This window comes from Notechis scutatus, chromosome 5, assembly GCF_049901735.1.
Source record: "Notechis scutatus isolate UNSWTSFEM ecotype Mainland chromosome 5, rNotScu1.2, whole genome shotgun sequence".
NCBI lineage: Eukaryota > Metazoa > Chordata > Lepidosauria > Squamata > Elapidae > Notechis > Notechis scutatus.
The window spans coordinates 38,762,470-39,012,523 of record NC_142013.1 but is presented as its reverse complement, the minus strand read 5'-3'; the positions used below and the strand labels follow the sequence as shown (position 1 = coordinate 39,012,523).

Genomic DNA, 250,054 nt, shown 5'->3' with positions numbered 1-250,054 from the left:
TCACCTTGTACAAGGTCCACTAAACCTTAGGCCTATATTGCCAGGGCTGAAAAGATCATACCTTGAGAAAGGAAGGAAGAATATTCTGGATGCTCTAAGATCCTCCTTTTGTCCTCATTCTTTAATTGGAAGACATAGCCTTAAAATGAAATATTGTTCAACTTTTTGAGTACATACATACTATTTTTTTTACTAGCTTTCACTGTGATGTAACACAGTGAAATCCTTAATAGGTGCTACTGCAAATTATCAAGCTCCACACTGTAATTTTTATTTGCTGATTAGTACCTTCCAGGCTTCATCGACTGCTGCTTTAAATTGACAAGTCCTTAATCAATTACAAACTAGCTCTACTCTAGCACATTCCTGGGATTGATAAACCAATCCATCCCATAATGAAAAAAAAATGCTTTCACATATATACAGGCCTAAGTTTGTTTGTTTGTTTGATTTGATTTATTTATTTGCAATTTTTCACTGTAATTTTTGTCACAGATACAAAGGAAGCTAACAGTGTGGCCTCTTTCCCCCCCTACCTGCCCTCATTTCCAATTCTCCATGTTCTTCTTTTCAGATATCTGGTAACCCTATGCCTGGTACATGTTAGGTCAATATTCAGTTCTCACAAATTATTCCATCTCAGATTAATGATCTAAGTCTATGCATATTATATTCATTCAGATAAGACAAGCGTCAATTGCTTCACATCTCATGAGTTTGTAGGAGGAAGTGAAGAACACAGGGTGACAATTAGTGTGAGTTCTTTTATACCCATCCCACTCAGTAGTAGCTCCATCTAGGTGACACCTAAAAGACATAAGCTCCTAGACAATATGGCCTCCAGCATTAAAAAGATTACACCACAACTAAATAGATAATGAGTTAGATGGACTTGTGTTCTGCTTGATTATAAAGCAGCTTTATGTGTATATTAATATATCGTTTTACCCAAAACACACTTTTGGATCTTTTTTAACAATAAGGAACACATTTTCTCAGAAAAAGCAATATAGTAGTAGCTATATTGGCCATGAAAGGAAAGAAAACAAAACAAAATTCCACAGAGGCAATATTATGATTAGGAGTATGTATTTTCTACTACTGAGGCCTCACATACTGGTTAGGGTAACCAAGCTACAATGAAGAGTGGTTTTAAAATAATGATTTTTCTAATTTCAGAGTTGCCTCTAAATCCCTCTTATAGTATAGAAAAATAGCAGTCGATGCCTATTTAATAAAGCATTTCAAATTATCCTTTTCCCTAATATCAGTACTGAAAAACAAATTGGGAAAATTAAACCTTTGACAAGGCAATATGCTAGAGTAATCTTACTAGTTTTTGTTTCCATTTTAATTAGTTCTATATAAACAGTTATTGTTTCACATTATAGCAACTATAATACAGAGAATATCTCTGAAAACAAAAACTTAACCTCCAGGAAGAGCAACAGCCAGAAGGAGATTTATATCGCTTGTTCCTAAAAATATTTCCCGGAAATTTGTAACACTAGATACCCATAAAGCCATATTCCATACCATATTTGAAAAAAAACAAGGTGAGGGTAGAAAAATAACAAATTTGCCTCAACTATATAACAGTAATACAGACTTCTGTATCAGGCTTTTAGTGTATGCTGTCCTTTTTCATTCACATTAGAATTTCCCATTTGTAACCTTCCTATTTTTAGCCCATTACTTCTAATGATATGTTGCTTCTTCACAGAGAGACATTCATCTGGAAGCACAACAAACCAGTAACAATCGGACATTTATCATACTGTAAACTTCAGATATTTACTATAGAAAATGCATGAGTATTTACTGACAAAGTAATCCTTCTGCCTGTCCCGGTCCTACAAGTGTACTAAACGGTAGCAAAGTAGCATGACTCACTCACCTGCACTGATCATAAGGAGGGGACCCCCGCTGTTTGCTTTCATAGTGGCTTCTCCGCTTTCTCTAGTCTTTTCTTCAAATTGTCAAGAATGCAGGTGTTAATGAAAGGGCTATCCAATGCTGAAAGTAAGAAAGTAAGAAAAAAGTAATTGCCTCCTAGTTGTAGTTTGTACTGTGTCTCAATTTCCGCCCTAGATTTTTTCCACTCCCTCTTCCTTATATCCTTTCACTCTTTGTAACAAGAATTGCAGGTTGTGTCACAGTAGATTTGTTTTCATATCTTCCATTCTCTTGCTGAATGGCCAAGGAAACAATGCCTTTCTAAGTTGCTCTGCCTTCCCCCAGTTAAACAAGCCACTCTTACAAATTTCTTTTGGTAAACAAAAGAACATGCAGAAAAGAACCAGTGATATTTAGGGCAGGGTTTTACTAAGTGTGAAGTGTATTTTTCTTGTGGACGTGCAGAGTCCAGAAAGGTGTGAAGAAAATTTCAGGTGTCCATTGTTATAATAAATCCATATTTTTCAACATTTCATTGTATTGTTTTCATTGTTCACTTGTGTTTTGATTTTTGGATTTTTTGATCATACATTAAGATACACTTAAGGGAGGTGTGAGGCAAAAAGTTTAGGAAACCCTGGTTTAGTGGTTAACATGTTGGACAAGGATTGTGGAAACTCAGGATTACATCCACAAAAAGTCACAGGATATTGTCTTATATCAGCCCAACCTACCTTATAGGATTGTTGTTATAGGAAAAAATGAAGACAGATCTCTGTTTAGGATGTCTTGAATTTTTAGGATATATCAGAAGCAGGATAATATTGAACAAATGAATAAATAAAATAGCAATATGCCAGATTTTTCAAGCAGCCAAGTAAATGTGCTAGTACAGATACCACAAAAGGAATAATTACAGTAAGGCAACACTCTGGGTTATGGCATGTTTCTGGAGATTCTCATCCATCCAGTCATGGATGTCCCAAAAGTACTTTTCCAAAAGGCAACTGGATTTTCTTTTCTTTTTTTTTCCTTGAAAATGTTTCATTTGTCATCCAGGAAGCTTCTTCTCTTCTCAGAATTGAAGAAGTGTCTTTGATAAAAAGTCTAGTTGCCTTTTGGAAAAGCACCTTTGGGACTCTGGTACTGCATATTTATGTTTTACTTGTATTGATTCAAAGGTAGCCGTTACGTCATTAAAGAAATAAAAACACTTCATACTAGGCATTATCTGTAGAATTGGTATCTAATTTATTTCTTCCTCTGGTGAAATGCTACAATATTCCATTTATTCAATAATGTTGCTACATTCCATGTTGTTAAAACTTCCAACTTTCTCCACCCATTATGCTGGAATTTGTTGTGTATCCAGAAAAAAAATTTATGCACTATACAATCTATATTGTCTGCATGTTTTTTTGAAATTTATAAAATTCCATTTGCCATTTTATACATTTGTAACAAGCACAGAATACGAATGTGTAAGGATCTATTCAAATTTAATGGATATTTTGTTTTAACCAACCTCTTTTCTTTCCTATTAATCTCTGAAACTGTGGGTCTAGTATTCTGTATTCCTCACTGCTTTGGGGATATTATTATAATATCAGATCTGCATTCTTTATGTTATGTTATGTAAAGATTAACCAACCAATCTACTGTAGACCAGGGTTTCATTTCACACTTTAGTGCAAAGATCGTCACTGCTTTGTAGTAACTAAAAATACTTATGTCTCTCACCTCTCTTTTCAGCATTTCTCTCTTCCTCTTTTCCTTCCCCCAGCCTCAAAAATAGCTGTGTGTACATGTAACACTCCTCCTTGCTTCGGGTAATACTTCATGTATCTCATTATGTGGGTGCAGTTCAGGAACAAACTGCAATAATCAATCGTTAATTTTTAAAGTGTCATAAGATTTTTGCTTATTTTCCCCAATTCACCTACTCGTTTCCTTTTGAGGCTTGCCTTTCCTGTAATAGCCCATTAAAAATAAGAGGAATGAGCAGATGGGAATGGAGATATTTAAACAGAGAATAATTTTAGTTCCTGATCCTCAAAGGGACACATGTAAACAAACATAAGAATATAAAAATAATAAAATTATTGTGTTGGCCATCAAACTTTGGAACTGTTTTGCAGATTTTTGTTCCTTGATTTGAAAGGATAGAGTTAAAAGCCCAGGCACGGCATTTATCCTGCTTATTACCCAACAGCCAGCCAGTGCCTAGAGATGTTATATTTAGAAGGCTGATAAAGTTTGAAGCTGACAGTTGTCCTGTCTCTTTGCAAAAAAAGTCACCGAGAAGGAAAGAAGGCAACTGCCTGGATCCTACCTTTTTTATTAGTTTCCTATTTTTTTTTTAAGTTTGTGCTCTCAACAAAGATAATTTTATCACCAAGGGATACACATGTTCACAGCATAAACGGTAAGATGTTTTGAGCTTGTCATAATTCCTCAGGTCAGACTTGCTAGATCACAGCAAAGTAGCAATAACAACCCACCCTTACTTGTGGCGGCCTGACTGCATTCCTGACATTTCAGAAAAGCTGCAAGGGGTGAAAATGAGAACTTCAGAAGAAGGAAATAAGGATCATAACTTCGGGGATTAGAGTGGGAAAGCTAATTCTATAAGGGCTACAGAATCCAGAGTAAGGGACCTGTTGAAATAACACTGGCTTCATAATGTTCCTTTAAAGTCAGAACATGATCCGGGACATCCATTTCAGCCTGGGAAAGTGGCAGAGAATTCAAAATGGAAATATTAAAAAAAAAATTAAATGCTCTCTTTTAGGTGACAGTCTTAACTGGAAATAGATTCCATTAAACTCAGTAGAATGTATTTCTGAGAAGACACGCAGAAATTTCCAAAGCATGTTTGTATTTTAATAGTGTTGGAGAAAAATCTATAAAGAGAGAATTACTAGTCTTAAATGTTTTCTTTTGCTTCTCAAGAAATTTGTTTTGCCTCCTTAAGCAATATTTCACAGTACTTCAGTCTCCAAACACTTGATCTTGGGTTTGCAAAACCAGGCCAAGCATATTTGGAAGGTTCAGTAACATTCCATGGGCAAATCCCCAATCTATAGAAAACAGTGTTAATAATTAAACAATAAGATACAAGATTATAAATGTTTATAATATACATATGTTCATAATTTATAAATATGTTTAATTTGTGAAATATTATAAATTACTAATTTACAAATTAATTATAAAAAGACAAAATTTTGAACTAGACTCAACTTGCCATGTTGAGTGTGCTAAATGAACCTGCTAAATGTGAAACTACAACTATAGCTAGCTGTAGCTACTTTAACTAACTTCCTCTTGAAGCCAAATGCAACATATAAACTATTAAAATGTACCTATGTGTTTTTAATGCTTGCTTCTATTTGCTTGAAACATGACTTAATATTCAAATAGTTTCCATTCTCCCACAAAAGGTTTCAAATATTATTTTTTTAAAGAAAGGGTTTGGGTTTTGAAAATCTATTTATTATAACACCATATTTTTCTATTTATATGAATACCTAATAGCATGCACCCAATCATTTGGTAAGAAATGAATAGACTTTTGCATTGGATAAGGTGATCATGAAGAATCTCATTTCCTTGCATAGTTACAAAAAATTCCTCTGACTGAATTCCATGGTTTAATTCTTCAGAATTTAGAGTTTGATCTTTATTTATTTTTATTTTATTTATTTTTGTCAATTGCTTACAAGATAATAGGTATAAGTAAAATCATAGTTATGAATACATGGATACATATAAGAAAAATAAAAAAAATAAAGAAACAATAGGACAGGGACGGTAGACATGTTGGTGCACTTATGCACGCCCTCTACAGACCTTTTAGGAAAGGGGTGAGGTCAATAGTAGACAGTCTAAGGTTAAAGTTTTTGGGGTTTGGGGAAGAAACCACAGAGTCAGGTAGAGTATTCCAGACATTGACCACTCTGTTGCTGAAGTCGTATTTCCTGCAATCAAGTTTGGTGCGGTTTACCTTGAGTTTGTATCTATTGTGTGCTCTTGTATTGTTATGGTTGAAGCTGAAGTATTCATTGACAGGTAGGACATTGCAATGTATGATTTTATATACTATACTTAGATTGGACCGAAGGCGGCGTAGTTCTAGGTTTTCTAGGTCTAGAATTTCAAGTCTGGTGGCATAAGGTATTCTGCAACAAGTGGAGGAGTGGAGAACTCTTCTTGCGAAATATTTCTGAACTTTCTCAACTGTGTTAATATCAGATACGTAATGTGGGTTCCAGACTGATGAGCTGTATTCGAGTATTGGTCTAGCAAATGTTTTGTATGCTCTAGTTAGTAGTGTAATATTACCAGAGAAAAAGGTCCGAAAAAGCTAAGATTAAGTTAACAACTCTTAACGCCTTTTTGGCTATGTAGTTATAGTGGGCTCTAGTACTTAGGTCATTAGAGATGAGTACTCCAAGATCCTTGACAGAGTTTGGATCATCAGCAAGGTCTTGACTATTCAGCCTGTATTTTATTTTCTGATTATTATTTTTTGCCAATATGTAGGACAGAGCATTGATTTGTTGAGATTTGAAGTTGCCATTTGTTTGACCATTCTGATACATAGTCAAGGCCTTTTTGAAGAGTAGCACTATTGTCTGTGGTGTTGAATAGCTTTACATCTTGGTTGTTCGAAATGCTTTATTACAGAAAGTAGTGTGTGTGTGTGTGTGTGTGTGTGTGTGTGTGTGTATCCCCTCTTTCTAAAATATATAGTGCACTTTGTATGACTCAGCCGATGAAATTCCTTATCGAGTTCTATGATTTAGCTGATTTTGATCCGCCAATCCTTTTCTTCCCAATTTCAGCTGGTTTCTACGACAGTGATGGCAAGCAGTATGGATCCAGACAGGGACCAGGCAGTACCTGATGGAGAAGAACCTGATGTGAAGGCGGTGCAAGCTCACTATCTTCGAAGCCCTTCGCCTAGCCGGTGAGTGTTTCACAAAATAAGTCTCAATATACCTCCTATTGTGTAGAACAAATTGCAAACTTTTTCTTTTCTCTCTCTCTTTTTACATTCACCCAGCACATTATCAAAATCCTTACCAAGAACAAGGCCTAGAGAGTTCTTTCTTCTTTCAGAATCCACGATTGAGAGCACAAGCATTATTTTGCTAATTTAATTGTTTCAACAGAGGTTTTGTACAGACACTGAGGATTCTTTGGAAAAGCGCTGCTGACATCCATGAGGCAGGAGCAGAAGCCCACCCAAGCTGCTGTTTTTGCATCTATCTTTCTATAGTACTGATCGGTTTGGATGCTACTGTTCAATTCTACTTTTGGCGCAGACTTGGAATTTGAGGGTAGTGAGTGAAATGGAAGGAGGTCTAGTTAAAAAGGGTGATATATTTACAATTGGTTTGTTTTAGCCTGCAGCATAACCTTTTTCATCACCAATCTGCCTATCCTTCCCATTTAAAAAAAATAAACTTGGTGAAGATTCAGCTGAGAGTGGGAACAGCCAGTGCTGCGGTTGGATGGCGTTGGAGATCAAAGCTCTAAGCGGAATACAGCTTGCATGAAGGGGCTGTTTCTACAATCCTCTCCCTCGCTCTGTGTTGCAAAACTGGAGTAAAACAGGAAGTAATTTCCAGTCCTGAGAGCACACTAAACAAGAGATCCACTGGAGGCTATCAGAAAGGAAATAAAGTAATTACAGTAGTACTGAAAAACAGAAATAGACCAGCAACATCCAGAATTTCAAAAATGCAATTTGAAATTTCCTTCTTGGACTTTTAGATAAAAAGGAACCTAATATGAAAATCTGAGATGGAGCAAGCTTCCAACTGTCTAACAAAGGAAACTAAAGGACAAATATTTGTAAATTCTCTTTTCTTGCTTTTTCAATGGCCAATCCCTGCATGCTGCAGCCCTCTAATATTTTGTACATTTCAACTCAAGTCCATATGGACTTCCCCCTTGTCCTAGCCATCTTAGCTGCTATTAGCTTGAAAACTGGTGTATATAAACTGCTTCATGACCAGTTGCCATAAAAACCCTTTTTGATTAATGCAGCTATGTTTGCAAGATTCAGAAACTTAGAGACCCTCTAGTGGATAGAAAAGAAATGCATTTTTCTACTAAAAAGGGGACTGTGGCAAACACTCGATGGATTCTTGTGGACCCACATTGTTTTCCATTAGAAAGGCATTCTGGGCAATAATTCTGCAATCAAATGGAGACAGCAAGGCATAATTTCACCTTACCTGCCCCTGGCTTCTTTTCAAAGAATTTAGGTGGCCAATTCCATCTCCTACAAGTTTTTAAAACATATTCTTCACATAATACCTATAATATCACAGTACCTGTTCCTCAGATGTCTGGGCATAAAGTTAGACTTGTCCTGTTATTGATGTGGTTTTTTTTATTAGACGGTCTCATTTATTGAGTGCCACAGGTTATTGCTTTAATCTTTGAATTTTAATTACTGTACACTGCCCTGAGCCACTATTATGACATGGGCAGCCAAATAAATTACTTGAGTGAATAAATTATAGTTTTGACTGTCTACAGTCTATTACTGCTCCCATCTTATAAAGGGGAAAACCAAAATGAAGACTGACGTTGTGAAGTGGGGGTTTTTTTTCGTTAATGAATATGTGGTTACAAATATGTTTCCACACTGCAAAGTCAATACACAGTAGGAAGCAATATCACCTCTTTTTTGTAAAAATAATTTTATGTTGCGGTTGCTCATATTAGCATATTTGAGGAGAAGGAAACATAGATTAGAATGAAATCTTTACAGAGAAATGTCAGCTATCTGTAAGATATTACTCATCATGAAGCAACTCTGCAAACAGAGACCCTCAGGAAACATCTTGTATAATTTATTGTATAATTTATCTCTTCTAAGTTGCTTTGTTTTCAAAAAGTAGACAAAAGCTATAATAGTATAGAAGTTGCCAATGCTGGCTTTTATGGCATTTTCATTACCTGACAGGTTTTCAGTGCTATCAGATGCAGAGACTGAGAGCATCTTCATGGAACCCATCCATCTATCATCTGCTGTGGCTGCTAAACAGATCATCAAGGAAGGTATGATCTGAAGAGAAGGTTAATCAAATTATAGGAGTATGAAGAAATTGGTAGGTTCATAAATCGGCTGGCACCAGGAAGGAGAAAAGGACTGAAAATTGTGCTACTCTTCAGTTCAATTCAGGAATTCTGGAATATCCATAGGACCTTCATAAAACATATTTCTAATATATTACAATGCTTCTATTCTAAAGCCAAGTCAGGAATTCCCATCCTTTTTAAATATGCTTTCTATTCAGATTCCAGATCATACCAACCCTGATTTTTTTTAAATTTTTTAAATTTTTATGTCTTTATTTTCCATCTTATTTGAGATTAGCATTTTGGTGGTTTAAAGAAAGTCAAAATGAATTGCACCATCATATGTTTGCTGCAGATGACAAAAAATATTGTTTGGAAAGCTACTTCATCTTTAATTCAAATTTATTTTGTCTGTGCTTTCTCATCTGCAGAATTATAGATTCATTGTTTCTTAATTATTCAATTATTTTTTTCCAAGGGAAGATTAATTACTATTTTTTTTCTCATTTTTTATCAAAAATTATGTTGTTTGTAACTTTTTAAAAGAAAAGAAAAAGAACAAGGATTAATAACTTTCCAGGGGTTAGTACAGAAGCCTACCCTACATGGACCCCAAGAAATACCAAGCTTGCCTTTTGGTCATACACCCACATTTATAAGTTTTCAAAAATATGATTGTGTTGATGTCCAGGGGGATGGGGAGGTGGAGGTTAATTCCATAGGTGCAAAATGTAGTTCTAACACATATACTTTGTACTTTCAATTCACCTACCTGAAATTTACTTCTCTGAAGCCCTGAGAATCCAAAGCAAATTGTTACAATAAACTGTAAATAGCAATGAGCTAGTAATTAAGAAGCAACAACTAGTTACAGAGAAATGTGATTAAACAAGACACAATTTTGAGTTAATCCATATAGAAAATTATTTGCCTTGGGTACAGGTATTGCATGACTCTATAATTATGTGCCATGTCAATTTCCCATTTTAATTCTGACTTCTTGGAAGCAGAGCAATTGTTCCCTTTTATAATGGAAAGACATTACTTTCTATTTTGAATAGGGTACTTTCCCTACAAGCTAGTGTGTATGTGTGTGTGTGCGTGTATTTTCAATCCTTTTAATACTGGAATGAGACTCCATAGTGAAATATTATGATAAAATAGCTTGCTAGTTCTTTTGTCCATCAACACTGTGATTATAATTCAGGGCAAGTGAGTAGATAGCTAATAGTCATGTCAATTTTTATAGTCAGTGGTAAACAATTTTTTTTGTAGTTTTGAAAATGAAAATCTGGGTTCATTGCAGAGCTGAAGACAAAGGAAGTAAAAGTAGACGCTGTATGTCCAGGGATGCTGGAATCTGCAGAGCAGTTGCTAATGGAAGATCTCTATAACCGAGTTAAGGAAAAGATAGATGATACTAGCCTGTTCAACACACCATGTGTTATGGACATACAGAGAGCACTTATGAAAGACTATCTGGAATCACCAAGGGAAGCCATTGATGAGGTCTGGCCAAATATCTTCTTAGCAGAAAAGTGAGTACAAAGATGTTTTTGTCTGAATAAGATTCTCAGAGGATGGCTTCCTCGGTCTGTGTTATAGAAAATGACCAGTATTGTTAGATTAGTAATTAAACACATTAAATTGCAATCTGTCCATCTCAAGAAAAACCTAGAGAAATTACACAATAGAAATTAAAAGTTACATTCAAAAGGTACACATGTCAAGTTCCTTTCAAAAACACAGTACATAAATGGGGATTCCTGGTGTAATTACATTCCTTTCCCATAATAGTGAGGACAGTAAAAATAACTCATGAGACCAATACAAAAGGCTACAGCCTTCTGAATATACTGTTTTTTCCTAATATATATGAGGCTGACTGCTCTTCAGGTTCTGCAGGAAGGCTCTTTTCATAGCTTGATGTCAGTAATAAGCCTGGTCTGTAGGAAAGGGCCTTTTCTGCACTACCTGAGTAGTGGAAATCTCTGCCTCAAGAGATCCACCCAGTCTCATGAATTTGTGCTGCCTCAAAACAACATTTTGGGGTTGTTGTTTTTACCCATTTTACCCTAAAAACTTTAGGCCTCCCCATTAAATGAACTCTCAGTACATTCACCTCTTGTTTTTTTTAACAACATGTTTTTTTTTTACAGACCATTCAAAGTTACAATGGCACTGAAAAAAGTGACTTATGACCATGTTTCAGATGGTCACTGACACCCCTTGTAGCATCCCCATGGTCATATTATCAAACTTCAGATGCTTGGCAACTGATTCATATTTATGATGGTTGCAGGGGCTCAGGGTCATGTGATCACTTTTTTGCAATCTTTTGACCAAGCAAAGTCACTTAACAACCATGTTACTATAACAACTAGCAGTGATTCACTTAACAACTGTGGCAAGAAAAGTCATAAAATGGGCAACAGTCACTTAACTGCCTTCTAAGCAACAGAAATGTTGGCCCAATTGTGGTTGTAAGTTGAGGAATATCTGTATTTCTTTCTCTATTCTGTTCCTTTTTTATGTAAATGGATGTTTTAATAACCATGAGTGTTATATCAACAATAAAAGGCAGAACGCAAGGAAACAAATAAGCTAAAACATGTCATTAAAATGGCATAAAATGCAATCTAAGATGATTCCCACAGTCCTATATTTGTTATAAATGATTTCTTTGTGAACTTTGTGAAACTATGGCAAAAAATTATGACTGACATAAACTTACTATATCGATTCATCATCAGATGCTAACAGACTCAACCAATTTTCTCTTGGATACTGTTTGGTACAGATTCATTTTCAGTTGGAATCTGGAATCTAATGTCTTTTCTCTTTGCATTGAAGGAGTGCTGCAGTAAATAAAGGACGGCTAAAGAGGCTAGGAATTACTCACATCCTGAATGCTGCTCATGGCACTGGTGTATATACAGGACCAGATTTTTATAATGGAATGAATATTCAGTACTTGGGCATTGAGGTGGATGATTTCCCAGATGAGGAGATCGCGAAACATTTCCGTCCTGCAGCAGAGTTTCTTGATGAAGCATTATTAACCTGCAGAGGTAAATAAGGCATACAATATTAGTTTACATGGCCAGGGCCTTTCTCCATTGCTGAATTGAAGGGATTCATCCGTTGACCCAACAGAAAATTATACCAGTGTGAGTGTCTGTCTCTGTTACCTAAGCCACTGCAGTCTTCTGATTCTTCTCTGAGGTAATTGATCACAAAGCTTAGCGGTTTTTATATGCCATATATGACCTTGAACAGCATCAAAAAAATAGGAAAAATACTTCCATCATAGGTAAGGACAATTCAAACCTGTTTGATTCATGGGCTGAAGATGGAAAATCAGAGATATATATAGCAAAAAAGTGATGCTGCCAGGACATCCTTATGCTGTTTTGAGCTAGAAATGGAGGCAGACCCATCATGCATGGATTCATTATGACTTCAGAAATGACTTTTATGAACTTCGATAGTTACAATGCAACTTCTTTTTTTAAAAAAAAATTATACGTGTTTTTTTAAAAAAATAATTACTATGTGGTTACAAGCAGATCTAAAACTAGTACATTTTTCATTCAACTTTGTCAATGATTGGGCCACTTGTGAGTATTCATAATATTTAGAGCTTGACTTTCATTTCCTTTTATTGCTGGCTTATAAATTGTGAAGTTATATTGATTCCTTAATGCTATTGTATTTATTTATTTTTAGTTTAGCAAAATAATATATAAAATAAAAGCATTGTGGTAGGGAGAATGCATTATCTTTTTAGCTTATTTTATCAAATTCCTAGCTTTAGATATTTGTATCATGATGCCTAGCACTGGCAGATTATTTTTTATTAGCTCAAAATATACTAAACATGCAGCAATACTGTAATATGGTTCTGAAATTATTATTCATATAATTTTACTTCTAGGGAAAGTTCTGGTGAGCAGTGAAATGGGAATCAGTCGCTCAGCGGTGCTAGTATCTGCGTATCTAATGATCTTCCATCACATGACAATACTTGAAGCTTTACTGACTATCCGTAAGAAGAGAGCTATTTATCCTAATGATGGCTTTCTGAAACAGCTCCGAGAACTCAATGAAAAGCTACTGGCGGAACGGGAAGAGGAAGAAGATTCTGAAGATACAACAGATGGCCAAAGTTCTGTTATACGAGCTGGAAGTTGTTCCTTACTATCTGAGACAGAAGATTCTAAGAGTATTGTGGGAGCCAAAGTCCACTCTATCATGGTAGAGGAAGAAGACACAACAAGTCTCCTGGGAAGTGCAATGACTGCCTCTTCTGTGGGAAAGTTGAGCCAGTTTTCCAAGGAGCCTACTCTTATCAGTGAAGAGGAAGAGGAAGAACTCTATGAAGAATGGAGAAGAAAACAAGGCTTGCCTGCCAAGGAAATTTTAAAGAAAAATGCAGAAAGTAAGCCCTCAGACGTATCATTTCAAGGACAAGTAGAATCTGAGGAAAATGTAGATCAAATGATTCAAGCATGGCAATGCCAAAATGAGAAGTACCAAATGGAAAGCTACATGTTTTCCAAGGAAGGGGAGTCTAACATGGGACAAAAATCATGCCTCGTAAATGATACAAGTGACACTGAAAGTGTGAGTAGCCAAGAAATCAGGATCTTGAAACAAGAGCTGGAAGCAAGTAGCATCAACAGAATGAGAAGAGGGCGTACAGATTCGATGTCAACAGAAAGTAGCTGGGATATGTGGAATGAGAGGATGATGGAGATAGAAAAAGAAGCCTCTAAGAAATATTGCTCAAGAGCTAGATATAGTGATGAGAATCTAAGATCTGAAAATGGAACAGGGGAAAGGGATATAGATACAGAAAGTGTACTAACTGATACTAGTTCATTTTATAATTTCTGCCAAAAAAACAAAGACAAGTTGACAGCCTTAGAAAGATGGAAGATTAAAAGAATCCAGTTTGGTTTTCATAAAAAAGATTCAGAAGTTGAGCAATCCAAGGCTGAAGACAGTAGCCAACAAAATAAAGAATCTACGGAAGAAGAGAAGAGCTTGTCAGATATCAATATGACTGCCTACCAAGCCTGGAAAACTAAGCACCAGAAGAAAGTTGGTAGTGAAAATAAGGATGATATTGTAGAGCTTACCAAAGGTGAGAACTCCACTTGTGCCAGGAGAAAACAGAGACGAATGGAGTTACTTGAACACTCAAAGAAGGTTTTGGAGGAAAGCCAGTCTCTCTGTAGCTGGGAGGCAGAAACTTCCATGAGTGGAAGCATCCCTTTGTCAGCTTTTTGGCCATCAACAGCTTCTGTAAATGGGATAGAGGATTCAGCTTCAGCAATTAGCATGCAGACCAATCGCTCATCTTTTTCTCAGGCTAAAAGCAGTCATGGGGGTAAGTCAGCAAGTGTGCCTGGCCCATCCATTGGCCCAGATGAAACAATATCAATAGCCAGCATTCAAAATTGGATTGCCAATGTTGTTAATGAAACTATCGCTCAGAAACAAAATGAAATCCTTATGTTGTCTCGTTCACCATCTGTATTGTCTTCCAGTGTTAAGTCAGGTGATCCAAATAGACATGCAGAAAATGACAGGTCACCTCTGCTTAAAGCACAAACTGGCTTACCTCTATCTGGTTCTACTTCACTGCTTAATCAAAACCCTCAGTATGCTGACACTCAATCTATCCTATCTTGTAACACTTCAGTCAGTATGGAAGACTCTGTCTCAACTAGAAAAGTAACTCAGACAAGCAAACCTCTTTTCAGCCTTTTTGCTGATGAGGTAGATCTGAAGAAACTTAGCAGAAAGGAAAGGGAGATGCAAACAGAAATGAGAGAGAAGATTTCAGATTACCAAACTGAGAAACTTATCAATGACAATAAACGTAGCACATTATTTAAGAAGAAAAAGATCAAAGGAAATGATGAAGATGAAAAAAGAGAAAATCTATATGACAGAAGTATAGAAAATGTACATGGTGGCCCTAGGCATCCATCAACAGAGGATAATAATTCCAGTGACACAGTTTCTGCTCTCTCAGGCCAATTTGCTAATGTTGGGGGTGTTATAAAGTCAGAAGTAGAAAGCAATGTAAACAAGTGGCTCAGAGGTTTGAAAGCAGAAGAAAAGTCCTCTTATAAGGACTTCATTGAGACCAGTAGTGAGAAATATAAGAACTCAACCACTTTCAGAAAGGTGGACACTGAAGCTTCTAGTTATAGAAGTTCCAGATCTCAGAGAGAAGAAATGAATAGTTCTGCAACCCATCAGTATCAGAACAAACTGCAAAGAACCTCTTCCCAATTTTCCTCTGCCTCTGCTCAAGAATCAGAATCAAAAATGAGTGAGATAAATTCTACAGAAGGAAGTCCAGAGCCATGTTTTTCTAGAACTCCAAAATCCCCCTATACCTCAGAATTCTCCAAACCTTTGACCAGATTGTATCACTTGGAAGAACAAGAAGAGGAGTCCAGATTAGACATGACTGAATCTGGAGCAAAGAGAAAATTCACCCAGAGTTTTGCAAAGTCTGAAGATGGTACAGAAAAAGAAGAAAATATGGAAGAAAGCAAAACATTTTTAAGAAACAGACAAAGCACTCATAAGAAGGAAGAAGAAATGGATGATGATGCCATCATTGCTGCCTGGAGAAGTCGACAAGCAGAAACTAAAGCAAAGCTTCAGCGAAAGAAAGGAGTAATGAAGAGTTAAGTCATGCCAGTCCATTTCTACCTTATTTTTGGAGGAAACCTTCTAAGTATTTGTAAGCAACCAAGGTTTAAATAGCATACTTTAATCACTTTATTTATATTTGTTATTCACCTTTCCACTAAATAGTAGATCAAGCACTATTTAGGCCTGGATTTTCATTCAGTTCGATCATTGTGGGAATAATCTGTAATCTCAACTTCTAATATTCTTTTCTTTCTAATTACAAAACTACATAGCTATTGCTTGTCTCTTGTGTGTATCTATATAGAAAATACTAAGGGTGTAAATATAATGTTTGTTTCCATGACAATTTGGAACAAAATATCACTTTTCAGCCACATGGGAAGACCTGGTCTAAAGATTTTAATTTTGTTTTCAAAGACAATTTCAGAAATAAAATTTACCTTTCAAACCAAACAGAAAAATCAACTTATAAAATGCATGCAATAGCAGCATATCCTTTTTAAGCGTCAATGCATCCAATCTATGTTTTGGATTGGGCACAATGCCTAGAGTTGAGTTCCTATGCTTAAGTATTTTAATAAAAGATGTCTCAAGACATCTGTTTGCATATTATGATAAGTTCCAGGAGAGTTTCCCTACAGATTCTTGTCCAGGACAGACCTAATGACAACAGCAAATTTTTATAAAAGCTCCTTTGTTCTGGCCATCAGAGGGACCCAGGTTACTTATATTTCTTACCAAAATTTCATTTGACCCAGACAATTGGTAGTTTGGAGTGTGTATGTGGGGGAGGGGGATTTCCAGTCTTTGTCTGTGCTTCATCTAATTTTTCACATAAATATCTATCCCCACTAAATTGGGGTTGTCAGGTATCCAGCTAAAAGAAGAAATTTCCTCTTTTTTTACCTCATGCCCTCTGTCTGGCAGGCATAGTCTTAAAATCAGATAGTGTCCAATTTTTTGAATATCTCTTCCTGAGCAGCTTTTCTCTAATAAGTGATAAGCATGAGTTAAGCTCTGCTCCGTGACCTTTATTAGTTGATTACACTCTCTGGCTTTACTCTGCTGCCTAAAATGCTGCCTGAAATCGAAAATAGTTTAATTTGTTACACATTGCCTTCTAAGTGCTCTACCACTGTCAGCCTTGTGAATAAAAATAAGCTGGAGCTGCCATACTTAAAAACGATGTAGGCACATAGGCATGGTGGCTATCAGGAATCTTGCCTAAAAGATCTCTTCAGGAAATAGATAAGAAGGAACTAAGTCATTAAGGAAACAAAGGAAACATGTCCCCTAAACCAGACAAAAGAAGTTAGGCCAGAGCACATTGGGAACCCCTCCCCAAATCCCATCAAGAACTACCAGACATGTAAATCAACAAGGCTAGAATAGCTTGTGAATCAACAAAGCAAGGACTTTGGGGGATAAAAGGAGTCACACACACACACACACACACACTGCAACTAGTAAAATTTTGCTGTTATTTCAAATTCACTGGGTGTCATGTATTCTAAAGAACTGTTTGTGCTTCAGTATTTGGTTGAAAGTTATTTGAGTGTGGCTATTTTCAGGACTATGAGTGTGTGGATGAATAATCAAATGCCGAACCTGGAAGCACACATATAACAAAGGCCAGATAGGATGCACTCCCAGAGGAACTAATTCTATTGTAAGATTGTAATGTATCCTATGTAAGGTACATTAATAGAATTTTCAAGTCTGAAAGTACACTTCTCTCCTGCTGCCTTTACAGCCCAAGAAACTAGGGAGGGTCCCTTCTGAGATGTTTGCTATCTCCACATTCTTTCTGTAAACTAAGCTGTCTCTTGCCCAACGGTTCCCTTGGCTATGGCTCTTCCCCCTGTCTCCAAAGATCATTCCCACATACTATTGCAAGCACATTCCTGTGAATGAAAAAGATAATCTTTATGATGCTGAAGAAAATAATTATCAAATAATCCAGTCAAGAAGCCCAACAATGAATAGCAATATTAGCTTTTTGTGAATGATGGCAAATATGTATGTCCCAGGATAATATTGCAGGATCCAGTCTGAGTCAGTAGCAGTGGTAAAATTCAATTTTTTTTTACTACCAGTTATGTGGGCGTGGCTTGGTGGGCGTGGCAGGGGAAGGATACTATAAAATCTCCAGTCAGAAGTGGTATTTGCCGGTTCTCTGAATTACTCAAAATTTCTGCTACCGACTCTCCAGAACTGGCCAGAACCTGCTGAATACCACCTCTGGTCAGTAGCCAGACTTGTGCTGAAGCCCATCCACAGGGAACATCCTGGAGGTTGAGAAGTTCCCTGAAGATGGGCTCCAGCACAAACCTGAAAGCTTGGAAGAACCTTTGGTCTCGATGACTGATTCAGATTGGATCCTGCAGTATTATCTTTATTATAAAGTTAAATTAACAGATTCTTGCAAAATTGAAAGTATTGCTCCCCTTCTTTCTTCTCTGGAAAACTAGGGATGGTCCCTTCTGAAATGTTTCCCATACCATTTCCCCCTTTTGTGGGTTGAAACATCTTTTACATGATAGTTGCCCAGTCTGCATCTTTTTCTCTGTCTCCAAAGGTCATTCCCACATACCATCACAGTTCAAGAAAGCAGCAAGAGGTTACAATATAGTAAGAAAAGAGGTTCCTTCCAGGGGTGGGGTTCAATTTTTTTAACAACCGGTTCTGTGGGCATGGCTTAGTTGGTGGGTGTGGCTTTGTGATCATGTGACTGGGTGGATGTGGCTTGGTGGTCATGTTATTGGCTGGGCATGGCCAACTCAATATCATCGAGGCATGCATCTCCTCGCCTGGCCTCTCATGACTGTGGGGATGCTGCAACAGTCATAAGTGCGAAAAATGGTCATAAGTCACTTTTTTCAGTGCCATTGTAACTTTGAATGGCCACTCCACACAAGCAAAGTACCAGCAAAGGAGGGAAAAATAACTCCAGAGACATTCCTGAGACAGGAAGTCTAGTCCTGCCAAGAATGTAATAAGGGTTAACGGAGAGGCAGTTTCTGTAAGGAACACCAGAATGTTTCCTTCCTGCCTTCCTTACAGGATTAGGCCAGTAATTTCTTCTAAAACCTGGTTCTCTGAACTGCTTAGAATGTTAACAACCAGTTCTAGCAAATAGGTGCAAACTGGTAGAATCCCACCCCTGGTTCCTTCCTGTTTTATTGAGAACTCTCCTGTGGTGGAATGTAGTCCAGAATCCTTGTCCAGGCCAAATTCTAACCCTCCACATATCTGTCTAAAATCACCTCTTTTCTCCTAGCCGACATTAAAGGAAGTGACTGGCAGAGATTTTTCCCACATTAAAGAAAGTGACTGGCAGAAACTATATCCTTTCTCCTAGCCTACATTAAAGAAAGTGACTGACAGACATTTGGTAGAAATCCACTGAACACCATTAAACAACTTGCCTCCCAGTCTGGCATTGCCTACCAGCCTTGCTAATGAACTGGGCTTGCTACACGGATCAAATTTAAACTGATACACTTTGTATTGCCTCAAAGATGGAAGGAGACGACACATTAAACTGATCAGGAAGCAAATTAGATTCTAGAAAGAGCGCAGAGAAAAGCAACAAAGATGAGGGGACTGGATGCTAAAACATAAAAAGAACGGTTGCTGGAATGAGTTATGTCTAGTTTAATGAAAAGAAGGACTAGTGGTGACATGATAGCAGTGTTCCAATTATCTCATGGCTTGCCACAAAGAAGACGGAGTCAAGCTATTCTCCAAAGCATCTGAAGGCAGGACAAGAAGTAATGGATGGAAACTAATCAAGGAGCGAAGCAACCTAGAACAAAGGAGAAATTTCCTGATAGTTAGAACAATCAATCAGTGGAACAACTTTTCTCCAGAAGTTGTAAATGCTTCAACACTGGAAGTTTTAAAGAAGAGATTGGACAACCATTTGTCTAAAATAGTATAGGGTTTCCTGCCTGAGCAGGGATTGAACTAGAAGATCTCCAAGGTCCCGTCCAACTCTGCTATTCTATTCTATTCTATTCTATTCTATTCTATTCTATTCTATTCTATTCTATTCTATTCCATTCCATTCCATTCCATTCCATTCCATTCCATTCCATTCCATTCTTATGGTACAATTATTTTGTGGACATGCTAAAATCTTTTTGGTTTCTCATTTGCAGAAATACTGATATACTGAGCAATGGTTAAATAAGACCTCTGACAGCAATAACTACATGTGGTGAAATATGGAACTTCCATATTGTAGGGAACTTGAAATGTCACATGGCATTCAACCAAACTATCTGGCACAGGTGTCAAGGGGAGAATGTGATGACAGCTGAATCAGTACAGGAATTGATCAACTTGTTTTACTGAAGGCCTAAGATACAGCCGAGTCTCAAATCACCTTCACAGTTCCCAAGCGATGTTCTCAGTTTTTGCCCCCTCCATTCAGTTTAACTGAGGAGTATATCAAATTGCCAATTGCTTTAGAATGAAATGGATATTTAGCTATAGTTATAATTGTGGCAGTCCATCATATTTAATATGAGAATCTTGTTTAAGACAAATGGCCATTTGATTGTTTTAAAAACAGGCAAAGATGATTCAGCCTCATGTGCCCTTCACACGCCAATACTATCCTGTAATCTCTTTGGACTCAAGTCAAAGTCCTTCTACTTTCTTGTGTTCAAAGAAAATTCATGATGAGATGGGGCCATAAATACCATGACTAGTTAAAAGGGAAGCTGTTTTCTCTCCCATCTCATAAGACTGCTTCTTGCAAGATAGGCCGAAGGAGGGAGGGTAAACTCTTTGAAGGATTCTTCTTCTTCTGTTCATGTAAATGCATGTGAAAGATATCTTCTGACTTTCGCTTCTAACGTCATCTGAATCAGGCTATGCTGTGACAGCTTCCTCTACGGGTTCTGTAAACACAAAGGAGGAGGATTAGCAGGTTCATTTTCTCATTCTTAGAAAGCAATTCTGGATTGAGGTTTTGAATACTGTCTATGAAATGCTGCAAGTAGCTTCCGTGACACAGAAAACTGGGAAATGCACTCATGGCTCAATCTGATGCAAGATTAGCAATCTCAGATGCAAATTACATTTCTTTTTATCTATGGCAAAGGCTGTGAAGACCTGCCCTATCCCATGGATTTGCCCCAGGCAGGTCCAGAAACAATCAGGTTTCAGAGTTCTTACTATTTGTATTAATGAGGACTTCAAGCTAAATCAACTAAACCCTGAAGGTAAGAAGGTAAGAACAGAAAACAAGCAAACAAAAAGTTTTATCACATCTGTATCCTTATAAAAATATTTTCCAAAAAGTGGGACATTAAAATAAGTTTCTTGGTATATTACAAACCAAAACATCAACAAGAGTAGTTTCATTCATATTAATATAGCAGAATTATAGAAAAATTCTTTATACTAAAAAGATGTATAAAGTCTGATATATTTTCTCTGGCTATTATGTTTGTTTCTAAGAAATTAACTTGTAAGATCAATCTTCCTTTCCCATTCCACCCCAAAATGCATACATCTAGAACCCTTGAGTTTTTTTAAATTTATGATTTGTTAAAAACTCTATTGAAGAGTTTTCATTCTTGGGAAAATGTAACCCTAGTTTTCATTGAGGAAGTATTAAAATCCATAACCTTAAATGGCAGCATGGATTCATTTGAAAAGGTATTTCTGCAAGAAGATGGAACATAAGTATGTCAGAAAGACATTTGTGCTTTTCTTATGTGATATCTGCTTCTTTGTCATGAAATTACTAGTATAGAAAATGTTCAGACTTGTAATCTCAGTGATATTTCCCAAGATATTTACCAGTATATGTATGAAATGGACCTTAGTTGGATATTTTTAGGAATATAAGACACCTAACAGATATTTGGGTTGGAAATATATAAACCAGTATAGACATTTTAATATCTTTAAGAGAGTCCTGGAAGTGTAATTGGGTGTGGTTTCTCAAACAGCCATAAGATGGAGCCAGAAACCTGGGTTGTCTTAGTCTTAGTCTCAGAAGTCTCAGTGAGTCTCTGTTTTCCTTCTGTTGGAGAGTATTGCCATTCCTAATAATTGACTGCTATTCCTGGATTTGATGTAAGTCTGATACTGAACTGTTTTTGACACTGGAATTTGTTAATGGATTATCCCTGGACTGTACACTTACCTGTGAATGACTTTGGACTGCCTATTTTTGAACTTTGCCTATTTTTGAACTTTATGGGAAGTAAAACCTACATTTATTGTACAGTGTATCTGTGTGCTGTGTGTGTATTATTTAAACACTTCTCTCAAATACGTATCCCTGTATGCGCTCATTCTCCTAACGGGGAATTACCTCAACAGATATTGTCACACTTGTATCAGTGGTGGTATTCAGCCAGTTCTCACTGGTTCAGGCAAACCGATAGCGACAATTTGGCCTGGGTAGCTGAACTGGTAGCAACTTCTGGCTGGTCAGGCCCCCCCTGCCTGGTTGCTCGGTCGCCACTCGCTCACCCCACCTGCCCGTTCAATGCTTCCTTGCTTGATGCTTGCTCGCCCACTTGACTCTTGACGCTTACCCCACCCAGCCCAGCCCTATATATTTGCCTTCACTTTGTGAAATTGCTGTTAGATTGGCGTCCTCACTTTCACTTTTCTTCAGTTTTACTTGAGCATTGGCTGTTTATTTACCCTTACCCATTTTTTGACTGCAGGGATAGGATCTCATTCCTTAACAGGTAAGCCAATTAGACTAGTAGTCATTATGTTTGTTATATTGGAAACAGTTAAGTGACTTTTCTTCTCTGAACATATGAGGTTCATCTTTGAAAAACTCCTTTCTGCTTCTGTTGAACTTACAGCAATTGTTTTGACAATATTTTTAGCTTTTTGAATACTGTCAGGAATTGCATATGTCTGGGAATTTTTAAGAACATTTTCTATAAAATCTTAATAATTGTTAATATCAATTTGGTAATTTAAAATGTCACTAAATGCAAGCAAAACGTAATTCACCGAACCAGTAGTTACTCCGGTCGGATCCCACCCCTGCCAAGGACCCTTCAGAACATGGTCTGTGATTGCTTGGATCCACCATATGCTGATACATTATAGCATCCTAGGTTCTTAGGAAGAAGCCAATGAAGGCCAACACCAGCTAAAGAACTGGCAACTGAGACTTCAGATTATTGTGACGACAATAATAATTATAACAAATACCACATAAACCCCAGACTTAACAACTGTCAACAAGAAAGACAAGTCTGAAGAGTTAACACTGCAGTACCTAGAGACAGCAAAATAAAAAAGAACTGGAGAAAAATCACAAAGAACTGCAAGTAGCATGACTGTGGCAAAAAGAAAGCAAAGGCAATACTAATATGGTAGTAAGAGGTGCTTTGGCTGTAATCCCAAAACATCTAGAGTATATCTGAACACCATCAGCAATGACAAAATCACTATCAGTCAATTGCACAGGTCAGTTTTTCTTGGAAGAGCTTATATCCTGTGACAATATCTTTAACACCATCAAACAACTTTGGTCTGCATTACTATTACTATTAACCTTCTCATCACTCCTTATCAACCATCCTCTCCCACTTGTAATTGTATGACTGTAACTTTGTCACTTGTATCCTTATGATTTATATTCACTGTTTCCTAGTATGATTTGATTGCTTATTGTACCTATGACTATTATTAAGTGTTGTATTTTATGATTCTTGACTCTTGACGAATATATTTTTTCTTTTATGTATACTGAGAACATTTGCACCAAGACAAATTCCTTGTGCGTCCAATCACACTTGGCCAATAAAGAATTCTATTCTATTCTATTCTATTCTATTCTATTCTATTCTATTCTATTCTATTCTATTCTATTCTATTCTATTCTATTCTATTCCATTCCATTCCATTCTATTCTATTCTATTCTGCCTATCCCAAGTCCTTAATTTAATCCACCAACTCAATTGGTGAATTAAAATGCACACTTGTCTGGGTCACTAATTTCAGTTCATTCATAAATAAGTTAAAAATCATTTATTTCTATTTAGATTCTGAGTGAACTCCATTTTTACCTTACAGCCAGCTTCTGACGAGCAAAATCAATGGGGAGTCCAGCAGGGAAAATCACAAGTCATGGTCACATGACATCTCGCTTAACAACCACAGAGAGCCACTTAACAACTGCAGTAAAATAGGTCATAAAATTGGGTGCGGTCATGTGTAGCCTCACATGTTGGCTACACTGCTGAAATATGAGTTTTGCAGACCCTACTGTGGTCATAGGGTGAGGATTACCTGTACTTATATTTGTCTTGTGTTCTTTAAGCTATTATCACTCCTTAACAGTTTTTCCTCTTATTATGCTGTTATGTTGATACTCAGAAGCTTTGGGAGAGCTGCTTTGAAAATTTGAGGACATTTATTAATGTAGGTTTATTGCTACTGCCTTGTTCCCAGGGCTAATATTAGCTCAGCTTCCTGAAGGCATCCCATGGAATTTTAAGAATTAGTGTTTCTTGCAGGAAGTATTGAAATTCCAAGATTATTTTTACTGATTAGTGATTCCTACACGCTATAATCCTGTTATAACCTGTCTCACTAAGACACGTTACTCTTTTCCCTCAGGGAAATATTGAATAGAGCAAAACTGCATTTTGTCTAAAGGATTTCTTCATAGCTTCCTACTACAGTTGCACAGAAGAGCAGCATATAGAAGCATATACTGTTAGACAACAGTATGTTGTTTGGAATTTGCATAATCTCACTGCAAATGTTATGTTATGCTGTCAAACACATGTAAACACACACACCTGTGACATTTTGTGGCTTGATATCCACATAGATATCACAATGGGAGAAATCTTTAGCTAGTGGTTGAGGAATATTTTGTCTTTCTTTTTTTCCATGAGGGAACAGAAAGGGGGATAAAACTTTTAATAATAGAACTTCATGAATGCATTAAAAATGTGTATCACTTTCCCTGCTGTTATTTATTAACATGATGAGTCAAGCTGTACTTCATGTCCATATTTCTATTCCTGAACATATTAAGTAATGTAGATGAAGAAAAAAATGTATAGCACCCAAAGTAAATAAAAAACTGATGAAGTCTTCACGGAGGTAGAAAAATGTAATTTGGTTTTTCCTATAAGACATATTTGGACTAGTAGCTCTGTGTCATGTATTTTATTTGGTTAGTGGGTTTTTTTAAAATTTTGTTTGGTTTTCTATTACCACGCATATAATGTTATTTTTAATGATCCTAGAAGGACCACATAAGGCATCAGTAGAACAAATGCTAAAATCTACAGTAATAAGGAAATTCATAATTACCAAACATAATTTGGACAATGGTTTCTCATGTTATTCTCCAATTCCCAGTAGTACAGTGGATTCTGAGACTTAGACATTGCAAATACAGCGGTGATCAGAAAATTAAGATAGCTATAGCTAGGCTGGAAAAAAATATATGTATGGGTGCTAAATAACAACAACAACAAAACAGAAAACTAATTTATTTTCTGCAATTTCTGCACTGTCATCCAGACTTTTACAGGCCTGATCTGGTAGCCATAGAATTAATAAGAAGCAAAGAAAATTAATAGACAATCTTGCTTTGCCAGCTTGGAATATATCCTTCAATGCAAGCAAATGTTATAGCATTCTGTTTCCAGTGATAATAAACAATATGTCCATTTTCTACAAACAGCTTCTGGAACTCAGTAGGAAACTCCATTGAGAAACAGGGAGATTAAAACCAACGAGGTATAAAGGTGATAGAAACTAACATACCGTATTTGCCGGCGTATAAGACGACTTTTTTGCCCTGAAAAACATGCCAGCCTTCTCCAGCTCCCAAGGAAACGAGGCTCGCACCGCCCGAGCTCCGCTGAGGTATCCGGCTGGGGCTGTCAGGAGTTGTTACCGCTGGCGCGTGCTCGCGCGGCTCCAGTCCTGCGTTGCCTCGGGAAGGGAAAGGCAAAACCAGGAGCCGCTGCTGCCATTGCAAAGCGCCGCCGCTGCTCTTCCTTTTTGCCTTTCCCTTCCCGAGGCAACGCTGGACTGGAGCCGCGCGAGCCGCGCCAGCGGTAACAACTCCTGACAGCCCCAGCTGGATACCTCAGCGAGCCCGGGCGGTGCGAGCCTGCTTTCCTGGGAGCTGGGAGAAGGCTGGCTGCTTTCGGCTTCACGGGATTCGCTTTCACGAGTGCAAAAGTGCCTCAAAAAAAAAAAAAAAAGTGGAAGGCGTGCGGAAGAGGGGGCGAGTATATAACAAACTATATTTTGAGTGGAAATGTTGGCGGGTCGTCTTATACGCCGGGTCGCCTTATACGCCGGCATATACGGTATTTATTCCATCAAATTCTGCTATACAGTTAACAGAGCAGTCTATTCATAGGGATGATTTTGTAGCTATATTTCCTTTTTCTGGAAGACTATATTCATCTAGCTGTTTTACAGAAATTGACAATATGAGGGGAAGGATTAAAACTTTTTGAAATTTTCAATGCAAATAGAACAATCTAGGTTGAAATATATTGATGGACATAGTTTGTAGCCTAGAGAAGAGCCATGTTATCTCGTTAACACTGCTGATAATTTAGAACCTGAGTTCCCACCAAATGTGTTGAACGTAGTTACCTCTTCTTTCCATAAGCATTAAAGGCTATGCTGTCTGGAGATTCTAGGAGTATGACTCCTCTGTTTGTAAGATCCTAGGTTGGAGAAGTCTCCTCTAAATTAACATATCAGTTGGCAAAATGCATCCGGATAAAATTATTATTCAAAACAGCCTTACAAAATATCTTTGCTCATATTGTGACACAAATAATACATCCATTTGGAGGTTATTTTGAAATTTGCATAATAATTAAATCATAATCCATATATTCAGAATTAGAACATTAAATCAATGAGAAATCAAGTTTCATTTATTTTTGATAGTTTTATTTAAAGTATAAAAATCCTAATGGGATTTGGCCCTTTGTCAATAAACTTAACAGTAAATGTAGCATCACCATGCACTTTTCTCCATTGGGCATGGTATTAAATGCAGTACAAAAAGTTTTCTAAAAAGTGTTTTTGCTGAACTGTAATGCTGGACTAAAAAATACCTTGTGGGATCTCAAACTCTCCTCCTGCAAAAAAAATATATGTTTTTGGTGGCTTTCTTTGCTTTTACCACATTTTCAGAATGTTTAAAAGTTTCTTTCAAATTTATGTATTAGTTTTTTGTTTTGTTTTCTATATTATTGGGTATGGCAGAATCTCCTACTATTCTCTATTACACATATTATACAACTAAAACCTCTCTGACTCCCCATTCTGAAAAAGAGCTCTGAGAGAATCCTGTTTTTAATTTATTTTTATTTTATTTCATAATATTAATATGCTGTCCTAGTTATAGACGTTCTTATGATTCATTCTCTCTGGATTTAACTAATGTGTAAAAAAAACTCTGGGAGTTTTTCAGGCAGCTGGAGAGATTATTATACAATGAAAATAGGACATTTTCACAGATCCCTTGACACCACACTCTGCCCAAAATATTCATATGGCTGCTGAGGAGGGGTTTCGCTATAGGCATGTAATGCTGGAAACAAATGTGTCTGCTTTCATGAACCACTAACAGGTGTTGTGTTTGCACGAAAGAAACTTTCGTGCTCTAAAGAAATTTCAAAATAGAATCTGAAGCAGAGCATAGCCTGGCTAACATGAAATCAGACATAGAGATGGCATTATGATACTACTACTGTAGCTATTAGTGGCCACATTAGATAATATTTAAGTTGAGATAATAATGAATGTGTGATCACATCCAGCAACCTGGAAAAGCTTTTAAATGAAATTATAGTTTAAATATCTTAGAACATATAGGAAACATTGCTGGGAAAAATGAAAACAATATTCTTCTCTTTTTCTCTCTATTCCTGTCATAGCTGAAAATGTGCTTAAAAATCTTCTTTTGTAAGTTGGATGTCATTAAATTCATATTATGCTGCGAAAACTAAAACTGCATGAATATCTATCTATCTATCTATCTATCTATCTTATTAAATTAGCAGTTTTAGACTGTCTATATAGTAATTTTATACCACAGCAATTACTGTGTTGAACTGAATTAAGTATCATGAGCTGTTTTGTACTTTGTTATGGATAGTTGTGTCAAGAGAAAAGATAGATGTCAGAACATTTCATCACATTTCACTTTAAAATACATGCAAATGGGTTAAACCTACTTACATGTAAAATGTTAAAAATGAACAGATTTGAAAAGGTATTTGACCGATCTGACAGTGCTTATGTGTTCCTTTCCAACTGTACTTATTCTTATGTATAATGTGGCCTATAAAAGACCATTCTTCTTTCTAGCCTTTTTGTCAAATAAATCACTTCTGCATATTAATACAATCATACCATCAATTCTGTCTGAAAAGAAAAAGAAAAATAGAATGGCACATATGGAAGAATGCAATCTGTTCAACAAATAGCCAAGTACCTTAGATTTCAGAAGGACCAAAATTCTGATTTGGCAAATGTTGATATTTACTACAGCATTTTTATGAATCAGTTTTGTTGTATTATTGCGGGTTACAATAAAATGTATGTCTATAATTTAAGAATCATTATCCTACTTTTTCCCCTGAGTTGCTTCATCTGAGTTGGCCCCAAGGTTATTAAAAACCCAGATCCAGGCAATGGGGAAATGAGCATGCAACTGGGTGAAAAGAAAACTGAAGGGAATAAAAGAAGCAAAGCTAGTAAATTGCTCTAGATAAAATCCTGTAACTAAGAGGATTAGCTGAATGTTGTACATGGTATCAATCAAACAATAAACAAGAATGATTTTTGATCCAAATGGTATTTTTACACTCTTAGAAGCTGTATTTTCTTAGCAATACTATTCGTTAACTTGGGAATAAAAATGATTTTGAATTTATGAGGGAAATCTAAAAAACTATAAAACAAACTTTAAAAGTTGTATTTTAGAGTAGGCAGTATTGTAAGAAATAGTAAATCAGGCAGTCTTCAATTTTCTGCATTATTCTCGTCTTCTCTCTATTGGATAATATTTCCTTTCCTTTCTGGATCAACTTCTGCTTTATGTCTCCAGTCTCCATGTTCTGCTTTCCTTGCTTATCACTGCTATTTCTATTCATTGCACACGCAAAAAACAAATACATACAATTATATCTACTGAAAATTAGCACCTGCAAAACACAATAAACTGCCTGACTACTTCAATAAATCTCATGGAATTCAAGCTCACTTGTATCTGGAGGATTACAGTTAATTTATGATATAGAAGAGATTCTCAAAGTTAGTGATACTCTGACTCCATAAGTAATAAATGTCTTTGTGTGGTCACATTGTCCAGAATGAAACTAATAATTTCACTGAAATGAGGATTAGAGAAGAAATAAATATATCACTTAATAATTTATATGTTAAGCTATACTGTATATCCAAAAACAATGATAAAACTTTACAACTGGATAAATTAGAAGATGTAAAAATAATGAACTTTATTAATATATACACTAATGCAAACACTATGAAGTCTACAAATATATTACTACATGCTACGTTGGAAAAGATGCCACATGCAGTTTTCTCCAACTACTGGTGGCCGGAGTAAAAAAAGTTAATTTCAGATTGTTCTCTCCAAAAATAGTCTTCCAGATGATCAGTAGGCCATTTGCTATATTTGGTAGAACTGAGAATTTCATCCAATTCAATTGCATTAAAAACCACAATCCATGAAATATCAACATTATTTATTTCTTTATTAATTCATCCATCATATTTCCACAAAATCCATCTCACCTAAGTGATACTGAGAGGTTTATAATAAAAATATATAATATAAAAGTATAAATAAGAACAACATAGAAAACAAAATTTAAAAGATCAGGATTAAAATATTAAAAGTTAAAGAGTTGAAAAGTTGAAAAAGGTAGAAATAACATCCTTACAATTTTAAGCAATAATAGACTTAATAAATTAGAACATTTTGTAAAATAAACGGATCTACGAATATTAAAGTTAATTTTTAAACAACATTCTGTAAGATCAATAATTAAAAAATATATACATGTATCAATTTATATTGCCAGATTTGCTGTTTTTAATTAGTACAGAACATATGTGCCTTCAAGAATTGCCTTTCATAGTGTAATCTTTAAAATGCTTACCAAAAATAAATCCACTCTGTTCAAGGGTACTTATTTTTTAATAAGTATATTGGAGATTGCAACTGCAGTTACAATCTGGTTGTCCTTGATACAACAAAATTTAAAGTATTTAATAAAAAAGAAGAAAAATATCTATTGTAGTAAGAGTGCCCTTTCAAAGATCTGTAGTAGAAACAGTACAGCAAAGGAAGTGTTTTGAGACAAAAGAGTACATTGGTCCTTTTAATACAAAAGCAATCCATGTCTGTCTTTGGGGCAAGCAACGGCATGAAAATGGGACTGGATGGAACATGGCAGACTTTGAACAATACCTAGTGCCACTCTGGGAATTCAGAATAAAGAATGAAGGATACCGTATCCAATTGAAATTACAGAAGAATCTGAAATAGGAAGAATGTAATTATCCATTTGGAATCTAAACTGTGACATTAAAAAGAAATGCTCAAGGTTGAAGAGGCAAAGAAAATCTTTGTCAAGCTAGACTGTGTACCACAGAAGCAAAGGATATGAACTGGAATAAAAATAGAAAGAAAACATAAAAGAAATCTTCAAAGCCACTTAAAATTCAACTGCACATTTGTTTCACAATCCACTCCTATTTTAAGGAAGTAATTTTGGGACTCTTTGTCACTTCTAAAATAGAGTTTACAAATATAAATAAGATTTGCATTTCCAAACATTAGATTATTTTTCAAGAAAAACTAGAGATCAATATAACTATTATTATCTGGTAAGTCCCAGCCTTTTCTTCTGCTTAATTCTGGATGTCTAAGATCAAACAAGTGATCTTGTTTGGATTGACTGCTATTGTTTCAGAAAACCAAACAGAATGTGTTCACTTTATATTTACTTCCCTTTTATCTGATCAGGTAGTTGTACTGTTATATGAAAGAAAATACCTGATTGTATAGAAGGAGCAATATTCTGAAATAAATAACAATTCCGTACAATCTTTTTATAAGTAACGGCCAGATGATATATTCAGGAAATAAATGAGTAATAAATGGGAAAAGTGATGCTGAAGAAAATAAATCAATCATTCTGGGGAATTTAAAGTAATAGAATGAAGTATTTAAATACATGCATCTTATCTTCTGTTGTTGCAGTTATAGTTCTTTAGAATGACAAGAATAGAATATCAGAGATATAAGATTCCATGGCAATGGGAAGCCTGCCAAGTTGGAGACCAAATGTGAAGACTGTAAAAAAAATGGCACTATACATGAGAAGTAATGTTGGTAGAAAAGGAAGAAATTTGTTATTAATGTGAAACGGAGCTACAGTAGAGAATCCAGGGTGATATCCCCTCCAAAAGGTCAATAAATTGCCAATATTGCTTAGCCTTCCTAAATAATATTTGATTTAATTTCTGTCTCCTGTATTTTTCAAACTGGGCAACTTACCGATATTTCAACTTCAAGTCCCAGAATTCCCCAGCCAGCATGTTAAAATGGACTTAATGGCTGCCTCTTATAAGAATAATCAAATAATGCTGCAAAAGCTAAATGTTAGCAGTATTTTGGAATATCCACCCCTTTCTGCACCAGTTGTTTTCAACCGGTTACTAAGATGCACTTTGTATTATGTTATATGGCTTCCACAAGTTCGCTGGCACCTATAAGTATTACTTCAGAGCAGAAAGTGTTGGCTATGAATCGTATGTCATAAGAGATCAACCAGAGGAGCCTCAGTGTAAACTTAGATTAATTGAAGTAACATAAACAGTGCACAAACATTGTGTTAATAAATAGACTAACCCATGGTTAAGTAAACAATGGCTTATTGAATTAGCTGTGGCCTGCTTCACCCAAAACACACAGTGAACCAGCCACAACAGTGGGTCTGCATGGCATATAGAGTCACTAATTGCAACCATATTTTAATTAGCATATTAGCCACAATGTTCACATGCTTTTGTTCAACATTACAGCATACAATTAAAGCAAGCTACAATCTTGGAGAAACCATTGTGAGCAATGTTACGCTAGATTGCCTTAATTCAAGGACACAATTAATTTCATTAGGCTGTAACAATATTTCATACTAAACTACTTAGCAATCGTGGGACTGGAACAAATTTATAGAAGAGTTCAGTAGCCTAGTGCCCTTCTGATATGTTGGATCATGACTTCCAAAATACATAGCCATTGGCCACAAGAGTTGTTTACAACTTCTGGAGAACACTAATAGTTTACTGTAGGGCTGTCAAACTCATAGCCCGTGGGCAGGATGCGTCATGTACTGGCCATGCCCCTGCCTGGTTTAGTGAAGCGGGGGGAAATCCTGATACGTCGTGTGACGCCACTGTGATGCCACAAGTTTGACACCTCTGGTTACTGTGTTTTGTCCCTTTTCTCTTACTCTAGAGAGGGGAAATGGTGCAAGCTTATATTATATGTAGAGAGCAGAAGGACAAGGGACCAAATGAGACATCTGTTGACAAGGTAGGACTAGTTGGTGGGCACTGGGGCTGGGTAACCCCTCCTCTTCCCCAAGGGCCTCTCGAGACATGCTGTAATGAGGACTGGGGTGCAGTTTTCCTCCTGAACCACTGCTCCCTTTTTCCCCTCCCCCTAGCAAAGTGTCAGAAAGTTCCACGGGGTGTGGGGGAGGAGAAGGAGAAAGAGGAGGAGGAGAAGGAAAAGGAGGACTGGTAGCTTTCTCAGAGCTGTCCTGAAGGTTGTGATGCAAGCGTATGTTATATGTGGAAATAAGAATGAACCAATGGGAAATGGTATGTATTGTATTGTCTTTCTTGTCAGATAATGATAGTGCCAATTGTGCCACTAGTGATTCAAGCATCTTCTTAACATGGCCCAACCATCAGTGAAATGAAGTGAAGTGTAGTGATGGTACAGGTAAGTCCTCATGTTATAATAGTAATTTGGACTGGAATTTCTGTCCTAAACAATGTGGGTGTAAAGTGTATAATCACATGACCACATTGCTTTAGTGACAGCAATCCTGGTAATTCTTATTTCTGTTGTCTAGTGCAAATTGCAGGTTGTTAAGCAAGGACAACCTTGATAATTTCCTGCTGGTTTTCAACAAGCAAAGTCAGTGTGGAAGCAGGCAGGAAGTTGTAAGTAGTCCTGGGATAAGGTAGCTGCTTTTGGGGTTGGAAAGCCATGCAAGTGGCTGCTGCAGCCTAGTATCCAGAATACTAGGCTGCCACAGTTATCCACCCCAGCAGATCACAGCCCGCCCACCCCCAAGCCCAGCAAAGTCTCATGTCTCCAGTCAGCTTCAGCCATCCTCACAATCCTGTACTCCAATACTCTTGTTGTGCAGCACTCCACCACTCCAGCAGAACTTTGCCATCTTCTTGGTCCCTCTGTGATGAAGCACAAATTCAGGTGAACTACCTAGTGCTTGAATTTGACCTTGAATTGAATTGAATCTTGTGACCACAGGTGCTGCAACGGCCATAGCTTTAGGGATTGGGCCTAACTACCATTTAATCAGCACCACCACAACTTACAACTGGCTGAATGAATAGTTGTTAAATGAGCACTAACTATATAGGATTGCTGAAGTAATCTTATTACTATTACTTTGGGCAATGATTGCTGGATTACTTTCAAAAATGCTGTAAGTTTTTATGAGGATTCTTTGGGGATATATGGTATAATGAGGATACAGAAGCATATTTTCTTTAGCATAAATATAGTGTTAGACAACTCAGTTAATTTATAAATATTGAGTTTCCAGTGATAAGCAGTATTATCTGAAATGTTCCAAATATATATTCTGATGGAAGTTTTAAACCACAAAAACCCAATAAAACCATCTATTATCTCTCTCTGCTGTTCAATATATAAATACCTGATGATGATTTCCATTGTTTCATAGAAAATGTACCATAATTTCTTTATAATAGAGATATGAGTCCTTCTTAGTTAATATAGCTAATAGTTGTTTTATTTGCAATGATTTATTAATCAGAGTGGCCACCTAAGTTCTTGCTTTTTATTTTATAATCATTGTGTTTAAGTTACATACTAGAATATATGTTTGATACAAACCTCTCTACAGTCCTGGAATATATATATGCACTATAGTGGTGGGATTCAAATTTTTTTACTACCAGTTCTGTGGGCGTGGCTTGGTGGGCGTGGCAGGGGAAGGATACTGTAAAATCTCCACAGGTGGTATTTTCCAGTTCTCCAAACTACTCAAAATTTCTGCTACCAGTTCTCCAGAACTGGTCAGAACCTGCTGAATACCACCTCTGATGCACTATGATAAAAATGTCCAGAGAACAGACAACTTTTGTCCAGCAACAGTTTTTCGTTAATGGTATAAAAGGCCATCATTCACTCTATCATCTTGGTATCATGCTGAATATTCCATTACTTCACTTTTTTATGCCTTTATATTTTAAGAGATTAATTATATATTATTCTAGGAATCACTTGTCTTCAACATATTGCTATACTTGTACAAGTCAGCTTTATCAGGTGCTGCCTTTTAAAGAGGAATTCCTACTTGCCTAACATGTTTTTTAAGCTTTATCTAAGGATGTTTTCACATATTTACAATTAATGTAGACCAGATGCTACCATTTTAGGTTTGAATATTGGATGCACAAGATCCAACCCTTTCTATGGATTCAGCCTTCTCAATATTCTTGGGCAATTCACAATCAACCTAAATGACCTCACCAAGTTGCTGTGAGGCTACAATGTGGTTTTGATCTCCAGAGGAAGGATATGATATGAAATATTAATAAGATGTGGAACTGTACTATTGCTCCTACTTAGAGTTCAAGTCAGAGATCATATCATTTTATTTGGATATTTTAGTATTCCTTGATGTTTTACCTGTGTTTTATTATGTTGATACTTAGTTCTTCTTGGGTACCATGGGGAATACAAAACAAACAAATGGCATAGGGGCAATAAAGGCAGTTAATATAGAAAAATATCCAAATTAAATGTGCAATTAAAGATACAGAAATTGATTAAATCAGCTCACATGCAAATTACTGCTGAAATATGTGGAACAATTGTTAGCTTAGTTCAGTTCTTTAATTCAAAAACACGTTTTAGATCACAGAAAATAATTTTCAATGAGTAGGTGTGTATAATTTGAAAGTGTAGTTTGTTTGCTTTATAACATCCCTGTATTATTGTTCATTATTACAATTATGCCTGTACAATTACGCCTGCAACATGATCCCTCCAGGCATATCTGACTAATTCCCACATTTCCTTGTCAGCATTTCTTTGGGGCATGTTGGCAATGGATTCTAGACGTTACACTGCATGACAGCTGGAAGACACCGGCTTGAGATTGCTGCCCTATATTCTATTATTCTATCATAGATTACATTTTGGTAATAATGTAATCAAATTGTACTGTTATACTGCAAATGGTTTGTTTTTTTATAGTGTTTGTACAAATATCTCTATGTGATAAAAAGAATATGGTATTGAAAATGGCTTAAAGCAATTTTTTATTAAATTAATTAAATTATTTAAATTTGATTCAAAAATTATTTTTATTGGAAAACAAATTTCATTTTTGAATGGATTTGAGGCAAGTTGTGCCATAAGCAGATTCTTTTTTAAAAAAGTGGCTGGAGCATAGTGACCAGAGAACAAAATTGTCTTCTGGTACAGGACCAGGAGTAGAAAAAATAATGTATGAATACCTGGATAACCTACCAAGCATGCAATAGTGCAAACTTTTTAAAGTTCCATATTATCAACCGTCCATATTCCACACCAAGTTGAAACTACAGTTCAACATTTTGCTAAATTTCCTAAAATAACTAATTTCAATATAACTTAGATGAACCCTCATTTAACCTCATTTAACACCATCTAACCTTAGAAATGTGGAAGGCCTTAAACATCCAGAGTAAATAATATACAAATACTTTCTCCAAAATATCAGGTTAACAGACAAAGGGAAAGATATGGAGGAATGAATTTATTATTATACATGCATCTGTCTTAACAGAAGGTCAAAATCCTTGGTAAGTTACAGACAGAGAAAAAGGCAAACAATTTGTACAATAATTTTAACCCATGCTGTGCTATGTCTTCACTCTGCTGCCATCATTTGTATAAATTCTTCATAGTTTACTTAATCATCGCCATCAAGCATAAAATGCTTCTTTAAGCATTTTATTAACTTCATCTATTAACTTCTCTCCAAGATATGTCAGTACATGGTGAAGTTCCACAGCACTAATATAACCTTGTCCTTATCAAAAACACAGAATGCTTTTCTAATTTCTTCCTGGCTGTCTTTATCCTTCATTTTTCTTGCCATCATTGTCAAATTCACTTATGGGAAGTGAATTCTCCTATTACTATCAGCATTTACTTCATTGAGCATGTCCTGTAATTCTGCTTCTGTTAGATACTACCAAGTGACCTCATCATTGTCCTCAATTCTTGTTCTTATTGTGCCACCACCAAAAATGAATAGACTTACTTGAATTCTGCAATCTACTTTTTTGTTGATCTAGTTTTTTAAAAAAAAATTATCAACCATTTTGGCTTAAGTGGTTAGTGGTTACTGCAGTTGAATCAAGACTGGTGCCTCTTTGTTCAGCACAGGGGCAAGACTGGCACATCGTCTACCTCTTCTATTCCTAAAACTGGACTGCTAATTCAATTCAGTTCACATTGAATGAAGTTGTAAAACTTTATTTTTATTTAATTTATTTTTATATTTGAATTGAGATAAAGCCTTACAATGATGTTTTAGCTTACTTTGGCTGATCTCTCAAAAGTGCTCAAAAGAGTTGGACATGATTAGGATGTTGGATGGAAGATTGCAGGGCTATAGGCAACATTGTGAAATGGGGGAAGGGTGGGGGAATGCCAGGAAAAGGAAAAGGCAAACTCCTTCTGTATAACTACCAAAAATTCCCTGAAAAGTTCCATGGAACCACCTGAACTGAACTGAAGCAAGTCTGTCACTTTTCTCATATATTATTGTTCATAAAAACTCACATGTCTATTTTTGTAAATTTAAATAATAATGGTTTTGTTAAAAAACCCAGTTGATGCTTATTTATATAATTTTACATAATCATTGAAATCACATTCTCATCACTTGAGTTGTGGGCAATGGAACTTTTGTAAAAGTGATTTTATAAGAATTGCATTCTGTTTCTAGTTTTGCCATTGTTGCTTGCTCCTTAGATGATAAACATAACAATGAGTTGTCAAAGGACACTTCCAGGTTGTTTGCTCATCTCTTTATCTGTGTGCACAAAGATACTGCAATAAGATCTTATGACACTGCCTTTGTCTCATCTACAGCCCAAGTTGAAGACAGTTCACTTTCATCTTTAGAGATTCCAGTCTAAATGTAATATTTTCCTCCTTCGCTTGACCCAAGGCAAAACATAGATTATAATTTACCATATCATCAATTATGCAGGTAATAATATATTCATAGTCTGGGATCTACCCAGCTCCTATTGGCCACTGTTGGCTGCTGTAGCATGTCTTCTGCCCTTTGATCGCTACCTTCAGTGGCATTTCAGGTTGGACTGCTGGAGAGACTGAACACCTGGCTTATATGCAATGATTGGTGTTTTCTAAGTGTTTGTTGGATATTACACATATTTCACATAACCTGGGAATACCACACTTTGAGGGGTGGTGGTCCCTTGGATGTGTGTGTGTGTGCACATTAGCAAAGTGGAATTTGACTTTGAGGTGCAGTGTCAACAAATAATTCTCTTCCCAGTCACCCTCACTCCCTCAATTGCTTATCTGGGTATACTAGGCAAGAAAATAGCTAAACTCTCTAAAGTTATTTGTCTCCACATTAAAATCCATTAATGAAGTCCTTCACCCTCCAATACTTTAAACTCCAGAGGATTAGCAAAGAGTAAATATATACCACTCGACTCTTCACTCACACTTCATGTACTGTTCATATGATTTGTCAATATCTCAGTGGGGTTTTTTCCTTCAAAAGAGACTGCAACTTTTTGACGTTTAAATTTGCCAGGTAACCTTTTCTCACAACATCCAATGTTCTTCTCAGTTCCTTCTCAGACTACTCATAATGTTCTGGGATAGATGGCCTATCTTTAAACACATGAAAACGTGCCCAAATTAAAGCATGGTTTGACAGATAGCTAAAGCCAGCCACTACGCTAACCAATTGTCAAAATCTGCCTCCCCCTCCAGCCCTTCCCCCATTAAAGGTAATGCTTTTCCCACTGGTAGGTGGAAGGGAGAAATGAAGTAAAGGGATCATGGCCGAAACTTTCCCCAGCCATTTCTTTACCTTCAGACTATCCTAGCCTCCTGAGGAAGAGCAGGATCAGCAGTTGTTGCACAATGTTTTTTGGTTATGGACATTTTGTAACTTTTTATGCTGTTTATTCTTATGATAAGAGTTTAGTGATAAAACTTCGGCTTGGTATTTATTTTGCATTCAACTTGTAAAGAATCCGGAAAACTAAAATATAATAGAAATATATAACTGAAATTTCTGCATCCTAAAATGAAAGTGGTGACAATGAATTTCCAAATAATGTACAGGGATTACATCTGAATAAAATATGGAAAGGATTGGAATGCTTAAGATTCAAACGCCGAAAGGAAGAAGTATACACGAAATAACGTTCACCCAGCGGTAGCATAAGGCACGTGGGAAGAAAATTGCAATAACTAAGAATTCCCTACAGCTGGGGGCTCTGTTCCCAGGCAATGTGGGAGCTATCAGGTGAGGTAAGAGTTCAATACAAAACTAAAGCTGGTGCAGACTAACAAGTGAGCATCCCTCCGCGATTCAACAAGGGCAGAGCGTATTTGTAATTTGAATAAACTGTTCATGGAGTTCGTCTCTTGCGGCTTTAGAGTAGAGTCGCAAAAAAAAAAAGTCCATTCCATTCCATGGATTTACTTCGGTCCCCGGGGCCATCCCATATTCCGCCCACTCGCCCTCACGCGTATAGCGGACGTCTCGATTTCGTCCAGCAAACGGAGCCGGGAAGCGCGGGGGTGACTGAGTAGTGGGGGGAGAGAGCGGTGATGCGCACCGGCCGCGTCAGGCAAAAAGGGAGAGGGAGAGAGGCATCCAGTCGGCGCCTGCGCAAAAAGGAATGCGAGCAGGGAGGGGGCAGCCAAGGAGCAAACAAGCAAGGGAGGGTTTATCGGGCGGCCGATTTTGATTAAAATATTCAAAATGGCGGACGGAGGAGCAGCGAGTCAAGATGAGAGTTCGGCGGCGGCGGTGGCGGCAGGTAATCATTACTGCATTTTACATATTCATATTCATACTCGTACACGCGCCCCCCCGCCGCCCGCCTTCCTCGCTTAGCATAATTTATTAGTACTCAGAATTATTATAATTAACGGCACAGGAGGGAGCCGGGGGGTAGCCGCCGTGCAGACACAAGAGACACAAGGCACGGATAGGCATACACATACGCGCGGGCACGGGGGGCAACGGACAGGATCCCCCACCCTCTCTCCTGGACACCAACTCTGAGAGCTAGGCCGACCGCTGTCGCCGCTACCCAAACCTGCTTTGCATATTCATCTACTGTATAATAGTAGGCTCAGACAAGGGGGGCGGCGCAGCAACGGCCGGAGGAGGGGAACGTGTAGGGAGCCAACAGGAGGGCGCTCAACGTTGCCGCAAACAGTCTTTTGGGGGGCCCCGTGGATCTGAGTTCGCGTCCCCTCAGAGGTCGCGCTGGCTTGGGGAAAGGCAGGGAAAAGTGCATTTTTAAAAAAAAAGGGTTTCTGCGTCTCCCCTGCAGCCGCCTGCCCTTCTCTCGCAGGCAGCCTAATTTCCCCAGAGGCCGAGGCCTACGCACCGAAGGGAGTTTGGGGTTGTCCTCCGGGTGGGCATCTTTGGCCAAAGACAAACCTCGAAGGCGCGCGCGGGCTGCTCGTGCGGATTTGCTCTCCATCAGTAAAGTGTATATATGGGGGTGCGTATAGCCTCCTTTCTGGGAAGGAAGTAGGGCTCCGTTTAGGAAATGCACTAGGTCGGTTTTGTCCGCTTGCCCGACAGGACTTGGAGTGGCCTGCCAAATCTTCCCTCTGAGAGATGGAGGGAGAGCGTGGGGAGCGGGGGGGTGTTTCTCTCCATGGTTTGTGGGCAGCGGGGCAGGGGAGAATAGAGAGGGAGCGGTCAACAATGCTTCCCCACTTCCCATGTGTTATTTGGCAAGGTCAGGGTTCTGGGTGACAGGTTGAATGCGCCTCTTTTTTAAATTCTTTCCTCTTCACACACTCACACATCCCTCCGTCTTTCGTTCTCATTTGAATAATGTCTAATTCGGGGAGGTTTATATTATTGAAATGGCTGCCCGACTTTCCCCGCCTCTCATGTTTAGTAATTCAGGCCTTTAATAACAGCCACTCAGAGCCCAATGCCGTGTTTATATTTTACATTCACCCCATGTGCTTTTGTGGTTCAATATGATTCTTCTCTCTCGCTCTCTTGCCTTTTTACGTTTTCTTGGCAAACGAATAGGGCCCTGAGATCAATCCCAGGCTGTGTTGGAAGGGAGGGAAGAAAGCTAGGCCCGGACTCCTTTGGCAGGCGTTTAGGCCTTGCTTTCTGCTGCTTGATTTATTTACTAATAACTAAAATGTCCCCCTCCCGGCCTGGATAGTGAAAATAAAATCCTCCTGGGGCATGGGCAACATCAGATCTGCTCTCAGCTTTGCTTCTTTCTCTTTTATCTGTCTCAAGTAAGGGGCTTGTTTTTAATTTACTGACTACAACTGGAGTTTCTAAAGCTGCTCCTTCCAATTCAGTATGTGTGAGGTCTTTCTTTGTCCTTATTAGCCATGTTTTTAAATGGTGAAAAGAACAGTTTGTCATTCAAATTTTTGGAATGTGAAATATGCCGTAAGCTTAAAAACTCAACAGATTAAATACAAAATTATTGAAGGAACAGATAGAATTGGTAATACTTTTAATCCGCATTACAAATAATGTTCAATAGTTAAGGTAATGTAAATCAGAATATTTATCTTGAAAAAGGTGATTGGTACTGTCATATGTAATTGGTAATGTTGTCTTTTTTTGAAACTTTTAGATAACAAGTAAAAAACAGTATCGAGAAATGGGCAGTAAATGCAAGGAAAGGAATCTTAAGTTTGTTATGGTTTGATATAGGTAAATTTGGAAACATTGTTATTTTTAGAACAAATACTAACAATATATTTTGTAAAACACAATACCCATTAAAACAGAGTTCTAATTATTAAGATAGCTTTATAAATGTAATATTACTACACTTGATTGATTGATTGATATAGTGAGTATTTTCTTCAATCTTTGCAGAAAAATATCTGACAGCAGGATGGTTTACATTGTGTTTGATTCTTATTAAATAATCATTGAGGAATTATGCTAAATTGTATATATACTGTATAAAGGAAATTTGTTTTGTAAATTTTCTTTAAAATATCAGTTCAGTTTAATTGACCTTATGTCCGCTCTTGGTATTAGAAATACTAAGCAGAAGTATCGTGAGGGGGTTGTATAAGTTGTAATCAAAATTCAGTTACCCCTATTTATAGCAGCAATGTGCAGCTGATTGGGCACAAATAAATATGATTGCATTACAACTATTGTAAGTTTAAAGCATATGCTCCACCACTTTTTTTAATGTTATCAAGTTGGTATCAATGACTAGAAGAGGAGGTGCAGTTGGTTTGATTTATTATTCTATATAAGCAGGTATAATTGAAAAACCTTCCTAAATGAAAATGATTTATCTGAGAATAATTTCTTTTATAGATTCAGTTTTATCACTGTTGTGATTGTAAATATATTAGGTCTTAGAGATAAAAATAGTATCTCATATTTTGAAAACAAAATATTGTAATTGATAGTTATTTTAAACCATAGATTGTTAGATGCTTATTTGAATTTATTAAGAAAGAAATGGTTTATTTTAGTTTTGCCTTTGTCAGAATAAATTGGATCTCAATTATAACATTGCAATGTACCTATAGTCACGTGGTTGCCATTGCAATCTTCTGTGCCAGCTTCAGACAGACAAAATCAGCGGGGAAGCTGGTTCCGATCCCAATTGCCATGGTTAATGGAAGACAAGCAAAAAGTGGTTATGTCAAAATTAAGTAGAATTATGTCATCATAGAAACGCCTTTCTAAAATACTTGTATTCTTGTATTTAATGTAAATATATAAGGGAGTGATATTTGTCATGCATGTTTTGTTGTGATCCTCAGCTATTCCAGGGCTAAGCATACTAATTACGATCAATTTTATTTTTCTGTTAGAAAAGTCATTAGAAATGTGTGTTCTGAATACTGTCTAGTATTTATTAGATATCTCTGTCACTATTTTTGGAATCTGAAGGATAGGGGAATTACCATACAACTGCACATTATCAGGAAGAATGGACTCTGTTTAGATCTCTTGGGGGAGATCATCAGGGACCACTGAAGTGGGCTTTCTCAATTGCTGTCCCCTTTAGACTGCATTTTCCCCAAGACCTGTATGGATCTACCTGTATTGGAACTTATGAAAATATAAAAAAGTGATTATTTCAATAAGACATAGAGTGGATATGTTAGACTACAATATTTTCTTTTGTAGTAACTTTGTTTAATGGAGATCTTATCTGTTGATGTGTCAACAGATGTATGATTTTATTGTTTCTTGTGATGTTAATCTTACTTATAGATGCTATTTATATAGACTCAGGTGGTTCTCAATTTATGGCATTTATTCAGCAGCTGTTTGACATTAAAACAGCACTGAATGAAAGACTTAAAACACGTGCCCAAAGTTACAACGGTTACAGTGTTTCTGCAATCACATGATCAAAATTCAGGTGCTTAGAAGCCTGCTAACACTTATGAGCATCGGTATGCTGAAACTCCCTCCACTCACCTATCTTTTCTCATCTATTGCCTTTTGGTGCCCTGTTCCCAGCTCACCTTCACTTCTAACATTTTGCTTCTGCTGCTGAGGAGACTGCTTTAATGGAATGCATAAATGATCTTGAGAAAGGGGGAAAGAGATTTTCCCTAGGAAGCCTCTCTTCTCCACTGTTCTTAAGGTCATTCAGACATTCCATTACTGCAGGCTCAGCCTACCTGATGGTTCTCATGGGGATGGTGGGGGGAAGGCACAAAGTAGCTTAAAGGGTCCATAGTGCACCAGTCCCCCTTTGTGCTGTGTCCCTGGCCCATGTGAGGCTAGTTTCACATGGCAAAAAAGGGAAAATCCCTTTAAGCTGCTTTGGGGGTTTCCCCCCCTTTTCACGGTGCATAGCCAGTCCCAAACATTCCAGGAGCATAGTGCATTCACAGTTTTTTTCCATGTGAAGCCAGGCCTAAGTGTCCAAGTAGCCATGCTGGGCATATCTCACGGGCAGCAGGAGTAATAAGACAGAAAAGGTAAGCTGGGGCAACAGGCCGACAACGGTCCTGGATGGGGAAGGTGACGAACTGGATTCAGTTTTCCAAGTTCTGCACAGTTCTGAAACTGCTTGCCACTCTGTAAAGTAACATGCAGGGCAGCCAAAGCCAACAATACGGAAGAGGTAGGCAAATGTGGAGAGTTGGTGGCAGTCCCTTAACTTACGAATGCTCAGGGCTCAGAGGAATCAAGCCCAGAATGGCTTGGATTGTGGTGGATACTTAACAACGTGTAATTCTCGGTTAAATGGTAACCCAGTCCCAATTGTGGTCGTAGCATGGTTCTACATCGAAAATGTTCTTCTGCATTTTGTATCACATCATAAACTATGATAAGTTTATGTCATAAAATGTTTTATAAAATTTGCCAAAATCAATTCCACAGGAATCAGGGGTCCCAGATTTTGGACATATTCTGTAAGTTAACTCATTTGAGGTTCAAAAATTGTTGCCCTATGATGCATTGTTTCACCAGTTAAACATTGCAGGAATGAGAGTTTTAGTAGTTTATAGATGTAATAAGGAACTTTATATATGCCAAACTAGCATTTACCATTTTTCAAGAGGATAGACTTGTCTCAAGTAAAGAGGCAAATCTCACAATCTAGAACAGGGGTCCCCAACCACCGGTCCGCGGACGGTACCGGTCCGTGGAACAACAAGTCCTACCGGGCCGCTGGCTTGCTGGCGCCGCCATCTTGTTTTGATGAAAAAGTGCTTCCGGTGAGCTTTTCCAGGTAGAAAGCTCCCGGAAGCACTTTTTCATCAAAACAAGATGGCGGCGCCCAGCTGATGTCGGTACCGGGCCGCGCCATAACAAAGGTTGGGGATACCGGGCCGCGGCGTAAAAAAGGTTGGGGATCACTGATCTAGAAAACTTGATGACTCCAACTTTTATCAGTGCAAATTTGCCTTTTTGGATCTTAATCATTTTCAAGAGAGCTAAAAATTAATACTTGTGATTTTGTGATTACAAAATTAAAACAATTCTCACTATATTGGCAACCAATTCGCGCTATATGCACATAGTAAGTCCCAGTGGGTTGGCTAATGAAAGAAAAGTAAGTCCAGCACCTTAACCACTAACCGTACTAGTTTAGTATATTATCTATTAAAAATCAAGCAATTCTGATGTTCTACCGTGTTTCTCCAACAATACGGCCTCCACCAATAGGAAGGCCCAGCATGATTTCTAGGCATGAGGTGAAATTAAGCCCTGCCCCCAAAATTTAGGCCTATTTAAACCAAGCGTTTCCCCGCCATTTCTCACATCGTTCGTTAGAACTACACGAGGTGAAGAGAAATGGGGGGGAAGGGGAGGGAGAAAACTTGCCTTTAGGAGTGTCCTGCAGGTAGCCTAGGCTAGAATACCCCAATCTACTGATAGAACATCAGCCGATAGAAGCTCCCCGAAGGCAGAATCCCCAGCCGCTTCAGGGAGTGGCGTGGCTACCCATGTCCACTTGCCTTTAGGCAGTCTCTTTCGGGCGATGGAAGCTCCCCAAGTGCAGTCACCAGCCACTTCGATCGGCTGGTAAAAGCAGCCTCGGGGCGAGCTCACGCACACACTCCCCTCGCTGCAAGCCGTTTCTATCGGCCGAAGAAAGCTCCCCAAAGGCAGGGTCCCCAGCTGATTCGGGGTGAGGCATGGCTGCCTATGTCCCCTCACCTTTAGGCAGTCTCTTTTGGGCGATGGAAGCTCCTCAAGTGCAGTCACCAGCCACTTTGATCAACCGGTAGAAGCGGCCTTGCGGCGAGGGCGAGTGTGTGTGTGCGCTCGCCCCGAGGCCGTTTCTACCAGCCGATCGAAGTGGCTGGTGACTGCACTTGGGGAGCTTCCATCGCCCGAAAGAGACTGCCTAATGGTGAGGGGACACGGGCAGCCACGCCTCGCCCCGAAGCGGCTGGGGACTCTGCCTTCAGGGAGCTTTCGTTGGCCAATAGAAGCGGCCTCACAGTGAGGGGAGTGCATATGGGCCGCTCTAGGTGGGAGAGGAAATTAAGTCACCCCCGAAAAGATGGCCTAGCTGTTTGTTCGGGGGTCAAAAAAAATAATAATAAGGCCCGGCCTTATTTTGTGAGAAACACGGTAGTTGCCAGCATCTTCCTGAAATAGTTCACAGTGCTACATAAAGTAATTCAGTGCACAAAGTAATATCTAATTCAGTGCACAAAGAAGGAAAAAAAATCTGTGATATTCATTGATTTAAATTCATACAGGTAGTCCTCGGCTTATAACAGTTCATTTAGTGATCATTCAAAGTTACAATGGCACTGAAAAAAGTAAGTTATGACTTTCACAATAATGATCTTTGCATCATCCTGTCATGGCCCTGTCGGAGTCTGGGTCCAAGGAGGAGATAGAGCCGGGGCCGACAGAGGGGGAGGATGCAGTCCCTATGAAGAACAACCTGAGGAACAACCTGAGGATGAGGACAAGACAGTCCTGGTCCCTCGGGCTTTGAAAGAGTGGGCAGGGAGGAAGAGAGGACGCAGGCTGACTGAGGAAGGGGAGAAGTCATGGAAAGGGCAGGCAGCGGAAGAGAGGAGGCAAGCAAATGCCACCTCCACCCAATCCCCAAGTGCGGAGAATGGAAAGACAGAGTTAGTGCAAGGTGACCTGAGTGCTTAGGGGGAGGGAGTCCCACCCCTCCTCCTGAGGATCAGCTGGAGAGTAGCATTTAAGGAGATGCCATGGGGAGGGGGTTTTGTTGGAAACAAGTGTATTTTGCAGCAACATAATCCACGGCTCTGAGAAGAACTTTGTTTAAGAATTCTTGCTGGTGTGGATTGATGTTTGATCCTTTGCTTTGAACTTTGCCAAGTTTGAGAGACTGACTTCTTCCCGGAGCGGTGCTGCTCCTGTGGACTTTCACTGCTGGGAAGATGCACAAAGCATGGGTGGGTGGGTGGGCGTGTTCAAATCTTGCTTTTGGACTGTAAGGGTAGCCTGGAGGAAGAGATTTTGGAGAATGGACCGGAGATTGTGGGAATGGTGGTTGAATAAAAGTTGTCAAGCTTCCGCCGAGCACATGTTGCTTATATACCAACTCTGGGTCATAACACATCCCCAAGATCATGTGATCAAAATTCAGATGCTTGGCAACTGGTTCATACTTATGACTGTTGCTGTGTACCAAGGTCATGTGATCATCTTTTGTGATATGAGAAGCAAAGTCTATGGGGAAACGAGATTCATTTAACAACTGGGTTACTAACTTCTCAGTTGCAGTAATTCACTTAACAACTGTGGCAAGGAAGATCGTAAAATGGGGCAAAACTCACTTAACAAATGTCTCACTTAATAAATTTTGGGTTGAATTGTGGTTGTGAGACAAAGACTACCTGTATTTCACTTTTACTGCTAACATTTGTTAATTATGTTATGCTGATTTCCTCTCAGTTTTCAGAAGACGGTGTTCAGTGAGTTAATGGATGAATGAAGTAATCTAAAAAAAGTGGACGGGCAACTTGACTAGAAATCAAATATATGGTTAAGCTTGGAATGGAAAGATAGAAGGCAGCTGTGAATGAGAAATGATGTTAGCTAGACTAGAATATTCACAAAATATTATTGTATAATAGAACAATGACAATACATAGAAGTATTACAGGTATATTTTTACAAAGAAGGTGGAAGGATAGACAGTATGACTAGAATGAAAAATAAAAATGATGGTGTACATTGATGAAATGACATTTGAAATACACTTATATTGTGAATGAAATGTTGAGGATGAAATGGCAGTGTACAGAATAGTGTGCCACATAATTCTGCCACATAAGACTGACAGTGTCTCCTATGACATAACATAAGATAATCCCATGGGTATTTCAGAAAGAGTACCGTGACAATTGATTCCTTGGTCTTTCATTGATCTCCCTTTAACTCACTGTGAGGATAGTTGCTGCCTTCTGCAAGCTTCCTTTTTCAATGATAGTTCTTAACATTTGTTTTCAATGTCTTGCCTTATTTAAACACTCTTTTAACGTCTGCTGTTCTATCTGTCCTCTATTCTGCAGCATACTCTGACTCTTATAGCTCTGACTTAAGTGTTCCCATCTTTGTTGGATCATTCACTTTATATCTACTAAAAATGTCCTGTACATTTTTATTCAGAAATAATTCAGTTTACTTCTCATTCTTGAGTTATTTAATATGTTTTGTATGGAGAAAAATATATTCCTATCTAGATATATGAAGGCATTTGAAAAAATTAGAGTGTACCGGCCTATTTATTAGAGATTAACAGGTTATGTGCATAGGTTTACTATGGTTATTAATGTGCATAATAAAATAATAAAAATTATATCAAGTATCATAGTGGTGAGTCTACCTAATTATTTTTTATTTTAATGCCAAATTGAATGTGCTACTTGTAAAATGTAATATATAATTTGAAAGTAATTTTCTTTTGTTCAATAATTATTTCCAATTTTTAATGTATAAAAATAAAGACGCTATTGAAAAACACAGCTTTTTGTTGTTTGGCTATTCTCATTTTTGTTGTTCCTTAATTTCTAATGGATGCCTATTTTCTGAGTTTTCTTTCAAAATTTAGGGTTTTTTGCTTCTGCATAATATTTGAAGACTATAAATTAGATCCAAAAATTACTTTGCTCAAATTTTAATTTTTTAAAAAACTTTTGAATGTAAAATTCAACAGTAGAAATACATTAAATCTATTGAAATATTCATTTAAATCATTTACTGCAGAGGTTCCCAATCACCAGGCTGCAGCCCACTACTTGGCCTTAAGTTGTTTGGAACCAGGCTGTGGAAGTGATGGGCAGACATGTTCACTGCTCGTGCAAATATGTGTGCCCGCCACTCACACGGACCCATCCCTTCTCTCCCCCCGCCAGTCCGCAAAACTGGAAAGGTTGGGAAACTTATTTATTGTAAATAGCTAACCATCTAATTTTGATGCATCTCCCAATCAAAATTAAAATAATACAAAAACCATATTAAAAGTATTAAAACAAATGTATAAAACAAGAAACCTGGTGCCATATTAATCTTATCATATGCAACTACCTCATCTTATCCCAGTGCTTGGGGGACAAGTCAGAGCTTCAGTGCTTTATGGAATACTAGAAAGGTTGAGGCCTGCCAAACAAACTTAAGGCATACATGATATTCTTCCGACTAAAATCGGAATTCCAATTTTTTTTCTTTTCCGAACATCATCATCATCATTATTATTATGCTTTTTTTGCAAAGTTGCCACTGGTCGGTGGAAAAAAGCCAGCCGGTTTTCCCCGCTTGCAAGCGTGGGAAGCGCCGGAACTCCGTGTTTTTAAGTGGTGGGGAGGAAGACCCGAGCCACGCAGCTGGGCTGTTTTGAGTTCCGTGTTTCCTTTGCAACTTGTAAGCATGGGGGTAATCGGAAGCAGAAAAGTTCTTGCATGGTTTCCAAGGCGTCTCCTCTCCTGTTCCTCACCCCTTCTGTCCCCTCTCCCCCTAATTCCTACCTCCCCCCCACCTCCGACTCAATAAGCAGCGCTGTTAATTTGGACCATCCCTGCAGCGGGCGGGCTGGCTGACTTGGCAAGCGGACAAGCCGAACAGCGGCTTGGCTACCTACCTTGCGAGGCAGGGGAAGGCGGGAGAAGAGAAGAAGACGGGGGTGGCATGGGGTGGTGGGGAGAGGTTTCCTGGGGATACGGAGGTGTGGAAAGAGCCAGACAGCTGCAGCTCCCTCCGGAGAGCGAAAGCAATGTTCATTTACCGGAAAATTCCCCTGCGGGAAGTCGCGCGGAGGGGAAAAAAAAAAAGAGCTTGGAACGGCAACTGGAACCAGAGCTCCCTTGATTAACAATTCTGAATTTTTTTCCCTTTCTTTTTTTACTCCCTTCCCGCCGTTGATAATTAGGATCCGGTGCCTCCAGGGTCCTGTCGGTGGTGTGTGGGGGGGGGAATGATTAGATTTGGGGAGGAGGGCGAGGTCGGAAGGAAAAGGCACCCCTGGCTACTTTTCAGATTTTTTTTTCAGAGGGGAATATCATGCCTGTTAAGGGGAAAATGTGCTGCATAGCACTGCCACAAAAAAGACATGCTTCCTAGTTCCTATAAAATGGTAATGTTTATAGGAAAGGACTAAAAACATGCCTGTCTTATCTGACCTAGAGTAGAAAGATACAATAAGTACACTCTAAGATTTTTTACATTTAATGTTTAACTGGAAAAAAGAATAAGTATTCCAATTTGTTTATTGTCTATGAAGTTTATTTTTCCTTCATAGCTCTACTTCTTTATGTGTGTGTGTGTTATGTATATATTAGATACATTCTGTTTTTCTGCCAATAAGTAATGCATTTAAATAATTTTAAAGGAAATAATTAAACACATTAAAATAAATGAATTGCAACTAATAGGCAGAATCAAAAATTAGTGGCATAAACAAAAAAAAGAGGTTTTGTCTGATGACATTTTGAAACCCTGGGATTTTATCTAATTCTATCAGATTACAATTGTAAACCTAAGACTTCTTATAATGTCTTTAGGCATTAGTATATCCTCTTGAAGAGACTTTCCCTAGACCCAGGTAGTTTGAACAAATGACAATGATTCCCAGACTTTTTGGAGAAAGTTTTTGAGTAGGTGGCATAATGTTATCTTTATTTTTTTTTAATATAAATTTTATTTGGGTTTTCACAAAAACATAATACAAATAAAACATCTTTTTTTGAGAATAGCATGATCCCGGGTTATCACTTCTTCATACAGACACCAACTCAATTTCATATTCATCTTTGTGTTCTATTCCATATCTCATAACTGTTTTAATATTTTCTTCATAATTTTTCCCCTCCCTTGGTTTTTTCCACTTTATTTTTAATTATCTATCTAAATTCAATTATATATCTTTTTCTAAGTTTCAGTGTCTTTCCAATCATTATATTTATACTTTTGTCTGTCCTGTTTCAATTTCATATTATCTTTTCTCATTGAACAAATTTTCCCCTGTAGTTACTAATTGGAGTATGACACCTTTATATCTTTTAATTTTATCCATTCAACTCTTATTTAAACTTCAATTTATGCCTTTAAAATTATAACATTCAATATAGTACATAACTTCCAATTGAATTCTGCTTGGTACATTCTTAAAGTTCTATGTTCTTTAAAAAATTATACTGTATATACATGACAGTAGTAAATAAAACACTAATTCCATTCCAATTCAATTCTATCATTAATATTAGTTAGAATCTTAACATTTTTAACATTTCTTTTCAATTGAATATCATACTTCCTTGTGAACACTTATAAACTTTCCATAATTCTTTTTTTTTTCCAAATCATTAATAATAATTAAAATGTTCCTATCCTTTCCTAATTTCATTCCCTCATTCACTTTATTTCATTTATTTATTAACAAACATTCCACTGCATTACAATTATTTTAATCATACACTCCTCAAAAAAATAAAGGAAACACTTAATACAATGGAACTCCAAGTCAATCACACTTCTGTGAAATCAAACTGTCCACTTAGGTAGCAACACTGATTGACAATCAATTTCACATGCTGTTGTGCAAATGGAATAGACCAGGGATCCCCAACCTTTTCGACGCCGCGCCCGGTTCCGACATCAGCTGGGCGCCGCGCCCGGTATCGGCGTCAACTGGGCGCCGCCATCTTTTATGACGAAAAGGCGCTTCGGTGATGTCACGAGCGCTTTGTCATATAAAAGATGGCGGCGCCAGTGCTTCTGGTGAGCTTTTTCGGTAGAAATGGCTTTCTACCCGGAAAAGCTCACGAGCGCTGGCGCCGCCATCTTTTATGACGAAACAGCGCCCGGTGAGCTTTCTACCCGGAAAAGCTCACCAGAAACGCTTTTACCAAAAAGATGGCGGCGCCCAGCAACCAGCGGCCCGGTAAGGGTTGTTCGCTGCCGCCGTCCGCGGACCGGCGGTTGGGGACCCCTGGAATAGACAACAGGTGGAAAGCATAGGCAGTTAGCAAGACATCCCCATTAAAGGAGTGGTTCTGCAGGTGGTGACCACAGACCACTTCTCAGTTCCTATGCTTTCTGACTGATGGTTTGGTCACTTGAATGCTGACGGTGATTTCACTCTAGTGAAAACATGAGACGGAGTCTACAACACACACACGTGGCTCAGGTAGTGCAGCTCATCCAGGATGGCACATCAATGCGAGCTGTGGCAAGAAGGTTTGCTGTGTCTGTCAGCGTAGTGTCCACAGCATGGAGGCGCTACCAGGAGACAGGCCAGTACATCAGGAGACGTGGAGGAGGCCATAGGAGGGCAACAACCCAGCATCAGGACCGCTACCTCCTCCTTTGTGCAAGGAGGGACAGGAGGAGCACTGCCAGAGCCCTGCAAAATGACCTCCAGCGGGCCACAAATGTGCATGTGGCTGCTCAAATGCTCAGAAACAGACTCCATGAGGGCTCGACGTCCACAGGTGGGGGTTGTGCTTACAGCCCAACACCATGCAGGACGTTTGGCATTTGCCAGAGAACACCAAGATTGGCAAATTTGCCACTGGTGCCCTGTGCTCTTCACAGATGAAAGCAGGTTCACATTGAGCACATGTGACAGACGTGACAGGGTCTGGAGACGCTGTGGAGAACGTTCTGCTGACTGCAACATCCTCCAGCATGACCATTTCAGCAGTGGGTCAGTAATGGGGTGGGGTGGCATTTCCTTAGGGGGCCGCACAGTGCTTGCCAGAGGTAGCCTGACTGCCATTAGGTACCAGGATGAGATCCGCAGACCCCTTGTGAGACCATATGCTGATGCAGTTGGTCCTGGGTTCCTCCTAATGCAAGACAATGCTTGACCTCATGTGACTGAAGTGTGTCAGCAGTTCCTGCAAGACGAAGGCATTGATGCTATGGACTGGCCCGCCCGTTCCCCAGACCTGAATCCAATTGAGCACATCTGGGACATCATGTCTCGCTCCATCCACCAACTGACTGTCCAGGAGTTGGGGGATGCTTTAGTCCAGGTGTGGGAGGAGATCCTCCACCTCATCAGGAGCATGCCCAGGCATTGTAGGGAGGTCATACAGGCACGTGGAGGTCACACACACACTACTGAGCCTCATTTTGACTTGTTTTAAGGACATTACATCAAAATTGGATCAGCCTGTAGTGTTTTTTTCCACTTTAATTTTGAGTGTAACTCCAAATCCAGACCTCCATGAGTTGCTAAATTTGATTTCCATTGATAATTTTTGTGTGATTTTGTTGTCAGCACATTCAACTATGTAATGAACAAAGTATTTAATAAGAATATTTCATTCATTCAGATCTAGGATGTCTTCTTTTTGTGTTCCCTTTATTTTTTTGAGCAGTGTACATTGTTCTAAAATTATTTCTATTTCTAATATAACAATACTGTCTTATGTACCTTTGCAGAATCCCTTTTTCAATTAAATTTTTACCCATTATCTCTAAATAGGCTTGTACTTTCAATCCTTATACCTTTTCCCTCTATGTCTTGTTTCTGTATTTTATAACTTCTTTTCCTTTCCTTCTTTCCCCTCTTCTTCTCCCTCCCCTTTTTGCCCCCTTGTCTCTCTACTTCTGATTCTCTCTTCTGTGATCCTCTCTTCTGTTGCTTCCTAATATTGTAATTCTTTTTTTTGTTTTTTCCAATCTTAAACTTTTCACTCTCTTTCCCCCTTTCCTTTTCCCCCCACATAAAATTACTTGATCATTAAAGATGGCTTCTTCTTTGTCCCAACCTTCTTGTTCTTCGAGTGTTTCTTGTTGTTTCTCATAGTTCCAGAGCTCAATTTCTAAAAATTGAAATACGAAGTCAAAAGAACCCCCTCCTTCTTGTGCATCTTATTTCTGTTTTTTAAGTTCCATTTTTAGTTCTTCTAAAAGTGATGCCATTTTAAACAACCACCCGATTGATTTTAGTCATTTAAATCCAATAGCCAAAAATCCAAAAATCACCAAGTAATCCAAATCTTTTTCTTCTTGCTTCTTTTTTCCATTTTCTCTTCCTGGGGTTCTATTATTTTGTTACAAAGTTTCAGTTAAAATGTATCTTTTAGGAATCTTGTTAAAGGTTCACTGTATGTTCCTTTTAGTTCCAGGCAGTCTCCTCCATTTTTCCAGATCCCGCCCTTTTATTCTTTTTCTCTCCTTTCCTGCTTTTAAAGGTTTTTGAGTATTCAAAAGTCTTTGTTATCCCTTTGACATTTTATTTTCAGCTTAAATGCCTATTGATGTCAAAGTGGATTTTTGTCAATTTCTTACTTAAATCTCTTAGCTGTCAGTATAAGGAAGGGGAGGGGAAAAAAAGAAGCCAAATCCTTTCCCTTCCCTCTCCTTCACTGCTTCAAAATCTTCTTTGGGAACAGTGTTATTTTTTATAGTTCAAATTCCAGGGTACCTTACGTTGTTGCTTTTCCAGTTTAACCCAGTCAACCCAAACTTTCTCTTCTTATCTTCCTCCTGCATATTCTTTTCCGGTTGTGTTCTTCTTTGAGGTGGCTATTTCTGACCACCGCTGCAACCGCCTTTGGGAAAGGGAGTAATGGTTAGCTGAGGAGGAGAGATGTGGCTCTTCTTGACCCTGCTGGTGGTCTCCCCCCTCTTCACCACCTCTACAGGATGGCTTAGCCCCAAATCCAGCCAGCTCAGGGTGCTCCGGCGGCAAGCACGGATCAAAACTGCACATGGTCGTGGATTTCGGTCCGGCGCCGAAGAAGCTCAGACCGGAAGTCAGCATAGTGTTATCTTTAAAGGGCTCTTAAGAAATAGAAAATTTGATCCTTTTCAGTCAGGATTCAGTCCTAGGTAAAGAACAAAGTAGAATTGATGATTGGTAGATTATATATTTTGGGGACTTAGATCTGGGAAGTGCATCCTTTCTTCTTAATCTCTCAACTGCATTCACTGCCAGTCATTGTTTCCTTTTATATTGCATATGAAGATTTCAGATTAAAGGTATTATTTTACAGTGAAAATAATCCTGACCAGAAATTTCAAATCTCTGATGGCAGGGTAGGATAGGTTGATACAATGGACCCTTCTTTTTGGAATCTCACAGTTCAGAAATTTGTCAAACAAAGAAATTATATGTATACTACATTTTATTATCTAAATGAACCTCTTTGAAAGATCGTATGACAGGTTGGATTGAGGAAATGCCTAATTCTATCTTGCTCCCAATTGCCTGAGCTGTGGCATACCTTGATGGAATGAAACACACTGTAATAAAATATTGGAGTTACTGCTTGTTCAAAAACATCTAGTTCTTTATCTGTCCCAATTCCCTCTGAAAGAACTCCTGGATTTATGATTTCTCCTGACTGGGCAATTGGAAGCTGGAGATTTTTCAGAAGCTGGAAACAGGAGAAATTTCACCAGTGGTGCGAAATGCAGCTGCCTTTACTATACTCAATAATAGCTCCTTCATCTTTGCAATGATACTGTAGGTATTGCCATAATTGCTAATATGTTTCTAAGAATAATTTTAAAAAAATGTTTGGACCCTTACAGCCATTTGGGGCTTGATTCTGAAATATCTTCAGAATAAACTTCTCCAGGTAAAATCATACCATCTGGTAAATTCATCCGTAGTATGAGAAAAGTGCCTCTGCACAAACCTAATAAAATCTACTCAAAAATATAGCTTGCATTTATATCTGTAAATGTTCTGGGTTTTTTTTTTTTCATTCTTTTCAGTTTTCAGGCTTCACTAACTTTTATATATCTTTTTCCTTTCGGTATCCACCATCATCTTACATCTCCTCTTTGTTCTTTGCCCTGAATAAATGTCTTTCATATTTCTGATTTCCTCAACCTTTTAAAACAACCAATTCTTACATGTATTTTTAAAAATGTATGTCTATTTCAGTTATAGAGCTGTATGCTATAACAATTTAAAATATTTCTTTTGATAAGAGAGACAGAACAGATCTATTTTAATAGCATTTCTGCTACTGCTCACTACCAAAAAATGCCATTTTTACAAAAGAAACATTGATGTGTTCAGTAGAAACCTTTCAGAATAAAGATCCAAAGGAATCAAAGTTTGCATCAAGAGAAAGAAACAGAGAAGGATGGTAGGATAATGAGATTATCAAATTCAGAACAGTTCTTCCCAGATTTAGAATTTGATATGCCCACATAAGTTGATGATAACTTTCAGTTTAGTTTTTGGAAACTTAGGATTCCATTTTTTCTAATGTATAGGAAGTATGCAACTATTTATCCAGCAAAATTCTAAAAACATTACAATTGCCGTCTAGAATTTTGCTGAAAACCTGTATTACCTGATAAATACATGCCAGTTTTCTCTATTTGAAGTTGCATTGACTTCAAAGTCAATGAAGAATAAAATGTGCAGGATATTTAGTTGTTGTGTGTTCCAGTTCTGAAATGTGCTGCCTTTTTATTGCATGACAGAAATGGAAATTTTGCATAGGATTGTGTTTTATACAGAAATACCAAACCTTTTTTTCCCTTTTTTTTAAAAAAATATAATAAAATTGTTAAAGCCAATTAGACATGTTTTAATAAGAAACTAAAAGTAATACTTTATTCAACTATGGTTTCTAATTATTTCATTTCAACAGTTTACAAACCATAAAGAGGGAGTATGTGTATAAGGGTAATACATTAAGGTGGAGATCAGCAACCAGTGGTTTGCAAACAATCTCTTAATGTCCTACCCCCCAAGACATCCCCAGATCATACTGCTGAAATTTGGTCATTGTCAAATAATTTTTAATTACAAAATTAAATCCACATTTTCTGTATTTCCCAGTATTTTCCAGTGTTTCTATATCAGTTGTAATTTGTTTCACTTCTTTACCCTGCTGGTCTTCCACATTATTCTTTCTCATCTTTTGTTTCCTTTTTAGGATTGTCAAGAAATGTATTGGCAGAGGCAGTAATTATTGCTGTCAGTATACTATAGGTTTCTCTACCAATTCTTAAAATATGTGTTAGTCTTTTTTTATCTTTTTTAAAGACACTTTTAATGTCTTGTTTGTTGTGATTTTTATTTTTTTGTCATTTTCATTTAAATATTTTGGCATTTTGTATTGTAACTCTCTTTGAATTAGCTAAATAATATACATTGGAAAAAAACTTTTAAAATCTCTCATATGTCATTATCTGTTATTTTGTAGTTTCACTGTTTCTCTTTCAAATCCAAGGTTTTCTTTTTTTAAAAAAGAGGTTTGTCTCTTTCTTTTTTCCTGCCTGGAACTCAGTCTCCTATAATATGCAGTTTCAGATTTCTTCATTTCTTAATCCTCAAATTTCAACCAATTAACTTTTTTATGATAGATTAAACACTTTATATTCACGCAAATACTCTACTCTACTGTATTCTTTAGATTATATAGCCGCCCAACTCCCACATATTGATTCCAAGTGACTTTGAAAGAAAAAATCCAATATAAATACCATAAAAAGCAATAAACCTTAATCCCCCCCACACCTGGTGACAAAAATCAATCATATAAGCCATTTGATGGGTTCCATCCCATCCTACAGTCCCCAGGCTCATTAACAAAACCAGGACCTTGCAATAAAATAGGGACCAATATTTACATAGAGATGATGGTCCACACAAAAGGAGCTACCTTGGCTAAGGCCCTTGGTCCCACTAGAGCAGTGGTTCTCAACCTGTGGGTCGCAACCTCTTTGGGGGTCAAACAACCCTTTCACAGGGGTCGCCTGAGACCATCGGAAACACATATTTTCAATGGTCTTAGGAACCAAGCCATAATTTTATGATTGGGGGTCACCACAACATGAGGAACTGTATTAAAGAGTCGCGGCATAAGGAAGTTTGAGAACCACTGCATTAGAGGAACCCTTTTAGGATATAAAAGACCTGTAGCACTCCTTGCATCCTCATTTGGATGGGTCAAGGAGGAAAAGACAATCCTTCATATATCCTTGTACCAAGCCATGTACAGCTTTAAAGGTGAAAATCAGCACCTTGAATAGGAGCCAATCAGCAGTCATCATAGCTCCTGCAAGAGAGTGAACGTGCACATCTAGACCTGCACAAAACCATGCAGGCCAACTGCATCTTGAACCAATTGAAACTGCCCTGTACTTTTCAAGGGCAGCCCTATGTAGAGAGAATTACAATAGTCAATAGTCATGGGAGGTGATTAGGACACGAGTGACTAAGAGCAGGATTGTTGGTCCAGGATGAGGATTAGACTTTTCACTTCCGATCGACACTGTCTGAGAATTACCATAAGGGAAGGAAATGAATCAGAACAATCCACTTCTAATCCCCAAAGCAACTCCAGAAAGATACTATAGTTAATTGCATCAAAGGCTGCTAGGAGGTCAAGTAGAATGAAGATTAAAATACTACCCCATCCTGCTCTCACCAGTGATTAGCAAAAAGCACAACCAATGCTGTTTCCATCCAACGTCCAGGCCTGAATCCTGACTGGAAAGAGTCTAGAAAATCCATTTTATCCAGGAACCTCTGGAGTTGCCACACAGCCACTTTCTCAACAACCTCCTTAATGAGATGGCAGTTTAGAAATATGAAACACAAACAAACCTTCCCCGAAAGGAAGATTGGAGACAGGATGAAAATTATTCAATAGGATTGAATCTCATGACTTGTTCCGATAGGGAAACATTAATCATCATTAGAACCCACCCACATGTCAGTTTCGGGATACTTCCACAAGCTAGCAGGGGCATGGATTTTAAAAAAGTAGTTGCACACACACTCTCTAGGTCAATTTCCTCAGGAACAGGATCAAACAGGGTCAAACTGTTCCCAGATAACTGGGTAAGAAGCTACCCTGGGTGTCTCCACCAGATCAGCAACCACACCAGCATCTAAATGGGAACAAATTCGAGCAATTTTATCTTTCAGAAAATCAGATTTCTTAACGCACTCTTTCATGTAGACTTCTGTATCCTTCCCCAGGAGGAGATGGCTCACTTTAAAGAAGGTTGCTGGCCAACTACCTGCAGGTGCAATTAGTATGAACAGTACTTATACTTCGCCACTGAAATCACCATGAGGTAGACTTTAATAGCAATTCTTACCTGTGTTTAATTGAGTTCATTCCTTGTATTCCACCAGCCGCATTCTGGACATCCCTTCTTCTGTTTTTATTAATATTTTGATTTTAATATTTCAAAAACCTTAGCAAAAGTTATTTCAAAAATCTTAGCAAAAATCCCAATATTCCAAATTCTTTCTTGTCCCTTAATCCATTTAAATTTTTCTTGAATTAAATTCCTATTTTGCTTTTGGCCTTTATATTTTTTCTCTGAATTTCTTTTTCTTCTACTTAGGGATGAACTTCTATTTACCAGGTAGTTTTTAAAACATTACTTAGACTACTTCTTTAACTTGGAAATAATTGTAAATCCAAAAGTATTTAGAAAGTGAGATTGACAGGTAAGGTCATCTCAGCTAATCAAGAGATATCTTTCCTTCCTCCCCTCTCCCCCCAATATCTCTGTCTCTTATCTTTTTAAGAACCTCCCTAATAGAATCTTACCTCCCTCATAAAGTCTTAGCTTGCCATTGCCCTACCTGAAAGTCCTACATGGATTTTTTTTATAAAACTTGCATTTGGTATCTCTCAATATTTGCAACTTCTAAAATATACAGTATGTTCATATTTGTCTACATTTTTATTTGGTTTGAGGGATCATAATCTACATTGCTTGAATTGGTTACATATCACAAGCATTGATTATGCATTCACAAAAGCATGCTGGATTTGATCATGAGGGTTTTTAAAAATTGAATCCTGTAAAGGTTGGAGGGGAAATCTAGAATTAAAAATTTAAGGACTTACCGGTATGCATTGAGAGACAATTGAAAGGGCCTCTTCAACTTTATAGCCTTCGTTATCTAGTGTCATTTGCCTTGGATATATGAGACTAGACATAGTAAATGGCTATGTCGGAAGCATGTAAATAAAGAGTCTTTAGCATTTTCTAGGCTCAGTGGAGATGTTCTTACTACAATCGGTACCTGATTGTCTTTAAGTATTGCCAACATCTTGCAACTACCAGTAAGTAAGCTGCTCATAATTTTTTTTGGTAGTAATTCCTTGTGTCTCATCCTGCCCGGTGATCCTGGTTCACCCTTTGGACTTCTCTGTGCCAATTATCTTGAACTCAAGAAACTGATTTTACTGACAGCCTTGGTTATCAATCTTGTTTGTGTTTGTGTTGTGGACTTGTTCATTCTACTATGCTGTGTCTCCTGTATTTATAGAGCAACCTAGATAAAACATCTATAAATTAATGCTCAGAGTATAAAAATTAATAAGATAAATCTGAACAATTAAATGAAGGCAAATATAATTTAATAGATCTATTTAAGTTCTTATGAAATGGCTTTTAAAATTTCAATACTGTATAGCAGATGAGTATAACTTATTAAAAATGATCAAAAACATTACAATCGTTTTGTGATTTGATGTTACAGAAATGTGTTGCATTAAATATCTATAAATATATAGAAAGTAAATTTATTTGAGAATATTCCCAAGAGCATCTGGATTAAAATAAACGGAGGGCAAATAAGAGCAATAGCGCATTGTACTGTACACATCTAACCAAAAAGATATGGACAATAGTTTTCAGAAGCAAATTGCTAGTATTTTAAAGAAGTTTATAGTAAGGGTGGGTGGGGGAGCTATCATTAATCCAACTATTTGAAGAAAGTTACTAGCATGATCTTTCCAGAAATTCCTCATTTCTTTGGAAGATGGCTTATACTTTCAGATGGAAGCACAAAGTGGTCAGCTATCCTAATTAAACCTAATTAATAGAGATGATGTAGATTTAAAAGAACAATTGAAGCAAAAGAAAAAGGGGATGACAGAGAATGAGGTGGCTGGATGGAGTCACTGAAGCAGTTGGCGTGAGCTTAAATGGACTCTGGGGGATGATAGAGGACAGGAAGGCCTGGAGGAATGTTGTCCATGGGGTCACGATGGGTTGGACATGACTTTGCAACTAACAACAACAGATTTAAGTAATGGGGGGAGATACTGTTGTGCTGCTGGAATGGGGGGGGGGAGAATACTCTTGTGTCGTTGGAAATCATATGGGAAGATTAAAACTGATGTCAATTGCATACTTTAGACTTTAGAGAACATTTTTAATTAATTTGCAGCAATTATAAGTAGAATTAGACAACTTCTAATCCATTGGGTCATTGTTCCAGGGATATTTCCTTATCTAAACAGAAAAACAGAATGACCAAGAAGAAGAAAAGCAGTGGGAGCAGCTTCCAACATCTTGCTGGTTTGAACATGGCTAATTGCCTTACAGTAGCTGATGGTTGGACCTATCTACCCAGAGACTTAGAGTAGGAATAGGTGGCCAAAGGAATAGCTGGTTTATCTGGATAGCTGGTTTATTTGGCATCTGCGGGGCTAAGACAGGTCTACTAAACCATGTCACATGCAGCACTCATGATCAAAAATTAACCAAATTTCAATTCCATCCAGATTTTGGACACTTCCTGTAAATTAACATATTTGAAGTAGCTTGGTTCAAAAATTGTTGCCCTAGGATGCACTGTTTCTGCCAGTTATAAGATTACACAATAATTTTAGAGGTATGTAGATTTTAAGACAAAAGAAGTTAACACAAATAAGAAGCTTAAGATGGATGAAAATTCTTGTAAAAGAGGACACTTAAAAGTACTATTGCAAGTAGTTGCAATCAGAAAAACAATGGAATAGAAAAAGTTTCTATGGATGCATTAAAAGTTTAGTAAAAATTAAGGAAGAATATACAGTATGTAAGTTATCCAGACCCAGTATCTGGAAAGCTTTATTCAAGTTAGCAAAAGTTAACAAAGACTATTTAAATACAACAAAGAGTATTTATTCAGACACATTAAAATGGAGGAATGCAAAAGGAGAAGTGCTCATTGAATATAGCAGTGGTGGCAAACCTTTTTTGGCTCGTGTGCTGATAATTGTGCGTGTGCTTGTTCTCGCATGCCAGCACCCAGAAGGCAATGCATGCTGGCCCCCCCAACCCCCTGCGCCTGCATGCGATCCCATCACGGCGCTCTGTGCCTGCATGCGAGATCCTCTTGCAGTGCCGCACATCTGTACATGCATGTGCGATTCCCCTTGCTGTGTGCCGCGCGTCTGTGCATGCGCACACGATTCCTCTTGCCGCACACCACACATCTGTGCATGCGCGTGCGATCGCCCCGCCACAAGTCTGCGCATGTGCACACGATCACCCCACTGCGCGTCTCTGCACATGCACCCACGTGCAGTGTGGGTCTCTGCACATGCGTGTGTATTTCCCGCCACCCCATGTATGCGTGCCAGATACCCGACAATCAGCTGTTGGGCAGCAGCAGCTTGCACACCTGTTCAGTGGGGCTCTTCCAGGTGATCTTTCGCGTGCCGGGGGAAATGGTTCTACGTGCCACTTCCGGCACGCGTGGAATAGGTTTGCCATCACGGGAATATGGCAAAAGGTTAATAGCTAACCAACTAACCCAAAATAAACCCAATAACTTCAGTTTTTGCTTAGTTTTCTCTGAGAAGAGGATATCAAGGCAGTTGTGAACAGCTGGTTGAAACACAAATATTTTATTTCAATTTTGATGAAACCAGAGGGAATACTGTATATTATTGATCATGCAAAACATCCACTTCTCTGAGTTCAAATAAATTACATCTCAAGGCTTTGAAGAAATGCATTGTAGATTTGCAAAGCCTCTGGCCATTATCTTGGAAACTGCTGGAGAATGGGTGAAGTACCAGAAGACTACTGGGAGTCTGCATGCAATCATTCAATATCCATTTATTGGAAGGAAAACATTTGATAAAGCTTTAGTACCCAAGCAATCTCTTACTACCAAAGACCAGTCCATTATCTTGGTGTAACTGGATCATACTCCACAAGATATTGGGGCAAAACTGGACCCCAGTCATTTCCATAAGATCAGCATAGTTGAAGTCTAACTCCAAACAGACAAAAGCAATTTCATCCATTAGATGCTTGGCATAACATTCATAGTACCTGTATAAGGGATACTCCAGTCCCTTCAGGAATGACTATGAACTATGCACCAGAGTTTCAAGAAGCCCATTTGGTTTATTGGGTGCCTGGAGTGGATCAAATGAATAGGTTCCGAAGGGATGTGCTCGAAACTGGTAATGGGTATTCTGATAACAGAAACAGAGAAACTGGCGGTGCTGAGGCCAAATTGGGATGTGGAGCTAAGCCTCAGTGAGATCAATGGAAGAGAGGAGGTCGCCCTCCCGAACACTCTTTAAAATAGAATGCAGAGTCTGCATTTTAAATCGCCTGTATTTTACAAATTGGTTGAGAAATTTTAGATCAAGGATGGCTCGCCACTTCCCTGAGGCTTTGGGAACGATGAAAAGGCGAGAGTAAAGCCCATGTCCCCATTGAGAAGGGGGAACAGGTTGAATAGCCCTGATTTCAAGAAGGTGCTGAATGGCCTGATTCATGAGGGCTTGCCTTGAAATGTCCCGAGAGACAGGACAGATCAAAAAAATTTTGGGGGGTGGCATTAGGAAGTCCAATTGTAACCCTTACCTAATAATGCTGAGCACCCAGGTGTCCATCGTTGACTCCTCCCATTTGGAGGCAAAGAAGGCTAGGCGACCTCCAATGGGTGGGGAGAACGAGGGATTACTTAGAGCGACGGAAGGAACGACCCCCTCTCCCTGAAAGGGCCGTTTACCAGCAGAAGGTTGTTGCCTGCCAGATGCTTCTGCCTGTTGGTCTTGGCGTTGGGAGTACAGCCTCTGAAAGCGGGGGAAGCGAGATGAGGTCTCTGCTTGGAAGGCAGGAGGGTGATAAGGAGCAGGGCAATAGTCGGCTTTCTTCCCAGAAGAAGAGAGAATTTTACGTTTATCTCTGGTATCAATGAGATAAGGTTCCAGAGCATCACCAAAAAGCTTATCACCTGTGAATGGAACTGAAGCCAGCTTCCATTTTCGGCGTGACTCCGCCTGCCAGTTTTGGAGCCATAAAAGTCTTCTTGCTGCTACTGAAAATGCCATGGCCTTTGATGCAAATTTGGTGGAATTGAGAGTGGCATCCGCAGTGAATTCCTCCGCTGCAATAATCTATTAAGGTCTTGGTGAGACCGAAGGTCAGAAGCAGGAAATGGATGGAGGATGGAGAATGGAAAGGCTCATAGATAACTTCTCCTCCCCTGGGAGGGCTTGGCTGGGGCCCACATGAATCACCTGAAACATGCTGTAGTTGCACTCCCGTCTGTTAAATAGTTCTGTTGAACTGCCTCTCTAGGGCTGCATGTCTGCTCTTCTCTGCCCTCAACTCAGCCTGAGTTGCCTTCTTAGGGGCTAGAGCCTTAGCTCTGATTTTAGCAGCCACCTCCCTCTGGACTGATTGGGTGCGTTGCCTGCGTCTTTTTCTCTTATTGGGCTTAAGAGACTGTTCCACTGGGGGGGAAAGCTCTGCCTGAGCCTTATCTTGTTCCATTTGTAGAATAAAGGTTCTTACGTTGGAAAGAAAATGTTTAGAAATTTTTTGTATTAAGCCCCTTAGGATATAAAATGGCCCCCGGGCTTACAAAATGGCCGCTCACCTCGTGATGGAAGGCTTCAATCCAAGATGGCCACTGACTAGAGGAAACAGGCTCCGAGATCGAAGAATCGCTCCTTAGGCTATACAGAGCCCCGAGCGAAGTCAGCAAAGGAAAAGCACAGCAACCGGCCACACAATCAGCTGACTTGTGCTCTTTATCGGTTTGCCGATCATTTTTATGATCTCTCAAAAGCGCAGGCGTGGGGGAGGTCTACAGACGTTGCCTGCACAGAGCTCTGGTAATGCTGCTCCCAATGTTGCAGGAGAGTGAGCCCTGCTCTCCTGGAAGAGCAGCTGCCCAGATCCCTGGGAGCTGCTTGAAGAGAGAAAAAAGTACTGAAGATCACTGGTGAATGCTATCTAACAGAACGCTTTCAGAGACACAGCTACTGACTGAAAGGAGCTGAGTCAAAAGCTGGGGTCTCCCAGGGGCTGGCTTTTATATCTTAGTACAGACTCAGCTAAATGACATCATAGGAAGGAGTCAACCCATCCTGGGCTCTTGATGCAGCATGGAGGAGAAGACATTCATCAAGGATGATCAACTCCTCAGTTATTGGATGTCAGTAAAGCACTGTGAAGCAGAATATAAGTCTAAGTACTATTGCTAATATTCCACTATCTTCTCTTCTCATCCCACCATTAATGTAGAGGGATATTCAAATGCCAAATGGATTTCCACCTGTAAATCTTCACACTGCTCAAATTGTAAATGTACATAAGTTGCTGGTCATATATGTAAGTTCTGCATTGGTAATGTATGATCATTCATTTGTGCTGAGCTATTTTTTCTGAGGATATGGCCTCAATTTTAAAAGAGCAGTTACCGGAGTCATAGGAAGCTTTTTTCACTTTTCCTATCAACTTGAGTAATCAAGATGAAGGTTTTACTGGTGGTGGGAAACATACTGTTGGTTTCCCACAGTTATTGTCAGTTGGAAACATCTCTCTCTCTCTCCCCCTCCCTCCCTCCCCCTCCCTCCCTCCCTCTCTTCCTCTGTCTCTGTCTCATTTCTCTCTCTGTCTTTCTGTCTCTCTTCCTCTTTCAGTCTCATCTCACCCTTCCTCTCATCTCTCTCCCTTTCTCATCTCTCTCCCTTTCTTCATCCCTCTCTTATCTCTTTCATCTCTCTTTTTCTCCCTCTCTCATCTCTCCCTCCCTCATATCTTTCTCTCTCTCATCTCTTTCTCCGTCCCTCTCTCCGTCGCTCTCTCTCTCTCTCTCTTGTGTGTGTGTGTGTGTGATCTCTTGAACCATTTCCAAAAATATGCAAGGGGTGGGGCCAGCCAGTGATGGGATAGGGAGCCGCTGCAGAGGCCCAAAGAGCTGCATGCAGCTCTGGGGCTGTTGGTTGCCGACAGCCGTACTAATGGATAGGTAGTGTTTTTCTGTGTGGAAGAAGAAATGTGCTAAATGAAATGTAACCCTCAAGGCTTCAATTTGTACTGGCACAATTTCAAATGCTTTAACATTTATTATTTATAAATGTTAAATCCTAAATTTTATTTTATCTCTTATTTTATTTTATTTTATCTCTAACAACCTCTAAACAGGATTATGTCAGCTTTGTTGAGATAATCCAGACAGGAAGCATGTCCAGATGAACTAATTGTACTTTTTTGTAAAGTTATATTAACAAAATCTTACAAGTCTGAAATTATATTTCTGCACAACAATGTTGCCTTTACATCCCAGGAACCATTCCCAAACTAGGAGTGGTTGGTTCCTTTTGAAACATCTGCATATCCACATTCATTTTGCAGGCTAAGCTAACTCTTATCCAGCTATTTCCTTGGATGTGGCCCTCTCCCTGCCTCCCAAGGTCATTCCCACCTACCAGTACAGATTGTTATTTTGAATGCTACTTTTTCTGTAATGGACGTACAGTTTATAATAAATGTGGGTTTAAAGTAGTGCAGTAGCTACTATTAGTGATCTGAAAATATTTTAAATATACTCTGAGTTGCATTTAGAAGGTACATTTGTCTTTGGGAACAAGAGTTGAATTAAAGGGACAAATAGGAAGGAGAAAACCAGTGCCTTTCCGTAGAGGAAATAAACCAGGTATTTCAAGAGAGGAGAATTGGGCTATTTTGACTTGTATTGAGCTTCATAGGCCAGTGTTATTTTACATTTTAAACAAGAACACATTATGGTGGGAAATACTTGTTAAATAATATATTTGCAAAATATATTCTGTCCCAGAAAACCTAATTTTGGAGCACTATGACATATGATGCATTGAGGATGAAATCTCTTGTCTATCTGCATTATTTGCTCTAATTGTGTGAGGGTGCTTTTGATTTGATTGAAACCTGAGAATGTGGATAAAAGCCAACTTCTGTACTGCATGCTCACTCATTCTCCTGCCCTTCTTATCCACATTAGCAACAACTGGTTGGCTGAATGGATCCAAAAAGTGTGAGTACAGTCTTATGTGATAGAGTTCTACCACCAAACGTCAAAGAGGCACTGGTCTGCTTACTCCTGGAAAAACCCTCTTGAAATCCAGATGTTTTTCTCAATTATTGCTGTACTACAAACAGCCCCTTCTTAGGCAAAATGGTTCAGAAGCTAGTATCTTCATTGTAAATGTTATTGGAGAATCAGTTATTTCAGTATGGGCTCTGGCCTGGTTTGTGAGCAGAACTAACTATGGTCCCCAAAAGATAATTTCCTGCAGGGGGAAAAAAACAAGAGCATGTCTGTGTTGTTCCTACTTAATTTCTTGTTAATTTTTTATCATTATAGTAAAATAGAATTTGATAGCTGTGTTTCTAGACTTAGGTACATAAGGCACTATTTTGTCCCTAATTCTACTTTACATTTATATCAAATTTATGAGGGCAGTCTTCAGAATTTCTGGGATGGAGAGACTCACTACCACAATGATTATACTTAACTACATGTAGTCCTCAATTTACAGTAGTTCATTTAGTGACTGTTCAGAGTTACAACACTGAAAAAAAGTTACTTGTCATAATTTTTCACACTTACAACTGTTGCAGCATCCTGATAGTCATGTGATCAAAATCTGGCCACTTGGCAACGGACTCTTATTTGTGATGGGTTCCAGGGTGCCAGGGTCATGTGATCACCTTTTGCAACCTTTTGACAAGCAAAGTCAGTGGGCAAGCCAGATTTATTTATCTAGTGAGCCACTAATTTAGCAACTGCAGTTATTTATTTAACAAATGTGGCAAGACTGATCATAAAATGGGTCAAAATTCAGTTAACCACAGTCTCATTTAGCAACATAAATTTGGGGCTCAATTATAGGCGTACATTGAGGACTACTGGTACAGTATTTAGATATGGGAAAACAGCAATGGGAAATCATGTTTAAGTTATATATGAAACCATTCTTTTTTAACAGTGATTTTATGGTATTCTTTATTATACTTTTACTTAAAAAAGAGCTATTTCTGCGTACTCTAAGGAATTCGGAATTAACAGTGCAGTTCTTGAAAGAGCCAGGATTTCTGCTAATGGTCTCCACCCTTTTTAGTTTGAGTGGCTTACCATCCTGGTATGATAGCAGAATATTCTGATACCTGTTTATATAAGAATGAAGAAGACTGTATATATGGCAGTCATAAAATCTATCTAAAAACCAACACTTCAGAGATGAAACACAACCATTTTTATTTGCCAAATAAATGCCAAGTCTGAGGCTGCTAAGTGGAATTATTCAACACCCAAATTGCAAAGGGCCAAGCTATAGAGAGTTCACATAGAATTATTTTTGTCAGATGACATTTCATAAGATAATATTTAAAAACACTTCTTTGAATTCTGTGACATAGTATTTCAAAAGGGCCTTTGTTGCTTTGAGTCTGCATGTTGGATCCGCTGGTTAAAAAAACCAGCCTCTACCTCCCGTATAGTAGTCAAAACTGCATCACAGGACTGGAAACTTTGGAACAGATTTGAACATCATTCAAGAAAAAGACATAACAGCAGGAATCCTTTTGGTGAACCAAAGTGCATTTCCATAACATTAGAGGTTGCCATGCATTGCTATTCTGTCTGTTCTCCTGTAAATGGGAATTCTGTAATCACAAAGTATTGTGAGATGTTTATGAGACCACATGGGAAGCTTATGTGGCTGGTTTTAAGTTTAAGATTCCTTTAATAAAACTTATTCTTCAGCAGTGTCTAACAGTCTCTGAATTCTCCTCCAGACTACCAAATATGGGCAAACAGAGCTTGTAAAATTTTAATTATGAGGATGTAATCCTTCAGGTGCTTTGACTACAGTAGTATATCTTAAATTATAAACAGAAAAACATATGTGTAATTGCTGGATATATTTAAACAAATCATCTCTATCATATAAAGCCTGGTGTTTTTCTGAATGTTTTAAATTTTTCCAGCCCATCTAGTATGACCAATTACCAGGATCAATGGAAATCCCAGTTAAAAATATTTTGAATAACACTATGTTCCGCACTCCCTGTATATCACTTATATTACCTTTGAGTTTATAAAAATTCTTCATTACCAAATAACTTTTTTTGTGTATGTTTAGTTTTACTAGCCTTAATAATGCATTGTACCAGAATACCTGGAATAAATAATAATTTGAGTACTCTTCCAAATCTGCCTTAAAAAGAACTGATAATGTATAGACCATGTTCTAACCTTATAGTTAAATAGCTGCTGTTTATTTTACAAAGTATATGATATATATATTGTAACTTTGGAGTTCTGTTAAGTTATTCAGTATGGCAATTGCTTTTAACAAACTAAACAAAAACATCATTTCGTCCTCTTCAACAGCTACCTGCACTTCAGTGCCAAATGTTGCTTGATCAGTCTTCGTAATTGGGAGGTAATAGCCTTTACTCTTGGACAGTGATCTAAAATATATATTTCTTTCAATATTTTCAATAAATAAACATTTCCTGAAATGTATTTACTCTGCTAAAAAGAGTATTAATGACAATGATAAGAGTATTAATGATATTAATGATAAGAGTACAACTATTAGAGAAGTGTGTTTCATGGTTTAATACTAAGGAACTTTTTGTTTGAAAATTTCTGAAAATAATACAATCAAATTACTACTAATGTAAACAAAGTTTTAGATATACATTATTTTTTTAAAAAAAACTTCACAAATGCAGAGTGGGTAGATGGTGTGGTAATGGAGAGTGATGAATAAACTTACCTTTCCTGGTATTTATTTGCTTGTCTCTAGTTAGATGCAGTATAGTGGGTTTTTTTTTTTTTTCTTTTGCTCCTCTAGGTGGCATCTGTGTTCCAGGAAAAAACATTCCTTGAAATAGTTCTGGTAACCAAAGAAAGCTGGTGCTGTTTTTTTCCTGGCTTCTAACTCAGTGAAATATTTTAATACTGATATCTTCCATCAGAAATAAAGGGAGGGAAGATTTATCCATCATCATAAGTCATTAACTATAGTTTACAAATCACACTAGCTAAGTTTACACAGCTTAAAATGAACCATGTAAGTGCATTGTATTCAACTCCTGGGTGTTGCAAATTGTAAATAAAAGCATCCCAGAGAGATAGCTGGACAATCTCTATCACATTCCGCAATGGGGAGCTTGCCACTTTTCTAAATAATTTCTACTGTAAACATTTCTTACTGATAGGGGGATTTTCCCAATAGTGAATATTCTATTTATTTTATATAATTTTATTGTGAATTTTTACTTGAATTAAATAAAAATAATAATTATATTTTAAAAAGAAATAAAATAAAAAGTTAGAGGAGAAAAGAAAGAAAAGTAAAAAAGTAGTTTCTAACTTCATTTTTTTAAAAACTCCTTTTTATGACCCTTTAATCAGGGTAGAGTCTGACTGGATACTCTTCCTGACATCATGCAGAGTTTGCAGCAGATTTTTTTTTCCTTTGCACTCTAGGAGAGGAAAAAAACTGCCACTACCTAAGATTGAACTCTTAACCTTCTGAGTGGGAGGAGAGTGTCTTCATCACTAGGCCACCACACTGCTCATTTCTGACACTTATTATAGCTGTTAAATCAAATATTCCTTTCCTCTTGCTTAAACATAATCAAAGTCCTTTTATTACCTTATTCATTTTTTTTTCTATCATAATTTTACCTTTTTCAATGTTCAGCAAAAATCTGTAGAAGGTTCAATATTCTGCAGAATTACTTGTGTTATCTTCCATCGTGTGTAGTTCAATATATATCCATATACGTATCTTACTGGCTGACTAAACAATATTCTCCTTTGTGAATTTATCATAAGCAGATGTGTTGTTCTGGAGTTGTCCAAGAATCTGCTCTTACAACTTTCACCTCTTTTAGTAACAATCATTTTTCTTTATTTCATATTTATAATCTATAAAAGAGAATTAAAAAATAAAATAACAGGTTTTAATTTATAAAGTTCATAACACTTCCGTCCCTTTTAGTACTCCATATTTCTATAATTACATTTTATTCTCAAAACTTCATGTTTCTCTTCTTTTTAAAAGTGACAATATTCCAAATATAACTACTTTTGGTCTTTAAAAAAAATTCCTGTTAAGATTTTTTTACATTTAATTGTCCTTTAGAAAATTGATCAAGCAGATCCAGTATCTTTTAAATAGGATTCATGTAAGGATATGAGCATGGTATCTTCTCCTGCAGTTGCCAATATATTCTCTGTACTCTGCATTTTTTTTTGCAAGGAACTGCTCCCCCCTCCCCAAGTTAATGTGTGTGATCCTATGTCTTCTCTTTCTCCAGAGGAGCTCCATTAGCTTCAATCTATTGTCCTTTCTTTGGTTTTCACCTCTCCATCATCCCTGCTATTTTTCAGAGACATGCTAGTCTGCCATGTTTCCACTCACGAGCCTTTTATTTATTCATTTATGTTTCAAAAGATAACCACAGCAGAAAAGACATGTTATCTGGATTCTGTCAGATGAAGCTTTTTAACAGCCAGAATCTGTATCAAGCCCCTCTTGAGCTGTACCTGATCATAGATGTCAACAGTAAAAGGTGTTCTCTCAAATAACCTGGACTTGTGCTATGTAGGGGTTTAAAGGTCAAAACTAGCACTTCAAATTGTATCCAGAAGCAGACTGACCTCCAATGCAGCTCAAAAGGAAACCGTGTATATTGTATTAGAATGTATCTGTCTTAATTTGTGATTGCTGATTTGTTGTCATTCAGTTGCTAAGTCGTGTCCGACTCTTCATGGCCCCATGGATCATAACACAGCCCCTCTCTAGGTCTGCACAAACTCATGCCCCCTATGTTGATGACATTATCTAACCATCTCATCCACTGTCCCTCCCTTCTCCTAGACCTGACACTATTTTAACCTAATCTTTTTCCCCTTCAGTCTTTCTCAACATCAGGGTCTTTTCCAATGAGTCCTCACTTCTCATTTGATCATCAAAGTACAGTATTTGAACTACAGTTTCAGTATCTGTTTCAGTATCCTAAAGCCAATCAGGGTTGATTTTTTTTCTACTGTCCTTTTAAAATAATCAGCTAATTATGTATCTTTTGTTTATTATGAATTTCCTATTATTGAGTTTCTTTGGATTGTCTCTGGATACTAATAGTGTAAACAAAATGGGAAAGGTGTGAGCAGCATGGTTTCTGGGGGGTTTTCCAACCCCTTTATCAGAGAATAAGAAAATCCCTGCTATTTTTTCCATACTATTGTTAATTCTATGCATGTCTGCAATGCTTACCCCAAGTACTTTATTTCTATTTTAGAAAATTAATATTTTAACTTCTACAAAAATATGTCTTTCTGCATTTTTCTAACTCTAAAATACTCCTTTCTCTTAAGTGTGATGTTTTCAAGGCAGCTTTCAGGTGTCATTTCATACTATGTTTGCTTATTAAAAGATTGCAATATTAATTGTTCTTGTTTTATTTCCAAAAGAACCCTAACATATATCTTTCCCGATACATATTGGTCAAGCTGTCGTATGCTTGGTGATTTTTAAAAGAAATTAATAAAGTATTTTCACTGCAGTATATTATTCACCTGTCATCTCCAAATGGTTTGGCCTTTCAACATAAAAATAAAAAGTGGTAATATATTAGTTAATATCTGATTTATTGAAATTTGCTCAGGAATAGATTGTATATCAGTGCTCAGGAACAGATGCTGCACATATTTGATTCTTAAACAAATAAAATAAATTCCAGCCTTTTTCCATGCGAACTAAAATAATGTGAAACAATCTCTTCTAAAGCCCTAGAGATTATTATGAAATCAGGTAAATTTTGGCTAGATGGATAAATAATCTAAACTACCGTAATAGAAGGAACAGGCATTACAAATTGGATGACCTTCTTACTAAATTTTCACCATAATTTCTACTGTAAGCCAAGGATTGCAGGTGTAGTCCCAACAATGGTTTTGTGGATGGCACACCTTTCTTCTGTGCAATCCGTATAGCATATGCCATTCCATGAACTTAGAAAGATCCTTATAAATCAAACCCAATAGTTGAGTTGATACACTTGCTCTTAACCCTTGTTGTTCCTCTCATTTAATGAATCCTGTGTTCGTTCAGATTTTGGTTTTTGATGCAGTCACTCATTCTGGCTGTTTCATTTGGTCTTTCTGATATGCTTGCCATCTGCCCTCATTTTATCCCTTTATGCTACAGTATCTGCAATAAATAGTCCTTGGGGACTATCAGTGAAAAAACACACCAGTAACATCAAGGCTGACCTCTGAAATTCTAGTAAGCTAGTCCTGTTTCCATATTTGGATAGATTTTCAAATATCAGCATAGGTATTTTTGTCAATTTGGTTGAATTACAATAATTATACTTATAATCTTATAATATCACAAAGCACTGTAATATTTCTTTAGGTATTCCAGAAAGAGACCATGCTATGTGGGATAAGGATCTTTGGTACTATAAATGATTTCAAAGAATGTGGGTCTTCCAAACATATGTCATATCTTTCTGTATTAAAAGCAGTTGGAAAGATAATTAAGTGGCACTAAAGTAATTCAACCTCTGGTGAAGGTAGTTTTTAAAATTGTACACCTATAATTACTCCTAGTAGTATAAAATATTTTAGTAAAGGTTCATATTATCCAGAGAGACTCTATTGCAAGAAGGGAAGAGCAACAAAATACTGAAGCATATTATATAATGAAAGGCATTTTAAGTAGCATGAAATGGGTAATTTAATAGAATTTTGCATTAGAAATCCTAAGTTCAGTAATAATACCTTGTTTGTGGGCTTTCATATCAGGAAGGCTTTGAAAACCTATAGCTAATTAGTTCTGAGAGTCAAGTTTAATATTAGAAAGGATGAATCCATAACATTAAAAGATTTGAAATGTTTTAGCTAACATCTGCTTAAACAACTCATAACTCTGGGAATTTTGAAACTAAAAATAATGTAAATATGAAGCAGTATAGCTTCTGCCCTGTGACAGTATTTGGCTCTTAGCAACTATATCCCATCTGTGAAGAAACAAGACCAGAAAATAATAAAATTTAAAAGTGATGATACAACAGCTAGATTTCTTGATGTCATCCATTAGGCAAATTCTTGGCTTGGTTACCTTTCCCTAGTTGGTCATATGCTGCTTATCATCCATAGCAGGTCTGGGCTTGAATGTATCAACCATTGTTGGCTTTGAGCCCAAAGACTCTGGCCATCTGCTGTTCAGTTCTACATTAGTGAGTTCCCTGTTTAATTGTCTCCTGGCTAACTTCCACTCTGTATTTTGCTTGAAGGACCTGGCTCAGTTCTTATTGTCCTTTCAGATCCACCTGATCTTTGTTCCATTTGGCTTCCTCTTCTTCCACCTGGTCTGTTTCAAACAATTTGATTGAAAGTCACAGTTTTACATTTGAGTGGTGGGTAATGAGGAGAGAAGGTGTGCCAAACATGATTTAGAACTATAAGTTTAAACAGCAACACCTGCTTGGAAGAAAGCTTCCAAAACAGCAAATATTAGAGCACATAGAACATTTAAAGTATGTATTTAGAAGTTCATAATATCTACCAACATTGAAGTTGAATAATAAAAAAAATATCTTGTTATGATTTGATTGCTTATTGTACCCTATGACTATTATTAAGTGTTGTACCTTGTTAATCTTGACTCGTTGAATGTATATTTTCTTTTATGTACTCTGAGAGCATTTGCACCAAGACAATTCCTTGTGTGCCCAATCACATTTGGCCAATAAAGAATTCTATTCTATTCTATTCTATTCTATTCTATTCTATTCTATTCTATTCTATTCTATTCTATTCTACATGTAAAATCACAGGTTTACATTTGGCTTGAGACTTTTCTAATCCACTGGAAAGAACTGCATATTCCTCTACAAACAAATAATAGGATTTCAAGAGCTGATAGTGAGGAGCAATTTGTGGTTGCAGTGAAGTTGGGTCTTGACTCTTGCCAGATCCCGTCTGCCAATAGTTCCTCTTTTCAAATGATGTTCTACTTTTTAAAGTAACTTGAAAATACTTTACTTATGTCTTTTGCCTGTAGCCCTATTCCTTGCTCCTCTGATGTAAAGCATCAGAGAATTGTATAAAAATTGAATATAAATTCTATGAAATAGTTTCTTTCATTGTACTGCATTAAGAAAATGGTACGCGCCTCTTATCTATTAAGCTCTGATTTGTTTGTAAATGATATTTATTATTTATCTTATAATCAATAAAAAAGGGAAAATGATGTCTAAAAATTCTGAAAAATGTAAAGGTTATTAAACATTTTAATTACTTGTAATTTCATTTATGCATAAGTTGTTACATAAAATATAAATTGTATTGTCTGTCCTTTTATTTCTGTGAGAGCTGATGCTGCTCTCTTTCTTGAAAACTCTTGTTCTTCTGCAAGTAACAGGTGATTACTTTTTATTGTCAGACTGTGAACAGTGAACCTAGTAGCATGTCCCTTGTATTATTTTGTCCATTAGTCAAAGAAGTACAGATTTCTTTAAAAAATGTCCTTGTGAGAAGATACTATAATTGACATTTCATTCAATAAGTGTTCAAACTTTCTAAGCAATCTGAGGCAACTACAACCTCTGCTTTGGTGCCAGCTGTGTATGTTGCCATGGGAACTCAGTAGGGACTTAGCTGCTGATTAACTGTTCTAGGGACCACACCTGGCTTATTTGCATTCAATTTAAGTTGAGGAAATTTCAAAAGAAGAAAAGGGGAGCTTAGATTAGCTAGTGGGTTGCCAAAAATGGATTGTCATTTTGATGCCTCCAGTTTGGACAACAAAAGCTATTTCTTATTCATCAGAGTTTTTGGCAGACTCATCCGTTCTTGGAATTTTGTAGATATCATGGTAGTAGATGTTGGTACAATTTTGATTACGCTTTGCATTCTCCTGTATCTTTCCTTTTATTAAGCAAATTCATTTCACCATTGTAGAATTGATGATGTGATGGGAATTACTTTTATGGGGAGAAAACCACTCATTCTTCATAAATTTAATCTTGTGTTAACAAAAGCTTAAAAAGTGAAAGAAAAATGAGCATTTTAGTTCTTACAAATTTTGTAAAAGAAATGTGAGAAGTTGACTTATTCATATATCCGTTGTTAAGCCAAGATATACATGTGTTTGCTGATTCAGAGGTCCCCTCCACTCTTCTTTTCCCAGTCAGAGATGTTACACTGGACTTACAAATGAAACCAACCAATGTCTTAATTAAAAGACACATAGAAATAACAAACCATGGAGACGTTTGAATAACTTCTTTTATTTTGGATTTACCAAAGAGATGTGTTAAACGTATGAAGGAATTTTTGAGGAGAGACAAAGAGAAATGAAAAAAAAATATTCTGGTATTTAAAGGGATTAAAGATTAAGATCTTTAAAAGAAAAGTGAAGATATACAAAGTTGGTTCATTTGATCAAGGATAAAATATGCATGTTCCAGGCCTTCATTCTAAAACAAAATAATTGTGCAGCATACACCCAACTAACCAGCCTGACTAGCTGAGATGAAGGAAGCTGTAAATCAAAACATTTTGTAAGGAAACCAGGTTGGAAAAATGGGCTCTGGAGCCCTTGGTGCTCTAGGAGCTTAGTTATTTGCTTGTCTATCAGACAAGTACAAACACAGTACAACAACCAGAACACCAGAAAAAAGGAAATAGACCATCTGTTGAACATATTTTCAAGATATTTTCAACATCTGTTCAAGAATATCTTCCAACAAAATGGGTACTCATGGAACTTTATCAAAAACGTCTGACCACTCTGCCCAGTAGAGCACAACCAACATAAAGCTATGGAAAGAATAACACTGCTATACAACAAAAACATATCAGAAATAACTAATAGACTATTATAACTACCTAGCATCTCAGTAGCACAAAAATTAGCTAAAATCCTCCAAAATTTCTTAAGTACACCAGTGGCTGAAAAAGAAAAAACAGGAGTCATCTACAACATACAGTATAACAGCCACTCTGTAAGCATTACAAATTGGATGACCTTCTTACTAAATTTTCACCATAATTTCTACTGTAAGCCAAGGATTGCAGGTGTAGTCCCAACAATGGTTTTGTGGATGGCACACCTTTCTTCTGTGCAATCCAGTATAGCATATTCCATGAACTTAGAAAGATCCTTATAAATCCAAACCCAATAGTTGAGTTGATACACTTGCTCTTAACCCTTGTTGTTCCTCTCTCATTTAATGAATCCTGTGTTCGTTCAGATTTTGGTTTTTGATGCAGTCACTCATTCTGGCTGTTTCATTTGGTCTTTCTGATATGTTTGCCATCTGCCCTCATTTTATCCCTTTATGCTACAGTATCTGCAATAAATAGTCCTTGGGGACTATCAGTGAAAAAACACACCAGTAACATCAAGGCTGACCTCTGAAATTCTAGTAAGCTAGTCCTGTTTCCATATTTGGATAGATTTTCAAATATCAGCATAGGTATTTTTGTCAATTTGGTTGAATTACAATAATTATACTTATAATCTTATAATATCACAAAGCACTGTAATATTTCTTTAGGTATTCCAGAAAGAGACCATGCTATGTGGGATAAGGATCTTTGGTACTATAAATGATTTCAAAGAATGTGGGTCTTCCAAACATATGTCATATCTTTCTGTATTAAAAGCAGTTGGAAAGATAATTAAGTGGCACTAAAGTAATTCAACCTCTGGTGAAGGTAGTTTTTAAAATTGTACACCTATAATTACTCCTAGTAGTATAAAATATTTTAGTAAAGGTTCATATTATCCAGAGAGACTCTATTGCAAGAAGGGAAGAGCAACAAAATACTGAAGCATATTATATAATGAAAGGCATTTTAAGTAGCATGAAATGGGTAATTTAATAGAATTTTGCATTAGAAATCCTAAGTTCAGTAATAATACCTTGTTTGTGGGCTTTCATATCAGGAAGGCTTTGAAAACCTATAGCTAATTAGTTCTGAGAGTCAAGTTTAATATTAGAAAGGATGAATCCATAACATTAAAAGATTTGAAATGTTTTAGCTAACATCTGCTTAAACAACTCATAACTCTGGGAATTTTGAAACTAAAAATAATGTAAATATGAAGCAGTATAGCTTCTGCCCTGTGACAGTATTTGGCTCTTAGCAACTATATCCCATCTGTGAAGAAACAAGACCAGAAAATAATAAAATTTAAAAGTGATGATACAACAGCTAGATTTCTTGATGTCATCCATTAGGCAAATTCTTGGCTTGGTTACCTTTCCCTAGTTGGTCATATGCTGCTTATCATCCATAGCAGGTCTGGGCTTGAATGTATCAACCATTGTTGGCTTTGAGCCCAAAGACTCTGGCCATCTGCTGTTCAGTTCTACATTAGTGAGTTCCCTGTTTAATTGTCTCCTGGCTAACTTCCACTCTGTATTTTGCTTGAAGGACCTGGCTCAGTTCTTATTGTCCTTTCAGATCCACCTGATCTTTGTTCCATTTGGCTTCCTCTTCTTCCACCTGGTCTGTTTCAAACAATTTGATTGAAAGTCACAGTTTTACATTTGAGTGGTGGGTAATGAGGAGAGAAGGTGTGCCAAACATGATTTAGAACTATAAGTTTAAACAGCAACACCTGCTTGGAAGAAAGCTTCCAAAACAGCAAATATTAGAGCACATAGAACATTTAAAGTATGTATTTAGAAGTTCATAATATCTACCAACATTGAAGTTGAATAATAAAAAAAATATCTTGTTATGATTTGATTGCTTATTGTACCCTATGACTATTATTAAGTGTTGTACCTTGTTAATCTTGACTCGTTGAATGTATATTTTCTTTTATGTACTCTGAGAGCATTTGCACCAAGACAAATTCCTTGTGTGCCCAATCACACTTGGCCAATAAAGAATTCTATTCTATTCTATTCTATTCTATTCTATTCTATTCTACATGTAAAATCACAGGTTTACATTTGGCTTGAGACTTTTCTAATCCACTGGAAAGAACTGCATATTCCTCTACAAACAAATAATAGGATTTCAAGAGCTGATACTGAGGAGCAATTTGTGGTTGCAGTGAAGTTGGGTCTTGACTCTTGCCAGATCCCGTCTGCCAATAGTTCCTCTTTTCAAATGATGTTCTACTTTTTAAAGTAACTTGAAAATACTTTACTTATGTCTTTTGCCTGTAGCCCTATTCCTTGCTCCTCTGATGTAAAGCATCAGAGAATTGTATAAAAATTGAATATAAATTCTATGAAATAGTTTCTTTCATTGTACTGCATTAAGAAAATGGTACGCGCCTCTTATCTATTAAGCTCTGATTTGTTTGTAAATGATATTTATTATTTATCTTATAATCAATAAAAAAGGGAAAATGATGTCTAAAAATTCTGAAAAATGTAAAGGTTATTAAACATTTTAATTACTTGTAATTTCATTTATGCATAAGTTGTTACATAAAATATAAATTGTATTGTCTGTTCTTTTATTTCTGTGAGAGCTGATGCTGCTCTCTTTCTTGAAAACTCTTGTTCTTCTGCAAGTAACAGGTGATTACTTTTTATTGTCAGACTGTGAACAGTGAACCTAGCAGCATGTCCCTTGTATTATTTTGTCCATTAGTCAAAGAAGTACAGATTTCTTTAAAAAATGTCCTTGTGAGAAGATACTATAATTGACATTTCATTCAATAAGTGTTCAAACTTTCTAAGCAATCTGAGGCAACTACAACCTCTGCTTTGGTGCCAGCTGTGTATGTTGCCATGGGAACTCAGTAGGGACTTAGCTGCTGATTAACTGTTCTAGGGACCACACCTGGCTTATTTGCATTCAATTTAAGTTGAGGAAATTTCAAAAGAAGAAAAGGGGAGCTTAGATTAGCTAGTGGGTTGCCAAAAATGGATTGTCATTTTGATGCCTCCAGTTTGGACAACAAAAGCTATTTCTTATTCATCAGAGTTTTTGGCAGACTCATCCGTTCTTGGAATTTTGTAGATATCATGGTAGTAGATGTTGGTACAATTTTGATTACGCTTTGCATTCTCCTGTATCTTTCCTTTTATTAAGCAAATTCATTTCACCATTGTAGAATTGGTGATGTGATGGGAATTACTTTTATGGGGAGAAAACCACTCATTCTTCACAAATTTAATCTTGTGTTAACAAAAGCTTAAAAAGTGAAAGAAAAATGAGCATTTTAGTTCTTACAAATTTTGTAAAAGAAATGTGAGAAGTTGACTTATTCATATATCCGTTGTTAAGCCAAGATATACATGTGTTTGCTGATTCAGAGGTCCCCTCCACTTTTCTTTTCCCAGTCAGAGATGTTACACTGGACTTACAAATGAAACCAACCAATGTTAATTAAAAGACACATAGAAATAACAAACCATAGAGACGTTTGGATAACTTCTTTTATTTTGGATTTACCAAAGAGATATGTTAAACGTATGAAGGAATTTTTGAGGAGAGACAAAGAGAAAATGAAAAAAAAAATATTCTGGTATTTAAAGGGATTAAAGATTAAGATCTTTAAAAGAAAAGTGAAGATATACAAAGTTGGTTCATTTGATCAAGGATAAAATATGCATGTTCCAGGCCTTCATTCTAAAACAAAATAATTGTGCAGCATACACCCAACTAACCAGCCTGACTAGCTGAGATGAAGGAAGCTGTAAATCAAAACATTTTGTAAGGAAACCAGGTTGGAAAAATGGGCTCTGGAGTCCTTGGTGCTCTAGGAGCTTAGTTATTTGCTTGTCTATCAGACAAGTACAAACACAGTACAACAACCAGAACACCAGAAAAAAGGAAATAGACCATCTGTTGAACATATTTTCAAGATATTTTCAACATCTGTTCAAGAACATCTTCCAACAAAATGGGTACTCATGGAACTTTATCAAAAACGTCTGACCACTCTGCCCAGTAGAGCACAACCAACATAAAGCTATGGAAAGAATAACACTGCTATACACCAAAAACATATCAGAAATAACTAATAGACTATTATAACTACCTAGCATCTCAGTAGCACAAAAATTAGCTAAAATCCTCCAAAATTTCTTAAGTACACCAGTGGCTGAAAAAGAAAAAACAGGAGTCATCATATACATACAGTATAACAGCCACTCTGTAAGGCTGATAGGCAGAAGATTAATAAAGTGCATCCATGAACACCAACTAGCAGTCAGAAGGCACAACAACAGACAGGCTCAATCATAGTTTTAGTTAGGAAACAGAGCATTATGGATCAAGCAAAATTAAAAAATACTAGGGAATTCCTGGAAGCTTGGCATTCAGACAAATCAATGGGCGCCTACCAATGAACTACGTTTATATGCCATTCAAGACAGAATTTAAAAAAGGAAACAAGACCAGAACACACCTCTTCCAGCAACCAATATCCAGATAAGCAGATATTAATACCAGACAAATAAGCAGAAAACAATATCCTAATCAAGGAACTACCAAGGAAAAAACATCCTGATACTGACAAGTCAAGATCTTGTGTATAAGCAAACAACACACTCAGGACCAAGAACTCCCCAATTCAACCCTCAACTACATACTATAATAATAATAATAATAAGTCTTTATTGATTAGCCCTTGGGCCATACCAAAGTACAAAGTTCCAGCAACAATTTTATTTTGAATTGCTTTTATTAACTACATACTATATATTCTCTTCTATAGAAAAGTGAGTAAGTGCTAATCTTAAATTAGGCTTTAATACTGATTTAGAAGATAAAGATTGGTAAAGTATGGCCTCTATACTGTTATAACAGGATTAAAAAGGTTAAAAGAACAACCTTATTTTTCACAATTGCTTTGGCTTTGGAAATGAGCAATAAGAGTACTGAAAAAAGACACTTATTTTTGACAGATATTGGAACAGTAAGAAAATTGACATTGCAGCTAGTCTTGCTATTTCCAGAATTTGGTGAAACTGAAAATGAATTGCCAAATGGGAATTATAGAAACTAGGCATGCTAATTTACATGTCTTATTTGCATGATTAGCACTGCTATTTTGCATAATATGTAAATTATTCTGGCTTGGGGAAGTTGGGATGTGACAACCGTATCCTCTCAATAGTGTGAAGAGAAAAAACATCAAGGAAAGAATTGTGATTAAAGAATTGCACTGAATAATGCTGAATAGTTTGTTACAAATTCTGTTAACCTACAATACAAAGTTTATGTGGTTTATGTGTACAAAGATCATGTAGGGCATATTTATTGTCTATTGCCATTTAGCACCTAGGCATGAAGCTAAATAAGTATTTAGTTCCTTTTTCCTCTTCTTTAATTTTTCAAACTAAATGATAAAAAAAACTTTGGAGGTATCCAATAGTTAACATTATTTTAATAGGCATTTCTCTCCTAGAAAGAAGTTATTTTTCAGCAAGTTTCTCTCTTTCCTGTAGATTCCTAAACTAACTCTTATATGTGCAAAAGGTCTCAAGCAGTTTAGGAAACTTAATTTGGATCTTTTTTTTAACTTTCACATATTTATTTAATTCTAAGTGTTACATAGGCATTTATAATGAATAGACGTCTGTGAAGAAAGCAAAACAAGGCAAAAGGACCTACCTGGGACAACGGCAGTGCAATGCAAAAGAAATCCATAGGTGAAAGGAAAGACCAGAGATGAGTTTTGGCTGAATAAATACAATCCAGACAAAAGAAATATATTCTATTAGGTATAGGAATAGATTGTGACATAAGAGTATGTCTTATATCATTCATTCTTTGATCTGACAGAATGAATGACAATGATGGCTGCTACTTGATAGTATTTGCTTGAAACGAAATGTTGGAGTCATTGGTGCTCTCTGAATTTGGCTGTTTTCTTGCAGACATTTTGTTATCCACCTAGGTAACATCCTCAGTGCTAGTTTTAATGTTTTAATCTTAAGTATATTCATATGTAAACCCACCAAAAGAATGTATCAGAAAGCTTGCTTGATTTGATTATGATGAAAGATTAATATAATCGAGGAAGGATGAAAAATGAATTCAAGAGAGATAAGTGATGCCAAATATGGGACAGACTATTATTTTGGTCATATCTGGAGTGGAATTTGGTAAAAAGAACAGAATAGATAAGGAAGAAAAGGAAAATAATGAAACAAACTGGACATATAGTATTGCACCTAAATTAATAAATTAACTGATGCCCGCTTCGCAAACAAAACTTTCAAACTTGCTTTGACAAGACTTCTGCTCTCAGGTAGGGTTCCTACTATGCTTCAGTAAATCAGTTCTGGAATTCTTCATTGAGAACAGGATTGTGGCTCATCAGTGATCCAGTTGTGTGTGTGGAAACCATTATTCTATGCCCAAAACTGTATCTCTGTTTATATTTGCTGGGACTGCGGTTTTCTTTTGACCACCTTTGTGCTCATAACAGTGACAATCTCAACAATCTCCTGAAAGTTGTTATGGCCATTGTAACTTAGAACAGTAATTACATGAACGGTTACAGGAAGTCAGTCAAGGACTACTTACATATTAAAGAATTCCACAGAATATATAGAAGAACATTAATGGGAAATATGAAAATATGAAATATGATGTGAAAAAAAGTATGTACATTTTTTTTTGATTGCTGCAAAAAAGAGAATGACAGATGCCATTCTGAAGATTCTAAGGTTAGGATATCCAGTTTGATTGTTTTTTGGAATGTTATCTTATTTCCTTATCATGTAGATTTTATTTAAATACTTTGAATCCTCAAGAGTCACTTGATTGCAACTGATGTCAACATATTAAATTCATATTGAATAATGTAGAAAGAAAAGATACCTTTAAGGGGTAATCAAAGAGAGCAGGAAAACCTAGAACATTCAGAATAATTTTGATGGAATTAACCAATTATTTGGAAGTGAATAACAAGAACCCTCCAATGGAATGAATAGAATTAAAAACAAAAGTGTGAAAGTATCGGTTGAAACAAAATTGAAACCCTGGAAGGAATATTTTAGATATTGATATGGGAAGGATAGTGGTATATCAAAGTGGAATTGAAACAAATGTTCTCAGTTGTACTGGTTAGAGAATCCAAAGTGTGGATTGTCTTTGCTTCCTTGCTTGGAGACTGAGTCAAATGCTTACTCCTGCCTCTTCCTACTGAGCATGCCCAGTTTTTGATTCAGTTTTCATGCAAGGAGGACGCACGGAGATAGTGCTCAAGAGAAAGAAACTTCAAACATGCTTTGGATTCCACAAACAACTCAGAAAACAAGCAAAATCAGTGAACTGTGAGTAAATGCTGTAAGAAATGATAAGGTTTGGATATAGATGATTTAACAGAGAAATATGGATATGGTTTGCTTAGAAGTAGTTGTGTCACCTGATCTAACAAACAAGGTGACAATGACCACAATTTGAAAAGCGCACCATACCACATGCTCAATACTATATATGTAGACAAGGTTTTTATATTCATCAAAAAATATGGATTTGAGAAAGTAAGTTTTACTTTCTTTTTTATTGTACATTTGTCAACTTAAAGAACCAATATGATAAAAGTGAATAATGCTGAATCAAATAATGTTTTGCACGAATATAAAGAAAAATTGCTGAATGTGATAAAATAAATGTAGTGCCAATAAATGGAATGTTTGTTGAATGATTCAAAACTGAACACGAAGTAAGATAAAATTGTGAGGTGTCATCTTTGCATCTTATAGAGCAAATACGGCCTGTTGTTGGTCTCTTGAACCCTCCACGCCTCATGTTTTTGCCCTCTGCGGTATCCAGAAGCACTCTGCAGGCCAAAAACGGGCCCGGGGAAGCCTTCAGAGGCCAAAAACGGGCCCATTTTTGGCCTGCAGAGTGTTTCTGGACGCCGGGGAGGGCAAAAATGGGAGAATAGAGGGTTTGGGAGGCCAAAAACAGGCCGTATTCGCTCTATAAGAAAAACGGGTAGCACGGAGGGTTTGAGAGGCCTGCAGAGTGCTTCTGGGTGCTGGGAAGGGCAAAAACGGGACACACGGAAGCAAAAAACTATTTTTCCTTGTTTTCCTCCTCTAAATATAGGTGTGTCTTATGGTCTACTGTGTCTTATAGTCCAAAAAATATGGTATTAAAGGAAAAAGGTGTATTGCTTTTGCTGGAGCTATGAACATTTGCGGACTTTAGTATGCAAATAATACTGTGTATGCCAATAATACTTGGCCAAGAAATTTAATGATTTGCAACAAATGATGGGATGTAATAATGAACATAAATCTGAAAATTGTTGTATAGAATCCTCACATATTAACTTACGACTTAACAACCATTTGAAATTATGAAGGCTTCTGAAAGGGTGCTTTGTGGCCTGTAAAGCACTACCAACTGTTGCAAAATGTTGCACCACCCTCCCAGAGATCACATGATTGCGATCTGGCTGCAGTGGCTCAGTTAAAAATGCTTGTCAGCTGGAAAACTTTTGCCTAATTTTCAAACACAACATGCGATGGAATCGGCTCCCATTACTTGCCCCAGGTCCTGTCAATCCTGCAGTTTGAAAGCATGCAAATGTGAGTAGATAAATAGGTACCACTTAGATGAGAAGGTAACAACATTCCATGTTCTCGGTGTATAATCATGCTGTCCACATGTGCATGGAAATGTTTTTGGACAATGCTGGCTGCCTCAGGTAAGAAACGGAGATGAGCACTGTCCCCTGAGTCAGACACAACTCGAAAGAGGAAATCTTTACTTTTTACCCAGGTCACATGATTGCAATCTGGGTGCTTGGCAGCAATCTGTTTGCACTTACAACTGGGTGCTAAGCACTCTGCGATCACAGGATTGCCATTTGCTATCTCCAGTAAGTCATATGGAAGATGGCAGGTAATTTTGCAAACTGCTATTGCATGCTGAGAGGACTCTCTTTCATCTATGGGGCCTGGATGAAGGAGGTCCATGTCATTTTGTGCCTGCTTAGATGTCAATAGCCAAAAAATCCCTCTCTCTGAGTCTCTGCAGAGAACTCCACAGATGTAGAGAGAGAATGGTGCCCAGTTCTGTGCTTTCTTGAGATTAGCAGCCAAAATTCATGCATGAAGGCAATCCAAAATCCCTCTTCCCATGTCCATAGAGTGCCCTGAAAGGACAAGGAGCTCCATGCCTACTTGAACCTTGGCAGCTAAAATCCAACATGCATGGAGTTCAAAATCCCTCCACAGACATTAAATTAATTTTTTAATTAATTTTAATTTGTTTTTTAAAATTATAGTCTAATATTAAATTAAGTGGCAAGAGGTTTGTTGTGAGGAACAAATGCCAAAAGAAGTAAAAATGGCAATGAATGAGAATGTACTTTTGCTTAACTTTAATATCTGAATTTGAAAGTTGGATATGCCAGGAAAAGCATAAAAATAAATTGAATGCAACAGGAATGAGTTACTTAAGAAATGTGTGTGGTAAAAACAAGAAGAGGTAGAGTCAAGACTAAGGGAATGTGAATAAGTGTGGACTGAATACAAAAGTGAGTGGCCTGTATGAACAAATTTTGGGGTTATTTGTTGCATAGGGTGAATAAGAATTGAATTGCAAAACAAACCTATTGTAAGAAGAGTGAATGGACTAAGAATGGAAAGACTGAGAAAATTGTAGAATGGTGGTGTTGAGATCCTAAAAGAGGTGAGATTCAAAGAACAAAAAGAGTGTGAAGCAATGTATGGATATAGACGCAAAGGTGGTTTGCAAGGATAGAAATGTATGGAAAGGTACAGTGAATGGTGTTGGTATAAATTAGATTTAGCTAATTCCCTTTCCGAATACTGATGCAATAGAACTGATGAACCCACTGAAATATGCCAAGCAACAGAAAAAGAATCAGTAAGGAGACTAACCAAACTATGCCAGCAAATCTGGCTGGCCAAAAGGTTATAAAAGAACATTCTCCATTATAATGCCAAAAAAGGGAGTTGTACATTATGCTTAATACCACATGCTACCAAAATAATGCTTAGGGTTGAAACAGACACAGCTTTGGGTTGAAACAGACACAAATTCCTGGTTTTATTTATTTTTATTTCTTAAAAAAAATTAAAGAGATAATGCTTTTCCTACAGTAGTGTTTTAGTTATTTTATTTTGATTGAAAAACTTAATAGTTGAAAAAGATGGTCCCGTTTAATTAAATAAAAAATATAGCTTCAGTATGTCTGACTTATCACTTACAGAGCAAAAGTATTTTATATTTAGATTCTCATAAGATAGGTGTATTTTCCATGAGTTGCAAGATCCTATTAGCTGTAACTTTTTGTGGTTACTTCATATAGTCATATGCAGCCATAGGAACTAATATAGGTAATCCCCAAGTTATGATGGTTCACTTAGTGACCCTTCAAAGTTATGACATAACCCCCCAAGTAGTTATGACAGTCCCAAAATCACAAATGTTGCAGCACCACAACAGTTGTTCACACTTACAAATGACCGCAGAGACTATGTAACATTTGCTCTGCCTCTCCCTGCCCCCTCTACAGGCATTAGGCCTATGGATACTCACCTTGGGAAGATCTAGCAAGCCTACAGTTTCTTGGCCTGTTCAGTGGTTCAGGTCTTTAGTGGGTTTACAGAGAATGAAGGCCTAAAGTACCACAAGATCAGTAGCCCATGTGTCTCTCCAGGCCTCTGTTCTGATCGGCAAAGGCCTTTCCTCAAGTCCTTTGCTGATGAGAACGGAGCCCCGGAGGGCATACACATCTCTCTGTGCCTCCATTCTAGTCAGCAAAGGCCTTTCCTCAAGTCCTTTGGCGATAAGAATGGAGCCAGGAGGGGCGCACACATACCTCTGTGCCTCCATTCTTGTCAACAAAAGCCTTTCCTCTAGTCTTTTGCCTAGGAAAACAGATGCCTGGAGGGACGCACCCGGCTGTTCCAGACTCCATTCTTATTTGCAAAGGACTTGAGGAAAGGTCTTTGCCAGCAAGAATGGAAGTCCAGAAGGATGTGTGTGCCCCTCTCAGGCGCCCTTCTCATCAACAAAGTTTTTGCAAAATGACAGAGCATATAGGGAAACAATACCTCATTCCTGTAGGCCTCGGCAAGCCTTTGCTGAAGGCAAAACCATAGTAGAGAGGCTGGAAAGGAGACAGCTCCATTGATCATTGAGATCTATGCAAGGTAAGTGACCCAGTCGGGCATGATGATGGGGAAGCAGGAAATATCTCAGTGAGTCGGGGAAAGCACTAGGCCTCCCATGGCCTTCCTCACTGAGATACCTCTTGCGATTAGCAAATGCGTTAACGTGATTCACTCCTACGAATCCTCAGGTTACAAATGTAATTGGCAGGCTCCATTACATTCGTAACTCGAGGACTACCTGTATGGATAAAGATATAATTATTACCTGTGCAAAATACATTTATTCATACACGCTGGGTAGGTTTGAATTAATCAGCTAATTATTTATCTGCAGGTTTCTGATTGAAATGAATCAGTAAAAATACCATTACTTAATTTTTAGCTGAAAAGATTCTCATTGTGATTTGCATAAAAGTCCTCGGCTATTATGAATGTAAAACAGCTCGTTTGAAAATTTTATTTTCCTTCATATTGAAACAAAACAAAACTATCCAGTAGTTAATAGCTCTCTTCATTATGAAAGGTTGAATAAATGGTGGATTATGGACAAATCCAATTAAGCTGCAGTAATAGGCTGTATCTAATGCTGATCAAAACAAGTGGTGGAACAGATCCCTTTCTCTTCCTACAGATTCCTTGTTTCCTTCAAATCTCATCTAGAGCACATTTTGCGGCAACATAAAAGAATAGAGAAAGAGAAGAAGCCAATTTATGTGCTATAGTTCTTTTTTAAAACTTGTGTCATTAAGTAATTTTTTCTTAAGCTAGTTTTTGAGAGTATGGTTTTTATTCGATTTTAATAAAATTAGACATCTTAGGAATATAAATATTTACTTTTGCAGTTGCAAATAAATACATTTAGGGAACAGCTTTTAAGGCATATTGGGGAGGTGGCAAATATTGCTTGTCATATCTGTCAGTGTTGACTGCCTTTATAAAGCAACTAACATGAGTAGATTTGTGTTGCTTTTCTCTGTAAGATTTTGTTCTTTTGCAGGACTTATTTAGAAAATACCACATAAATGCACAGGTTATAGTTAGGTAAATTGTGTTCATCTTCTAACTTGCTAATGGGGGTGGAAGGGGAGGGTTATTTAGATGGTGAAGAGAGCTTTTCCAAATCTCTCTTATTACAAAACTAATTGTTGCTAGGAGGAATAAGATTAAAGATGCTTAAGTCTGTGGGGTTGTTTTTAATTTGTATGTGGCATTTTGAGAGATTGTTCTTATGTCTTCCCCTTCCCTATTTCTCCATGGTACTGTGCTCAAGTTAGGTCTGAGAAGCAAAGCTATTGGAAGAAATTTCATTTTGTTCCCTAATTATTATGCTGGCACTTGGAAGATAATTTTTCCCTTCATGCACTGCCAATTAATATGTAAATGAGCTGATAAATATTTATATCATGATTTAAATTATGCAGGGAGTGCTTTCAGTGTACTCTGCAAATGAATTGTTCATGGACTTCAAAGTGCTGGCTGCTGTGCTAACGAGGGGAGATTTGCATAAGGCCCTAATCAGGCGCATACTGATTAAGCTTCATTATGGAAACTGCCAGCTGCAATCTTTGTTTCTATTTTATTAAAAAAAAAGGGGGAACTTTTCATGCTTCAGTCGCCTTGACAATGTCAGACACAGCTAGTAGGAGACACTAAAAGTCCACAGAGCAACTGAAGTTTCTCTGTTCAGCTGAAGATTGCTATGGTGTAACTGAAGTTGTACTTTTTCCTACTCCTGACCCCCCCCTTCCTTCTTTTAAGAATAGTAGTATATGCCTTTTATATTAGAAAGTATTTTTTTCTTTCCTTGGACTACCTAAATCTACAGAAGATTGCACAACAATGCTGGACTGCAGCGACTATGTTTTAGGTGGGTATCAGTTTCACTGACTTCTTGCAAGCATGTAATATGGAAATAGCGGTTGTTAAAATTGACTAAATATACAGACTTAATTGCATATGTAGAATTGGGGGATGCATTTGAAATGTTGAAATCTGTCAGTGATTCAGTAGCAAACGCCTTCCCCGTTCTTCATTTTTCTTCCAGAGAATCTTACTCTTCAACATTGGAGAAATGGAGTTGCTCATGACTGTCAAGAATGGAAGCTTACAGAATTTTAAATTTTAAAACATTTGTCTTTTGACAGAAATAAGAATTTGCTTACTTGTATATAATACTGTATCTATTCTAGGGTGTTAGGAGAATAATGTCATTCATTGTAGCTTCATCAGTTCATCTTATATTTTATTTGTATGTGTATATTTCTGAACTGAAGTCACACTTCACTATTTAAAGCAAGCAAACATTACTAGCAACCATTGCTTTTGATACCAACTGTTTAGCTACTAACATTATCTCCTAATTTAATTTCTATTAAATGAATGTTTTTATTTTCTTTAAATATATATATTTAAAGTTAATAGGATTTTCTACCTCCAGGACTTAATATTTAGCATTTTTAAATTTATGAAAAAGTATTTAATTACTTTTAAATAAAAACAGCACAGATTGAACTGTTTTAGAATGATTATTTCAAACTCTTCATATCTGGATTCATTTTCCACCATGGTTTTCACTTCAGTTGTATTCAAGGGATTTTCATCTGGCCTTTTGAAATTTTGTGAATTAGATGAATTAATTTTGATAACTGTATCTGAGAATAATAATGAACATTAGCTGTATATATAGACTTTAGTGTTAGCAGACCATCCCCTCCATGCCCCTTCTTATTTGTTTTGAAATGTTAACAATTATGTGGTTGGCTAACTTCCGAGTATTAGAGATCTGTCAGAATAGTACTAAGAATGAATCTAGAAGTTAATTAGCATATGACTTCAGTACTGCACCTGTTATTCTCTGTCCTTGCTTCATTAGAATATGTTTACTTTAGAATACAGAATTGTTTTAGTGCCATAGTAAAACATTAGATTTGCTGCATTTTATGAAAAACAACAACACATAGTTAAAAATGTGAATTTGTTCTACCATGTGCTATCCAAATTATGGTGCCTTATAGTCACACCTATTAAAAATACATCTGTCTAGTACTTTTGCATTCACCTTTAAATTAGACTCACTTTAGAATACAAAATTGTTTTAGTGCCATAATAAAATATTAGATTTGCTGCATTTTATGAAAAAGAGAAATGAAAAGTTAAAAATGTGAGTTTGTTTACCATGTTCTATCCAAATTATGGTGCCTTAGAACCACAAATTGACATTAAAAAAGCATTTGTCTAATACCTTTGCATTCACCTTTAAATTAAGACTCGTCTTGTGGATTATAGCAGGATTCCAATTCTTTCTGAATTTTCTTTTTATATTGGTGAGCCAGATACCTCTGGGAGTTCACAAGTAGTTCACGGAGGTTCTGTTTGCTTTTGAAGTTCTCTTGAGCTACTTAGTGTCACTGTATCATGTGGTTGTAAATTCATTACAGCAGTCTTGTAATAAGGCATAAGGGATTATCTGTCTTCTTTCAACTAAGTTCTAGATAATGCGACAGCAAGGGCATCCTCTCATTTTGAAGTACATAATTTCTTCCTCTTCATGATCATTTTATACTATTATGGTAATACATCCCATTAAACATGTTTCCATTATATTGAAATCAAAATATTATATTTGTTTCAACATGTTTATGCCTAACACGCACAATTTTTCTGTCCCTCTCTCTCCCCCCCTCTCTCTTCCCCTCCCTCCCTCCCCCCCCCCTCTCTTTTTCTGTGTGTGTGTGTTTGTGTTTGATGCAGTCTAATAAATTAATTAAACTTTCAGAACAGGCATAGAATTTTCTGTTGTACAAATGTATTTATAATTGGTGGAGATAGAAAAATCATTTTTGAAAATTGAGTCCTTGTAAATAAGACATACTGCAGTGTGTGTGTGTGTGTGTGTGTGTAATATATAAAACATTTTTGATTTTTAGGCCATGTAAACATGAGGAAACTGGTCTTTTATATGAATGGATTAGTTTCACAATGGACAGTACTTTACCATCATTTTTACCATGATTTTGCATACTGACTGTTACTATATGATCTGGCTCTGTTTCATATTATTCAGATAACTGCATGCATGATGCAAAAGTAAAGTTTCATTATTGGTGAAGCAGTAGCTGCTGAGATAATCACCTGTGACAAAGAAGAAAGTGATAAAACTAGGGTGATAAACTAGGATATAACATAATCTACAGACACACATCAAACACACATTCGTATATACTTACACAGCATGTCATTTTCATACTAAGAATGATAGCCCAAGCTTTATAATTATTTATTTAAATTTATTATACCAGTCTCGTGTACTTTGATTGAAACTAAATTGGAAAAAATTTGTCTTTAATGTTCAAACTGCATTTTTCCCATGCTGTATTAAAAGAGGAACAAAATATTGTGTTCTGAAATCTGTTAATTGGTATATAACATAATAATTTAAGTTTACATTGAAAATGAGCAGTAGAATTTCCTATTCTTGTCTTCACCGCCATCTTGCATGCATAACCCAATTTTGCTCCCAAATTGCCTTCTAGCCTTTAGAGAAAATTTGGGGGATGCCTGGAGTATAAAAATAAGTAATGGCAGAATGGAATTTGCCAACGAAATGTTACTGTTGGAACCAGGCCAAAGTGTTAGTTTAAAAATCTGTTTTTGAAAACCTGAAAGTATTCATATAAGAGGGTTTTGTTTAATGCTGCATTGAAACAAACAACTTCATGGAATCGTCATTTTCAAGTTTGGAATTTGAAGTAATTTATATAATGGCAAGAAAATACATTGATAATCTGGAATATAATGTAGTCAGGTTTCCAAAGCTTCATTTTTCAAGTTACACATGGATTTTTCTCCCATTTCATTTTTTATCTTATGAAAAATGAGTCTTTGCCTAAGTTAATATTTATATATTACTTATTGTTTTCTCAAGATTTCTTTGTGCATGTGATAAGTAAGTAAATTATTTTGTTTCACAGGTTTGGAGGATTTGATTTTTGCCTTTGGCAATTTTTACTGCAATTTTAATGCAGTCTTTACTTATAAATAAAAACTATATATTGTCCTAAAAAAGCACTCTGAGAACTCTCCTAGCGGTTAACTGTTTCTAGTTTTTGATTGTAAACTTTTATAGAAGTCTGAGAACATACCCAGGTATCTGTTGTACAAGATTTGTTGATTATTTGAACTTGACAGTATATGTTACTTACTGACACCGTTGGGCCTATCACTTTACTAAAACTCCATTTTAGGAGCATGTCATTCAAGCAGAGTAACAATTCAAGTAGGCATTCAAATCCAGATATTACTCCTGTCTTCTGATTTATAATTCCCAGGTTGAGTGACAATTTACCCCATTGCTTTCAGAAATGGACAGCTGTTCTTTCTACCCAGGATAATGATGGCTGTGAATAGATGTGGGGGAAAATTACAACAGAAATAAACACAAGACTTCTTGTACCAGGGATATTCCCTCACTATCAATTTTTACAGAACAATTTAAGTTCATGAAGATTTAGTACATTAATAAAGGTACAAAAAACAAGTAGTTTTTGTTTATTTTCCTAATGTTCTAGAATAATTATCTGGATTGTAGTAATAAAAACCCTAAATGTGCCATAACTGACAAGATGAATGGATGGTATTTTATAATGATTGGCTACAATATCATTGTTTCATGCAATTCTAACAGAAATCAGTTTGCTTGCAGAAAAAAGTCTGTTCATAACTGGGAAGTCATGGAACAAAGTTAAATCTAGGATATAATGAATGATAGTACTTGAAATAGGTTCAAAGTTGTTTTTATGATTTAGATTTTTGTTGCATCATTTAAATGTCAGAACTATTCGGTTTTATTTTCTTGATTTTTTTTTTTACTCCTAGAAATATATAGAACTCTCCTACTATCAGCACAACATGTAAATATTGTATTGTTATTAAGTGGTAATGTTTGTTGTATTACTATTGCACAGTGTCAATATTGGGGAGATTGCAATGTTAGAAAAGGATTTCTTAGAAATAAATTCCGGGATGTGTCATCACATTCAAGTTATCATAGTAATACAATTGCACAATGATAGCTTACGTATATCATGGGAACTTCTCAGAAGATGTATCTGCATCAGTACAAGAAATGTGATTGCCACTGAGAGAGTTACAGTGGAAGGAAAGGTAAAAAAACTTTGGGAAGTTGTATAAGAATTTCAGTAAAACGAATTTTAAATAAAACTCAGTAGAAAATGCCAATGAAACAAAATATCAGTGAAGGCTACTTGTTTAGCCAATATTTTTATTTATTGCTAAAATAATTAATAATTATTAATAAAATAATTAATTGTAACAATGAAACAGATAATTCTTATTCCAGTAGTTCTTTTTAATAGTAAACTATTTAAAAGTTTGTAGTGATGGGGGATTTTTTTGCCCTGGTTTTCTTTCAATATACGTGTGAATGCAAATTTAGCAGTGTACTGCAGACTGATTAATAAAAATGTCATGATTACCACAGTCATAAATATAGAGTCAGTAGGACTTTTTTCTCCTAATCACTCTTTTTTTCTTTGTTGTTTATTTCTGATGCAGACTCAAGAATGAATACTCCGTCAGAAACCAGTAAACCTGTAAAAATGGAGAGCGGAGATGGGGAAACAGGTACGAATAGTACTTGAATCAGATTTCTTAATAACACCATAGTAATTACATAAACAGATTTACTTGCTTCCTACTTTTCTGTGCTCAGTATGGCAATATGTTGAGCAAGACATCTATGCACCAATCCTATGTAAATGTGTATTAATAATAGATATACATTTTGTCCTGAAGTATAAAGGGCTGTCCTTATTAATTCCTCTATTCATATTTGTGTTTATCCAATGCATATCTTCTGTTTCCCACCACCACCACCACCATGGTAGAGAACCTGTTACATATAAAATGTGAAGTTGGCAATCTGTTGCTTCGTATGCTTGTTGGCATGTTTGTGTTTGCTGTTATGAATAAAAGAATTGCCTAAGGAGTAACAGAAAGGTGCAAAAAATATTGACAACCTAGATTTCAGTTCTGTAGTTATTTTTGAGTTTAGTCAATTACATTAGTAGTGATAGGGCATTCCAAAAGTTCTGCTGTTTTAAACTGTTCTTTAGCGTGCAAAACAACTATTTTAACTGACACTGTAAAGGGTAGGTTATGATATTTTCATTATGAGTTGGTAAAGAAACAGTCTCAACAATAACTTTTAAGAATTTATTTTGAACTCAGTTTTTTAATCTATATCTGTAATCTTCAGATGTTTTGAGTTGCTGTCTGTTTTTCTTTACCCTTTCAATTTCTTTTTTACATTGTAATCGTACATATTATTTTGCTTTGGTCTGAGTACAACCATTTTTATTCAACACTAATTCTACTACAAAGTGATCTTTCTCATTTGATTTAAAAAAAAAAAAACTAAACAATTTCCAGCCTTCATAACTATTGCTAAAATAATCTTACAATGGTTTGGAGCAATATAAGTTAATAAAGAATAATATATGAATAGTGTAGTTTATTATGATACACTGGGAATTGATTGGTTATTCCCTGAAGAAATGGTTTCTTTTTATAAATTGCTCAGTAATTTTGTCTGCAGTTAACATTTCTGCTTCATCCAGTATCATAAACATTTTAATTAAATTGTAAATTAAATGAAAAAGAGATCACTGAATTATATTCAGGAATAGCATGGTTGCGAACTAGAGTGAGACTTCATAATATCCTTAAGCCACATTCTCGGATCCTAATTTTAGTCAAAATATATCCCATTCTGTAAATTTCTCAGAGAAAATGACCAAGAGGGCCCTTTCCCTCTTGGCCATACTTGGCTTCAAGTATGCAAGTTTTGATATCTATAGTACCTTTCTCCAGTGGTGTTCTGATAAATATACAAAGCACAAGCCACCAAACAACTGTTGAAAGGTCTGTTCTCAACTGATTCACAACATTCCCCAAAATGTAACAATTGGCTTTAGTGAGTTGGCTCTGGCACATCTCTGCCTTGCTCATACTAATCATTTAGAGTGGGAATATGTGCAAATTGCTATTGCTGTTTACATCTTTTTGGACCATGGACTGAATTTATGTTTCTGAGTAAGATAAAAATTCAACCAAATAGCTTAGTTTAAAAAATGTTTAAGTTGCTTTTATAACTTATCCGTGTATATTTCTATAGGTTTAAAATATATCAGATACTCATGTCAGGTGTGCTGGAGAAGGACTTAACATTTTTAAGATGTTAAACATTGAAATTCAAGTTAAATAAAAATATAAGGTATTTAAAGTCTCTAGTCATACGCCTTTCCTGTTATAGCAATAGCACGTAGACTTGTATACCGTTTTATAGTGCTTTACAGCCCTCTCTAAGCAGTTTATAGAATCAGCATATTGCTCCCAACAATCTGGGTTCTAATTTTACCACCTCGAAGGATGGAAGGCTGAGTCAACCTTGAGCCTGGTGAGATTTCAACTGCCAAATTGCAGGCAACTGGCTGCAGCAGAAGTCGCTTGCAGTACTGCACTCTAACCACTGCGCCACTGTAGGCTCCATTGTACACTTGGGACAGAGATTTCTTTAACAAGATTTATTGAAATGGCAAATAGTAAAACTTTAATTTTAGCAATTGGATTAGTTTTACCTTACAAAATAATTTAGCTTTCAATTTATTAAGACAAACAATTGTTCATCCTAATGGTGCTCTTGTGAACTAAAGAGCTGGCTGTTTTTCCCTCCAGATAACTGAAACAAGTGGATTGTTGTTTCTAAATCATTTCCTAAAATTGTTATACTCTAAACAAACTATTATAGTATTAGAAGCATAATTATAAATTAACAAATTAAAACCAATCATTTAATATTAATTGATTCAGAAAATAAAATACATTATTTGCTTTTGTATTTATCTGTGAATTTATATATTGCTTACTTCAAAAATTGTAGGCAATTTATACTTCAGAACAGCAACAAGAAAAAATCAATACAAAGCTCACACAGCCAGACTAAATATTCTCCTTAAGCAGTTGCCTCAATTGTTATCTCCTCCATAGCAAACACTTACTGAAAAAGCAGAGTCTTCACAGCTTTTGAGAATGCTAGCAGAGGTGATATTTAGCAGGTTCTGACCAGTTCTGGAGAACCGGTAGCTGGTAGTTTGGAGAACTGGCAAATACCGCCTCTGACTGGACATTTTACAGTATTCTTCTCTTGCCACACCCACAGAACCGGTAGTAAAAAAAATTGAATCCCACCACTAAGTGCTAGCAAGTTAAGGGCAATCCTAAAGTTGTTGCAGAAGGGACTTTTATCACAAAGTCATATTTATTTAATCTTCCATCTTATTTTGAAGGAGAGAATCCTCAGCCTGCTGTATTGGCTATATGGAGTAGACAAAATCTGTTTGGATCAATATTTTTTACTGACAATAAAGAGTAGTAATAGAGAATGACTAAGACCTTCAATTTGACCTGGAAGCCAACAAGTAATCAATGTAGTTCCTGCAAATACTGGTTATTCTAGTGCTTGCAACTGTATTTTGTATCAACCATAACTTCTGACTTGTCTTTAGTGACTGCCTCATGAAGAGTGGGGTGTATTAATCCAACCAGGAGTATATAAGTAGTTGTTGCTAGAGCCTCAGGTCCAGAAAAGGCTCCAACTGGGACACCAGCTGCAGCTGGCCAAAGAGTGTCCTGATTATGGCCTCCTCTTGCAATTTCAACAGGACCTTAAAGTTCAGGGAGACCCTGTAAATTGTAAAGTTGTTCTTTCAGGGGAAACGCATCCTGATCAGAGCTAGTGATGGAGCAATTCTGGAATTAGAGGCCTTCTGAACAAACACAACTTCCATCTTGCTGGGATTAATGCTAAGCCTGTCTTCCAGTCCCTCACAGCTTGCAAACACAAGGACAAGACTTCCATAGCATCTCCTACTTGTCCTGGGGTAGAAATGTACAGCGGGGTATTATCTACATACTGATGGTATGTCTCTCTGAACCAGCAGATAACCTCTTCCAGTGGTTTCATGTAGATATTAAAAAGCAGGAGATGCTGAGGAAGTTATAGGATCACTGATTGATAGGATTATTTGCCACTGAGAGATAAAGCAGCATAAAGAGGAGCACTCCCCATCTAAATGAATAATTTCTGATGACTGAAGAGCTGCCCCAGGTTTTGTGTGACATGTTGAAGCTATACTGTATAAGTAGGCAGGATTATGTCTGGTCATCTTTAACAGGAACCAGTGGGAATTGCATTCTGTCTTCATGCCTAAACCTTGACTGACAAAATGCTTTATCTAGCAGCTTCTCAACAATTGTTAAAAGATTGGAGCTAGGTAATAGTTGTCTATAATGGCTGGGTTAGAGCATGGTCTTTTGATAAGTTTTCCCATTTCTTCCAAATCTGGCAGTACCATTCCTTTCCTCAAAGAAACATTCACTAGCATCTGATGAAGTTCCTGTCTACTATCTAGTTTCACCAAAAGTTGTTAAATCATATATTTGAAAATCTATAAAATTAAGATATTTTATTGAAGCTATAGGTTAGGATAGTAGTTCTTAATTGCCCAGTGCTCATATTATATTCATATATTTTATTCAAATAGAGAAAGTAGTGCTTTTCCATTTATTTCCAAGAACAGAAGTTCTGGTTAAGTTATGTTCAGCCTTGAGGAACTTTTTAGTAAGTTGTTTACTCCTGCCATCAAAGCCAGTTATTGCGTCCTTGAAAGAATCAATTTGATGAAAAGTGTTCAAGTGCTAATATATTTTAAATGAAACAAACATTAAAACCTTTTTTTTATTTTTCACCTTTTGCTGTATTAGTATTTCACATTTCCATGCTCACTTACTTCTGTGATCTGGTTCCATGTTGTATTCCTTCTGTATCGGTTATCCCAAAGATGCTTTTGCAAAAGGCAATTGCATGACTTCGAATGGCTGAAAGTCTTTTGAGATTTTTTTGTGACATGTTGAGACTGTTCTATACAAGTAATCAGGGCTATTGATCAGTTCTATCAAACAAAATGAATAAAAAGTATCTGCAAGACTTAAACTATCAATTGGTCCTCTTAAGTTTCCTCAAAAATGCAAAAAAGGAGTCTCGATTTTTAGCTTCACCCCTTGGAGGAATCTAGCAACCACAAAAAAAGTGAATGGGTTGCATGTAGCGCCTAATCTGATCCTACAAAATTTAGGATATAAATAAAGATGTTGTATTACTAACATATATTGAAGAACCAGCACTACTTCAACTTAGTTTCAGCAGTCGTAGATTTTAGCCTTTCCCTTTCATCTTGTCAAGCAGTGGGATCCTACCTGTTCCACTAGCGGTTCGGTGATTTTGTGCCCACGCACACACCTAACACATGCTAGCAGCTTTCCACGTACCAGCTGAGGCCTGTAGTGCCAATCAGTAAGAGGATAAAGAAGGGGAAAGTGCAGGGGAGTGCGGGGAGGGCCGATCCCGTGCTTTCCTCTTCTTTTTCCTCTCCGCTGATTCTAGGAGGCTTTTTTTCTCAGCTGATCGTCTGAGGCTTTTTTTACTACTGGTTTGGCCGAACCGGGCCGAACCAGTAGCATACCACCCCCGATTGTCCTCTTTCTTCTAAATAGCAATGTTAGATCTTGTCTTATGTTTACAATATTTATGCTTTATTTTAAGTTTATTGTAAGGGTTTTTTTTGTCTTAATATTTTAAGTTCTTTTTAATTTTCCTAACACTATATTTATTCAAGTGTTCTGATTACAAGTAATCCTTGACTTCTTGTGTGACCATTCAAAGTTACAATGGCATTGGAAAAAAGTGACTTATGACCATTTTTCACATTTACAACTGTTGCAGCAATTCCATGGCCCTGTGATCAAAATTAAGGTGCTTGGCAACTGACTTGTATTTATGACGGTTGTAATGTCATGATGTCATGTGAACTTCTGACAAAGTCAATGGGGAAGCCAGATTCAACTAACAACCATGTTACTAACTTAACAATTGCAATGATTCATTTAACAACTGTGACAAGAAAGAAAATGGGGCAAAACTCACTTAAAAAGTGTCTCACTTAGCAGAAAAAAAAATGCGTCAACTATGGTTATAAGTTGAGAACCACCTCTACTACATTTTCATTTTGTCATTCCTTTCATTTTCCCCCAAACTCTTATTAATTCATTGTATTTTATTTCATTTATGAAGTGCTACATAACATTTGAAACACCAGTATTTGATAAAATTCTTCTGCAATACAGTATGTGTATCCTTCATGTACTGAGAACTTCCTCCAATTGCTTATGAAGAATGAATCATTTTAATAGTGATTGCCAATTTAGTGACCTGAGAAGTTGCATAGTATTCGTTTTATTTTTTGTTTGGTTTCAGACTAAGACTTCTTTGTTTCTCGCAATTTTAAAGATATCAAGATATCATAGTTCCTTCGAGAATTTAGCTTCTATATCTACTAATTGTCTCAGATCCTGTTTTATACAGTATTTTATTACATTGATATTTGTATTCCTATCTAGTTGGATTTTTAACTTTTATGATGGAAATTTTAGTAGCATTATTTTATTGTAGGCTATTAATAAGTGGGTTTAAAACAGAACAGTAAATGTGTAATATTAAAGATTTGCTAGACTTAAGACTTAAAATACAGGCATTTTAACATCTTTGTCTTTGAATTACTACTTGAATTTTAAGGAACCTGCAATTTTTTCAGAATTGTCTTTAAGAAGAATTTCAATTGGTTATAACTTTGCTTTTCTAGGCACACAAACAAATGGCCTAGACTTTCAGAAACAGACGGTGCCTGTTCCAGGGGCAATTTCCACAGCCCAGGCGTTCCTTGGACATCTTCATCAGGTAAGCATATATTTTTTCCTTTTATACAGACCACTTGAAAAAAAGTCACATAGATACTTTTTATGTTCAGGATTAGCACAGTATAAGGCTAATATCTTAATAACTTCTATAAAATCTGACAGATTCTGGAAATATTTAGCAGCCAATATATGGAAGAAAATTGAAAATTGCAATGGAAACAACAAAAAAAGCTCAATTGTTACTTTATAAAAAAAGTACATCATGATCATGTAATATGTCCTTGTGTCTCATGTTGCTATTGGAAGGAATCCATGCATATCCACAAAATTACACAATGTTCTAAGAACATGATACAATTGCATACATTAAATAATTGCATAAATTATGTGCATTCATAGGCTTTTGAAATAGGGATGCTGTCAAAAAGACAACAATTAACAGAACAATGAAATAACGTCAAATTATCTTTAAACCGAAATTCAGCTAAAAGTTGTTATATAAAATTTGATTCTTCAAGAGTGAACTAGAGGCTGCAAATCATGATAATTGTTACCACTGCTTGGACTATTGCTTATTTTCAGTTTCTAGGTAAAAGCTACTATTGACAACTGTTGATGGCTTTGGAATTCATTTGATTAATTTGTCTGTTTGTAGCAGGATCACTTTAATAAGGAGAATCAGTTTGATGCAGTAGTTAAGGCATCAGGCCTGAAACTGGGAAACCATTAGTTAGAGTACTGAGATCAAGTTTTAGGTACAAAGCCAGCTTGGCGTACTTGGGTCAATCACACACTCCCAGCTATAGGAAGGAGGCACTGGCAAACCACTTCAAAAAATCTTGTTAGGAAAACTACAGGGACTAGTCCACACAGTTTCCAGGAAGTCAACACTGTCTCAAAGATACACATCCACGCACACAAATACACACCACTTGATCATAAGCAATAAAGAGTTTGAAAAGTTTCATGCCTTGCTGAGTTTGATTTCATTTGACTGGATATATGTACTTGGATGGAAATATGACTAATTAGACATTTGATTTCAAAACTTCTTGTTCTCAGACATTAGAAACCTAAGTGCTAAACAGATAATTATGGGGTAGTTAAAGAAATGCTAGCAGAAGAATTTCTAATAGTCATCATGAATGAGATGAAGGATTTTGACAAATCTGATTATTTTAATTTAATTTTTGTTTTGTTTTACAAATCAAGTGCTGTTTGGCAAACATGGAGATAAATATGTAAAAATAGAGGAAGAGGTAGCACAGTGATTGTTTGTATATACTGTACATTAAAATATTTCAGTAAAACGCTATTTTTAAAAAGTGGCAGTTGATAGTAAAAATAATTTTCCATTACAGGTTTTTACTATCGAAAAGAAAAATGATCTGAATTAGGAGTCTGCCACATAAAAAGTAGTTGAACAAAAATAGTTTCTTGACTGTTTCTATTGTCATATTCAAAGTAGGATTTTTAAAACCCATGTTTAAATGAGATGATTATTCATTCTAGAAGTCAGGAAGTTAGTGTAGTGCAACTAAGGAGAGAAAGAAGAGTTTCATATTCTAATGTATCACACATTTAAAGCTGTAACTTAAATTATAATTTTACAATGCACTGGCATTTCCTATACTTGTAAATTGTTTGATTATATAGAATCTTTTGGCTACCTTAGAACATCTAATAAATCAAAATTATCTTATAATGTATTAGCTTTGGTGAGATAAAAAGACATAGATTTTTGCTTGCCTATCCCTTTTCTGTGTTGCATATATTCTTTATGAGATAAATGCATGGAGGTTCTTGCTCAAAAGAATCAACTTTTTAATATACTATTTAAAATCATGCATTCCTTCTTGCTTATTTTAAGGTTCTGCCAAAATCATACTTGTATGTTGAAGTAGGAAAAAGGGAATGGGTTGAGAATTCCAATTGTTTCTCCAATACCTGATTTTATAATATGTCAAAGAGGCTTTTAATTTTGGCATGGTCCAAGGTTAATTTGTCAGACACATCACAAACCCTGCCTCCAAGTTCTGAGCAGTACATAATAAATGTTTTTATTTTCTTCCAAAATAGAAAGTGAACTTTGATTTGAAAAGGACAGCAAATGTTTCCCTTCTGAATTTGTTTAACAGATTTTATTTATTTATTTGGGAAATATTGGAAATTTGGGGAATGTTTCTACAGCCTAGAATACATTACCCCTTCTCACATTTACTTTTTTAAGAGGAGAACAGTTGTCTTTTTAAAAGAGGATTTTTTAACTGTTATTTGTAAGAATAAATGGCTATTGGGTATTTTTTTCCCATAAAAGTAAAGAAAAGCATGATCTTGTGTACAAAACTTTGTATACTTGTCACAGAACAGCCTGATATTTCCTAGTGTTCCATGTTGTCCAAGGATGAGCTCATCCAACCTCTGGGATGGTTGGAGGTCAATATATTTAAAATACTGTACCTACTGTTCTTTACTGTGTTTCCAAATAGAGTTTCCTTCACATTGAACTTCAGTCCTGGTGATTTTGTGTACATAGCCATACTGCTTCCTGTGCAAACATAGAAATTATTTGCCTCAATTTCCAAGACCAGTTCAGTTATTGCAGTATGTGAAAATTGGTTAGCTTAATCAAGTTCAGTTATGCTTCTTGATGAGATGTGGAGGAAAAATATCTTAGTAAACAAAATCAATGTGACTTGGCTGGCTTAGCCTTGGGTCCTATGATGTTTACTAAAACTGGAATGTGATAGAATATTGGGTGTTTGAGGCTAATGCAACAAGACAGTAATACACAAAATGATCATTGATGATGCTAGGGTACATGCTTGTAGGTGATCGAGGAACATGCATGAAAATATACATAAGGCTACAAACGTATCAGTTTTAACCGATACACATATTCATTTTGTCTGTGCCACTTCTCGTGAAAATTCAGTTATTTTGTCTGTACTACTTTTAGTGAAAACCTTCCATTCATCCATTGTGTACTATTCCTAAGCTTTGTGTGCTGTTTTTTTAAAAAAATACATTTTAAGATCATTTAGAATGTATTTAAAATTGTCACTGGGCAGTAAGTATAAAAGGTTAAATTCAAACATATCTTTTGCTATCTATAACTATTAATCTCTTGTGTTTGTTTGTAACCTTCAATCGGTGAAACAGTGCTTCATAGCACCACCATTTTGGAATCAGCATACCTCGGATGGACTAATTTACAGAATGTGTATAAAATCTGAGGGAATAAATGGAGGAAAGTTGTGGCAGCTTTAGTGGCTGTACTGCCAAGTCAGCTGCAGTCACATGGTAGTGATTTTCAAACATTCGCTGCCAGTTTCCTACAAGGAAACTCAATGGGAAAGCCAGCAAGAAGTCAGAAGTTGCTCCCGCTCCCCCTGCTTTTTTGCTCACCCATAATTATTCTGCCTTTTTGTTTAGGTAAGGAAGTATTTTTGAAATGATGACCCAATGGGTCACAATTGGCTAATTAACATGCAATCTTCAGTGATAACAGCTTGTGTATTGTTTTTTTTTTTTCACATGGTTTGCAAGATTAGTTGGCAAAACTTCTTAGCTTTTTTGCAAATGTGTGTGCTCTGTGGTGCAAGTTGATATCCGGTTAATAAATGCTTAAAACATTATTCAGAGCTGTCTTGGAGTTTACATTTAGTGAGAGAAGTAATACTGAGTATCTGTGACAATTGGTTTGTCTACAATATAGGATGAATATATTTAAAAATAAAATTTAGGCTATACAAATATTCCAGAGATGCTTTTTTCAAGAGGCAACTGGACTTTCTGTTTTTTCTTTGAAGATGTTTCGCTTCTCATCCAAGAAGCTTCTTCAGGTCTGACTGGATGGTGCGGAATGGAAGGATTTATACTCCTTGCAGACAACTGGACATTTGCATTCTTTTAGCAAGTCGTTAAGGTCACCTGGAGGTTTATCTGTGTCATCAGGGTCACCTAAGTGGTACAAATTGGTGTGGAGCCTTCTTGGAACTGTTGAAAGGACTGTGTTGTAGATTGGAGATAGATTATATTGTATCCCTCCCCCTCTATTAAGAGAGGGCTGTTCAGTTTTGACATAGATGGCCTCTTCGACCCCTTTTTCAAATCAGCATCCTCTCTGTCCAAAATATGGACTTTGTTGTCTTCAAAAGAATGGCCTGTGTCTTTTAAATAAGGATGGACTGCTGAATCTGGTCTTGATGTGTTTGTTCTCCTATGTTGTGCCAGGCATTTATGAAGTGGCTGTTTCATTTCCCAATGTACAGGTCTGCACATAGCTCACTGCATTGTACTGCATATACCACATTGCTCAGTTTCTGTCTGGGTGTTTTATCCTCGGGGTGGACAAGCTTCTGCCTTAGTGTATTCTTAGTGTATTGAGAAGCAAAACGTCTTCAAAGAAAAACCAGGAAGTCCAGTTGCCTCTTGAAAAAAGCACCTTTGGGACAACCATGATCTGGATGACTGAGAATCTCCATAGCTATACAGATATGTTTACTGCAGAACAACATAGTATCATTCACAATTATCTAATGAGATGAATTTTTTAAAAACGCAGCATGTTAAACTTAGTTTTCATTAAAATGGTCTTAAGAATTTTTTGCAAATTATATATAAGAGAAATGTATTCATAATTTGATACTACAAAAAGATTGAAACAGCAAAAATTGCAAGTTTTTACCTTCACCATATCTCTATGACAGCTATATTGCAACCCTGGTTCGCAAACCCCTCTAATGAATTCTATTCTATCTCGTAATACTATCGAACAGACAGATTAAACTGGATGTTGGCACTGCTGATAGAAGCTTTTTTTACAGGATAATTACTTGCTTGCTGACAGATGGCATGCTTATACTTTTGTGGAATCCAACCCAGGAATGTAGGAAATGTTTGAAAAGTTTGAAAACAGTATTTGCTTATATACTAACTACCTTGTTCATATGCTACCTGAATAATATATTTGAGTTCCCAGAGCTATGCTGTAGTTCAACAGAGTGTACAATACATCCTTTTTGGAATTTTTAAAAAATAAAAAGTGCTATAATCTTAAATTTTAAGATATCCTTTCTAATCTTGTACAATAATGCGATATTACACAATTCCTGATTTGTATTTAGTTTTTATCTTAATTCAGTTATTCTACTCCTTCAACCAGAGAGTGATTCAAAGCTGTCTTATTCAGCTTTTGCTGATTCTGAATCTTGATGTCAAAAACTTCAAAAGTAAGCTATAATGCCTTAGACTAACCATAATTGGAAATCACTAAGTAGCTATAACTTCCTTTGTCAAAATTGGGTAATTTTAAAAAATATAATAGGCCCTTGTAAGCAGAGGAAACCTTTTTTGTATTTTTTGGGAAAATTCATATCCTTTATAATTTGGAAGTTTGTGTTCATATGAAAATGATACACAACACAACGGAAACCCCTACTTTTAAAAATCATTAAACATCTGTAGAAGGATGCCCTGATGTCTTTTAGAAGAACATTTAAAAAAAAATTATTGGGAATGATTTTTAACCTATAAAGAATGGATTACCAACCACAAATCTAGGTTCACACAACATACTAAAATCTGAAGAAATTAACATTTAGTGATATGCATATCATCTATGGTTCTGTATTCCACCAAATTTCTAATGAAATTTAATGAGATTCTAATTTTAACTGCTTCATAAAAAATGCTGTTTTCATTTAGTTAGCTTCCGAATCTTTCCAGATCAGTTCAGTTCTGCAATGGGATTCAGCCTTCTAGTAAATTTCACTCATGATTTCAAATCAATGTAGTTTTCTTGGTAATACTGCCATTGCATTCTGCTAACTAAAGTATTTTTAACCTATTTAACTATAACCTTGGGGGTTTAAGTAGTATTTAAGACATAATACTATGTGTTTTTCAAGCCAGGAAACTTTGCAATCATTTTACTGATTCTATTCATAAAAACAAATTATTTTTATAGGTTCAGCTTCCTGGATCAAGTTTACAAGCTGCTGCCCAATCCTTAAATGTACAGGTAAGAATTATTATAAATTTCTTATCTGTCTCAGTCTATATGGTTGAAATATGAATAGTGTGACACAATAATAATTAACTTAGGTGTTCAACAGCAATTAATGCTGTTAAAACTATTAAAAAGAGCTCCTTTTATATTACAGAAGTAGATATCATCATCATTTTATCCTACCCTTACCCTTTTTTATCCCACCCTTTACCCTTTTAATGTATCATTTTGGAAAGTTATACAATGTTGGAGAAAATACATTTATTTTCAATAGTTGAATCTAAAACTTGTTCATTTCTATCAAAGATATATAGCTGACTGAATAAGCTTTGTGTATTGTATGATAGTGTACCAAATTGGGATCCTCTGATTCTTATTATTAAGACATTCAAGCAATACATTAAAAAAGAAAAGGAACACGACAAATAGTATTTTGAAGTGTCTTCTTTGTAAGAATGCTAAAGACTGAAGACTATTCTTGAAGCCCTATAGAACGCACATCTAGTTACAAATTATGCTTCTAAAAGGAGTAGGAAAAGTGACCTTCTTCTGTAAAAAAAGAGGCTGAACATTGACTTGGTTGCCATGGTAATTTTTCAATCCCAGAGAGAGATGTTGGCAAACAGGCTATATCTCCAGTGCAGAATGTTTACAGTCCTGTGCTGTAATTATCTCTCAATGACTGGCAGAATTAATCAGAGCCTCTATGTTAATTAGCCTGCTCTGCGGTCCCCAAAACAGGTGGTGGAAAATATGTAAATCTATGCAGAATTTTAATGTTCTCCATAAGCGATTTTAATTAGCATAAACCCCTCTTTGGGCTTTTTTCCCTTCTTTCTTTTGCTTTCTTGCTTGCATTTCCTACCTTGTGGCTATATATTAATTTGTTTTTCTATAAGATAGTTTAAGTATGTAAACTGAGCTTGCCATTAATAAATAAACATAAATACCAGAACTTCACTTATTAGAAATAATATTTATATTCTGAGTGTTGGTTTTCTTTCTCGTGGTACTTTTTGGTATACAAACATTTTAGTATCTTGTTTAAATTGAATGCCGTATTGATAAAATGGATACATGGAAATTGCGACCCTGTGATCCAAACCTTCAGTGTATTAGTATTGGTTTTTCCAGTAATTAATAGGGTTGGGCAATGTCACATACTTGGTGAAGGTGTGCATCTAAGAATTATCAGTAACATTGCATTGACTATGAAAGTTTGGAAGCTTTAGCAGCACTAATTAATGTTTTGGTTTAAACCAATGCATAAGTGATAGGGAGATAATAAATCAGAATCTTTATCTATTCAACATATTCATTTATATCCAACTATAAATAACCTGAAATTACTGCTCTTTTCTTTTGTTGCAAATATTTTGTTTTTTACTGGTGCGGAAGCAGATTTAAACCCATCTGTTATTTATGCTTACTTATAGAAATGAATAAGCTTTTTAAAGTGTTTTTTTAAAAACAGATTAATTCACAATCAATTTACAGGGAAAACACTACAGTAGAATATGTGTTTGTCCACACTAATAACTACTGTGTTCTACAAAGTTTGTATTTTTCTTTCTCTAGTCTAAATCTAATGAAGAATCTGGGGACACTCAGCAGCCAAGCCAGCCTTCACAGCAGCCTTCAGTTCAGGCGGCCATACCGCAAACACAGCTTATGTTGGCTGGAGGGCAGATAACTGGGGTAAGATCAGCTGTAGCAAATGAGAATGAGCAACCTTCTCAAGTTGTGGTATTAGCCAAACAACCCATAAAAAGAAAATGAAGTAATCCCAGTGAATCTGAATTTATCAATATTATGCATTCCTGTAAATCTCTAATAAGGTGATAAAACTGAGATTGTTTTGGTTTTCCTGATAATTACTCTATGTAAAGAGAGAAAATTCTCTTTGCTGTTTCTTCTAAATATTGTATTTTCATGAATGATATTCTGGAGTATTTTGAACTCTAAGCCCGATATGTTGTATTAATGTTTAAGTTTCACACTTTTAGTTTTATATGTGGTGGCAATAGTTGTCCTTGCTGGCTATGACAATATATTTAAATATAAATACATTTGAACTCTCCTAAGCAACAGCAGCTCTATTGCAAAATATTAGTGATTATATAGATATAGATAATTTTAACAAAACCTCTTAGTCTAAACTGTTAGTGCATTTTTACACATTTGTTTTCTACTCTTCTCAAACTCAAATATAAATTTAGAAGATAAGCAATTTGTGATGAAATCAGTAGCAACATAGAAACAGCAATGTAATTTATTACATGATTAAAATAAGAAATGTATTGGTGTCTATGAAGTCACAATAAAATCACTCATATTCATGAATATCGAATCAGATATTTTAATATTCATCCTAAAATGTAACTTTGATTACATGTTTTGGTTTGTTGGCATTCTCTTTTTCATATAGAAAAATGAACCCTTAGATTAACATTTTAAAATTTGGCATGAGATGAAAAGATCTTTATATAGCCTTTTCAGTTGAGCTCTTTGTACATTTTTCAGTTGAGCAAATGTATGCCATAACAATAACAAAATAACATATAAATCACAATTTTACTGTAATCTGAGTATCATTCTTTAAAGTTTATGATAAGATTATGTGTGAATGTTTGCATGGACTATTTAGCATCCTTCAGGCTTATTGAAATACTGTCTGGGTCATATTGCTGAAATGTTATTGCCTGTAATACAGGGAGTGGATCCAGGTCTTTGAACCTAGCAGCTCTCTCATTACAGAAACTGGGAAGAATATTAATGTGTCAAAGGGAGTTTGATGCCACCTGTTTCAAAGAGATAATGCATGTTTGGAAACTGGCAGAGATGTCAACTCACCAGCTCAATGTTATCAAAACAAAAAGACAGACGGAAGAGGGGGTGCCTTGGAAAGGAACAAATGGTGCACATGTTCCTCATCTATATCTTAAGGCATAATGGGGACGATGGAACATGGCAGGGATTCATACTAATATGAAGCAGCTGGAGTATTATCAGTTGTTTGGTAACCAAAGCCAGTATTGCTATTTTTCTTTCATCTGGCTAATCGCTTGTGCTTTCTGGTGGATGTAAATTTCCTTTCAAAGCCTGTCAATGATGGCTTGTTCTTTTTTGCTTGTTCTATTTCCTGTCAGTGCTGTTTCTGTCCATTGCTTGCTTGCTAATTATCTTTTTCACATTAATCTTGAGGTGGAGTCATAGAGAATCTTGCTTCTCTGATCCCAGTGGTATGAATGGCCACAAGCACATGCCAGCCCCATTTGGGTGGTGTAAAATTAACTGGACCGGCTTGTTGTTGTTTTTTTACTGAAGCAAAAAACGCTTAACATAAAATAGCTTTGTCTAATAAAAACTTATCAGAAATTAACAGTGATACTTAAGAAAGCGGCTTTTCCTTTTTTTTATTAATTAATTTTCTAAAACTTGTTTCTAGCTTACGTTAACACCAGCCCAGCAGCAATTATTACTACAACAGGCACAGGCACAGTTGCTGGCAGCTGCAGTGCAGCATTCAGCCAGTCAGCAGCACAATGCTGCAGGGGCCACCATCTCAGCTTCTGCTGCAACGCCCATGACACAGATTCCTCTATCTCAGCCGATACAAATTGCACAGGTGAGGGTCAAACCGTTAATGGCTTTAGTTGGCCAAATATGTCTTCTTTTGTTGTTCACAGAGCAGCTGAAGTTTAGATCCATTATATATCTTGTTGTGAGAATGTCTTGGGTACCCAGTAACTACCGTGCTATATCCCTGTTGCAGAAAGTTTTTAAATCTATCACTCTTCAATCAAGGGAGAGAGGGAGGGGGGAAATAAAAGTAGAAAGTGAGAGTAGGAAGCTTAAAACTGAACTGTGGAATCAACAAAGCAAAACTTCATGTCCAAATCTTCATATAACCTCTAGAACAGGGGTCCTCAATCCCTGGGTCTGGCCCATTCGGAACCAGGCCACATAAGTAGCAGGTGAGCACATACATGTGCGTAGCTTCACTTGTGTGAGCAGCGTGCACGTGCCACTCTCACAAATGAAGCTGCACTCATGAGCATGTGTGCCTGCCACTCACCAAAAATTCCTCTCCCTCCTGCAAGATTATCAGGCAGAAAGGTTGGGGACCGCTGTTCTAGAACCTTTTACACTGTAGACTGAAGAAAATAGTTTAATAGAGATAAAAATACCAGCTGCTTGCGCAGAAGTAGGTGCATGTAAAAAGAGACGGAACCCATTAGATCTTCCTGTTATTAAAGGCTGCTGCAGAAAAATCTCAGTGGGATCTGCCTTTTTCATGAATCAGTTGACTGATGAGAACAAAAATGGCTTTTGTCTTGCTGTTTCACAACTTTCCTATCAGCAAGGGATAGGTACAGTGAATAAAGGAGCCAGCTTGAAGCATCAGCATTTCCTAAGGATTTGTTTCTGTTATGGACATGACAGCAAATCTGAAAACCTCAAAAAGTTTTTCAGTGGAAGGGGTGATAAAATTTCAGTTGAAAGGGGTGATAAAATGGAAATATATACCCTTCAAAGATGTATGTAGATACATTGTGTTCAGGGAACAAGATGTTTGGAGTTCTTCCTTTGACTTTATTTTATTCTGAGAGGGAGAAGATGCTTAGTTTTGGATATCTCATATGTTTTCCTTCTTGAAGGATCTGCAGCATCTACAGCAGCTCCAGCAACAAAATCTCAATCTGCAACAGTTTGTCTTGGTGCATCCAACAACCAACTTGCAACCAGCACAGTTTATCATCTCACAAACACCGCAGGGACAGCAGGGTAAGCAAAACATTTCTGAGATGCTCTTTTAAAGTTTTCATACAGCAAAATTCTGTATTTTTGAGACACCATTAAAAAAAATTAGTTATAGGCACGCTTCTTTTGGGAGGAGAAGAAGAAACTGTTCTATTGGAACCATCTGACTGACTGTGTTCACCTGATCAGGATGTATCTACTCAGTGTCCCTTTATAAGAATCATTCATTCTGTATGAAAGATAAAGAAATACATTTTTAAAATTGTTTTTCTTCTAATTGCACATAGATTAATCACCAACAAATTTACATTTCTTTGGAATATTTAGAAGTTGTTCAGCTGTATCACTTACTTGAAACTTAAGCAAATAAGAGTAATAGTTAATTGGCTGAGCTTGTTCCCAGCAAATTCTACAGAATAGATGTGCCATAAACCTTCAAGATGACTCTATTATGAGGATAGCATTTTTATATTATGGATCATTTTTTCTTTCTTTTTGGCTTAAAGGAAACACAAAATGCTGGTAGCTTGTAGATAAAAACAAATAATATGCCCGTTCCCTTTTCCTCCTTTTTGTCAGGTTATCATTTAAGGGGCAATTGTATCAACCATTATTAAACACTAGCTTTCTTAGGAAATGGGATGGTAGTACAATTCGCTAGAACAAAGGTTCATTTGTATATTGCTAATAATACCTGCGGAAAAATCTGATAAGTAACAGCTAGGGCAGAACCTCTATTTAGACATGGATTCTCAAAATTAGAGAATTTTCTAAGTAATGGCTTGGCTTACCACAAGGGGTCATATGATCCCTTTTTGTGACCTTCTGACAAGCAAAGTCAATGGGGAAGCCGGATTCACTTAACCAGGTTATTATCAATTGCAGTGATTCACTTAACAACTGTGGCAAGAAATGTCGTAAGATGGGGCAAAGATCTCTTAACAAATTCTCACTTAACAACAGAAATGTTGGGCTGAATTGTGGTTGCACGTCGAGGACTACCTGCATTTGCTTTTTGAATGGACTGCTGTAGACAAATTCATGGAATGCTACAAGTAATAATGAACAGAATCAAAGGGAACATACCCTACACATGATTTGCTGAATGCTTTTGGTTAGCACAGAATAATGACTTAAAACATTTATTATTTTTATAATTTAAGTACTGCCCAACACTACTGACTTTGAGTGGTTTGTAATATAACAAAAACTCAAAAACAAAGCAAAATTGTATCCAGTTGCTCCAGATAAAATAATAGAAAATCATATACCACAAGAGATTCCTTTCATAATAACCAAAGGCCTGGGATGTCTTTAAGGTCTTCAGAATGCCACCAGAGTAAGAATCATACTGATTTCAGTGGGAGTCTCATTCAAAAGGGCATGCATCGTGATAGAGAAGTCACATTTCTGGATCCCGATAGCACTGTTAATCAAAAGAGCCTGAAACCCACCAACTATATCAGCACATATGGACCAGGCAGAAACCAGGGGAGATAAATGGTCGTTCAAATAATCTGTTCCTGTGTCATGTAGGGTTTTGCAGATTATATCCAACATATTGCATTGCACTTGGAACATGCTGGCAACCAGTGCAGCTTGTAAAGTAGAGGTCTCACATAAACATTCTGAGGTATGTCTATCACTGTGCATACTGCTGGATCAGTTGAAGCTTCTGATTGGTGTTCAAGGTAATTCCTATGTACAGCACATGGTAGTGATCAAGCTATGAGGTGAATGGAATATGACTGATTTTCTGAAGGCTTTCCAATTTAGAAGGGGCACAATTGGTTCATCAAATGGAGCCAAAGGTCCTCTTTCCTTTCCAGTTCATGTCCTGATCAGCTGTCTGGTATATGTCTCAGGCATATACTGCACTACTTCCAGTAGGCTTCATAACCTGAAGCCCAAGAGTTTTAAGTGACCCTCCAAACCATTTGGTTTTCCAAGCATCTATAATTCTTTGGGATTTTTAATGTGATATAAGGAAAAACTACATTTATTTAAAATTTAATTTAATCTCATACTTTTTTACTTTATAATCTCCAGGTTGTAGCTCAAAATTGAAGTAGACTATGGCTTCAGAGACTGTGCCCACATGAGTTGTGCTTTCAGCACAGTAACATAAGAGCCTAACTATTTTTCTTCCTGCTCTGTTTCTACTGTTTTAAGAAAATAATGGAGTTAATATAGAATTCCTTCAACAGTAGGCTGAGCAACAAGTATGATATACATGAAGAAATACTGTGCATTTTAGAACCTGTACTGCAGCAAACTATGTTGATTAATTTCATTTATACAAATGCATTTCAATTTTCAGGTCTCCTGCAAGCGCAGAATCTCTTAACGCAACTACCTCAGCAAAGCCAAGCCAACCTCCTGCAGTCTCAGCCAAGCATCACTTTCACCTCTCAGGTCAGTTAGTTGTTTGTTTATTTTGTTTTATTAATTCTGCCAATTGATGAGATGAAGTAGAATAAAAGAAAAAGTGCATGATTTATTGATCTCAAGTGGGGGATGCACATACTCAGCCACTACTTCCATGACCCGGATCCGAATGGCTGAAGGCCTGGTAGTGGGCTAGAGGTTGGGGACCCCTGTTTTAGAGGAAAGGAGAATGAGAGAGCAGTAATGCTGAATATTCTCTTCCCAAACACAATCTTCATCATGATCACAGGTAAATTAATGTCCTTTGCCCATTCCAGTGATCCTTATCATGGAAGGAAAAATAGAGATGTTCTGATATGTCTTGCCAAAAGGTTTATTTCTGTTATTCCATTTCTGTTATTCCTTGTTTAAGAACAAGGTTTTAAAATGATAGTTATTTCAATCCTGAACCTCCATTTGTTTATTTTCAGTGGATCATTTTGATTGCTAACACTAGGACAGAAGAAAAAATTATCTCTATCCATTTTATCTATGGCATCAATGATTGTATATAATTCTATCATATCTTTTCATACCATTCTTATTGCTGTAGCCTTTCCTCATGGGAGCTATTTCATCCCACCAATCATCTTCCCTTTTTTACATTAACTTCAGTTCTGAAGTGCCATGATCAGAACTGTACACAATAGTTAAGGACGATTGCAACATAGATTTATATAGTAGTATTATATTGTTCTATTCCCTTTCTATGATTCCATTCATGACTTTGTCGTTTGTACAGCATCTGCTGACAGCATTGGCATTTTCAAGCTCTCCACTATTACACTGTTACAAGATCACCTTTCCTGGTCAGTTACTACCAGCTCAGATCCCATTAATATATAGATAAATTTTAGATTTTTAAATGCCAACATGTAACTCTTTATACCTGTTTACTTTAACTTTACTTGGGGGAGCCCATTCTTTACAATCACTTTTGATTTAGCTGCCTTCCATTGCTGCTAGTCAGCCCTACTTCCATTTAATTTATATGGAATATAAATTATATCAATTGCCCTGAAATAGATCTTTGAGGGACTTCCTCTTCGTACATCTCAGCATTGTAAGAATTGAAAATTTATGTCTTCCCTGGTTTTAGTTAACTGCTAATCCATGAGACAACTTGAGTTGACCCAGGACTCTTTGGTGATATTCTTTGATCAAACCTTTTCAGAAACTGTGAAATATCTGTTTAGTCATCCTTGTTCATATGCTTACTAATATCCTCAAAATATCTAGACCATTTGTTATTACTATGAAATGATTAAAAGTATTAATTTCCTTCCAAATAGCTATGGTGATACCAATTTTAGCTGTTTCTAAAATTGAAATAATGTACATATACACACCACACACACGCACACACACACACACACACACACACAAACAAACACACATACACACACACACCATATACCATAACAGCTGGGTAACCTGTATATGTAAAAGAGGTCTCAGATTAAGCTGTTAATATTATCCCTATCCTGTTACATGAGAACCTGTCTATTGTACCTTAGACCCTCATTACCACTTGGTTAGATTAGTGTGGTACACTTTACATGGGTTTACCATGGGAAACCGTTGGCCATGTGATAATTGACACACATTCCTAGGAGTACATAGCACCAATACCACACATTGACTAATTAGTTTCCAAGTAAAATTTAAAATGCTTGGCACCCTTTACAATTGCAGGACTACTGACTCCTACCTGACTTTTTCCAATTTATTCAATTAAATTATTGAATAAATCTCCTTGGACTCCCACATTTCCAAGAGACAAAGGAATCGAAGTTGGGAGGTACCATTTTTCAATAGCAATACCTTTGTTTTGGAATAATTTTTTGGTGGAGATTATGCTGACCTCTGCTATGATTGCTTTCAGTAAGATTGAGCTATTTTAGAGCTTATTCTAGATATTTTGTGTATTATGCCATCTTTTATAGTTTTATTAAATTGTGTCAATTTTGCTATATCTGTACATTTTGACTGAACCATAATTGTGACTGAACTGTAATTTAAAATGTAAGATGGACATTTAATATTTTGGGAATCTTTGAGCTTCCAAGAGTTGTTAGATTATGTTTAGATAGAAATGCAATAAGTACATAACATTCCTTAGCTCATTCACATTGCATAGTTCTGCAGTTTCCAAACTTTGTAATGTCATCCTAAATCACAACAGCAAACTAACAGAAGCACCATGGAATATTTTAAATTTTAACCTTTGGCATAAATAAAGTGCCTGTTATATCTATATACAGGTAGTCTTCAACTTACAACCGCAATTGAGCCCAAATTTTATGTGGTTAAGTGAGCAATTTGTTAAGTAATTGCCCCATTTTATGACTTTTCTTGCCACATTTGTTAAGTAAATCAGTGCAGTTGTTAATTTAGTAACATAGTTGTTAAGTGAATCTGGCTTTCCCATTAACTTTGCTTGCTAGAAGGTTGCAGAAGGTGAGTGATCACATGACCCCGGGATACTGCAACCATCATAAGTATGAAGCAGTTGTCAAGCATTCAAATGTAAATCACGTGACCATGAGGATGCTGCAACAGTGTTTCATAAGTGTGAAAAAATGGTCATACGTCACTTTTTTCAGTGCCATGTTAACTTCGAACAGTCACTAAATGAACTGTCGTAAGTCAAGGACTAAATACTACCTGTACTTAGTGAAAATAATTGTTCAGTATTTCGTTTGCCCCATGAAAAATTTACTGAGAAAGCAAGGGTGCTGTATACCACCAAAGTTTGAGAACCTCTGGCATGGTGACATAAATTATTGAATGCAAGCACACTTGGATTGGGCAACAGGACAATTAGAATGTTATTTGTCTTGTAAATTATTACTGCACTTTCCATATTACTCTACTTTCTTGTATTTCTTAGCAGCCAGCAACCCCAACACGCACAATAGCAGCGACCCCTATTCATCCACTTCCACAGAGCCAGACAACACCAAAGCGAATTGATACACCCAGCTTGGAAGAGCCCAGTGATCTTGAGGAGCTTGAGCAATTTGCCAAGACTTTTAAACAAAGACGGATAAAACTTGGATTCACTCAGGTATGATCGCGTTTCCACATAGAAGGGATTTGGTCAGTGGTATTCGGATCTGAGACTCTCAATCACTTTTCCCAATTAGAAGTGGTTTCTTATTTATAAATTTGCAATATTATTTAATGTTTATTAATACTGATATATTTAAATAAATACTTAGTGGATATTGTGCAGCCAATTTGATATTTTGAAGCATATCTGTTGGACTCCTGAAGATAATGTGCTGACTGAGAACTTCTGGTTTAGATAGAGCTGATATTTAGTATTATGGAGCATTGCATCCATAGATAGGGAGATATGCTATAAAAACATCTTCATAACTTCCCATAGAAAATCTCTTTGGTTGGATTAGGAAAGTTTTTAAGAGATGACTATTTCGATAGCAGTTGTAAAATGAACATATTATACCGTGTGCAATAAGTATCTCAGATTATTCTACAATAATGGTTTACTGAAAGCAGAAACCATTTCTTACATGTTGAGTAGAAATCTCCTTACATCTGATACCCTCAACAAATTACTGCCTTTTCATCCTTGTAGGGTGATGTTGGGCTCGCTATGGGCAAACTGTATGGAAATGATTTCAGTCAAACTACTATTTCTCGCTTTGAAGCCTTGAACCTCAGCTTTAAGAACATGTGCAAGTTAAAACCACTTTTGGAAAAGTGGCTCAATGATGCAGGTAAATAGTTGTCTAGATTTTCTTATAATTTCACAGCCGATTTGTAGAATTCAGAAATGCTTCTTGTTAAATTTCCTGGCGATATAAGTACACTTTGCAGGAATATAGATGACTTAACACATTATAAAAAAAATTTGAGGAATAGGATTTATAAGTAAAACTTGACAGATTTTTCAAAAGAAATCTTTTACAGTATGGGCTAAAGCTTGAATCTTTTCTATATCTGTGTCAGAAATTTATAATTGTTTTCTGTTAAAAAAATAACCTCATAAGCATTGCATAAAATTTTATATTCCTAAGACAAGTGTTAAAGAACATTTGAACAAAAATACAGAGTGGTGAACATCAAACTTGTATCCTAAATAAGGCTATGTGCAGTTTAGTACAGTGTAAACCCATATGATTAATAAATAAGATGTTAGTATATTTAGTTGTGGGAAGTTCATTTCATTCATTGGAATACTGAGTCTCCTTTCTTTTTGCAAGTGGGTGAGCTGCTTGTTTTGTTGGAATGGATTTGAACATGTCAGCTTCAGGTCCCAAACAATAGAGCTGTGGAATGTATGTATGTTTTTAGGCAAGCACAATGAATGAAATTTACTTTCTTTAAATTAACTTACTGCTTACATTACACGAATTACCATAATTAACTTGACCTTTTTGCAGAAAACCTCTCATCTGATTCAGCTCTTTCCAGCCCAAGTGCCCTGAATTCTCCAGGGCTGGGGATTGAGGGCTTGAACCGTAGGAGGAAGAAACGCACCAGCATAGAGACCAACATACGTGTGGCCTTAGAGAAGAGTTTCCTGGAGGTCAGTGTTTGCACTGTATTATTCTGGGACATAAGGTTTTATTGCAATCATTTTTAAAAAAAGTTGATGAAATGGGGTGAAAATTTTCATACATATAAACTGTTTTAAGGCTTGTGTAGAAAATAGGTCACACACAAACAAGTGTATCTTTGCATTTAAATGTCATTTGCATTTTTTATATTTTTATTTTTATTTAATAAATAATTGATGATTAAAGAGAAAGAGCCTAAAAGAAAAGAGCAAAAAAAATGGGAAAGAGATTAGAAAAGAATAAGAATTTTCAAGATAACATTAGATTAGCACTGGTACAAAGGCAATGGTTATATTAGTATAGTATTTCAAAATGATTATTAAAATAATATTCAGTAATTAACAAAGGCAGTCAGTGGTGGTATTCTACCGGTTTGGCCCAACCAAACCATAGTAAAAAAAGCTACCAGTTTGACCAAAACAGTAGTAAAAAAAATTGCTACCAGCTCAGTCAAACAGATAGTAAAAAATCTACCGGTTCAGCCAAAGTACTATTTCGGACGATCAGCTGGGCGACGATCAGCTGTGCTGCACAATTTAGATTAGCTAGAAAGCAGGAAATTTGTTGGATTTCTTGCTTTCTAGCTAATCTAAATCACACGGCACAGCTGATTTTCCCCCCTCGCTTCAAAATACTGCTTTTTTCAGCTCCCAGGAGGCTTCCCTAGGTACATACTAGGCCAAAAGTGGGGTGCGGAGGTTTTTTTTTGCTGCGCAGCCCTCCTATGTCCCATTTTTGCTCCCAGGAGGCTTTCCTGAGGCCCACTAGGCCACACCCCATTTTTGCTCCCAGGAGGCTTCCCTTAGGCCCACTAGGCCAAAAAACAGTACAACATAAAATAGTCTAAATGGTTTTACCTTTCAGAACCAAAAGCCTACCTCGGAAGAGATAACCATGATAGCTGACCAGCTGAAAATGGAAAAAGAGGTGATCCGTGTTTGGTTCTGTAATCGGCGCCAGAAGGAAAAAAGAATTAACCCACCTAGTAGTGGTGGAACCAGCAACTCACCCATCAAAGCAATGTTCCCTTGTCCAACTTCATTGGTAAAAATTCAAAACTATTTAAATTGTGTTAGATTGGGAGATAATGTAACAATTCTTGCTAAGAATAGCAAGAGTATGATATTAGTATTTTTGCTCCTAAGGTTCTCAAAATCTGATTCTTACAATGAGTAGACATTAATGTACACAGTTCAGTTATTATTTCTATTTTGTAGTTGGTAAAGAAAGATGCTGAATACTGTATTTAACTCTCCCTTTGTAATATTTTAATGTATTTCCTTTCATTATTCCAAACACATAAAAATATTAATCATTTTCTAAAGATAATGAAAGACAGCTTGTTATGATGAAAATCTAAAGCTATATAGAAGTTTTCATTTGACTCCTTTATTCACTAGTGACATCCTTTTTTTAAGATTTCAGCTATTTTCTTTTGATCTATAGGTGGCAACTACACCAAGCCTTGTGACAAGCAGTGCAGCTACCGCTTTGACTGTCAACCCTGGGCTCCCTTTAACCAGCGCAACTGTAACTAGTTTGGCAGTCTCAGGTAAAAGGCCATTTAGACTGCAACTGCATATATACACTTGCTCTTTTAAAGATAAAATTATCATTGTATCTATACACTTTATCCTATCAGAGTACTTTACGAAGATGTATGTATGTATGTATGTATATACTGTGTTTCTCCAACAATACAGCCTCCACCAATAGGAAGGCCCAGCATGATTTCTAGGCATGAGGTGAAATTAAGCCCCACCCCCAAAATTTAGGCCTATCTAAACCATGCTTTTCCCCGCCATTTCTCACATGGTTCGTTAGAACTACACAAGGTGAAGAGAAATAGGAGGAAGGGCGGGGTGGGTAGTGAGAAAACTTGCCTTTAGGAGTGCCCTGCAGGAAGCCTAGGCTAGAATACCCCGATCTACTGATAGAACATCAGCTGATAGAAGCTCCCCGAAGGCAGAGTCCCCAGCCGCTTCAGGACGAGGCATGGCTGCCCATGTCCCCTCGCCATTAGGCAGTGTCTTTCGGGCGATGGAAGCTCCCCAAGTGCAGTCACCAGCCACTTCGATCGGCTGGTAGAAGCAGCCTCAGGGCGAGCGCACACACACACTCCCCTCGCTGCGGGGAGTTTTCCTCGGCCGATAGAAGCGGCCTCGTGGCGAGGGGAGTATGTGTGAGAGCTCGCCCCGAAGCCACTTCTACCGGCCAATCAAAGTGGCTGGTGACTGCACTTGGGGAGCTTCCATTGCCCAGAAGACACTGCCTAATGGCGAGGGTACACGGGCAGCCATGCCACGCCCTGAAGTGGCTGGGGACTCTGCCTTCGGGGAGCTTTCGTCGGCCAATAGAAGCGGCCTCGCGGCGAGGTACGTGCATATGGGCTGCTCTAGGTGGGGGAGGAAATTAAGTCACCCTGAAAAGACGGCCAAGCCATTTTTTCAGGGGTCAAAAAAACATAAGGCCCAGCCTTATTTTGTGAGAAACACGGTACATACATGTAAACATGCACACATAACCATCATAATAAACCATAGTGCTTAAAAATAATAAATACAAATATTAAAATAATGTTCATTTAGTACACAGTAAAATAATAGAAATATTTAAATGCAACCAAATTCTGAAGTAGTAGTTATACAAAAATGTTGGAGTGAATAAACATATCTGCAATGGGTTTTTTTAAAAAAAGAACAGAAAATGGAACCAAGCCAAACTTCTCTCAAGAAACAGTTCCATAATTAGTTATTAAGTCAATGGATCACTATGTTACCCACATCCAGATTTACTGCTTTTTAAAAGGACTGATACAAACCAAGTTTTGTATCCTTGTTTCAATTTGTAAACTCTTTATAAACTACTGCTTTCATATGTAACTCTTAACATGGATTGAGGAAAAATTGAATGACATCTGATAATAATATATTTAATAAATATTTACAGTTCATCTGAATGCAGCACCAAAAATAACGTATTCTGCAACTCTTGATTAAGCTAAAGTTTGAAGGAGTTGTTTTATAAATAGTCAAGCTCTTGAGCCAAATACAGAATTACTGTTTGAGATATAAAAATGCTTACATTTGTAAAAAGGCAGAAGTCTTTATTGTATGGACTACTTTGTCAGTAGAGAAAAATATGATACAACAAAAGATTATTTTTTACTGAGAGACTTTAGAAGAAATAATAATTCTGATATAAAATTTAAAGCATCTATATTATAGTTTGTTTCTTAATACTGTTCTTATATCAGAACTTTGTTTTTTAATATTGTGATTGCCTAAGGTTTGCAGGCATATTGAGTTTTTTTCAAAAATTACTGTTAGTCTTTAATTGTTGATGCTAAATGTTCATGAAAAAGAACTACTGAGTGTGTAAGGGAAGAGAGACTAAAATCAGTTCAGGTTATATGCACACTTGACTTCCTATAGTTGTGTTTCAAATTGACTTCTATAAAAAGATTTTCAACCATTAAGTTCAAGTTTTAATTCACCTTCGGTGGTTTATACTTTTATATGGAAATGCTTTAAATGAAGCAACAGAAATATTGAATAGAGTGATACATAATTCCGATCAGAGATCAATGCTAATTATTCTGTAGCCAAAATGGTTGCATTAACAGAAAGGAGATAACCGACAGGTTTGGGGAGCTCCAAGATTTACAGAAGTACCAAAAAAATATATTTATGAAAAATAAAAACCAAAATTAATAAAATAGAAACAGATTTACAAAAGGGGTATTTTCATTACCACTCAATATCTGACTGACTTGCAAAGGGATCAGGAGTACTACAATGATGTCTCTTGTTTTGGACGAAGAATTAAGTTTATCATATTGAGATTGAGGAGGCAGTTGATAGCATCAGGACAGTGCATGTGAATCCTGATAAAAAGTTAGTGTTCAGTTGAATTGGGGGTCTTACACATGCCAAATGCCATATATTGATATTTTTAAACATCTATGAATGGCCAGGCATAGTTGGAAATAATATTTTGTATTTCTCAAAAGAAATAGACTGATTTTGAAATTGGTAGAATCCATCTGTGAAGTTTTTTTTAGCACTATCATAACCTTTAACATCATTAAACAGGACAATTGTTAAGCAAGGATGCTTGTATCTGCCCTGAGTTAACCACTATTTAAACTCAAATTCTTGCCCTTTTGTTCCATCAGAGTAACATTGGCTCCATTTAACAATATCTCATCCAGGTACTTCAAACATTGTATCATTTTAGGCACCACAGAAACCATACCCAACAATACCGCAACCGTAATTTCTACGGCACCTCCAGCTTCCTCTGCAGTAACATCACCCTCCCTAAGTCCTTCTCCTTCTGCCTCTGCTTCCACATCTGAGGCATCCAGTGCCAGTGAGACAACCACAACACAGACAACCTCCACCCCCATGACCTCGGCACTTGGGACCAGCCAAGTGATGGTAACTGCTTCTGGTTTGCAAACTGCAGCAGCAGCAGCTGCACTACAAGGAGCTGCACAGTTGCCTGCAAATGCAAGTCTGGCTGCTATGGCAGCTGCAGCAGGATTGAATCCAGGCTTGATGGCATCTTCCCAATTTGCAGCTGGGTGAGTATCTTTAAAACTTGTTTTTGAAGTATCAAGTTAAGTGAGGGAACCTAGGGGGTCATCACATTTCAGTACCTTTATCTAGAATATACGGTGATTAAAAATCTATATATCTTGTGAATTCTCTGTCAATGAAAGTATAACAGTATAATATTTGACACTTTTCCTAGTTTAGAAATATTTAGTGGATCCTTGTTCGTATTTCTATCACTTTCATCCTTAAATATTATGGTTATAGTGTTATAGTGTGTTATTGTATAACCGAAATTAAATAGTTTATTTAATAGATCTACTTCAGTTCTTATAGTTAAAATTCTAAAAAAAGATACATTTTGCCTGTAAATTAACAACTCACCTGTTTTTTGGGTTTTTGGGGGGGTTTTTTGTTTTGCGTTTTGGATTTGCAGAGGTGCCTTACTTAGTCTCAATCCTGGGACGCTAGGTGGTGCTCTCAGCCCAGCTCTGATGAGCAACAGTACATTGGCAACTATTCAAGGTTAGTTACTACTACACTATGCTTCTGTCCCTGTTAAGTTTCTATTCTCTTTTTTCTGTTTTGAAAGCAGCAGATATTATGTATAATTAAAATGTAAAGGCCTAGTTGAAATAATTTAACAGGGATTTATTTCTAAAGAAACATACATGAATAAATATGTCTATTTCAGTCCATCTTAGAATGAAAGGCAACAAGTAATATACATGTTCACATATTAAATTACATAACAAATCTTTGACATCTTAATTGCCTTGTAACTTGCTTCAGATTCAGAGAACTTGTTAGGATTAGCGGTAAAATCAAAATACTTATTTACAAAATTTCTCCAAAATGTTGGAAATATTGGGAAAATGTTACTTTCTCTTTATTTCTCTCTATCTAGAGGTGGCCAAGATTCCTAATTGTCCTGTCTCTTAATTTCCTTACAACAGCCCTGTTTGGAAGGTTGGGCTGAGTGCGAGTGATTGACCCAAGGTCACCCAGCCAGCTTTCATGCCTAAGAGATGCCTGGAATCACATTCTTGTGGTTTCTGCACCAGCATCTTAATTGCTATATCAAACTGGCTTCCACTTGTGAAATGAACAGTCACTGAAAATCCCCCTTCCATTTGAATATTGTACATATTTAGAAGTATATTTAAGTCTTTTGCAGTGGTGGGATTCAATTATTTTTACTACCGGTTCTGTGGGCGTGGCTTGGTGGATGTTGCTTGGCTTGGTGTGCATGCCAGGGGAAAGATACTGCAAAATCCCATTCCCTCCCCACCCCACTCACCTGCTTTCCAGCTCCGTTCTCCTGTGCAGGGCAACAAAAGAAGACCCAGCCAATCAGCTGGGACTCGGGAGGCAGAGAATAGATGGGGGCGGGGCCAGTCAGAGGTGGTATTTGCCAGTTCTCTGAACTATACAAAACTTTGGCTACCTGTTCTCCAGAACTGGTCAGAACCTGCTGAATACCACCTCTGGTCTATTGGTTTCTGAAGCTACAGATTAAAGATACTTGAGCCCCTTATTGAATAGGAAATTCAGATCTCATTATGTGGTCAATTAGGCAGAATTGGCAAGCAAAATGCCCACACTGTGGCAAGGTATAAAAAAGGGTTTCTCATCTGCCAGCTACTTGATTAGAGTCTAAGGATTCTTTGCCTCAATTTTGGAAGTCATCCCAAGTTTTTAGGAATACAATTTTGTGATTTTCATGATCTTTCATAATAAATCTAATGAACCTTCATTTTTCATATCTGCATTTCCTATTCAGCAAAAATTGTAAATTTCCCTAAGTGGAAAATGAATTTGCAATGTAAATCATTAAAGAGACTTAAAAGAAAGTTATTTTTTTTTCTTTTGTTTGCCTGTTGTATTTTGGGGAGGTGGCTGTGTTAATGCTGACATTTATGATTCATCTTTTTAGCTCTTGCATCTGGTGGATCTCTTCCAATAACATCGCTGGATGCAACTGGGAACTTGGTATTTGCCAATGCTGGAGGTACGCCCAACATCGTAACTGCCCCACTGTTCTTGAACCCTCAGAATCTTTCACTGCTCACCAGCAATCCAGTTAGTTTGGTCTCTGCTGCTGCAGCTTCCGCAGGGGCCTCTGGACCAGTTGCCAGCCTTCATGCCACCTCCACCTCAGCGGAATCTATCCAGAACTCTCTCTTTACAGTGGCTTCAGCCAGTGGGGCCGCTTCCACCACCACTACGGCCTCCAAGGCACAGTGAGTTGGGCTGAGCTGTGCTAACCCTAGCCTGTTTCATGCTGCAGTGAGATTGGCTGGCAGCTGGGCTTCTGAACTGCAAATTATGTTTGGCTTCCTCATGCCGTCTTACTGGGGACAAGGGAGAGAAGGAAAAAATATTAGAAACAGGAAAAAAAAACAGCAAGAAAAAGAAGGATTTAAAACTGGGACAAACAATTGCCTAATTTTATAAGAAACACTGTCTTTTCAGGATTGCTTCATTGATTGGAGAACTTTCTAACCAAAAATGTAAAAAAAAAAAAAGGACTACTTATCATTTCCAGCAGTCTCAGTGACAAGTTAAGGTGGGTTATCAACTCAAACATAGGAATGGGTTTTCTTTTTTCTTTTCTTTTTGATCTGAATATCTTTTTTTAATTATCTTTTATTGGTCTGTTGTACAGGCCATAATGTCATACAAGATGTTTATAATCTTATCAATCGTGTTGGGGGTTCCTTTCTTAACTGGTACAGTTTAGGCAGGCCTGTATTACTTGTGTATCTCTTTATGATTATTATTATTTTTTATATAAAGAGAAAAAGAAAGTTTGGACACATTTCTCTTTGCTCCTGGAACAGTTTCGGTGAGCTCCCGTGCCACTCAGACGGAAGAAGGAAGGCAGGGAAGCATGTGAATCACAAATATTCTTTATAATTTTCTTGGTGGAGTGTTTTATGAGATTCTCTCAGAAGTGTTGGCAGTTAAAATAAACATACTGAGGGTCATGTGCAAAGATAGTCCACACATGTGAGGTGGGAGTTTTGTTTAGACAGCAGTTTGTTCATCATATTTGGCCAAATCTAGCCCTCATTTGCACGTCTTTGGCTCTTGTTGATCCAAGGGGGGAAAGGATTTGGCCTGCAAAGTCTGTTTCAACTATTGTAGCAACGATTCTCTTATTTCCTAATTGCATGGAAATTGCCACTTTACAATTTTGGAAATACTTCTGTTATTTACTTTCTCAGGAGACTGCCTATATTGCTGATAACTCATATACATCCACTAAATCTTCCCACCAGCTGTTTGGCATAGGATTTTTTTTAAAAAAACCTGCATTGGCTCATTTTTAGACATTATTTTCCCTGGAACCTCTTGCTTTTATGATTGTATTAAAATTATTTTGAATTTAAAACATTTCTGTTCCAGAAGTAAACTGGGTCACATGAACAGGAAGTACCATTTATGCCAACACAGCTATAACAAGCAGCCTTCTAATCTTGTTCCATTGTAAACAATTTGTAAATTTGTTTTTACCATTGCTTGCTGCTGTGGGAAATAGTGGTAAGGGATGTTTGGAAAACAGGTCAACTTGCTGTGGAATTCAATGAGCACTGGCATGTTGCATGTATTTTGCAATGTTTCATGCTATTTCTGGTTCTTGCTGCTAAATCATTCATGGCAGTAAACATGTCTACTAACACGGAAAAACTTTTCTCAAGCATCAAGTAGTATGTGCAAACAACTGCTGACAATGGATGAGAGAGAGGGAGAGAGAGAGAGGAAAGGAGACAGAAAAACGTTATTATGACCTGAACTCATATTTTCTCAGATGCAGAAAAGTTGGATCAGTACTGCATAGCTGGCACTTTCCTATCCCCTTAAGACAAATTGGAAAATGTCAGAACTGCTCAATGTTCCTTTCTATTACTATTTGGAATATGGGGAAGAGGGACAAGGAAGTTCCTAAGTTTATATAGCTGCAATCCATTACTTGCCCCCCACAAAAAAATATTGTCTCTCATTAGCTAATAACTGAAAGAGAGTTCATTTATAATGTCATCTCTGGCTGGTAATTCCAGTTTGCAGACATGTATTAACTATCAACTGGCAGAAATCTGTCTCCTCTCCATCTGCTATCATGCTGCCTGCTCTCTATTCATCTCTGAAGCTTCAACTTCCTGATTCACAAGTTATTGAAATAGAAGAAATTATTTCCAAAAACTGAAAAAAAAACCCACCTTGTGAACTATTAAGCAGGGAAATGAGCAAATGTCCGTCCACCGTCTTTAATGTGTGTTTATTTTTTTTAATGTTTTATTTTTTTAAAACTAAGCTTGAACCAAAGTCAATTTCTAGCAAGCTGCTGTACTAATGGACTAGTTTGTATAAGTGCAGTTCAGATGCAGAGAGGTGATAGATGCTACTGACAATTTCTTTTCATTTGTTTATTATTTTATGTAAAAATTGCTGCTTGTTTTAATCTTTTGGTGGGGAGAGATTGATCTTTTTGTATATCCTTAGGGCAAAGTCTTAACTTGATTATTTTCTAATTTCCATGGTTCGGGGTGGGTAAATAGAATGACAATGGCAAATGCTTACTAATTTAGTTGATTCTACATTTTCCTTAGCAGTTTGGATCAGTCTAAATCCTGGGATATGCTATCTCCATAATTCTAGTCTCAGAATACAATTATAATATTTTGGGTCAAAAGTTTAATTGACTTGTAGCAACAGCATGGTGCAGTCAAAAGTAGGTAAGACAGCAGGAGAATATTCAAGATGCTGGCCTGTAGGCCATTATATTGACTAATTTCTACCAAAGGAAATATCAGTCCAGTAAATGTTTATTTTGTCCATTGAAAAAAGATTTTGCTTTTTTATACATGCACAAACACATGCATAGTTATAAAAGCAAAGAAGGAAATTGTGACTTTTGATTGTGTTTGCTCACCCATAGGCTTCAAGGAAAAGATCCTATGGATTTATGAACCAAATAAAAAATACCCATTTTATCATCATAAACATTTCAAAGAAATTCAGGGAAATTAATTTGGTTTGTCTGCCTGTAGCTGATTAGGTTCACTTTTTTTTGTTAGGTGTGAAGGTATAATATAGAGATACTCGGAATTAGCTCAGATGATTGCTATAAAACATTTATAATTATTTTAATTTGTTCATATAATGCATAAATCCAACATGCATTGTATCAATTTATTTATAAACATTTTTCAGACCTTTCCAGTCCACTCTTTCCTGTGTTGTACAAATAGCCACACTCCTAAAAGGTGTTATAATTCTTATATCAGAGAAACTGGAAATTCAGAAACAGAGAAACCAGCAATTGTTTGGTTGAATTGTAAGTTTTATGTTTAAGTGGTTTGGTTATGTATTTGATGAGTTATCAGGAGATTGTTAAAAAATTTCCAATAATACAGAAATACTGGAGTTTTAAAGGTTATCACTATTTATTATTTTGCCACCTACTTAGTTCTACTCAGTAATATGCGTGCTCCATAAATTAACATATAAACATTATTGCATAGTCTAAAATAATCATCAGCTTCCATAACATTGTAGTAGTTACAATTGATTTAAAACTTCAGCAGAATATCAGATGTGTACAATTGGAGAATCTGTAGGAATAAACAATCTGGAGAGCCAGAAAATACCTACATATTCTAGTAGTTACAACAACTTTCTGATAGTCACTGCAAATGCAGTTTATACACTCAAAAATATGTGCACTGTATACGTATCCTCTAATAACTAGAGACGATCACTTATTAATTCTATCACTTGAGTTAATTATTTGTGTTAATTGTGTTCCAATCTCTCAGTGTTCTAACATACATTACAAGTGATACTGTTCCCATGTCACAGCTAAGTTATTTTGTTGTCCTATTCATCACATTCAGTGAGATACAATTTTATAAACCAAAATTTGTAATATTATTCTGGGACCTTATTACCTTATTTTACATCTTCTTTTATCTGGTATCCTTCACAGAATTGGATCACCTTTCCCTTTGCCTCTATAGAAATAACACTGGCTGGGTATGATGGCAATTTCAATCCAGTGCATCCGGCTAATTTCAGAGATGATTGCCATAAAAAATTATTGTTGATTCATGGTAGAACAGGTAGATTTCTATCCTAGTTTCTCCAGTCTTTGCAGCTGCAGATAATTTCTGAAAATTGAATAATCTGGTTTCCTTTCAAATCAGGAAGAAATTTTTGATTATGCTTAATTAAGCTAAAATGCCAGAATGTTAAAGGTGTAAAAAGAATGACATCTTGAGAAAACAAATCTCTTGACAAATATTTTAAGACAACAATCTGAGGTTGATCTAACTTGTGAGTATTTAAGGTCATTGTAAATACTTTCTACAGTAAGAAAGTTGTTCTGCCATCTTATAAAGTAAGAAACATACAACAGGTGTTGAAAACATTAAATCCATGAAGTTTAGAATTTCAAAATTGATTTTCCATTTTTCATTTTGATCATGTACTACAGTATGGAGTTCATGTACAGTGTTCATATATGCAACAAGCATCATATGAATATTTTTTAACAGTTTACTTTTGAAGAGCATAACATTCATGCTTTTCTGACGTATTATAGCTCCTTTTTGTTCCGGGCTTGAATGTTATGTAAGACTATTAAATGTAGACATCCTCCCCCCCCCCCTTTTTTTCCCCCTTTCCTTTGGAAATGTATAAATCTATCTATATAAATAGCAACTTTATTGAGACACAACTATTACAACCATGCCAATAGACTGCCCAGATATATTGTTGCTTCCAGAATGTCTTCTAGGCCACCTGCAGTAGCTCAACCAACACTGAATTATATTGTTCAAATTAAAGAGCTAGATCTCCAAAAACTTCATATTAGCTAAGTTATTACTAGTTCATATTTCATTGGTTTTATTGTAAACGTCTTCTGGCAATATGAAATATTGATTCTCTGGTCATTTGTAGCTTAATGCTTCAAAGCACCAGAAATCAAGCCAACAGGCCCCTTTGTTGAACTGTTCAAGTAACACACACAGTGAATGAGAGCCTATTACTGTTCAGTTTGTTTTAGAGACATAGATGTTTTTCTTGAATACTGATACCTTGCATCTGTAGACTGACTATATATGAAATATAGATTATATATCTCGGATATGACAGCACGGCTGTACTCTCTATACATTCAGTGGTTTTATTTGATGCCGACAGAAATTGGAAATTGATCAATTAACACCCCCAGTATCTAACTAACCATTAAGAGAATGGACCACATTCATGTTAACTTTAGGTAACGTGATATGGTAATATATAAAGGCAAGATGGAGAGGAAGAATTCCTTTAGAGGAAAGAGCAATCCCAGGTTATATCTTATTTCTAGCAACAGAGATCAGACCCAAATCCTTAGAAACATTACATACTTTGTGGAGGATACCATGCATTTGAGAATTTTAATATATTGAATAAGGATTCAGGTGGCCAGTGAGGGAAACACAGCAGTCTTTCTCTGCTGCTGAGAACCAATGCAATCCCAAAGGTTGGATCCATTTTTTTCAGTTTCAGTTGCCAGAGGAAATACTGTTGTGCCCTGACTTTATCGATAAAATGCATTAGATTGCATTGGAATAAATGTAAATTTTATCTATATACTAGATAATTCAGCCAAAGATGGTATATGTCATTTGAAGATATAAGGAAGAGCAGAGGAATTGCAGAATTTCCAATGCTAGAAACCAGGCTTAAAATCCATCGTTGCCTTATTCTCCTTAACTTTTCTTTTCACTTGTACGTGATGGAAGGTTTATTTAGATAGTCATTTTTATCTGGGCTCTTTATCTTTTGCATCTGTCCTGATTGATATTTTACAACGAACAAGACTCTAGAACAATGTAAACTGGCTCTTTGATAAAAGATATACCCTGTATTTAATTCACTATCACTTTGATTGGCAATATTTTTTTATGTTTAATTCTGACAGCAAGATATAATTAAACATATATTTGAGAGAAAAACATATTGCCAACGTGCTCTTAATTTTTCAATCCAAGCCAAAATTATAGACTGGAAAATTTTGCCAGTGAGTAAATGTGGGTGTGCAGCTAGCAGTGGACAGACTCTGAAATGTGTTTGGGATTTGGGAGGCAAAGGGGATGGAATAGGACCCTGTTTTACTGAGATCACTGAAAGATGGGATTTGAGTAAAATGAAATGTTACGGGGAACAAAGTAGTAAGCAGAGCATATATTTCTAGAACCATTTTTTCCACACAAAATGAAGCTTGCAAATGGTGAACTCTGAAAAATATTGTTGAGGTCTTGCTTTAGGAAACTCTCCCCCCTCCCCCCCCCCCCCCCAATTAATGTAGCAGTGGTTTCACATGAAAATAATGCAGTTCCCCTTATGATTTCAAATGCTGAGAAAATTTGCATAATAAATATGTAAAATCTATATCTGACCTAGTAATCATTTGGCAGACTGAGGGGATTTGATCTGGCCATCTTGTTTTGGGAGCTACCCAACTATATTGGTAGTGCAAAAGTAAATACATGACTTTCTATTTTGTTACTTAAATTGAATAATAAACCATGTTAATAGACACATTTTTCAGTTACATTTGTTTAAAATAATAATGTACGCATTAAATTCCAATTCTCAATAATATGATTCTCATACTATTGATGGACCAAATATGCCATGACAGAATATCCTTGACCTGACTTTTCCCTGTTTTATCTCAAAGGTTTGAAATGTTTATACTTAATCTATATATCCCTGTCTGTACTTTATAACATATATAAAAATCCTATAAGGATTTAAAACTTCATAAATGTATGTAGGAAAAAGTGATCATAGAGTAAACACTACCAGAAGAAAAATCTGTTAATAAGAGTTGTCTGTGACCTTAGGATACGTTGGCCAATTATGCAAAGCTACATTCTAGTATTCTGAAAGCAATACATTATTTTAAAATTTCAACTGCATAATTCTTGTTCTGTGCAGCATTGGGGCCAAATTTAACTTGTCAGCATTTCAGATGATTACACGGGAAAAGTTAAATCATATCCCTGAGTGTTTCAGTTGAATTTGAGTTCCTTTGTTAATGGCAAGAAGAGAAGGAACACAACTGTAATTAGTGCCAATTCATTGTTGTTCTGAATTCTTCTTACTTTATTATGGATTATTATTCAACATTTTAAGTAGGTATTTTTTTAATTGTCCACTTATTTTTTGCTATTGCTTTCAAATTCAGGAAGTCATATTGTGTCTAAATAGAAAATGAATTTTTCATTCTATTCCATTTATCTACAAAAACATTTTAAACATACACCATGCAATACTAAACAAATTTCTATTTTCATGATATAGAAAGACATCTAAATCAACTGTTAATGAAAATTTGAAATCAAATCAATCTTTGATTAATTTCCCACTCCCTATCCAAATAACAATTTATAAATAGGAAGTTCCATTTTTAATTCTGGTTAATTATCAATAGCACATGCCAGACTTTTATTCCTTTATTTAAGAATATGAAGCTATTTCACACATTTAGATTTTTCCTATATGAAATACTGTATCCCATTTTAGGAAACTATAACATAAATATGCAGTGAACATTTATCTTTGCTCTGGGAACACAACCTGCATTTCTACTGCATGCACAGAGATTTGCTCTTAAGGCAAATTACAATGATCTTTGATTCACACTGGAACTAATGTAGCTTTATTATTGAGAAGGAAAACTATTTACTGTGTTTAACGTTGCTGTATTTGTAGACCTCTCCTGGCACATTCTGACTTCTGTTCAAGCCTGTGTTGTTGAACTGAATGTTAGTATTTTTGCTATATATTTTCTCACCAGGAGAGTAAAATGGAGACATCTTGACTGAAATAATTCGGAAGATCACTCTGTCCCTTCTCATCTCTTGTTTTTAAAGCAGGCAATGTTACAGAATTGTAGAAACAATGCCTTTGGTAGCAGCTGATTTTTCTGGCACCTTTAAAAAGATACCTCAGCATAGCTTTGTTAGTATTGTTTGCAGACTGAAAAATCAGGAGAGAGCATCTTTATAAATAGTGGAGGTAATTGTAGTGGTAGAGTTTAGTTAAGCTTCTGGAAACCCAGTGTATATGTGTTTGGAATTCTGTGTTTTACGGGGATAGCGTTGGGAAGAAGCAAAGTATGTTGACTGTGCTAGAAGGTGGGGGTTTTAAATACATTTCAAACTGTTTAAAGTGTGAGATTTCATGACACTGTTCTGAGTACAAAACTGTTGCCCAAATGTTTTGGAAATTCTTCAGAATTGAAACAGGGCTTTGAGTTCAAATAACTCTGTTTTAGGATTGAATACTTGCAAAATAATCAAACCAGCCAGTAACTGACTCAAAATTGGAAGTTTTAACGAAGTTTTACGCTTGAATAGTAAATACACTCCTACTAGAAGTCAAATGTTGCTTACAAACTTCCATCTCTCTCTTTCTAATTTTATCTTGCCAAAGGAAGCAGACGCTTACTCTAAAATCTGGGATTCTTTGATTTGATCAATAATATTCAATATTTCAAATGACAGCATGCAGGTTACCAATTTGAGTTGCTATATAGTGTTATTTGTACACATAGAGAATTAGCAACCCACTTCAACCTGTGTAGTTGCACTAGTGTTACTCTTAAGCCAAGATATTTAACTTGGGGGTAGGAGTGGAATATTTCCAACTAAATTAAATCAGAAAGTTATGGTAAAATGATTGCTCCCCCCCACACTTGTTGATTGTAGTGCTTAATAATAAATACTTTTTAAATAATTTTAAAATAACAATGTTAACCTTGTCTAGACCAAAAATTGCAGTAGATAAACCAAACTAAACACTAATCTCCTCTAACACTTAAACATAGTATATAGGGGGGAAAGATGATCTTGTAAAATAATCCTTGGGAGAAAGGATTTCTTACTGAATGGATCATGATTCTTGTTTTAATTTTGCTGAGAGGCTGAGTCATTTTTTGCAAATAATGCATATTTCGGTTTGAAGACTAAATTCTTTAAGTTTGTCTATTCCATCCTTATTCTAACATATTCTTTAATGTTAGCGTGTATGTGAATTTGTGGGCTGGCATATTACTTGACAATGAAGAACTTAGATTGACTGGAGGGGAGAATTTCCAATGGCTTTTATGCTTAAAGGCACTGGTAATTTTTGTCAACTTTCTTGTTTTTGGTATGTGTTAAGATTTAAAAAAACAGGTGGTCTTAGAAGTTTATATTGATAGCTTTTTTTGTTTGAGGACATAGTTTATAGTGGTTTTGTTCCTCTACAAATGAGCTTAAATTAATTTGGCTGATTTCATTGAGGACATATTGGAATCAAGAACTGATTAAAACAAAACTCAAGGTCATAAGCTATTATTTGGAAACGGAAACCTGAAATATTAAAAAAATGCATCATCTTTTGGCACAGTTCAGATGTACTGGGTGATGTCTGTTTCTTTACATAATGGAAATGTTGGAGATAACTGTTGTTGGTTTTTTTTACTCACCAGAAGAGCTTTCAATATTCTCACATGACGTGCCGTGGCTTGATTAACTGCAATAATCAAGTTCGATGTACGCTCATATAAAGAAAGCAGTTGTGTAATTATATATGGGTTGTCCATTTCTTACTTTGTAAATCAGCTAGAATGCATAACCTCACTGAAAGCTTTAATAATAGATTTGGTGTCCTGACTTTATGTAAAGTGATATTAATATTGTGTGATTTTCCTAAACTAGTTAGATTTATAAGTAGAAAATAGGAAAATACTCTCAAAGATAAGAGCACTTGGAACAAAAGATAATGAAAACGAGGGGAAGGAAATGAAACAGTTGGTAGGTGGGATCTTGAAAGAAAAATTCTTAATGGAGAGAACTGCAATGATTCTCTTCTGCCTTATTTCTTATCTTTGTTTGCTGAAGCCAAAATATTGACTTAAGGTCTGTTGTGAACTCTTCCTCCAATGTTCATTGTCACAATCTTCTTCTGACACACCAAAAATAATATTACTTTTTCAATGAGTAAAACCCATAAGTTTTCCAAATAATTTCTAACTTTATTTGATATAACAAAAAGTTTTCAGCACTGATGGTGCTGGTGATAAGAATACTATAAGTTATTTGATATATGTTGGAATGTATAAGTCTGCATTTAATTAAGAAATACATCAAGCAAAGCTACTTTTTCAGTAGTTTTGTAAAGGGCATTATTGTGGGGCAGGGAGCCATTGTTTGCCCTATACAATTCTCATTGTGATTTTAACACTTAAGATTCAGTTTGTCTGAACTGCAAGGAGTAAATACCATAGATATTGATATGGCGGTGCATAGATAACTCTACTTACTTAAAGCTCATTGGAGAAGACTTGCACTTTTCTCTAAAATCCACAAAGCAAAAGATTGGGTACAAGAATCTTTTAGAGCATTATGAGACATTTTTACTCCTTGATCCTACCATGTTGGTGTTCCATTTCCTTTTTCTGTAATAGTATCTAAGGCTAGGTATGAATAAGTGTTGGATATTTATCCGCCACAGGTACAGGAGCTGTCGTATACCTCATTTCTAACTCGTAACCGAGTAACTTGCTTTAACTTTCTTCACACCCTACAGAGATGCCAAGTCTGCCACCCTTCCTTTAATTAGCATTGAACTCTGGCCTATAGCAAACCGTGACCTGTAACCTGGGGACAGATCCCCGAAAGCCTCTGAATGTTGCTGCTTAAAAGCTACTGCAAACTGAGGGCAAATTGCAATCTTTTATTTGTTTTGGTTACCGGGGGTCATCTTGTAGCCTTTGAATACCCACCTCTTTCCCAGCCTGTGCATGAAATCTGTATGCTGCCTTCTGCCACCTCCTGGCGAGATATCAGGGCTCTTGTTTTCCAGGATCAAGCCAGGGCCAAATTGTGTGCATACATACCACTTTCTACCTTTTAATCTGTTATCTTCGTGTGTCACTCCTTTTCTAAAACGTGTTCTTTTATTATTTGACAATCTTGTTCATTTGCCACCTCTTCCCTCTGGGTTAACCAGAAGCTGCATCCATACTCTTTCTACTATTTTAGTTTGAATGTACTTTTACCCACTCCTTTAGAAAGGGAAGCTTTGCCAGGTCACGGTGCCCTGCTATATGCTGAGGGGAGCAGTTTCTTTGTTTTGTTTTGTTCTTTTAAAAAATTCCAGCCAAAACCAAAGATTTCCTAATGATTGTATAAACTCAAAACAAACAAACCAAAGACAAAGGGCATCTTCAGCACCAGTCAAATCCAGGAAGCCATCTTTCCTGGGCGTAGAAGAGATGAATCCCAAAGTGGTTTTTGCCTGCTAGTCCAAGATGCAGTGGATGGCTTGATCTAAGGTAATGTGGATTTGGTCAGCAAGGTAACTTTTCTCCCACTCTGTTTGGGATGCAAAGTACTCTTACAAGATTACAAATCCAAGAGGCATAGAGAAAAGCTCAAGAGAAATGTGGTGGAGCTTTATATATTGGTTGTGAAGCTGAAGACCTTGGTGCATGATTGGCTGCTCTGATGGGTACTTTTAACCCTTTGTGAGCTGGGTGATAAATTGATTAACACATGCTAGGGTGCGCTTCTGAGCTTCGCCCCTGCCACTGCTTGGAAGAGGCAATCCTATTGTGAGAAATATCTGAATTTCGTTTTTCTTATTTTCCGCTTTTTCCTTTTTGTTACTTCTTCATTAATTTTGCAGCACCACTGTGCAACTATGCATTGTATTTCTCAACATTTTTGCTAGGTAGATGCCTATGACTTTTTAAACTTTGGGGGAGGGGGGTTGCCAACGAAGGAACTTTTTACACAAATCTTTTAAATCTCAGTTGAGTAGGGGTGTTTGGTTCTAGGGTCATACAAGCTCTATCCCAAAGCAAAATCCAAATGTTAATAATATTAGCCTGATGCAGATACCAAAGATAATTTCTTTCCTGCAGAACCTTAGACTTGTGTATTAAGTACAATTACCCAGCACTTGCATTAGTCTAACCTCAGTAATTCCAAAGCTTAGATGTATATTTTGGTATATTTCTGGGATATTAAAAATGTGTTTAAATTCTTGTTTGTTTCTGTGTAATGCTCTTAAAAGTCATAGCATGGAGATAATTGATTGTCTTATTCTTAGTAGTTTGAAATAATAGTATTTTTGTATGTTTTGGGTGTGTCTATGTACGTATTAACACAATAGTTTTCACTGCCTAGGTGTTCATAATTGAAGAAAAATGTACATAATCTGTAATTTCCATCAGATTGTCAATTTAGATTGCATTTTCTCTTATTGCCATTCTGAACAGACAGCTTCTTTTTTAAAGAGACAGCATGGTTATATGGGTGAAATTGAACCTATGCCTTTCTCAGAAGGCATCGTCCATTCATATCCAAAGGTGAGATCAGAAGCCAGGTAAAGCCGTTTACTAAAGAGTAATGCATTGTTCTGATGTCATAACTTCTTTCTGTTTGTTATAAGAGAATTATGTTGCCGTAAGACAATGGAAACATTGATTAGAAAAATGTTTATTTCCCTTTCTCTTGCAAAACCTAATATGTAACCTTTGTGGACTGCACAGCTTCATTTACACCGTTGAACAGATTTTTTTCCATTGGTTGTTCTTTTCATGATCATTTGTATAATTTAATTTGGAATGTATGTCAACATAAAAGAGTGGTTTACATATCCTACAACATCCATTCTTGTTCATGCTCAGTCTGAGACCTGTATCCTGAGGAAGATTAAAAGAATGCTGTCTCTTTAAAGATACCTTCTGTTTTTCCCCTAGTGGCTGCCTGCAGGCGGCTGTGGGCATTGAGAAACTGTAGATTACAGTGAATCAGGATGAAAATTGTAGGTTTTGTGTAGATGCATTTGTCTGCTGTAATTTTTATATATATGAGACTTACTGTAACTGTACAGTTCATTTCTGTTGTAAACTTCATTAAACCATTTTTCCAAGTGTTTTAACATCCATTGGTGTTTGTTATTTTTAAAAAATACTAGAGACAAAATGAAATGCCAACATCTAGGTTTTCTACTATCTTAAACTGATCTTTCTTTCTGCCAACTGTCATTTGTTTTCTCAGTGAAAAGCAAAAACAGGTAGGCTGTTGTCTTGTCTGCGTTATAGTCTAAAATCATATACAGTATTCCTGATAATTCGATTATGTTTTACAGTGGTTTTCCACTCTCAACTGAATGTATACAACTCATTTTTTTCACTATTCAAAGGAGTCTTTTTCAACCTGATACCTTCTAAATATACTGGACTACAACTTCTGTCTTTCCTAGCCTTTAAGAACAGCTAATCCATCCTCAAAGGATATCAAGGCAGAGTAAGCTACTGATAAGTAAGAGGATGAAGATATATTTTGTGTCTATGTACCCATATATGCATTTGTGCATAATAGAAAAAAAGAGCTTAGAGGCAGTTTTAAAGTTTGTATTGTGTATTAATTCAGATGTGCTCATATTGTGCAATCATAATAGCTAATTTAATCTTTAATATTATCTTTTAACTTTTTTAAATTATTGCCTTTTAGTTTTTTAAACACTGGACTTCAAGCTGACAAATATTTTTTTTAAGATTATTTCAAATATATATGATTTGATTTCCTTATAGAGAAGTATTTGTGATGTATGCTTTTTAAATGTTATTAAATACATTAGACTATCTGGTACAGAATTTCTGTAGCATTAGATGGACTGAATAAACACCAACTCCTAGCCTATACAAGAGATACTAACGTAGTATTTCCAAACTTTTTGAACTTAAGGAATGTCCTCTAAACGTCCAGTACCACAGTTCAGAATTTGCCATATCCTGGAGTCTTTTGAACTTGATAATATACATACTTACCTAACATTGGAAAAGTAAAATATAAAAACTGCTGTGGTCAACTGCCAACTCCCAATTCTTTGACTAGACATCTCAGTTCCATCTAATAGTGGGTGGGTTACATGGCAGTTCAGAGTATGGTTACGGGAAGTATTATCAAATATGGGTTCTTTGTTTACTTTCAGTTAGGCTTTGCTGGACTTATTGCCCTTTTACCAAGCATCTTTTTAAAGTTTTGTTGTATTTTCTGTACATGATGCAGAGACAAATACAATCTTGACTCAAATCCTAGGGGGGGGAATGAGGCAAGTAAACACAAAGAAGATACTCCAGGAATTTGAATGTTTGCAGTGGATTCCCAGTCCTAATTGTCCCTAATTTTACTCAAACTCATTTCTCTTATTTATGTGTACCCCAGTTTTATTTTTTATTTTACTATACTATTGTAATGTCATTCTGGTCTGTGTTTTTAATAAAAACGTTGCTTTATTTGGGAATTATATTAGACATGATATAACTTCTGTGCAAGCATTCCTGTTTTAAAACTGGTGGCCCGCTGTGGTTCTGAGGTGTTAATGATCTCGTCTTTTGTGTTCCCTAAAGTTCCTATTCCATTTTACTTACTTAATCATTCAAAAATTATGTTAATTTTTTTAAAACACAGGCATGCTGCATAATATCAGTCTGCAGCATGTTTATTTTCTAGAATTACTTTAACCCTACATGCATTCTATAAATTTTTAAAAATAGAATTAATGGTCAGCTACTGCATACCAGTGTTTTATTTGGAAATATACTCAACTGCCCAGAATAAAAAAGTAAGTACAGGTAATTGTTGTGTCTCACCTTTCTTCTTTCTCAAAAAATGAAAGAGTACAAACTCACACAAACACAGGCAGGCAAGCTGACTCGGACTTCACAGAGTTAATTCTTTGGAACTGATAATGTCCTTGGCATTCCAACATGCTCTGCCTGCCAAGTCCGAATTGATAATAAGTAAAAAGCTACTCACAGATAATTACAAGGCAGACCACAAGAATCATTCACAACGAGAAACCTGAAGTAAGATTAAACTTTGTCCCGTACAAAGTTCTAGCCGACCACACACCCACCTTTATCCCCTGTGGGATGTGCCTCAATGACTCAGCTCACTCTCTGACCCTCCCACGCCTCCTACGTTGCTGCTCACGTTTCTCCCTACGACGCTGCCTAGGATCAAGCCAGCATTCTTCCTCTTGACTCCCTGTCAGGGGCTGCTCCGATATGCCTTCCTCCTGATTAATCTCAGGCTGTTCCTCTCGGTTGTCTGATGAAACCTGAGGCATTATCAGGGAGGAAGGCATTGCCAGAGAGTAAGGTCCTGGAGAGGAAGGCATTCCCAGTTCCTCCTCCTCATCTTCCAAGTCCTCTTCCTCTAACAGCACAGGCTCAGAAATCGGAGCCACAACAGGTCCCTTCCCCCGAGTCTGACGGTCAGGATGTGGTTTCAAGGAGAAATGGTCATGGAACATCCATATAAGGTCCGGCACGTGGATTGTGGAAGCATCCACCCAGGAAAGGGCCTCTGGCCCATCCCCCTGCCTTGATCAAATACTGGAACCGCCCTTTCAGCCAGCGGGAATCCCTAGTGCTGACCACGTTGCTGTCTACTGCGTCATCTTCACCGGGCACAGGTGGTGGATCATCAGCTGCCGGATGTCGGAGATCACACGAAGGGGCATCAGGGACCAAAAGGGAACGGTGGAAGACTGGAATAATTCACATACAGCGCGGTAGAGTTGGTCGATAGGCTACGGGGTTGATGACCGTCTCGATGAGAAATGGGCCGATGAACCGATGATCCAGCTTTATCGGGTGGTCGACCTGAAGATGTTTTGTGGACATCCACACACGGTCTCCTACAGCCAGCGGAGGCGTTGCCCATCAAGAGTGATCTGTGAACCGCTTGTAGTCTTCCTTGGCCCGTATCAGTTGCTGCTGAACTAACTGCTGAACTGAGTGTTCATTCCGAAAGGAATTCCTGAGTCTCGGTAACAGGGGAATCTAATAGTGTCAACGGAAAGAACCATGGATGGTACCCCACATTAGCATAGAATGGTGTCATTTGGGTGGAGGTGTGCTGGGAGTTGTTGAATACAAACTCCGCCAGAGGGAGATAATCGACCCAATTGTTCTGCCGTTGGTTTACAAAACAACGCAAATATTGCTCGAGAATGCCAAATGACCTTCTCCGTCCCACCATCAGTTTCTGGATGGTGCGCCGACGACAAGCACACCTGCATCTGTAACACGGTCATCAGGCTTTTCCAAAATTGGGCTGTAAATTGTACACCGTGGTCAGAAACTACCCTGTCTGGCAGACCATGGAGACGAAAAACATGCTGCAAGAGCAAACGGGCAGTTGTACAGGCCGATGGCAATTTACGACACGGAATGAAGTGAGCCATTTTTGTCAACATGTCGACCACCACAAGCACAGTCGTAAATCCTGAGGATGATGGTAAATGAGTCAAGAAGTCCATGGAAATCACTCCCCATGGACTTTCTGGAGTCGGCAGAGGTTGGAGGAGACCAGGAGGCGCGCCCGTCACGGCTTTCGCTTGCCTGCACGGTATACAGGACGTGACATAGGCGTGGACATCATGCCGTACTCGAGGCCACCAAAAAGTCCATGTTACAAGATGGAGGGTCTTAAAAAAAACCAAAATGGCCGGCTGCAGGGTTGTCGTGACACTGAGTCATAATAAGGGCTCGAAGCAGCCCTGTGGGTACGTACAACCGGCCCCGATGCTTGAGTAAGCCCTCCTCCAAAGTCCATGGGGATGCGGGTCCAATCTCCCCCATCCTCTGTTGCGACCAAGTGTCTAGGCGCTGCGCCTCTCGCACCTGAGTCCGCAAGTCCACCGGTTCCTGGACTGCGGCCAAGGATTCTGCTGGCAGCACTGTCCGCGGAGGAAGGGGGTCCTCGGGGCAAAGGTACTCAGGTTTGCGGGACAGGGCATCCGCCCTCCAATTGTGACCACTGGAGATAAAGGTCACAGAAAAATTGAACCGGGCAAAAAACAACGACCACCGGATCTGCCGCTGGTTCAACTTTCTTGCCGTTGACAAATGTTCTAAATTCTGATGGTCCATCCGGACCTCCACCTTGTGTCGGGCCCCCTCGAGATGATGTCGCCAAGCCTCAAACGCAGCCTTGATAGCCAGCAACTCTTTTTCCCAGATGGTGTAATTGCATTTGGAAGGAGTGAGTTTCCGGGAATAATAAGCGCAGGGAAAAAGAGTGGTGCTACCCATCGGGGCTTGCAACAGCACTGCCCCAATAGCCACGTTGGACACATCCATCTCCACCACAAAAGGACGATGCGGATCAGGGTGCCTCAGGACGGGTTCTGCGACGAAAGCATTCTTGAGGGCCTCAAAAGCCTGTTGCTGCGGGGGGCCCCACTGGAACAGGACCTTCTTTCGAAGGAGCTGAGTTATTGGACCTGTCAGCTTGGCAAAACCTGGAATGAAGGTCCGATAATAGTTAGCGAACCCCAATAGGCATTGAACGTCCTTCACACCACGAGGGGGTTCCCAACTACATAAGGCCTCCACCTTACGCGGGTCCATGGTAATGCCATTGGGAGAGATGATGTGCCCAAGGAACTCAATGGAAGTCTGGAAGAAGAAACATTTCTCCAGCTTCGCATAAAGTTGGTGCTCCCAAAGGTGTTGCAAAACCAGACAAACGTGTTGAAGGTGGCTGTCCTTGGACCCGGAATAAATCAGAATATCGTTCAGGTACACCACCACGAACCGTTCTAACATATCCCGAAACACGTCATTCATCAGGTGCTGGAAGACTGCGGGGGCGTTGGTCAACCCAAACAGCATCACAGTGTACTCAAAATGGCCATATCGGGTGCCAAATGCCGTCTTCCATTTGTCCCCCTCTCGCATCCGCACCAGGTTGTAGGCCCCTCGAAGATCAAGCTTGGTGAAGACAGTGGCCTCCCGCAACCTCTCCAACAACTCCGGAATGAGCGGCAAGGGGTAGCTATTCCACACCGTGATGGCGTTTAACCAGCGGTAATCACAGCACAAACGTAAGTCTCCCGTCTTCTTGACAAAGAGGACTGGGGCTGAGAGAGGGGACGACAAAGGCCGGATGAACCCTCGGGCCAAGTTTTTGTCCAAAAAGTCCCATAGTAAGGCCAGCTCGAGCTCGGACATGGAGTACAAACGTCCCTTTGGCAGTGGTACATTGGGCAGAAGGTCCATTGGACAATCATAGGGCCGATGTGGGGGTAACCGGTCCGCCTCCTTCTCACTGAACACATCCGTGAAGTCCATCAGTTCAGGAGGTATGGAGATGGCAGAGGTAGTGATGTCCTGGCCAGCACAGGTGTGGCGGAAGTGGTCCACGCACTGCAGACTCGGAAAAGAAATGGCATTCCGCGAACATGTCACCTGAGGATCATGAATCCTAAGCCAAGCCATGCCCAATGGGAAATGGAGGTCTGCGGTGACATAAAAACGGATTGCCTCCTCATGTTCTCCAATGACTAGGTGCAAAGGCTGGGTGGCGAAGTTAATGGGTCCTGCAAAAAGTTCCCGCCCATCAATAGTCTCGACCCTCATCGGAGGTTCTACCAGAACCAAGGGGACATCAAAATGGGCAGCAAAGTCCTGGTCCATAAAGTTAGTCGTGGCCCCCGAGTCCACCAGTGCATTCGCTGGAATCCCTTCCGACTGGTTAGCCAAGAAAACCCAAGTGTCCAAAATCAGATGCCGAGGGGGCCCAGAGTCAACCTCCACTAATTCAGGAGGGTGTTTGATATGTGCCTGGCCTAAGGTTTCCCCCAGGTCAGGCCTGCCCCGTTTCCCGACTGATCATGCCGAGATTCAGGCACAGGCTTGAGCGCCCCACTTCGGACAAGAAATAGCAAAATGTCCCCCCCCCACAATACAAGCACAAACCCCCTTGGCATCTCCGCGTTCGCTCCTGAGCCGTCAGGCGAGATCTGACCGTTCCTAACACCATTGGTTCCTTGGCCATGTCCACAACACGTTGGGTGACCCGGGGCGCTGTTAGCACAGGACACTGCAGTACAGATGCAGACAGCTGCTACTGGGCGGTGCGATGGTTCTTTCACCATTGGAGATGTGCATCGATGTGCAAGCATTGCACCACCAGAATGTCGAGGGTCGGGGCTGGTTCCACTCGAACTAACTCGTCCTGCAGCTCATCTGACAGGCCATCCGGGAAGGCGTCCATTAACACTGCATCATTCCAGTTGGAGTCCAGGCATAAAAGCCAAAATTCAGAAATAAATTCTTGCAGAGGGCGCTTCCCTTGTCAAAGATCCTTAAGACGCCTGGCTGCCGTCTGCACTTGTATGGGGTCTTCATACATGTGGCGCATATGTTGCCAAAAACCCTGATAATCAGTTAATAACGGGCTGTTCTTGAGCAACAAAGGGGTGGCCCATCTGGCAGCCGAGCCAGAAAGGAGGCTTATCACAAAGCCCACCCGAGCCTGGTCATCTGGGAAATCCTCTGCCCTCATAGCCATAAATAACTGGCACTGTCCCATGAAAGCCGGGAACCTCTCGGGCTGCCCAGAAAACTTATCTGGCACAGCCACCGGGCATTTCCGATGGGGAGGGGAAGGAGGAGCTGCATGAGCCTGCAGCAAAGCAAGTTGGGCTGTTAATTGAGCCACCTGCTGTTGTAGAGTTTGATTTTCATCTTGCAGCTGTTGTTGAAACTGCTGCTGGTGGTCCATCTTAGGTAAAAGATGGTTTAAGTCAGGTACGGGACAAAAATGTTCTGTCTCACCTTTCTTCTTTTTCAAAAGATGAAAGAGTACAAACTCACACAAACACAGGCAGGCAAGCTGACTCGGACTTCACAGAGTTAATTCTTTGGAACTGATAATGTCCTTGGCATTCCAACATGCTCTGCCTGCCAAGTCCGAATTGATAACAAGTAAAAAGCTACTTACAGAGAATTACAAGGCAGACCACAAGAATCATTCACAACGAAAAACTTGAAGTAAGATTAAACTTTGTCCCGTACAAAGTTCTAGCCGACCACACACCCACTTTTATCCCCTGTGGGGTGTGGCTCAATGACTCAGCTCACTCTCTGACCCTCCCACGCCTCCTACGTTGCTGCTCACGTTTCTCCCTACGACGCTGCCTAGGATCAAGCCAACATTCTTCCTCTTGACTTCCTGTCAGGGGCTGCTCCGATATGCCTTCTCCTGATTAATCTCAGGCTTTTCCTCTCGGTTGTCTGATGAAACCTGAGGCATTATCAGGGAGGAAGGCATTACCAGAGAGGAAGGTCCTGGGGAGGAAGGCATTCCCAGTTCCTCCTCCTCATCTTCCAAGTCCTCTTCCTCTAACAGCACAGGCTCGGGAATCGGAGCCACAACAGGTAATGTATAGTATTCTACAGAAGGGAGAAAGAAAAATTACAGGTACAGGAGATTGTTGTAGGCTTGATCAATAGTTAGCTTTTCCTAGATCTTTCCTGTCATCTAGTAATCTGCTTTTTGCAGTCTAAATCTGGTAGCCCTAGCATTGTTGCTAAGTTGCTAGGGATGCCATTTTGTTAGGAATATCATATACTAGTTATTGGTCATCCTATATATTGCAGCTGATTAACCACTAAATGGCAGGAAGAGGAGGAGTTTTTTTGTATCTGCTGTTTCCAATAATCCATATTTTGCAGTTCAGATACATTATACTGTAAAGGGAAAAGCCTATCAGCACCCATTTTGTCATGGGATCCAAGATATAATATTCACATTCAAATTGTACCCCAAGGAAAGTGTTTGGCTGGAGATGATGAAAGGGTACAGTCTCCCATACAAATTCCCAGTTTTCCTTCCTTGCAGACCTTTACATTTTTATTAGACTTCTTAAAATCTGATCAGTATTTCTCAAAAGAAAGCTCGTTGATGGATTCTGGTCAAGTTTTTTGTATTTCCTCTAGTTAATATGGGTTGAAGTATGAGCTATAGCCACTAGGAATAATGTACGTAATGAAGCAACAGACAATATACTTAACCATTATTTTAATCATGCAAAAGTAGGCATAAGCTGCACTGGTCCACTTTTTCATAGCACAATTATTTTTATAATTTCTATTCAAAAGTAAGACTTGTTCTTCAACAGAAGTAATTCTAAACCAAAACTAGTTTTGGTTGCTTTATGTCCAGTTTTTTGTTTTGTTTTGTTTGTATTTTGCTTGCAAACATCATCCAAACCTAATAGTAAAGGCTTTATTTTATGCTAAATAAAATTTCATTTTATGGGAAATGATCCAAGCTCATGAACAGAACTTTTAGTTTTCTCATACACTGTAATTCAAAGTACCATCTGAACACATTTCTTTCTTTTTTATTCTAATCTTCGGTATAAAAGATATTTACCTTCAGTTAAGTCCTGAACTATTTAATGATTTGAGAGTTATCAATTTAAAACATGATAATTATTGTTATTCTTTACCACCAGCCTTGCTGATATGACTGATAGATTGTACAGTAATCCAAATTCCTGGAGAGTGATGAAAGGTTCCAGAATATATTCTCTTTCTCCCTCCCTCTTCCCCCCCTCCTCCCCCCACAAAGTTTCCCAGCTATCTTCAATTAAAAATACCATAAAAACATCTATGGGGAAAGAAAATATGTTATTTTTCCCTTAAGGAAGAAAAGTATTTTTGTTATTTAACTATCCAGTGAAATAGCAGTCACAACTTCTGCCCCTAAATATGAGCAACTATACATTAAGCAGAATCTTTAAACTTATGTACATTTTTAAAGGATGTTATTTGGAAATGAAACATGGGTTTTGCTGACTGTACAATAGCATTCTTCAAACAAGGCAATGGCTTTGCTGAAATGAACTGTCCTCTTTAATTGCTACCATTCCACCATAAGGAATGTCCTTTTTTTCTCTTCCTTTTTAGATTCAGTTGTAACTAACGAGGAGAATGCATCTGTTTCATGTGAAGGACATTGTATGTGTCCTTTGTTGCTTGGCTGAGCCCCTGATAAAGAGAAAAGATATGATTAGAAAACAAATAATTAGACTATTAACCATAGATTCAGATTCAGTGTTCCCTGTAGCGAGAATATTAAAGCTGGGGTCTGATAGCAACATTTGTAAGAGAAGAATTCAACTACTTCCTAACCGTGTTGCCTTGTCCAACTTTCTTGCAAGCATAGGCTGGCAATAGGATCAAAAGTACTTAGAGAACGAAGGGGAGATGAGAACAGTGGATAAATTGCTTTTAGACAGATCTCCTCAGTGAATTAAGAATTAAAGAAATTACAGGGAGGGGTTCTGTTGTTATCTTACCTGATAAAGAATATCATTGCCTTTGCCACCAAATCTCTAGAAAAAGAAAAGGCCAAAATTAATAAACTTCAGAAGAGGAGCCAAGTGGTTACTTAGTCAGGAATCTTTACATAAGCACAGGAGAGCAAGATCCCATCCCTTTCCTTTGAATGTTGTTAAATCTTACCTAGTCTAGTCCAGGTGCAAACCCCCAGACTAAGAAGATTCTTGTATTATGGACATGACCAATACAAATAATTAACTGAACTCTTGTGTGGATACAGCCCCAATTATAGTCATAAGTTGTGGGCTACCCCACAATCTAACCCAACTGACATAAATATTGTGGAAAAATTATATTCAGAAAACACAAACGACAAATTTGTCTTCTGTTTTGTTCAACTATTGTAGATAAGCACCTAGCTGGTGCTTTCACCTGTGTTGAATTAATATTGCCATTATTTTGCATTATGGAATTGTGGTTTGATGCAGCTTACAGCACGAGGACCATGGACCAACCTCTGCTCCATGGCCCGATACTGGACCATGGCCCTTTGGGAATTGGGCCACGCAAGTGGGGAGCAAGCATACACATGCACAAAACTTTCCCTTCTTCCCCCTCCACCACTGGTCTGCAGAGCCGAAAGGTTGGGGACCACTGGCTTAAAGGATAGGACTGGGAAAGCTTGAGTACAAATGCATGTATAAGATTTGTATAGATGCCCATTTTAAAACATAATTCTGGATGGCTCACGACAGTAAATCCCTGAATTACAAAAATCATAAAACAAAACCCAGGACCTCACTCATCTTCTTGGGATACTCCAACAACCAATTCAGAGCAATCACTCTCTACCTCAACGACTGGGTAGAAAGCCGTGTATTGATGGCCTTTCAGAAGGCTAAAAGAGAAGGGGCCTGCCAGAAAAGGCACACTTCAGAGTTCCCATTAAATGGCAACAATTCAGGAAAGGGACCTGGAGGTATCTTCCTATCTCTCAGGGACAGGCCTATGGCATGTAAGACATTAAAGGTAACCAGCCAGTGGTGGGATTCAAATTTTTTTTACTATCGGTTCTGTGGGTGTGGCTTGGAGGGTGTGGCAGGGGAAGGATACTGTAAAATCTCCAGTCAGAGGTGGAATTTGCTGGTTCCCTGAACTACTCAAAATTTCCACTACTGGTTCTCCAGAACTAGTCAGAACCTGCTGAATACCACCTCTATAATCAGCACCTGGAAGAAACAGGGAGCCAGTGCAACTCATGTAACAAAGGTGTAACATGGGTAAACCTTGAAGTTTCCACTCAGTCCACAGAAGTGCAACCCTTCCTAGAGTCAACAGCGACAAAGTAGATGCAGCTATCTTTTGTGCATCTAAAATGATAGAAAATATCACTTACTTCTCCTTTCTTTCCAATTTCACTGTATGCTTCACCCATCTTATCCCGCTGTAGGGACTAGCCATGGAAAACAATAAAACAGTATTGGTGAAAAGGAAACTAAGAAAAATTTGTTTTCTCTCGTGCCTTTTCTTACAGATTCTAATGTATTCGATTAATCTTTTCATTCTGTATATAGTATATCCTATACTAGTATATCCTTACTCTTTCTAGGCCAAATTATAGGAAAGAAATTTCCAAAGATGTCTGTGCTTATAACTGTTATTCTAGCAAAACGTTTACTCTTCATTGCCTTTTCTTTGTCAATCATTGTAAACTCAGGCACTTTTTATGCAGATTTGAGAGCAATATTATCTGGAAAGCAACCATTCCCAATCTTTTCCCAACCTGGGATTTGGTTAAACTATAAACACAGGATTTGTTGGAATAGAGGAAGTGTTGCTGTAGACACTCAATATTTTGATTTACAACATAGAAGATAGGTTCCTCTGATACCAAAAGCAAAATATCCACAAAAAACTGATCAATACTTTGATAAACATGTCCCAAAGTCCAGAGAAGGATAACTATTAACAGCATAGGGTTGTTCCTGCTATCACTGTTAGTCCTTTCAGGTAGGTCAGGTAAAAAAACAATCCCCCCAAAAAAAACAAACCCTAGAATTCTGTTTTACTGATATAAGCTCTAATAACAAGCTTAAAAACCTGACATTTCTGTTTTAAGGGGGGAAAGCAAAATGGGACAATCTTGACTATCTTAAGATTCATAAACACTGAAAAAATAGACTGATTGATCTTTGTATACTTCTATTCTTTTCTGTAAGGTGTGAAGTAGTTGTGTTACATCCCAGCATAGAGAATTTTCCCCCAAAAACCTTATAAAACTGGAAAAAGTTGCATAGGAGGACAACTTCTTTTCCAACACAGATACATATAACCTTTCAAAATGCTGCAGTGGATGATTAAGTAAACTTTAATACGTAAATTCTTGGATCTACTCACAGTGTAAACTTTGTCCTGAGGTTTCTTTCTTCTGCGCTAGAAAGAAAGAAAAATTATCCCAATCATTTACCAAGTCTGAAGACACAAGAGAAGGCATGGTGGGAGAGCTGACAGGGCTGTTATATCAAAATCCCTTGCACAACTGTCATAACCACCAGAGAAGTCCATTGTAGATTGATATTATTCATTCCTCAAAGCAAAAGGGGGTCATGGTCTTGGAGTTTCCCACTAAGTTATGCTGATATGTTTTGTGGCAACTGCATGCAACAGAAAATATGGTGAAGATACCTGGTTTTCCACAGCCATTTCAAGATCTGTATCTGTTTTTTTTAATGCCAGAGAATCATATTCATCTCTGCGTCCAGTAGATAGTTTCTGCAAGAGAAGAATGTTTATAACAACTGATTATTATGTAATTTTCTCATTTAATATTTAGAACACCCTTCTTCACCCCTTCAATCCCTCACACATTAAGTGTCCTCTGTGCCTTTTTATCTACCTTGTCCCATTCCTCACATAAAATTGGAAATTTGTACAGGCAGTCTTCAAGTTATGACCACAATTGAGCCCAAAGTCTATGTTGCTAAGTGAAACATTTGTTAAGTGAATTTTGCCCCATTTTACAACTTTTCTTGCCACGGTTGTTAAGCGAATCATTGCATTTGTTAAGTTAGTAACACAGTTGTTAAGTTTGATCTGGCTTCCCCATTGACTTTGCTTGCCAGAAGTTTCCAAAAGGTGATCACATGGCCCTGGGACACTGCAATCATAAATATGAACCAGTTGCCAAGCATCTGAATTTTAATCATGTGACTGGGGATAGTGCATCGGTCATAAGAGTGGAAAAAAAGTCGTATATAACTGTATATAACTTCTCATGAACTGATTTTATTCCTAACCCTGCTCACCCAGTAAGCTTTTCTAATCTCATCTTAATTAGTCAAGGTTCATTATTCAGCCATAAAGTTGTCCCAGTGTCCTTTGAGGACAAGTAGGGGGGGAAAAAGGTAAGCATACAAAGTACTCTTTATTGTTGCCTTAAACCTCTTATAATATATTCTGTGAACTTTAAGGAACCGTGTGATACTTAAAAAGAAACCAAAGCCACCACATACAGAGTTTTCATAGCAGCATCCCTGTGTGGGTGCCAGAGTTGATTTTTTCCCCCCTCTAGCAGGACTTAGACAGTTCTTCTAATGGATAATTAAATATTGGTGGTGGGTTTTCAGGAATATAGTGAAAATATTGAAATAATTGCAAGTACCTCTTAGTTGGGAGTGTTCCTTGCCAAATGTTTTGGTTTGTAAATGTTAGAATTCCTTACCATTAGCTATTCTATGAATCCAATTAATGTGAGTGAAATCTAAAATATTGACAGAGTTTTCTTTATCTATCTATCCATCTAGCCTAAGAGAGAGAGAGAATATGTGTCTTTCAGAAAACCTACTGAATAAGCAAATAAACCACTACATATATCAAGTAAACCACTACAATTATCTTAATTAAAAATGAGCTATATAACTATGGCCTGGAAGTTCTCCTATAGTTGCACACAAGAACCTCCCCAGCCCTTTTAGTTTGACATTTGGTAAATTTGGAAGAAGATAGTAGGGAATCCCTATACTATAATAAAGGAATCATTTTGACTTGACCCTTGACTAAATCACAATATTTTCACTATATTCCTGAAAACCCACCCCCAATATTTAATTATCCATTAGAAGAACTAACTAAGTTCTACAGGTAGACTGGTATCTCAATTTTTTTACTTATATCTTGTCTCGTCACTTTAACTCATTTGCAGGTGTCAGATTATATAAGAGACATAAGAAATTAACTACTTACATTATATATGTCATTTGCATTTTGAGAAGGTTTGGATTCAGTAGAGCGATTGGCTAGCTGGAAAAAAATATGGACAAACATGTAATATATAGAGCTTTTACTCACAAAACTTCCCATTTCTATTCCAAAGGCCACTAGTGATTTATGAAATAGTGATAGTGTGTTATTGAGCCTTCAGCACTTTCCAACTTATTAGCTCTTTCCAACTGGACACCCTCCAAATCTACTGGAATTGCATCTCCCAGAATTCCCTGTGGGCATGACACCAAGTTACGGTAGGCCGCTTTATTTACTTTATTTCATTTTTTTAAGATTTCTTAACTCTGGTTCTCTCTATAAAACACAAGCTCATAGTTAAAAGTGGTAATATCAAACAAAACAAAAGCAAAACAGTTGTTCAAACTCTTAAATGTAAGATTCGTTATTAGCAATTTCCCATCTTTTCAAACTGTTTACTAACGATGTCTGCCTAATAGTCTCCCCAACTAAATGTGTCTCCTCACTGAAGTGGAACTTCCAGCTTTCATAACATTACAAGGCACTGTGACCAATGTATAATGCCATGCAATACAGCTGAAAAGCACAAGGTTGGGAAAAGTGATGTCAATCTGAAAAATCTGAGAGCAGCAACGAATAATGAAGGAAACATTTTGACTGGGTACTGAACTCTGGATTAAGATACAGAAGGATAATCTTTCCATACTAGTTATATGATGACATTGCAGTGTTGCATAACTGTTGCAGTGAAAGTTGATTTCGTGGAGGAATTGCTCTTAATTTCCACTTCTAAAGGTTTACATAAATATTCAAACATACAATCAAAAGGATTAAGGTCACAGGGACATTTTTTTTCCTTCAGGTTCCTCTGGTCAGACTGTATATGTAAAAATAATAATAATTAAAAAATCTCTGAAAAAATCTTACCTTTACTTTCATGAAAAGGGCTGTGATGATGATAGCATATATTAAAAGGATCCCATCCAGAATATAGCACAGCTTTGGATCTGTTAATCCCAGTACATCAGCATCTGTTTTTTTTTAAAAAAAAAACAGTAAGTCAGTTGTATAGAGAAAGGATTTAAAACAAACCAGGAGCAGAGCTTTCCATAAACAAATGCTCTCAAGATTACAATTCCTACTTTCTCAATCAGCATGCCTATTGCTTGATGATTTTTAAGCAATTTTTGTCAATTGATGGGGGAATCAGATAGTTACATATTGCCATGCATGTTTTACAGACTTGGCTACTTTTTTATTAATAAAAATGTAATTATTTGTTGAGGTGATATAAAACCCCTCATTATTTTACATAACAATGGTTTGATGATTCTATAATGTACAGGCTCCCCAGAAAAATATCACACTAAAATCCCAGTAACATGAATGGGCCATAGATCATTACAACTAATTTGTGCTACTGATTTCAATGGGTCATAACCAACACCACCTTTTTTCAACATTTGGCCCATGTTCTTTATTCCAAACACAATTGAGGCCACCATTTAATGACTCAATAATAGTATTTACAGCAGAAGTAGGCAATTTTATTTTAGCCAAGGGCTATACTTGTCTTTAAGGCTGAACTCTTAAAGATCAGTACATTAAAAAAGAAAAACTCAAGTTGATTCCATATAAATATACTTTAATTAAATATAATTGTCTATGTAATTATTTCCCCTTTAAAAATTACAGTTCTCAGGCAGGTTTAAAAGGAACTGTGAAGCTCACTCAGGATTTTGTTTTGCTCCCTGATCTAGAAGTATTTCCATATTTATTATTTATTAGATCTATATAAACTGTTTTGTTACTGACATATCTCTAAAACAAGCACCCAATAAGATATTATGCTGCAGTATTCCTCTTCATCCTGTGGTTTGATTGTAATGTTTGACTTGGACTGTAAAGACCCAGGTTTATGCCTCTACTTGTTCACAAAGGTCACTGGTTAACTTTTGGATCAAGATTCTCAGCCAAACCTACTTCACAAGACTGTAATTATAGGGATAAAAATAGAGGAGATATCCATATATGCCATCTTGAGGTTTCTGGGGAAAAAAGATGGGATAAATATGCATATACTTAAAACAGCTGTATTATATTTGTTAGAACATATGAAATTATTCTTCCAAAGCCCTGGACAGATTTTTGTTCTAAATCCATGTAATTATTTTTTTAGAAAGGTTTACATCAACTACATTGAAGAATAAGCATGCCAAAGACCAAGTTTTACTTTGATTGGTACCACAGCAACAGTTATTCAACAAAAGAAAATAGCTATATTGGCTATTCTTAACATAGTCAGTAGTTATCTTCGCAGATCATGCAAGCATGATTAAATACATACTCAAGTTGATTCTGTTTGCATAAAATATTAAGCTATAGCCATGATTTGCAAACTACAGTGGTGGAATATCATTTGTGCATGCTGAGTGACAAACTCCATGCTGTTCATAGTGTTATAAGAATCCATCTTTCATTCATTTGTTTTAGAAAAATAGGACTCCATTTTCCAATGTGCAACCATCCACTTGATATTCTTTAAAAAGTGTAGTCTTATTTTTAGTTATTTACCTTGGCATTACCCAATTAAATAAGCAATAAAAGCACTAAATTAAACTTTCAGGTATATTAATCAGCTAACATTTTTTCACTTGACTTTTTTTCACTAATACTATTGGTCACTGGGAAAATGCTTTAAAATATATTGTCCACTGGAATCAGTGTAGATCATGGTATCCTTTTTACAATGTTTTTCAAGCTGAGGGCCACAATTGGTCTATCAATAATATGAAATGTTCTTACTCCTAAAATAAGATAGGTGGGGCTTAAGCACAAGGTAAATTTTATCAAGTTGAATGGAAATTTAAAATAAAAACCATGTAATTGATGCCATCATTTTCATATATGTTTAATTAGTTTTTTCCATTTTATCATGTTAAAATATAATTAAATAGAAAGTTTCAGAGGAGTTTTACAGTAGAGGCTGTATCCAAAGTTTTGGGATGAGAGCGGTGTCTTATGCAGCCTCACAAATACCCTTGATGTAGAGAATGCTAAACTAGATGATAAAAAGCTTTTATCAGGATAAAGCCATTTCCTCTGTTCAATTTCTACTGAGCCAGCCACCTGCCTTGTGGTTTTCTGAATTGACAGATTCATTTAGGCAGGATTCTCAAAACTGCCTCATAGAACCACCTATTATCATACTGCTATGTTGATGTAATATAAAGTCTCTCCTCAATGCTATTATTTTTGGTACAATGATTGCTCATTGTATAGAATGCTATAAAATCAATGCTGCATTACTTTGCTTAAAACGATACCACAAAACTCACTTTCAGAACAAACATCTAAATGGAAATATAACTTCAAATCTTTATTTAATCAACTAATAGACATTTTCCATTCTCTTAGATAAATGCAAATCTGGCATCAAAGTACTCATTAATCCAAAAGAGGAGAGCCCATTCCTTTTTTGTTTTAACGAGGGTCATTAAATTGTAAACAGCACCTTGAAATAAATGTTATATGCTAGAGTTAAAATGGAGCTCAGTTTGACATCAGCACAGAGTTCCCTTAATTGATTGTGGTATGCACTGTGGTTACTCAGAAATGTTTTCAAACCTCTCTTTTCAAGACTGACAGCTGGGGCTCCTTCCTGCAAGGTTTCCTTTGCTAAGTTTCTGTATCAAGTTTGTGTGTTAGGCTAATGTAGTCGTTGGGCTGAGAAAGGGGGCAAGTTTTGGAATGGTAACAATATTAATACAGACTGAATTTCAGGAAAAAGGAAAACAGATGGTGAAGAAAGGTAGGTTCACTCTCCTAGTAGAGAAATATTCTTACAATATACTGAAATCTTCATAGCAAAGATTGAGCATCCAGCAAGCATGCAAAGCTGGAAGAAGGAATATTCCCATGCCTGTCACCTAGGCTTGCAAAGGTGTCCAGTAGCAACCAACTAAATATTTCTTGACGACCTGGAGCAGCCTTTCCTAATTAGATTCTCTCCAAATGCATGTCACTTCCAGACCTAACATGGCCACATATTATTGAGAAACTCCACACATGCTCAAGTTAGCGAAGACTACTACTCCCCTTTTCCACAAAGAACCAGAGTACAACAAAGTACTAACTCAAACCATATGCCAACTGGAATTCAGTTCCCAGAATTCTTCAACAGCGTGCTATTGCTGAGAACTGAAATCCACTTTTGGAGGGCACCTTGGTTTGGGAAGGGTGAACCAAATTAATGCTAAAAACATAATGAACAAATGATTTGGCTCATATCTCAAACTCTTGGAACTGGTATTTGGTTTACCCTTATTTAGAAGGGAGAAACATAAAAGAATTTCTTTCACACTTGAGGAGTGAGAATAGTTCAAAGAAGATCCATAGATAACTTCAGCAAACCTTCTACCCTTTTCTGTCTCAGGCTAAATTGCTAGAATCTTCTAGAAGTTGTAAATTGACTAAAAATGCAGATTATTGACTACTCATGGGGAAAAAATAAGATGGTTGCTGTGCTTAACACTGATTTATACAGAAATGCTGGCTTTGTGTACTTCTCACATTACAAACTGTAAATATTATCAATTTAATGAAAGACTTTGTGTGGAATTGCTATCTGCATTTGAGCACCAGCTTTTTGCAAGACAACAAATGCAGAGTTTGAAACCTCATTTAACTTTCTTCTGTGAAAAGCTGTCCTGGGCCTATTTCCCTATCCAGTATTTTTCAAATACAGGCAATCCCCAGGTTACAAGTGTTCCCTTAGTGAACGTTCAAAGTTACACGATAATCCCCCTCTAGTGTTTATGAACAAGTCCCGAGATCTTGAAGCACCGCAGCAATAGTTCGCCCTTATGAACAACCTCAGAGACTCTGCAACATTCATCCTGCCTGTTGCCAGCTCAAATGGAGCCTCTGAGGGGTGAATCCACCTCTCTGATGCTCCATTCGGGCATCCAGAGTTCTCACCTGAAACATTCCCAGCTGAAATGGAGCTTCTGAGGGGCGTATCTGCTCCTCAGAAGCTCCATTTCAGTCAACAATGTGCCGGGCAAGGCCTGCGGAGGCCCAGTCGGAGAGATTGGAGAGGAGACTGTTTGCTAGATTTTCACATGGTATGGTAGGTTGGGGGGGGAGCAATTGTGGGGAGCATGCTGTATTTCAGTGGGTTGGAGAGGCTTTGGGTTGTGTTAGGCAGGTGGCCTGTTCCATCACCAGGCCACCCATGGCCTTCCCCACCCTGAAATATTCGTGTGCACTTAATGAGCTTTGCATTCAATTAGTGAGAGCAAAAGGAGGGAGTGATCCCATTCAAAGTACAAGATTTCACTTCCCCGAATCCTCAGATTAAGAATGAAATGGGCAGGCTTGAGTGACTTGAGGACTACCTGTATATTGACTAATAATCCCAATGCAGCCCCTGACTGGTGGAAGCTGTAATCCATTCTATGTGAAATACAAGTCACTCACTAGGAAAAGGCTGATCAGCTAAGGAAAGAGAACGTTGAATCTATCCATAAGACACAGCAGCCATCCTTAGCTTCGTAATGTCTTAAAGTATTTTGCAACATTTTCAAAAACATTGTGAAATAGACATTTAATCTCTTCCTAATAAAGAACAACGGTGTTGGAGGGGACTTGGAGGTCTTCTAGTCCACCCCCGCCCTGCTCAAAGCAGAAACATTTATATATATTTTAGACAAATGGTTGTCCATTTCTTCTTAAAAACCTCCAGTGTTAGAGCACCACAACTTAAGGAGGGAAGTTGTTCTGATTAATTGTTCTAACTGTCAGAAAAGAATATGGTACCTGGTAAAATTTCACAATGAGGAGACAGGCGTGAGCACTTAGTTGTCATTAGAGCTTCACAAAGTACTATTCCAGAGACCAGAAGCCGCATTATAACTGCAATTATGGCAAGTTTGTCATGTTTTTACATGTTTATTTTAAATCTTACTGAATTGTCACGCATTCAGAAGGTTGCATCTTAATCTGCAAAACTGTAGATACAGCTATTGTTATAAACTAGAACATTTTATGATAAAAACATAATTTTAATAGGAGGCAATGCAAAAATTAAACAATTAAAAACAATAAGTAAACTAAAGACAAAAATTGGAATCAATTTTGATTGAGATGGATAGCCACATTTTAATAGACTTGTATTGTGTATTAAGCCACAATTTGCTTAACTATGGTTTTTTGAATGAGCCATAATTGGCTATATTCACACAACTTCTAAGCCATCCATAGCCATTAAGAATGTAAGCTGTGCATATTTTTTTTCTAAATAAATATATATATAACCCACAATAGATGTGTTCATAGTAAGCAAAACAACAAGCAAACTATAGTGTACTACAGGAAACATCATTGCTTGTATTATTCTGATCTTTGTAGGCTATACCTACATATTACAGTATCTGAACATCTTTTCCAAGGTCTTCATTCTACTTTACATTGCTGGTCTGAAGCCCTTTTCTTGACTGCTTCTTTCTTTATTGTCAATAGTTGATTCTAAACGATAGACATTATCTACGACTTCAATAATTTTATCATCAATTGTAAGTTTGGTTGTTATACCTATTGTCATTAGTTTGGTGTTCTTCTTAATTTTAGTCCCAGACCCCAAATAAGTCTTAACAAAGGAAAAAGGATGCAACCTCCATTTCATTTTCTCCACTACAAGATTTTTAGCAGGGAGTAAAGAAGTAAATCCAGATTGAGCTTTCCCTTCCAAACAATCAAAGGATGGGATGTTAGCTCTTCTACCCCATTTCTTTTCTTTTAATAAAAATGTTTAATAAATACAAAGATTTCCAGAGCCAAGACATATTTCATTAATATACTGATGTTACCAATGCCTTGGTATAGATCTAAACAGCAGCAAGGCGACTAGTCCCTGTGGAGCTTCACAAAGCAGGGACTGGATTTCTTCCTATAATCAACACTGATTGGATTATGCCCAAAGGAAGAAAAATAGCACGATACTATAAAATCCACTCCCAGCCTCTGAAGTCAGTTTAGGATACTATAAACAATGGTATCAAAAGCTGTCTATAGTTTCTCACAGTCAAGAAGAGAAATGGATATACCACTCCCATCCTGCTCGCACCACAAGCACAATCAATGCTGTTTCAGTCCCACCTGGGTCTGAATCGAAATTGAACTGGTTCTAGAATTTTTTGAAGCTGCTGCATGGCCAATTCTCTACAACCTTCCCCAAAAATGGAAGGTTGGAGTCTGGACAAAAATCCACAGTACTATTGGGTATAATAAAATTTCTTGAGGAGGAGATGAATCAAGAGATAGGAAAAAAAACTATTTTGAAGGAGGAATTCACCACCGCTAAAACCCAATCACACATTACCTCCAGAAGGACTTAGCCAACCAAGACAGACATGGATCTAATATACAGATGGCCAAACTAACAATTATGAGAACTCTTACTCTTACGGAGGTTTATTTCCATTCAAGGAAATGTAAAAGTGGCATCCCCACTCATAAACCCCCAGTCAATAGTTCTTGTTATGTTTCTTGTCCATGTTCAGAATTTCCTTGAATTTTAAAAAAAATGTTACTGACAATATTCCACCAGTAAACTATATGGACTTTCAAGTCTTCTTTGTATATGTACCCTCACTGAAGTTATTATGACAGAGTATGCCCTATTAAACCCACTGTGTTTCTATGAGGGGTGATAGAACTAGCTGAAGGTCAAGAAGGTCAATAAGTTGGCCCTTATTAGTGCTTATATGAAACTTGACCAATGAAAACGAAAGACCTAGACTTACAAGAATTGATCATTCTGTTGATAAAGACTATCATCTCATATTTATTTGTAACCATCTAGAGTTGAAACAGCAAGCAAAAGCCAATGCTTTACTTCTTTTCCTGATGCAAAAACCAACCCCACCCCTCAACCACAGCAGGAAGACACATGAAACCTGTAGAGCAAAGTAGAGCTACGTCACACCAATGTTGAATTGATCTTATGTGAGCACTACGCTTAAGGCATCCTAAATGATTTCCTCATACAAGATCCTCAGTAGGTTTTCTCCTCATCACCCATTGGCTGATGGATTTCACTAGTATGAAAGCCACTTCCTCAACAGGGTGCAACCTTAAGTTGTGCCCAATGTGACTTTCACAACTAAACTTATTAAAGTGCTGTTCAGTGGGAAAGAAGCTGAATGAGCCATTAAAGCATGTTGTATTGAAAAAGTAAAGTGATACAGAGCTCTCAGAAGGCATAGCCTTAGCAGAATTTTTTAAAATAGGGAAAAGATCAGAAACAAACTTGGGATGGTAAAAATAGAAGAACAGAGATGAGGCTACTTACTTAGGAATAGACTCCATTGAACTGTTATATTTTACTTATCACTGAACAGATATGTATTACTATATATTGCCAAACCACTGATTCATCAGACTTTCTCTGCAATGTACAGGAAAGTTTTATTATTGATATTGTAACATTTTGAGAAGGTCATATCTCTGAAACATTTCCTGTTTTGCCTATGTTAGGGTGGGATAAATGTTTACTCAGTATACCTCTGAGGAAAGTCCCATATAAATGAAATCAAAAATAAAGAATTGAAAGGACATCAAAATCACCAAGTTACTAACTTCTATGGGAATAAATTTTATAGCGTCAGAATCAATTCACCTGTCCATTCAGTTGCCACAGCCCTGTCTTAGGGGCTGTAACACTTGGAATTTACACTTATCTATAAAGGTGAGCTGACTGTGTGAACAGGTTAAAGAAATAGCAGCCCAAGACTGTATGTGTTATACCATATGATACTCTACACCCTAGGCTTTCCATATTGTGAGGTGTAGATCCCTCAGGGAAGTGCTGACAGAGTCCAGAAAAGGTGTGAAGAACCTTTTAGGTACATTATTATCATAAATCTACCTTTCCCAAAGTTTCATTGTATTATTTTTACCTTTCATTTATATTCATTTAGGACTTTTAGGGCTTATGTATACATTAAGATCACATTAAAGATTGTAGACCACCTAAATTACCCTAAAGGACCACTAGCCTTGATGACATATTGATAATAATTGGAGGAAATTGCCACTTTCTTCAGATTCCAGTAATTATTGAACAAATAATTCATTTTCCTCCCTCTCCCTAATACACATGTACATACAAGTACATATAATCATACCATTTTCCTGACAGAACAATTAATCAGTTTAACAACTTGCCTCCAGAAGCTGTGAATGCTCCAACAATGGAACTTTTTAAGAAGAGATTGGACAACCATTTGTCTGAAATGGTATAGGGCAGTGATGGCGAAACTTTTAAAGACCAAATGCCCAAACTGCAACCCAAAACCCGCTTATTTATCGCAAAATGCCAACACGGCAATTTAACCTGAATACTGAGGTTTACTATTTAAAATAATGATAAACAAGACAGAGTTCAGCTAATTGTTCTAAGAAAAACGTGATAAATGCACTTTTATGCCCCTTCATTTTTTTTGCTTTTGAAATATTACATTTAGCAACAATAAAAAAGAAAAACTTTTGTAATATCATTTCTCTCTTTCCCTCCCTCTCTCTTTTCTCTCTGTCTCTCTCTCTTCTTCCCCCTCTCTCTCTCTTCCTCCTCTCCTTCTCTCCATGCCTCTCTGTTTCTCTCTCTCTCTTTCCCTCTCCTCGTCTCTCTCTGTGTCTCTCTTGGTTTCTCTCTCTCTTTCCTCCCTCCCCCCTCTCTCTCCCCCTTGGTGTGGAAAGGAACCCCTGAACTGGTGCTGGGTTGTGGGAAGCCCAAAAGCAACGTGCCGATGATCAACTGACCAGCGGGGAGGCAGGGCATCACAACACCAGCAGCTCTGCAGGAAAAGCAACTGACATCCAGGAGGCGAGAGTGAGCGGACTATGGTGCAGAGTTGCATTGTGTCTCCACGTCATAATGGGCCCCAGAAGGAGGGGACCCTGTCTCCGCCATTGGCGAGACAGCAAGAAATGCGACAGAGAAACGTGATGGAGCTGGGCTGGAGCGACGGCACGCATGCCCACAGAGAGAGCTCTGAGTGCTACCTCTGGCACACGTGCCAGCGGTTCACCACCACCGGTGACAGGGATTCCTGCCTGAGCAGGGACTTGGACAAGAAGACCTCCAGTGCTTACTCTGAGTACCTTCCCTAATAAATGTTTCCAGTTACAAAATACGGGTAGTCCTCCACTTAAACAGTTCATTAGTGACCATTCAAAGTTACTACGGCACTGCAAAAAGTAACCTATGACCGTTTTTCACACTTACGATCATTGCAGCATGTGATCAAAATTCAGATGCTTGGCAGATGACTCATATTTAGGACAGTTGCAATATCCCAGAATCATGTGATCACCTTTTGCAACCTATTGACCAGCAGTTAATGGGGAAGCCAGATTCACTTAACAACTTTGGCAAGCAAGGTTATAAAATAGAGCCAAATTCAACCTCACTATTTCAGTTAGTAACAAAAATTCAATCAATCATGGTTGTAAGTTGAGGATTACCTGCAGGTGCCATTCCTCACTTCTTCTAAACTCCCAGGTTCTCTCTATATCTGTATTTTTAATGAATAAAGGGGCAAACTTCCTAAAAATTGGCTTATAGATTCCTACCACTTTAATTTGGAACTTGCTAGTTTCCTAACATAAAAAAAAAAAGTTTTAAAAACACCAGGTGAGTTATAAAATCTGAGCAGTGCCAAGACGGATGTCTATGGGCACATATGAATTATATTAGACATCATGCTCGGTACCCAGATTTTAGCACAATGTGAGAATCCATTCTATAGAGACTATATATTTTTTCTGCCATATCCCTCTGGTACTGTCTTTGTCTTGTCCCTTTCCCATGCATGGGATAATCTTAAGGCTGTACCAAAATTAAAACGGTATTTTCCGTTTATTCCATATCATCCACATAGTATATCAATATGTATCAAATCTGCTTTATAACTCTGGAGGAGCCCAGCATGGATTATTATTTTGTAATAATGAAGGGGGATTTGGATATCTCAATATCACTAACAGCTACACCGTTGGGAAGGTACACTGCCAGAAGGGTCAGCTGTAGATAAGGGATCATACTAAATATGGTCCATTACACAAATAAATTATAATTCACCCTATATTCTATAATTAAACCTAAATGGACATTCATACCCAGAACAATGACAACATTCTTCAGCTCAGTCTTTGTAAACAGCAATGGCTCATGCCCCACATTTCCTAGTCGTACCACAACTAACTGCAATGATCTCCCACATATTGACTTTACAGAAGATAGCGTAGAAAAGGCACTACGAAACCTAAAACCATTCCTATATATTGGCCCCAGTGGATTATGTCCATACTTCTTTAAAAAGTTCTCCTCTGCCATAGCAGAACCCCTAAGCATTATATATGATATATAATTCAGAACCAGCTTCTTACCAAACCTATGGTCCTTAGCTTTGGTCATCCCTATTTTCAAAAAAGGTGACCCCAGCCTGGTTGAAAACTACAGACCAATCTCACTGTGTTGTGTTACATGCAAAGTCATGGAATCAATCATTAACCAATTCATCACTCTCCACTTAGAGTCTAACAACCTACTCTCCAAAAAACAATTTGGTTTCAGGAAAAAAATTGCCCTGCAACCTACAACTCCTACACTGCAAAAACATATGGACTACTCTACTCAACCAGGGTAAAGCAATCGATGCAATTTACATAGACTTCTGCAAAGCCTTTGATTCATTGGTACATGACAAACTACTGTTAAAACTAAACTCTTACAGCATTTCCAGATCCCTTCATAAGTGGATTACTGCATTCCTGTCAAACAGGCAACAAATACCGTGTTTCTCCAACAATACGCCCCCCCTAATAGAACACCCAACATGTTTTCTAGGCATAAAATGAAATTGAGGCCCTCCCCCCAAATTTAGGCCTATTTTAAAACATGTGAAATGGGGAGAAGGGCAGGGGCAAACTTGCGATTAGGAGTGCCCCAAGGGCAGCCATCCCTCCCCACCATCCGCTTGTAATGGGCAATCATGGCGGAGCGTGGAGAGCTCCCTGCTCCTGCCAAGCACCTTTGCTGCAGACCCAAGACCTTCGGCGCCCACTGCTGTTGCTTTCCCTTCTTCCCATGCTGCTGCCGCATTTGGAGCTGCCGCTTCCACATTTGGAGCGCTGCCGCCGTTTGGAGCACCGATGCTGCGTTTGGAGCTGCCACCACGTTTGGAGCTGCTGCTGCGTTTGGAGCACCACTGCCATTTGGAGCGCCATCGCTACTCCAAACGCGCTCCAAATGGCAGCAGCAGCTCCAAACGCAGAAACGGCAGCTCCAAACACAGAAGCAGCAGCTCCAAACGCAGAAACGGCAGCTCCAAACACAGAAGCGGCAGCTCCAAACGTGGCGGCGGTGCTCCAAACGGCGGCGGTACTCCAAACACGGAAGCGGCAGCTCCAAATGTGGCAGCGGCATGGGCAGAAGGGAAAGCAACAGCAGCGGGCACTGAAGGTCTCGGGTCTGCAGCAAAGGTGCTTGGCGGGAGTAGGGAACTCTCCACACTCCGCCATGATCACCCATTAGGAGCGACTGGTGTTGAGACTGCCCATGGGGCACTCTAGACGAGGATGCAAGGGGGGGAATTAAGTCACCCCTGAAAAGATGGCCTACCCGTTTTTTCAGGGCTCAAAAAAAAAAATAAGACCTGGCCTTATTTTATGAGAAACATGGTAGTAAAAATAGAGAGCACTATATCAAACCCTGCTCCAGGCAAGGTTCTAGGACACACACTCTTTATACTCTATATAAATGACCTTTGCAATCACCTTATAAGCAACTGCATCCTCTTCGCAGATGATGTAAAACTATTCAATACCACCGACATGCTACTGGTCTTCAAAGTGACCTTAATTATGTGTCTGAATGTTCAAACAATTGGCAACTCCAAATCTTGACCAACAAATGCTCTGTCCTACATATTAGAAAAAAAGTCAGTACACCAAATACAAACTAGGCGGATATGACCTCGTTGATGACCGTCACTCTGTCAAGGACCTAGGAATACTCATATCTAATGATCTAAGTGCCAGAGCTCACTGTAACAGCATTGCCAAAAAGGCATTAAGAGTTGTAAATCTAATCTTATGAAGCTTCTCCTCTGGAAATATTGAATTGCTAACTAGGGCATACAAAATCTTTGCTAGACCAATACTTGAATATAGCTCATCTGTCTGGAATCCACACTGTATATCAGACATTAATACAATTGAGCAAGTCCAGAAGTATTTCATGAAAAGAGTACTACACTCCTTTGCTCGCAACAGAATACCTTATATCACCAGACTTGAAATTTTGGGCTTGGACGATCTTGAACTACGCTGCCTATGGTTGGATTTAAGCATAGTACACAAAATTATCTGCTACAATGTCTTACCAGTCAATGACTACTTCAGCTTCAACAGCAACAATACAAGAGCACACAACAGATACAAACTCAATGTTAACTGTTCCAAACTTGATTGCAGAAAGTACGATTTCAGCAACAGTGTGGTCAATGTCTGGAACTCACTACCTGATTCTGTTGCTCAAACCCTGACTCCTTTACCCTCAAACTATCCACTATTGACCTCACCCCATTCCTAAGAGGTCTGTAAGGGGCGTGGATAAGTGCACCATTGTGCCTCCTGTCCCTGTCCTATTGTCACCATTTATTCGTACCTATTTCTAAATACTCATGTATTTCCTGTATTCTTACTCATGTTATACCTATTATCTTGTAAGCGATTGACGAATCAAATAAATAAATAAAAAATAAACATCATACTGGAAAATGAACAGCATTCAACAAGCTACCAGAGGAGTGCAGGGCCAAATATGAGAGACATGCTAGAGGTTATGATGTGGCTGGATTAAAAATGAAAGATTATCTATCTGCTGATGTGGTCAGAGGCAAAAAGGAAACTCAGTGCTGCAAAGATATATATTACTGATACCCGAATCAAGACAAACCTGATATTCTCACAGCAGAAATGTCAAGATTCAGCATTGATATTCTGTGGTCAATGGGCCATACAAGACACAGGAAGATCAGGCTTTCTATATTATTGGGGGGAAAAACCAGAGGTAATTAAATACCCACAATTATTTTTAAAAGGGTGTCAAAGCCAGTAGTGGAATTCAAATAAATTAACAACTGGTTCTCCAGCCTAATGATTTCTTCTAACAATCAGTTCACCAAAGTGCTCAGAAAGTTAACAACCTGTTCTCCCAAACTGGTGCAAACTGGCTGAATTCCACCATTGATCAAAGCCCATACTCTGTTACAGTTCCCAAAATTATTGAACAATGGGTTTTTGGATAATATTTTAGATATTTATAAGTCTTTTAATTTTTGATTGGGACTGACCCAGAAGTAAATGAAAGATGGGTGGCTGTATAAATGTTAAAAACAAACAAACAAATAATTGTAATAACAAGTAGATATCTAAACAGAATCCAAGACAAGACAGCAACATTACCATGATCCAAGTACATGTACATCTGCAAACACCATGGAAGTTGAATGACTCTAGCATGACTTGCAACACCCTCATGACAGACCTCTAAAACAAATCATACTAATGAACAGAAGTTGGAATGATAAAGTTGGAAGTAAAGTAGCATCTAGAATAACAGGAAATGTAGGTCTTGGTATATGAAAGGCAAGCTTACAAAATTCTGGCATATCTAAATAAGCAACGCAAAGAAACTTAGGATAATAATTAAATGGGAAATATAGTGATGTCAGAAAAAAATTCAAGATAATCAAAATCAAGATAATCTTTTAGGCAAAAGTGGTTCAAAAATGACAGTTTGATACAGTGGATAAATTGCTGGGGGCTAGAAAACTGAGTTCTTGGCATCCCTTAGGCATGAAAGCCAGCTGGGTGACTTTGGGTTAGTCATTCACTCTAACTTCAGCTACCCCACAGGGTTGTTGTAGGGGAAAAAAATAGGATGTAGGAATATTGCATATGTTTGCTGTTTTGAGTTATATAATTGTAATGAATTATTAGAATTATAAATAATAATTACATAATTAAATATATAATTTATTAAATAATGAACCTATTGGAGAAAAAGACATAAAAATGACACAAATACACGGAAGAATTATATAGAAAATCCCCAAATCAATAGTTTCTATAAAAGTTTGAATACTGAACCATAGCCAGACATTTTTAAAAATGAAATTCAATTGGCTCTAAAAATAACAACATAGCCGCAGAGTACAAAATGGATTTGCTTTGGGTTCCTTAAATAATGAACCTATTTCTCCAATAGGTTCATTATGTATCAATTAGCAGGAGACAACATACAATCAACAAGCAACAAATAATAACAGAGGAAGAGCCCCAATTTACAATGTATTACATCACATAGAAGGCACCTATAGAAAAAACATTACTGAATTGGAACAATTTATTTCCATCTAGCATAGAAAACAGCTTTGTTTAGTAAATGTGTCCCTACCCTAATGTGATCCATTGCAGCTATTTTGTGTATTGTGTACAACCCCAGTAAATAATTTTTAGGTGTCTCATTAATTTCACTGAGATTTTCAACTCTGTATGTTAATAGCCACCATTACATTTGTTGGACAAAAGGGTAGCTTTTGTCAGAATTCCTCTTAGAAATTATTAAAATTGCTTCCAATGACGGGTGGTTTTTAGTTTTGCACAGATGGTGTTGCATTTATGCCACATGTATCAGAGATATTGTGTGTATCAAAAAAAGAGTTGGAGGAAGAATCTGCAGCTGCAGGTGCAAGCAAGATCAGAGCGCAAAATCTGCAGATAAAGAGATCTGCATTTGGAAAGGACAGACTTGACATCAACAAGGGCAAATCAAGACAAATCAACAAGAAGTCCTCTGACAATAGTCCGTTAGTACTACCCTTTAAAGAAGCACATAGAATATCAGAATATCAGAAGGTCTGCATATGATGGAAGTCAAAAAGCTGTTGAACGTAGCAGCTAAATATAGAATTTGAAAAAACAATTACAGAGTCCTCAAATCATACATTAATTAATGGAGTTATAATATAGAGTACTTTGAAATGCCCCCTGGTACATTTTATGAGTGGTAGTTATATAGAGTAACAAATGACAAAACAAGTCAGAATTTAATACCACAATCCCTCATCCCACCTTCCCAAGCATATAGAGATTCTTTTGAGGATTAAATAATGGCTCTAGTGTATTGTAGACTACCATGACATGAAAATCAGAGACTGATGATTTTGATATTTGCAGCCTGGTGTAACACCTTTCTGTTTTATATTGTGGCACCAAGTGGGATACAATAGCTTACTCTCCCTGGAGCTATCCATCATTTTCTTGCCTTAAACAGAATAATTACAGTGGAATTATTAAATTTGTCATTTGTACTTCTATAAGAGTCTGGTTTGGTACAGCAACTAAACAAGGCAGGTACAGACTACAACAGATAGTTAGGACTGCAGAAAAAACAACTGCAATCAACCTATCTTTCATAGAAGACCTGTATATTGAATGGATCAGAAGAAGGCTGAGAAAATAACTATAGACCCGTCATATCCTGGACACAAACAGTTTCAACTCCTTCCTTTGGAGCGCCGCTATAGGGCACTACATGCCAGAACAACTAAACATAGGGCAGGTTTTTCCCCTCATGCCATAAATGTTGAACACCTAATTCTCACAGTTCTATCTTATGTCTAAGTATATTCATCCATGTGATATGGCTGTAGTAGTATTATTATCCTTCTCATCTTCTCTCCTACCTGGTCTTATTAGTATCATTATTATGATTACTACTAGTCTTACTTTGCATGTAGACTGAGAGCTTCTGCACCAGAGACACATTCCTTATTTGTCTAATCACATTGGCCAAATAAAGTATTCCATTCCATTAAACCAGAACATATGGTTGCATTAGAATTTCACTGCATGTTTTTATTAACACAATACCTCATAAACACTACTTTGAAATATGTTATAGCTGTTAGAAGGATTGGACAGTTGAGAATTATATCTTCAATAGCTTAACTTAACTAACAAAAATATTGTAAAAGTTAATATTCAGTGATTCCATTATCTTAAACAAACATTGAGACCCAGCTTGGTGGAGTGGTTAAGGCATCTCAGGCTAAAAACCAGAAGACTGTGAATTCTAGTCCTGCCCTAAGTACAAAATAGATGGGTGACCTTCACCCAATCACATTCTCTGAATCCTAGGTGGGAGGCAGTGGCAAGCCAGTTCTTAAAAACCTTACCAAAAAAAAAAAAAACTGCCAGGACTTGTCCAGACAATCTCCAAGAATCAGACACAATTGAACTTATTACCCTATTACTCTAGTGAAAGTTCATAACTATAGTACCAAGCTAGCTAGAAAATGTAAATGTTATTGTCATGCTGGAACACAATGTCCATTCAGCATACTTCTATTTGAATCTGGCTTTGACTAACTATGTTTTTCTTTGCAGCACTTGATATTTTAAAGTACAACATCACTCATTTCAAAATTAATAAAAAGACTTGGTGTTGGCATCTACCTCCTTATTGGGAATTGAAGCAAAAGGATAAATGCAGAACAGTTAAAGAAGTAATACAACTACGGGATAAGATGGGTGCAGATAATCATTGCAAATGTTAACTCGTCTAAATAAAACCTTCACTTAGCAGAGGTCCCTAGTTTTACTGAGCAGCATTCCCATTATTTTTGCTCTTTTGAATAAATTTCCAGCAGTCACTTCTGTCAATTGGTATTTACCCCACCTCAATTCTAACACAATCATTTAATGAAACTAAGAAAACAACCCCCCTGAGTAGACCAAACTGGTATGAAATAATAAACAGGCTAATCCTAGATTAACTAGGTAAGTGTGGGTGGCTTCAGTTGAAATGACAATACTGTTTGTCATCCATTTTCTACAATAGAGTTTATTATAGAAACAAATATTTTCCACTGACTCTTGAGGAAAGTAGCCAGAGATACAAATACAGAAGTCTCAGTAAACAGAGAATGAAGCAAAGGAAGGAGGGGAAAATTGACCTTTTTATTGTAAAAACAGCATGTGACCTGGGTAATTTTTTTTTTCACTGCTTAGTGTACATATTACAAATAACTACAAAAATGTGAACTGCACCAACAAATAGATGACATGTGGAAACCAATTATAAGAAATTATAATTATAAGAAATATGCCAGATTGTTAATTCCTATTTACAGTGCCTACCTAAGAATAAGCCCCATTGTCTACTTATTTCTGAGTAGTTACAGTGAGGATTGCTCCACAAGTAAGCATAAAAAGAGATAAGGCTCCTTTAAAAATCTATTGTGCTTGTACTCAGTGGAAGATTAAGGCTCACTGGTGCCCTAAGCACTGACAATTCTTGCCTGCCCACCCTCCTTTGTACATACTGTACAAACGAAGCCATATTCTCAACTTTGTGGTGCCCCCTTTGGGCCTGGTGCCCTAAGCACGTGCTTAGTCTGCTTAATGGTTAATACACCACTGCTTGTACTCCTGTGAGTTTCAAATGTTTTTTTTTCTGCATCATTTTCAAAACATGCAGAATTTTGATGTATTTCCTTGTATATATTTCACTACTTTTTTCTTTACAGTTTTTCAAATTTTATTGCTTAAATAACTCTAGAATCTGATTGGGAAAATAATTCATGAATGAATAAATAAATAAATAAATAAATAAATGCCACTTATGGACACTGATGCATGAATGATTATGTAATCATATTTTTTCCTTCTGTGTGAATGCCAAATTTGTTCCAGAGGCTGCTCAAACTTCCAAACACGGATTTCAGTGGCAAAATTCTACTGCATTTATAATGAAATTTAACAGCAAATATTGGAACTATGGTCTAGTTCATGGTTTCATTTCACTATACTCCAACCTTTTGCCATTATACAGTATATAATTTTAGCAAAATTATGTACGGTAAGAACAGTTAATCCTATAAATGTCTCTTTCATGCAATTCTGATTAAAGCAGGAAATAGCTAGCCAGAAATTTATTGTGTAAGAAATTACTATAATTATTACTACAATTTTCAATATATTTTCATGGTTTCCTAATGTAATAAATCAGGCCCCTAAAATATTAGACTTGTAACCTTGCCAAGGAACTCCACTTGTTGAATTCAAATTGGCCTTGCAGGAATGTTTCTCTCCTATAACAGATGCTTTAGATCAGGCATGGCCCATAGGCTACCTGAGGTCCTGGACAGTTAATAATGTGGCCCCCACAAGATCGTAATATAAATAGTTTTTTACAAAGAATTTTGTTATTCATATACATTAACAATATTATATATTTTATATGCAGTCCAAGACAATTTCTCTTCACTCAATGCAGCCCAGGGAAGCCAAAGGGTGGACATCCATGCTTTACAGCCTTATACTAAAGTTTTTTGCAAAAAGAAAAAAACTAAAGTATACTTTATTCAGGACTGTCAAACTTGTGGCCTGTGGGCCAGATGCATCACACCTGGTTCAGCAAAGGGGGGGACAGTTGTGATATGTCATGCGATACCACCGTGACGACGTGAGTTTGACACTCCTGTTTTAGATAGTATCTATAGTTAAATTGCACAATTCTCTGTCAAGTTTCTATATCATTTGTTAATGGGTAATAACTACGACTGAAAATTCTCTATTCATGAACGTATCAATTAAATATCTTTTTCTTAATATATTTTATTTCAAAGGATTTGAATCAAATAGTGATTAAATGTAAGTAATTTAGCTTCATTTGAAAAGAAAGCAAAAATAAATTGAAATTCATATTAATTAATATTTAGCAGTTTTTCTCTAAAATGCCTAGTATAATAAATATTACAAGAAATGTTTTCATCATCATCTTTAATCTCTTGTAATACATAGATGTGATGAAGAGATCTCGTATCTCAGCTATGGTTTTGCTATACATGAAAAATATCAAGTAATTTAGAAACTTCTCATCTTTAAAGAATGATGAATGCAACCCATGAATGCATAAATTGGCCCGATTCCTCAGTTATAAAGGTAGCATGGTCTACCCCAGTGCTGAAGAGCCTATAGCCCTCAAAATGGGGAAGATGATTGGGAATTATAGTTCAATAACAAAATTATAACTAAAGATTACTGCCATCCTCTTTTCATCTGACCAGATTATAATTATGCTATTAGTTACTGGTTTTAAAAATAAGAAAAACAAAGGCCATATTTAATTTTTGTTTATTACAAATGGATGCCATAACTCCATTCTTGCCCATTTTAACCCTCCAGATCAATAAAGAGAATCTACATGGTTCATAGATCACCCTAAATCATGATGTTATACAACATGGTAAACCTAAATTAAAACATGTATCCAGGTGCTTAATATAGGTAGTCCTTGAATTACGACCACAATTGAGCCCAAAATTTCTTTTGGTAAGTGAGACATTTGTTAAGTGAGTTTGGTCCCATATTATGACTTTTCTTGCTACAGTTGTTAAGTGGATCTCTGTAGTTAATGTTAGTAACCCGGTAGTTAAATGAATTTGGTTTTCCCATTGACTTTGCTTGTCAGATGGTTGCAAAAGGGGATCAGGTGACTACGGGACACTGAAGCCATCATACATAGGAACCAGTTGCCAAGTATCTGAATTTTGATTATGTGATCATGGGGATGCAGCAAAGGTTGTAAGCAGGGGTGGGATTCAAATTTTTAACAACCGGTTCTGTGGGCGTGGCTTAGGTGGTGGGCATGGCTTGGTGGTCATGTGACTGGGTGGACATGGCTTGGTGGTCATGTTATTGGCTGGACGTGGCCAACTCAATATCACTCACATCGAGGCACGCATCTCCTTGCCTGACCTCTCATGACTGTGGGGATGCTGCAACAGTCGTAAGTGTGAAAAATGGTCATAAGTCACTTTTTTCATGTCATTGTAACTTTGAATGGTCACTCCACACAAGCAAAGTACGGAGAGGCAGTTTTTGTAAGCAACACCAGAATGTTTCCTTCCTGCCTTCCTTACAGGATTAGGCCAGTAATTTCTTCTAACAACTGGTTCTCTGAACTGCTTAGAATGTTAACAACCGGTTCTAGTGAATAGGTGTGAACTGGTAGAATCCCACACCTGAACCCAAGAAACTGTACTTAGTTTGAGTTAAATACAGGTAGTCCTTAACCTACGACCACAATTGAGCCCAAAATTTTGGTTACTAAGTGAGAAATTTGTTAAATGAGTTTTGCCCCATTTTTTTGCCCCATTTGTTAAGTGAATCACTGCAGCTATTAAATTAGTAACCCGGTTGTTAAGTGAATCTGGCTTCCCCATTGACTTTGCTTGTCAGAAGGTTGTCATGTCATCACATGACATTGCATGGGGCATTGCAACCATCATAAATGTAAGTCAGTTATCAAGTATCCAAATGTAAATCACTTGACCATGGAGATGCTGCAACATCATAACTGTGAAAAATGGTCATAAGTCACTTTTTGAGTGTAGTAACTGTTGTAACTTCAAACAGTCACTAAGTGAACTGTTGTAAGTCAAGGACTACCTGTAAATCTGATTTCCCAAAAACCAAGTTCATAAATTTTGCATTGATAAATAAGTTTACTTAAAATAAGAATGATAGTTTTCAGTGAAGCTGATTTCCTAACAAGGCTAAGAGTGACGTTTCAGCCTGGATCTATCTTTCAATTTTCATAATCCAGTAACAATATTAATTTTAGCTATTGACTTTTTAATTCGCAAAACATTTGTCCAATAAATTATTGTTAAAAATAAGAATTCATTTTTATTGTCTATTAATTTATCAATTTCTCTTGTTAAATCTGGTTGCATATTTTGAATGAATGAATGAATGAATTTTTTATTGGCGAAGTGTGATTAGACACACAAGGAATTTGTCTTAGTGCATGTGCTCTCAGTGTAGTTTGATATTTTGATTGCCTATCGCTAAACAACAACAAAAACAATATTTTTTTTACATCTTGGATGAATTGATATGGATTGATTGCTTAGTACATTCCTATTATTTGTTTATGACTGTTTTGCAATTATATTACTGCGATTTTTAAAAAAATGCTGTACAAAACTGACCTCCTGTCAATAAGGTCTGTTAGAAATAATTGATTTTTTTTATTATGACCTTTGACCAATCAATAAAAACAGTAATGGTATGCAATAGTTTATTTTTTAAAAGAAAATAGTAAGTGAGCAGCATACAAGTAATCCTTATTTAGCAACTATAATTGGGGTTTAGACAGGGGTGGGCTGCTGGGGTTTGCAGGGGTTTGGGAGAGCCCCTGGCTAAGTGTTTGGAGAAACCCCAAATCCCACTCCTGGCTGGCCCTGCTCCGCCCACCCCTCCCCTCCTAGGAGTCCCACACGGCCCGTTTTGGATGTAGGTAAGTGCCGGGCATGCACTGAGGCTCAGGGAGGGTGAAAAATGGGCATCCTGGAAGTTCTGGCAGGCTGGAAACGGGCCCATTTCTGGCTTCCAGAGAGCCCCTGGAGCCTGGGGAGGCCATTTTCGCTCTCCTGGAAGCTCGAGGAAAGCCTCCGTAGCCTAGGGAGGCCAAAAATGCCCTACCCACCCACCGTGGTGGAGGAGGCTGACTAGGCCACGCCCACTATGGCCACGTCCACCCAACAACCGGGCAGAGAACCCTTTGCTAAAAAATTTAAACCCCACCCCTGGGTTTAGACCTATATAGTTATTCAAAGCAGTCACTAAGTGAAAAATCACATGGCTGTGACTGTGGTTACAATTTTTACTTCAGTTTCTTTGCTTTTTGACATCAGAAATATTTATTTCAAAACAGCCAGGTAAGCCCAAATTGTGGGGAAATTTTCTGGAATTCCACTCATGAAGAAGCTGGGAAAAAGGGGAAATCTTATAAGTCTTTTTCCACATTCCCACAGTCTTTGGAATGCTCACCCTGGCACTGGTTTAATTAGCAAGAAGAGAAATGTTTGTATTTACGTTCTTTGGAGAGGAAGAGATTACAAGAGAGTAAGCAGGCACAGAATGGAGAATACCTATCAAAAGAAATGTGCTAACCTTAGGGCACTGATGACTATGAGCTACCAGCTGCTTAAAAGGCACAAGAAAACCTTTAGTGTGAATCTTATTAGGGTCTTGTCAATTTCAGGCAGCAGCTGACAGCACAATCTTAAGTAATTAAATTCTTACTTTAATTACTGCTGTAATTAAAATCAGACAGCTGAACTTGTTAATTTGCAGTTAGCACTTATTAGACATGCATTTACAGGGATCTTCAATCTTGATAGCTTTAAGACTTGTGGACTTCAACTCCCAGAATCCTCCTGCAGTCATGTTAGCTCAGGAATTCTGGGAGTTGAAGTCCACAAGTCTTGAACTTATCAAGTTTGAAGACCCTTGCATTACACTGTAGAGAATAGCTGCTCAGAAAAAGCTTGCTGGTTTAGTCAATCTCTCTGTTTGGTGTGGGGAGAGAAAAATGGGCCAAGACAATGCATGCTAACTGAAACATAATTGCAAAGAAATAATAAATAGAAGTATTGGTCGTAAAGTTTCTTTTTCATTACCACTGTAATTGCAAATGGTCTCTGAGGCAGTCATTAAATGAGGACTATCTGTTGTAAGATAACATGCCCTACGAATTTTACAGTATCTGTGTGCATTATCTATTTATCTTTTAAAACTGAAATATTTTTACAATCATTACAGATAAACGCTACTCTACATTGTAAAATTTTCTTAAACACTTCAAGGAGGTGAGAAGTTTCTTATATCAAAATGATTGGGCCTTGAGTTTGATGTAATGTAAAGTAGTACTAGTCTATGGAACGTCACAAAGAAGAGAGAAGAATTCTGAATCAAAACCTTTTATGACAAAGCTAATACCCAATATAATAGCTAACTTATATTCTAAATTGCAAAGCAAAATAATAGGTTTTGAATAAAACATTTAATCAGAATTCTCTATAAGGTTTTAAAATGTCAGAAGTCCTAAGATCATCACGGTTATTTAATCATTATATTTGTGTTACTTAAAAATAATTATTGCTATATCACCATAATAAACAGGAGTCACCTTTTAAGGAGACTTATTTCTCCTAACTGATTGCACTTAAATATTGTTTGGTTGTTTCTTCAAGTCAAATCCATTCTGTAACATAGAAAGTGTTGGTCAATATGATTCAGCCTAATGTAAAATTCATGGTGCCCTTCCACACAATAAGTTCTGCTTCTATTACACTCAGTGTAATAACTAGACAAGTATTCAAGAATGCGGAGCTAATAATAATCACACTACGTCAGCTAAGACTTAAAATTCTGCATGCTGTAATCCAAACACAGCTAAAGAGAATTAGGTTAGAGAAGGCTGTACATTCACAGACATTCAAATGCTGTTGCTAAAATTCAAATAAATTCTCATTTTAAGATCAGCAGTAAAATAGATATGTGTGTAAATCCAAACAATCTCTATTTAGAAACTTGTCAAAAATGCTTTTAAATACAGAAAACTAAAATCAATTTTAATATTACATGGAAAGAGGGTTAGAGAGACAGAGACTTAAAACATTAAATATATTACTTTCTTTGGTTCATGTTAGGTTTTGAGAAATCTATATACTTAATTCATAATTGTTGGGCATTTAATTTTCCTCTTGACATGTATTTCCTCATGGCATGTACTCTGTTATTTTACTAAGTACAGAGAAGATTTTAAATGAGGTAATAATTTAAGTCATACAATGAATATTCAAAGATAAATTGTAGATTCTATGTCTAAGACAATTTCAGGACTGAATAAAATCAACAAAATAGAAACAATGTTTCATTTCTAAGTATATGAGTAGAGAAGAATCCATAGTAGATAATTGAAAATAAATTTAATAAAGCCTATTGTTTCTCCATTTTATCTGAGGCACTAACTAATTCAGAAACTATCATGCTTTACTTGTGAAATATTCGTGTATAAGAAATATACACTAAACTGCAATCCCAAAAAAGTTTAATAGGGGTTATTTTTGTGTTATCTTAAAGGACCTTTCTTCCCCAGCATTCATTTTTAGATCTAGGCAAGAGACACAACTGAAGAATCACTTTTCTCAAAGAAAAATAAAGTTATAAGATTTCCAACATACTGTATACCTAAACTTAACCGATCTTCTTGCATGGCATGGATCAGTTTTAGAAAATTTAAATCTACGGTATCGTTTACAAAAGCAGCCACTTTCACATGGTCATGTGCAAAAGAGGTTATGGTAGCTTACATCTGGGATAAGTATTAGGTAGGAATCACCTGAATTGTTTAAAATTAATTCAAATAATCAAAACACCTTTCAGTATTTTCTCTTTTGTTCTTTAAATAAAAGTTTAAATAGAACATGGGTGGTAACAGGCAATCATATACTGTACATAAAGCAGAACATCTGCAGGTGGGCTAAGAAAGCTACTAAAAGTCGGGCTAGGAGGGCAGTTCAAAATTCCCTCTCTTCCTCTACTGCGGTCAAATCATACAAAGATCCTGATAGCAGAGGACAGTACACAAAAGTGTTAACCCTGAACTGCAGAAATGGCAATACAATGTAGAAAAGAGAAGGAGACTTCACCACACAGGACATGCAAGCTCAGATACATAGCCTTGTATAATAAATTATTAAATTAATCCCAAACCTTTTGAATAATAATCTCTATCTGTGTATCTAAATCTCTCTCTCTCTCTCTCTCTCTCTCTCCCTCCCTCCCTCCTTCCCTTTCTCTCTCTCTCTCTCTCTCTTGCAAACACACACATACAAGCACACTTCAAAGTACCTAAAGAACATCAAATTATTTTGGCATTTCAAAAAGCAAAATCACATAAATGTTACTCATCTTCCTAGTCCTTGCCAATTAAGATACAATTACAATAATATAATCAATAATTTCCTGGTTTTATAATATCCAAAATCAGCTATTTGAAATCACCATTTTGCTTTAATACTACGGCTAGTCCTATCAATTATATGTACACCACACAAGACTGTCAATGTTTTATGTTCAATTAGAAGACCCAGTCTTAGTACAGCCTCCCTACGAAAGACATCTAGTCTCTTGCTGAAATAAAAGTAATTAAGTATGCATATATCTAATACATCTAATATTCCACAAAGATTGTTTGTAGATTAATACAATAAATATGACTTTATTGTCATATATGGAAAATACTTCATTTCCTTGGAATGATAGGGCTTTTTTTAAACTACAGAACATTATTGTGTTCATACATCAGTAAATTACATGGTCAAAAAGCATACAACATTTATACAAACAGCTATGTCAACACTGTATTGTCTACAAAGTTTATTTTTTTCTTATGATCAGGAATTACTTCCATAAAAATATATTTAGCAATTTAATAGTCAATTATTATATATTAAGATCAATTTTAATAAGTGATATAGTTAATATATATTTAATACATATAACTTTTGCTTGATAGTTGGTTAGCAATGAGAAGGAGACTTGACAAAATAGAAAACCATCATCTGAATTAAAGTTTACCACACAACACTATGTTTATATTCTTCTCTCTGCATCTGTATCACCGTATACTGAAGGTGTATTTCGGTAGAACACATGTTTGAAATCAAACGTTCTATATTTTCTTCCCAAAAGGTATTGCATATGATATTGCTTTGATGTTTATAGGGACAAAGTATTTGAAAACCTACCTCCTCATTGTGAACAAAACCGCATTAGGTAGATGTATCCAAAGCCTATCCTTTAAGATGCAATAGTTTTCAAGAGGTGTCAATATAATTTTAATCAATAATTTTAATAAGCAGAACTAATAACATTTAGTCTTAGAAAACTAGACATTCAAATGTTGACTTTTTAATAACCCAAATTATTACAATACATAGAAAATGTATTGATGGAAATATATTTCATTTCCTCTTGCTATTATATTTTCTTCTTCACTTTTGGACTGATATGAGCCTTGTTACAATTCAGAAAATGATGAGAGAGAGAGAAAGTGCATTTGTGTTTTACTTACTGTATTGCCATGTAAAATGAACACTTAAAAATAGACACCTCTAAAGAAAACTAGCCTCCACCAGTTGAAACTTTGCAATGGTACCATTCAACATGAACACATACAATAGGAATATTTTTTCTTAGTATAGGTAAAAAGTGAAGAGGTATGCATGAAAGGTTTGCATGTGATGGGATCCAGAAGGCTCAAAGCTGCATTTTATTTTCTTTGCTTTCAGGACATGCAAATAGGACACCCTAATACAGAATGTAAGATGTTTACATGTATCTTCTATATAATATGGATCATGAATGTAAAAGAATAAAATTTGACCCCTTTAACTTCTGTTTGTTTTAAATGTTATCCAGCTCTTTTATAAAGAAGATGAATAGTTAAAACTTAATAGTCTGGAAATTGCAATTTAAATAAAAAAATTCTGATTTATTTTTTAAAACAAATTAATACATCTATGATCTTTTATGTAGTTTAACAAGTTTTTAAAATTTGCAGTATAATTCCAGGCATATTTATTCAAAAAATCCATCATATCCACTGGGATTATTCAAGATGTGTCCATTGGATTTCAGCCATAGAAATGCTTAGGGTTTGAAATGTTGCATCACTGACCAGTGCACTACTAGTAGGTGTACAGCAATGCCGAAAGATACCCTTTTTAGTTCAACATTGTTTGCAAATGGAAGCAGGCTCAAATGGCTTCCAGACCAAAACCACAGGACATTAAAATGTTCTTTTTTAATCCACCTGCCAGCCGAGGTCTTCTCTTCATCAGGTTATAAAGCTTTGCCTTATGAAAAGCACTGATCCAAGGATGGAATTTGATGGAATTTGGACAAAATGTGTAGCTGATTTTTATCAAGGAGACGTAACTACAAGTTTACATAGATATTTCCTTCCTGGTACAAGGAAAATATGACATGCAAGAGAAGCTTTCTCTTTCCTCCATTTCGGGGAAGAGAAATTTTTAAAATAGTTTCTTAGAATATGAAAAGCCTGTCTTACCTGCAATTGGTAGCAAAGCCTGAAGGATGGCACTGATAAGTATTCCTTTCAGCTTCATTTCCCCCCAGGGTTGTAAGCCAGTTGGGGGTGAAGAAGAAGGCTGAAGACCACAATTGAACAGATAGCAGGACAAGGAAAAGACAAGACAAAAGGCTTTGTTCTTCTGATTGCCTTCACAGGAAGTGCAAAGCCCACTGAGATCTTTCAGAAACCACCTGCTGGCAATAAGGTTGAAATGCACACTCTTTTGCTCTACCATCAGAAAATTCAATTAAAAATGGCTACAAATATGAGTATCTGGAATGATCAGTGGTTGTTAAAGTTTGCAGCAGATTGAACTCCATCCAGCAAAATGGTGTGTTATGCAATCTCCAAATTTCAGTGCAAAATGTCTGCCTTAACTTCACCCACGGTTGCTCTCTGGCACTTTGATTCCAGCCTATAGGCATATCCAGACTCTAAGATTGATTGATTGATTTAGTTTATATTACCGCCTATTCCCCCATGGCGACTTAAGGCGGCTTACAGAATATAAAACCACATTTAAAACAATAAAACTAATAAAAAGAATCAAATAAATATATGACATTAATATAGTATAATATAATAAAATCATCCCCTACATGAGCCATTTAATGGGCTCCATTCCGCTCTGGGTTCCTCAGGCCCACTGGCAGAACAAGGTCTTTAGGGCCTTCCGGAAGACTATTAGAGAGGGGGCCATTCTAATCTCTGGGGGAATGATGTTCCATAGAGAGGGAGCCTCCACTGACAGGGCCATTCTTCTAGGTCTCACCAGGTGTATCTCCCTCGGGAATGGGACCAGGGGTGGGATTCTACCAGTTCGCACCTATTCACTAGAACCAGTTGTTAACATTCTAAGCAGTTCAGAGAACCGGTTGGTAGAAGAAATTACTGGCCTAATCCTGTAAGGAAGGCAGGAAGGAAACATTCTAGTGTTGCTTACAGAAACTGTCTCTTCGTTAACCCTTATTACATTCTTGGTAGGACTAGACTTCCTGTCTCTGGAACTTCTCTGGAGTTTTTTCCCCTCCTTTGCTGGTACTTTGCTTATGTGGCGTGACCATTCAAAGTTACAATGGCACTGAAAAAAGTGACTTATGACCATTTTTCACATTTACAACTGCTGCAGTATCCCCACAGTCATGAGAGGTCAGGCAAGGAGATGCGTGCCTCGATGTGAGTGATATTGAATTGGCCACGCCCAGCCAATAACATGACCACCAAGCCACATCCATCCAGTCACATGACCACCAAGCCACACCCACCAAGTTAGCCACTCCCGCAGAACCAGTTGTTAAAAAATTTGAATCCCTCCCCTGGATGGGACCCACAGCATTCCCTGCCTCTCTTCTCTGATGGGTCAGATTGATGTGATGAGCAAGAGACGGTCTTTCCTTTGCCACATTTTCTTCCTAAAGAATATCTTGGGGTACATCCCCCATGCCCTGGTTGAAAATGTCAGTGTGGGCCTATTCAGGCCCCCCATCTTTGGATTCTTGTATGTCAGGAATGATCTTTTCAATTTTATGTCTACTAGAAATATTAATACAGTTATCTAAAATACTTTGTTGGTGGTGATTGTCCAGCTGCTCTTTTGTTTCACTTGTTGCCACCTAGATATTGGGGCAGGGATTGATAATTTACCTCTAAAAATAGGCTATATTAAATGTTATCATATAAGCTTATTGTTAGCCTATTGGCTAACAAATTTTGTTGATGCAATAGTGGACTCTGGGCACATTACTGCTAACTGGAGCATGAGCATCACAGTAATGCTCTTATAGAATAATGGCGATCCAGCAGATTGCCCAAAACTATTGACAAATTTTGCCTCCAACACACACAATGAAAATTTTTGAGTGTGTCATCAACCAGTGCTTACATGACATCATAAAAATCAGTACCAATCAATGTGGCTTTATCAAAGCCTCTAGTACTACTGACCCCATCGTTGCAGTTCTCATGCTTATAGAGAAACATTGAGAAAAAGGGAAACCTTTACATTTGGCTTTCCTTGACCTTGAAAAGGCCTTTGACCATATTCTGCATCAGCTGATTTGGTATGTGTTATGTGACCACAGTGTGCCTGAGTAACTCTTAACATGGGTCCAGATGCTGCATGCAAATACCAGCTGTCACATGAGATGCACTGTCAGCCTTTCTGACAGCTTTCCTGTGAAAGTTGATGTTCATCAAGGTTCAACATTGTTATGGATATTATCACAACTATGGAACAATTGCCTTTGCCAATTTGCCCTGCACCTTAATATCAAGAAGACTGAATATTTAGAGACCAGCCCAAGCACCGCCACCACGCAAGTCAGCAGTAAAGATCTAGTGAAGACCAACTCCTTCCATTACCTAGGATCCCATCTACAAAGCAGTAAACACCCTTTTAAATAAATAAAACATAGTAACCTATGGGAGAATTCCGGCTAAGATGTTGAGCTTGGAGAGATGTGGATCCAAGCTGTAAAACTTCTTCCTTCCCCTTTCTACAGAGAAGGTTCTGAGTGGCCTGCTTTCATTTGTTCTTTCCAGAGGGCAGATACCTAGGAGCAAGTTTTCTTTGTTCTGATTCCGTTCTCTCTTGTTCTTTAATTACTATGTGAGCTTCTCTCAGTGTATGGAATTTCATACTTTTACAATTCTAGCATATTATGGCAGGAGATTATGGATATTGATATTCACATCGGAAGGGACGAAATTTGGAAAAGAGCTGATTATTTACAGGCCTGTAATACTACCTGTTTCTTTTAGGCAATTGTTAATTGTGGGAAATGGTTGGGAGAAAGGTACATGAAACTATGCAGTTGTATCTTCACTAGTCATTTGAAATTCTCCTTAATCAGCAGTTGGTAGAACAACATTAAAAGGTGACTAATACCAATAATTACAGTGTTTCTGAAAATAAAAATACATGTGAGCTTTTCTATGAATATAAAATATATTAATTTAGTATATGTGCTTGCCATGTGCATAGACAAACATACGCATAAAGAAACTTCTGGCATCAGAGGAGCAAATGGAGCACATTTCAGTTTCCATCCACACTTCAATAATGCAACAAATTGGAAATTAAATGCTTCTTATCTATATTTTAAATTTTGAAAAAAACATTGAATTGTGTGTGTATTAAGATTAGGGTTTTAAACATTTGGTCTAGATAATTATAATTTATAAACCTACAAAGAGATGATTATGATAGATTGCACAGTCAGCCAGATTTTGAGACTAAATTTTGTCCACCTATCTAGTCCTTCCCAAGGACCTGGGATAGGCAGAAGTTGTTGCTGGTGTTAAATATATTGTTGCAGGACGTAAGTTGTTCCATTTATTATTTATTTTATTTGTATTAGGCACCACCCAAAGCAATTCTGGATGGTTCAGAATATATACCAGAAAACCATGATAAAAACACAACATTCAAAGGTAGCATCTGGTCACTCAAAAGAAAGAGATCCAGTGAAGGGGCTCCATTCACCCTGTGTTTAGCCCATTTATTTCAAAACACACTACCATGGCTTATATGCTCTGCAGTTGGAAAAGGGAAAAATATTGCAGAGAAAATGAGTATATTTTCTTTTCTCTTTAACAAAGAATAAACAACATGCAAAAAAATTGATCAAAGCAAACATAATACACAAGTCAAAAAAGGTATAATTAAATAGATGCAGAATTTAGATGTGATAATAGAAAGGTAGCAATGGGAATATCAATGCAAGAAGAATATTAAATTTCTACCAAATGTTATATTTAGAGACAATTTATAAGTTTTTTCATTAGTATATTATCCCACTTCTGATTGCTAAATTGGATAGTTTATCTTCTAAAAACTGGTGGAAAAGAAGTGATCAGGTTGGATCATTCTTTCTTAAAATGTGATAATATTGTAAATCTCAAAAATTTAGAAAAATGATTCATATGTGAATAAAACTAATCTTAAAAGTTGAAATCACAATACAACTTAATTTTTTTATTAAACTTTATGAAACCATATATACCCATGAAGTATACTGAATTAGCTTTAGTTAAAATGGGTTATGGAGGCCTACTTTGATATCTAGAATTGTGTCTCAAGATTACATCTGACAAAGAAGGTAAATTAATTTGGAACCCATTCCTAGATTAGAAATAAATACATGGATTTGTGTTGTTATGTAAAATGGTTTTCCTGCAAAAAGTCTGTATTTTAATTTTATGGGATATTTAAACTAGAATAAACTTTAATTAATATAAATACAATTTATTGCAATTCTGAGAGAATTTGTTTGTATTCTAAGTCTTGTGTGGTGTGCTTGTTTGGGTGGTTAATGGCAATCACAAGTTTAAAGACTTTACAGGAAGTGTATGACTTCTCAAAAAACAAGCCTTTGTCAGAACCAAGTTATAAATCACTCATCTATTCTTGCCCCAATGAATCATTGATCAACACTCATAAACTGCTATTAGGAATTAACTAATTGCCTTTGCAGCAGATTTTTCTCAGGCTATTTGATATTAATGGAAGACAATATGAATGCCTTTGTCACCTGAGAAGAGGAATAAGACGTATAAAAATTACTACAGGGAGAGACTAAACCCGCAAAGACTCCAGTAAAACCTGGATTGTATGTAGTCAAAATTAACATTTTTAAATCCCAAGGAGCAGAAGCAAAACTAACAACAGTTTCTCTCACCAATGCTCTCTCAAAGGCTAATGGGTTGTATATAAAAATAAAACTCTTGAATACCCAAATCAGGATTTCAATTGAAAAGTCACAGCCAAACCTGCCTCACTGTTTACCTGTGTTGGTTGGTTTCTCCTTACAGGGAAGTTTCATTCAATTCTTATTAGGTTCAATGCACTAATCTCCTAGAAATTCCACATTTACTGGCAGAGAGGTATTAATTATTGCATTCTAAAGGGATTCTCTCTCTCTATCTCTCTCTCATTTCGGAGCACTTTTTTCATGGAAGAGGACTGACACTAATTCTATATCTTCATAAGATCCACTCCTGACAAAACAACAAACAAATAAGCCACTAGCTAGCCACCTACTTTAGTTTTTTTCTGAGAAGTAGTTGCTCTAGTATTTGTGAACAAAAATAGCAAAGTCTCTGGTATCAAAGAAAAGTCAATTTGCTGGATTTGGTTTTGTGAATCACAGTCTACTTCATCAGATGTATGGCATATGACCTGAGAAAAGAGTGTATGGTGGTATAGTAAGTTTCATTTATTAAGTTTGCCAAATCAAGTTGCTAATAAAAGTACAAATGCAACGCTGTTTCATTTTCTTTTTCTTGTAGCAAGGTGCTCTCAAATGAACTCAATCTTTCCTTCCCAGGGAACCCACACTTCTGAATAAGAATTTCCCTCAACTTTTCCTTATATATATATATATTTTTATTTGTTTTTATTTATTTTGTCAATCATGTTTTTAATAATAGATATAATTCGGAACATGATTATGAGTACATGAAATGGGTACAGATAAAAGGGGACATTAGGACAGGAACAGTAGGCACGTTTGTGCTCTTATGCATGCCCCCTACAGACCTCTTAGGAATGTGGTGAGGTCAACAGTAGCTGGTTAAAGGTTAAATGTTAAAGTTTTGAGGGTTTGGGGAAGAGACCACAAAGTCAGGTAGTGGATTCCAGACATTGACAACTCTGTTGCTGAAGTCGTATTTTATTTGCCCTTGCCCTCTGGAATATTCTCCCACTGAAGGTAAGGCCCAGCCCCCATACTCCTGGCCTTCCAGAAAAACCTGAAAACTTGGCTGATACTTGGCCTGGGCCTCAAAAGGGCCTGGTACGTTGGGTGGCTGAATGGATGGAGAAAATCGCCAATCCCAGAATGCCCATCATCTTGGTTTTTATCTTTTCCATTAAATTCCTCTAATTTTAATTATCTGGTAGGACTTTTTTTTACTTTTTATCCTACTGTAAACACCCAGAGTCACTGTATCAGTTAAGACGAGTGGCATAAAACTCCAGTAATAAATGAATAAAAGTTAATGGGGCCCACATGGAACGCATCCTTCTACATACCTGAGGAATAGTTAAATCAGACGATTAGACTAATATGACAGAATCCACACTCAAAAAATAATACTCTGCTCTTCATATATGACTACCCATACCGTTGAATTTCATCTGAAAGCTGAAAGATTGCCTGTTAGCTTTCAGATGAAATTCAAGGATATGGGTAGTCATATAGAAAACCTTTCATGGTTATTTGTGGGACTGCCTCAGCGCATCTGCCTTTTCTACCATTAATTCTAGTACAATGGGTGTGATGTGGGTCCCTTCATTAAAATTATGTTGATGTAGAGGAAGTACATAGATAGCTTTGAAGAAAATTTACAGCAACTGTTAGGAAAATGTAACCTTAGTTTGGGAAAACAAGAAAAAAGAAACTCAAGATTGTTGCACCTTAATTCTCTTTGGTATAGGATTTTTAAAAAAGGAAAATGCTGATAGGTTTTCTGTTATTATAGCCCATATTAATCTAATTCTAACATTTCTATTTTTGAGCTGGGGTACCTTGAAGGTCTGACAGTTGAAAACACTTTCTGTCCATAACCATTCTTGCTCTGTGGAATAGCATCTCCTCTGAAGTCTGTACTGTCCTTACTCAGCCATTATTCAGGAAACCTAAAAAAATGTAGCTTTCTCACTAGACTCTGAGGTAGGGTGACTTGTTTGCCTATTTAGAATTAATGTAATATTCCTTGATGTTCATGGAGATCCCTTACTCAGTATAGTAATATATAGTTTTTCAGTTATTTATTGTTGTTTTTCTACTTATTTTATTGTTTTACTATAGTATATATCATCTAGATTCACTTGAACAGTTTCAATCAATTGAAGCAGCTTATAAATTGAATAAATGATTAAAAAAATAAAAAACGGGCAAATAGATTATCCAAGAAAAATATTAAAAACTTTAAAATGCTTAATTCCCTCAGTGTTCTTGAAAGACATCCTGTGCATTCCGTATTTATTTTGTTTTCAGCCAGAATTTGCACCATATTTTACTTTTTTTTAAAAGGCCTGGTTGATTTGATTCCCTTTACAAACACACACACACAAAAACAGGTGACCTTAAAAAAAAAAATCTTAGCAGACAAATTGCTGACATGCGATCTTTCCTACATTGTTATGAATGCAGTATTTTATTTATTTTATTTGTCAATTGCTTACAAGATAATAGGTATAAGTATATACATAGTTATGAATACATGAAATGGGTACATATAAGAAAAATAAAAGGAACAATATGAAACAGTATGAAGAAATCCAAGTGGTAACCAGTTTATTCTACAATAAACTGTAGAAACTTGAAAAAAGTTCTAAATATAGAAATGGTCTGTAAATACAGAAAACACCCCCTTTTTAAAATAAATGTATTTAAAAATCATGGCTCATATCAGAAAAAAAAATGATTCAGAAAGCATGGTACATACTAACTTTATTTTTTGCAGATGATTCATGCTTCTAAAGTTTTCCATCCACTTCACTTTATTATACATTAAGTATAATAAACAATTCAAATTCATTCAAGGAATAGTTGTTTTCATATTATTTAACAATGCAATAATTATATAAAATAGATTGTTTATATATATTGAAAATTCTGCACTTTATCATAGTAAAAAATCTCTTAGTCACTTTGGTTATTCAAAAAGGTAGAAAAAGCTGTTAATATAAATTAAATATATTTCCAAATATGCCTCAGCCAAAGTGATAACAATATAACAAAGGCAGCTACTAATCAGCCTCTTTTACTGTCTGTAAAGATTATAACTCAATTTGGATTAAATTGGAAAACAAAAGAATTCTAACATTACAAGGATACGACTTACAAATAGGGTGGCATGCCTTCTTGTGGAACCCGAGTAGTAAAAGTCACTCATACTTTCAGAGACATACTTTACGCAAATCTTTGATAAAAACCTGGTCTGATATTAGGAAAAACCATTATATTAAAGTTCCCTTATGGTTGTCAACAATGGAGGCAATGTTTCACCCTAATACAATGGACATCAGTAAAAAGCTCAAATATCACCAAATTTTAGACAAAGAAGGAAAGCTCAAATCGACCCAAGAGTTAGAAAACCAAAAAATAATGATTGATCGTTGGTCCTATTTCCAAATAGCAATAAGATATGAGAAAGATTTAAAAGAATTTGGAATAGAATCAAAGAGCACTAAATTTGATAAGATACTTTTGGGTCCAGATAAAAATATATCTAAATTATATAATTATCTATTAGAATATGAATTAGCTGAAGAAATTGTGAAAGGACCAATGATAGCGTGGGCAAGAAATTTTGGCCATAATATAGACTTAGAAGACTGGGAAGAAATCTGGCAGAGAAATCTTACAATAACTAAATCTGTGTCTTATAAAGAAAACTTATATAAAATGATATATAGATGGCATCTAGCACCCTCCAGTTTAGCAAAAATATATCCAACATCCAATCCAACCTGTTGGAAATGCAAAGGGAATCATGGTACCTACTTCCATCTCTGGTGGACATGCCCAGTGGTCAAAAATTTTTGGATTAAAATCAAAACTTGGTTAGAAGAAATTGTCCAGGGTGGATTGGAGTGGGATCCTAAATTGTATCTTCTGGGTATCATTAAGGAAGGTTAAAAGGAAGGTTAAAATTAAAAGGAAAAGAGGAGGCGGAATTTTACTTGATCTGGAATAAGTGGTATGATTGGCTAGAACGTAAAAAAAAGAAAAGGGGAATCAAGGGGGGGAAACAAATTTATGAAACATATTATGACACATACAATAACAGGAATTGTTAATGTTAGTCTTAGACTCCCTCGTTTTTAAACAATCAATAGAAGGAATTCATTGGTAAAAATAAATAAGTATAATCCAACAACAAACATTAATAACAGAACATTATGTCTGATAGAACATAAATAACAGAGAACCTATAGGAAGCAAGAAATAACTGCCACATAATATAATTTAGGAAATATTTAACTCAGTGTCAGATGTATTAAAGGAAAGTTTAATTAGTTTTAGCAGAGAGATTATTGTGACGTTTGTCTGTTTGAATCTTTGTCTTTTGAGTTTGTATATTTGTATATTTTATTTTTTTGTATTCAATAAAGTTTTTTTTAAAAATTTAAAAAAAAGAGACACTGTTTTGGCTGGGTTTTATTAGTTTTTGTGAGTTTTATTACATTCATTTTTCATTATAATCTTGGCAATTCAGACCTTTACTTAAGTATTTATATTTGTAGGCTATCCCATCCCAGACAACTTTGTGAAGCTTTTTTTAAAGTAAATACTCCAGCATTAAAAAGCTTATTCATTCAAGGAGCCAAACTTACCATGCGGATTTCTCATAATTTCCAGAGCCAGACCGTCATCTAACCTAAAGTCTAGGGAAAAGCTAGTTTTTTAAAGAGTGCTTGAAGACGGGCATGGTAGGACCCATGTGGATCTATTAATAGAAAACACAATTTATAAGAAGCAACCAATGCACTTCTATGGAGGCAGAATGTGTATTCCATTTATGCATAATGTTACAAAGACTGCACATATATTCATACTTATCTGGATATTATTTATGAAAAAGATATATACAGAATTTCACTCAGATATTATTTTCCTTATGACAACAACAAATGGGAGGCTTAAGCCGCCCCTCCCCCTGCAACACACACCCGAGTCTAAACCAAGCTTGAAAGAAAGAAGAAAACCACCAAAGAAGAGGGCTTCCATTCCCAACTCAATGGTATTAAAAGTCAACAAAAAATTAAGAGGTTAGGATGGAGATACCAGCCACAAACATAGCCCACCAGAGATCATCCACAAATCTCAACATGCTGTTAATCACATATTGGTGCTATAATACAGCCTAAAACAAACTGGAAAGGTTCAAAGATCATCTGTTCCCTCCAAGGACTTGGGGACTGCAACTACACGTGAAACTCGAAAAATTAGAATATTGTGCATATAATATTATTTCAGTAATGCAACTTAAAAGGTGAAACTAATATATGAGATAGACTCATTACATGCAAAGCAAGATAGTTCAAGCCATGATTTGTCGTAATTGTGATGATTATGGCTTACAGCTCATGAAAACCCCAAATCCACTATCTCAGAAAATTAGAATATTACATGCAATCAATAAAACAAGGATTGTACATAGAACAATATCAGACCTCTGAAAAGTATAAGCATGCATATGTACTCAGTACTTGGTTTGGGTGCCTTTTGCAGCAATTACTGCCTCAGTGCGGAGTGGCATGGAAGCTATCAGCCTGTGTTATGGAAGACCAGGATGCTTCAATAGTGGCCTTCAGCTCTTCTGCATTGTTCGGTCTCATGTCTCTCATCTTTCTCTTGGCAATGCCCCATAGATTCTCTATGGGGTTCAGGTCAGGCGAGTTTGTTGGCCAATCAAGCACAGTAATCCCATGGTCATTGAACCAGGTTTTGGTGCTTTTGGCAGTGTGGGCAGGTGCCAAGTCCTGCTGGAAAATGAAGTCAGCATCCCCATAAAGCTCGTCTGCGGAAGGAAGCATGAAGTGCTCCAAAATCTCCTGGTAGACGGGTGCGTTGACCTGGACTTAATGAAGCACAGTGGACCAACACCAGCAGATGACATGGCTCCCCAAATCAACACAGACTGTGGAAACTTCAAGCATATTGCAGTATGTGCCTCTCCATTCTTCCTCCAGACTCTGGGTCCTTGGTTTCCAAATGAGATGCAAAAATTGCTCTCATCAGAAAAGAGGACTTTGGACCACTGAGCAACAGACCAATTCTGTTTTTCTTTAGCCCAGGTAAGACGCTTCTGATGTCAGGTCAGCAGTCTTTCCCATGATTGTGATTCCTACTGAATCAGACTGAGAGACCATTTAAAGGCTCAGGAACCCTTTGCAGGTGTTATGGCTTAATTAGCTGATTAGAGTGAGACACTTTGAGTCTAGAATATTGAACCTTTTCACAATATTCTAATTTTCTGAGATTGTGGATTTGGGGTTTTCATGAGCTGTAAGCCATAATCATCTCAATTATGACAAATCACAGCTTGAACTATCTTGCTTTGCATGTAATGAGTCTATCTCATATATCAGTTTCACCTTTTAAGTTGCATTACTGAAATAAATGAACTTTTGCATGATATTCTAATTTTTTGAATTTCACCTGTACTACCTTCTCTACAATTTCCCTAAAAAGGGAAAGATAATAATAATTATAATCTACTACATTTATATAGTAAGATGCCTGATTCTCAGTGACTTTGGGAAGTTGGACAGCATATGAGGTTGAAGACTGAACAAAAATTGTCCAATCCCAATAATGGCCTCTTGAGAAGAAGCCAAATCATGATAACACCTTTCTCTTCCACAAAGAAGAATTCACTATTGGCTTGCATTCCTTCAAATTCTGCCACTATGTTACATTCTGGATACAATAATACTTTAATTGATTTTAAAAATAACTATCCAAACTTAATGAAATATAATCAGCATTCAGAATTTGGAGAAATAAAAAATAATGCACCAAGATTTACATAAATGAAAACCACTTATACTATATGACTAAATTCGTCAAACAAAGACATGATTTGTTGGAATAGGCCCCAGTGGCTGGGCTTACAAATCAGGTAAGGACATTAATCATGATTTTAAAACCTTGGTGGTTCAGTCGAGGGTGATGAAAACAAAAGGAAACAAACTACATTCCTATTTAGTGCTGGAGGTAAGCTTAATAGCAGGGTCAAACTATTTGGAACAGCATTTAGATATTGAAATATATATTATGAAATGTATCCATTTTTAAGAGACTGGAAAGTTCTATTTTTAACAGTAAAATAGAAATATGGATTACAGGGTTTTTTTTCACTTAGGCTAAGCCGTTCATATCATATCATATAAAATCAAATCAAATCTTTATTATAGTCATAGACCAGCACATAATCATTAAGGGACAAACATGTTCTACTAGGCAAAGCACACTAATACAAAGGTGATAGATTATGTAGCAATTTTTTTAAAGTTCATATTTCATTACCCTTTTTGCTGCTCTTCTAGGCGATTGAAGAAATTTTACAGAACTGCCACAGTCACATTTTGTTTAGCCTTCATTTTTCTGAACACAGGTCACTGACTTATTCACAGATTTCATTACTCTTATTTAATAAATTTATTTAACCACCCATTTAACAATAAAAATCCAGTTGGAGAATAAAAGACAATGTATAATATACAATCAAATCAAATCATGGTGTACAATTATTTCCACAGCTGATTCCAACAATAAACTCAACCAACAGGGGAGCAAGGATGGAATACACGATGCTATTTACAAATTTCTAAATCAAGGCATAATGCAGATGAATATATGATAATGTTTGGTCACACCAAAGTTAAGTTTACAATAATTTACCTCCCTTTTTCTTCTCCCAAATTTTCCTTTACTTCTGTTTTATGACTATATTCTTCTTGCCCCAACTGAATTTTTATTTTTATAGACTTGCTAAAAATAGTTAATTTTCTTTAAAAATCAGAGTCTTAAAGGCAAAATAAATTATGCAGGCTGTGTCGATTTACATGTCCTGAAAAATGTGTTCATAGAACTAGATTTCTTGCCACGAATTTCAGACTTTTAAAGATGGAGGGGTTCCCTCACAAAAAATGCATACTGCATAAACAGTCCATCAGAATTTCAAATGAATATGCAGATTTGGAAGGTTGCACAGTTCCCACAGAGTCCTTATCTTCTTGTTATGGAACTGATTCGTGAAAGGAGAGATGTCCAGTTGCATCCAAAAAATGTTAATCCCTACAAAAGGATAAACAAGAAAAATAGTTAAAATGGTATCTTGGCACTGTGAAGTAATCATTTTGGCATTTTTCCTTCAAAATTCTATGATAAAAGCAAAGCAAGATCACAGTTGCAAGGCAGAGAAGAATTCCAGCATGAGATTTTGGAAAGCCATTATCAGCCAGAGCAGGTCATACCAGAATAGATGGCAGGCTATAAAAACTTCATTATCTTTTATGCACGTTGGGAACTTGTGTACTTATGTGACTACACAATATCATGTAATTCTATTTTGGCTATCTACAAATAAGAGACGGCTATCTATCATTTGGGATAAGCCCTAGGATGAGATTATAACAGTAGTCAATTTCCTCAACAGTGAAAGGAACAAGACAATTTTATTTTATTTTATTATTTTATCTATCTATCTAACTTACATTGCCTCCCATTTTTCCAGAAGTGATTCTGGGTAGTGCACAACTATCAGATGAACAACAAATGTAAAAACAACAGGTATGTCAAATAAAATTGATTTGATCTGATTTCAAATGTAAAAATGGGTATAATATATAAACATCCATGTTAATAAATATAACAATCAGACATACAAACAATAGGCAAAAGGACGATAATAATGGCACTCAACAACAGAGCCATCTAAGTAAGACTTCAGTTCCCTGACAATCACAGGCCTGATAATCATATCTTGAGGGCTTTTTGGAATGTCAAAGAATTAGAATTAGAATAACAATGTTGGAAGGGACCTTGGAGGTCTTCTAGTCCAACCCCCTGCTCAGGCAGGAAACCCTATACCATTTCAGAAAAAATGGTTGTCCAATCTCTTAAAAACCTCTAGTGTCAGAGCATTCACAACTTCTGAGGCAAGTTGTTCCACCGATTAATTGTTCTGACAGAAATTTCTCCTTAATTCTAGGTTGCTTCTCTCCTTGATTAGTTTCCATCCATTGCTTCTTGTCCTGCCTTCAAGTGATTTGGAGAATAGCTTGACTCCCTCTTCTCTATGGCAACCCCTGAGATATTGGAGTACTAGTATCATGTCACCCCATTCATTCTTTTTATTAAACTAGACATACCCAATTCCAGTAACCATTCTTTATGTTTTAGCCTCCATTGCCCTAATCATCTTTGTTGCTTTTGTCTACACTCTTTCTAGAATCTTAACATATTTTTTTACATCGTGGCAACCAAAACTGGATGCAGCATTCCAAGTGTGGTCTTACTAAAGCATTATAATGTGGTATTAACACTTCATATGATCTCGATTCTCTAATTTCAAGGTGAGAGGGGGAATGTTTCATAATGCAAGCACCATGGCAGAGAAGGCTTTGATTTTAATTACAAATATATTAAAGTGGTTTTGATAAAAGAGAGAGAGAGAGAGAATTCAAGTGTGTACTATATGTGTCAGAATCATAAATGACAACTTCAAAAATATTACTTCAAAAGTTATATAACAAAATGGAGCACTTACTATGGTACAGCGTTAAAATAGTCTTCTGGGGTCACAGTTTTGATTCCACCAAAGAAGTCTAGAAGCCAAATGTTGATGATGTTCAGTTTGGCAAAAAACCACTTATGCCCTATAGGCCAAAATGCCATTTCAGGATGTCTACTGAAAAGTGCTGTCTTTGCAAAGTCAGTTTCTGTACCATTCTGAACCTAAAAAAAGTATTTTCCGTAATATAAAAGACAAAAAAATTAGTCAGCCATTATATTTTTCTGCAAGTCTTCTCAAGATAGGACAATCCAGGACGTAACAGAACATATAACTAGAATTTGAACAGAAGTCTGGACTCAATCCAGTGGAATTGTTGACTTTGAATTGCAGCCTCTGCATTTAGTTAATAGTCTCACAACCAATAGCTGGAAAACTGTGTCCAACAAGTTGAACTGCTTTAGTTGTACAGAAAAAGCAGCACATTCATAAAAGCAGTACATGTGTAATTATTTGTCCTGATTACTGCTTGGATGACCATGTAGTGGCTAGGAACTTAATATTTTTAGGACCGGAAGGTAGTTAAATTTGTTTTTAAAACTGTACTACATCAATTTTTTTTATGAATTATAAGGTTAGGATACAAATCGTACAAGATAAATGTTTAGATTGGGTAACAATGAGAAAAATTTGAAAAGAGCAGTGTGGCCTTGTGCAGAGTTTTGCTCGTCAGCAGTCATTGAAAAAATGCATGAAAATGGGAAAAAAGTTTATTGTTCATTTGTTGATTTAGAGAAAGCATGCGATAAAGTCAAGATTTATTTACTGAATGTTTTATGTGAATATGGAGTTAAAGGTTAACAGTTGAATGCAATAAGATGGAGATAAAGCATGCATGAGACCAAGTGGAATGCTTAATAAATAGTTTGACACTGAGCTCAGAATAAGTCAAAGATGTGCACATATTTATGGATATAATTATAAGGAATATTTGTGAGAAGATGAAGGAAGGTTGGCAGGCACTGTGAACGTTATTTGTACTTTTCAATGCAAAAAATTGTTGGCTGAGAACTGAATAATTTTCAGCAAACACTAAATATATTGTATTATATGAAGCAATAAAGCATATGGATCTGCTAATGCATCAAAGAATAAGGTAGGTGTTTTTAATAGGGAAAATACTAAATAGTTTTAGGTTTACATAAATAGTGAAAATATTGAGCAGATGGATGAATTTGTGTATTTTGGTAGAATAAGATAATGGAGGGATATAATTAATGGCATTGAATTGACTAGAATTACTTGTAATTCTTTTTTTGTTCTTATCTCATATCTCTATTTTTTGGGTCACTGTCTCTTACATTCTGGAATAATTGCAAATAATGTCATGGGTATGTGCCACAGATTGCTCACCCCAATTTCAAACACTGATGTCATTTGAACCATAATACTACAAACCAGGCGTGTCAAACTCACGTCCCGGCGGCGTCATGTGGCATATCAGGACTTTTTCCTCCTTCACTAAACCAGGCGTGGCATGGCCAGCATGTGACACATCCAGCCTGCGGGCTGTGAGTTTGACCACCTTGCTATAGACAATATCTTTGGAATAATTCCTGTTAAACTCAACAGAACTTGAACCTCACCTTCTCTACGTCCACTTGGTTCCTTGAATTAACTCTGAAATGCAAAGCTCCAAATGAAGATTAAAACAATATTGTTTTATGTGGTATTTATTTGTAGTTATGCTGTAGATGTTTTACTGAATTTTTATGAACATGTTGAAAGTGTCAAAAGTTTCTTCTGACTGCAGCAATTATATGCCTACATAAATATGTTTTGCCACAATAAAAAGGAATAAATGTGTTGAAGTATAAAGTTTTCTAGGCTAAAGGTTATTTTTCATCACCTTGCCAACTGTGAAGAAGAAAGCAATTTCTCTCTGAAATCCCAAAACTGGAGAGAACCTTTTTAGCAATACTCTATAATCACTTACTCAGTAGTTTGCCACATAATTTATAAAGCATTGTGAGATAATGCAATTCCAGCAGCAGAGTCCCATAAATGAGGAAAGTAGTTGCGGAAGACAATGCATTGTCCTATGTGGCTATCTCCTCATCACAAAATAAGAAAGCCCCTTCATTATATCAGGGTCAAATATTTATATGGATTTTTACTGTTAAATATGTGGACCCAGGAGACAGAGATTATGTTAACAAAGTTTAAAACACATTATTATGAGAACTATTTTCTAATTCTGAGCTAAAATTTACATCTGTAGCAGTGATTGGATTCAAAAAATTTTACTATGGGTTCTGTGGTCATGACTTGGCAGGAGAAGGATACTGTAAAATCTCCAGTCAGAGGTGGTATTTGCCAGTTCTCTGAACTACTCAACATTTCTGCTACCAGTTCTCCAGAACTGGTCAGAACCTGCTGTTCTGTAGCCTTCTGTAGAATTTCTGATCTGTAGCCTTGTTACCAGCACAGATACTGATTTACCTTCTCAACTACGCCATAGAAGATCACATGGGCACATAGAGGATCTTGAGGATCATAACCTTGCTTCTTGCAATAAGATGTCTGTGCCAAGGACATTGTTAGAGAAGCATTTGCATTCACCTGAAATACAAGAGGTAAATTGGGTTTAATCAAAGTTCCAGCTCATTGAGTAAAATAATGCACAAAAGATAATTTGACATAAATATACTTGTCAAAGGTAATGCACCAAAAACACTTGAATTTGCTTGTTTCATTTTTTAATTCAGTGTAAAAGTTTAAAAAATCACATGATGTTGACTCAGCCTTTTCTATAGGCACAAAACTGAATTGTGACCTCTTGAAATATTCAAACAAATTTTTTGGAGGGGAAAAGTGAAGTTACATCAGCACATGATTTAAATACAAGCATTTTACATTTGTTGCTTCAATATTAACCCAGATACAGATTACTAAATTCCAAGAATTTGCTGATTCATCACTGAGTATATTATCTGTGGAAAATGTCTCCAGCTGTCATCTGTATTGCTGGAGATAAAAAGACAGCAGCACTTTTTCAAGATACTGTCCTTCAGAATGAGGACAGGACAAGTTAACCTCATGGTCCAATAAGCAACATGGAATTATCAAATACATTTTTAGAAATACAGCCCACAGTGTTGAAAAGTTTTTTTAGGATCTTCATATTTTATAACTACACAACAGAATGCTACATTTTTCTCTCTTTTCAAAGAAAGAACTTTATAACCATCTCCAATAGTTCTTATCTGACAAATTGTACACAGATAACAGAGTAATCAATGGACTCTAATTTCAAAGAATAGAGTTCCAAAATATACAAACTTTTCCCAGTTGAAGCACTTTTATTGGAATCATCTAAAATGTCACAAATGGGAAAAATGTTTTCAAGATCTCTAGAATTCTACCTTTCTTACCATCTATGAAAAAATGTATGAACATTTAATATTACATTCAGCTTTAATATGTCCATAACAGCTACAAATAAGATAACAAATGGTAAACAACTTTTAGAAGAGCTTGTAATATTCACTCAAGGTTCTAATGAGCAAGAAGCCACTGGACCCTAAATGTACATTGTTCAATAAATGAATAAGTTGAGTAGTCATTATCAAGAGTTTTAAAAAGCATTACCCAAATCAAACAAATCTTTGGTTTATGTCACTTCACATACCGAGGGAACATAGTAGTAGGTCATGTTATTTATAGAACTTTGTTTTCTCAAGTACTCAATATAGAAGTCACATTGACAAGACACAGCTTACTTGTTTAGACATGCATTTCTTGAGAATTTAAGATTTTCAGTGTTATAAACTTAACCTTAAGTTGCTAATTATATTTCTACAACAAACAAAACGTGTACAAGTTCTAGATTAGAAAGCATTTCAGAGATACAACTGAGCTCCCAAACAAGAATGGATACTTTCAAAATCTGTATTCAGGTCTACCAACACAGAGATTAAGGCTGTCACAACTTCCTGCATACTTCAGAAGGGAAGAAAAGACATTCCATGAAGTTCAAAGTAAGAGTGTAGAAATGTTTGTGACACAACCCTCATCAACATATTTTAGAGGTTTTCCTTCCTTTGTTGCCAATCGGAAGCAAGCATTGAAAATATGCAATCAAAAAATACTGGCAATAATACTTATTACCATATTAAAGAAACATGGAACCACCTGTAAACTAAGATAATTGTGAATACATCATCATTGAAAAATCTCTCCCTCCCTCCCTCCTTCCCAGTTCACATTTTAGTCCAGATGGGAAAAAGTTCACAAAAATACAACCAGATTGGCATACTGGTACATCTCTTCCAGGGTTTGAGCCAAATCTCAAATAGTAGACTTCTTAAGGGTTATAAGCATGTTTTTAAAAATTGATCTGCACCTGTTACCCAAAAATCAATTTTCCTTTGCAACTATCCCCTCAGAAAGCATATCTTGCAAATCATAGATATGGAGGTATCCAAAATATGTCCACTGAATCATTTGTAACTGCATGTGAGTTTGCCATAGTTTCATCTAATTTAAAGATAATTAGATGAAACAATGTCAAACTCACATTCATGAAAGCATTATTTCCTTATGAGTCATAACAATTTCTATTCATTTGACTAATAGTTGCTTGGAGACAATTTAATATTTAATTATTAATATTAATTACTTATACATAATTAAAATTATTTAATTATTAATATTCAAAGTACTTTAGTTCAGTTCAAATTAATTCAAAGTTTCTCTACACGGCATTTGCTAAGAAACTAAGGTAGTGATGAGCTAGAAATCATTCTGTCTATGAGAGCAATCACTCCAGGATCATTGTGGGATTTCTTCCACCTCATAATTCTTGTTAATACTGCGACAGAGCACTGTTAGTGCAGTTTATTTTAAGATCTGACATAGACCAGTTGATAGTGTGAATATATTTCATTCTCTCAAGAAAACATAGATGGGCAAAGATAATTCATTCTTTTGTCCTACCATGATGTGGAGAACTCTGTCTCTTTCTAAAAACTGTACTTGACTCAATTTTTAAAAATCAAGTTTAATAAATCCAATTTGATAAACCCAATTCATTAATACTTATCAATGTTTACAAAAGCAGAAATTGTGGGTGATTTAGTCCTTTTTTGCAGAGAAAAATATTCTTAAAGTAAAAAGAAGAAAATAAATCAGTTTTTAAAAATCAAACTTGCCCTACATAGAGTTGTCTTGTACTTACTTTTTCAGTTTAAGTGAACATTATTTGAGAAGGAGTAAGTTCTCTAAACAGGTATGTTTTCAATATGTCTTTTAAACTTTGGTTCCTATGAAACTTCATCTCCTTAGTATATTACATTTGGAACCTCCCTTTTATGGTTCTGTTTTAATTACTTCTACCAAGGCAAGCATAGACTATCATGATGTATTAGTGTGTATGTAACTATTTGGCTTAATAATTGTTTATTAAATATGTTGCCTGATTCCCAGTGTCTCTCATTTATTCAAATTTGCTGATCACGTGCAATAAAGAAAAATGCACCTACACTTAAGTATAATGTGGCTTGACATCTATATTTAAACACATACCCACACAGAGGTTTCTTCCAATTACACTATTATTTTAGAAGATGATGAAAGAAAAAGGAAAAGAATGGATAAGAGTGAGGTCAAAAAAATCCAAATAAACTTATCATAGCCTTTTGAGCTATCAAGAAAGAACTGAAAGGAAAGGAAAGCTGGCTGGGGAATTCTAGGAGCTGAAGTCCTCCAGGCTTAAAATTGCCAAGGTTGGAGACTCCTGCTGTAGAGAATGGCTTGTCATAATGTCATATGTGAGGTAAACAACATAAGACTCTAATAACAACTAGCTGAGTCCCCTCAGATTGACAATTTCCCATACTAGGTAAAAAGAATGGGCCTGTTAAGATTATCATTTTAAACAATCTTTCTTGGAAGTGGATCCAAAATTCTATGCCCTGGTTCTATAAGAAATCTGATTTGCGAAAACCTAATAGCCGGCAATATAAAACAAACAAACAAATAAATAAATGCTGTAAATGTTCAGTCTAGAAGTGTGTGAAAATTATCCTTCTGTTACAGAAATGTTGGTCTCCTTTTTAAGCACTGACATCCCTAAAGCTTTATTGCTTGGAAGCAGAACATGTATTTTTAATACTCAGCCATGAAAATTGTAACACTGACTCCTCTCTACACAAACAAATATCACTGTAGCTACCTTCATTCACACATTGCATTAATAATTAAATCTTACTATATAATATATAAAGTAACTTCTGTGTTTTAATATGTCACAAATCTACTGATTACAATTCACTCAACACTGCTTAAAAATATGGCTTAGCATAAATGGAGCACTATGGTCGTGTGACTAAACCACTGAATACAGACAAAAGTATATCTTATTGATATTTAATACAGAACATAGTAAACCTATTGCTTCAGGTTGTTTTGCAATTATATTTCTACTTCGTACAGCCTAAAATTCAGTCTATTTTATTGTGATCAATTATAATTCCAAGTTCCTTTTCACATATCTTATCCATATTTGTACACTTAACTTCTTTTTCATAAGATCTTTGCATTTGTCCAATTTAAAAAATCAGGATTACCATCAGAACCTACTGTTTATCATACAGGATAAAATACTCCATGTCATCTCTATTTTGTTATGCAAGATAAATAGCCATTCTGAAAAATAGGCTTTGCTATTTAAATTGAAAGAAAAATTGAAACACCTTACTACTGCAATGGTTACAATCCATTCCAGACTACAATATTAAAAAATGGTGGAGAAATCCCATCCAGTTTTTCATAGTATATTTAACTCAGCCTTGAGCCAGAAAATTGGCATGATATTCCTGCTTATCTCGGGGGTTGAATTATGATTGTCAAATCTTTACATTGCAAGTCTCATGCCACAGGCTTGTTAACTAAAACACAGAAGCATACGGTATGTACTAAATGGAATAGTTTGGACATCGCATAAAAATCTGTTTATTTTATGTTGAAAAATAATTCATGATTCTTTTTGCATCATCTTTTTCAAAAAGTCAGTAGGTACTTATGGGTTGTCCTTAAAACTATGCTCTCATAGCCACAGAAAACAACACAATTAAATTTAATTTGACCCACAACTCTTTATAGTTTAATCTCAAAATTGGGGCGCATCAACTTGCAATACAGAGAAAAAAATAGTTCTGGGGAGTGGGGGAATTTAAATCATTTTTTGGAAATCCGGACGAATTTAATCTTCCTCATAAGAAAGCTATTATTCCCCGAGAACTGACCAAAAATGCTGATGAGGGAAACTGCATTTTCTTCTTTTATGCCGGACCACACCATGCCAACCCCAAACCATCCGGGCACTTCCTTCAAAGGCAACATATCCAGGACGAAGCTATCAGCCACGGCTCACCTTCAAGTCACGCACTGAGATTTCCAGCTCCGTCAGGTACATATAAGGGACCCCGCTACTTTTCCCCACCGGCCCATCGCTGATGGAAAAGACATTGGCGAAGGGTTGGCCCCGCATCGGAGGATCCTGCGTGGAGATCGTGGCCAGGGCGCCCCAGTCACACATATGGGCCACGAAGCGGGCGACCCGTGCCGTCTCCTGGTGAGGAGGGATTGCGGTCACTCCCGCCAGTAACCACATCAGCCGCCACATCTCACGTCCTTCACAAACACTTTTCGTGGGGGGGAAAAATCCCTTAGGGCTGATAAGGGAAATAAGGGCACTTAAAAAGCTAGGCAGCCCCGCCCTCCATCCGAGCATCCAATAAAACACCTGCCCTGCTTCTGAAAGACACGGCTGCTCGAATTTTCATCCAATGGCAGCTCAGATTACCTCCTTTTTAACCAATAAGACCTAACTAATGGCGGAAAACATTGTGGGCATAGCTACATGTTGTGGGCGGGATTACATTGCTATCTACCAATGATAATAAACCTTAAACTTCAGTAAACGAAACTTGTGGCTAGGTAAATAAGGAGGAAGCAATTAAAGCAGTTTTCCTGTTTGATTGTGTGTGTGTGTGTGTCTTCGTAGAGCTATGTGATTGTATTTATCAGCATGCTCAAAATAATTAAGAAACTAAAATAGCTATGCCTTAATAACACATTGCTGTATAACCTGACCAATTGATATTAGCCTGTGTATTATGTGAACAGTTTATTTTATTTATTTATTTATTTGATTTGATTTGTCAATCACTTACAAGATAATAGGTATAAGTATATACATAGTTATGAAATGGATACATATAAGAAAAATAAAAAGAAACAATAGGACAGGGACAGTAGGCAGGTTGGTGCACTTATGCACGCCCCCTACAAACCTCTTAGGAAAGGGGTGAGGTCAATAGTAGACAGTCTAAGGTTAAAGTTTTTGGGGTTTGGGGAAGAAACCACAGAGTCAGGTAGAGTATTCCAGACATTGACCACTCTGTTGCTGAAGTCGTATTTCCTGTAATCAAGTTTGATGCGATTTACCTTGAGTTTGTATCTATTGTGTGCTCTTGTATGGTTATGGTTGAAGCTGAAGTATTCATTGACAGGTAGGACATTGCAATGTATGATTTTATATACTATACTTAGATCGGACAGAAGGTGGCGTAGTTCTAGGTTTTCTAGGTCTAGAATTTCAAGTCTGGTGGCATAAAGTATTCTGCAAGGAGTAAAGGAGTGGAGAACTCTTCTAGTGAAATATTTCTGGACTTTTTCAACTGTGTTAATATCAGATACATAATGTGGGTTCCAGACTGATGAGCTGTATTCAAGTATTGGTCTAGCAAATGTTTTGTATGCTCTAGTTAATAGTGTAATATTACCAGAGAAAAAGCTACATAGGATTAAGTTAACAACTCGTAATGCCTTTTTGGCTATGTAGTTACAGTGGGCTCTAGCACTTAGATCATTAGAGATGAGTACTCCAAAGTCCTTGATAGAGTTTGGATCATCAACAAGGTCTTGACCATTCAGCCTGTATTTTATTTTCTGATTTTTTTTGCCAATATTTAAGACAGAGCATTTATTTGTTGAGATTTCAAGTTGCCATTTGATTGACCATTCTGATACATAGTCGAGGTCTTTTTCAAGGGTAGCAGTATTGTCTGTGGTGTTGGATAGCTTTACATCATCAGCAAAGAGAACGCAGTTGCTCTTAATATGATTACAGAGGTCATTTATGTAGAGTATGAAGAAAGTTGGTCCTAGAACACTCCCTTGGGGACACCACTGTTGACAGGTACAGAATTTGATAGGACGCTCCCAATTTTTACCGTTTGTTGTCTGTTTGATAGGAAAGCTTCTATCCAGTTATGCAAGTGTCCAGAGATACCATAAGGTTTTAGTTTTAGGAATAGTTTGTTGTGTACCACTGAATCAAAGGCTTTACAGAAGTCTATGTAGATTGTGTCTATTGCTTTGTCCTGATCGAGTTGTGAAGTCCATATGTTTTTGCAGTGTAAGAGTTGCAGATTACAGGATAGTTTTTTTCTGAAACCAAATTGTTTATTAGAGAGTAGGTTGTTTGTCTCTTAAGTGGAGGATAATGGATTGGTTAATAATTGATTCCATGACTTTGCAGGTGACGCAGCATAAAGAGATGGTCTGTAATTTTCAACTTGGCTGGGGTCTCCCTTTTTGAAGATGGGGATGACTGTGGCTTGTGACCATAGGTTTGGCAAGGAGCTGGTCCTGAAAGATTTTTCAAAGATTATGCTTAGAGGTTTGGCTATGGCAGTGGATAACTTTTTTGAGAAGTAGGCACATATTCCATCTGGTCCAATAGATAGAGATGGTTTTAGATTGCATAGTGCTTTTTCAACATAGTCTTCTGTAAAATCAATATGTATTAGATCATCATAGTTGTCTGTGGTTCGACTAGGAAATACTGGGCATGATCCATTGCTGTTTACAAATACTGAGCCAAAGAATGTGTTAAGAGGTTGGCTTTAATGGTGTCGTCGTTGCAGTTGCTACCATTAGGTCCTTTCAGGGGTGGGATGGAGCTTGAGACTTTTAGTTTGTTGTTTACAAAATTGTAGAAAGCACGGGTGGAATTGGTGCATAGAAGGTTTTCCTCTTGTTTAATATGATAATTAGTGCATTCAGTCTTTATCTGGTGGCATAAATTTGGCAATGTGACCAGATTTGTTTTTCCGCCAAAGTGATTTCTTTTTGGATTGAAGCTTCCTGATTGTTATGGGTAATTTGTTTTTTCTGGTTTTTGGAGTTGTTATTGGTACATATAGTTTGATGACTCTTTTGACTTCAAGTAAAAATATGTTGTAATGGTCTTCAACAGTAGTGCATCCAGTGAATAGAAATTGCCAATCAAGGGATGAGAGTTCGTTGTCTATAAGATCATAGTTGCCTTTTTTGAAGTTATAATTGGGGATCACGTCATGATTTTTGTGTGGACATATGTTGAGACAAAAGTCAATCATGTTGTGGTCACTGTTGGAAAAGGGTTCTTTAATTTGTATTCCATAAATTGAATTTAAACTATTGCAGAAGATGAGATCAAGGCAGTGGTTAAGTCTAGTATTGTTGGTTACTAGTTGTTCCAGTCCCAGATCTGTTACAGCATTGTAGAAGGTTGCATGTACGGTTTCAGTTTTACATTCGTTTAGCGTCCAGTTAATATGCAGTAGATTGAAGTCACCAAGAAAGATAAAAGCGTGTGGGCAGGATGTTGCCCATGTTAGGAGTGAATTTAGCTTGTTTACATGTTCGATGTCATAATCAGGGGCTCTATAACATAGTAAGAATCGAAATGTGATATTTGAGGACAGTTCACAGATGATGGTCTCAGGAAGAGCAAGCTCTTGGGTAACTTGGATGTTTTTTAGATGTAAGGACTTTTTATAGAAGATAGCAACACCAACTCCTCTACAGATTTCATGATCTGATCGATAAACATGATAGTCTCTTACTGTGGTAATGGAGTCAGGGAGAGATGCGTTGAGCCATGTTTCACAGACAAATATGATGTCGAATTTAGCAGTATTTAGTAAGAGGAGAAATTCAGGTATTTTATTCACAAATAAGTAGTTTATGATTCAGTGAGCTGTGTGAACTCTCAAAACCATTTTTTAAAAACAGATACAGTTAAGCTAATCATGAGTATTAATGTAAATAAAGGCATTCTAAGGCAAAAATGTGTGGTATGTTTGGTTTGTCCCTCCCCACTGTCATTTTTAATTATAGTTTATTGGTACATTTATTTATTTTATTTTATTTATTTATTTGATTTGCCAATTGTTTACAAGATAATAAGTATAAGTGTATACATAGTTGTGAATACATGAAATGGGTACATATAAGAAAAATAAAAGAAGAATAAGAGTTCAGCTTAACAAATAAGGTTACTTAGAATATTTTTGTTAATTTCTACAGTGGAAAAGAGAAACAAATAACTCTTCTCCTTTTAAAAATAAGCATTTATCTGAAGTGATGTAGTGCTATTTAGAGTATATTAGTGGATAATAACATATACTTTGAGTAACATCTCTGAAGCTATACTCTGTTAGAGATTAGTACTTTGATGGAGAGCACCGCAGATCCCTAGACTACTGTCTTACAGTAGCGTAGACTACAACATTGCAAAGAAACTGCATGGATGCAATTACCAATCTTTTTTATCCTTCCAAAGACTTAGTTGTAGCTTGAGGCATTGACTCTTGAGGTTAGAAAGCAAGCTGGCTAAACTGTAGTCTTAGTATCAATAAATCCTATTGATTTTGGAGTGGGAGGTTGTATTCCTAGGAGATGATCAACTGCATGAATTTAATTTAAAATGCTCCTGCTTCATGCAGGAGTTTGCACTAGATGTCTTATGAAATCTTTCCAGTTGTTTTATTCTGTTAACATGGGGCATCATTTTAATAAATTAGTTTAAAATAATCAAATTAAATTATAGGTCCAGTTTTAATAGATATTAATAGCTTTTTATTTTTTTAAAAAAGCATCAGACTTTTATTTTCCTGGAGTGATGTTCTATTATTCGATACAGTAGTAGATATATCAAAACTTCTGCACATATTTTCATCAGCAATATTACCTAGCAACAACTTCATCTTGCATAATCTTTCCCACTCCATTATCACAAGAGGGTGCTATTTCCATAGTTTGAAATTTCAAAACACAGAGTTGATACAAAATACTGTATGCTGAATAATTGTGGAACAGTACCTGGCAAGTTTTACCTGGCTTCCCATTAGAAAAGTACTTTCAGGGGAGTAGCAGGAGAGGGAAGAGTTACTTACTTTCCAGAAGAGGAACTAAATCAGTGAACAGAAGAAAAAAAATGAACTGAAAAGTTAAACAAATAGAGAATTTCAAAGACTTTCTATTCTCTGTCACTGTTGAACAATTATCTGTGGCGAAAGACCACATTTACTCTGTTACTGAGTAATAGCCATATATACCCATTAATCAGAGATATGGAATTGCCCCCATTCCCACCTTCCCACTCAGACAATGTGAGTCTAATAGGAAGGTTTTTGAAACTTTATTATGCCCAAAAATAGTTAGCAGAACAAAAGAAAACCTAAACTTTAAAACCAGTAAGGATTATGGCATTGCTGCTTCCATATATTTAAGCAATCTGCATAAAAGGATTCATATCTATCAAATAGAACATTTGTTTTCATGTTTATATATGGGCGTGCTAAGAGTTAGAGTACACATTTCCTATCCTTTCCTGATGATCCCTGATTTCACGACCATTGCAAAATATGTGCTGCTATATTGCCTATGAAATGTATTGGCTAATCTTGCATCCTGAAAACTTTCTCACTGTTTGATGCCAACCCTATCTGGCTAATCTACTTCCTCTGTCCAGATATCAGTCCTTTAATGGAAAGCCAAGCTTCTCTATGAATAATCTGTTTCCTTTGTGAGTTGAGCCAATCCAGCCTTTAAATGTGCCAGCAATGTTCCATCATAGAAACATCTGTCTTCTTTCAGATGTTCTTGTCCTGGTCTTAATGCTCCATTATGCAATATAGCTATAGATTACTACTGTGTCTGTGTCCTACTGGAGTGAATTATTTGATGTTTCCGTGCAACGTCTATTTTTCCCATAATCAGTTTTTCCCACATGTAGATTATTTTTCTAGGAAATGCTGTAGCAGAGACTTATAAACTATATCAACTTCCTCTTTAGGTGTCAGTTCATTAATATCTACACCTGTCTGATCACTATTTATGGTTAGTTGGACAAATTATGTGCATGTGACAGTTGGTAAATAACCTTTTCAAATAGCTTTTTGCAATTATTTGACAGATAAAATTGAACTCTAATACACTCTTGTGTGAAAACTTCATATTTAAGAGTTAGTATTACCATTGTAATCATCTACAGCAAACATTTCATCTTCTTTCATAATTAGTTGAACAAACATTATTCAATTAAAAAATAGATATGTTCCCACATATGCAGTGAGTACAGCCAAACATCTTTCTGGCTATAAATTCTGAAAATTGCAGTTTCAACAGAGTCAACAGAAACAGTTAGATGGGAGAAAACTACAGTATGGTATTCAGAGTTCCTCTTTACTATGCTGGTATAAAAGTAATATGCTTTTTAGAGCAGAAAAAGCCTCACTGTACACTAAATTGGGTGAGAACACATTATATGCAAACTATGTATTTGGTTCTAAGGACAGCTTTCTGTTGTAAGTAACCTGGTTCCTTCAAAATTACATTTCAGGAATCTGTCAATGCTCTCTGTACTGTAGAATCACTATGTTCAAATGAACTTAAAAGCAGTTGCTCAAAAGCAGCAAAATTTTCTAACGTATCTCTACTAGCCTCATTTTGTTCAGATAAATCCATAGAAAGAAAGGAAGTTTTTTTTAAAGATGCTCTTATCTAATCTTTTGAGTCAAAAAGCAAATTTATCATACTAGGAACAGCCTATATTCATTTCCTGTTGGGATTATCTGAGAAAGTTTAAAGACTTACAACACTCAGGTCAAAACAGGATGTTGGCTTCTGAGTTCATGAAGCTGAAAAATACAAAGCTCTTTCTCTTACTACATCTTCTATAAAAGTGAGGTTCCTCGCAGTTAAGCTCGAATCTGGTGACTTCATGGCAATGATGGCTTTTCTTGGCAACAATGCAGAACCACAGGAGAACCCTAAAAAATTGTTCTCTTCTTTTTCAACAGATAACTTAGTAGTTCTGCTGTTGGCAAATGCTCTCAACATTGCAGCTGATGTACCCTTGCTCAAAACCTTATCCAATACGGTATGATTTCCAGGTTTAATGACTGTTATACTATTTCAGAAACATACCAGTTGAGCTCACGATATATTTTTATACTTTTATCCCAAATAAACATGATTGTGTGAAGTGAAATATGCACTGGACTAATGTGTGTTGTGAACATTTGCAGGTTTCTGTTGTAACAGATTTAGAATTATTTGGCCTATTGTGTAAAAACATAATGGAAGAATAGGAAAGTACAATAAGAAATTTTTTTTGGGGGGGGGGAACTCATCAGTTTTAATCATTGTGATTTCCTGAAAGGTTTATTGCAGGGAAAAAGAAATTCCATATTCTCTTTTGCCCACTGGTTTAAATATAGAACAACATTTTCACATAAACTGTGCAGTTTCTGAATTTCAGAATCTATATTGCTATCTCTGATGTAATGCCTGGGCCACTATACACCAATATCCTTTTGATATTAATTATAAGCACCACTACAATCGGACCAGCCTTTGATACCTGTCCAACTTAACTTTAGGCCACATCTAATGATAACTTTAAGCCAGTTTGAAGCCATCTCTGGCACTATTGGATCTCAGTTAACTTTGTTTCTTTTTCTGAACTGATGTACTTAAAAAAAGGAGCAAGACTAGATTTGTTCTCCTTAATGCTTCAGCTGAATGGTCACTTGATGGTCTCTTTCCCTTTGCCCTATTCCTAGTTCAAACAGTCCCTAACTCATTCCTGTGTCCCCCCAACCCCCACAAAAGTTCATTTTTTTCCTAAAATCCAAATCCATTTCCCTTTCTCCCCTCTGTCTACAAACATGGTTAACAACATGGGAGAAACACCCAGCTGCAAACTTGCTGATACACTGATTAGATGTCTATTGCTTAAAGAATACAATAAGTCTAATGAAGAGAAGGAGTAGTGATGACATGGTAGCAGTCTTCCAGTATCTAAGGGGCTACCACAAAGAAAAGGAAGTCAACCTATTCTCTAAAACTCCTGAAAGCATGACAAGAAGCAACGTATGGAAATTAATCAGAAAGAAATCCAACCTAGAACTAAGGTGAAATTTCCTGACAGTGAGAAAAATTAATTAGTGGAAGTGCTTGCCTGCAGAAGTGTTGCGTGCTCCATCACTGGAGGTTTTTAAGTAGAGTTTGGACAGTAACGTCATACATAATATAGAATCTTCTGCTTGAGTAGGTGTTTAGAAGACCTCCAAGGTCCCTTCCAACTCTGTTATTCTGTTAGATCACAAACCTAATGGACCAAAGGTCTCCTAAGTAAAGGTCCTCTAAGTAAATAGGCTAAAGTGGGTACAGTAACCAAAAATCAGACCATGAGAGCAGATAAGATTGCTCAACTGAATTGGCTTTATTTCACAGCTGTTCCATTTCTGCTTCTTTCTGTTTGTGTTCTGAGGTTTAGTAAAAGAATCTATTGGGAAGAAATAGTATCATATTCACCATTTTCCTGATGCCATGTAAACTATGTTGGAAAAAAAAAAGAACACCTTTTTCATTTTCTTGCAAGTATCATCATCTATAGAGCATAGATATCTGCAGAAAGACTAGGCCCAACCTGACAGAAAGGATCCTTCTGCAATTTTCTGGCATTGCTTGTATTCTTTTGTAATAAAAAGAAACACTGAGATGTTTCATTTGGAAGCGGCTACCAAAGGATATATTTATCATTTCCTCCCGTAAGATATTTGTCCTCACTGGAGATGTGTTTACTGACATCCTAGCTATATTTATTTATTGACCCTCTCCTCTCATCCTGTAATCCTCCTTTGCCTTTTTTAGTCTGGTGGAGAATCCTAGGATCCTCAGAGACTATTTGGATTTAAATCAAAATAAAACCTCAGAAGAAGTACACATACAACTGCATCTGTGAAAATTCTCTTGTACTTTGAAATCAGAGATATATTGCCAGAAAGACAGTTGCAGGAATGAAGAAAAGTATACACCACCCCACCCCCACCAAACTACTTCTGCTTGCATGCCATTAAATGTTACGAGAACTACAGAAATATCTACTTCCTGTTTAGCAGCCATAGCCATTATTTGTATACGTTAAATGATGCACACATGAAAACAAAACATAGTATTTTAAAAGTGTGAATGTAAAATTTGAATATATTAAAACATAGTGTTGGAAGAAATATCCATCTAGTTCAGTTCCAAACCGGGAGAAAGGCACTGGAGACAAAATGGGGACTGGAGGCTGATTGGAAAGAGGGTCCAGTTATTTATGAACAGAAGTATGTGTTTGTGGTTTTGATGCAGCTGACAAATGGAGTTGAGAGTGGGGGCTATTTATACCTTCTCTTGGGCTTTGCACTTGAACTTCTTGTTCAAGAACATGTATTCTATTGGGTGTTATCAGACTCCCATGGGGCCATGTTCAAATCCTAGGAGTTTGTCTGAGCTAAGTTTGGTTGAGGTTTCTGAGGGTGATGCACTGAAGGGGCTTTGGGCAATTCCCATTGTGGCTGAGGGCTAATCCTACCTTTGTTGGAACTTGGGTAAGGGTGTTTGCTTATGAATAGAGCTATCTATCTCTTCATCTCTTAAGTACTGATGAAATCTGCTGAGGGCTGTTAAGAAAGGTGAGGATTATTAAGAGTGAATCTGCTTCCTGCCTCTAAAAAAAACATGTTTCTCCATTTCTCATTTAGAGAAATATAATATTCTGCCTTTTTAATACTTCTCAAAATATTTATTTCTTCTAGGAGAGGGGATGGGTGCTAACTTTCTACAATAGAATAGTCAATGCCCACATTTGAGATTCCTTTAAGTTTGAGGAAAGGTTAAGTGGCTCTCTTTCACTCCTTCTTCTGATTGGTCCTAATGTCACCACACATCACCAAGGCAATAAATCACTAGTAATTTATTGACCTAAAAACTGAGTGATGCCTTAATTGCAGAAATGGCCTTAATTAACCTAATTTCTTTGCAGAAAAGGTAGCTATGTCTTAAGTTATGATTAAAGTGCCACCACTAAACAGAATTGTAATGATTCAGGCTCAAAAATTTTAAAAGTTCAGCAAATACTTTTAAACCGATACTTCCTTTTTTTTTTCAACAAACAGACAAGGAAGAAAACATAGAGGTTACATTGTTTCTTATATCAGTGGAAAACAATGTTAGGGCTGGACAGACAAGAGAAACCTTTCTGGCGTTCTCCTGATTCCATTCTGGAAGTTGATTTGCTGGAGTGACAGCTGATTTGGCACGGGTGCAGAAAGGATTAAACATAACTTGGCATGTTTCCTTCTGTCTCTTTAAAGTTAGTCTTTCCCAATCTGGCACCCTCCAGATATGTGTGGTTACAATTCACATAGCATGACCTTTTTCTGTGTTGGTGAGAAATTATGAGAGCTATAAGTCAACAAAACTGGAAGACACAGAAAGGCTACTGGCCTAAAAGGACAGTTTATAGAACACCAATTTACAGGATTTGCAAATATAAACATCTGCAACAAAAGGCAATTAATATTGCCGTGCCAAAATGTAGAGGTTCTCTACCCGACCTTGTCCTCTTTTAAAGTATTTGTATACAATCTGTGACAATTAAAAGATGGCTTGCTAAAAGCCTTATGCCTCATCTATTGGATTATGTTTCTGGAAGGTGGCCTTAACATTGCCTTAATACTTTAAACGGGTAAATAGCCTCCTCTTTTGCTTGTTGGGTTAAAGAAGAGAGATCCAGAAAACTATGGAAAAATACTAGAACAAAAGCTTTTACCGGAAAAAAAAAAAGATGTAGTAAGAAGAGGAAGTAGAAACTTGAGAAATAACGAGAAAGGCAAAAATAGGGTGCATAACCAATTCTCTGTTGCTCTCTCTTCTCTCCCCTCACTCCTGGAAAGGCAGTATCTGTTTAGTTTTGCGTCTAAATTTAAACCTTGATTGCTTTGTCTCCCTAAACACCCACTCTCCCCACCCTCTCTTCCTCTCCTCCCTCAACTCCCCCCCCCCAGCCTTTACAGCAGGCCACATAGGACTCTTGACACTAAGCTAAGCTGGAACTTGGATTTTTATACTCCCAAGCAGTGTATTCTTATTCTTTTTTTTTTTCTTTCCCTGCCTGGTCAGAAGCTTTGAACAAACAGAGGAAATAAGGGAAAAATAAAAGAACAGGATGGGGGAAGAAATACTTCCCAAGACCATCCCACACCTGCACAACAGAGAGGTAAACTTATTTTATTTTTTACTTTCTCTCTTATTTAGCTCTGTGGTATTTTGGAACTTTAAAATAAACATAGTTAAACCTTAAACAGCCCAGATAATCAAGGCCTTCAAGCATGTACCTCAACTGCTTACTCATTAATGGGCAATAGTGTTAGTGTGAGGAATTAAATACCATTTTTGCCCTTCTCAGAGAATTTTGCACTTGAACCAGGTTAATTTTACTTGACTCAAAGCATCTATGTGTCTTCATAAGAAGGTTCATATTTAAGGCCGATGTAAAATAATGGAAATTTGGTTTGTCTGTTTATGTTTTACTTGAAACTAATTATAATGTATTGGGAGAGAATTTGGAAATTCAGTTTTAATAGTTAACATATTCACAAAAGCCATTGCTCAGGTTGAAGTTTTCTTCTCTGATTCAAATGTTATCTTTTGTATTCTTAGTCTTCATATCATTGGTCTCAATTTCTTATCATCTTTTCTTGGTTCATACATGCACTACTTAGAAAAGCTTCTTCTACTTCATATTACCTCACAAACGCACAAATCCAACATGTCATAAAAACAGCGGTAGTCAATTTTTTTCTTATTTTAATTGTGTGGATATATAGATTCCAGGAAAAAAGTTGTAACTCTGTACTTGTTATATTAAAAATACATTCTCACTTACTTTAGCAATTGCAGAATTGTAGAAAAAGTTTCATGCATTGCAATTCTGTCAATAGGACTTATTAATATTGTAACTTTCTATGGATAGCATATCTTTCTTTTAACTACTGACTTGCCACTATCATATCAATACATCATTAAATTGATAGTTTGGCATTAAATAATTTGAGAATTAATAATCTACTGAGCAGGACATAAAACATGTCCATGAAAACATGAGAAGAACACACAAAATAGTGGTGCTAGCAAATGCAATATTATGTTCTTTGTTTTCATATTTCAAGGCAGAAGGAAGAACCTATTAGATCTTTATAGGTCCATATATGTCCAAACGTGCCTGTGTACACACACGGTGGCATGCTGACAACTGACTGGGTACTTTACTTGTGAAGTGGTTAATAGGTAGGCTGTTTTGCTATTTATCAAATCTGTTGTTTAGATCTTATATATTTGAAAGGACTTGTCGTCTACCTTTTAGCTAGTCTTCAATGATTTCAAAAAAGTAGAAAAGTGAAGATACTTATGCTTATCTCATTCCCTGTTATTCAGTTAATTTGAAAAGAACTAAAAGAAGCTAATGTATACCTTGATTTATTTAGTGGGAAAACTGTAATATTTACAAATAAGATTTCAGGATTGAGATTATCAAAATTAGGTATTATTTAAGGAGAAAATAATTGTGAATCAAATTGCATACTGAACCCTTAGATTTGGTTTCTATATGACCTTTTCCAATTCTTTGCTGGGTTTACACATAATAATAAGTTATAATTTACATGTTTGCTTTTTAGTGTTTAGTAAAATTGTCGTTCTGGTTTAGTGTTGTATACAAACCAAGTCACAATGGCTTGTTCAACAAGACATGGTTTTAAAAATTCTAGTTTCAGATTATCTATGAATTCAGCCTTTATCAGCCCTTATTTGGTAATGTTGTGTTATTTGTGTTATTCATTCATACATGGTAGAATGAATCTCTAGATTAGTGCTTTTTGTAAGTATTCATGACAAGAAAAATTGAGCTTTGTTCAGTGTTTGTATAAGCCAAAATATTTTTGAATGTCCACTTTCAAAGGCAACTTTAAAGGCAATAACAGATTGGATCAGAAGATTTATCAATTTAATCTTTAAAAAGATTAATTTCCTGTTTAGAGAATCACATGCAGAAACCAGCTAGCATAACTCATAAATTTCTGTATGCTTTGTCAGAATGTTCCTTGCCTTTTTACTGTCCTGTGGTAAAATCATCTGAAGAAAATAAATAAATGTAGAGAACACAAGATAGATAAAAATTAATCAAGAAGAATTCATCCATAATATAAATTTAAGGTAGGGTAATTGTCACAAGTATCCATACAAATAACAAGAAGGGGCCAATATGCCATCACAATGCAAGCTCTGTCTCTTTTGTACGTGCATAAGAAAGAATGCCTCTGGAGTGGCATTTTTCATACTTCACAATGTTGGTTCCTCAGAGAACATGGGATGATAACAGCTAAGTGGCTAGGCATGTTAGACTCTGAACTTGTACAGGAAACCACCACGGTGAGAGTCAAGATAGTATTTAGGAAGTCCTTTGTCTAGGAAACATTCCCCAATTTTAAGATTGCTATGGCAATCTTCTAGAATTCGAAGTGTATCATAGATCTTTGTGGTGAGGTGGCTATGAAGTAGCAGAAGTTTGAATTAGGTGACAGACATAAATTACAGTTAATCCTCAAATTACGACCACAATTGAGCCCAAAATTTATGTTGCTAAGGGAGAAATTTGTTAAGTGAATTTTGCCCCATTTTACTTTTCTTGCCACTTTTGTCAAATGAATCACTGCAGTTGTTAAATTAGTAACACGGTTGTTAAGTGAATCTGGTTTCCCAATGACTTTGCTTGTCAAAAGATTAGAGAAGGTGATCACATGATTTTGGGAGGCTACAACCATCATAAATGTGAGTCAGTTGTCAAATGTCCTGAATGTAAATCATGTGACCATGGGGATGCCGCAACAGTTGTAAGTGTGAAAAATGGTCACAAGTCATTTTTTCAGTGCTTTTGTAATTTCAAATGCTCATTAAGTGAACTGTTGTAAGTCGAGGACTACCTGTACTTCTGATAAACTGGTGGGGAGATCCTGGCCTACTGTATATAATTACACAATTACACAACAAAAAAAATTCTTTACAGATTAGTCTTAACGTGTATACACACTGAAAAAAGACACTTTCTCTTTTCCTTATGCCAGCCGTATAATTTGTTTTCATACAGACGGAAGTGATTGGAGATAGATTCTTCAGATATTTATGTTTCCCAAAACTAATATTAAAGTAAAGGGTATGAACGAAATCTGCAAATGAACTTCAAATATTTCCCATGAATCGCCTTATGGAAAAAAAACATTGTTGATACTATCTTATGTTATATAGATAATTATAACAACAGAATTTGCAAAACAGACCAGACTGATGACTCATTTATACCACTGTCCTCTCCATTGTAATTATTTATTACCTCTACCCCAAATCAGTGGCAGCTACAAGTAGTAAGTTTAAAATTGTAATATATGAATAAGACGTGTATTTGTTAAAGAGTGAAAATAGTAATTAGCAGAAGTTTATCACTATAGATTATGCAAATAGAAATTGCCATTTGAGCATAGTACACAAATGATATCTATTATTTATGAAATAAAAGGGAGTAAAGACAATCTTAGAATACAGCTTCCTAAGGACTTGTAGTTTGAGGTTTGCTTTAAAGAATTACAGTAGGTTTCCTTTTGGAAAATAAATAAAATAAATAAATAACACATTAGGGTGGAATATTTCTTAATAGACCATCCAACTGTATGGTATTATTTTTTTAATTTTTAATAATTAATCAAATTTAAATGGCTACAAATCTCATAGTGAATGACTGACTGGTGTACAGCAATCTAGTAAAACAGTAGAAATATAAAATTGTCATACCATTAATCATTTAAAAGCATTAAAATTATAAAACTAAAGTAAAACAGTAGGAAATGAATACGCAGAGGAATATTAACAATATGAGAGCCACATCACTTGTTTACTTGTCCCTTGGGGTCCTTAGACCTGTTGAAATATCCAGGTTTTGAGGCATTTTTGAATACTCAGCATTGATGAGGCTGATCTCATCTCTGAGGAGAAGATTCCACAATGCAGAGACTATGGCAGAAAAGCCTACCACCTAGGGATGAAGCTCCCTAGAAGAGGCAACCCATAATATCAGAGGTGGTATTCAGCAGGTTCTGACCAGTTCTAGAGAACCGGTAGCGGAAATTTTGAGTAGTTTGGAGAACTGGCAAATACCATCTCTGACTGGAGATTTTACAGTATCCTTCCCCTGCCATGCCCACCAAGCCACACCCACAGAACTGGTAGTAAAAAAATTTGAATCCCACCACTGCATAATATGTCCATTCTATTGGGTCTGGTAAGATGGGCAGATGAAATCAGGAAGAGGCAGTCCCATGCTTTTGGCTATTTAGTAATTTTTCCTTCATTTTGTAGAATTATCTTTAAATTTTAATCATGCTGCATTAAAGATAACATTGTGGATATCTCAAAGAATTGAGGATACTCATTCCAAATAAGATGAAGTTTAATGTTTACAACAGCTGTTGCCTGCTGTAGAAGGAAGGAAATTGGTAATACTGTTTGTCTGGTGGAATAGAAATTGATATAGTTCCAAGGTCTGGATAATTCTAATTTCGATCATTACTAGAGTTCTGTAAACCATTTGGAAAAGTGTTTCACAAACCTACTATAGTAGTTCCCAGGGAACCCAGAGAGGTACATATTCTTCTAAAAAGCAAGACAGTTATTTAAAGGCTTCCCCATATTGTCTGAAATTGTGTCCAAAGCAAAACTGGCAATGAAATCTCCTTATCCTAATTACAAGGGAACGGAAAAGAAGATATGTGTCTTTGGAAGAGAAAAAGGAAACCTAACAAAATACATCTTAGTTTCATGCTTCTTAATTTGGCCTGGGCCACTCTATGGAAATTGGAAGGCGTTTTCAATAGAATACTTTTTATTGGCCAAGTGTGATTGGACACACAAGGAATTTGACTTGGTGTAAATACTCTCAGTATACATAAAGAAAAGATACATTCGTTAAGAATCAAGAATCATAACGTACAACACTTAATGATAGTCATAGGGTACAATCAACAATCAAATAATACTAGGAACCAGTCAATATAAATCGTAAGGATAAAAGCGACAAGGTTACAATCCTACAATCATAAGTGGGAGGGGATGGGTGATAAGGAGTGATGAGAAGATTAACAGTAATAGTAGTGCACACTTTGTAAATAGTTGAACAGTGTTGAGGGAATTATTTGTTTAGCAGAGTGATAGCTTTTGGGAAAAAACTGTTCTTATGTCTAGTTGTTCTGGTGTACAGTGCTCTATAGCGTCGTTTTGAGGGAAGGAGTTGAAACAGTTTATGTCCAGGATGTGAGAAGTCTGTAAATATTTTCACAGCCCTCTTTTTGACTCGTACAGTATACAGGTCCTCGATTGAAGGCAGGTGGATAGTAATTGTTTTTTCTGCAGTCCTAATTATCCTCTGAAGTCTGTGTCTGTCCTGTTGGGTTGCAGAACCAAACCAGACAGTTATAGAGGTGCAGATGATAGACTCAATAATTCCTCTGTGGAACTGTATCAGCAGCTCCTTGGGCAGTTTGAGCTTTCTGAGTTGGCGCAGAAAGAACATTCTTTGTTGTGCTTTTTTTATGACGTTTTTGATGTTTGGTGTCCATTTAGGTCATGTGATATAGTAGAACCTAGAAATTTGAAGGTCTCTACTGTTGATACTGTGTTGTCTAGTATTGTAAGAGATGGTAGTATGGGAGGGTTTCTTCTAAAGTCTACCACCATTTCTACGGTTTTGAGTGTATTCAGTTCCAGATTGTTCCGGTTACACCACGAGGCAAGTTCTATAACCTCCTGTCTGTATGCAGATTCATCGTTGCCTCGAATGAGACCAATCATTGTTGTGTCATCAGTAAACTTCAGTATTTTAACAGATGGATCGTTTGAGATGCAGTCATTGGTATATAGAGAGAAGAGAAGTGGAGATAGCACACAGCCTTGGGGGGGCCTGTGCTGATTGTACAGGTATGAGTTGTCATTAGCCACTTTGATCCTTTAAAGTTAGAATTCCATTCTATGTGTAAAATTCTGAATCAACGTGGGATAATTATTACAGTGACACATTATGGTTGGAATCATGTAGCATATTAAACCATAGTTTATTTTACTATTTATTAAATACTGTTGGCCAAGTTCACTTGACAACCTAAATGATAAATCATAGTTAACAGACTGCAATCCTGTGACAAATTCTGAAACACTAAGCAAATCAAACAAAGCACATTTTGTTTAATGAGGTAAATGGACACTGTCTATCAGTCAAGATAGCCAGATCCTTATTTGACAAAAGCTGATTGTATGACAGTACGCCACGATCTATCAATTGATCCTACTTTTTACACACACACTACTGCATATACTGATGTAGATATTACGGATATAGATTTATAACTCATTGATCAAGCAGATATAGTGCTTTGAGGAATGGAACCATTTGATCTTCCTGAGAATGCCCCAAAGTATTGTTCATCTAATGTTTCTCAGTTACCTTTGCCCATCCTTAGCATTGTTATGGAACTTTTGCTCAGGAAAGAATCAAAAAGATTGCAGTTTTTTATAGTCTTTTCAAAAGGAGATATAGATCTATCAACAGAATGAGATCACTTCCTCCCTCCCTCCCTTTCCCATACTAGCTGGTGTGTGGGTGTGTGACTGTATGATTGTCCCAGATCCCAGATTCCTTCTGTTCCAGTTTATTTGAAGCATGGAAAAGGCAGGATCTGATGTTATTCCATGTGCCTAGCACTGCTGCAGTTGGAATGAAGAAAAGAAGTTCAGATTCGTTTCTTTTGGAGGAGCCTTTATCCATTGTTTAATAACCAAAATACCTAGGTAAAAACCCACCCAAAAAAAACAAGAAAAAAAAATAAAAAAAAAAAAAAAAAAAAAAAAAACAAAAAAAAAAAAACAAAAAAAAAAAAAAAAAAAAAAACAAAAAAAAAAAAAAAAAAAAAAAAAAAAAAAAAAAAAAACAAAAACAAAAAAAAAAAAAAAAAAAAAAAAAAAAAAACAAAAACCAAAAAAAAAAAAAAAACAACAACCACACCAAAACACAACCCACCCCCCCCCCCCCCCCACACCCCACCCCCACAACCCCCCCCCCACCCACCACCCCCCACCCCCCCCCCCCAAAAAAAAAAAAAAAACCACCCCCCCCCCCCCCCCCCCACCCAAAAAAACCCCCCCCACCACAACACCCCAAAACAAACCAACACAAAAAAAAAAAAAAAAAAAAAAAAACAAAAAAAAAAAAAACACAACCCAAAAAAAAACTAGTTTCTTTTAGTTTAGTATTAATACCTTAGCAAGCTTAAGAACATTTTTTTCATAATATTTCCATCATTAGCATTTATTTCCAGATGTTGCATGATTTCAAGTACAGAGGAAATATGAGAAAAACATATTATTTACATCTAAAATATTAATGTAAAGGCACTTTACTGTGTATACTGCTGGTTACTAAGAAACATACAGTAGAACAGATTCCCATTCTCATTCAGGAAATGCTATAGATATAGATATCTGATAAAAGAAGTGCTATATATGATTTATTGCCTTGTTTCCTGCCAGGATTAAAATTGCACATCTTTTGTCATCATTAAAAAACAAAACAGAAATAAAACCCTACTGTATATGCTCCAAATAGCATTTACTTCACTATGAAATAAATTCTGTTTGGAGCATATAGGTTTTTATTTTTGGTTTTTAAAAGGTAACGAAAGATGTGCAATTTTAATCTTGGTTACTATTCAAAACTTTTACAGGAACTGCTGCAGAAGCCTTGTATGTTAAATCGTAGAGTAGCTCATGATGACAATGTGAATGCCAAGACTCACTACTGCTTATATATATACTGTGTGTATATATATAAGAATGTACCAGTGTTACCAATGTTGCTTTAATGTTGAAACATTATTTTTGTCAAGATGATGAACCAGTTACTAAGACCATAACATGACTTTTATCAATTATTAAGATGGTTGACATGTCTTTTTAATCAAGGATGGTAACTTCACCCAGGAAAAGGAAAGAAAACTACTTCTAAGTGCTCTGACATTCTTTAAGTTGTAATTCTTAAAAAGCAACACATTGTCCGTCTTATGAATTGTGATGTTTTAATTTGTTTATATATTCTATGATAAGGAATTCATTAGAAGGAATTCATTAGAACAGGAGGATTTCATTAAGGAATTCATTAGAACAGGAGTCCCCAACCCTCAGTCCATGAATGAGCATCAGGCTGTGGCATGCCAGAAACCAGACGGCACAAACAAGCGAAGCCCTATCCGCAGGATGCAGGCAGCACCTGAAACCACGCCCCCTCTGGTTCACAGAAAAATCTCTCTCCACAGAACCGGTCCCTGGTGCCCAAAAGGTTGGGGGCCGCTGCTATAGAACCGAGAAAAATACATACCTTCAACCTAGATTAATCATTTTATTAGCAGATGCTTGAATTTACATGTTTAAAATAAAAGGCTAGCCTGGAGTTCTTGGAATATACAGTATATTCATAGAGAGTTATGAATCTTCTAGGTAACATCTTGCTACAGTGTAATAAGACTAGAGGTGGTATTCAGCAGGTTCTGACCAGTTCTGGAGAACCGGTAGCGGAAATTTTGAGTAGTTCGGAGAACTGGCAAATACCACCTCTGACTGGAGATTTTACAGTATCCTTCCCCTGCCATGCCACCAAGCCACGCCCACAGAAAGTACAACAATTTGAATCCCGCCACTGAGTAAGACCATTCTTGGAATGTCTTTCTGGAAAAAAATAAATGCATTAAGAAAAACACTGTTTCCTTTTTTAAAAGTGAGTCCACGTTCTGTGCATTAGTGGCCCATGGAACAGGAATATCTTTCACCATATTTGAGGATGAATACCATATTCTCTCTCTCTCTCTCTCTGAGTGTGTGTATGTAATAGCTGTCTTGATTATATTTGTATATATACAATTATCATATATGAGTTCAGTGTTGGTAATAGAGTTGAGGAGGATTCACTATATCCTGATATTCATCATAGCTTTGCTCTGGCCTTGGCCACCTGAATCCAGAAAAAGGCAACATGAAATCAGGCCACTTTAACAATGGGGCTATGTCGAATTAGTTTTTAAGTGCAAAAAATAAGTAAACAAATTTAAATCCACTTAAATTTGGCCCTCTTTTCCATCATCATGGACAAACCATTTATTTAGAAGATGCCAAATTTTAGTGGATACTTTAGTCTCTTACTAAGGAAGGTACATTTGTTAGATGTGACCTGCTCATTATAAGATAGCATACAGCATTTTCCAAAATATGAATAATCAAATGCACCATTTCAGATAACCAAGCAATAGTTGCCTAATAAGCAACAGGTTCATGGACGTATCAAAAATATCTGGGACATTACAGGGTTCAAAAAAGAAATACATTAGTCTTCTTGAGGGTGGGGAATTTTTTTTTCTTTGGTTTTGTGCTCTCAAGTCAATGTTGACTTCTAGCAACTGCCTCAACAAGTCCCTACAATTTTCTTGGCAAGATTCCAGAAATGTTTTGCCACTGCATCCTTCCTAGGAGCAAGAGAGAAAGTGACTGGCCTAAGGTCACCCACCTAGTTTTACGCTTAAGGTGGCACAAGAAGACAGGGTTTCTCAGTTTCCAGCCTGGTGCCTTAATCACCACATTATAACTTTGGTGGGTTGTTTTTTTTCATATATTCTGCTTGCAATTGAACTTAAGCTAAAATTGTTGTCAGATTGAAGCTTGACTCCTAGTAACTACTTGGATACTGTACAATCATTGCCAACTTCAAGAAGTGTTTTGCAATTGAATTTTATGATTTCTTGGTCTAGCTTCCAGCCCTAGGATTCACTGATGGTCTCCCAAAGACTTATTTAACATTCAAGTCCAGCTGTTGACAACATTGTAACTGGCAAGTTTTTATCTGCCAATTGAAAAAAGTAGAAAAAGACTCAGCCTTTTCTAAGGCATTTTATCTAACCATTAGCAATGAACTCTTTACTACTGAAACTCTTTGAGTGCCAAAGATTATTGGGTGGCTAATATCATTTCTGCATTCCTCTTTAATTCTCTTTTGAATTCTAGTTGAAAATACAAGAAACCTCTCAAGAATGCTGTTCTATCAGCTGATATCTTGGGATACTTATGGAAAATATTATCTGAATATTTATTAAATATCACACTGCCAACTATTGGCAACAGCTCTTGAAGTTTTGGTGGTGGTCTTCATCAGTTGTATTTAGAGAAGCCATAGACTACACTTGCATCTTTCTACACGTGATGTAGTGATGTTTACATAACTCAAAATATTTCTCTTGGATCTTGGCTATCTTAAATGTCTATGCATAAATAATGTTAGCTGGCTGTTGAATTGCCATTTAATAAATGTGATAAACTTACCAATATATCTGATATTTATTGATTGTTTCTGAATTTTATTTTCAGATTTCAACGTTCTGATGTTTAGAAAAATCAGCTTCTGAAATTTATTTTTATTTCTTGGAAATAAAAATTGTAGTGAACTTTGACTGAGGGCACCTTGTATTTATTGTGCTATGCAGCAGATGCTGTACAAAAGCTATGTCTTTTTGGCAGGGTGCCAATCAAGCTTTGCAACTGACTTTCACATTGGCTACTGGGAAACATAGCTGTTGACTTCAATAGATTTTTTATAGATTTTTCTATAGATTTTCTATAGATTTTTCTATAGATTTTTTTCCACTGTGGAACACTAGTGTTTTCCTCCTTTTCCTTCTTATTCATCCATTAAGATTGTCTTCTTACTTATGTAGTAAACTGGAGGAAGACAAAGTTCAGTATTTTATGTTCTACTTTTACATTTTATTTGCAGAAGGTTCTGTTTGCTGCAAATATGAGTCAAAATAGATATTAACATTTGGGTCTAAACTAATTCTCTCCAGTCAATCATGTTGTGCAACATATGTTGCAGAACACAAGGCTGAAAGTTTTAAAGGAAGATTGACTTCTCTCTCTTCTGCTTAAAGATTGTCCTGGAAAAAATGGTGCGTGTAGATATTCTGTCTCTGTATTCCTTTTACATCTCACTTCTGCAGACTTGTGTGTGAGTGTGTGTGTGTGTGTAGTGGGGTTGGCATTTAAAATGGGAAGAAAGGTTGGCATAGAAAAATAAGATCTTGTTGGTCGTAAATGGAAAGATTTAAAAATGCCCAGCATATTACGGCGAGTCCAGTGGAGTAGCTCACTTGTCCAGTCATCCCATGTAAACAGAGTCATAACTTTTTTTAATACTAGTAGGTTACATTGGATCTGGAATTAAATGACGTGAGAATGTTTTTGCTGTACTGCTTTAGACTGGTAAAAATCTGTTTAAAAGTATTCTAGTGACAGGCAAAGGATATCCATCTGAAGTGACCTATATAGTTTACTAATAAACCACAGTTGTCTCTATGTTATATAAGAACTCCTTAGTTTGCCAGAAGAGGTACAGTGGTACAGTTACAGTACTGTTGTAGCATAATTTAGAAAGATATCCTCTCAAGAATAACTCTTATTAAGGCAAATTATTACTTATTTATTTATCTTCCAATGATAGCAGGGGTCTGAACTGGCAAGTGGGAGAAAGCAGGGGCAAATCTCAGATATAAGTGATTCTTTCTAGCTAGAACTATTTTAGTTCTATGTGTGTGTGTGTGTGTGTGTGTGTGTGTGTGTGTGTGTATGTATGTATATATATATATATATATATATATATATATATATATATATATATATATATATTTGTTTTCTTAAGTTTTCATGGTACTTACATGTATGGTGTTCGGCTTGGTTCGGTATTTTCCCACGCCATTGTAGTTGTTCTTTTAAAGTTGTAGCAACGTTTCAGCAGAATCTCATCTGCCATCATCAGGCTTCTGTATAGTGTTCATCTGTGAGTCAGGCTTTACAGTGGTTTCAGATTTGAATTTGGGGCAGCCTATTGACAGCGGACACAATAGAAGCCGATGATGGCAGATAAGCTTGCTAACTTTAAAGCAATAATGACGTATATATATATATATATATATATATATATATATATATATATATATATATATATATATATATATATATATATATATATATATATATATTCTTAAGTTTTCATGGTACTTACATGTATGGCATTCAGCTTTGTTCGGTATTTTCCCACGTCATAGTAGTTGTGCTTTTAAAGTTGTAGCGACGTTTCAGCAGAATCTCATCTGCCATCATCAGGCTTCTGTATAGTGTTCATCTGTGAGTCAGGCTTTTACAGTGGTTTCAGATTTGAATTTGGGGCAGCCTATTGTTGTAGCAACGTTTCGGCAGAATCTCATCTGCCATCATCAGGCTTCTGTTTTCTGAGGTTTTCGCGGGTATTTGTATGTGGATCTTTGGTTATTCGGGTTTTCTCCCGCGTAAAATTGGAAGTATCTTGGCGACGTTTCGATGAAATCTCATTCGTCATCTTTAGGCTTGTGTCTTCGGCTTTGTTCTTCTCCGAGAAGCGCAGCAGCGCAGCCAACCAGCCCAGCGCACCATCCCCCACCACCAGTATTTATAGAGAGATGGCAGCTCTGATCACACACTGCTTGCACTGGCACAAAGTGAAAGCACCAGCCTTCGGGTTTTCTCCCGCGTAAAATTGGAAGTATCATATATATATATATATGATTAAAGACCTGGAGACTAAAACATATGAAGATCAGTTGCAAGAATTGGGTATAGCTAGTCTAGAAAAAAGAAGGAGTAGGGGGTGACATGATAGCAGTATTCCAATATTTGAAGGGCTGCCAAAGAAGAAAGGGTTAGCTTATTTTCCAAAGCTCCAGTAGGCAAGATAAGAAACAATGGATGAAAACTAATCAAGGAGAGAAACAATCTGGAATCAGAAAAGTCCTAACAGTGGGAACAATTAACCAGTGGAACAGCTTGCCTCCAGAAGTCAAGGGTACTTTATCACTAGAGGTTTTTAAGAAAAGACTGGACAACCATTTGTTGGAAATGGTATAGGGTCTCCTGCTTGAGCAGAGTGTTGGACTAGAAGACCTCCAAGGTCCCTTCCAACTCTATTCTGCTTACTATTACTACTTCTGTTTCCCAAACATCAATGGTTCTACATATTTGAATTTATGTACTATGGAGTTTTCAAGAAGCCCCTGAGCACGTGACTCCTTCTAAACTAATTCAGATTTAGCCTTCACTCAAATGTACCCTCATGGGAAAAATTCTAACCGCGACTGGACATTTCTCTGGCCAAGTTCTATTTATGAATTTGTAGTTGTCACAGGAACTCTTGACACAGTGTAATGCTATTCTATCCAGTCAGGCAAAGAGGTCACAGAAGCAAGGAGAGAAGAAATTAAATGGAAAGCTTTTTTTTGGACAAGAAATATTGTTAACTATTCAACTGGTATAGATTGTTGGTGTTCAACTGAAAAAGTGGTCAATTGTTTTTATCTTTGTGGCTTCCTGCAGTTCACAGATGTTTCCTGTAAATTGTTTGAGAGAAGCTGTGCAAGGCAGTCTTGCATTTGCTTTGTTTGTTGCCAGAGCAAATTTTGTCTCTCACATCACTCTGCTTTTCTTTCAGGTAGAAAATCACCATCAATTTATGCCCATATTAAAATAGTAGTTTTCATTTTCCCAGTTTGGTTATTGCATCTTGTTCCTTCAAAAATTGAAAGCAATAATCCTACACAGTTCTTGGAAAGAAAATTTGATATATGAATTCCTAAAATCTCATGTTTAATATTAATATAATTTTGAAAGAATTTTTTCTCTAAAAAAGAGCTGCCATATTGAATTTCATTCATCCCAGGCAAATGAATTCTTGAATAGGGATTGATTATGTTCCTATTAAGCCCCAATTGTCCTTTAGCAAGAAGAAACTTGCTTAAGTACACCCTCAGTCATTCTAAGAAGGCATTGATCCCTGTCACATAATTGCCTTTCTATTCACTGAATCAAGATCGGTTTTAACCTAAACATTGTCAATTTATAGATAATAAAAAATACAAACCTTTAGGTGACAACTATTACCAGCTTTAAAGGCAGGAATCTGTATGTTGTTACAATTAAGGTAAATGGGGTCCATACTATTTCTTATTTCACCTCTTCAAGAGAGAACTATAGGGAAACACAAAGAAAGTTTGCTGCTTTTTAAACTTCAGATATTTACAGCTACTTCTTAAAATCAGTGGAAGGCTTTTTAGTAGATGTAAGGTCAATATAATTCTGCAGATTTTAGTAGACTGCCCAGCACCATAATATAGCAGAGCAAGAGGGAAAATAAAGCAAGTTGGGGGAAAAAAGTTGCTCATTGGAAAAAGGAGATTAGTGTACTTAGAACTGCAGCCATTTGTTTACTTATCTCTTAGCCTGTTTTGTTTCTTGAGCAAGGGGCCTAGCTTGCTCCCATGCTTTCAATCAGAACAGACATTGTGGAATTTCCTTCTATGGAAATAATCAACAGGCCAAAACAAGCTTCACACACCCACTTCCTGAGTAATTTCTGCTGTGTTTGACTCCATACTTCAACTTGTGAAGAAAAAAAACAGTCTGAATAAAGGCTCTGATAATTCACCGTCTTCCTTCTGCGCAGGGCTGATTCCTTGATATTCCATCAACTTTATTTGCACTTTCTTCTTTAAACTGAAATCATATATTTGAGAACAATGACAACTTGTTCTTTTTTCTATTCCTTCATTTTTGATAAAATATCTTATTATTTTAGACAGATAGTAGTAACCCTAAAGGATCACCAAAAGTTTAGTTCTAATAAAGGTAAAGTCTTTGTCTATCATAAGAACAAGTTAATTTCAAGTTAATTAAGAGTATCTCCTGCCTGAAATCACAGATGTAACTGAATGAACCATTTCTTCTGTAATAGTAGTAATTGTTGTTGTTGTAAATTAAGTGAAAGAACCTTTACTATGATTATCAGCATGGGTGGACTTCAGAGGTGGTATTCAGCAGGTTCTGACCAATTCTGGAGAACTGGTAGCTGAAATTTTGAGTAGCTTGGAGAACCAGCAAATACCACCTCTGACTGGCCCCGCCCCCATCTATACTCTGCCTCCCGAGTCCCAGCTGATCAGCTGGGTCTTCTTTTGTTGCCCTGCACAGGAGAACGGAGCTGGAAAGCAGGTTAGTGGGGTGGGAAGGGAATGGAGATTTTACAGTATCCTTCCCCTGACACACCCACTAAGCTACGCCCACCAAACACGCCCACAGAACCGGTAGTAAAAAAATTTGAATCCCAGCAGTGGTGGACTTATAGTATGATGCTACTTATTGCTACAGCAGAGGGTAAGCAGTTGTTTGTTCATCTCTAATATTAGGCATTATAGTACAATTATGATAATTCAAATCTATTCTGTATGGTTCTTAAGTTAGCTGTTTAAGCATCATTCCAGAAAAGAGACATAGATTGCCAGAAAGAACAAAATTGCACAGAGTTGCATAACATTCAAACTATACATATACGGGTTTAGAAATATTGGCTGTAATTTAGATACATCTCACCATAGTGGGAAATTACATCAAGAGGACATGTTCAGTCTGTCTTCTGGACACAAAGAGTTGCTGTGCAATTCAAATCCTCTTTAACATTTCTCTCTCAACTGGACTTGGAATGGACAGGTCTTCAAATGAAGCACATGTTCAATAGTTGTGACTCCTAGTGTCCTTTCTAGAACCATGGTAAAATGAGGCAGTGATGAGTTGCACAGTTATCATGGCAACTATCATAGAAACCTGTCATGAACAATGCAAGAGGGGAATTTAATGCACTATGTATTTTCTGCAATGTTGTGGCAGCCCTTGGAATGCTCAGAACTACTGGAGTTCTCCCTTCCCTAACCAAACAGATGCCTTTACTTATAAATTGAGAAAATAGTATAGTTGCTCAGATATTTTAAAAGAGATACCAAGTAACATATAAAACTTTCATAGACTTCCAAAACAATTTACAACAAAAATATATAGTTGCTCTAACCTTTTGAAATACACACACACAATAATCTACAAAATGAAAGAAACTACCATAATATATTAAAATACCTCTAAATAAGATGACTAACTTCCATAAATATCATTCTTGGTTTGCAAAACATACAACTAATATTTATGTGAATTGTCTGGATATAGCTTAAGCTATAAAGCTAACTCTTAAGTCTGTACCCAAAATACATCCACTTAAGTTTTATTTCAAATCAATACAACCTTACAATTGGTGTAGAATACTCAGCAATTCATTATAATTACTCCATTGTACCCATAGAAGATACTGTTATATAATGAAAGAAATCAAATTCTATTTTCAGTCTTATTTGTATATTGCTTTCAAATTATATTGACAGCCTGATATCCTTGAAAATAAATAAATATAACTACTTTATTTCTCACAGCATTCAGCCCATTCTCATGACCACATGAGAGCTATTGTTACACCTAATACTCCTTGGGTAGAACACTGCATGTCTCTATGTAGAGTTTCTGTGCACACTGAGTGTCCTTATATTTATTTCAGCATGCAGAATTATCATACTCAGAAATCAACTTTATCTACACAGCCTTACTGTGTAAGGCGAAATAAGTGAAGAAATACATTTTGTAATCAAAAATGGAGAAATAAGTGAAGAAATATATTTTGTAGTAAAAAAAATTGCCTCAACATGGCTCCTTATTCTAGTGGCCACAAACCAAAATTATTCAGTTATACTGCAGCTTGCCTGTTGTTTCCTGCACATAATTAATTTACCCTACAAAACAATTTAAACACTATTTAAATGTGTGGTATCCTGGTATCCTGATAACTTTATCTTTTGGTCTACTGATCAAAGAAGACCATGAGATTGCTAGCATGACAGAGGTGGTATTCAGCAGGTTCTGACCAGTTCTGGAGAACCTGTAACGGAAATTTTGAGTAGTTCGGAGAACCGCAAATACCACCTCTGACTGGACATTTTACAGTATCCTTCCCCTGCCACACCCTCCAAGCCACACCCACAGAACTGATAGTAAAAAAAAATTGAATCCCACCACTGTAGCATGACTAGAGTTATGGGATACCATGGAGAGAATTGTGGATTTAACTAGCATACTTGTAACCTTTCCTTTACATAATCTGACTCTGCTTTGAAATCGTCAAATTATATCGGTTCCCCACCTACTTCTCAGGCTAATATTAACATATTAAAGCACTATATATACACTATATATTAAATAAAAATATGCCCATAGTTTTTCTCCAACTAAAGATCTTTTCCAAAAGCTCTGAAGAAGAGGCTTACAACAATTTTTTTTTCATTCTCCTAAAATAGGAGGGCTATTCTGACTTCAAGAGATATTCCAGAAGGAGTAGCCCACATTAAGAAGGTTGTGTTCCAGATCCCAACCAACAGCATTTTGTCCTAACTAGACTATGTGGAACAGGAAGATTTTATTTGAAGAAAGCATTGTCAATTGTTCTTTCAGGAAAAGTGAACCCCATCCTGAACAATATATGGTATACTGTATCTGCAGAATTAGAAAGCTTCTGTTCCAATAACAACTCTTCTGTTATTCACAAACTTTATAACTCTGACTACTTCACAGGTTTTTGCCTTTTTAATCCTGTATGTGATAGCAGCTATACCTCCTTCTATTAACATCCATTAGCTGAATGAGTCCTTTCCATGATGATGATCTCCCAGCCACTTATTTCTTTTTCTCAACTTCTTCCTCTTTTTAAACCTAAGCCTCTTTCCATCTATCAGTATTCAACTCAGCTGAATGGCTCACCAGTCCAAATACACTCCAAAGTGTCTTCTTTGTTCCTTTTTCCAGCATCTATTTTCAAATAAATCCATATTTCCTCTAAAAATAATATCAACGGCAACAACAATGCTGTTAATCTTGCCAATGAAATTTACTCTAACAGTAATGGAATGAGTTAGTAAGTAAATTTGGGGAAAGAGTTGTCAGGTTAAAAAAAATGACATTTAAACCAATATTCATGCTGGTAGCATTCATACAAGATATTAGAAAGAATTGCCTACCACCATTTATTATTCCTTAAAATAGGAAAAGATTTGAATATATTATTTCTTAAAATGTTCATGTAGTAAAACAAAACTTGAGATAATTTGGCCATCAAGATAAATGCTACATAGCACTAAGGTTTTTGTTTTAACAATAAAAGTTTTAGCTTTATCAACTTTTTACCTCTCTATTTCTTATACTGAGAAACATTTTATTTCTGGTTTTCTTTCAGGACAAACTGTTAGAGACCAAGATGGTGGTGGAAAAGCCCACAACTCCATCTGTGGCCCAACTAGCTGGAAAATTTCAAGAGCAGTCATCGATTTCTGGAAAGGAGGTAGGGATAATGTAACTACAAAGGGAAGTTCAGTTTGCACATTGGGGCATCCCATCAACTTTGTGTATATACTCAGATTTGAGCATTCCTTAAAGCAGTGGTCCCCAACCTTTTTTGTACCAGGGACCAGTTTCAAGCACAAATACTTTTTCAAGGACCGGGGATCTGAATTTGGTGGTTTGCTTGCAGACGTTTCATTACCTGACTAGGTAACATCTGATGTTGTTACCTAGTCGGGTAATAAAATGTCTGCCAGCAAACCACCAAGTTCAGGGCGCCTCGGCCCTGCCTCCCTCAGCCCCATCCCTCAGGTGTCTCCCTCCCTCCCTCAGGTGTCTGCCTCGTTTCTCTCTCAGTCGCTCTCTCGCTGCTCCACCAGCCCAGGAAGAAACTGCTTCAAAGAAGCCGGGGAGTGGCTTTTCCTGTCGCCGCAGCTCCTCCGCGCCCGTTTACCCCCCACCCGCCCGCCCGCGGTTCAACCCAGTGCTCCGTTCTGCCTGCCTGCTTGCCTGCCTTCGTTTCGGAGCAGCTTCGCTGATAAAAAGAGGCGAATAGTTATTATTCTCAGCCGAAGCTGCTCCCAAACAACCAGACAGGCAGGCAGGCAGAACGGAGCACTGAATGAAGCGCGCGGCGGGCGGGTGGGGTAAACGGGCGCTCGGAGGAGCTGCGCGACAGGAAAAGCCACTCCCCGGCTTCTTTGAAGCAGTTTCTTCCTGGGCTGGTGGAGCAGCGAGAGAGCGACTGAGAGAGGAACAGGCGGGAGGAAACGAAGCTGCTGAGCCAGAGAGCAGGACAGGCTTCGTTGCTTCCTCCCTCCCCTTCTTTCATTTGTGTCCTTGATCCCCGATCCCAGCAGCATTCACCGAAGGCGAAGAAAGCCGCCATTTTTATTTTTTTTTTTGCGGCCTGGTACAGAGTGCTCCACGGACCGGGACCGGTCCGCGGACCGGTGGTTGAGGACCCCTGCCTTAAAGAACCAATGTTACATATGTACTTTTCATATCTACCTTTTTTCTCTTTATTTTTCATAAGTTTTCCTCTATTTTTAGGTCCCAGCTCCTAAACCAGCACGCAGAAAGCCACCTTGCTCTCTTCCCCTCCACACAAATAAGATGGAGCTAGGGCAGAATGGTGAGCTAGTAAGTATCAATATTTTAAACAAACTGAATTGTACTTCTTTTATAAGATATTAACAAGAATTCTAAAGCTGAAATGCTGCAATTGCTATAGAGGTGTTTGGAGTGGCACATGGTAGTGATTTCTTTACATCATGGAACATGATTCTATCTAACCAAGCTCTGTAACTACAGAGTTCTTGCTTGCCTCCCGATGTGAAACAGCTGAAACTATGTTGTGTAAATATGCTTGTATGTTTCTAAAAGAAACCATCCTATTGGTTGTCACGTTCCAAGAAGAGTTGGGCTTCCAGCAGATTCATAATCCATGTAGACAAAAGCAGGCATCGCTATTCATTTGCCATATATGATTATCAGACTGATCATATATATGGTTACTAGTAAACTGAACATCAACCTCTTTAGATAATTTACATGTTTCTAGTTGAAGATCAACATCGATGTAAAATCCAAAAGCAAATATATCCAAAATATAGCTTACATCTTCCAAACAAAGCAGGTATGAGCACATAGATATAATTTGTTTTTACTAACATTGAATCATGAGAGTAAGATGTTTGATAGTAGGACAGTCAAAACAAAAGCACTGAATTCCCATGAAATAGATAATTTCTTTGTGGATGATAGTAGGAGTTGAAGCAAATAGAGGATAGGGCTTATTGACCAAAATAAGCAGTATCACCTGTTTTTCCTCTTTCTGATACCACATTCTCTCTCTTTTCTTCGGATAATTCCTCTCGAAACAGCCTTTTTCCTGTGGTTTGGGGAAAAGCAAGAAGGAGACATATATTTCGTAAAGAGATATAAATTTGTCAAGAGTTTTTCTAACTAACTGCATTAGAGTTAACTAGTTAACGTTTCCTATATCTGCTTCTTATTCCATATATACAATATATACTCATTATAGTTTTGCATTCTCTCTTCATACATTTCCTATTTGGGATTAATAATAGTCTTCCAATTGCCATGTGCAGATGCAGTCTACACACATACAGTATATTTAGATTAGAAAGTCACATAGCCATAGTAACCTTAAATATTTTATCATTCTCCACTTGCATCATTTACATCTTATCATTTTCAGTAATCTCACTGCATCTATTACTGGCTTTCCATTCATTTTTTATTAGATGGAAACAATTATACTACCCACTTTAATTTCATTTTTTGATATACAAACATATAAAATATTCCTTACAACATTTCTTCATTTCAAATAATCTCAAATCATATAACATTTATTTTTAACAATATCTAGTCTCTTAGTGACTCCTTGTTTAGCCCTTTCTTTACATTTACTTTCCATTAATTCTGATGGAAGAGTAATCTAGTTTCTGCTAGATTACTTCAGTAACTCCATTACATTGTATTAAATGATGGGTATATCAATCTGTGGCAACAGTGTTAGTGATGGCTCAGAACCAATCTAGATACTCTCCAAATGTGTGTATGTCAATTTCCAGAATCCATAAGTCCCCCATGGCCAATGCTGAGAAACATAGATGTTGCAATCTAGACATCTGAAGAATGCTGTAATTGCAGAAGGTTGTTATGATTTAAATAGTATATTTCTATTCAGTGACCCTGCCATCTGAATAATATCACACCTGTCCATAATGGCAGCACTAGTAACATTTAGCTATTGCATTAGAAGTTATAGCCAGGGAATAAGCTCTGCATTACCATTTATTTATTTTATCAATTTCAACCACCAATTCAAGGGTTTATAATGAAAAAGCAAGGACAATGCAGTAAAAGTACAAGAATGCATAAGAATCCCCCATCCAAAAGGGCCTTCACTATCAATCTCTTCCAAGACCTCATTTCATCCCAGATAAGAAGTCAATAAAAATTGGAGAAGGGTAGCCAAGCAATGGTGGCAATAGGAACTAACCTTTTAGGTTAGTTAGCTCTCTAATTTCTGAATCCCTTCAGTTGATCTCTATTATGAGGTCAAATGTCTAGTAAGAATATGACAGTACTGGTCCTGATAAGACCCTACAATCTTAATACCATCTGTTGTATCATTTATTATGATTATATTTATATCTAATATATACATATTTTTCTTTTGTGGATTATGGTCCTTCCCAAGGAAGGTTCCTCAAGGATACTTGTATTGATAACAATATTTTCTTAGAGATTTTTTATACTTAATAATAAAGAAAATTTAATAATTAAAAATGAATCAACTAAACACCAAAGATTTTTGGAAAGTAACAAAAGGTGGCTGTTTCATGCGACTCTGTTTCTTATTTCTCTTTTTACAGAAACCATCCCCAAATGCTTCTCGTCCTATAAGGATAAAGCCCAAAAGTTCTCCTCTCATTGAAAAAATGCAGGTAAGATCTGATTGCATCACTGCTCCTTTCTTAATGTTTTTAAAGCATTAATAGTTAAAACATTTGGAACTTCTAGTTGTTGATGTCAGGCAGGAAAAAAAAACCCAAAGCTGTAAAGACAAAACTATAGTGACAATACGGAGTGTAAGAAGCATGAACATAGGAACGCTCAACATAGTAAAAATGAAATACATTGACTACACATGGACATCTTAGGCATCAGCAAATTGAAGTGGAATGTAATTTCAGAATATCATAATGCTGACTATTACTCAGGACAAAAAAAAACCCACAGATTCAATATAGTCAAATACAGAATAATATCAATTAGACTTCCTGGACAGCTCTTTAATAAGATGGTTATTCAGATTTAACTCCAACCATTGAGGCAGGGCCAGCCAGGGGCATGATTTGCCAGTTCTCCAAACTGCGCAGAATCATAACAACTGGTTCTATAGAACCGGTCTGAACCAGTAGAATCTCACCCCTGGTTTTATGGTCAAATTCAACATGAAATCATCAGCTGGAAATGTAAGAAGGAAAAATGTAGTTCAACTTCAAATTGATTTTTAAAGGATATCAGTGAAGATGGAAGGAGTATACTGAAATTTTACACAGTACAAATGCCCATATCCAACATGGTGAGACAGACTAGCTCCAAGTTAGTGGAAAAGTGAGAAAAGATTGCATCTTCTCTCTGCATTTGTTCAGCTGTATGCTGAGAGAAGCTTATCAAGTTTCCATCCAATAGTTGGATTGGCTGGAATTGGAAACAATTATTTGATGAAAATGAATCAAGGACAGAAACAAACTAAAACTCCCAACAGTGAAAACAATCAACCAGTGGACAAATTGCCTTCAGAAGTTGTGGGTGCACCACCATTGGAGGCTTTTAAGAAGTGACTGGAAATTTGTCAGAATTAGTATAGGTCTCCTGCTTGAGCAGGGGGTTGGAATAGATGACCTCCAAAGTCCCCTCCAACACTGTTATGCTATGCTGTCACAATTTATATTAGGACTGTCTCACAATACTTGAAATAGTGAATTTAAGACAATCTTGAATATAAAGAATTAAATCTGTTGATATTATGGCCATGTTCACCCTTTCTTTGATACTAAGCCACTGTTGATGTATTTTCTTGGCTGAGATGCTAGAAAATCTATAAGGCTTGAGCCAACATACAAGAATAGTGTCTATATTCAGATGTTTTGGAAAGGCAGCTATTCTACACCACTGCTCTTCCCCAAATTATTTGTTGACATTGTCACTATTAGATACAGTGGTTGGTGAAACAGATATTTTAAGCACAAGAGCTCCCTCTTGTGATTATAATATTACAACAGCAATGATTTCCAAAAGCCTGTTAATAGGCCATCATAGAAATCATATATGAAAAAAATTAACAAGATATTGAAAGGTATTTCTAACTTAACAGCATCCAAAAATTCATTCTGATTTGGATTGTGAATGAGGACAAGTTCATTAGGAGCATCAATAAACATTACTATGTGCAATAAATAATAAAACATTTATTTTCACTGCCATATTTAGATATGATACCTTCCACTTGTCCCATTTAGATCCATTTAAACATAGTTCTCCTTTGCACAGAAAATTGAAGTAAAGTCAGAAATGTCAAGTTCTACTTCTTTCCAAAGTTTGTTACTATCCTATGTCCCCAAGCAGTAGCCCTTGCCTTCTTCCTTTTTCTTGGCAAACTAATCTTTTAGCATCCCTTGCAAATCTAAGTTCCTTTCTGACTTTCTTTACACAAATAATTACTGCTTACTTGTAGCCTATTTAGCTATCATGTCTCAGTTGCCATTTTGTAAACATCCCTTTTAACTCTCAGCTCTGTCAAAATTCACTATGTATTCACAATTATTTCCTAAACCATCCCCTACTTTTTTCTCACTTTAGAATGGTGGTAACTGTATATCCAGTACATTACTTTTTAGAAGTTCCTAACTCTCCTGTAAAACCTAAAAGACCAGACTAAGGATAGATAGATCATCCTGAGAAAATGTAGTTGCTAAGACTCAACAATAATTTGATGTTATGTAATCACTCAATCAACTCTTTTTGACTTGAGAATTTTTGTCTGTGGGATTCTATTAACCACTTGGAAAAGTTTATTAAAACTGGATATTCTAAAATCTGATATCCATGTACAATTTCCCCCCAATTTTTCTTTTTGTAGTATCTTAAAGCAAAAGTGATATGGTATGTTCCCACTGCTTTTACCTCTTCAGCCAGCAGTTTTTTATTTATTAAAATCAGAAGAGCCAAGTCTCCTGTTTCTCCTTTAAGAAACACATATAAGACAAGAAACAAAATCAGCAGGACAGCTAATGACTTTTGGGAACTGTATAGCCTTGGCTGAATTGGTTTTCTAACAGATGTCTTCATAGTTGAAAGCCTGAATGTTTTTTAATCTGCATTGTCTTCATAGCTGAAAGCCTGAATGTTTTTAAATCTGCATTGTCCAGATCTCTTGCCTGACTTTGCAATAATCCTATAGTAAAATCCTTACCCCTCTCCCTTTTTAATTCTTACCTATGCCATCAATTAGCCATTCATATTCAAACTCTGGGATCTTAATACATGTGTGTACTTTCTTCACATATAATGTCAATCCTTCATCTGGCATATTATAGTAAATAACATTCTATTTGTTAACCTTTGTATTTCACTCATGCATTCTATCCTGCCAGAAACCATCCTCTCTTCCTTCCTTCTCATAAACTGCCTATCTCAAATGCATGACTCTGGTGACTAACAATTATTAAAAGCAAGATAAAAATATTATAATAAATAAATAATATGTACAGCAGCCCAGATAAAATCAACACGATTGTTTAATTAACACAACAAATTGTTCTCCATACTCTGCAATTGTATAGAAACAGCTGGAAAGCTTACTTAATCTAACCACACCTAATATATCGGATGCCTCTGTGTCTCACATACTCCTTGCAGTTGAATTTCCAGGGCTAGAGGTTACACTATTTTTAGAGTTTTCTTTTGCTTCCTCCAAGGGACTCAGTTTAAAGCCCTCTGAATCTGCTTTGCATGGCACCTTCTAAAAACAATTTTCTCAATTCTTGTGAGATACATCCTACCTTTTGCAGAAATTGTTTATTTTGTAAATACAACCCATTATCTCGTAATCCAAATAGTTCCTATTGGACCATCTCTGTTGTTAGTTGTTCATTCCAGTATTCTTCTGTCTTCCCAAGTCATCTCCTTCAACAGGAAGGAGTGAAAAAATACCATCTCTTTCACTTTCATGTCCAACTCTTCATAATCCTTTGCTGCCCCTCCATTGCCTGTTTAACTGTGTAATTTGTTCCCATGTGAATCAACAAAAGGGAATGTGTCAACAGGTGTTCAGTCTTTGAAAGCTTTTCATCACATCCTAAATGTGTGCCCTAGGAAGGCAGCATGTTTTTCTGAGTGCATTATTCAGCCAACAGATTGCGCCTTCTCAGCAAGGAGTCTCCAATCATCCCCCCACCTACTTCCCATTCTTCAGGACAGAGGCGGGAATCCTTCCTCTTGGGCAGGCAATATTGTCTTCTTTCTCCGTCCCTGAGGTTTAGCTGTTGCTGTTTCTCCAACAATATGAACAAGGACAAAGATTATGGAATTGCAATTTATTATTATGGAATTGTGTCATGTTCTTCATTTCTCTGGCCTCTTTATCTGCTATTGTCCTATATTCCAGGAGGCTTCTTGGTAATGCTGCCCATGTACAAGTGCTTCCCATTTCTGTTCCAAAAATGCTGAGGGTTCTCTCATCATAATTTGTTATTAATTTGGGGATGAAAGAAAGTTACTGTCCTCTTGTGTGGATTGTATAGTTCTTACCTCACAACTGTATTTGGTCAATTATCTATACAGAAGGAATCCATCACAATATTACATCAGATTGCCATGTCATGTGAACTATTGATGAGAAGGGGCTCTTTCCCTTTCAGACTTCTTCGCTCAATTATTTCTCTCATCCTCAAGCTGCTGCCTCCACTCTAAGTTCCACTTAGGCCTGCATTCAAAAGAGGACATTGTGAAACTGCTTCCTTTTTTTGTAAGGCTCACACAGCTGCTTTGAAAGCTATTCTCTGTTGTTTGGATATGGGACAATGTAGGTGCTATGTAAATGTACTTTTGGAAGCTTCTCTTTAGAATGTTTTGAATAGTCTTATATCCAGTATTCTTGACTGTTAATAGAACATCTGCTCAGAATCTTGGTTAATGTTTTCTTTGGTTTTTGTGTATGTCATTTTATTTATTAGGAGTGGGTTGTTCTTCCATAATGAAACATCTGACAATACCCTTGAGTCATTCTTCACCTCCAATTATTTCCTATCCTTTAATAGGGAACTATAGAGGGTCTCCAATAATTCCTTGGCAGTTCAGAGATGATCAATAATATCTCCATAGACTACATCTTTTTTCTCCCACTTCCCCCCTTTCCTATTTTTTTTTTCTTCCACAGAGCTGGATACTATTTTATATTTTCTATAGAGCCATTGCTGAAATATTTTTGCCTTTTTTTAAAAATTGCTTATTTTATTCAGAACATAAACATGATTAATCCCACCCCACAAAATAATAAAGTTGATAGCAGTTTCGAAGTTCCATGTTCACCCCTGAATGTTACTTTCTTCTTAATGGATGCTGGCAAAGGTGCTACAATTCTTCCAGAAAAAAAAACATATACAGTACAGTATGTCATTCCTTGGCAGATATCCTTATTAAGTATTTAGGAATCTCTCTGTTATTCTAATATTAAGTGTGCTCCATAAACTAATTGACTTCAGCAATAGATAAAGTAATATTAAGGCAAGATTTCAAATATTGGGAAGAAAGTGAAAATACTTATTTATGATTCATTTTTTTAACAGGCTAATTTGGCACTTGCTCCAACTTCTATGCTGCCAGGAGCTTCTCCTAAAAGCCCTGGACTAAAGGCAATGGTGTCTCCCTTTAATAGTCCACCAGTCACCCCTCTCAGTCCAAAGACTCATTCAAGTATTCCTGATGAATCTCCAGTTAGTTTTGAGCAGCCACCAGAAGGTACTCATCTTCAGTTTTATAATAAGGTAAGATATAATATTGACAATTTAAAGATGAAAAGGAAAGAAAAAAGTCAGTGGGGAAGGAGATCTCTCAAAATGTAATACCATCAGAACATGAACATGAAGTAAAATGAGTCAATGAACAGCTATAGCAGTTTTCAAACAGATCACAAAGAATTTTAATCAAGTAACAGTTAGCTAATTGAAGTAAATGAGTAATTATTTTTAAAGAAAAATTTCAAGATCATTTGACTGGAATATTAATTTTATTTGTTGAATTTTACAACAGTACTGTACATTGCATAGTTTTGATTTAAAAAATATACTCTTGAAGTACATGTGATGTTCTTAGTATAAAATAGCTTCCTAAATTCTGTCCTGAAAACTTTTTTAAAAGGAGGAAATGTTAGAATATCATTTTTTTATTGTTAGGCATATGACAGCCATATAGAACAACATTCCTCAGATTTGAATATGTGGAATTTCCATATAGCTTAATGTACACATGATTGTGAGACTGACATTTCTTTAAATGTACGACTTCCTTTAACTTGCTATCATTACATGAATCAATATAAACTGCTCAAAAAAATAAAGGGAACACAAAAATAAGACATCCTAGATCTGAATGAATGAAATATTCTTATTAAATATTTTGTTCATTACATAGTTGAATGTGCTGACAACAAAATCACACAAAAATTATCAATGGAAATCAAATTTAGCAACCCACGCAGGTCTGGATTTGGAGTTACACTCAAAATTAAAGTGGAAAAAAACACTATAGGCTGATCCAACTTTGATGTAATGTCCTTAAAACAAGTCAAAATGAGGCTCACTAGTGTGTGTGTGGCCTCCACGTGCCTGTATGACCTCCCTACAATGTCTGGGCATGCTCCTGATGAGGTGGCGGATGGTCTCCTGAGGGATCTCCTCCCACACCTGGTCTAAAGCATCCCCCAACTCCTGGACAGGCTGTGGTGCAACGTGGCGTTGGTGGATGGAGCAAGACATGATGTCCCAGATGTGCTCAATTGGATTCAGGTCTGGGGAACGGGCGGGCCAGTCCATAGCATCAATGCCTTCGTCTTGAAGGAACTGCTGACACACTCCAGCCACATGAGGTCTAGCATTGTCTTGCATTAGAAGGAACCCAGGGCCAACCGCACCAGCATATGGTCTCACAAGGGGTCTGAGGATCTCATCTCGGTACCTCTGTCAGGCTACCTCTGGCGAGCACATGGAGGTCTGTGCGACCCTCTAAAGAAATGCTACCCCACACCATTACTGACCCACTGCCAAACCGGTCATGCTGGAGGATGTTGCAGGCAGCAGAATGTTCTCCACGGTGTCTCCAGACCCTGTCACGTCTGTCACATTTGCTCAGTGTGAACCTGCTTTCATCTGTGAAGAGCACAGGGCGCCAGTGACAAACACCAACTTGGTGTTCTCTGGCAAATGCCAAACGTCCTGCATGGTGTTGGGCTGTAAGCACAACCCCCACCTGTGGATGTCGGGCCCTCATACTACCCTCATGGAGTCTGTTTCTGACCGTTTGAGCAGCCACATGCACATTTGTGACCCGCTGGAGGTCATTTTGAAGGGCTCTGGCAGTGCTCCTCCTGTCCCTCCTTGCACAAAGGAGGAGGTAGTGGTCCTTTGATGCTGGGTTTTTGCCCTCCTACAGCCTCCTCCACATCTCCTGATGTACTGGCCTGTCTCCTGGTAGCGCCTCCATGCTCTGGACACTACACTGACAGACACAGCAAACCTTCTTGCCACAGCTCGCATTAATGTGCCATCCTGGATGAGCTGCACTACCTGAGCCACTAGAGTGAAAGCACCACCAGCATTCAAAAGTGACCAAACTATCGGCCAGAAAGCATAGGAACTGAGAAGTGGTCTGTGGTCACCACCTGCAGAACCACTCCTTTATTGGGGGTGTTTTGCTAACTGCCTCTGCTTTCCACCTGTTGTCTATTCCATTTGCACAACAGCATGTGAAATTGATTGTCAATCAGTGTTGCTACCTAAATGGACAGTTTGATTTCACAGAAGTGTGATTGACTTGGAGTTACATTGTGTTGTTTAAGTGTTCCCTTTATTTTTTTGAGCAGTGTATATATACTTACAACACTAACAGATTTTTCTTTCTTCTTTTGTTCACTTTGTTTCCCAGCTCCCATTGCTAGCCATCCAGCTTTCCTTGGGGTTCCTTTCAGATGATCTAATTTTGACTTTGGTGACTCCCTACACTCACAAGCCCCCCATACCTGATAGTTCTACTTAGATTCCTCTATTCTTAAGCATCTCTAAATGACTCTTCTATGGCCTGCCTTTTCACTACCTGAAACTGATATTGGATTTTAATCTATCTGCTTCTTTATGCATGCTTACTCTGAAGAGTGATCCTGCAGTAATCTATCTATTTAAACTCCAGCTTGGGCAAAGTAACCAAATCTCTAGATTCATGACAATATCAACTGCATGGATGGAACAAAATAAGATAAGGTTTAAGAAAAGGAGAGAAGGTCTGAAGTTATTGATTTCTTAAAGAAATATCAACTCATAAAGTATTGGCCTTTGGGTCACATCCTTTTCTCCTTTTATCAGCAATACCATATTCATTTACTGTTTCTACTCTTCCACTCAAAATCATTGTTTTGGTGAACAAATAAAGAAAATCCTGGAGCTTCTGCCCAATGTTTGTTTTAAAAATAGACTAAATTTAAAAATCTGGCAGATTTTAAATAACCACAGTTATCATCATCATAAAGATGGTGATCTTCACGTTAGAAGAGACCAGAGGATCATATTTCTTATCCACAAAAACATTGACCAAAGTAATTGTAACATGCTAGTTGGCACTGAAAAAATATTAGACTACTACTTCACTTTTTGCTAAGGAACAATCATATGTTCTTTGATGTGAAAGAAATGGTAATGCCAAAAATTAATCTTATGATGAATAACTAATAGAGGAATAAATGCAGTTCAGTTGGTTGTTTTTAGTGATGTCTGGTCTGGATCATGTCCTTATTTCAATCACAGCTTTATCCACTTTCAGGTAAGGACACGAGGATCAATAAAGCGCAGACCTCCATCTAGAAGGTTTCGAAAATCACAGTCAGAATATGGAGATGACCTAGATTTAGGAGGGACAGATTTACCTCAGGAAAATGGTTCCAAAACTGAGGAGAAGGAGGAAGTAGATGTATTTATAGACAATAAATGCATGAAATTCTCATCTGACCCTGTGGGTGGCATAGACTATCAGAAGAAACAAAATCAAGTAGCTTCTGATGAAAAATCCCCATCAGATCTACAATCTAGTAGATCAGAAAACAAAGAGAAAGAAGAGGATACAGAAAAAGTTGCAAAATTCAAAGAGAGCCAGGAAGACAAGACACAGCAGAATCTTTCAGAGGAAAGGCCAAGTAAGACCGTGAACAATGAGAAAGAGAAGAATGCAGATACTGATACTGCAGAAGATACAAAAAGAAAACCACAGAACTGTAATGCTACCGACATGGAAAACACTTATAAAGAAAAAAGGGAGGAAAAAATAAATGGAAGTAAAGATTCACATCACGAATCAAGCATACAAGATACTGGGACTTCACAACCTACTGCAGATATGAAACTATTCTGAACTCTAGGATATGGTGCTAATATAATGATAAATGGAAAGCCAATTATTAGAGTTCCTATTACAATACATGCTTATAGACTATTTCTAGTTTATAATAGTTTATAAAGAAATAAACTATTTCTTTAAATAAGAAACCAAAGAAACATGAATTATTACTTTCTGCTGGCAATTCTTAAGTTTTTGTTGAAACAAATCAGGACATCTGTGATGGGCAGCAGCCTCACTGAGCTCCTTAAGTTTCTCAAACTTGTGGAGAGGCCAAAAGCACGTTTTGGAGATTGTTATCTATTGTATTTCAACAGTTGCTGGGTGTTTTTTTTTTAATGGAAAGGACTATGATCCATATTAATTACACTTTCTGATTAAAGTTGACATTTCCAAACCATTTCTGGCCTGTGAGCTATAATTATACTGCATACATATACTGCATACATAGAGTCAGCACAGAAGCACCAAAAACTCAGCCTCTTCTGGTTTGTTTAGTGGCTGTGGAATAATTTGTATATGTGACAAAGCAACACCCCCCAAAAAAAAAAAAAAAAAGAACCTGATTTGTGACATTTCATATCTGTTGAGTTTTTCTGAGTTTGCTATTAAGCACAGGAGAAAGCTATGGCTGGATTCAGCAAAATAGTAAACAGATTCAGCCACATGATTGCTAAGCTATTGTGATAAATAGGCCATGGCTTATCGTTTAGCATGTGCAAACTCAGTTATATGACTTATTTAGCAAAGAATAGTGAAACCATAGCTTGACATGATATGTGTATTAAATGTGTGGCTATTTGGATATTTTTATACATGAATGTTACATTGTTTGAGCCTCTTGTGCTATTTATCTAATTCCTTTGATTGTTCATATTTTTAAAAAAGGAAAAGAGTTGTTTATAATGTACATTACATCTTTCTGATGTCTTTTAAAACATCTATTACTGAATTGACAAGCAATAGCATCTTTCAGTTTCACTTGTCAAAATAACCTGCATCTTGAAAAGTCTGCTGTTCTCTTTAAGAAGCCAGTTATAGCAATTGCTTAAGTAGACATCTCCAATTATTTTAGGAAATAGGAATAGAATAGAAATAAAATAGGTAGCACTGAATCATGCCCCCATTAGATAGACCTGTTTTAGAAATGCAACTTTTAGTTAAACATGGTATCTATAAGTAATAATGGCTGAAATGTCAAATGGGGAGAAAACATATAATCAACAAATAAGAGAGCAACAAGCTGAACATTTGCTGTTTATTATGCATTACTGAACTTCACACAGTTCTGCTTGGAGTGACTGAAGAATGAAAGCATATAACTATCAGTATGAATAAAGTAAGCTATTTGGAAGGATTATGCCTAGGTCTGCAAATATTGCTTTTTCATTATAGGTATAACAGACAAGTGAATATGGTTCACTGCAGTATTATTTTGCACATTGTGCTGGTCAGCTGTAGAATAGTTCTGCATCTCAGTGATCTAAGGAGAGCATAGCGTCATTTTCTGAATGGAGAGTAAATTAGGTACTGCAGCAAGATTTAAGAAATAATTTTTCCAAACTGATTTTCAGATGTTCTTCTAAAAGAATGGCTTCTGGCTAAGGGAGTCAGACAATTTTTGATTGCTTGTTTAGTTCCTTCATGTGACTAAAGTCTCAGTATTATCACAGTGCATGGTGCTGATCTCAGAAGATAGCACACTGTAGACTATCATCTCTTCCAAAAAGCTATATTCAAAGAAAAATATGAAGTGGTTTCAAAAATAATCATAAAGCTTCAAGAAATATGGTATATTAAAACAATTTTGCAGTTGAAGATGCTCATTTATACTAAATGGCCAGTTTAATTCTGTGAATTTCTCAAGTAGGTATGAAGGAGATAATAGATTCTTATTGATTTGTATAATTAAACTGGTATGTACTGCTTTCTGGTTGCCATAGATAACAGTAATTTTATATAAATATTTATATAATCTATGCACCATGTCATTCTGCAAAATGAATTTTAATGTAATTTTGATTTGTGTAAAATGTGTTTGTTAAACTTAAAAGCTATTGTGCATTCATTTATTATTTGATTCAGACAGCTAATATTTTCATATAGATTGTTTCTTTTTGTCCCTTCCTCATACAGCAAAGATACATCCCATGTGTGTTGATGGTCTGTTGTTTTGATCATTGCTCTTATAGAACAAAGGCTGTAGAAAGGCCACCAATTACTGAAGCACTGAGCCTTTTTCACAGGATCTTAAATTTTGAACATACTATATAAAGATAATAAGGACATTATCTTTTAATGAAGTAAAAAAATCTAAATCTGTCCTTTAATTGGTGCTACTATTAGTCCATGTTTGTTCAATATATTCACTTATTTAATACTTCTCCTTATCAGAAAGTATTCTGTTCTCAGGAACATCTGTAAAGATCAGATAACCATGGTTTGTTGTCACATAAAATCTATTAAATAGTATTGTTTATTGAGTCATGGTTCACAAATACATGCACATGAATTGTGTGTTTTCACTCGATGTTAATGTAAATGAGAAACACATTTTTTTTTATGTAGGAGTGGTAGTGCAGTTAAGTATACATCACTCTGACTATTTATACATTGACATTTTGTGTTGGGAATACTTTATTTATTTATTCTTTAGATTTTTAACCTGCATTTATTATTCTGTAAGCAATGAAGGCAATGAATACTAAGTGTGTAACATACTTAGTATTTTCACCACAAAAATCCTGTGAGGTGAGTTGGGCTCAGACCAAGTGACTGACCCAAAGTCACCAGCTGACTTCATGCTTAAGATAGGATTAGGGGAAAACTCTCCTAGTTTTTGGTCCAAGTCTCTACTGATATTACAAGGACGTGGCTGACAATGGCTTTATTTATCAGAATTAAAGTAAATAAAAGAATGTATGACACTGAAATTGTAACACAGATTTTGAAACAGAATTGAGTACAAATGATGAGCATGTGATCATTAAATTTATAAACTGTTATTGAAATTTGAAACAGAAGAATGAATTAAGGAACTTATGATAAAGTTAACTAAAAATTTTGGTTACAGTACATAGATGGAAGGATGGGAAAATATGTGGTTGAAAGGAATGAGATTTACGCTGTTATAAACTTAAAGAGAATATTTATAAAATGATGGGCCATAGGTATACAGCATGATTCCAGAAAAGTTATCTAAAATGTATAAAAGTACTTTAAATTTATGTTGGAAATGTGAACAACAAAAAAGGTGAACTTGAAAAAAAGCTTTAAAAATTAGATTCATTAGATTAATTCAGAGGATTTTAAAGATTAAAACCTCACAGGGTTCTTGTGGGGAAAACAGGAGAAAGGTATGCTGAATATGCCTTGAATAATTTGTAAAAATAATACAGGCAGAATGCAATTAAATAAATAAAACATTCCACTGAAATTAGAACTTTTCTTCTTTAGAGTGATGGATAGTTGGAAAAAATTATGGAATATTTTTATATATGATAACTGTAGTGAGATAACTATGCACAAAGTTGGAAAGATTTAGTAATATCTACAATGGATGAATGGCTGGTGAAGATGGCAGAACTTGCATATAAATGAATTTCAGATGTATAGTTTTGAAGATTAGATAGGATAGAAAGAAGAGTGATAACGTAATTTTAGAGAGAGTTCAATTCTAATTGTACTTCTAAATGCTATACTTGATTAGAACTCACTTCTTTATATTTTTTTCTTTCCTATTTTTCTGTAACTTTTTTTCTTTTTGCACCCTTAGCTTTTCTCCTTTTCTTTTTCAGTCTGCTTCAGTTTGCATTAGTCTTATTCTTGTGTTTAAAATTTATCTCTCTATCTATCTCCTCCATATTTGACAAGAACAATGACTCCAAACAATCTTAGATCTTTTTTTAAGTTTTCACAATCTGTTGCCCTTCAGATGCAGTGAACTACAATACCCGTCAATGAGTGAAATACTTGTTGCCAGTTTTCTTGCAAATATCTTTGGACTTTAATTCATTTGGGTAGCTGTCAAAATATAAGGAAATGTAATATTCTACTATTTTGATGGAAACATTTTATGGAACCCACCTATTCTGCATCCACTTGTGAAGTCAGTGCTATCACTGTATCTTTTTTTGGACTATGTTGTCTTCCCACATTTCATTTGAAGAACCTGGTTTGGGTAAGGCACAGGGAATTATTTACCAGGACAGGTCTCTGGCATTTGTTTCAACTAAATTAATAAGAGAATAATGAAGACTTGTAGTACCCTAAACTAAGTCCATCAAATCCATGAAGTGTTTTTAGCAGATACATTTATCTAAACACACACACAGATTAAATGACTAAGAGATGAATGCTGTATGATCATTCACTAATAGTTTAAACATGTGAAAAGTAAGCATAGCCTTTCATACCATCACTTCTTACTGATTACACAAAAATCTACAATGTTTATGTTAAAAGCTGTGAAGGGGTTATATCTAATTATATCTAATGAGATAAAACTTCCATTTTTACAAGGATATCAATGCCTCACCAACAATTGTGTGCTCCACAGATGATAGACAATAATTCTCAGAAAATGCAGTTCAGCTGGTGTTTATTGAAGTTGGTTCAAGCTGTCTGGAAAATATGCTATTGGGGAAATGCTGATGGAGAGTTCTGACTAAAAGCAGATATTTGCATTACATCAAAGAAGTGAGTCTATGACACTCACCTTCCTCTTCATATCTTAGAGTCAGACCAAAGGTCTTCAAGCTCGGCAAGTTTAAGACTTGTGGACTTCAATTCCCAGAATTCCTGAGCTAACATGACTGGAGGAGGAATTCTGGGAGTTGAAGTCCACAAGTCTTAAAGCTGTCGAGTTTGAAAACCCCTGTCTTAGGCCTACTATCATATAGATTTTACAGACCATGAAAAGAAATGAAAATAGATATTTCTGGGGAAAAATAGTCTACATTCAGAATAAATAAATTAAATGCTATTTTAAATGCTTCTTGTGATATGAAAAAACTAAAAGTGACGAATGTTAAGCATTATATTCCATCCTCTCAGATGCATGTGTCTAACAGACACCTGAGAGGATGGAATGTAACGCCTAACATTTATCACTTTTAATCCCTGCTCTCTTCACCCCTCCTGTACTTAGAAAACTCCGCAAAAAAAACAGAAACCAATGAAGTTATTTTCAGGATCTTTTACTTATTGTCATGTCTGTTAGAAGTACAGGAGCCTTACACACAAAGTAAGTTGGAAACTATTATTTAGAAAGAGGAGGGTACTCAGTTGGATAGGACTTCACCAAAAATAAAGGGAAGAGGTAAGGGAAGGACTTGCCGAAATAAACTTCATAAAGCTTATCGTTTCATTAGAAATGAAGAGATTCCTACCCTGCATTTACTATATGCTATGTCAAAGAGGGCTTATGAAGAAAGAAGGAAGTAAATTATCTTGTAAACAATTGACAAATCAAATAAATAAATAAATAAATAAAATAAATCCTCCACCCCTCGTCGAGAGCGAAGTGGTATAGCCTTTCTCCCAACGGATAAAACGTCTCCATTGCGGGGACGGAGTTTAAATGGAAAAGGTTCTCCGTGAGGGAGGGAGGTGCTAAACGGCAGATCTTTCAAGTAGGCGAGAAGCGAATTCAAAGCGCCACGGCTACTAGTACTGTACGTGGAACCGTTTCCCCAAAAGAATGAACGCAGCGTTAACAGAGCAGCCAACCCTTGGGAGATTGCGCAGTATAAGAGGGGCGGGATAAAAGTGAAGAAGCCAGCCGAGGACAGTTTTACTGAGAGCGGCTCGTTGGTCTAGGGGTATGATTCTCGCTTCGGGTGCGAGAGGTCCCGGGTTCAAATCCCGGACGAGCCCGTAGTCGGAGGAAGTGCTTTCGTTTCCTTCGTATTTTGTAAGGCCTTTTAAAAAATGTTTTACAGAATCTTTCATCAAAACAAATTAAGCAAGGACCGGATGCCAAAAGATACAAATAATCTCCCCGAATCGAGGGGAACGGATTGACGGGGATACCAGTGCTACGTTTGAAATTCCGCATAATTTCATTTATATTTTCGCATTTATATGAATTGCCGAAAAGACAGGTTGCGTTTATAGTCTGTCCTTTTTGATAAAACCTTTTTAGCATTCACAATATTATTTTGTGCGTAGGAAAGCAGCGGAGTAAACAAGGGGAAACGAATAAGGCTTCCTTTTTTATTTTTCTTACACATGTAGGATGAATTGATCAATAATGCAAAGAGGAAAAAAAGCGTCGCTGGCGAACGAATCGCATAACAGTTGGTGTCCAATAAAACCTGCTAAAACGATTTATAGAGTCTTTGAGTGAGCCGAAAGCAGTCTTCTGTAAAATACTAATTTATGTTTTTAAAAATAACCGTGAAAAAATTCTAGTTTAAAAGTAGGGCTCGTCCGGGATTTGAACCCGGGACCTCTCGCACCCTAAGCGAGAATCATACCCCTAGACCAACGAGCCACTCTGCAAATCTGCTCTTATTCTTCCTCTGGATCCTAACGAGTTGTTGCTTCGTCGCTACTTTTTTTAAAGGAAACTGGTCGAAACGGTGGTGTGAACATGGATACGTTTTCTTTTATAGCAAACAGCCCATCACACAGTCATGGAAGCCCTGGGAGAGTCCCTGAGGAATCACGCGTTTGTTTGCTTTTTTAATCTGGAAAACATTTTTCATTGGGCCATAATACGAAAGATATGCCCCGTTTCAAATAGAAACAAAGACGTATTTACCGGATTCTGTGTCAAGGGAACAAGAGGATTCCGAAATAATCCGATACATTTTTCTCAGCTATTGGCCTTTCGGTTTCCCCAAACATATCAACGTCAAAATGAGAGACTTTTTAAACTTCCAGAATTCCTTAGCCACGAAGGCTTTCCCAGGAATTTCTGGGAGTTGAAGTCCACTCATGGTAACGTTGCTGAGGGTGAACAATGCTGATCTAGAAAGCCCTAAATCTGTTGCGCTGGTTTCCGAGTAAACGTGCCGCTATATCTAATTTAGAAACTGGGACTTTGGTTTGCTGCCAATACGAACTAAGCCAGCCGTCAAAACTATTTGGAACTCGCTTCAAAAGCTTATTGTGCAAGAAACATTTGAGTTTTTTCGTGGCTTATCTGTTCGCTTGTTCAATATTCTATACTTCCATCATTATATAATAATATATGATTGTAGACTGTTTGTGGTCTATTAAAGATTTGTAAGCAGCCCTCAGAGTCCTTCCAAATCTGGTGGAACTCTAACTCTGAATAAGATAAAAATTATTAAACACATCGAGACTGTGTTATTTAATTTATTATTTAATTTAGTTATTATCTGAACTTGTCAATTTTTAAAATGTGGCTTACCACTATATCTGTCAAAAATCAAAGCACAGTTCTTGCCTCCCTCCATTGAAATAAGGGAAGAAATGTGTAAAGGAAAGAAAGGAAAATAGAATCAGTCACGTGGTTGTTATTTCATTGAAAATAAATCATTTTGCTTCATTTTGTGACTTCATGCTGCTGAAAAGGCATATTGAATCAGCATTCAGAAAGCCATCTTGTGTGGCTCAAATGTGAAAAGTAGAGCTGAGACAGGATAATGAGCCAGTCTTTGACCTTTTAAAAATCCTAATCTTCAGCCTATACCTGTAAAGTTGTTTTACTAAAAATATGAACAGTTTTTCAGCAGAGCATAACATAAGACATATACTTTAACATTTATTCATACAATAGAAAATAATAGAATAATATACTAAAAGTGCTGAGAATCATATCTAACTGCTTGCATAAGTATTTAATTATAATCTAATGATCAATTTATACGGAATGAGAAACGGGGAGGGAAAAGAAGCTGCATATAAGTT

The 250,054-nt window shown here is 36.7% G+C and overlaps 6 protein-coding genes, 2 non-coding genes and 1 pseudogene across 25 annotated transcripts in view; 4 read left to right on the top strand and 5 right to left on the bottom strand.

Annotated features, from left to right (window-relative positions):
• The window catches only part of GPA33 (glycoprotein A33), a 27,591-nt gene extending 25,275 nt beyond the window's left edge, over positions 1-2,316 (bottom strand). The window contains exon 1 of one of the 2 annotated variants that reach the window (XM_026664056.2): positions 1,898-2,316. In XM_026664056.2, the coding sequence (XP_026519841.1) occupies positions 1,898-1,940 (43 nt within the window). In that variant the 5' untranslated portion in view covers positions 1,941-2,316. The remainder of the gene's footprint in view (positions 1-1,897) is intronic. The other variant, XM_026664057.2, reaches the window with a different exon arrangement.
• A 1,764-nt stretch (positions 2,317-4,080) lies between these two features.
• On the top strand, positions 4,081-16,139 carry STYXL2 (serine/threonine/tyrosine interacting like 2). Its single transcript, XM_026664053.2, has 6 exons — positions 4,081-4,321; positions 6,744-6,868; positions 8,882-8,976; positions 10,304-10,535; positions 11,851-12,068; positions 12,935-16,139. The coding sequence occupies exons 2-6, from the start codon at positions 6,762-6,764 to the stop codon at positions 15,712-15,714; spliced, it is 3,432 nt and encodes a 1,143-aa protein (XP_026519838.2). The 5' UTR covers positions 4,081-4,321; positions 6,744-6,761; the 3' UTR covers positions 15,715-16,139.
• Positions 16,140-38,944: 22,805 nt separating this feature from the next.
• On the top strand, positions 38,945-137,537 carry POU2F1 (POU class 2 homeobox 1). 12 transcript variants are annotated; one of them, XM_087966596.1, is made up of 16 exons: positions 38,995-39,091; positions 93,925-93,993; positions 100,128-100,222; positions 106,154-106,207; positions 107,774-107,893; positions 109,644-109,823; positions 110,866-110,983; positions 113,280-113,374; positions 116,283-116,456; positions 116,991-117,132; positions 117,799-117,944; positions 118,840-119,019; positions 119,422-119,527; positions 122,215-122,563; positions 122,971-123,059; positions 124,471-137,537. In XM_087966596.1, exons 1-16 carry the CDS (start codon positions 39,034-39,036, stop codon positions 124,779-124,781), a joined length of 2,286 nt encoding a protein of 761 aa, XP_087822722.1. In that variant the 5' UTR covers positions 38,995-39,033; the 3' UTR covers positions 124,782-137,537. The 12 variants fall into 12 exon arrangements, with proteins under 12 accessions (XP_087822730.1, XP_087822722.1, XP_087822720.1 ...); XM_087966594.1 differs by having other exon boundaries at positions 116,280-116,456; XM_087966593.1 differs by having other exon boundaries at positions 110,857-110,983.
• Positions 137,538-139,168: 1,631 nt separating this feature from the next.
• On the bottom strand, positions 139,169-142,537 carry LOC148130446 (uncharacterized; annotated as a pseudogene). Its single transcript, XR_015749806.1, has one exon. The product of XR_015749806.1 is annotated as an uncharacterized LOC148130446 (transcript).
• Positions 142,538-145,457: 2,920 nt separating this feature from the next.
• Positions 145,458-179,234, bottom strand: CD247 (CD247 molecule). Its single transcript, XM_026664047.2, has 8 exons — positions 179,048-179,234; positions 151,909-152,012; positions 150,985-151,041; positions 149,428-149,514; positions 149,140-149,175; positions 148,139-148,195; positions 146,760-146,795; positions 145,458-146,448 (listed from the first exon to the last, which is right to left on the bottom strand). Exons 1-8 carry the CDS (start codon positions 179,103-179,105, stop codon positions 146,380-146,382), a joined length of 504 nt encoding a protein of 167 aa, XP_026519832.1. The 5' UTR covers positions 179,106-179,234; the 3' UTR covers positions 145,458-146,379.
• An 11,742-nt stretch (positions 179,235-190,976) lies between these two features.
• Positions 190,977-201,116, bottom strand: CREG1 (cellular repressor of E1A stimulated genes 1). 3 transcript variants are annotated; one of them, XR_015749801.1, is made up of 5 exons: positions 200,760-201,108; positions 195,827-195,946; positions 193,361-193,548; positions 191,697-191,886; positions 191,238-191,659 (listed from the first exon to the last, which is right to left on the bottom strand). XR_015749801.1 is itself a non-coding variant. In XM_026664045.2 (4 exons), coding segments are annotated over exons 1-4 (561 nt in total). In that variant the 5' UTR covers positions 201,012-201,116; the 3' UTR covers positions 190,977-191,885. The 3 variants fall into 3 exon arrangements, 2 of the variants coding, with proteins under 2 accessions (XP_026519830.2, XP_087822704.1); XM_026664045.2 differs by having other exon boundaries at positions 190,977-191,886; positions 200,760-201,116; XM_087966578.1 differs by lacking the exons at positions 191,238-191,659; positions 191,697-191,886 and having other exon boundaries at positions 193,360-193,548; positions 200,760-201,110.
• A 10,287-nt stretch (positions 201,117-211,403) lies between these two features.
• Positions 211,404-242,573, top strand: RCSD1 (RCSD domain containing 1). 3 transcript variants are annotated; one of them, XM_087966576.1, is made up of 7 exons: positions 211,420-211,772; positions 212,725-212,842; positions 229,869-229,973; positions 231,026-231,115; positions 233,383-233,454; positions 238,363-238,560; positions 241,604-242,573. In XM_087966576.1, exons 3-7 carry the CDS (start codon positions 229,890-229,892, stop codon positions 242,186-242,188), a joined length of 1,029 nt encoding a protein of 342 aa, XP_087822702.1. In that variant the 5' UTR covers positions 211,420-211,772; positions 212,725-212,842; positions 229,869-229,889; the 3' UTR covers positions 242,189-242,573. The 3 variants fall into 3 exon arrangements, with proteins under 3 accessions (XP_026519829.1, XP_087822702.1, XP_087822703.1); XM_026664044.2 differs by lacking the exon at positions 212,725-212,842 and having other exon boundaries at positions 211,404-211,772; XM_087966577.1 differs by lacking the exons at positions 211,420-211,772; positions 212,725-212,842 and adding an exon at positions 216,957-216,983.
• A 5,405-nt stretch (positions 242,574-247,978) lies between these two features.
• TRNAP-CGG (transfer RNA proline (anticodon CGG)) lies at positions 247,979-248,050 on the top strand. Its single transcript has one exon. It is a non-coding gene; the product is annotated as a tRNA-Pro (tRNA).
• Positions 248,051-248,597: 547 nt separating this feature from the next.
• On the bottom strand, positions 248,598-248,669 carry TRNAP-AGG (transfer RNA proline (anticodon AGG)). The gene has a single exon. It is a non-coding gene; the product is annotated as a tRNA-Pro (tRNA).
• Between the last annotated feature and the right edge of the window lie 1,385 nt (positions 248,670-250,054).

Coding starts and splice junctions, on each gene's coding strand:
- CD247 (XM_026664047.2), bottom strand. CDS start 179,105: ATGAAGCTGAAAGGAATACTTATCAGTGCCATCCTTCAGGCTTTGCTA. Junction 146,796..148,138: donor AAATTGGAAAGAAAGGAGAA/GTAAGTGATATT, acceptor TTCTTTTTCTAG/AGATTTGGTGGCAAAGGCAA. Junction 146,449..146,759: donor GCAATGATATTCTTTATCAG/GTAAGATAACAA, acceptor TCTCTTTATCAG/GGGCTCAGCCAAGCAACAAA.
- CREG1 (XM_026664045.2), bottom strand. CDS start 201,011: ATGTGGCGGCTGATGTGGTTACTGGCGGGAGTGACCGCAATCCCTCCT. Junction 195,947..200,759: donor TCTCAGTGCGTGACTTGAAG/GTGAGCCGTGGC, acceptor CTTGTATTTCAG/GTGAATGCAAATGCTTCTCT. Junction 193,549..195,826: donor TCTATGGCGTAGTTGAGAAG/GTAAATCAGTAT, acceptor TACTTTTTTTAG/GTTCAGAATGGTACAGAAAC.
- STYXL2 (XM_026664053.2), top strand. CDS start 6,762: ATGGCAAGCAGTATGGATCCAGACAGGGACCAGGCAGTACCTGATGGA. Junction 6,869..8,881: donor CGAAGCCCTTCGCCTAGCCG/GTGAGTGTTTCA, acceptor ATTACCTGACAG/GTTTTCAGTGCTATCAGATG. Junction 12,069..12,934: donor AGCATTATTAACCTGCAGAG/GTAAATAAGGCA, acceptor TTTTACTTCTAG/GGAAAGTTCTGGTGAGCAGT.
- RCSD1 (XM_026664044.2), top strand. CDS start 211,722: ATGGGGGAAGAAATACTTCCCAAGACCATCCCACACCTGCACAACAGA. Junction 231,116..233,382: donor TAGGGCAGAATGGTGAGCTA/GTAAGTATCAAT, acceptor CTCTTTTTACAG/AAACCATCCCCAAATGCTTC. Junction 233,455..238,362: donor CTCTCATTGAAAAAATGCAG/GTAAGATCTGAT, acceptor TTTTTTTAACAG/GCTAATTTGGCACTTGCTCC.
- POU2F1 (XM_087966592.1), top strand. CDS start 39,034: ATGGCGGACGGAGGAGCAGCGAGTCAAGATGAGAGTTCGGCGGCGGCG. Junction 113,375..116,279: donor GCATCACTTTCACCTCTCAG/GTCAGTTAGTTG, acceptor TGTATTTCTTAG/CAGCCAGCAACCCCAACACG. Junction 119,528..122,214: donor AACTAGTTTGGCAGTCTCAG/GTAAAAGGCCAT, acceptor GTATCATTTTAG/GCACCACAGAAACCATACCC.